The 249398-nt window shown below is 46.8% G+C and overlaps 9 protein-coding genes across 18 annotated transcripts; 4 read left to right on the forward strand and 5 right to left on the reverse strand.

Moving 5' to 3' along the window:
* Positions 1-9410: 9410 nt before the first annotated feature.
* LOC135392045 (uncharacterized) lies at positions 9411-36626 on the forward strand. Of its 2 annotated transcripts, XM_064622671.1 has the most exons (17): positions 9411-9559; positions 12132-12204; positions 14182-14327; positions 16492-16551; positions 17159-17212; positions 17762-17803; positions 19693-19761; positions 19823-19873; positions 21369-21521; positions 22964-23155; positions 23547-23708; positions 29812-30050; positions 31832-31944; positions 32006-32117; positions 32796-32951; positions 33604-33735; positions 36351-36626. In XM_064622671.1, the coding sequence occupies exons 1-17, from the start codon at positions 9517-9519 to the stop codon at positions 36531-36533; spliced, it is 1980 nt and encodes a 659-aa protein (XP_064478741.1). In that variant the 5' UTR covers positions 9411-9516; the 3' UTR covers positions 36534-36626. The 2 variants fall into 2 exon arrangements, with proteins under 2 accessions (XP_064478741.1, XP_064478742.1); XM_064622672.1 differs by lacking the exons at positions 19693-19761; positions 19823-19873.
* Positions 36627-40448: 3822 nt separating this feature from the next.
* Positions 40449-61249, forward strand: LOC135392051 (serine/threonine-protein phosphatase alpha-2 isoform-like). 2 transcript variants are annotated; one of them, XM_064622683.1, is made up of 10 exons: positions 40449-40552; positions 51902-52107; positions 53855-53962; positions 54034-54122; positions 56073-56143; positions 57331-57408; positions 57494-57607; positions 59010-59048; positions 60344-60448; positions 61097-61249. In XM_064622683.1, exons 1-10 carry the CDS (start codon positions 40475-40477, stop codon positions 61169-61171), a joined length of 963 nt encoding a protein of 320 aa, XP_064478753.1. In that variant the 5' UTR covers positions 40449-40474; the 3' UTR covers positions 61172-61249. The 2 variants fall into 2 exon arrangements, with proteins under 2 accessions (XP_064478753.1, XP_064478754.1); XM_064622684.1 differs by lacking the exon at positions 61097-61249 and adding an exon at positions 59105-59203 and having other exon boundaries at positions 60344-60432.
* LOC135392053 (methylated-DNA--protein-cysteine methyltransferase-like) lies at positions 61242-64652 on the reverse strand. Its single transcript, XM_064622685.1, has 3 exons — positions 64355-64652; positions 64081-64241; positions 61242-61556 (listed from the first exon to the last, which is right to left on the reverse strand). The coding sequence occupies exons 1-3, from the start codon at positions 64504-64506 to the stop codon at positions 61294-61296; spliced, it is 576 nt and encodes a 191-aa protein (XP_064478755.1). The 5' UTR covers positions 64507-64652; the 3' UTR covers positions 61242-61293.
* A 65-nt stretch (positions 64653-64717) lies between these two features.
* On the forward strand, positions 64718-100538 carry LOC135392050 (ubiquitin carboxyl-terminal hydrolase 4-like). Of its 2 annotated transcripts, none has more exons than XM_064622681.1 (11): positions 64718-65381; positions 67067-67349; positions 68437-68679; positions 70436-70531; positions 70594-70763; positions 72527-72632; positions 73855-74048; positions 75557-75677; positions 76236-76355; positions 84781-84937; positions 97727-100538. In XM_064622681.1, exons 1-11 carry the CDS (start codon positions 64918-64920, stop codon positions 98044-98046), a joined length of 2274 nt encoding a protein of 757 aa, XP_064478751.1. In that variant the 5' UTR covers positions 64718-64917; the 3' UTR covers positions 98047-100538. The 2 variants fall into 2 exon arrangements, with proteins under 2 accessions (XP_064478751.1, XP_064478752.1); XM_064622682.1 differs by having other exon boundaries at positions 70442-70531.
* Positions 100539-108605: 8067 nt separating this feature from the next.
* LOC135392054 (BAI1-associated protein 3-like) lies at positions 108606-172477 on the forward strand. Of its 6 annotated transcripts, XM_064622691.1 has the most exons (32): positions 108606-108620; positions 108710-108841; positions 133527-133614; positions 133689-133763; positions 149384-149606; positions 155138-155381; positions 156704-156748; positions 157199-157355; positions 158156-158362; positions 158948-159051; positions 159150-159273; positions 159524-159595; positions 160100-160171; positions 161234-161334; positions 162796-162886; positions 163573-163623; positions 163919-164013; positions 164081-164132; positions 165721-165878; positions 166728-166851; positions 167010-167078; positions 167555-167629; positions 167717-167818; positions 167887-168102; positions 169841-169909; positions 169975-170121; positions 170190-170387; positions 170677-170770; positions 170829-170867; positions 170932-171055; positions 171232-171437; positions 172115-172477. In XM_064622691.1, exons 2-32 carry the CDS (start codon positions 108753-108755, stop codon positions 172198-172200), a joined length of 3597 nt encoding a protein of 1198 aa, XP_064478761.1. In that variant the 5' UTR covers positions 108606-108620; positions 108710-108752; the 3' UTR covers positions 172201-172477. The 6 variants fall into 6 exon arrangements, with proteins under 6 accessions (XP_064478761.1, XP_064478758.1, XP_064478756.1 ...); XM_064622688.1 differs by lacking the exon at positions 108606-108620 and having other exon boundaries at positions 108662-108841; XM_064622686.1 differs by lacking the exons at positions 108606-108620; positions 108710-108841 and adding an exon at positions 131131-131378.
* On the reverse strand, positions 118950-129460 carry LOC135392055 (uncharacterized). The gene is made up of 5 exons (XM_064622694.1): positions 129180-129460; positions 127793-128359; positions 126762-126914; positions 126590-126701; positions 118950-119828 (listed from the first exon to the last, which is right to left on the reverse strand). Exons 2-5 carry the CDS (start codon positions 127875-127877, stop codon positions 118970-118972), a joined length of 1209 nt encoding a protein of 402 aa, XP_064478764.1. The 5' UTR covers positions 127878-128359; positions 129180-129460; the 3' UTR covers positions 118950-118969.
* Positions 172478-186744: 14267 nt separating the features above from the next.
* On the reverse strand, positions 186745-226742 carry LOC135392056 (glutamate receptor ionotropic, NMDA 2B-like). The gene is made up of 15 exons (XM_064622695.1): positions 226655-226742; positions 215160-215800; positions 208851-209289; positions 203106-203289; positions 198955-199078; positions 197987-198207; positions 196295-196442; positions 194766-194949; positions 192383-192508; positions 192094-192314; positions 190423-190583; positions 189234-189415; positions 187431-187660; positions 187091-187263; positions 186745-186967 (listed from the first exon to the last, which is right to left on the reverse strand). Exons 2-15 carry the CDS (start codon positions 215685-215687, stop codon positions 186823-186825), a joined length of 3066 nt encoding a protein of 1021 aa, XP_064478765.1. The 5' UTR covers positions 215688-215800; positions 226655-226742; the 3' UTR covers positions 186745-186822.
* A 304-nt stretch (positions 226743-227046) lies between these two features.
* LOC135392057 (protein Tob1-like) lies at positions 227047-228563 on the reverse strand. Its single transcript, XM_064622696.1, has 2 exons — positions 228230-228563; positions 227047-228164 (listed from the first exon to the last, which is right to left on the reverse strand). The coding sequence occupies exon 2, from the start codon at positions 228158-228160 to the stop codon at positions 227354-227356; it is 807 nt and encodes a 268-aa protein (XP_064478766.1). The 5' UTR covers positions 228161-228164; positions 228230-228563; the 3' UTR covers positions 227047-227353.
* Positions 228564-229068: 505 nt separating this feature from the next.
* Positions 229069-246662, reverse strand: LOC135392058 (pyridoxal-dependent decarboxylase domain-containing protein 1-like). 2 transcript variants are annotated; one of them, XM_064622698.1, is made up of 21 exons: positions 246453-246662; positions 245242-245327; positions 245095-245169; positions 244627-244716; positions 243874-244029; positions 242525-242714; positions 242001-242057; positions 240483-240689; positions 239114-239356; positions 237983-238033; positions 237777-237827; positions 237643-237703; positions 236942-236994; positions 234415-234520; positions 234285-234343; positions 232943-233150; positions 231402-231520; positions 231248-231334; positions 231100-231193; positions 229496-229616; positions 229069-229311 (listed from the first exon to the last, which is right to left on the reverse strand). In XM_064622698.1, exons 1-20 carry the CDS (start codon positions 246645-246647, stop codon positions 229498-229500), a joined length of 2307 nt encoding a protein of 768 aa, XP_064478768.1. In that variant the 5' UTR covers positions 246648-246662; the 3' UTR covers positions 229069-229311; positions 229496-229497. The 2 variants fall into 2 exon arrangements, with proteins under 2 accessions (XP_064478768.1, XP_064478767.1); XM_064622697.1 differs by having other exon boundaries at positions 245242-245333.
* Between the last annotated feature and the right edge of the window lie 2736 nt (positions 246663-249398).

The raw sequence follows: 249398 nt of genomic DNA on the forward strand, positions 1-249398 counted from the left end.
TGATTTATTTATTTATTTATTTATTTTCTCGAAAAGAACGTGGAAAGCTAAAGGAATAGTGCTGGAGGTCAAAATCTGAAAAGCGTCGAGTTACACTGATGCACCCGTTCTATGGTAGAGAGAGAGAGAAAGATAAACGCAAGACGGATTAAGGGTGTAAATGAACATCAACAGGTGTTACCGAGTCTCCCAATAGTGTTCGTTAAGATATGCTCTCTAGGGAATTAAAATTTTGTTGCATCTCTTGAATACACGAAGCCAAATGCTATGTCCACGTCCTCGTGTGACGTCACTCGAAAGCCGAGCTTGTTCAGGGACTATAGTACGTATCCTGTCGCTTCAACGGTGAATTGGGATTGATGATGATATACTTCACAATAGGCAGGGAGGTATATCATATATTCAGGTGTCCTAACCTTTTCCAGCACAAGCCGACCTATAGGCCGTTACGTACCTGCTAAATCAATTTCGGTTTGGCTTAAGCCTGGCGCCTCCCCCCAAATTACCTTCGGATCTCACAAAACAGAAACAATCCTTCTGTGCTTGCCGTGACCGAATGCCTGCTATGCGTGCACTCATGCAGTTTTTGAAATCATCTAATCTTATACTGATATCCTGTGATCCTATATTTGCGCTGTCCTCATGGAACGTTGTCGGCGTCGGACAAAACTTACTGGTTCCCACTCTCCGTGAGATTTGCTCTGCGCCAACTTGTATTTTGCCCCCGTTACGTTTTAAGGACCCACGCTCTCCATCTTTTTGTCCTTCAGTCTGAGTTTCAGCGAGGTTCGCCGCTTTTTTTTTTCTTTTTTGCTCGTGTTTTTTTTTGTCGTTCATGTATATAGGTTCCCAGGGTAGAGCTGCCGGAGTAACCAATCCTGGCCCCTATCGGCACTAGCAATTACCCACATTTCTTCTTTTTCGCCTAACCTAACCTAAACTAACCTAACCTAACCTAACCTAACCTAAACTAACCTAACCTAAACTAACCTAACCTAAACTAACCTAACCTAAACTAACCTAACATAAACTAAACAATGCCCGAAAATGGCAGCACAGCCAGCAGTAGCTGCCGCGCAGCATACCTGCTACACTCTCATGATGTCAAAGTGGCGAAGAGTGAGATCTCGACCAACGGAGCATCGTGACAGCTGAGGTAACATAAGCTGCACCTGTCCACAAATTCCGTCTGACTCCTCGCGGCAGATGTCTTACATGATGCAAAGGTTTGAACACGAAGTGCAAACGACTGCGGAAAATATCAAATGCCTATGAAGTCAGCCCTGGGCGCACGACGCGAGCAGCATGCCGTCGTATAGCAGGCATGAGGCAAGAAGGACAGCAATGACGACGTCACGTTCACGGCGGCAGCGTTCACACGGGGCAACTTTTCCCATCAACTATGAGCAATTTTCGAGTTGCTGGCAATCGGCCGACACCGGCAACCTCCAGCAACTCGAGGGGAACGCCCTGGGGAATCTGCGTCCTGGGCCGACTTCTAAGGGCCGACATATGTCTGAAAGCGTCTAAGGAAAACCCAGGAAAAACCCCAGACAGCACAGCCGGCAGCGGGATTCGAACCCGGGTACCTCCCAGTCTCGACGTGACTTGCGCTAACTTGAGAAGTTGCTTGTGCACCGGCCAATCAGCGAGGGGAGCATAGCCACGTGACTCACGATGAGGGGTGGGCTCCTCAGGGGGGTGTATTTTACATGCTTCTGATAAAATATTGTGCAGTCTCACAAAATTTGTCTCCTGTGGGTCTCCTCCAGGTTTTCTTGGGGGGGGGGGGTGTTAGGGGGGGTCTGGATAAATCACTGGGTGAAGGTCTGTTTTAAGCGCCTATGTTCATAGACATACCAAAAACCATTCATCTGCAACCCGTGCTGGTGGTGATGGTGATGGTGAAATGACTCGCCATTGGGTCGCCAGGTGGGCAACGTCACGACTGACGCCCTGGGGGGAATGTGCGTCCTGGGCCGACTTCTAAGGGAACTATGCCGACATATGTTTGAAAGCCATCTGTGGGAAAACCCAGGAAGAACCCCAGACAGTACAGCCGGCACCGGGATTCGAACCCGGGTACCTTCCAGTCTGCATCCCGTATTCTTCGTCTCTGTGTCATAGCTGCTTCAGCGAATCACCGCAGACGATTTCAAACGCCGAGTCCATCCGAGCACGAGTTGCTGACATACTGACCTTCCTTCGTGCATTTCCACACAGTCTTCACGTATTCAATGAATAACATTCTTTTTCTCCTTGCTCTTTCTTGAGGGCTAAAAGTGAGAGGAGGGAACAGTGAAGGAACAGTGAAGCAGCCGACCACGCCGATTTGCAACAACATGGCCCCCATTATACTGAAGGTATGTAGCACAATACAACCTGCAAAAGTGTCTGGAGCAAGCGAGCTTGGCGGCATAGATACCAAACAAACAAACAAACAAACAAACAAACAAACAAACAAACAAACAAACAAAAATAAGCCCAACCATTGGGGCCCAGACACCTTGTTCTTATTCCTGTCGTTTTCCGTAGTCTCATGCATTTTCGCTGTGGGATGGCCGCCATCTCGCTAAATCTGAAATTGACGTGGTCTCTGCTCTGTTACTTGTGTGACTCCACACGCTGCCCCGCGGTGACATCCTGCGGCGGCTAGCAGAAACGATGCAATCAGTTTTGGACTTCGAGGTGGCAGCACTGACTCGTGGCGTTCAGTAGTTGTCGCCCTTCCTTTTCCTGTAAGTCTATGTGTGCGACGCTGGGCGGCGCTACCTAACTACCGCTCGCTACAAAAGAAAAGTTTGACGAAGGTTCGAAGCTCATTTTTTAATACCGTTTATTACACATACCGCACGTCAGCAATTCGCAGAAGCTCGGTGAACTTGACCGTCAAAAAAGATAGAAAGCAAGCCAGCTGGTGGCAGATATCCACAACTAAGACCCGAGAACTAGGGGAAGATAAATAAAAAAAGGGACGCACACAGACACAAGTCTCAAACATTTGAGACTTGAGTACTATTTGAGTACCAACATTTGAGTACCGTCACGATCAGATGCTGCGTTTTTGGTCGCACCTTTGACGTCCACAAGATCTGCAGAAATATATGACGTCCATATGCGCACGATTAGGATCTCGCCTAGCAACATTGTGTCCACACGACCGACACCTCCTCTCCCTCCCTCCTCCAACGTCGCCTCTCGATTTCAAAACCACTCTGAACAGTTCAAAGGATGGGAATACGCGCGTTTACTGGAGAAAAATACCAGGGTTGGTTTCCGGAAACGCAAACGAGAAACATTACATCCCCAAAATAAATAAATAAATATTCTATCATTTTCATCTCATCAGCCGTCAGATTTATGAAATGGCGAAATACATGTATAGACAATGCGAATGATTCATGTAGAGAGGTTCCAGCAAGGGGCTCGCAAGCTTCTCGGGATACAAAAACCATCCGATTCAATACACTCCCCACGAAACCGCAACGCCGTAGTGTGATGTGATGTGATAGAAGAAGAAGAAGAAGAAGAAGAAAAATGGGGGATTTAAGTCACGACAAAGTCCGACTGGCTACCCCAGATCACTTAGCCGCAGTCAGTTGAAATAAATAAATAAATAAAAAAAGAAAGAAAAGGGAGAAAACCCAGTATAGTTGGGGGCGGGAGACAAACATCCTGAACTAGTGGGGACACTTGTCACAAACGAGGGACCACAAAGTGTCACAAAATATCAGTCAGATGCGTTTCAACGCCGTGAATGTAAAAAAAGTAAACTGGGTTTGAAGTTCAGTAAATATATTCTAATAGACGCTGTGCAAGTAGGTCAACCGTTTTGCGCAGCTCCGCAGTTTCTCTCTTCCCCTGTGTGCCTGAGGGGCGACCTCATTGGTCGTTCTTCCGAATAAGAGGACAACGGACATACAGACAATGAACGTGGCCATCCTTGTAGAGAGCGAGACCCACAAGCACCCCCCCCCCCTTATTATTGCTGCTCTGTGAGTGGACAGACGACTCGTCACGTGATTTCCTTCGTCACGTGGTGAACGTGCTTTAACCCTTTTCACGCGCAGAGACACATTGGTGAGTCACGCCAGATCTGTCCACGAACACACGCTTCATCTATACTCGCATGTGACAAGAGGACAGGCCCGACCAAGATGCTTTCAATGGTAGCTCTTTTTGTCTGACCCTCCCACGAAATCATTGGTTAAATAAATAGTTTAAATAAGTAGTATAAGGTGTCGTAACGTTTTTTTATTATAAACGTTTCGAAACCGGAAGTTACTGAGAGTGATGTCGCGGCAGCGAAAGTGCGATGGCTCTACGAAACTCAATTATAAATAATTGGCTGAATTAGAGTTAATTGAAATATTTAGTGCGCTGACTCCGAGCATGATAGTAAAGCATGTGACAGCGATTGTTTAGCTTTGATTTTGGCTCTGGACTGTTCCTTTAAAACGTGTTTCCTTTATAACGCTGGTCAGTGACATTGCCGGGTGGATAGACTGCGAGGTGGTGGGTTCGAATCATACCACCGACCGTGCTGTCCGAGGTTTTCCGTGGATTTCCTGGCAGATTTTCCAGGCGATTGTCGGCAAACCTCCCCCTGAAGTCGGCCCAGGACGTGTACTAATTCCCCTTGTCCTCCGCTCCTTCAGCTGTTCTCTCTACAGCAATCCATATCTGTACACCACTTATAGCTCCAGTTACTTCGCGGCGCTAACACGCGGAATAACAGACGCCGTAAAATGGCGAACCAATGCCGCAGCTGGGATGACCTCGATATTCCCGGTTGCGAAATCCCCGGTTGCGAAATCCCCGGTTGCGAAATCCCCGATCTCGAAATTCACGTTCTCCAAACAAGGAAAATCAACGAGAATGTTCGATTGTTTATTCGTAAGATGATATGCCGTGCTCAAGTCGTCTTAGCGCGAACGAAAGCGGCCGTTAGGCTTAGCAGGGCGGACACGACGGAACAGCACGTTGGTTAGTTTATTATTAAGTTAGTCCATGTTCGCTGTTTGCATTTCGTATGTCTAGGTTAGTCTAAATTCGCTGTTGACAGTTTCCCGCGCGCGACTGTGCATTTTATAGTCAGCTAATACATTTATTTATGGTATATAGTAGTTTATTTTGCACCGGGGATTTCGATCACTTTTTTTTTCTACATACACCCCCGCAGCTCAGCAATGCTATATTGCTACCAAGCTACGGAGCAGCTATAGGCGGGAATCGCTCTTCATACCACATCCAGCTCGTCGACCGACCTGATGGCCACCGGACGACCCAGGTTTGACCTTATACCGCCGTGATTGAGGTATCTCATCTAATATACATATCGGGGCAAATTCGTCTCCGCGATGACATGCCGCGTATCATATTGTCTCGACCTGGCCTTGATATATGATTGACAGGTTTGTGACATCCTGTCGTGAGTGTATTTTGGTCCTTTACCTAATTTCTGAAATAGACCGCTTGGGTCGCCGCGATCGACAACCGCAGTCTGCCCACAAGAAGGTTAATTGGAGAGGATACATTTGGCGCTAACAGCGGTGAAAGTATCATTAATGTAGTGACGCGATAATAGGTATCTGATAAAGAGTTCTACGATAATGTGTGAGTTTTGGGAGGAGGTTTGAAGCGCTGTACTACGCGTTTTAATCGAAATGAAAAGTAAAAAAAACAGAAAAAAGAAACAACAACAACAACACAGAAGTGCAGTGAGGTCTGCGCTATATCGTGCTGAAGGTAGAGTGCACTTTTTTTTTCTTTTACAAATCAATCAATCAAAGGTAGCGTATATTACGAACAAACTAACGTTCAACGCAAAATGGGACATAAATCCGAGCCAACGAAAGCGACACACGGAACCAAACCTGAGTTATTTAGTTTACCTGACCTAACCTAAGTTTAACCTAACTATACATCGGCAAACCATTGAAATTCATTAACGAGCTAGTACTGACGCCTGCGCTAATTAATGGAAACCTGTCACCGCTCTTGTAGCAAAAATTTCAAAATCAATCAATTTAACTGAATTACAGGGTATGCTCGTTCTGTAACATCTGCGATAGTAATGACGATATAACGAAGCTCGATATACCGTTGGCTAACGTTTTAGCCGATAAATTTTGCCCTTTTGCCGGTATTTTGCCGGTACAGCAGTATAGGATGGCGATGCTTATGAGAAAGCTAAGAAATAAAATACGACGGAGCAGTGTACAAAAAGTGTCGCACAATAAATATCATTTCAATTCAGTTCACTTCAATTCGATTCAGTTCCTTCATATTTACTTATCAACTTACGATAAAGAACCCTCATGTTGGCAAAATTAATCTGTGCACCACTCCGACGCCGTTGATGACCGTCGTTACGTAAAACCCCGAATTATGATAATTGAAATTGAAATTGTTGTTTTATTGGTGCCCAAGAAGAGCCTCATAGGCCTTAGTATTGGCGCACACAACATCACACATGTTAAAATGAGGTACAAAATACTGTACAAGAAAGCAAGATAACTGAACAAAACTAAAGAAGATGCGAACAATAAAAAGGAAACCTACATAGAAACTATATGAAAAAAAAAAAAAAAAAACAGACATGAAAGATTATCAAAGTAGTAGATGTTACGATAGGCACATGGTAATATCTCTCTTAAAGGACACAAAGGAAGGAGAGAAGATGTACGTCACATGACATTGAAATTGAATTCAGCAACATTTGGCAACGTACAGGTCCCGACAAAAGTTTACGGAACACTGGAGTGGTGTGTATAGTCATCTGAGCCACACAGTTGCTGCAAAAAGGAGCAGATAGACTTACAAACAGGTGACCGCGAACTCGACGCACCTCTCAATAAGTGTGTCCACTCCCGTTCGCCGCCAGGGTGGCGCTGAGATCAAGAAATACGTCACTCTGGTGTTCCGTAAACTTTTGTCGGGATCTGTACCATAGGATCGTAAGGACAGAAACTCTTTACAAAAAATGAAGGCGGATTGCGGAATGCAGCTCGAGGAAGACAAAAACTCAGACGACTTAAGAGAAATGAAGAATCAATAGATGAATGTACACATTTATAAGTAAACGAAGCATCACCAATATTGCGTCGTGCATGCAATCACTTAATAATTATGATAATCGACTAGCAATGCTATACTTGTGTTTCAGAGAAGCTATACGAGGGCCATCGACCTTGAAGAAGAAGCCTTGGCCAGTGACCTTGTACGATTATAGCTTCCCCATCTTCCTTATCGATCGAAAGTGGACAGAATGTTTTGCTTCCTGGTCCCTTATCGAAGCGAGACCAGTTCCTCTCCCTAGAAGGACCGGCCCACGCCACCTAAACGCAGTACGCCCAGTATATATGCGTCATTCTTGTGGCATAGTTCATATAGGAACAGAGTGGACAACGCGCAACAACAGACCTCAAATGGACGTGAAGACGGTTCTCTTGGTGATGGCTCTAGTGCTGGGCTCAACGCTGGCACAGACTCCTGGTTACCAGCGTTGCAGGTCATTCTGCGGCATTTCGGAACCTGTTCGAAGGTAGATTGATTGATTGATTGATTTGTAAGCGCAGATGGCGCCGTAAGCGCTGATTGTACTTACTGTTCGAATGTACATTTGTAGTACTTAGTTATTTAGCTAAAGAATAATCCTTGACGTTACGTCGGGACAACTTGGACATGGACACATATTTTTATGAGCGATAATTGTGGAGCAGTGTATTAATTCGTATAGAAGTAGTAGATCGCTTACAGGAAATCAGAGGGTCCGGGTTCGAAACTTGGACTCCCACGGGTGATGTCATTTTCATCAGCATACATTCTTTCCCTCGAATCCAATTCAGAAACATTTTAACGGTAAGGCCGGTGGGGCCTCTCGTACAGTTTGTGAGAAGGACTTGCTAAGAATCGCATTTGAAAGTAATTACGTGTGCCGATATTCGTCTGGAAAGTCTTCGGAAAAACCCAGGCAAAACCTCAGACAGCACAGCCGATGGTAAGATTCGAACCCACCACCTCCCCCAGTCTTCAGCTCTATACTGCTTTACAGTATCTTTAAGAGTGACATCCAAACAACAACGCAGGCAATGCTGCTTCCGTTACAACATCTGCTGCGCCGGAGGGGGATTTATCGGAGGAGGAGGAGGAGGAGGAGGAGGCTACTTTCCCACATCCATCTTCCCGTGGAACCAGCCTTACTACCCCGGTGGTTCTTACCCAGACTTCGCACTCTACCCTTTCGTATGAACCACTCTCAACTACTCAAGCCCACAACGAATACGCCCCCTTGTACCGAAATAAAACCACTCTTATTCAGGTGCTCGTTGTGTTGTGTCAAGTGCTGCCACGCAAATCGGGTGCAGCGACATTTAAACTCGAAAGGTTCTTGTAAAAAATAAAAAAATAAAAAAAATAACGAGGCATCGGTGGAAAGACAACGACGCTTGGATGCATGCCCGGTAATGCCCAGACAATAAAAGAAGTAGAAGAAGAAGAAGATAAAGAAACAATAGAAGAAGAAGAAAAGAGACGAACGCTGGATTCGCAGGACGTAAGGAAGTGTGCGAGGAGGACATGGATAAGGGGAGGAGACTTCAGTCGTCCAAAGTAAATGCGAACGACACGACAGTGTACACACGCACGTAATAAAATTATACAGTTATACGAGTGCCTCCTAAAAAAAAAGGAAGCTCATTGTTCTCCGTTCATACGGTGGCAGAGGGCAGGTCACGCCAGTCGCGGATTTCCTCCGACAGGTTGCTAATATGTTATATGTAAGAGTAAATTTTATCGTAGTATGCCACTCGACATCTGCATATATAATTGTTCAAAAGGTAGAGTGGACCCCGGGAGACAGTTGCTGACTGGGTCCATGCGGTCGCGGACATCAGTTATTTTGTGTCATAGAATTGTGCAACTCTACTTGGTTTTTAGCCACCCACGAATAAACACAAAGGATACGGTCATAATCTCGGTAGGAATCTACCCGTGAAATCGATTGAGCTACGTCTACCATAGAATTTCAAAAGCCCACCTCAGGGCTCTCCATCATTTTAACTCTCTCCTCTGTTTGTACTTTCTGCGTGTAAGAGTACTGGGGTAGCCAGTTCGACTTCATCCTAAATGAAATCCCATTTTTTCTTTATCGCACCATCATCAGCATCATCATCGTCAACATCAACATCATCAATCGGTCCTGGCCCGTTTGCATAAAAGTTGAGTCTGAGACTCGTACTCAACTTTCATGCAAACAGGCCCTGATGCTACATGAAGTCGAATAGTACGGTTGTGCGAAATGTCGGCACAACTCCCAGTGAAGTCGGTCCAGGACGCAGTAGTCGTGACGTTGCCCGCTTGAGCATAGCCGTAGACAAAAAAAAAAAAAAAAGAGCAGCACGTGCGTGTAAGCGCGAGCAATAATTCTAGGACGAGGAAGAAGAAGAAGGGAAGAAGGATTCTAGCCCAATATTTGCATTCTGTGCTCGTGGTTCCAGGAAAGACTCGTAGAAGATGCTCCCATCGCAAATAATACCGCTTACAGAAGGGAAACCCGGTAAGTAAATACCTATACTCCGAGATGATATCCTAATAGAGCTACAGTTGCAAAAGTATACAGGGTGTGTGCAGAAAAACGACCCGCATTTTTACATGTAACTCGTTGTCTACTTAGCCGAGGAACTTCCGGTGGCGCACGACGGCGTATTTATGCGTGCGAAAGCTACAAAAAAATCCTGGAAGGCATACTCAGTGTAAAAAAATAAACAGAGCGCGAAAACATGTGCTTCCATGCATTAGAATAGGGTGGTCATGACAGTGCATGGTAGTGCATTTCGGTCTCAGGAGAGTTATGTGCAGGCACCGCTAGGGGTACTGCCGATGAGCATCCATGTGGGACATCGTTTCAATTTATGCACCGATAGCTCCCCTAGCGGTACTTGAACACAACTCTCCTACGTCCACCGTGTTGCCCTTTCACATACACCCTGTTGTTCACCATGTTGCCCTGTTCTGATGCACGGAAGCCGACGTTTTCGTTGTTCCGTTTATTTTTTAAGCTGAGTATGGCTTCCACAATTTTTCTGCAGATTTCGCACGCATAAATGCGCCATCGTGCGCCACCGGAAATTCGTTAGTTAGGTAGGCAACAAGCTATGTGCCTAAATGCGGGTCATGTTTTTCTGCACACACCCTGTATATCTCCGCCAGGGAAGGACACAAGTCCCCGCACATTTAGAATAGGGCATATGGGGTAGAGGACGCCCGAGACGATTCACATATTTTGTTAGCGACAATATTTCGCGTGTTTGTTAAAAAAAAAAAACACGAACATGTGCTCTAAGTACGCATAGTCTCCGACGGGTGTTTTCGCCGTTTTCGCAACATGATCAGTCTACAAGCAACAGTTTCAAGCGTGAGTGTGCACTACGTTGTGAATCGGAAGCGTTATGCGGTCGCATAAGCCAATCCCGGACATCTTTACATTTCTGAGCTGAGTTGGCCTGTAGGAGCTGTCTTGTCCCGATGTATACACGGACTTACGATGTCCTTGTTCGGCAGGTGTCCACTATACAAAGCGGGGGTGCATAAAGCTAACGATGTGCGGCCTTCATACAACGCACGTACATTGTCCAATAAAAGTTATTCGCTGACGTCACTGAGCAGCGTGAAGACAGGAGCGTTTGTCGGCTATATAGTGAAGTCACTCTGCTGGAGACAATCATAACGGGAGAAGCTAGAGATCTGGGAGATTGGGGAAATTGAGAGAAAGCGAAGGAAGCATTCCCTCTGTATAATGTGGGAAGTCGCAATGAGGTGTGTGATCGTCACTTCTGCAGCGCTAGCGCCCGTTTGACGCTTGATGACGCCCGATGCGATGTCGCTTGTAGGCGGCGGAGTGACGTCATGCAAATAAGTCCCATAAAAGAGATGGAGATTCCAGCTCCTTGCTCCGAGGACAACCTGCTGACAGTTATACGCTTGCTCAATCTGGGAACGGCACGAAATGTAGTCCGTCAGCACTAACGGTATTACTCCGCCAGATAAGTTATACTGCTGTGCCACCAGGTGCCGCCCTAGGACTTAGGGTGCAGACTTGTGCCCGTTACCCAAAAAAAGGAACTAAATACCGTTACCCGTTACTTCAGAAAAAAGTAACTAAATACGTTACTCGTTACCAACATACAAAAGTAACGAGTTCTCGTTACTCACAGGTAACGAGTTAGTTTTACGTTACCGCCGCATAGTTAAAGGAGCCAACAAACATGCAGTCATTTGCCTTCAACCCTTTATTAATGAGGAATTTCACTTCAGAAGAAGCTGATACTCGAAATTTGTCGTCCGTCCTTCGTGTTCCGTGTCTCTCGGCCCCTTACCATGACTCGATCTATATCAGCTTGCCTGGACCTTCTCCCTCCTTTCCGAAGTCGGGGTGATTGGAGATTATGAAAACACAAGAAAAAACACTTTTCGTGCCACCAATCACCAGCGGTTCCCAAAAACAGACGAGGGGCTGCGTCATAATTTAGGGCGCTCAGAAGCTTAGCAAAGACAAGAAAAGTCCAGAAGTCGAAACGCGTTTTTTTGTTGCCATAGCACAATTGGTGCCCATTCTTGTGAAGGAGTGATGGTCGGAGATTACGGAAACAAGAGAAAAGACAACAACACATCCAGCGAGGGAGTCACACGTTGTCGTGAGTCACGCAGGTCAAATCTGCACGCATTGCGCCACGCGGAGTGCCGAAATGTGCTCCCCCGCGCTGAAGAAAAGGAACGAGTAACGTCAGTAACGAGTTACCAAGTTTTGTAACTGATTCCGTTACTATTACATAAAAAAGTAACTGAATCGTTACTTCGTTACCAAAAAAAGTAACCGTTACCAAGTAACGAGTTACTTGTAACGAGTTAGGCACAACTCTGTTAGGGTGCCATAGCTTCGGTGTCGGCGCACTACTTGTCGCGGCGTAGAGTGATGCGGCTAGCCATTCCACCCAACAGGAGCCAGCGTAGGGCAGGGCATACAAGTGTGCCACGAACATTCGCTACATGTGCCACGTGTACTATAACGTGTATATGTAACGTGTATATTAACGGTGTGGAAGTTGTAACTGCGTTCAACCGTTTCACAGTTCGTGTCGTGAACGCAGTAGCAGGATGTTACCCCGACGACGAGATCGTCGTGGAGGCCTCGGAGACCAACTTGTAAGTCGGATATTCAACATTGGGGTATAGATATATAAAGACGAAGACACGGGAGGGTTTCGTTCATTATTGAACAATGTTTGCGCAAGGTTTCTACACTCTAAGAAAAAAAGGAGTAAAACGGGGAGTAATTGCGGCTTCTACTCCCCTAGTCTGCAATTACTCCCCATTTTAGTCCCCTAACCCAACATTTAGTCCCGACATTTACTCCCCAGGACTGCAAATTGTCACTAAACTTCGCGAATGGTCTCCTGAATGCAAAAGTCTACCTAAATATGTGCCCTTGGTCAATTTGAACGACAAAAGGCGTTATAACTCAGACAACGTAGCAATTTTCCAGCCACACAGAGTAAGCAACAGTTAGCGCATCTTTCTTCGCAAATTATGCCCTAGTATGGCGCAAGATTTTATATCACTCGATATATCACGGTTGACGGTTTGCTTCAAAGTAACTTCATGCATGCGCACCAATTATGTACCTGGAACTCTTACAACAGCGCGTGAAATGCGGTCTTCACTCGGTGACATTCATTTACTCCCGTGCATTTACTCCTGAAAGGGACTATTTTTTGTGGCAATGCAATTACTCCCCAAAAGGAGTAAAAGTACTCCTTTCTTAGAGTGTACAAGAGAGCCATGCTGAGGACTACCTATCAAGAATCGGGGGTTGGCTACCTCGAACAGCCTATCTTCACAACTATGAATCCTCTTATATTACAGACGTGTATACCGTTTGCGACAGCTCGCGGTTTGTCCTGTCTGAAATCTCCAGGTGCTTCTTCCTTATATACTAATGGACTCGTACGGCATACTGCCCACCCTCAAACACAACAATCGTACAGCCCCCTTCAGGGACGGCCAAGCCAATATACGGGCTGCTGTACTTTTTAATGGAGATTTCAGACAAGTGTGCCGCGAGCAAAACACTGAATCCGAGAGAAGCTCACCGTTGAGACCGGGGTCGTCAGAAGTGGCAAACACGTGCTCATCCTATATAGCACACCCGAAAGGCACAGCTACATAGCCATCGTACTTCCGGTGCAATGAGGCAGTAAGCAAGTTTTGGTATAGACCGGGAAGTGTTCACGATAACTTTTCCGGATATAGGATACGCATACTATATACGTATCAGGCGCAACAGGGACTGTGGTCACAATGTCTGTTCCTGCAAAATGTCAAAAAGAAAGCGCCCCCCTCGCCAGAGCTCTCGCGATTAACCGATCCTATAATTAGCACAAAGGTGAGAGGGGCGGGAGACTACAGACGGCAAATTATATAGCGTATTTACGCTAGTGTTTTCGTAACGCATCTTGCGAATAATCTCGGACGTCGTATTCTCTGCTCCGCCTTACTTCATGCACCTGGAGAGGCCGCCTTCCACAGGAATTTTCCACTCAGCCCTATTTCTACACTCTTAAAAATGAACTTCACCACATAGCACGCTCCTAGCCAACCATCATCCCGAATGACAACGTTCTCGCCCCTGATTTGTTGAAAATGGGAGGAGGAGCCTATTTTGTGCCCCATTAATGCACAGCACAAAATAGGCTCCTCCTCCCGTTTTGAACAAATCTAGGGCGAGAACGTTGTCATTTGGGGTGATGGTTGGCTAGGAGCGTGCTATGTGGTGAAGTTCATTTTTAAGAGTGTAGGCGACAACACACCCCTTGTACCATTTGCAAGAGCATATGCGATTTTTAAAGATGTTGGTTATTTGAAGGACTCGTGATTCTTCGTGAGGCTTTTATCCTTTCACACTTTTTAAGCCGCACCTTGTTCAGTGTATCGTTTAGTTCTTCAACTGGTTTCATCCCTTCTCACCACGGTGTTGGGTGCCTTTACCTTTAGTCACTCGTGCGCCATGAAGAATTCGATCATCATGATCATCATCACTAACTCGACTAAATTACCAAATCAAACTGCAATTATTCGCTGCTCCGTGCACCGCTCATTTCGATGTGGGGGTGTCTTCTGCAGAGTGGGATCGCCGCTACTTGCAGTTCGGCCCCGCTCTGGGCGGCTGTCCTGCGGTTCCTGCTGGGTGTATCTCGGGTCTGTGTTGGGCCTTGTGTGTGCCATCGGGGGCATCGCCATCACCACCTACATTTTGGCTTCCCCATCAGGTATGTCAACGGGACATGATCATAGGCTCACCGTTCAGGATGATCCCATCCAATTTGCAACAGGGTGTAGGCTTCCCTTACGGGTGCCACAGCCCAAATTTTAGAGAAGGGCCAATGAAAGAAGGACCGATTTATATCCAGGGTGTTACGCTATAAAAATATACTAGCGCCAGCATGCCATACCCAGCAATCATTCAATGCAGGTGGAACATTGGGTCGTCCACATGTAAAATATATACAGGGTGTTCATTTTACAGCGACGACGAGGACAATGTTAGCAAGGGCGCTTCAGAAAAAAAAAGAAAAAATATATATATATATATACTTGGTGAATGGGGTTCGGACGACCGCGAATATATGTAGCTGAAATGAAAATTGAAACACAGACTACGAAGGTACGGGAAGTAAGAAAAAAGGGATAATTTATTTACATTTAAGATACTTGGAATGCTAAAAGGGTTGTCGACGTTTCGACAGTGGCACTGTCTTCGTCAGGAATAAAGATGCGTAGCTGATTACACATGGTGTGTAATCAGCTACGCATCTTTATTCCTGACGAAGACAGTGCCACTGTCGAAACGTCGACAACCCTTTTAGCATTCCAAGTATCTTAAATGTAAATAAATTATCCCTTTTTTCTTACTTCCCGTACCTTCGTAGTCTGTGTTTCAATTTTCATTTCAGCTATATATATATATATGTATGAACACCCTTAGTGATTATGCTTCAGACGCCATGTAGATATTGGTCCTGCTGATGCACAAGCTTTGCAGCGGACACGAGAAATCGAACGGAAGCGCAGAGCTCGCGAAGACCCGGCTCGTCGTGTAGCCGAAGCCGCAAACAAGAGTGTGCGATGTCAGGACCCCAACGTGCGTGCCGCCGAAACAGAGGCAAGGCGGACTCAGCGAAAGAGCCACGAAGGGTTTCACTGGGCAATCCAGGGCACAGATGTCGTTTTTTTGCAGACGGCCAGGTGGACATCTACTACGTGATGATAATGAGATAATGAGAATTCGTTTTTTTTGTGATAATGAGATGAGATACTACAAGATGAGAATGGGAATGATAGTTCGTGCCTCTGCGTTACGAGACAGCCATGATCATGAGAGATGCCACAGACTATAAGGTGATACCTAAAATGCATTAATTAACTCTTTAATTAATTCTTAATTCTTAATTAAAAGCGAGATAGCAGAATGGGAGACAATCCTCGCAGAATCTCTGAAACGCGCACGTGCGTTGAGGAGCGGAAACCGAAACTGCGCCGATCGGGAGCACTGAGAGGACCCAGGTGAGCCTCCGTCAGCGAAAGTCATATGCGCTCCTCTTGCGCGCGGTTTTGGTTTCGGTTCGTTTGCGTAGCGAAATTTAGAGTCACTAAATAAGCTACGCTTCAGAGTATCGACACTCAGGCATAAGGGCGCCATGTTGTTTCCGTTTGACCTCCAGCGCCATCCATGGAGCGCTCTTCGAAGTGTTGCCATAATGTTGTCTTCTTCCACGCCCGAACTTCATCTTAATGTATTTCTGCTGCCAAAGTAGAGATGGCGCCAAAGGTCAACGGAAACAACATGGCGGCTCGAACTCTCCACTGTTGCATGAATGACGATACTCTGAAGCGTAGCTTATTTAGTGACTCTAGCGAAATTCTCCAACGGCTGCTTGCACGGCAAGTGCACGTTTGACATTTTTTGAAAGATAGAATGGCTCTCAACGAAGATTGTCTCCCATTCTGTTATCTCGCTTTGGCGAAATTTCATAATTAAAGAGATAATTAATGAATTTTGGGCGATATTGCGCATCTCGTAGTTAAATACTCTCTTCAAGAGGTATGTCTGCCAAGTCGTAGAACCCCAGCTGCAAAAACGACATTTATCCTGCTCTCATAGCAGTTTTATTTTATTTTATTTTTCAAATGAAGCTGATAAAAATTAACACCCTGTATAATGAAAATACGAGAGTAGAGAATTCCTTTTGAGATCTAATGGAGTAACTTACGGATTACTGCGGATACGTGAGTATACTTGATTGGGTAAATCGAGTGGGTGAATCGGCGTCGCCAACCCTAAAATGCACAAACTTAGCCTTTCTTTACTTGAGCGAACTTTGTGTGCTTTCCCTATGCGAAATTGTGAACACATACCTATATTTGTTTGTACAGTGAAGGATATCCACGGTTTCGTCTTAGGAGCGCATGGAGAAGCTACGACTACCACAGAATGTACGTGCGTTGTCGCTATTGCATGTCCCACATAGGGAACCAACACATAGGGGACATAGAAAACCACATAGGGAAACACATATACATAGGGAAACCATAGGGAACACACATAGGGAAACACAGGGAAACCACATTTGTAATACATTGTTTAAACGCCGTCGAATGCTTCCCAAGGTAGTATTATATATAGGGTACCCAAGCGGGAATTGGGGAGCAAAGTTCTGTTTGGCTTCCGAGCATTGGAAGTGAAGACCCCTTACTACTTTGGGGCCCCAAGGGGTTTGGGCACCCAATTCTAAAACACCCTATTGTGTCATTGCAGAGCACTAACGCTCTTCCCATCACGAATACGCGTACGTAACCACAAACTACGACACCTCGTTTTAGCTTTCCATTCTAGCTCAGTCCGCGATAATTTGAAAATGAAAAAATAAATAAATAAATAAATTAAATAAAATGCAAATAAAAATGGCTGAGATGCCTGATACGCCGTTTAATTTGTCTTACCAAGTATAGGTTAGTACAAAATTTAGATTGGAGATTTTCCTTCCAATACTTGAAACTGTCTTCGTGTTCCACTGAATGTGAATTCTGCATTAACCCGCAGGTCTACACAAGCTGCAATTGTCACATAAGACGGCGTCACTGACTGACCTGACAAGTAAGCCGTTTAATGTATGCATTCGTCGTTCATACTTGCATGATCATGCAAGTATGAACGACGAATGTGTGTGTGTGCGTGAGAGAGAAAGGAAATATGTATAATAAATTGATACGCTCTGTGCCACACTTCGAGAGTACACACCTGAAATGTTTCTGGTCCAGTATTAATCATCTTCGATTCGATTCTCGCTAATGATTCACGCGCCATTATATTACAGTGTCATGTTTTACGTTTCCTATACTTCTTGTGGAAAGCTCGGTGGAAGCACGTATGACTTATGCATCAGCGCCGTTACTGGCGTCAGAATTTACGCGATGGGACAACGCTGAGTGGTCTCTCTGACACCAGCAAGATAGTAAAATCTCGTATAAGGGTCGTGGACCACGAGGGTCATAGTATTGCAGGGCCAAGTCACGTGGTCGCGGTCAAATTAGTTCCGTCGGACGTTTCTTCTAATGACTTGGGGTGAGGCGTTAAAATGTCGGAAACTGAGCAGAATTTGCGTTTTTTTTTATATAAAACTGTTTATTTCATTGGTTCTTGCAGCACGTCGGTCGAGCCGACGACGCCCTCTTGTGCACGCCACTGGTAAGACAACTTTTGCTGTTACTATTGTCGTCTGCGAGTGTAGATGCCAGTGTCTGCGAGTGGAAAACAGTTGTTGGAACTCGAGCTCCCCGTTAGTCACAGAAATGGTTTACGTGTTTATGTAACGACCTCCTAGATTATAACGACCATGTCATAATGGGCAACCCCTATGAGGAGCCCGTCCGCACGATCCGCTAGGGGCGCTACTCATCGGCTCGCGACAGAGCCGTTTATAGGGAGAGTTTGGCCATTAGGAGGAGCCTAACTTGAGGCGCGTCATGCGACGTCACGGCTAAGCCACCTCCCTCGCCGTACTCTATTGTTGTCCCGTTGTCAGCAGGTCGCCGACGCCATATTGATGCTGCTCGTTGTTTACGATGCAAGGCGGGAAGACACGTGCGTACATTGTCCTTCGAAAGCCCTTCGTCCTTGAACTCCTTCAGTTTGGCAACAAAGCCCCCTTATCACAGGCGGCTGTGGGTCATAAGCCGGTTATTCCTGTAGATTGCATTCATTGCGACAACAAAGCTGACGGACAGCATCAATATGGCGCGCACCAGATGGCTAATAAGTGGATTCTGCTTGGATACAGGCTTTTTGGGCGGTGCAACGACGACTCTGACGTCAAAATAGGCTCCACCCACGAGGCGGCAAAAGATCAGAGTATGGCCAAACTCTCCCTATAAATGGCTCTGGCCCGCGAGATCTACATCGTGATTGGACGATGGAAATTTGAATTTTGAACGCGCGGAAGCGGACGTACGACTACCGTAGTAGACGACAGCAACCGCTTCTATCAAAACGCGTAGGATGATGATGATAATCAACTTTAGGATGAAACATCTTCCGTGGGATATCCACCGCTTGTACAAAAATACTAAGGTAAGCCAAAGTACAAAGTATTGTAGAAGTTGAGGAAGCAATAACCGGGCCGGTGAGTAGCACCGCGGCTATCTTCCCAATGCGGCGCTGGGAAGGGGTGCCTATGACATGGTCGTTATAATCTAGCAAGTCGTGGTTTGTGTATAACGGAGGCGTATGACGATCACAACATCGATCGACAGAAGTCGTAAACGAGTACAGTCGGACCTCGTTTTATGAACCCTCGATATACGAATTCCCTCAACTTACGAACGGCTCCACAGGGAACCAAACTTTTTCTGTGTATTTTGACCTCGTTTTACGAACCCTCGATATCCGAACTATGAACGGATTATTAGGGAACGGACCCAAAGTAGCCAAGCCATTCTGACCTCGATATACGAACGGAGTTATGAACGTACAGGACAGGCCAATGGACCGGAGGATAATGAAAGTTCCTCAGTACATGCTGCCAAGGTCAAACATACAATGTCCCAATGTCACTACGTTCCACAAACATGATTCACCATTTCCTGAAAGTATAATTCGAGCGTTTACAGCAGAACGGTTGTGAGTTTGGACCCGGTCTCCGAGATGGAAACATCTTGCTGTTCCAAGAGAAGGCGTTCAGTCCTGACAGTCGGTGACAAGCGTGATATTTGCCGTTGGAAACAGTCTCATCCGCGCGCGATACGGTACTTTGAGGACCGGGTGGATGAGTCAAGTGTCAGACTTCTGTCATCTCCTCTAAACAGGATAGACCCTGCAGAAAGTATGATGCAAAGCACAATTACGCAGTATTTTCAAAAATAAAACGCATTCAAATCAATTACCCGTTGTTCTGTGAGCTATTTGTGCACTGCACACCTCGGACCTCGATTTACGAATACCTCGATTTACGAACGATTTTCTGAGAAACGAAGGGTGTTCGTAAAGCGAGGTTTGACTGTATAGTCTAGTTACAATGTGTGCTACGCAACGCTTTGCCGGAAACTGCATGCAACCTGTTTGTGTGTGGAACTCGACAGCTTCCGGAATCACCGATGATAGTAATGACGATGGCGACACTTCCAAGGACGATGAAACTGCATTGTACGGTGAGTCAGGGAACTGCTGCCTTTGAACTTCCATAAGGTCTGTTCTGTTTCTGATCCCCAGCCTCCGAAGATGAAGATGACCCGTCTAGCTCCATGGAGATACGACGTTACGGTTAGTTCGCGTCCTCTTTGCTCACGTCAATTATGGCAGTACCAGGTCGGCCTATACGGTTTGAAGTTAACCATACTAGGCACATAGCTGAGGCCGATGAAACACAGGAGGACTAACACAACCTTAAAGGGGTTGTGACAGTTCTGGTTCGTTACGTCATGCACACATTCTACTGCATTCAAGAGTACTGAGGAAAAAAAAGAATTATTTTCCCAGGTGTCATAGCGGGTAAGATATAAACCGTTGAAGAACGTCCCATGTCGAACTCTGACGTCTCAGGAGCCTCTGCCATTTCTCTTGGTTCTCGTAAACACGTGACGTCTCCCACGGCCGCCTCACTGTCGGCGAAGTCTGCCATGTTGTCAGAGCCGAATAATTTGCAGTATTCGCGTTGAAGGTTTTCTACGCTATATATATATTACCCCTTTTCCTGAAAGGTTTATGACATGAGTTAACACCAATGTAAATAACCCTGCCCAGCATTTACAACTTGTGTCGAAGTTTATAACGCTTATAACGAAGCTTACAACGCCCCGTTGTATATGACCGACTAAGGAAGGCATGTTGATGGAAATCAAAAGTACCAGCAGTGTGGAAATGGACACTCACCAGGCCCCCACCAGGAACACACCATGACTGTCTCCTGTCAGATGCCCTATGTTAGCTAAGTTCACGTGAATACAGTCAACCCTCGATTTATGAACACCCTCGGTTCCCGGAAAAATCGTTCATAAATTGAGGGATTTATAAATCGAAAATTCCGTTAAGTCAGTACTATCGGCTGACGAAACAGTATTTGTGAGTTGGGATTGTGTTTATAATTCAATATATTGTGTAATGTTGCTTTCGACCAGGCCTTCTGTTATACACTTGGTCGTCCCTAATGCGTCCCCAGAAAACCCGTTTGTTGTTCGAATTTCGAAGGGTTAAAAACGAAGGGTGCAATACCTGGAAAAAGATTCGTCCGTTCCAGCATCATTCATAAGACCACAAAATAATCCATTTGAACATTTCTGTTGACCTTGGAACCATCTGTTCATAAATTGAGGGCAAAAACACTGGGCAACTCCTAGTTGGTTCCCAGAAATTCCATTCATTATTCGGATACCGAGGTTCATAAAACGAGGGAAAAATGAATGGAAAAAGTTTGGTTCCCCGTACTCGTGTTCATAAAACGAGGGAATTCATAAATCGAAGGTTCATAAATCGAGGGTTCACTGTATACCAATCGCTCAGGGAAACAAGGACTTGCACTCACCATCAAGCACGTCCTCAGCAACGTTCATAAAAGACTAACACAATCCAGGCGGAAGGCATGCTTCTCAAGTATAACGTAATGACAAATGGAACAGTGATCTTGTACATCTCGCAAACCGTTCCTTAATTGTCCCTGGGCTAATCGTTGTCACCAGCTGTCACGGTATCTATCATACATGTCAATGGTGTCTGTATATTTCGCATTAACCGATGTTATCTGCTATATCCCTTTTTGCAGCGGATGAGATGATGCATGGCGGAAGCGAACGCGACTCCGGTGACGAAATCGGAGGACCTCGGCCGATGCCCGTGCGTAGCGGGGGACTCGGAACGCGACGTCGCCTGGTTCTCTGGGGCAACGAGACGTACACCACAACCATCACCACGAAGCGTGAGAAATGCCTTGACAGCCTAAAGGCTGTATATTCTTAAATCGTCCTCGACTCAGTACTGCACTCGAGCTGCTTCTCTATAGACCAGATCAGAGAAAGTCCTTTGTGCTTTTCTCGAGTATACAGGGTGTCCCAGAAAACGTGTCGTTGAATTATAATAAAAAAAACTACACCACCTACACTCTTAGAAATGAACTTCATCACATTGCACGCTCCTAGCCAACCATCATCTCGAATGACATCGTCATCTGCCCTGATTTGTTGAAAACGGGAGGCGCACGCCTTTTTGTGACACTTATGCTGTTCATAATTGTCACAAAAAAGGCGTACGCCCCCCGTTTTCAACAAATCAAGGCAGATAATGATATCATTGGAGATGATGGTTGGCCAGGAGCGTGCTATGCGGTGAAGTTCATTTTTAAGAGTGCACCTAGAGTCATGCGGTCAATGACATTTGTTATTACTAGGTTTTTGCCACCTCCTCATGTGAATGTCGTGTAACGTAAGTTTAATTATGATAAATTTTTGCGAGCTTAAGTCGCAAATTTGCCTAATAAAGGTCACTTTTTTTACCCCACCAATGTGAAGAGCGTGTCTAATTTAGTCAAATTAATGATAATTGACAGGGATATTCAGGAGCTATCCCATCGGAAAAAATAGCCGAACATCATGCTCTACTTAGGACGCACAGAATAGCGCGCCGTGAATTTTTCAGCGCAATCTTTGTCAGTCCGACGAAAGGAGGTTGGAAACCCAGCCCTCCCCGATATCGCCGAAATAGATAAAACAGGCACGGCTTATCACGTCCGACTTTCGCTGGAATAATGCTTTCCCTCTCCCAATTTTAGGAACTGTTACTTTTTCTACTATCACTCTGTGGGCTGGCTTCGGAACCTACTTTCGTCGCACTGAGAGCGATTGCGCTCAAAAAGTCATCGCGCGCTATGGTCCGGTGCTCCGAAAAGCATGATATTCTGCTATTTTTTTCCGATGGGATAGCTCGTGAATATCACTGTGAATTATCATGAATTTGAGTGAATTCGGCACGCTCTTCATATTGGTGGGGTAAAAAAGTGACCCTTACTTGGCAAATTTCCGCGTTCAGTTCGCAAATATTTACATAATTAAACTTGGAGTACATGACATTCACATTAGGATGTCGCAAAAACCTAATAAGAACAAATGCCGTTGACCGCATGATTCTAGGTGGAGTAGTTTTTTTATTATAATTCAATGACACGTTTTCTGGGACACCCTGTATACTACAGGATAGCGTCAGTATTTCCTTAGCCAGTGGCTCCTCAACTTGTGGAGCGTTTAATTTCCTCCACTCACTGGTGTCGAGTCAAGGATCGTTTAAGAATACAGTCGTTAGTGTACCAGTGACGAAGCCGTGCCCATTGTAAAATTCTGACGCACGGACGGATAACTAACAAACCAGGACCGACGGAGAAGTTCCGACATCTGGGAGCTGTGGAGGTTCACGAAGTGCAACCATCGGAACACGTCGTAAACAACGGGACAATCAATACTACTGACGAATCTGTCGTGGCGAACGAGACGGCGGCGACGTTACCGGTATCAAGACCCTCTCCTATTCTTCTCATGGGACCTCAGGCACCACCCGTTGCCGGTAAGATATACGATATACTTATGCAGCTACGGACCTTTTTCACAACGGCCTACGCGCATGCGCTTGACCTTGAGGCGCCGGAGAAGGTTACCTCGGTCTTCACTAGATGGCGCAGTATGGGGACGACAGAAGTGGGGAGACCGCACGAACGGCGCGAGCTCGTCGGTCCCACTCCGGACCGGTTCTGGTCCTTTGTGCTACCCACGTGGTTTTGTTTTGGCGCGTGACTGCGTGGTTCGTTGGAGAACCGCTAGGATACGCTGGGATATGTGAAAAAGATCCATTGCACGTAACAAGGCACGAGGACTCCTGGACACAGCATTATATTGACTCACTTCTACTTACTGACCCCGTGTACTCTTCTCCCATGGCTCACGATTGACTCGCACAGGTTCTTTCTTGCGCCCCCTGGTTTGTGTGGTGAGCGCGAACTCGAATCTCCCTCCTCTGACGGAGTGCACCCACCTCATACTTTCGGACCACGTGCTCGACCTTCTGCGCCGAGTCGTACGTCCAGCAGCGCCCGCCAGGAACTCCGATGCCGTCGCCACACGTAGGTACTTCACTCTCGTGCATGGTTGTCCTTCCTGTATATTCTTTACCTGACACGTTAAATTGGTGAGGATAAGAGCATGTACTAGAATTGTGCAGACTAAAATGCGGAAACCATCAGGTGGACCCTGCTTGTTTTGTTATGTATTTTGTGTGGTTTTTCTTTTCTTTTTTTAAATGCCTCTTGGTCATCTTGAGGTTGGGTTTTCTACTTTCTTTTCTATTCACGAGTACTGGAGTAACCGGACCCGACTCCGTAAGGTCTCACATCTCCATATTTTTTATGTGTCAATCAATCAATCAAGCAGTCACTCACCATGACGGACAGGTCAGGTGGCACAAAGAGTAACATTCAGAGGTGGCGCCTCTGTCGACACTCCTACATGCAATGTGGAATGATTTAAATCACTGGTATTCGACAGGGTTTAAATCAGTATCCAAATAATCCCACTTGAACAGGAAACGGATTCGAAATTCAGAAAGCTCCAAGACGGGGCAAAGTCGCAAATATTTGTTGAGTAACTCCTGCAACGCTCAGAGAGTAATTGTTACAAAGGGTGCAGTCTGCACCTGAGAAGTACTCACACTGCATACTTTTCGACCAGACACTTAATGCACCTACTTGCTGCTTAGGCTTGCACATAATTTGAGTATCCTACTCCTATTCCTGTATCCATGGGCCCATTCAAAAGTCCATTGGACCTTTTTCGCAACGGCTTATGCGCATGACCTCGAGGCGCCGGAAAGGGTTATCTCCGTCTTCACTAGATGGCGCGATATGGGGACGACAGAAGTGGGGACAAGTGGGGAGACCGCACGAACGGCTCCTGCTCGTCGGTCCCACTCCGGACCGGTTTTGGTCCTTTGTGCTACATTTGTTTTGACGCGCTCCGACGTGGTTCGCTGGAGGGCCGCTAGGGTACTGTGCTCACGTGCAGACTGCCAAAGCACTGTAGTGCTTAAAAAGGCAGTGACCACGGGACCAGGTCACAATGTGCTGCTGCTGTTGTGCACGTAAGAATGGCCGGAACGAAGTGTGGTCTCTGAGATCACTTTCATTATACATGACGACTAAGGTCATTACATCACGCACGCATTGTACTGGGCATTGAGGAGGAAAATCATTTTTCTAGGTGTTACAGGGTAAGGTGGTCTATGTTAAAGAGAGTTGAACTATTTTGTTAATAGCAGTCAGAATCATCGCCTAAATTGCACCATAATTCATTAACTGAATCCCCAAACCTTTGAGAAATGATCCACAAGTTGCTGTGGTGCTAAACCAGATATTTATTTCGTACGAGCCAAATATGACAGGCTACATATTTTCATCAAGTTGAGGACATGAAAAAATGAATGACGGGTTTAAATGTTGTCTTTTGTTTGGGCCAACCGAAACAGTCACCCACGAGTAGTGAAACACAGGGCAATGACACGCAGCATCATACCGGTGAGGTCATATTTTGTTAGCTGAGGAGCAGAAATGAGCAGATTGGAAGTCAATGCTCGCGAAAGTTACAGATGGGACAAAAAAGGGTCCATCTTACCTCGACCACATCTGCAAAACAGCGTCTCACGTCTTTCTAAAAAGCCACGTGCAGAACGTCAACACGTTACTTCAAAGCCCAGACAACGACTGTGCTCACCCTGGTGTCGAAGACGAGAAAAAAAAATATTGCTAAGAAAATGCCAGGCAAAAAACCCAAACTGTCCTCAACTTTACCCCGTCTTCAAGTAGCCCCACTTTATCCTAGTTGGCATCAAGCTCTGACGTCATAATGGTTTAGCTTTCTGCTGTCACGTGATCGCGAGCGCTCAACGTCGTCCCTTTTCGGACACTGCGAACCGTGGGGAATACCCTGCGACACAGCTGCAAGATATTCCGTAGCAGACGACAGGAAAAAACGCTGACGGTGTCGTCTGCTAAGTGTCGTCTGCTAAATGCGCAGTACGCCTCGCCCGACATTCCGGCACCGTGCGAATGCTCAATATAACACGGAACGGAACTTCGGCTCCGTAAGCAGTGTTTTCGCTTTTACTTCCACTGGAATATTCCGTGAGGATGTCGCTTGTGTGAATGCGCGGAATGTAGCCGAAATATTTCTACCAATTCAATTCAGCAAACACTTTGTTGGCTACACGCAGGTAGAAAAAGAAAGGAAACCTGTAGAACCTTTTTAACTTCTCGAAGCAACCATCTTCCGCACTCGTAAATTAGGACGATGCACCTCTTTCAGTCCCATTTCAGTTTACTGCTGCCGTTTGAAAAGAGTTTACTACCTTTAGTAAAAGAGGCTGTGGCGCTTCCCGCCGTGGTCTCGCTTTATCGCCAGCCACATTGCATCGCTCCCAGAAGCTCGCCGTGCCCTTTTGACATTTTGCCTTTCGCTGACTCTTACAATAATATGGATAGATCGCTCACGAAGGTGACAAAATGCGACGATGCGTGAAGCTTACACGAAGTGACAAGAATGGACAACGGTTAATCCGTCACCGTGCACCAAGATTATGGCATCGGTTACAGGACCTCCGCGCCTGTCAGGTTTGACCTTTAACTTCCCTTTGTGTGGGACACACTTCAATTGACTGCTCCCTGTGTGAGTAGAGTGTTTGCGGACGAAAAAGGTCTTTAAATGAACGGTGTTTGATTTCTTCTTTAGCGAGATCTTTTCCAGATATTGGACAAAGTGGAGAGACGGCCGAAAAAAAAAAAAAGTTTTCGTCAACAACACTGCCTTTCAGATCTTTCTGTCAACAACACTGTCTTTCAAAACGCGGTAGATATACAGATAAATGAGACAAGAGCACCCTAATGTTCTTCTGTTTAAATTCTTCTTTCGACACTGGTCACGCGGGGTCACTGGGTCTCGGGATCATGCGAGAGGTAAAGAGGAGGAGGAGGAGGAGTGGGCGAGAGGGTGGTGTACCGTTATCCTTTCCTTAGGCGTAACTTCAGTTGCGAACAATTCGCTTAAAGGTACTGTAAAGCAGTAGATAAGCAGGATATGCTGGCGACGTGGCTTGAGACTTTCTTGCTTGTAAATGCCATATGCGGAACCATACGACTGACAACGCTCTCTAAATATTTTAAATTTATCATGAAAAATCCGGCGTAGTGCAGCGGCGCGACGCCTGGTGTCGAACAACCCCCAGTGCAGCAGGCAACACTGTCGAATAAGTATTATGTATGCAGCACTATTTTGTCGCGTTTTGTTCTTTTGGTAGCTATATTATTTCGTATCATATTTCCATAGGAGTGCAGAGACCCCTGTTTAGTGTGTTTTTTGCAAAATAAAATGAAAAAGAAATGCAGCTCTGTTCGGCTGTCGGGCCCACTGTTATACGCATGCAACGTGGTTGCCTTCGTACGCGGCTGAGAGTACGGATCCATTCCGAATACCTAATACAGTGTTGCCCGTAATCTTTAATTTTAATTTTCTAATTAACTACACCACCGATTGGAATGAAATTTGCGCCGTTTTTGTACTGATGGCTTGGACTATGGAATAGCCACGCTAAATGAAATTCGGCCTCTGCTGCTTTACAGTCCCTTTAAAGTGTATGAGTGGTCACCTGGTACGTGGAGCGATGTTTTACATCGGGCGGGAAACCTTTAGACACGAACCAACTACTTTGATGTCGAAAGCCAAAAGAAGAAAATCAGTTGTATAGGTACTGAGAGGTGGCAAGCACGCGCAATCTTGTTACGCACTTTTCGGTGTCTTTTTTTTTTTTTTTTTTTGGTGGCCGCGTCTCTAGAGATAAACCCTATCCTACGCTTGAGACAACGTCTCCTCTTTCAGACGCAGAAGATGTTTTTTTTTTTTCCTTTTTTGTTGGCTGGAAATGTTGCAGTCCCGACGCTGAGAAAAAAAACTCTTTATCCACCCTACCGTCTACATACCGCACGCTGTTATTTACTCCCCCTAATGCATGTGCGCAAGCGGTTGTGTGTGTCAACCACACCCCGCGCTTTTTCTCGTGCAACGGTGCATTGGAAATGTCACAGTCAGACGTGTTTGAGCAGAGATAACATCAGGTTGCCCAGTTTCTATTTATGGTGCACGGCAAAGGTTAACGACCGTCGCACCTCCACGTGGAGACTACGTTGTGACTACAGTGCACGGTGTGACGTGCTTTTGAGCTAGGTGTTGTACGTTTCGCGTTCGTTAGTTAGTCTAACGAACTTCTAAGCTCGCATTTATTGACGGTTTCTACGTTTCATGTCGTTGGCTGCTGCGTGAAAGACGAGGATAGTGACAGACTGTAGCTTTTTCGTTTCTTTCTTTCTTTCTTTTTTTTTTTTTTGCACAGGCGGAAGAAACGCTGAACATGAGCATTGTGGTGTGGTGAAACCGCTCTGCAAACAATTGTTTGCTCTCGCAAATACTTTGTTTGTACGTCAAGCCTGAAGAGTACTTTCTATCAGTAGGAGTCAGTAAGCTGGAGAGAATAGTTAGGAGCGTAGCAACAATCATTGGTACGAGTGACATTTAAGAGTGGATGCCGTGCGAGAGTACGAGAAGAATGCACTTTGCCGTCATGGTTATAAATAGTCAGACGGTAAAGTTAAGGCCGTTAGCGGAAAGGCCTTAACTTCAGCGGTAGCTCAACCATAATTTCGAATGCCATCGTTCAGTCCTATGATTTGTTGAAAACGGGTGGTGTACGCCTTTTTTTTGTGTGTGACAATTATGAACTGCATAATTGCCATAAAAAAGCGTACGCCTCTCGTTTCAACAAAACAGGGCAGAGAAGGATGTCATTCGAAATGATGGTTGGGCTATGATAAAGTCCGTTCCACAAACGGCCTTAACTTTACCGTCTGACTACACTCTTAAAAATGAACTTCACCGCATAGCACGCTCCTAGCCAACCATCATCTCGAATGATATCGTTACCTGCCCTGATTTGTTGAGAACGGGAGGCGTACGCCTTTTTTGTGACACTTATGCTGTTCATAATTGTCACAGAAAAGGCGTACACCTCCCGATTTCAACAAATCAGGGCGTACAACGATATCATTCGAAGTTATGAGCGTGCTATGCGGTGAAGTTCATTTCTAAGAGTGTAGGGTATTAGTTAGTGAACAACGCGTGTTGCCTTATGATATGTAAGTGTCGTCTTCATAACGTTATGACGCTTGTAACCGAGCGAACCGTGTCATAACGACACGACACCTAGCGGTTGTTAGGAATGCCCTTGAGCTCAGATGTAGGAGGTGCCACGCTTGTATACTGATGCACTCGTAAGGGGCATTGTGCTTCTAATGAAAAGAGCCATCCACTAAAAAACAATATTACTGTACACTCTCAGAAAGAAGGTGGAGCAGTTACATCTTTTAGGAGGTAATATTTTTCGCATATGTTGTGCCTAAAAGGTTGCAAAGTTCTACCTGCTACTTACGAATGATACACTCTTAAAAATGAACCTCACCACATAGCACGCTCCTAGCCAACCATCACCCCGAATGACAACGTTCTCGCCCTACACTCTTAAGAATGAACTTCACCGCATAGCACAGTCCTAGCCAACCATCATCTCGAATGATATCGTTATCTGCCCGGATTTGTTGAAAGCGGGAGGCGTACGCCTTTTTTGTGACAATTATGAACAGCATAAGTGTCACAAAAAAGGCGTACGCCTGCTGTTTTCAACAAATCAGGGCAGATAACGATATCATTTGAGATGATGGTTGGCTAGGAGCGTGCTATGCGGTGAAGTTCATTTCTAAGAGTGTAGATTTGTTGAAAACGGGAGGAGGAGCCTGTTTTGTGCCGTGCATAATGGACACAAAATAGGCTCCTCCTCCCGTTTTCAACAAATCAGGGGCGAGAACGTTGTCATTCGGGATGATGGTTGGCTAGGAGCGTGCTATGTGGTGAAGTTCATTTTTAAGAGTGTTGGGATTACCACTTCTGATTCGGTGAGCGAGGGGGGCGTACGCCTTTTTGTAGCAATTTGGATATATGATAATTGCTTTTACCAACCTCTTACGCCCTATATCAGACGCTATGTTGACCTAGGTGGTAACTATAGAAGTTAACCACCTTTTCACACCCTTTTTTCTTAGAGTGTACCGTGTACATATACCGTTACTAATCCAGCGTTCGGCAGCCGCCTTCGCAACATCCGTTCCCAGTCTCCGTCCCTGAAGATCCTCGCTGGCCTTCGTGCCCTGGAAGTGGAGAGCCTGTACCTTCGCCAGTGGGGCAATGGCTCTTCGTTGGCTGCGCACGTGAATCTCCTGTACGAGTGGCTGCGACGGGTTCGCCTCGACGGCCTCGCAATCTTGGGTGTCTCGGTCGGGAGACATACCGTACAGCTCTACGCTGAATTCTTCAGGGTATATGTGCCACAATGTTTCTCTTTGCAGGAGGGAGTTTGTCTCGTTGTCGTATAGGTCGCACGCCTTCCCGATGGATCACGTGATATATATTGCACGCGTGGCCGTATAGCTCGAGTTCACCATATTCACTCTGGCCATACTCTTACATTTCCCTCCGCACACGCAGACGAACAAACTGAGTCTGGCGTCATTTTTTATAGTAACGCGTATTGCAAGCCTATAGTGATCGACACGTATGCATAAGTCATATTCGTACGCCGCTTGAGAGGACTCCGTAAATTGTCAGAATATCTGCTTGCTCCGATTTAGCAGCGAGTTCAAAAAATGGGCAAGGTGATGCGGACGTCCACAAGGTCCAGCGAGCTGGAAACCCAACTGCCCGTAAGCCCCAGGCAGTCAGGCACCTTTAAGGCTGTCCAGAAGCCCCACCTGACTGGGTCGTAGTTAAGTACTAGCCCCACCTGCCCCACCAAGGACCCACCTACAAGTGAGTCATCACAAGGAGCTTTAACAAGCTTCTTCAAGCCTTTAACAAGCTTCAACAAGCTTTAATTGCTGAGAATAGTCTTCCAAATATCCATGAGCTGCGAGAGTAGGCAACCTCCATCGACCCTAATAACTGATCAGAAACGTTGCTCGAATGAATGTTTTGAAACACTGAGCTTAAAACTGCTCGCAACCCTCAGTTGTGTGCCAAACTACCGACTGCTCCAAGCGGCTTCAACGCTAACGAACCTTCCAACTGCCTATAAAGTTGCGATGCCATTATACTTTACCTTGAGCAAGTATTACACTCTTAGCAGTGAACCTCTGTACGGGAAATGGGAAAGCAAGAATGTGTGGCGTATAGTCATACAGGGTGTCCCAGAAAACGTGTCATTGAATTATAATAAAAAAAACTACGCCACCTAGAATCATGCGGTCAACGGCATTTGTTCTTATTAGGTTTTTGCAACCTTGTAAAGTTAATGTCATGTACCCCAAGTTTAATTATGCAAATATTTGCGAAGTGAACTCAGAAATTTGCCAAGGGAAGGTCACTTTTTTACCCCACCAATATGAAGAGCGTACCGAATTCACTCAAATTCATGATAATTGACAGTGATATTCACGAGCTATCCCATCGGAAAAAATAGCCGAATATCATGCTTTTCGGGGCACCGGACCACAACGCGCGATGTCTTTCTGAGCGCAATCGCTCGCAGTCCGACGAAAGGAGGTTCCGAAGCCAGCCCACAGAGTGATAGTAGAAGAAGTAACAGCTCCTAAAATTGGGAGAGGGAAAGCATTATCCCAGCGAAAGTCGGACGTGATAAGCCATGCCTGCGTTATCTCTTTCTGCGATGCCGGGGTGGGCTGGGTTTCCAACCTCCTTTCGTCGGACTGACACAGATTGCGCTGAAAAATTCATCGTGCGCTATTCTGTGCGACCTCCGTAGAGCATGATGTTCGGCTATTTTTTCCGATGGGACAGCTCCTGAATATCCCAGTCAATTATCGTTAATTTGAGTAAATTAGACACGCTCTTCACATTGGTGGGGTAAAAGTGACCTTTACTTGGCAAATTTCCGACTTAAGCTCGCAAAAATGTACATAATTAAACTTACGTTACACGACATTCACACGAGGAGGTGGCAAAAACCCAGTAAGAACAAATACCGTTGACCGCATGACTCTAGGTGGTGTAGTTTTTTTATTATAATTCAATGACACGTTTTCTGGGACACCCTGTATATGAGTATACGCCACACATGTTTGCTTTCCCATTTCCCGCACAGAAGCTGCGCGCCCTCTTTCGAGAAGACTTCCTTATAGCGTTTGGATTTCTGCATCGTGAAGACCATGCTCACGACTTCTTTCGTACGGAGGACGCCCTGAAGACCTTCCTCGGGTAAGGCCACGGATCCACTACGTTCGCGTGAACCATATAACCCGTGTTAAACGTAACTCAGGTTATGCGACTTGGTGGTCATAGAGTCACACGACGCCAGGCCCCGTCCTTGCCGGTCTTTCATCGTCAATCCGCTGGGGCCGTACCGCGGCGCCGTAGCTGACGTCACCGTGGTAAGAACACGGCCAATAGCACCTAGATAGGGAAAGCCTGCTTACGCGTCGACGTGACGTATAACAACTCAGCCAATCAGGATCGTGTTTGCAACGGCGGTAGCCAATCAGGAACGTGCTTTCCACCGTCGTATGCGAGTATATAGGGATTGAACGTCCCCGCGTGCTAAATGAGAAATCTTTAAGATAAAGCTCGAAACGGTCCCATATATCTTTCTCGAGACTGATTTTCTGGATCCACACTCTTAAAAATTATCGCATAGCACGCTCCTAGCCGACCATATAATCTCGAATGATATCGTTGTCTGTCCTGATTTGTTGAAAAACGGGAGGCGTACGCCTTTTTCTGACAATTATGAACCGCGTAAGTGTCACACACACAAAAAAGGCGAACGCCACCCGTTCTCAACAAATCAGGGCAGATAACGATATCATTCGAGATTATGGTTGGCGTGCTATGCGGTGAAGTTCAGTTTTAAGAGTTCAGGTCTACAGGTTCCAAGTTAGCTACACAATCACTTGCGAGTTCTAGAATTCGCCGAACGGCTGCGTGCAGTAGCAGACGAATTCTGACTGGAGAGGAGGCAATAAGCAGGCCTTCTCTATCTATAGGTGGCGCTGACACGATGTACCATAGAAAACCCTCATCATTTTTCTGAGCATGCTCTCTGTTCACAGCGTTCTAGTCTTCAGAAGCTCCGTCGATTGGGTCCCCTATCGCCGAACACTGGCTGCGTGTCACTCAGTCTGGGCGTCTATCGATTTCTACTATACGAACCCCCGAGGCGTCTGGGACAGGTGTGCCACAACTACTTTCCAGAGCCCTTCTCTATGGTCAGTTTACAAATTCGGCAGACACATGCCTACGGTAGGCGCGTAGAAATGAGCTTCACCGCATAGCGTGATCCTAGCCAACCATCATCTCGAATGTTATCGTTATCTGCCCCGATTTGTTGAAAACGGAAGGCGGAGCTTAATTCTGTGCCGTGCATAATGGCACAAAATAGGCTCCGCCTCCCGTTTTCAACAAATCAGGGGCGAGAACGTTGTCATTCGGGATGGTTGGCTTGGAGCCTGCTATGTGGTGAAGTTCATTTTCAAGAGTGTACACTCTTAAAAATAAACTTCACAGCATTTCATTTTTAAGAGACGTAAAGTTCATTTTAGAAAGTTCATTTTTAAGAGTGTATACCCTCTTAGAAATTAACTTCACCGCATAGCATGCTCCTAGCCAACCGTCATCTCGAATGATATCGTTATCTGCATTGATTTGTTGAAAACGGGAGGCATACGCCCTTTTTGTGACAATTATGAACAGCATAAGTGTCACAAAAGGCGTACGCCTCCCGTTTTCAACAAATCAGGGCTTATAACGATATCATTCGAAATGATGGTTGGCCAGGGGCATGCTATGCGGTGAAGTTCATTTCTAAGAGTGTACGTACACGGAGTAACGTTCGTTTTTTTTTCTCTCTCTCTCTCGTAGCATTGCCGCGAATGGACTGAGATCCGATATGACAAAGAGGCTGTGGCCAACACCGCTGTGGTTCACAAGCGACCTCCAACTGTCGCTGAAATCTTGGACTCCTTCGATAACGAGACAACACTCGCCAACAAAGTAGGCTCCCTTTCTCTCTCTTTCAATCTCTCTCTCTCTCTCTCTCTCTCGGTCTCTTTTTTACCGCTGTCCAATGGGGGGATGTACAGTGCAGAAATCGAGACATTCAATGTTCAACCGCGCCACCTAGGGGGGACACGAAGCATTGAACGTCACTATAAGCACTGCAGAACCATTGGGTTCGTCACTAGAACGTTCAAGTCAAAAGCAGGATGCATGCAAGCTGGCGTAATCTTATAGCAGGACCTTGAGTCTCAGGGCACGACTTCGTCCGTGCAGTCTCGTCGTTGCCTCGTTGCCCCTGTTACTATAACGTTACGAATCTCTTGCTGTACACTCGCTTTGCTTTATCGCTTTACATGAACCGTTCACCAAAAAAAAGAAAAAGGAAAAAAGGCTGCGCTCGCACGATACCGTATAACGCGTAAAAACAACATGGAAATATAAATAAAATTGTATCGTCAGTATGGCTCTCGCCGTTGACAGTTTCCCTCGCACGACTGTGCATTTTATAGTCAGATAACATTTATTTGCGGTAGTTTATTTTGCAACGGGGATTTCGATCACGTTATCTCGACGTACACCCACGCAGATGACGTGAAACGTGGCAACGATGGCTTGGCTCCTGGCACGGCAGGGGAATTTCCCAATCACCACCGATAGCCTATAGGACGTGGACGACCGTCTCGTCCGCTTCTGCCGGGCACACTCTTAGAAATGAGCTTCACCGCATAGCACACTCCTAGCCAACCATAATCTCGAATGATGTCGTTATCTTCCCCGATTTCCTGAAAACGGGAGGCGTATACGCCCTTTTTGTGACAATTATAAACAGCGTAAGTGTCGCGAAATATAGGCTCCGCCCCACGTTTTCAACAAATCAGGGACGAGAACGTTGAAAACAGGGGGCGTACGCCTTTTTTGTGACACTTACGCTGTTTATAATTGTCACAAAAAAGGCGTACGCCTCCCGTTTTCAACAAATCCGGGCAGATAACGATATCATTCGAGATTGTGGTTGGCTAAGAGTGTGCTATGCGGTGAAGTTCATTTCTATGAGTGTGGGCCGATGAGGCGCGGATTTCATGCGCTCACTATAACGATACAATACATTCCCTTTTTCCTGTCCATCTCCCAAACGGGATCTTGCGACCAAGTCTTGCACGTACAGAGTGTACAGAAATGCGACGGTTGGGAATGAAGAACCCCTTATTTCTTGTCTTCAGCTATAATTCTACACTCTTAAAAATGAACTTCACCGCATAGCACGCTCCTAGCCAACCATAATCTCGAATGATATCGTTATCTGCCCTGATTTGTTGAAAACAGGGGGCGTACGCCTTTTTTTGTGACACTTATGCTGTTTATAATTGTCACAAAAAAGGCGTACGCCTCCCGTTTTCAACAAATCCGGGCAGATAACGATATCATTCGAGATTATGGTTGGCTCGGAGTGTGCTATGCGGTGAAGTTCATTTCTAAGAGTGTGGGCCGATGAGGCACGGATTTCATGCGCTCGCTACACTGTTAAAACAGAACTTCACCACATAGCACGCTCCTAACCAACCATCATACCAAATGATATCATTATGTGTCATGATTTGTTCAAAACAGGGGGGAGGCGCCTATCTGGGACAAGATAATCTGTCCCAGATAGGCGCCTCCTCTCATTTTCAACAAGTCAATCCACAGAATGATATCATTCGGAATGATGGTTGGCTAGGAGCGTGCTATGTGGTGAAGTTCTGTTTTAACAGTGTATAACGATACAATACATTCCCTTTTTCCTGTCCATCTCCCAAACGGGATCTTGCGACCAAGTCTTGCACGTACAGAGTGTACAGAAATGCGACAGCTGGGAATGAAGAACCCCTTATTTCTTGTCTTCAGCTAAAATTCTACACTCTTAAAAATGAACTTCACCGCATAGCACGCTCCTAGCCAACCATTATCTCGAATGATATCGTTATCTGCCCTGATTTGTTGAAAACAGGGGGCGTACGCCTTTTCTGTGACAATTATGAACAGCATAAGTGTCACAGAAATGGCGTACGCCCCCCGTTTTCAACAAATCAGGGCAGATAACGATATCATTCGAGATAATGGTTGGCTAGGAGCGTGCTATGCGGTGAAGTTCATTTCTAAGAGTGTGGGCCGATGAGGCACGGATTTCATGCGCTCGCTACAACGATACAGTACACTCTTAAAAATGAACTTCACCGCATAGCACGCTCCTAGCCAGCCATTATCTCGAATGATATCCCCTGCCCTGATATCTGCCCTGATTTGTTGAAAACGGGGGGCGTACGCCATTTCTGTGACACTTATGCTGTTCATAATTGTCACAGAAAAGGCGTACGCCCCCTGTTTTCAACAAATCAGGGCAGATAACGATATCATTCGAGATAATGGTTGGCTAGGAGCGTGCTATGCGGTGAAGTTCATTTTTAAGAGTGTACATTCCGTTTTTCCTCTCCATCTCCCAAACGGGCTCTTGCGACCAAGTCTTGCACGTACAGAGTGTACAGAAATGCGACAGTTGGGAATGAAGAACCCCTTATTTCTTGTCTTCAGCTATAATTCTACAGCCTGTTACGGTTTCATTTCTCGTGCAGGTAGCGGCGCTATTACGTGAATCAACGGGAGTCTGCCTCGCCCTTTACCACGTTGAGTTGGACGACGAACGTGGCTTCTGCGAGTCTCAGACCCCCTACTCGAGGCTGCGGGCCGTCACGTCCGCCATGAGACTTCGCTCCTCTAGAACTCGTGCTCCGCCTCGCAACAAAAGAAAACCGTAGACGATAATTTATCTATTGTTATCGCTTAATTGAAGTTATGAAGTTATTTGAGAGTGATACTGAATGAGCATAAACTATACTGCTATACATAGAGACCTGGGCTGTTTTATACTGGAGGACAACTGGAAACGCTGGACGGCTAATGTTTAATATTAATAATATAATAATGATAACAATAATATAATATATACTCTTAAAAATGAACTTCACAACATAGCACGCTCCTAGCCAACCATATAATCCCGAATGACAACGTTCTCTACCTAGATTTGTTAAACTGGAGGCGGAGCCTATTTTGTGCCGTGCATAATGCGACGACATAGGCTCCGCCTTCCGTTTTCAACGAATCAGCGGTGAGAACGTTGTCATTCGGGATGATGGTTGGCTAGGAGCGTGCTATATGTTCATCCTGGCTATAGTCGTGACGCAGCCCACATCCGTGAGGCCAACAACGGCAAGCCGGTTTACCACCACCACCACCACCATCATTTCTAAGAGTTTTAATATTTTTTACTTTAATACTTTTTTATCAATACTTTATATAACTGCAGCGAGAATAACCAACTATCCACAACTGAGGGCTCCTTGGAAGGCGAAAAGTGAGCCAGTACGAGACGAGCAGAACTACGTTTCGGAGAACTGTTTTGTCGGTGTAACTTTGTTTTCGGTTAGAAACCATTCATCGTCGTACAAATAAATTTGTTGTTGTTGTTGTTTTCCAAACCCGGACACACACGAGCTCTTCAGATCACATACAATGCTCGAAGCACTCCTGCACTTGTACGATATTGCTCGCCCCCACAAGAGGGTCTCCATGATCGAGAGAAGCCCTCCAGGACCCATCGACATTTCCTTGCAGTGGCTGCTCCCGGAACGATGTAAGGACATCGCGTGCTGCGTTAGCCAACGGGCTGGAAAAATCTAACACATATATATGTGGTGCTACGCTATATGTTAGTATATATGTACTGCTTGCGACACCATTGTCTGAAATCAGCATCACGTGGTTTATCCCATCTGAAATCTCCAGGTGTTGCAATATCATTCACTTTGAGTAATAAACACGTGCAGCAGAAGGTCCGAGGGGCAGTCAAGGGAGGGGGGGGGGGATTTGGGCTGCAGAACTACTGACAGGCGATTCCAAACAACTGTATCGCAAGCAGTACATGGCATCTACAGCCACATTCTTAAAAATGAGCTTCACCGCAAATAGCACGCTCGTAGTCAACGATCATCGCGAGTGACATCGTTGTTTTTCCTGCTTTGCTGAAACTGGGGGGGGGGGGGGGGGGCGTACGCACGCAATTTTTGTGGCATTATGCGGTTCATAATTGTCACAGAAATGGCGTGCGCCCCCCCGGTTTCATCACATCAAGGGAGAGAACGTTGTCATTCGGGTTGTTGGTTGAATAGGAGCGTGCTATGTGGTGAAGTTCATTTTTAAAAGTGCAGCCATCATGCTATCAGTCATGTTGAAATCGGGGGGAGGAGCCTATCTGGGACTTGCATAATGTGTCCCGCCTCCTCCTCCCATTTTCAACAAATCGGGACACACTGATATCATTCGAGATGATGGTTAGCTAGGAGCGTGCTATGTGGTGAAGTTCTGTTCCCACAACGCCAACCATTTCAAACTTACTATTGCTCAACGTTTGTTTTTTCGCCTATTTTCGCTGTGCCAGCTATAGACATCGTCGAAAATGTTTTCGCCGAAAAGCAGAAACAATTACGATAAAGCCTTACTCCCGAATTTTGATCCTCTCCATCTTTACTTCCTAAAAAAAAAAACATCCTTCCAGGTTCCCCACGCCGACTTGTGGATACGACGACGGCAGAAAAGTCCGTACCCTTGTTCTTGCCTCTGTACAAAAAAACATATTTTGCCCATCATAATCCAAGTAACGTGCAATATCAGCGAGGGAATTCAGTTATTTATGGCGCATCTTTTAACGGCGACCACGTCTCACGGGATGAGCGATTGCTTTCTGTCGGGGATTACACGCAAACAATGCGCGCCAAGCTCCGGTATTTCATCCTGGTATCCAGGCTTCCATGCGGTGATCCGGTACGCACGGAGAAGCCAGTGAGCGGAACGGGCCTTGGCCGCTCAACCATAACACGACCGCAGGCCGCGTCTTCGATGACAACCAAACACGAGAGCGAAACATTTGCTTGCAAGTATACGATGTTTTTATGTTTATGAACAGAAGGATAAGAACTTACCATATTTTATTACGCGTTAGCTAGCGCCGCGAAGCGGCTGTGGCCGTGAACGGTGTACACACATGGAGAGGGGACAGCAAGGAGTGCTGCACTCTTAGAAATGAGGGGGGGTGATGGCAGGGTAGGCTCGCCCCCCTCCCCCCCTCTTAGAAATGAACTTGACCGCATAGCACGCTCTTAGCCAACCATCATCCCGAATGACAACGTTCTCGCCCCTGATTCGTGGAAAACGGGAGGCGGAGCCTATTCTGTGCCGTGCATAATGTACACACAATAGGCTCCGCCTCCCGTTTTCAACAAATCAGGGGCGAAAACGTTGTCATTCGAGACGATGGTTGGCTAAGAGCGTGCTATGTGGTGAAGTTCATTTTTAAGAGTGTGGGGGACGAGGTATGCATCATGGGCTATGCATGGGGTATGCATCATTCGTCTGGTATAAGTCTGCCGGACAACACGAGGATAACTTCGGACAGCATAGCCCGTGGAAGGACTCGAACCCAGCACCTCCCAGTCTTTGGCACTTAGCTGGAGCTACTACTAAGGGGTGGGTGCTGTATGCGTTCGGCCGCGTAGGCGGGGTGGGGTGGGGGGCGGGTATGCGCATTAGACTATATAGGGGCTACACTGTCGAGATTTGTCGGAAAAGCTCCTCTGGAAAGCGTAGAGCGTCGGGCGTAACGTTGACCAAAAGTATCATTTCTTTGACACGGTACCACCAGTTCTAAATTTAAAGAAATACAGCACCCAATTTTACCACAAGAACCCACGGAAACCTTTATACACTGGAATAGTCAAAACGCTGAGTGTATCTTCTCCACCAAAGTGTATTTCCTCTAAGTACATCTCCTTTCACCAAACATATCGATGTTATCATTAGACGCTTTACTCACGCTGCTCAATAAGACCGTTGACAACCTGTTTATCGATTCAGAAAAGGGAAGACACCTTGACCTTCCTCCGACCCTAATAGAAGCGCTCAGGAATTCGTATTGGTTTTCAGGCACGACGACAGGCACGGCAAAGACAAGCAAGAAATGGGTTGTTTGCCCAATAAATTTGGCTGCCTCCTTTCCAATAGCACGTAATTCCGGAGGTTTGTGTGTTCTGTCGATTAAAAAAATTCTTGCTTTTCTGTTTATTTATGTTGAAGAACAATGCACTGATTAGATGGGTAAGCTTGAAAACGCTGCAGGGTTTTCCTAGGTTACGTCGTTCTTAACACCGCGTAGAAACTGGGAAGACAAAGAAAAGCTCTACATATGCAAAGAATAGCAGCGGGACCATTGCCTGCCGTTCTGAAAAAAAAAAAAAAAAATAGCGATCCAGAAGGACACGCCACAGTATCGCTATCGTCAGTATCTATGACGTTAATAAGCGAAAAGTTATTTGTTCCGTCAGCGACGCACTCAAAACAACACCCTTTCTCCTTGCGCGCCTTCAACGGTAGAAGGCCCTGCAAAAAAATCTCCTTTCCCCATTCTATTCTCATCTGCGACGCAATGACTAAAAACGGCCACGTTTTCCTGTAATTTATGATGCGTCACTCGCAGTTAACACCGTGAACGACGCGTCGCGCTGTCTGCGAATAGCAACTAGCCTCCTTTCATCCCTTCCGTCCCTTTCCATGCCCCCGGAGCGCAGCGACCGGCTTGCGCATGCGCCATCCTTTTCGGTGTTTCTCGACTGCGGGATTTCACCGGCCGCCGCCGTCGGTTGCAATGGCCGGCGGCGAGCTGGACGTGGATAGCGCGCTGGAGCAGTTGCTCGCTGCGAAAGGACAGCCGACAACTAGACAGGTAAGCAGACGACACTTACGATAGCAGAAATCGGGAAAATGCGGGAAAAGGTGTTGCAGAAGACGAGGGCATGCGGGTACGAGACGTTGTTGATGCGTGGAAATGATGTAAGTGGAGGTTACGTGCGTGACAGACGAGATAAAACGACGTTTTGTGCCAAAAAAGGTGAAGCGAGAACGTTAGAGGCAAAGCAGACGACAGAAGTTCAATAAAGCCAAAGCAGAAGCAGGAGAAAAAGGAATGCAGAAGACACTAATTCATCTGCTCGCGCTGACGCAGGTGTGGGGAATGATGCGTTAGAACTTGCATGTGTTACGAAGTTACCTGTCGTTTTTATGTTACGTGACGATAGTATACTTACTCAGAAAGAATGTGCGGCAAAAAATGTCGCAACAAGACGCGAACTAAGGTGCTCAAAATAGTGCGGATAGAAATGCATTTGAGCTTCTATGCGTAACGGACTGACCAATAAGCATTTGTTATCGTCGCAGATGGTAGTCAGTTATTTCTTTATCTAAGCAGAAGTAGCGAATGAGCGGGAAGTGCAGGTTGCAGAAGTCACCTGCTCCAAGCGGTACAGAAGGAGATGACTGGCAGCTTACCTCTGCAACGTGGCGTTACATAGTCTTTAGAAATATGGACAGTAATTTTATTACGCGAATTAGGTTATGGGAGAACAAAATGAAACAAAGACGAAGTGGCGTGAGCGCTCTGGAGAGCAACGCTTCAGTACTGATATTCCAGCGAGGCGGTGAAATTTGGCGCGCTTTTTCATTATGTAATCTTCCGTGATATGTGTCATGAGTTAAGGTGCGCGATTTTGTGGTCTTTCGATCTCTATATTTCTCTTAGTAAGTAATGTCTTTTTATCTAACCTAAAAAAATACGTGACAATTTAAACGGTGAAAAATACGAGTAATGGCCTCGACGCTGTACATGAACTGGTAAAGACGCCTTTTCAAGCATAATTGCAGTTCATATAACCAAATTCACTTCTTAGTGAATAGACCAAGGCAGACCAATAGACAAAGGCAGTGCTATTGTCCCGTTTTACAAGTCTTTTCTTTATTACTTTTTTAGTAACGATAGCGGTGCTCCGTTACTTTAAAAAAGAGGTATCGATATCGGTATTTCGATACTTTTTACTCAAGTAATGAGTACAGGTATCGCGATACCGCATTTCGGTAACAAGCGCAACACTGAAAAAAAAAGAAAAAAAAGAGAAGAACTATCGGAAAGTGAAAGCTTAATGCGTATGACTCTACCGAAGTTACCGTGACTTGGAACTATAGATGGACAGCACAGCACAGCATCGTTCATTGGTTCGCACAGACATACAGAAGAAACTTGAGTGGGAAAGAAATAGCAATCAAATAGGTTAGTAAACAAGGAAAATAGCTAGTATCGTGACGCATTATTACTTCCCAATTCACATTTCTCGTGCCCTGACAAGGACCACACATATACATATTTAATATCTGGACAAATTGTGTTGGTCAGGAAAACACCTTATACACACATATCCTTCACGGACAACACTCACACCATCTAGTTGTTTTTACCAACTTGTTTTTTCATTTTTGAACATTCACGTCCGATACTTAAAGTAATACGCTTTCAGGTTAAGGTTAAACGTGATCCTTACCTCCTCGCGCAGATAAAAATAAAAGCATTTGCAGCACTTCAGTGCTGGTCCGTATAATGGACGAAGATCCGCCTTTAAAGCGTGCTTTGACTGCAATACTCCCTTGTAAGGCGGGGAAGCTCGCCGCCTTCATGATCGACTGGATCGAGATTTATCGCTGCCAGCGGCTACAGCAATCAATAAAAAAAAAAAAAAATACTACACAGACAAGGGCCATTTTGATTCACATTTTTAAGCTCCTCTGGGATCGAGGACGTGAGAACCGTGGAGTCCTGCAGCTTTTATGGGTTCATCAAGCGCGTAGGTGTTCAAAGCAACGTGTCATTGTCTCTGTAGTCGGGGTTCACATTACAAGGTACACACTCCAAAGTGCTACACGTCACGATATAAAAGCCTCAGAAGAAGCCCGTTTTTTGCGATTAGCGTCCAGTGCGCCGCTTTACAGTTTGTAAATGGTGCCATACCGGGCATTTTTTTTTATGATTTGCAGAATTTTTATTATAAAGCCACGAAAGCTATACGTTGACGCGATTTTCACGGATGGAATATGCGGCCATCCTGTAGGAAAGAGCGTATAACTACTGGACCACTAATTACCTCAAATTCATTAATTAACTTATTAAAAAGGTGTTTTCGGGTAAAAGCAACATAGCAGCCATTATTTAAATCGATCCTCTTTTTTGTTTTTAATACCCTGAAATGAGCACGCACTTTGAGATATAAATCGCCAAACGCCACACTGTGGTATGTAAATGAGGCGAAACCTAAACTACGCACTTCTCGAGTGCAAAAAAAGAGGGGGAGAGGGCGTTCGCGTCGGAGGGTCACGTGCTTTGTAGCGATCGAGCTGATTGGAATAAACGTTGATCTGTTGGCTACATAGACCGCTTTCCGGCCAAGGTAAGCGGAAAGTGATGCCGTCCCTGCGCTCGAGAAGTGCGTAGTTCTGGTTTCGCCTCATTTGCATACCAAAGTTTGGCTATTTATTTCTCAACAAACGTGCTGGTTTCGGGATTTTTAAGAAAGAGTGCGGAATCAAATAATGATTGCCTCCAATTCTGCTGTGGCGCATTTTCGCGAAAACATCGAATTAAAATGAATTTTAGGTAATTAGTCGGTCCAGCAGTTACATACTCTTTCCCACAAGAAGTCCGGCTGGCCGCGTAACTCGCCCGCAAAAATAGCATCTGTACTGCTCTTAAAGCTTAAAAAAAAAAACAAAAAAAAAACTCCATACTTTACTGGTGATGTTAGTATAGCTGTTTTTTTTTTCATTTACTGTTTACTGGCAATAGACGTGCTAGTCGTCCAAAATAGGCACTGAAAGCGTAGATGTTTACGTCCGCACGGGAAAAGCGGGGACGGTCGTCGGCATCAGCGTATAATCCAGCACGTAATTAATGAGACTCTTCAGCACAGTGTCTCCCTAAGCGATGACGTCAGAGGCGCTGCAGTCACTTCCATTGGTTATAAGACGGCCAATCGTAACGACAGCGGACGCGGCCGTTTGCTGTAAGCTGGCAGTTTCAGTATACTAAAGGGACATCAGTGGCCTGCGTTTCCCTAAATTACTCTAATTTCCTATACGTTAACAAGATTTCTCCCAAAACCGCTATTTTGTGCGAGTCATTTTCGTGAGTTTCCAAAATTTCTTTAAATACATGCCCCATAATTGCTACGCTTTGCGATCTCTAAATATATATATATATATACATATATAAAAGTGAAATAATAAGACTTGGACTACAGATTACAGGAACGTTAACAAAAACTAATTTATTTAATATGCAATTTAACACATAGATTAAAAAAAGGAATGGTCGACGTTTCGACAGTGGCACTGTCTTCGTCAGGACAAAAACTTAAACAGGACAAAAAAACAAAAAGGACTTTTTGTCCTGACGAAGACAGTGCCACTGTCGAAACGTCGACCATTCCTTTTTTTAATCTATGTGTTAAATTGCCCATTAAATAAATTAGTTTTTGTTAACGTTCCTGTAATCTGTAGTCCAAGTCTTATAATTTCACTTTTATTCAACTTCGTAGCCGTCTGATATATTAACCTATTTGTTCTATATATATATACATATATACTCTATGTTTCAGAGCGTTTTCCCCAGATTTTCCCGGAATTGCTCCAATTTGCCGCACGTCTTCGGTAATTTCTCTAATAAAACTTAATGTGCGTCGCTGAGTTGCTATAAATATATAGCACGCTTCCTGGAGTCTCCTAAATTAATTTCACTGGGTTTCCGAAAAGGGCTTTTATGACTTCTTCTGAGTCACTCTAATTTGCTAGAAATGTTTAGGAATTTCTCTGAGTATACATTTGAGTGAGACTTTCCGTACATTTTCTTACCTGCGCTAATTTGCAGAGGGAGGTGAACAAAACAGACAGCGTCCAGAACAGTAATGATATGCAGGAAACCCAACAGTCCTTCATTAATATTCACAAGCTTTCATGTATAGTAGTCTACATTTCTTCGGGTGAAGGAATGTAGACTACTACATGATTACACGATGAAGCTTGTGAATATTAAAGAAGGCTTCACTGTTGGATTTCCTGCATATCACTAGGCTAATTCGCGAAATATTATCTTTGGTTCCTTAACTAAATGTGCCCTATAATGTAATAAACATTCTTGCGAATTTCTCGAATTCTACCGCACAATTTCCTCAACGCACCGTAATTCAATGCGTATTACACCAATTAGTATGCAGTGCTTCGCTACATATTTCTCGGACTTACCGTAAATCTTCCTAAACGGCTCTAATTTCCTAGATTTCTCTAAATTCACCGACTCCCTATATTTTTTTGAAATAACCTATGCTTTCTTAATTTCGTACAAAATACCCTAATTTTCTCCGGGTCACCCAATTTTGCTGCATATATTCTTTTGTGGATTTCATTAAATATTCCTCCATTTGACGGGCATATCTTGCGGGTGGCTGTGACGTCGCAACAGCGAGCCCGACATTCTAGCTGGCTTTTCTGTGAAACTGAGGTCGTAAAATTTCCGCCTGAGTACCTTTATTCGTTGTACCCATTATAACGCAAAAAAAGAAAAGAAAAAGTAATCACACTAGCATCTAACTCGTTTTCCGCCGTAGTACCGACACAATGCCCGTCCACCACACCGGAAAATAACGCACTTTAGCCGACGTAGTCGGTGGAACCTTCGCGACGACGCTGAAGACCTGGAGGTGGAGGGTTCGAATGCTGCCACCGGCACTGCCGTCTCAGGTTTTCCCCCGCGGTTTCACACCGACACCGAGAAACCGTGTCGCCACGGTTCCCCGTGAAGGCGGCCCAGGACGCGTGGTAACTCCTCTGTCTCCATCTGTTCACGTCTGTATGCAGCTCATATAGCCGTAGTCGATTCGCAGTGCTCAGACCGAACTAAAAAAAAAAAAAACGGCGGACGACTAGAGAGCCTACCTACCAAGGGTCTACCACAATAGGGTCTACCTAGAATGAAGAGGACGGCCATGTATCAATCGTGGCAGAACCGCTTTGATCGTACATAGTGTACATTGTGTAACTTCTAGGCCTAAGGTATACATACATATGGTGTAGCCTATAGTCCAGGCCATGTATTGGACAATGCATTTTAGATGTATCTAGTGTTGTGCACATAGTTTATTCTGCATAGTGCCTGCGTATAGCGTGCGTTGTATAGTCATTGGGGCCTCTATAGTTCCCTGTTGCCTTCGGTTTATACCCCCTGTCACGTGGGCAGTCTTCAATGATAATTGAAACCAATGTCCACGTGGAACATACGCGTAGCGCCACCCCGCGTGTAACGTGTCAACTTCTCCAAGAGCATTGAATCCAATGTTCTCTGACAGGTTGACACATCACACGCTGGATGGCGCTACGCGTATGTTCAAAGACCATTAAAGACTGCCCGTGCGACAGGGGTATTGCGTTTGCGTTTCGTACAAGTTGCGTACTCCGTTCGTAATACATTTTCCCATAGCAACGACACTCTAAGAAGAAAAAAAAAAGGAGTAATTTTACTCCCTTTGGTGAATAAACGCATTGCCACAAAAGATATGACCCTTTCGGGAGTAAATGCACGGGTGTAAATGAATGTCACAGAGTGGAGACTGCATTTCACGCTCTGTTCTAAGAGTCCCAGGAACAAAATTCGTGCGCGTGCACTGAAAATACTTCGAATCAAACAGTCAGCCGTGATATATCGAGTGATATAAAATATTGCGCCATACATAGGGCACAGTTTGCGAAGAAAGATGCGCTGTTTTTTACTCTGTGTTGGCGGAAAATTGCTAAGTTGGCTGAGTTATACAGCTTTATGCCATCAAAGCGACCAAGAGCACATATTTACGTAGACTGTTGCATTCGGAAGACGCGATTTGTGAAGTTCAGTGACAATTTGCAGTCCTGGGGAGTAAATGTCGGGGATAGGGGACTAAAATGGGGAGCAATTGCAGTCTAGGGTACTACACTCTTAAAAATGAACTTCACCGCATAGAACTCTCCTAGCCAACCATAATCTCGAATGATATCGTTATCTGCGCTGATTTGTTGAAAACGGTAGGCGTACGCCTTTTTTGTGACAATTATGAACAGCATAAGTGTCACAAAAAAGGCGTACGCCTCCCGTTTTCAACAAATCAGGGCAGATAACGATATCATTCGAGATTATGGTTGGCTAGGAGCGTGCTATGCGGTGAAGTTCATTTTTAAGAGTGTAGAAGCTGCAATTACTCCCTATTCTACTCCCTTTTTTTTTTCTTAGAGCGAAGAGGCTTTCGTTTCTTTCCGCTCAAGGCCACAGTTGTGCCGCGGTGCTATAGCCACGGAATCAAGCGACGGGAAAGTCAGACCTACGCAGCCTATATACGACACTATCACATCGTCTCCCGAATATACAATCCACCCCGTCCACATATATGACGCACCGAGTAAACAATCCCCCGAGTGTCAGCTCGTATTGGATTCCCCCCCCACCGGGTGGCGTGCCGGGTGAATTTCCGTGTGTGATATTCCCACGGTAGCGGCGGTGGTATTTGCAGCCATCGAATTGAGCTTCATTAGCGGGATATCGACCCAGGCTATCCACGGGGAAATGGGATCCAAGAAGCCCCAAAACATCCACTGCCATTGTGTTCTTCCTCTTTGTTTCTCCATATTCTTCCTAATCGTTTCACAGCGTGAGGGTTAATTTCACGGAGAGAGTGAGAGAGAGAGACAGAGACAGAGGGAGAGAGAGGAAAGTGGCCTTTTGACCTTTTCCTTTCCGCGGACCATGATTAAATAAGGACTATTTATATGGCTTATGTGGAATATTTGATTGCGTATGGAAAATGGTAATTGGAACTTTTCGAGATTACAACGTGGACGACAACAGGGCAGGGGCGCCGGAACAGGGGGAGCAGGGGGAGCGATGGCTCCCCCTCATTTACAGATGAGGTAGCACGGCTCCCCCAGTTATGTAAATTATGTTTGTAATTATATTAACATTATCTTCTCACTGACATATTCGTACACATTACTTCAGCAATGTTAGTTTAGGTCTGCTGTACAAGTATGCGCATGTCGTAATTTACCTGGAGCACGTTTTCAATTTGTGTACCACCCCTGTATTGCCTGCGCGAGCCCTCAAGGAAAATAAATGATGATGATGATGATGATACTAGCATTTTTTCCGCTCCCCCAGTGGAAAAATAGTTCCGACGCCACTGCAACAAGGAGATGACGTTAAGGAGCTTGTTTTTATGGCTATACACAGGATGTTCAAAATTAAGCTTTCACTAGCACTTCATAAATAGGCGAACAAAAGAAAACTGGCTGCTATTTTTCTGTTCCTTGAGTAAGAAACAGGTGCTACATAATTAGCAGCACCTGTTTCTTACACAAGTAGCGTAAAGTTATCATCCGGTTTCATGTGATCGCTGCGTTTGCGTAGCGCTCGTGAAAGCTTAATTTTGAACACCCTGTATGTTGTCTGTTTGTAACAGGGTGAAGCGCGAGCGAGAAATCTCAGCGTTGACGACACCAGACAACCGTGCCTTGATATGTGAACAGGTGAAGAGAAGAGAGGGAGAGATAGGAGACATGGTGTGGGTGTCGGGCTGACTTCGCGAGAACTGCATGCGCTATACCATTTATCTGGAACGATTTCTGGAAAGCGCAGGGAGAACGTCAGGCAGCACTGCAGGTGGTGGGATTCGACCCCGTTACCTCGCAGCCTTTACCGTGACATTGGTCCTATAGTACATAAATCGGTCTAAGAACGGCATAAAATGTAGTGCGTCAACCGTAACGGAATTACTCCGCCACAAAAATTGCAGCGACTCCAGGTTTCGCCTATAGGGCACCTGTAAGTTTCAGTGGGGGGTGCACTACTTTTCACGGCGTCAAGTGATCCGGCTAGCTATAGCAGCCAATAAGATAATAGGCAGTTCTCAGGTTGAACACTGTGGTCGCGCTTATAAACAGTCCCTTTATTACTGTGTATTCCTCAAAGTGTTCTGCGTAATATTCTGCCCTGTGTAGTATTCTACATGTAAAATGTTCTACGTAATATATACTCCTCCTAGCGGTATTCATGTTAAATAACACGATGATACATTTAACACACTACCACATCGCGCCTCATCCCGTCCGCGCCTCTTCCCGAATTCTTTCCCCAATTTCGGCGCCAATAGATCTCTCTTCCGAGCCATAAAGCTTCGGAGGCGCCGTTAAAATATATATATGTATAAAAAACGCGCTCGACAACTCCTGATCCTACCCATTTTCTAACCCACGCCGGTAGCAAAATCGATTTTTCATCCATCCCATCCATGAATGGCACGACACGAGGATAAGACCCAGAAGTGGAAGAGGAGACTGTCGGTGAAAAGCCGAACACGACCTCTGTGGATACTTCTCAATGAAGGAGAGAAAGAGACCGAAACAGAAACGCAACAGCGAGCAGACGACAGAGTTGCAGGCGACACGGAGTAAATGGGATCACCTGCAGAATAACGGACTGAAAACGCGTTCCGGCACATCCACATTCATCCCGGAGAATTTGCTTTCCATACTCTCTGCATCCCGTGCTCCTCCAGTTCATTGACCTCCCTCCCACGAACGCGGATTCTGCGTTTGGTTAAGGTTTTGTTACAAATTCCGTGCAGAGCCATCGTACGTGTATCTCTCTCTCTTTGGTTCATAATCCCGTCGTCGCGCGCATACCATATTACCTGGGAAATGAATTATAAAGGGCATTCGCTAGGTAGGTGATGTTGAAACCGAACATGGAACGATAAAGGATGAAGGGAAGGGGTATTTCGAACAGAGACTGTGCTTCTTCTGGGCACCGTCCTCATCACTGGCATGGTATCTAAAGGGTTAGATATGACGTGTTAAAGGTTCATGCGAATTGTGGGTCAGCAGCCCGGGGGGGAAGAAAGGGTCCGTTCAGGCTTTTACAATCGAAGTGCACTGCATGTCCGCTGTGGAGGGGATTATGTGAATTGCTTTGAATTGCTTTGAATTCCATGTGAATGTCTTTGCTCCAGACCGGTTACAGAAATGCGAGGTTCACGAACCTCGAGGGAGGAGGAGGAGGAGGAGTGTCGTTGGGAGGAACCCGAGAGGTCTGCATGCCTGATTAGGCGGCATGTTTCTCGGGAAGGGAAAGGTGGTGGAGAGGAGGAGAGGGTGAAGTGGAAGACCGAGCGGAATCCGCTCGAGGGGAGGATAGCTGCGTCCATGGGCCGACTTCAGGGGAACTGTGCCGGCATACGCCTATTACACATCTGAGGGAAACCCAGGAAAAACCCCAGACGGCACAGCCGGCCCGCGGATTCGAACCGCGGACCTCCCAGTCTCCAAGCGCACGCGTTACCGCTGCGCCACCGGAGCTGGTCACGAACCTCGAATCTCACGTGAACCTCGCATTCCTGTAACCGGTCTGGAGCAACCAGCTCCGGTGGCGCAGCGGTAACGCGTGCGCTTGGAGACTGGGAGGTCCGCGGTTCGAATCCGCGGGCCGGCTGTGCCGTCTGGGGTTTTTCCTGGGTTTCCCTCAGATGTGTAATAGGCGTATGCCGGCACAGTTCCCCTGAAGTCGGCCCATGGACGCAGCTATCCTCCCCCCGAGCGGATTCCGCTCGGTCTTCCACTTCACCCTTTCCTCTCCTCCTCTCCACCACCTTTCCCTTCCCGAGAAACATGCCGCCTAATCAGGCAGGCAGACCTCTCGGGTTCCTCCCAACGACACTCCTCCTCCTCCTCCTCGGTCTGGAGCAAAGATGACTTCATTCACATGATCCCCTCCGCACTCTGACAAAGCGGTCATGCACTTCGGCCGTAAAAGCCTGAACGGGCCCTTTCTTTTCCCCGGGCTGTTGACCCACAATAGACGAGTTCAGAAAATCCCAGAGTGCTTAGCGTCGCTTTGAACTGTGGGAGTTTACTAATACGAAAGAAACGGGTGGCCTCCAAATTGTTCCGATTTCTTCCATACCGGTCCATTGTCTACGACGTGTCAAGGTCAGCGAAAACGAAATGTGAAGGATTATTCTTCGTTCCCCCACTCAGTAAGCTCCCAGGATGCAAAGAGCACTGGGATTTTCTGAACTCGTCTATTCGCGTGAACCTTTAACACGTCCCTTTAAATACCATGCCAATGATGAGGATGGTGCCCAGAAGAAGAACAGTCCCTGTTCGAAATATCGGCGGATCTAGTCCTGAGGCAACTTCCTTTCCTCCTTTCCTACGGGTTCGCTGGATTTCTACCCGTCTATGGAACGATGAAGGTTATTAATGATGAGATGTTTTTTTTTAATAATTGCTTGCAGGAAAGAATGGCGGTTTTGAAGAACGATGTGTCTGGGTACAATGTCATTTAGTTGCTGGCGTCCTCAGCCAGGTTTGAACCGCAGAAAACTTGAGGTCAGCAAGCGGGGCCGTTACAAACAGATTCACAGAAACTGGTCTTTTCTGGAAAGGATTGAAAGAGAGAGAGAGAGAGAGAAATAAAAAAGATTGTATGTCCCATTAAAAATACGCTAGTATCTATTAGGTTAGGTTAGGTTAGGTTAGGTTAGGTTAGGTTAGGCTAGGTTAGGTTAGGTTAGGCTAGGTTAGGCTAGGCTAAGCTAGGCTAGGCTTCCAGGATAGATTAAGTTAGATTAGATTTCGGTACTCAGCAGCTGCTGGTAAAGGGGCGGATCCACACCCTCGCTTTGGAGGGGGGGGCGGTTTCTCTGTTGAAGCGCGTAACTGGAGAGGGGTGAGAGGAAAAACTAATGTATGACCTAGCGTTTTAGAGGGGGCGATCGCCCCCCCCCCCCTTGGATCCGCCACTGGCTGTTAATGACGTACTGCATATGCTATCGCCACAATAAAAGTCACGCAACCGAATCTATAATATTCATATCATAAGCTGTCAACAGCCAATGTCTACACCACTTTCCATTCCACTGTATCACCCATTGCATTTTCAATAGTCACTAAACGTACTTCGCTATGGAATGTCTTCTGTGACATTTTCAATGTTCCCACGACATCTACATGCAATGGGCGATACAACAACAGCAACTTTCAGCAACTTTATTCTAATGATGTTCTAATGATATTCTAATGATTCTAATGATATGATATTCTAATGATATTCTTATATCGCACACCGACACATTTCTCGCAAAGTATTTCTCTTATCTTTCGACTGGTTCTTCGCTCGCAGGTTCAGTTATCGGAGCAGCAGATCCGGGCTTTATGCAGCGCCGCTCGCGAGATCTTCCTGTCTCAACCGATGCTCCTGGAACTTGCTGCTCCTGTCAACATAGTAGGCGACATCCACGGACAGTTCAGTGATCTGCTACGACACCTGGATGCTCTCGGTTGTCCACCCAATGCAAACTACCTCTTCCTAGGGGATTATGTGGATAGGTAAGGATATATAGAGGGTGTGCGCAGATAAACCTAACCGGCATTTGCGCACTTAGCTTGTTGTCTACTTAACTGACGAACTTCCGGTGGTGCATTTATGCGTGCGAAATCTACGGCAAAAATCGTGGAAGTCATGCTCAGCGTAAAAAAATAAACAGAGCGACGAGAACGTCGGCCTCCGTGCATCAGAATAGGGCAACATGGCGGACGCAGGCGAGTTGTGTTTAGGTACCGCCAGGGGAGCTATCGGTGCAGAAACCGAAACGATGTCCCACATGGGTGCTCATCGGTAGTGCCCCTAGCGGTACCTGCACACAACTCTCCCGAGACTTCACTCCGCATTAGGCAGCGTTCACACGGGGCAACTTTTCCCCGCAACTATGAGCAATTTTAGAGTTGCTGGCAGTCGGCCGACACCGCGGCAACCTCCAGCAACTCGAGTTGCTCGGAATCTGGTGGTGGTGGTGGCGGTGAAAGGGCGAATGTGCGTCCTCTGCCGGCTTCTAAGGGAACTGTGCCGACATATATGTCTGAAAGCCCCGTATGAGGAAAACCCAGGAAAAACCCCAGACAGCATCAGCCGGCTCCGGGATTTCCACGGGGTTCGAACCATTCGGAATCGCTCCCCGAGCGAAATCCTGTGAGAAGTTGCTCGTGCACTGGCCAATCAGCGAGAGGGGAGCACTGTCACGTGACACCCGATGGCGTGATGTGATTTCGTTCGTGGGTTCAAATCCTGCAGGTGCAGCTGAGGAATAACTTTCTTCTTCTTTTTTTTTTTTAACTAACGCCACACAAACATATCAATAGCCATTTTTTAAAGATAATGGTGATCTTTTGGCGTAATAAACCGACTAAGATTTGATAAACAGCAGCTAGAGGAAAGACACCATCTGTTGGATTCGAACCCACATTCTCCGATTGCAGTGAGGTTGCTTGTGGGTGGAGCCACGACCTGCTCTATACTAGTATAGTAGTAGGTCGCGTGTGGAGCTACCGAGTTGGTACGTGTGAACACGGTCTCGAAGTTGCTCATAAGACGTTGGTTCGAGTTGCCTTCTAGTTGCTGGAAAAAAATTGCCCCGCGTGAACGCAGCCCGCCTAGCGCCGCGATTCAACTGTCGCTACGAGAAGTGAACAGACGTGGGCGGATTGAGGAACGAGCGGGCAGTCTTGGGTAGCAACTATACAAGCTATACAAGTAACTTGTCATGGTAACTAGTTACTTTTTACGAAAGTAACTAGAAACTGTAACTAAAGTTACCGCTTTTTGGTCAAGTAATTGTAAAATGTAATTAACTAAGTTACTCGGCCATATTGCAATATTTTCCACGCGTCAGTTCTCTATAGCGTCATTTTTTTTCTTCTGGAGGCTTATTCAAATGCCCTTCCGTTTTTCCCAACTAGGAATTCTACGAATTTTGTCATCTCACAAACAGCCAGGATGGTCTTAGACTGGCCCACGGGGAATCTTCCGTTTATAACACGGTATAACTATGGTTGGACAGTACAAGCGCTAAAACAAATTTAAAAAAAAAAGAAAGAAAGAAAGAAACGAATAATTTTCACATTGCAACAACCATTAGTCTCTTTTGGGACTATAAATGCCTGGAAGTTTAGGCAGGGACTAAAATGGGGAGTAATTGCAACTCCCAGGGGACTAGAAGCTGTCAACCCTTCTTTCCCCTTCCCTCCCTCTCTTAGGGTGTGCTTCTATTCCGGTACTGAGGCATTATTGTTCTTCCAGAGGCAAGCAGTCCTTGGAAACCATATGCCTAGTGTTAGCTTTCAAAGTGAAATACCCGGACAACTTCTTCCTTCTTCGAGGAAACCATGAGTGTGCTTCAATAAATAGGTGAGAGACGGCATATATCCTCGTACACGGGAACATTACCAGCGGGCAGTACGTCACAAACGTCTTTCCAGGATCTACGGGTTTTACGACGAATGCAAGCGACGGTACAGTATCAAACTATGGAAGACGTTTACAGACTGTTTCAACTGCCTGCCAGTAGGTGAGTGCTCGGGTAGCGCCACGTAGTGCCAAGAGGTTTCTACCCCAACAACACCGAATATCCTCAGGATGTACGAATAATGTCGTAAACGCTTCATACGGCTGATGAATATCTGAGGGATATCCATTAGACATCCTGAGGATATTCTGTGTTGTTGGGGTATAGTGCTGGAGACCCCATTATGGAACACCCTAGCCGTAACGACCAGACTACTGCATATGCAATGAGCCGAATGAACAGAAAGTAGCAGTAAAGGTTATTCTAATCGTTACGTATAATAATAATAGTAATAATTCTGGGTTTTACGTCACGAGGCAACTACGATCATGAAGGAGGCCACAGTGGTCGGTCGGTCTGTGGTTTGCCCATGCACCTGCGGGAATCTCTGCACACGGCACACTCTGACACACGTCTTTCGCGGAGGATGTCACCTTTCATTTCATTTGATTTCACTTTTATTTGTTCTGCTTACTTCTATACAGTAAGCCCAGGATAGTGGGAAAAAAAAGCCACGCAGTGTGGCTTGACGAGTCCCAGCCCCTGTTCTTCAGCAGTGGAGCACACAAACAATTTAAGTACAAGCGATACAAGTAACAACACAAACGATACAAAACACAACCTAAACACAACGAACCTGGATGTCACAAAGCAACTTGTGCCATGCCACGACATTGCTGGCCTCCAAGGCTATACATATTTGAACTCGCAGCATCGGTACGAGTAACTGGATACGTTCCCAACTGATCCATATGAAAAAACAAAAGAAGAACAAAGTGACACGAACGAAATACAGTCCGTCAACTGTACTAGTTAATACAGTGGAGATTACGCATGCAACGAACAAGAGGGCAGCAATGATCAATATGTATAGGAAGTGTGATCAATACGTACGTCACAGTAGGGGCTGCACTGTGTATAGTGTACCAGAGGTTGCTCCTAACATGAGCATATGATTGCAGTGAACTGCTCAATGTAGCTCTCTCATAGTTAGCACCATAGGCCCCACCATAGACTGCTGTCGAAGCTACATTGACTGCCTCCTGTCGGCATCAAAGCCTTTAGATTGGTAAGGTAGCAAGGAACTAGCAGAACACGCTTCGTTGCTCGATTTTAGCGCCGAGCATATCCATAAGCCTTCGACCATCATGCCAAAGCACGTGACTGCTACAGCGTACTCGCCAGGTGTGTCGCCATTTATCGATCAAGATAGCCGGATCTGATAAGGACCACAGCCAAACCTCATCACAAACGCAATGCAATCGCGTAGGCGATTGCTTTTGAATGCAATTGCTTCGCATAAAATCAATCCTGTTTTGTTCTGTTTCAAGCCTATGCGGCCTAAGTGATTACAGGTGTCTTCGTTCACTGTGGAATGCTAGATTTCTAGCATAGTTACGCGTATATCACGAATATGAAATCAATATGCACAAGATATACGTATGTCGGTAAATATTTAGAATAAACAAACAAACGAAACAAGCACTGCTTTCGGCGTCTGACTCCAAAGGCTTTGAATCGAGGAGGTACTACTTGAGACCATGACAGAGAGACTTCTCTGTGGGAACGAATTGTGGGAACGTATATTCCGTTGTTTTGTGTCAATGCTGCAACGCTTACATACATGAGGCGCTCGATATTGTGAGAGAAAACGACTGAAAATTGCGGGTCGGAGAAACGTACCCCTGTATAGACACCAAATGCGAACGTGTTGGAAGCCAGAACGTACCAATATGTGTTGGAGCAGCTTTTTGCGTGCATGACTCTCGTCCGGAATGCGCACTCTTGTAGGGTTGCGCCCGGTATGCGAGATGAGCTGCATCACGGCAAGAGATGATCCGGAAAATAACCCCGCGCCGTTAGAGCACGCATGGCAGGCCTTCGCAGCTTCGCGCCATATTGTAGCGCTCACGCATGCGACGTGTTATATGGGTGTTCGTTCTTCTCTTGCAGCTGCCCTAGTCGAAGGTACCATCTTCTGCATGCATGGTGGCCTTTCACCAGATCTGCTTAGTCTTAACCAAGTAAGTTTCCTGGGCAGCCTTTTTCTTTTCTAATGGTATCTTCGACTGGCGGTACCAATGCTGGAGGTACCAAGACCGAGCTGGAGGAAGAAAGACGGCGGAAAAAAGGAAATAACTGCCGAAGCTGTTGTCAGAAAAATATGGTACCGCGATGTTACTCGTAAGGTTTGTCTGCCCATGTTTGTGTGGCGACAGGTTGCACGTGCCACAGGGTAGGACTGCTTGGACCACCTGGGGTACTTTTCACGTGCACCGGAAATCCCCTACACACGGTGCTGGAAGACATGTTTTCCTCCCCCACATTGCTACCGCCCTCGGCCGGGATCGAACCAGATACCTTGAGCTCAGCAGGCCAACGCGCCACCGACTGAGCTACCTAGGCGGACCGTTTTGAGTAGACGGACGGACGGACGGACGGACGGACAGACCTACAGACAGACAGAGCGCTCAGTCTTGATCAGTCGAAGATAGAGCGCGCTAAAGCGGTCGGTGGCTGCCAGTCGAAGATGCCATAAGACTCGTAGCGGTTAACTTGAGCATTATCAGCTTTGCTCTTCGCTCGCCACTCTTCATTTGTCGCTCAACTATAGGTGGCGCACGCCGAACCTGGACTCGAGGGTTGCCACTTCCACCACCAGGTGGCTACGGCTTCGCTGGAGTCGCGAATAGAGTTCGATGATAATGGTGTTGATGCTATAAAAATCGCTGGATGATTACTATACTCGTCAATGCGAAATTTGAGCGCAGCTGTTGAGGTTGAGTTATACACCACTGTTTTTATATCCCACACATAGTACTTTTTTCAGGTAACACTCTTATCCCAGTTCTTGATGGTCACGAGCGTATTTTATTGCGCTTATACAGAGGCAGAAGCCGCAGACCGAGCGCGGCTTCGACTGCTCTAGTATAGCACCCTCCTCCTTCACTTTCCTCCTCAGCCCTTTTCGTTTTCCTCCTCGCGCTCCTTCACCCTCGCCGTACGCTCCCCCGCCGCTTTCCTCCTCACGTACTCCCGTACTTCCATCCTTCGCTTCGCTCCTCGTGCGCTCTGCCGGTTACAACGGCGACGCCGCTCAACCCGGGAACGGGCGCCTAAGAGCTGCGCTCTAAAATAAAAAACAACAACAAAAGACAGAAAGAAAAAGGGAACCAATAATGATCTACTCCCCGCCTTTCGTTCATTTCAGCTGCGAGACCTGCCGAGACCGACGGATGTGCCCAACCACGGTCTGCTCTGTGATCTGCTATGGTCCGATCCCGACGAGGTCAGCGACTCCCCCTTACTGACCATGAATGGTTGCCGTATGGAAGTACTACAACTCCGCTTGGTACCATTGTATTCTGTTGCAGGACATCACGGGGTGGGGTGAAAACGATCGCGGCGTGTCCTACACGTTCGGCGGCGACGTTGTCAGGGCATTTCTCGAAAAGCACGGATGCAGCCTCGTCGTGCGGGCTCATCAGGTAGGTTATCGTTTCACTGTCCCATGGTGGGTCAGGTCACGCCGTATCGTCAACGGTCGACACCGAAACTATCCATGTCTGCCACACCAGGGGCCCTATCCTCGTCAAAAGTAATCGACCTCGATTACTTTACGTCACAAGCTGTAGGGCGGGGCTGCCATGGAATACTCCGCCCTTAAATCCCGCCCGTTTCAATTGAAATTTATACCTAGTTTTCCTTCGCAGCCTCTCGGCCCTAATCTCGGACCGCGACCCTACGTCATTTTGACGTAACAATGACGTAAAAGATTAGTTTCAAAGCTGAAAAGTAATCTAGCGAAAGAGGGTCGATTACTTTGAGCGGCGATGGGTTTCGTGATGGGTCCACATGTGCATTTCCGTTTATTGTGTTGTATAAAGTATGTATGTGCTCGTCACAACAAAACATTCATGTCTTTCTTCGTTTGTGTTTAATAATGAGAAAAAAGCACCGCGTAACACCGTTTCTCTGCGCCGATCGCGGCATCGTATGCGTGAAAGCGGCGGGCTTTTCGAAGCGTCGTCCGAGCCATACGTCGTACAATCAATGTTATTGCAACGTAGCGGTGTGCATACAAAAAACTCTTCGATCAAAGTTCACTGTTTCTTGAGTAAAACTATCAATGCTCATTTGCGGTATCATTACCACCCCCACAGCTCACGAGCAAAAGAAGCATATTGAAATGCGAATTATCATTTCACATATCGAGCACACGAACACACAGAAAAATATAAAGAAAAGCTCATAAATAAAGCTCAAGATTTAAAGGACGAACCGATTTATCATAAACGCGTTTACGGCTCGCGCCACACTGTCCGTTCGACCCTTTGCAATGATCCTTCGCGCTTTTATCGTTTTGTCAGTTTTGTTGCCTGCCATCAGCGCCATCTCACGGGTACATACCGAATTATAAATGCCAAGTACAATCACGGTGTCACACAAACATTGCCGTCTTGCACACCTGTACGTCAAGAAAAATGACAAACAGCAAAAAAGGAAATTACGAGCGCGCTTTTCCACGCATTTTCTACGAAATTCAGTTTTACGCCGGTAGAGTTTTCTGTTTCCGACACCTAAGAACCGAACCAACAAGGCAGGGCAGGCAGATCACAGGTGTGGTCTTCGGATTCTCAGGAGGAAACACCGATAAGGCGGGTCGCTTTCCAAGATAACACGTGGGGCGATTGGTTGATAGAAGGTGTCAACCACTTTTAATATTCACGCCTTTTTCGATTGTGCACCAATGACAGAAGAAATTTCAAGTAATCGAGGTAGATTACTTTGACCAGGATAGGGCCCCAGGGCATTTCCGTAGCAACATGTCTTGGGCAAACCCTTTACATGAACTTTGCAGTGTCACAATTTTTATTTATCTTTCAACAGGTCGTCGAAGACGGCTACCAGTTCTTCCAGAAACGGCAGGTAGGAGTTTGACGACACACCTTATATGAATTCCGTTTTGGAGTTTTTCAATGCAGGTTTCTGTGGGAGTGCATATAAGCTTGTCTCAGCCAAGGGAACTGGATATCAGATATCGACAGAGGTCAATTATCATTTCGGACAAGGCTTAACAAAAGGTGCACACCGAAGTCAACATTTTTGTGCAGCATTTTATCAAGAAAAACGTGAACACAAAGCAAAAAAAAAAAAAAAAGCAATCCTCTCACGTGCCTTTGGTGTGATAAAGTGGGTACCTTTTGAGTGGCTTAATACAATAAAGTGGAACCCTTTCCAGTGCGCATAGTCCAATAGAATGGAACCCTTCCGAGTATCCCCGACCCAGTGACCTAGTAAGATATTTCAAGTGCACATGGAGCAGTAGGGGGGAACTCTTCTCCTTGATCCGACACAATTAGAATATTCCGCGTGCCTATTGTCCAATTAAGCAAAAGCCTTTGAAGCCATTCAGTAAAGAACGTTTTCAAGTGTTTCTGATCCAATAAAGTATGCACTTAGTCCAGCAGAACAGGACCTTTCCAGGTTCTGATCCAATAAAATGGGAACATTTCGAGTGCTTATCACCAATAAAGCGGGAGCCTTTCGTGAAGTAAGCTGAACCTTTTCGAGCATTTGTGATGCAATAAAGTATGCACTTGGTCCAGCAGAGCGGGACCTTTCAAAATTCTGATCCAATAAAATGGGAACATTTCGAGTGCTTATCACCAATAAAGCGGGAGCCTTTCCTGAAGAAAGCAGAACCTTTTCGAGCATTTCTGATCCAATACAGTATGCACTTGGTCCAGTAGAGCAGCACATTTCCAAGTTCATCTAATAACGTGGGAACATTCGACTGCTTATCACCAATAAAGCGGGAGCCTTTCGTGAAGAAAGCAGAACCTTTTCGAGCATTTTTGATCCAATAAAGTATGCACTTATTTCAGCAGAGCAGGACATTTCCAAGTTCTGATCCAATAAAATGGGAACATTTCGAGTGCCTATCATCAATAAAGCGGGAGCCTTTCATGAAAGAAGCCGAACCTTCTTGAGTGTTCCTGATCCAATAAAATATGCACTTGGTCCAGCAGAGCAGGACCTTTCAAAATTCTGATCCAATAAAATGGGAACATTTCGAGTGCTTATCACCAATAAAGCGGGAGCCTTTCGTGAAGAAAGCAGAACTTTTTCAAGCATTTCTAATCCAAGAAAGTGGAGCCTTTTCGAATGCCCCTGATCCAATATCTTAGACTGACACCTAGCCATTTTGTATACCATTCCAGTTAGTAACAGTGTTCAGTGCACCGAACTACTGCGGGGAGTTCGACAATGCTGGGGCTGTCATGAGCGTATCCGAAGACCTCACCTGCTGGTTCACAGTGTTGCCGGTAAGATGCACGATGCTCACACACGGGCACATCACCAGTGATACAATGTCAAGCTGGAAGCCATACAAGTTCAAAACAGTTTCTGGGTTTCCAAGGTGGAAGCTACAATGATAGATGGTTTTTTTAGGCTGTGCTGCTCAGCTACTTCACTTACTTCATGAAACAAGGCACAGACACTGCATGCACTTTTCTGGTGCAAAGTACCTCTACTGACCCACTGCAAAGAATAGTGTCATGTGGGAAGTTTGACAAATGGTCACGCAGATGTCCTAAGGTGAACTGAGCACTGACAGAGACATTATGTAGAATAAAAGGACAAAACCTTGCATGCTCCTGATTTTCAATGCCAATGCAGGCCACGAAAGTGAGGCCCTCGAAACCTTCGGCTTTAGGTCTGAAGCATGTAAAAATTTCTCTGAACACAAGCGTAAGAGGAAGTTTTTGTGGCATCACACGTTACACTTAAACATCTATCGACGCTAAAACACACTGGTGTGTCTCATGTCGTCTGCGTCGTCTCCGACCGGCCGGACGAAAAGCATTTCCGGATCCATGCGCGATAACCAAAGCGCTCAAACTATCCAAGTGGTTACCGACTCGTTTGTGTTGGCAACATTGCCCTCACGCAGTGTCTCATTCTCTCCACAGCCAGACGCCAAGAGGATAGAGTCAAAGCCGACGGACCGAGGACCAGCAGCTCGTCTGCGTAGACTATCCAAGTGAACCTTCTAGAAGCACATTTTCGGAGGATACATCTTTATGCCCATTGTTGTACATCAATAATAAATCTATATGCCATTCCCTCGTATTTATATCACAGTTCGTCGCAACCTTCCGTTACGCGTCTACACCCCTTTCTTCTCGTGTTCGAGCAGCCAGGCCTTGACGGTGTCTCGCCGTCCTCCGGAGTAGTGTCCCGTCCCGCCGTCCCATCGGACAACCCTGTGGCAAGGGATTAGTATCTGGATCGGGTTGCGCCTCAACGCCGTGCCGACGGCCCGGGCGGCTCCGTGGCGACTGCACAGGGTTGCCAGGGCCCCGTAGCTGATGGTTTCGCCGAAAGAGACTTGGTCAGACAGTGTCGACCACACGACGCCAATGAAGTTGTCTATGGAAAACCAAACAAACAATGCATAATGTAAAAACCCCCCCCGAGACTAGGGAACACGAAGGGACAGACACAACACGAAGTCTCAAACACAGCTGAAAATTTTACTTCATAAATAAGAAATATATAGAGTGAACTCTCGTTATTATGACCATGGTTCCCGCGAATTTTGGTCATAATGCGGAATTGTCATATTAACGGGGGGGATTTGCAGAGGTTTCACTGCATTGTTCCTCAGGAGAATGGTCGTAAAGCGCGCATGTCAGATTATCGGGGGTCATATTAACGAGAGTTCACAGTACAAACAGAAGGGAAGGAAACACCAGTTGAGAACAAAACAGGAGGTCATTTCGGGGGAACAAGCAGTCTGTTCAAGGCCGGACCGAGGATTACGGAAGGTTTGGAAGGTCCCTTCGTGTTCCCTAGTCTCGGGGTTTTGCATTATGCATCATCTTCACCAGCTTGCTATTTTTTCATTGTCAAACAAACAAATCTTAAACGGACCACGAAGAGATTCCCGAAAGATCTAGTCCTCGGCGGAGTCATATTGCGCTCAACGCGTGTGCAGTTTGCATAGAAAACAAGAAAAAAAAAAAAAAAAAAAAAAGGTGTCGAGTTGTCACCCCCCCCCCCCCCAAAAGTGGCCCGATCTCACTTGCGGCGTTTGCTCACTCCAAGGTTGCCAGTCCACCAGTGGGGGAAGATCACTTGCTTTGGACGTCACATCTAGTTTCTCCGTCATGCCGGCAGTTGCCTTTTTTTACAGTGATTTTTCAGTAAATATTCATAATATAAAAATAAAAAATAAATAAATAAATATAAATAAAAATATAAAATATTCATAATAATTTGCTAATATGCAGCATAAATAGGGTTCTTCTCTTTCGGGTTAAATCCGACTTTTCACGATCGTTCCAAATCTAACAAATTTTCGAGAATTCGGGTAAAACCCAATATCTCACCGAAATCCTTGTAGTCCTTCAACTTGTCTCTCTCGGGAAAATGTCGGAAAAGTGAATCATAACTATCAGCATAGAGGGCTATTTGTGACAACCTATTTGTCCCCCTTTTATGATCCCCTCCTGCAGGAGTCAAAGACGGGCTTTTGTGGAGCTTTATGAACGTTTACCAACTATCCCGCTATGTCCCTCTTTTCAGTAAATATCTCAGGTAGTTATCCATCGGTCGGTTCATACTCTGCGCAGTGAATGTATTAGCGGCCATGTATGCATTACATATGCTTACAGAGGTTTTCGGGATATAGTCATGCTTTGCTTTAAGGGGAAGAAGAAAACTACGGGGCATTTAAAACTACTGTTAAACGAATGATGTCACATGCTTTCAGGGTCATTGTGGAAAATGTTTTGTTTCAATGTGCAGCCAGTTATTTGTAATTTAATTTTGTGTCCAATTCAGTGTTGATGTTGGTGGCATTTCCTTGGGACAGGAACACAAAATACAAGTACGTAGACGGGCCATCGTTACACCTGCTTGCTAGCATTTTAATGATTTGTTCATCGTTAATTTAATATAATAATATATAATATAATAATAAAATAATAATATTAATATATAATAATCTTTTTGATTGATTGTAATTTTGATGCCGTGATATCACTGTGAATAACACCTGGATTCTGTTCTGCCAAGGAATCAAGCCAAGGATCTAGCCGTCTTCAAGAAACCTTATTTCGGTCGCACAGCATCATGACGTCTGCCAATATCGTCCCTAATCGTGGTCTGCCTCAGCTAATTCTCGTTGTTTACATCTATCCTTCACATGCGATATATTCTATTGAATCGCGTGAATCCTGACGCGATTCAATGAAACTGTTGGAGGTTAGCACACCGTCGTGTTGTCTCCTCCTTGTCCTTGTTAAGTGTCTTTTCTTTTTTTTTAGTTTCGTGTTAGTGTCGTGAAGCAACTGCGGGTATGAGCGGCGTACAGATGTGTACAGATGGAGAGAGGGCAGCAGGAAGGAGTGGGGGACAGGGGGGGTTAGTAGGAGCCCTGGGCCGGCTTCAGGGGGAACTGTGCCGACATATTCGTCTGGAAAGTCTTCGGAGAACCCAGGGAAAACCTCAGACAGCACAACCGGTGGTAGGATTTGAACCCACCACGTCGAACCTCGATTCGAACCCACAATTGACCTGGTTAACTGACCGAGTCAATGGATGCCACCATGCCTGCTTCTGAACTGCGGTACGTTACCTCCTGAGGTCGCTGCTCTTTCAGTACCACGAGCAGTATGCAGTAGGCAAATACTGGCAAAAAGTAGCGCAAGACAACGTAAGTAGTTCTTTAGTGCAGAATTTGCACAAAAAAAAATAAATAAAAAATAAGCAGCTGCAGCTGGAAGTCATTGTACGAGAAACACATTAGTAACAGTAACTGTAGTTACTTCGCAAGACATCTGGGAGGGTCAACTTTCTGAGATACAGGTGCTTCCGATACTCTCCTTATGACTATCTAAATACAAGATTGCGAAAAGTCGTTTTCCAGCGCACAACCTAATTCACATACCTTTAGAAACTCGCACGCTCTTGCACAAAGCCGGTTTCTCCAATTCTTTCAACATCTCTGGTTCGTGAAAGTAACAGTTCAGCCACCGTACACAGCTCAGCACCGGCTTGTAGGTATAACCATTATCTTCGTACTTCTGTTCGAGCATGCGCACCTGCAAACTAACGGTTTTACTTTCGTTTATACAGGAGCAAACATTATGGCACGTACTTAATAATCATCAAGCGAGCCAGTATACGTCTATTACGTCTAAAAACGACTCACGTATACCTACCTCTCGTTTGGTTTAAAAGTATCATCCGTAACGTCCTCAGTCTGGCCCACAGAATGCAACCCACTGGGACAACTTTTGACAAGTATGGTTCCTATGGGACTCGTTAAGACATAATCGTTAGTCGGTCCATGCGAGCAAGTTACCTGCCTCATGCTTAATGTTCTCAATGCCGATCCGCATTAAAACTCAAAGCCTCACACGCGGAATTCCCAGAGACAGAACATAACACAACTACAACAGAACGAAACACGAACCCAACCGCGCCATAACTCGTACTTCTTGATTATCTGGAAGCGAGAGTATGAGACCGTCTGGCGGTGCGTACTCACTCACGCGCTGCTATCGAGAATAAACGGTAAAAAAAAAAAAAAAAACGTGGATGTTTACATCGTTGCGTGTGTTTGTTTTTGGGGTTGTGCAAGTGCTACGTGTTCTTTCTGACTGGTTTTTCTCCTTCTACGTTGTTGCGAGATAAGGGATGAGTAATATCGCCTGCTCACGCGTACTTGGTCCGCATTGTCACGTGCAGACGTAACACGTCGCGATGGACGACAGCGAGCGTTATGAACGCGCCGAGCAGAAACATCAGTCCTCCGCGTTGGCGGAGGTCGTTTTCGGGAAATCTCTACGAGGAGTCTCCACCGAGTGGACCTCGACGAATGCAGGGAGGATTCTGGACGCTTCCACGCTGGCGCAGTCGCCGCCACAAGTACAGGACCCTGCGATCACCTGAAGAGGAAACAGCACCAGCGATCGTCGCATCTTCCAAGCCGAAGCGCCCTAGTTTACTCGATCAGCTGGTACGAAGGCTGACGGCACTGAGCCGCCCTCCAGCGCATAAACCGACACCTCAGGCCCGCGGGGGTTCGGGGGGTCCTCCGCGGGTGCCGGCGGTGGAACGACCGACCGAAGAACGTCTTCCAGCGGGTCTGCGGAATTTGGGGAACACATGTTTCATGAACGCTGTGTTGCAGTGTCTCAGCAGCACGGACATGTTATCGGAGTATCTCATGCTGGATCATTACAGGTTGGTCATTATGCGTATCATGAACAAAGGTGTGATTGTTTACGGAAGCGCCTTTCTGAGCCAACGTTGCCTGTTTATTGTGGCGGAAGTTTCGTCATTTATGTGGAGCAGACGACAACTGTCACCGTCTGCTATCTTTGCGGGGTCGATGTGCGGCACCAGCTTTTCACGATGCGGGTGACCTAAATCTGCAGGCATGCTGTTATTTCGTTGTGTAATATTCATTTTATTACATGCGCGTTTTTTGTAAGTGTCACTCAAACGGAAGAAAAAGAGAAAAAACAGGACGAGGCGAGAACGCTAATATTTTTTACCAGGGGACGTCGTCTGCGCCAATGACATTACCCATCTTTTCTTTGGAACACAATTCCTTGACTTAAAAATGTTCCGTACCGTTTCATTCAACTATGTCATTATCACCTGTGGTATCATTATTATTTCCTGTGGGATGACAGGGCAGACACTACTCAGCTATTGATAAGTAAGGCTCAAAGTGTGGGTTATGACACATGATAAGCTGATCACTATCTCTGTGTTGTATATATATATGCTTCCAGTCTGCCTACAAGGTGTTGTGCTGCTAAAGGGCCATCAAATCCTAGTCTTCAGGCTTCATGTGCCATGCTTCGTGATATGTGTGGTGGCACTAGGGATTTGACAAATGGATATTTTTATGCTCTCTGTTGATTTCTGCAATGTGCATAACCAACTTTGCACAAATTTTTGTCATCCAAGTTTTTACGGTTTAGTCATGGGAACCGGGCAGCATAGTTTTGTTAGAAGCCTCTCACAATAAAAGCTGATCCAATTCTTTAGTATACATCCACAGTAATTCCAACGTGACCCCGAACCCCATAGAGTACTGTACTATAGTACAGAGCAATGCATAACCTTGTTGACTGCTGATTGCATCGTACATTATTTCTAGTGTCTCGGTGGGCACAGAGAAGCTGGATTCCATATCGTAGCATCTAGATAAATGTCGGAGGAATTCTTCACAGAGTTACTTCAGTGGACGTTTATAGAATCAGTCACGTAGACAACTTTACAGGGAGATAATTCCACTAAAAACAGGAAAAGTGGAGTTTTTTTCCCGTCGCTGTACGGCAGGGATATTCTCAGGATATTCATCTGAGGGGTTGTCCTGTATGAGAGGGGGGGATGCCCATATCTGCTGCTTTTGTGGCATTTTTCGCCTTTCTGACTGGCATTCTGGGAAAATTCCTGCCGTATGGCTTGGCTGTAGATGTAATTTATGTAGGTGATCAACAGAGCTTGAAGAGAAATAAGATTGTATGGCAAACAAAATGGCACAACCTTAAAACAACAAAAATAAAAAAGAACACGAATATCTTACGCCGAGTGGCCTATCTTTCATTATCCGCAAACGATTCGTTATGCAGTCGTATATGTACTAAAACACAAAGCTCATTCCTTTCTGCAGGTTGAACCTCATATCAATTAAGCACTCTCAGCAAGGATTAGGAATTATATGTCACTAATCTTACTCTACCTGCGCATAATGCTTGTGAGAACATACATACACTGTGTCCTGTGCCCTCAAACAGGATGAGCAGGACAAACACACGCTTAGTTGCACGTACGTCCGCCAGTCCTTGTGACGCTTGACAAAGCGCTTACGTCACGGGCAGAAATGACGCAGAAGAACCACGTATGTGTTGCAGGCGAGAGCTGCTGAACCGAAACAAAAGACGACAAAGACACCAAACTCTAGAAGAGGAGTGTGTCCTTGTGGACGCCCTCATCCAGCTCCTCAGAGCGTTGTGGGCTGCGGAAGAAGATGACGGAGACTGCGAGGGGGCCCTGCGCCTGTTTCGAGCCGCCGTCGCTAGACAGGCCACCCAGTACGAGGGGAGTGACCAGCACGACGCTCAGGAGTTCCTCGTCTGGTTGCTCGACCACCTCCATCAAGAGCTGCAGGCGTGTAAACGCCACAGAAACCACAAGGTACACAATCGTATTCCGCCTCCTCACCTTTCCTACAGGGTGTCCCAACTAGCATGGTTGAGATTAGTGTCAACAGCTGGAGGTTCTAGTGCCAAGCGGGGGAAAGGTAACAGAAACGGGAGCAGGTAATGGTAGGAGAAACAGATATCGCACCTCGGAATACCCGAAACGGATACAGAAACGCAAATGACGTGCAGTAAAAATTCGGGTACTGCGAGACCCGAATTATTACAATCCTTTAGCTATCATTTAGGTAAATTTACTAAATAAAGCTGAATGAAGCGAACTAAAATGAGCAATCAATCTGGAACACATAAGTAAGCAGTACATGGTAAACGGAAGAAGCATAATTATCATACGCTTATGGTGAGTTGCAGGCGTGAGTAACATTTATGAAAACCATGTTTGTTAGCTGTCAGCTATTCGAAGAAACCGCACGCTATATTTTTGAATAAACGTTGTCTGTTGTGCGCATGTATCCCTAAAGTCCTCAAAATAGATTTCAGACTGTACACGGTGTCGAAGCTAACGTGCACCAGGATCTAAAAAAACACGGTGCGTCATAAGCGAATGAGAACTGCACAATAAATTGAGGAGTCGCGTGGTTCTATTCGCCTGTGTTTCTTCATCGTGACTGATCAATTAATTAAGTGCAGTTAATTAGCGAACTTTTTAATTATCCGTCTCAGGGCCGAGACGTGAGTTGGAAAGTTGTAAAGCGTGACGAGAAAGACCCCATATTTTGTAGGAATATATGCAGCAGTAGACACGGACTAGAGTGGTAGTAGAGCACTTGTTGCTAACCAATAAATTGTAGAGGTTGCAGCCATCCGTAGCGCTTTCATTGCTTTTTTTGATACACTAACGTTGTATATACGTTGTAAAGTCAACGTAGGGAAAAATAGGGAAGGACTCGTTGCATGCCAAAAGCAATTTACGGGGTACATTTACGGCATGATTGGTAATCAATCACGTCACGCTCTACTTCCACATCACAGTCACATCTCATTCAGACAGTCATTCCTAATGCTCGACTTAAGTCAGTTCCTTAATCCCGCATGACCTCCGATATTCGACGACGCCCCAGACACCACCTCCGAAGTCACGCGGGGACCTGACCGAGCTGTCTCAGCACCAGCGATGGCGCAGCCCCGTGGGCTGGCTCTTTGAGGGCAGCCTCCGCTTGAGGCTTACGTGTCCGCGCTGCAACCAGTTGAGGGACTCCTTCGACCCCTTTCTGGGCCTCTCCCTGCCGTTGCCCACCAGGCTGCACCGGAAAAAGAGGACGGTCAGCCTACGGCTCACGTTGCGCGCGGCCAGCCCTCCTCAGGCAGGTGCTTTTCTCTCTCTCTCTCTCTCTTTCAGGTCCCCCAACGTCGCCATTTTCCCATGTATTCGTTCCTATCCCGATGCGTGCAATGCAAGAGGCCGCCCTTAGATACCCCATTGTTACCAGACGTTGGCTTGCGTTGGATCGTAGCGCGCTAAAGATCCAGTTGAAGCACTATCCAAGCCGGGCCAAGTCATTGAAGGAGAAATGGACGACTGCGCCTGGTACGACAGGTACGCCATGTGATGCACGCGGCCGTGCACTAGATCCTTCCGATCGCTCAACACGTTTAAAAACGGGACCAAAAAGTGAAACACGACGCAGAAAGTTGTTACACGCGTTTCATTTGGACACATAAAGACTAGATTCATTCGCAGAAACAACAAAAACATTTTGCCGCTAAACTTAGCGCGCTGAAGTGATCCGGAACGGCAACAATGGGGTATCTAGTGGCGGCCTTCTTCGTTGCACGCTTTTCCGAGGTGAGTTTGGGGGACCTGCTCTCTCTTTCTCGGTTGTATCCTGTTCTCCGTGGCCTCTGACCTGCGCATTAGAGGGCTTCTAGAGAGTGTAGAAGCTCTCCATTCCTGCAGAGAGCATGTAAGTGGACGACGGACATCGACGTTACTGCACGACTGTTGTAGTCCCAATGGGTGTTCCCATCGCGTGACGTAGACTGAAGGGCGAAACACATGTACGACAAAATGCACGGCGACGTCCTTAAGACGTCCTTACGACATGTCGCTCTGGACCATACCTGGGTAGTAATGTCATTACTGTCATGAAATTACAGTAATGAATTACTTTTCCTGGTAATTTGTAAGGTAATGCATTACTTTTGACATTATGTAATTTGTAACATAATTTAATTACATGTGGGCAGTAATTTTAATGACATTACTCGTTACTTTTCACAAAAGAATCGAGTGTGTGTTCCGTGTCGGCACTCGGCAGAAAGAGAGTTGCCGACGCGAGTTAAAAGAATTCCAACGCCCACTATGAACGGTGACGCACTCAATCGGAGCAGAATGAAAATATGTTCTGTTCTTACAACGTAGCGTTGTCTGACAATGAATTTCCACATCCTCAACATCGTTACGATTAAACTCGCACCAATGACTTTGTAATGTCATTACTTTTCCGTAGTGATTGTAATGTAATTTCATTACATTTCAATTGCAATAATGAGTAATGTAATTTAATTACGTTTGAGAAGTAATTTACCCAGGTATGCTCTGGACTGCCGTGATGCTAGAAGAGCACGGCCAGAGATACGTTCGCTTACACTTTACTTAACATAATGAAATGTGCTCACGTAACGAAACGCGATAAATCTAGAAAAATTCATTCCTTATTTCATTCGTCTTTAAAAGCGCAACACGACGAAAATCAGCCACTGTTTGCATTCAGAACGCACGCTGTCCGCCATATTTTTTTTCTCGGACCCACCGCATCTACGAGAGAGGCAGCGCCATTGGCTGATTGGCTCGTGACATCACCGCATCCGCACGACAAACCGCCGACGGGAGCGGAGGGGTCCAAGCAGGTTGTCGTAGAGAGCCGCTGCGACGACCTGTTTTGCCAGAATCCGTCCCAGGGTGCTTTGCACGGCGGCAGGTCGCACATTTTGTCGTACATGCGTCTGAGAGTAAGCTTGAAATCAGATTAATCTCGAGATTAGAAGCGATCTCGAGGTCGAGGCTGCCCTCAGCAGCACCTCCCTTCTCCGCGGTGAAGTGCTCCTCAAAATTTTCAGTTACAGGTTCGTGTTCAGCTGGAAATGAGTGACGGCTGTCGCGGCTCGGACCTGATAACTGGGCTAGCATCGATATACAAAGTCCCGGAGGGCCAGGTGGGTATCGAGTACGGACTCGGCGGGAAGCTGCAGCTCGCATTCATTTTCCTTTACTACAGCTCATGCTGCTCGAGGAAACGGAGGATGGCCTCGGAACGGCCTTTGACCCCGGCCACACTGTGCCCGTGTCCGGGGGTCTGTTGGCGTTGCAGTTGCCGCACGAGGGGCCACCACCTCCAGACGTGCTCCTCGTCGTCTGCAGGTGCCGCGTCGGAAATATGGGGCCATTGTAAGCACCACCCTGTTCTTGTCGTGGCAGTTTTGTGGGAGGAGAGTGCTGGTATATATATATATATATATATATATTTAGGGCCCCTTGTTTTCGGGTTTTATGTTTTTTTTTTAAATGGGGGAGGTAAAAATTGGGTTTTATTTCGGGAGCCATAAAACGGGGTAAAATCGGGTGGAAAAGTAGCTCTTTGAGTGGAAAATAAAAAAGAAACCACTTGTCGCATTTTAGGGGAACGTGATATGCAGAACACGTGTGCTGAGTGTGCAATGCTTAGCGTTCTTCCAGCACCCATTGGCTGAATTGGCACCTTGCAAAGTTCATTTTCGGTTTTTTGTTGCAAGTCGGGGTGGGGGTGAGGGGGGGGGTGAAAACGGGTTTCACCCTAAAACACGGGTCCCTATATAGTATATACATTTAGACTTGTGCGTTTCATAATTATGTATATTAGGAATTTTGTGTTTAAGATTCTAATGTACCGGAGCGGATACTTCGGAGTTGGGCAGTTGATGGTCAGACATATTTTGACTTGTGCAATCCACACTGTGATGTATTATAACTTGTGCATTCGATAATTAAACACATGTGTACTTTTGCCCTTGATAATCAGCTGCACTTATGCATGTGCATTTCATAGTTTGACAATATTTTGACATGTGAGGACTTGTGCATTCGTTAATTTGAGATAATTTGACTTGTGCTCTTGACACTCAGGTGTATCCATGGTACATATACTATACAGTTGATAGTTTGACATACATTGAGACTGGTGCATTTGATAATTAGTGATATGTGGACCTCTGCGCTTCAATAATTAGTCTACGTGCATACGTAACTGGCGGCATCAACGATAGATGGGTGCAACGTATACAGTCAACCCTCGATTTATGAACCTTCGATTTATGAATTCCCTCGTTTTATGAACACGAGCACGGGGAACCAAACTTTTTCCATTAATTTTTCCCTCGTTTTATGAACCTCGATATTCGAATAATGAACGGAATTTCTGGGAACCAACTAGGAGTTGCCCAGCGTTTTTGCCCTCAATTTATGAACTGGTCGTTCGGAGGTCAACAGAAACCTTCAAAGGGATAATTCCGTGGTCTTATGAATGACGCCTGAACGGACAAAACGTTTTCCAGGTATTGCACCCTCGGTTCTTAACCCCTCGAAATCCGAACAACAAACGGGTTTTCCGGGGTCGCACAGGTCCAACCAAGTGTTCCTGACCTCAGTTGATGAATAAGGTGGTCGCTGTCACCCGGAGATTAATAAACGGAGGATAAAAATCCCGGAGGAAATCCGAGACCAGTCCAGTGCGAATGTGGTGACATCTCTTCTTTCCAAGATTGACACAGCGGAAGGCATGGTCCAAAGCAAAATTAAACAATTTAGTATTGCATAATAAACAGAGCGTGAATGCGCTAACGTCTGTTCTTTGTGAGATTGATACAGCAGAAGGCATGGTCAAAAGCAAAATTACACAATATATGGCATTATAAACACAATCCCAACTCGGAAATACTGTTGCATTTGCTCGATAGTACTCAGTTAACTGAATTTTCAATTTATGAATCCCTCGATTTATGAACGATTTTTCGGGGAACCGGGGGTGTTCATAAATCGATGGTTGACTGTATTTACTTCTGAAGGGTAAATGGAGTCCAAATGTGTTTAAGTTGGAGCGAAGCTTAGTTTTAGTAGTGTTTTAAATTTGATAAGGCATACGACCTCAATTTTTTTTTCAATTTTTTTTCCAACAGCTTCGGCTGGACGTTCGCAGTTGATGTGCCCCGTGATGCGTCCTACGTTAAGTTACAGAAGAGAATCTTGGAGGCTTTAGAAGGGCGGTCAGACACAACAGAACAGGTGGGTATAGACACTAGGGCTACGGGTCCATGCACAGTCTTTGTTTTGCACCAGGGAAAGGAAAGGCTCTCTGAAGCTCTTGTGGATTATTGCTTGTGGATTTCATGCTCTATAGGTAGGGCCTGACTTTTTCGGGTTTTATTTTTGGCCAAATTCGGGGGGTAAATATCGGGTGATATTTTTCATGTGAAAATTCGGGTGTATTCGGGTTAAATCCCGTTACGGCATATTCTGTCGTCAGGAATTCGGGTGTATTCGGGTGATTTTTTTTCGTTTAATAAAAATTTGTCTTAACGTGGAACTAATGTTTAGCAATGTTATCAAACTTTATTTTAATGCACGCTTATGAGTGTGCCACGCAACCCGGATGTTTTCGGGTAGATTCGGGTTAAACCCGAATTTTACAGATTTCGTTCGGGGGGTAAATATCGGGCGGATACGGGTTTAACTCTAAAAAGTCTATAGGTACAAACAGGCTTTGTATTTGAGTGTTTTTCTTTCGACGCAGCTAATAAAAGATGTTAAACTGTAGTTGCTTCACGTTCATGTTCCTACGATGGCATTTCCTTTTTACGGTATTTACAGGGCGTGTCGGCTCGGTGTTAACTCTCACACACTCTCACGCACAAAGAGTGATCGTGGTCATTGACTGTCACAGTTGACTGTCAGTTTGTTTGTTTGTTTGTCCACAACAATAAGTAATCTTTCCTTGGTTATGGTTATAGGTAGGGCCTGACTTTTTAGGGTTAAACCCGTATCCGCCCGATATTTACCCCCCGAACGAAATCTGTAAAATTCGGGTTTCACCCGAATCTACCCGAAAACATCCGGGTCGCGTGGCACACTCATAAGCGTGCATTAAAATAAAGTTTGATAACATTGCTAAACATTAGTTTCATGTTAAGACAAATTTTTATATATAAAAAAAAATCACCCGAATTCCTGACGACAGAATATGCCGTAACGGGATTTAACCCGAATACACCCGCATTTTCAAATGAAAAATATCACCCGATATTTACCCCCCGAATTTGGCCGAAAATAAAACCCGAAAAAGTCAGGCCCTAGTTATAGGTCAGTCCCTGACATCTGGAGCATAGTATGTGTCTGAATATAATAGGTTTGACCCGTATTTCAACAAATACAGTATGTAGCTTAAGTGTCCAGGAGGAGACCGTCGCGGGTGTGTCCGGTCTGTAGAGGTTTGCCCGGTTGCTTGCAGGAGTTACGAGACTCCTTTTCCCTGCTGTTGCTCGTCGGTGCCGGTCTGAGTCCCCGGACCATTTCTGCAGACGTGGATCACCCTCTCCTGGTGGATGCCGTGGAGCTTGCGCTGCTTTATTCCAGGGGGCGCTTTCCATTTTCGCCGCCGCACGTGCGCCTGCTCCTCGAGTGGGACTCGGACGCTAAGGACAGGTAAGCCCTCTCGGACCAAGACATGTTCCTTCGTTTCAGCGGGGCCTTTTCACTCTTTATGGTTGAGGGTGGTAGTATATAACTAGACCCTGATGTTTTAGGGTTAAACCCGATTTTTCCCCGAATTTGCACCCCGAATTGACGTTCACCTATCTAGGGTTAAACCCGATTTCTACCTGCAAAACTGCACCTAGGCTAGGCACCTCAAGGCATCGACGTACTAGTTTCTCACAAAATATGCGACTGCCCCTTACTTCTGGCACTCTGAATAAACGGTACGGTGAACGTTTATTCTACAATAATGCCCAATTTCTCCCCGAACTCAGTCTGATGGTAATTTTTTCTGCCCGAATTTGCGTGAATTTTCGACATCAATTTATTGACCCGATTTCTACCCCCCGAATTTGGAAAAATATAAAACCCGAAAACTTCAGGGTCTATATATAACTGTTACAAGGTTGTATATATCGTTAGGAATGCATTTGTGTGGAAGCGCGAATTTTTATGACGTTGGCTTGGCCTTTGCTCTCTGACTTCTCTCTCTACTTGCTAAGAAAAAAAAAAAAAGACACTAAAGACACACACACAAAAAAATATTCGTCACTGATTAAGCCTCGAACCGGGGTCTCTTGGCTTTCGAGTCGTGTACCTTATCACCGAGGTATAGATGAGTCTTGGGATGTAGCTGAGTTACAAGTAGCCAGTTATGGTAACCACTTACTTTTGTTGGTGAAAGTAGTTTTAACATGTAAGTGCAATTAAGTTAGCGGCAGGTAGTTCCATTTTTTTCCCCGCAGCTTTGAGAGTTGCATTCACCCGGGTTTCGTCTCTTAAAAGGCAACTGTAAAGTAACAAAGTTACTTTAAAATTGGTAACCATAGCTGTAACTAGTTAACAATTCGAAAACAGCGAATATGCCTCAGTTACTATTTTCACGGGCTAGCCGTAGCCTTAGCTCAGTTACTTTTCTTAAGTAACTTACTCATGACTGGTATGGACGGCTTTTTCTTTTTGTTTTTTTAAATTCCGTGAAGCAACTGTGGCTATGAGCGGCGTAGAGATGTGGACAGATGGAGAGAGGACAGCAGGAAGGAGTGGGGGCCAGGGGGGGGGGGTTAGTATGCAACTTGGGCCAACTTCAGGGGGAACTGTGCAGACATTCGTCTGGAAAGTCTTCGGAAAACCCAGGGAAAACCCGAGACAGCACAGCCGGCGACAGGCTTCGAACCCACCACCTCCCGGGATTCAGCACGACCTTGCCTAGTGATGTAAACCACAAATAAATGTAATGCGAACGTAACACTATGTGTAACGTGCAAAATGTGACATAACGATAAAAGAAATCGCACTGGGATGCCGTAGCGAAACCAGAGAAATGCGTTCAGATAGATTTGCTCGGTTGACGCCAAAGGACATCCAGCAATTTTTTTTTTTTTTTTTTTGTTACATCTGCTGCCCGTGATGATGATATCGCAGCTCGTCGACGCTTTATCTCGCCGCTTTTTCAGGATACTGCCCAGGGACTCTGACGAGATCCTTGACGACTCTCCGCAGTACGATTCTGTGAACGTAGCGGAAGAGAGCATCACTTTAGAGGACTGCTTGGCTTTCTATTTCACCGAAGAAAAGGTGCGTTATGACATTGTGGTTGAAATGTGCGCAAGTCGAAACTAAACTCTTAGTTTAACACAACACATTAACATACTATAACTAGGGCCTGACTTTTTAGGGTTAAACCCGTATCCGCCCGATATTTACCCCCCGAACGAAATCCGTAAAATTCGGGTTTAACCCGAGTCTACCCGAAAACATCTGGGTCGCGTGGCACACTCATAAGCGTGCATTAAAATAAAGTTTGATAACATTGCTAAACATTAGTTCCATGTTAAGAAAAATTTTTATTAAACAAAAAAAATCACCCGAATACACCCGAATTCCTGACGACAGAATATGCCGTAATGGGACTTAACCCGAATACACCCGAATTTTCGAATGAAAAATATCACCCGATATTTACCCCCCGAATTTGGCCAAAAATAAAACCCGAAAAAGGCAGGCCCTAACTATAACACATTAACACAACACATTAACACAACACATTAACACAACACATTAACACAACACATTAACATATAACACATTAACATAACATTAATACATAATATGCGTCATGCTTTTGTCGTCCAGCTCGAACCCGATGAGGCTTGGTTGTGTCCGCACTGCAACAGTCGACAACAAGGCGTCGCGCAACTTACCCTCTGGTCTTGTCCACAGATCCTCGTTGTCCATCTGAAGCGCTTTAAGCAGGTACGCGGCACTTGTTCTTACATGGTGTGAGCGGGCGCTGTATTGAGAACTTCCAGGAGTTCAAAGTGTGTCGTTTGTGTTCTTTTTAAACGAAATTTAGGTAATTTAAGTTGCTATTTAGACACTGTGGCAATTATTCGCGGCAAAAGTGCGGTGTAGTGACGAATTGGGTAAGTCGAGCCCATTTATTACGATCTTCGATATAACGATAGCTCCGATATTACGATCAAATTGGTGGTTCCCATCAGCATTGAAGTACATACAAACAAGACATCAATACTATAACGATCGTCGTGAAATGTCGTGAAGTCTCGCATATTCAGAATTCTCCTGTTGCGGCCGGTAAAACACGTGAAGATTGAGATGCAAGATTATATATTTTTTTTTTCCCATTTAAAACAAATTAAGGAGGCATTTTCAAGATCCTTAGGCTGCGTTCACATGTGCCAGCTTTCTCTGCCAACTATTGCCAACTTTAGAAGTTGGTCCGAGTCGGCCGACGCCGCCAATCACGACCAACTCGAGTTGCTCCGAATCGGTGGCCGACCGAAAAACCTGGGAGGGTTGGTGGTGTTCTAGCCAATCGACGTGAGGAGCACTGCCACTTGATCCCCCGAGGGCGTAAAGCGACTTCGTTTGTGGCGCATGGGTTCAAATCCTACCTACAAGGGGTACTTTGAGGGATCTTTTTCTTCTTTACTAATGCCACATATTAATGGGCATTTTTTGGAGATACTGGTGATCTTCTGGCACAATAAACCGACCTAGGTTTGAATAAGGGCACTTGAGAAACAAAAAGGCACCAGCAGTTTGATCTGAACCCATGCTCTCCGATTGCCGTAAGGTTGTTTGTGGGTGGAGTTACCGAGTTGGTGAGTGTAAACGTGGAGACGGCAGTGTCTCGAAGTTGGTCGTAAGATGCCGGTTCGCGTTGGCGCAGAAGGTTGGCGTCTGCGAACGCAAGCCTAAGCTGACGGCAATCAGATGCACATGTTGCAGAGAGCACGTGCAGAAAGCGTACGTAGGGAAGGTTGCTCCCTCTCCCGATGATTCTCTCTCCCTCAAGTTTTATTCTGGTTTGCTGCACGCTGTGAATGGCGCCTGCAGTTCTGAGACCGGTTTTCATGAGGAAAGACCCAAGACTTCACTTGAAGTTACACGCACTTGACAGATTTTGTACCCCGATAGCGAGGATGTTTGTCACTACGACACTGAATGATGGGCAGCGGATGAAATCGCCAACCTCAAGAAGTTGCAAACCCTCGTGTTTTCTTGGGAAAGCTTTTCGACAACAAAGCTGCATGAATGTAGAAGTAGATAAAATGTGTTTGTGCTCCGAACAAATGTGCATTTTCAGTTGTGTTCTACTTGTGTACCGTTCTACTTTGTTGACGTGATCCCGACCAGCGAATTTGCGAAAAAAAAATCATGTATTAGTCTAGATCTCTCCGCGAATCCGGAAAATTTTGCGGTATCGGCCATGTCTTGCATAGCCTGCCGTTTCCTTCAAAATTGTCCGTTTTTTGTTTTTTTTTGCGGTACATTCAGTCTCATACAGAATTACGTAAGGATTTCAATCGATCTGCGACAAATGGGCTAAACCTGATCGACCACCACTGATAACGCTGGCACCTGCGCGGCTGAATCTGCTGTTAGCGACAGCGCCGCCTGGAGAGAGGTTGACAGGGCCACTGGTTTACCCAGTCCCTGGGGTGTGTCAGGCTCTGCAAATGCGACATCACAACAAGCGGGATACTCCCATGTACTTTTGTGCTCTTCAACAAAATATTGCATAACCTCATAGCCTGTAGGGGTGTGGCACCCATACTTACAGTTTTTCTGGCTTCTTTTTTTTTTTTTTGCCTTTTTGGCAGACAATTTGGGGGCTGTTGCAAGATTTTTGGGGGTGTCTTAAGGGGGTGTAGGGAAAATTGCTGACTGTAAAGGGGGCGCGTTAATTATGCGAGGAAAAAGTGATATCAAAACCCAAGGTACACTCGAGTAACGCTTTATTCCGAAGCGTTCGAGTTCCTGGAATGAACGCCAATTTCTCGTAATCGCTCGGATCAGGGTACTTATACATGCGAGCGAAATACACGGGGAAAGTGACTAACATATGAGCGCGCGAATGTGAAAAAATGGAGATAAATACTGGAATAGACACGTTGAGCTTGAGTGGCACGGAAAGGACGACACTCTACGGCAGGGTTCGCCGAATGGACCCAGTTTAAAAAAACCCACCCGGGTTTTTTTGGGTCCACCCGAGCTGAAAAACCCAATAAAGCCCACACACGGGTGAAATACAGAAACGAAGGAAAAAAAAGAAAAGAAGGAAAACGTTTCATCTCCCTTCGCGTATCGAGAAATATGAGGTGGTGAAGGTGGTGAAGGTGGTGAGGTGATATGGTGAAACTCGCTGTCTCCGGGATTTGCCTCTTCGTTGCTATGCAAGCGTGCGCTTTATCGCGTGCAGTCGTTCCATAACCTACATTGATGGTATTTTTTTTCTAATCGTTGTCGAGGGGACGACTGCTTCGGAGGTTACTTTACCGTAAATTCTACAGCGGCAAACAATTATTTCTCCCAGAAACATGAAAAATATGTGGAGAACGGCTGTTGCGTGTCATATGCAGCAGTTCGAAAAAAAAATCCCAGCACCCGAAAAACCCGAAAAAACCCACTGGGGCGGGCTTTTTTAAAAAAAAACGGGTTTTTCCGAACCCTGCTACGAAGGCTGAAAACCAGCATATAGAATAAAGAGGGCTTGCTCGATCACTTCTTTCCACACGGAAAGTCGCCACGCGTCGTCTGCTTTCAGCCAATCGCCGCAAACGATTTCGTGCTTCGTGTGCCCACTGTGGCAGCCGATGCGACTCTGATGCTCTGATGGCGGCTCGTTCGCATAGCAACAGCCGCCGAAAAATGCTCTCCCTACCTAGATGGCGTTGGTTGTGCACTCTCGCTCTGACTCCACAGTAGACATGCGCGCCGCCGCGCCGGTAATTCCGGGTACGCCGACGCCGTTTCGAAACCGGCGCGCCGAGAGCCTCTGCGCACCTGTTTTCGGACGCGGAAATGTGCGTTGCAGGCCTCTCGCGATGTCGGATTTGCTTTTGTCTGCTTGTAACGACACGAAAACTGTAGACCTCTCCCTGTTTGTAAACGAATGACGTCATAGTGTTCGACAGCGCCACCAATTTGGTGGACTTGAACAACGCTCGAAGCTAGGGACGAACAAGGTCTCGCCCATAAGGCACGGTCTTGAGGGGATTACGATTGTCTCCGAAAGGGACGCGACCTTCGGTCCTACTTTTCTTACAATAGGAGGCAGCGAGCAAAGTGCCCATTCGTGGAACTCAGCCCTCTCCTTTCGATTTGTTTGGGTGTCAGGCTGTCTACCAAAGTCATGATGACGTTTCTCGGGTAGAGGTCTTTTCAAATTTAAAGGCACGACGTAAATACATGTCGCTCGCACACGTATTAGCCGATTTACTGATCGCGATGACGGTAGGTTGTGGTTTTATGCTGTTTTTGACTGGTGACTTGTGTTTTTTCGCGCCGCCAGCGCCGCTGGTGGTGAAATGGTAAGATGGGCATGACTCCGCCGCCTGTCAAAGTTCCATCGGGGCGCACGTCTACTCGACAGTGGTCGTCTGCGCCGACGGAACTTTGGCCGGCGGCGGCGGCATGCTCATTTTGCCACGGGCGGCGTCAGCGGCGCAAACAAACACAGGTAAAAAAAACAAGCAAAACAGCAAAAACAGCAACCCGCCGTCATCGCGATCAGTGAATCGGCGAATACGTGCGTGAAGGCCATAACGCATGGGACGTTTTGCCCGCATCAAAACGCCGCGCATACACGGCTTCCTTGTTCGCGCGCTGAGGGATCGCGCGCGTTTGCGACTGCCCGAAACGCATGAGACGTCTCTAGAGCGAGCGATTTGGCGTGCGACGCGGCGACGCGTACACGTTTTTTATGTCCTTTGCAATGCATGTCCTACGCTACAACGGAGGACGCCTGGACACTTGTTCAGAAAGAACACAGAAATCACAGTTCACACAGAAATCATAATGTAAATCATGATAAACCGGCCGACGTGGAAAATGTCTGCAATTCCAAATGGTTTATGAAACAATTTCCACTCGCAAACCATTTACGTATACAAGGAGGTTCAGAGTGGTTTCAAGCAGAAATTGTTCCATAAACCACTCGTAATTGCTAACATTTTTCTACCTGGGAATGAACAGCGGCGTCTCTGGCGCCTTGTAAGGGTTTTGTCTCGGTCTTTCTCCTTGGCACGCAGTGGGCACTCTTCGCGGGACAGGTCACAGTGATTTTTCGCTTTCATTTTAAATTAGAGTGCCAAGGTAACGCTACACCGCGCTCGCCTTCTATGAATCTCGAGTCTTATCAGTAGAAAAAAAAACAAGCACATCTTTTTAACGAGAGACCGCGTATTTGCGATGTCGTGGTCAGTCGCAAAATTGACCCCCGCAAAGCACAAAAACGAAAGTTGCCATGCATTCGTAACATGGGTGTACGGAGATGGGGGGGGGGGGGGGGGGGGGGGGGGGAGAGCAGCTGCAAGTCACACGTGAAAATCTGTTTCGCGCTTTGTAGTCATATCCCAAGCAGCACAACGTACTGAAAGTCAAGTGCAATAGGGGTGGCCGGTATGTGTCTTATCAATGTTCTTTACTTTCAGAATTCTGTTCAAGGCCTTCCACCTACCCGTCCACCCGTATTGCACTCGACTTTCAGTACATTGTGCTGCTTGGGATGTCCTCATGATTATTCTCAGACGTCATAATATGAACCTCTGAACACACGCACAGTCCGCAGCGTCCGCCTCCAAGAAAAGAGGAGTGTGTGTGTTTGGGGGGGGGGTGCACGCTTTGCCCCCCTGGAAGCACTTTGCCCCCCCCCTCTGGAAAGAAAAACCTGGGAACGTACGTAAACAATGTTGCGAAATGGGCCGGTTGGTACATCATTTGAAAGCGTTAAAAAACCCCAGTGCTGGGTATACGAACAAGACAGTACACTAAAGGACATAAAAGGACACAGACACAATCACTCATGTGATTGTGTGCTTCTGTGCTTGTGTCTGTGTTCTTTTATGTCCTTTAGTGTACCGTCTTGTTCGTACCCAGCACTGTTTTTTTTTAACGCTTTTAAACGTACGTAGCACATCGACGCGGCGGACATGTCTACTCGACAGGTCGTGGACGTGACCTTATCACAACAACGTCATCAGCGTTAACTGATTGGAATGTATTTGTTCTCACGCCGTTTCCGAACTCTGACTTGTTTGTGTCTGGCCGAACGACAATGAACGTTCAGAAGTTATATAAATTAAAAATCGCGAAGTTTTCGACGTCGTACTCATATTACGTGAGCTCATGAAGCGAAAGAGCGGCGATATACGAATGCTGGCATCTGCAGGATTGCTACGTCGACACCGGACAGAGATAGGATTGCTTTGAAGCGCGGCCGTGAAACGTCTTCCGTATACGGGTAGTTTCCGGCGTTTCCGGCGCTCGCGTTTTACAAACGCCGAGGCCGCTCTCGTGGGAAATGATGTCACCGACGGATGCTGTGATCCTGTCTATTTGCGGCAGGAAAACGCAACTTCCATTCGTTGCAATAGAAATGTACGTCGTTTGGCAATGCTGAATATAAAGACAATTGGGTTGTGCGCGTTAATTCCTCTCTGAAACTTCGCGGCGCCTGACCAGCAGTTACATGAAAGATGCTTTTCAGTCTTTGCTTGTGTGCATTGGAAACTGAGCGCGAGAACGATTGATAATGGGTGGTTTGCAACTTCCTGTCAAAATGACGTAAGGGAAGTTGCAATGTCACGTGGATTTACGCTTCCGGTCCGAAGTTCTGCTGGAGTCTTATAGAGTAAGTGCGATTTTCAACCTAAAAATAAGCTAATGTTCCGGGCGTAAATGCACTAATTCTGCGGAAAAGGGACATATAATGTATCGCGTACCCCTGGATCCCGCGCCTTTGGAAAAATGTTGTCAACGTAAACGAAAATTGAACTCAAGGGTGTAGGCACTTGTCACCAAATGCCGTGCTGTGTACTTATCACGTTGAATGGTGCGTGGCTGTGATAAGATTATCAACTCATAATATGAATCGAATATTACTAAAGCCACAGCTTCTTCCTAGACTTAAAGAAAACGATTACATGCGTACTATCGTCAGAGTGCCGAAGATTGCAGCGTAAAATAATGCCTACACATTTTGTTGTGGCATATCTGAAATGTTGTCTGTTATCTTTGTTATTTGAAGCGTCAAATTGACCGCATTGTAAGAGAACATTTCCCGCAGCAAAAGATTGCGATTTTGAAGCGCACGCCGAACGAAACCGAAACATGCGCGATGTGTTACGAAATATTATGTTTGTCGCAAGAAAAGTACGTACGAAGTATTTGTTACAGTACCTTACTTCTTTGGGGTGCAGGCATTCCCAGGAAAACTCATCTTCGTTGTCTTTTAAGCCAGATGGTATAAGTTTTGCTTTGCTCCAATTGAGCGCAATTTCGGACCGGAAGTTCGAAGACCCAGCATGCGTAGCGCCACTTCTCAACTTGAAAACCACCCATTTCTTCTCTCTTTTCTTTCTCTTTTTGCGTCGCGTGACAACAACTTTCCGCTCACCCCCTTCCCCATATTCTTGATTTTCTTTCTCTCACCTGTAGCCCAAAAGCGACTTCTTGCGTCTTTTTGGCGCCCCTTCAGGCGGGCTGGGGGGTAGCGATGCCCCCCACCCCCCATCCGTAGACGCCAGCTCTGTGTGGAGTATGCAATCCCCCTCTTTATACGGAATCATTGCTTCACTTTTGGCCGACTTGAGCGATATAATTAATTATGGCTTACAAATCGTCGGGATCCACGCGGTGTGAAACAGACGATTTCAGGAAATCCCAGTGTTCCTTGCGCACGCGTTGCATCCTGGGAGAAACGGAAATAGTTTGGAGACCTTTCTCCTCCTTTCTGATAAGCAAGTTCCCATAGTTCAGAGCTGCGCTAAGCTCTCCGGGATTTTCTAAAGTCGTCTACGCATGCGTGACGTCAGTGTGGCGACATTGTGACGTCATATGGACATTCCCCACGATGATATGCCCGTTCGGCTTATTGTTGGGACCGTTCTCACGTGATCTCAGCTGTCAGAATGATTTACTCCGGTCGCTTCTTCCCCGCGGAACTTTATGCGTCCCCTTGCGGAGAAGTCGTGAGGAGAAGATGAGGACGAACGTCGCGCGAACTCATGAAGAGATTATCTTGCTCTCCTTCTTGTGGTCCCGGCTGCCACGACAACGTATGGATAAGCGATGAAACACATGTCTGTTTTTCGCAGGAGTGTTGTTTATCTCAAATGCTCCTGCCAGACATATTTATTAATGCGTCAGTATTAGTTTCCTCACTACGAAAGAATCGCGGCGTGTTCTGTCTGTAGCCACGGCGCGGCGCGCATGCGCGTTGAGTGGAGAAGGAAGGAGAGGGAGTGTGGAGAGCGCGACGCGTCGGCACTCGGCACTGCAGCTGTGGTGGTCGACAGGTTCAGACGCGTCTGCAAGGGCGCGTCATGGGTTATGCGTCATGGGCGTCATTATAGTCATGGGTTATTTGAACTAGGCTAGGGAGCGAACTTTTTCTTTAAGGTTGCCACTTGCAGGCCTGCCCTGACGCCAGCGCCGCGGAGCGCTGGGTTTGAGTCTCTGCCTGTTCTCACGGACAGCATATTGCTCCACAGCGCTAGTAAACAGCCCAGTTTTTTTTCCTCCTCGCACTGCTACGAACCGGTGGAAGACAGCGCTTGTCAGAGTTGAGCTCCAGTCAACTTTTTCAGCGCTGGTTTGTGATGGCCAATCAATGGAGCTTTTTCGAGTAAGCATATGCGCATGCTCAGCCACGGCTGCCATGTTTTGGGGTAGGTAATTGGTGTCAAGGTTGCGCAGACGTTCGAAGCCGACACTTGAAGCCGAAGCTTTGTACTCGTAATCAGTACAATACGCTTTCAGTCTTTCCGCATTCTTTTTTTGCAATCTTCTCTCGCTACTTTCCCACGCGACGTGTCAGTCCGAAAAGCGCTCATTTGGACTATAGCGAATCAGAGAGTGATTGTTAGGTGGTATATAATTAACCGCCCAAATAAGCACGCCGATCCGTTGTCGTCAGGCGGTGTATATATATACGCCAGCCCATTCTCGGACCCATATGTCTGGGACGCAATAAACTCAAACCCAAAGACTAACGCTTCGCGGCGCTGCCGCCTGCGCAGAGCAAAGCGCTCGCGTGTTACGGTTAAGTCTGACGGAGGCTGTACGTCAAGTCGGACTTGATACCTCGCCTGTCAGTCTAGCGTTAACTGTCAACTATCTCATTACATGTATTTAAACGTTCTTCTCTCAGGATATAGGGAAGCTGTCTACGCCGGTGGAGGTGCCGTTGCGAGGCTTGAACCTTGGGCCCTACCTCTGCCCCGGGGCACCCAGCTCCGAAGCCTTGTACGACCTCTACGCCCTGTGCAACCATCACGGCTCTGGAATGCACGGCGGACACTACACGGGTACGTTAACGACGACTGTCAGGATATAACGAATTTTGGTACAGCGAATGTAGAAATATTTATATAACGAACCAACCCTGACGTTAAGGTAGCAACGCTGCTGCAGCTTAGCCTATATGTGGATATAATGAATTTCGATACGAATAATTCTGTTGCAACGAATGTGCTAGTAATATTTAAATAAGGAACCTTAACATTAGGGGATTTGGTACAACGAACGTGCACCAACATTAAGACAAGCGTAGCAACTCTGTTGCAAGTGGTACTTTACTAATTGTACTGTACAGCTTGTACTAAGTTTGTACCGTACATAACGAATTTTGATACAACGAATTTTCGTGCACTGATACTTCAACACAAGAGCCGTCGCACTCTAAAGGGAAAGTCCTCGTGACGAACGTGGTGGAATTTAACCAAGCTAAAGGCTGGCACACAGATAGACGTGACACAATGTCGCCAACGCCTAAGAACACTGAAAGATGGAAATAAGGCAGTCATGGACGTGCCAGCGTGTTGTTATGGTTAACGCACTTGACTTTTTCAAGACAAGAAATGGGGTTTTCGCGTTCCGCCGCTCTCATTTTTACGACTTCTGCCTTATTTAAACGTTATTTCAATGCCTTCCCGAAACGCACTCGAAACTTCCAACGCCGCGAGAACGCACACCACTCTCTCTCTCTGTCCCTCTCGCTGTTCCTCGGCTTTCCTTCTCGCTTCTCAGCAAATGATTTCCATGAAAGCAAGAAAGAGAAGAAACATCTTGTTTTAGCGACTCTTTCAAGTCTACGACCCTTGTAGCGTTGTCGTGCATCGTGGTGTAGTGTGCCGATGTGGGCTCGGTGTATATAGGAGCGAACCAAGAGCGAACTTAACGACCATTGTGAAACGCGGTGCACGTTGCACTGAAACAGCCAGTGTAATAGCGAATTCGGGTGGTCATTACGTAGCAACATGGCCGAGCGCTTGGAAATTGCTAGGTCGGCGACCCAACTGGATCACGTGATAGTTGCCACCCGAACATGATTGCTAGGAATCTAGCGGTTTTAGGTAACTTGGATCACGCTAGGGGCGTCGCGGTCGCCCGTCTTCGAGTTCTGTCGTCTGCTAAACCACGTGATTTCAACATGCGGGCCAATGAGGGCACTCACCACCGTTGCAGTGCGGATGTGACGACACCGGATACAGTTGAGCAATCTGCTGCTCGATCGTTTTGAGATCGGGCAAAAAAAAAAAGCGCTAGCTGGCAAATTCCGAGCGCTCGGAAAGCGCCGCGCGAACATGCGAGATTGCTTCATTTTGACCACGCGAATATGACTGCTCGAGATCTCGCAAAAAATGTTGCTACGAAGTGACCACCCGAATTCGCCGTAACATTCACATTCGAGCCAGTGTTCGACGTTCTGCTCTCGAGTGACGCCCACAGTGGAAGGACTATGCCGTGGAGTTCGCCATAACGGAACAACCTACTGAAAGCTTTTGTTCGCCATTTCACAATGTATATCTCGCTTTTAACGAGCCAAAAACAAACCGCGCTTCCCGAACGCAATTTCGAAAGTTAAATCTAGCCTGAAGTGATGAGAGCCAACTGAGCACTCTGGAAATAATATCCGCCTCACTGGCGGTAAGCCTGTAAAAAATGTTCGAAGGCTTATATCGGAATAATGCCCGGCTTAGTTCGCCCGCGTGTTCAACTGTTTGGAAGGTAGTTGCCGTCCATTTTTCGCTCGAGTGCTTTCGGGACGTTTGGGAGGGTTGGGGGCTGCACGTAACTGTCGTGAATGCAGCTCTTTTGACAGTGCAATCCAGCCCGTGGGCCACAGATGATGATATGGCGGTAATCTTGTATCTCCAAAGCACTCTGATCACGCGCGCCATCTACAAAGCATGTTCGTCTGCAAAGAATATTTAATAAAGAGACTCCAGAGGGCGCTTAGCATGAGGCGCGCGAGTGGAATCGGCCGTATAATAGCAGACGACAAGAATTTCTCTTAGTTCATCGTGGACACTGAAGAAATTATGTGTTTTCGTTGTTTAATTAATTGTTTTGTTCACTAAATTGCTAATTTTAATTGTTTCAAGTGCTAATGCGTATCTAACATAAGACACCAGACTGGCAAGTGTGATTATTCCGCGCTGTTTGGCTTTCACGGCATGCCACCATTTGTTCAAACAAATCAGACGCCGCAAACTGTCGTCTGCCGAATTTTTCGACGAGCGCGCCCTCCTTCGAAACTAAGAGCAAGCGCGAAGACACCTCGACGACGTTCTGCATCGGAGGAGGCTTCCCAAAGTGCGCCTTCTGTGACGCACCATTATGGCGGCACTAGTCGTAGCAGACAAAAAATCGCGCGGGAGGTAGATGGCGCAACGTAGACGAAATATTGTTTGACGTATCGATTTTAGATTTAGTTTGGTTTTATAATATTATCTTTCTAGTGGCTAGTGAGATTAGAATCCCCGTCTGATCTGTGTGTAATCACCTAGGCCCCTGAAGCATTCTTAAGCCCTGTATAGAAACGTTTCGAAGGCCCAAGCCGAAAATCCTGAGCCTAATTGCGCTCTAGAAATCGCCCGAGACCTATCAGCCCCGAGACGTATTTCAACTCAGATTGAACACTTTCTTCCGTCGCTATGGGCTTATAAGAATGTACGGGAGATTTCACAGAAGCTTGGGAATTGAATCTTGACAACGTTGAGCGAGTTGACTGCTATATGCGGAATTCGCTTACAAAGTTTGCGTTTCGGAACGACCGGCGAGGCGTATCTAAAAACGAACGGTGCACTTAGGAAGAAAGCCGGATCTCGTCGTACGGGCACGCTTATGTACGTATGATTACATTTCCTTGAAGAAGCGAAACATGCTAGTGTTAGGATCCATCGTGAAGCGTCTGTGTGTATTCGTGTGCTTGGTCTATGCATCTATCGAGGTGGTAGCAGCCATGAATGCAATCGGAAGCACTGTGGCCAGGATGTCGGTAACCCCTACTCCCCCAGCCAGTAGAATGACAGCGCATTAACGTAATCTATATTTTGTGTCGTTTTGCTACAGTTCTTGTCTTTCTTTTCGCGCGGGTAAACGCTAATTCGGTACTAACACCGCGAATCAACCGTGGTTATGAGCGGTGGGTAAATGAAGAGAGGACAGGAGCGGGCGACAGAGGGCGTTTTTACGCGTTCTCGACCAGAGCCGTTTATGAGGAGAGTTTGGCCATTCTGTGATCTTTTGCCGCCCGGAGATGGGGAACTGCCGTGACGTCAGAGCCGTCGTCGCTCCGCCCTCTTGATCGGGATGAGAGGCCAGCCGCGGCGGCACGGGGGGGGGGGGGGCGGGGTTTCAAGGCTGTGCCTCTGCTCCAGAATGCCGAAACGCCGAAACGGGAGATTTCAAGGCGATAGCTATGATCCAAAATGGTGCCACTGGCCCTGGCGGGCGCTGCCCATCTACTGACGTCAAATGGCGCGCTTTGGGACAGGCTCCTCCCAGTGTTCAAACTCTCATAATAAACGCCCCTGTTCTCGACAGGCTCAGGGTCCACTGTGCCGATATCCGTCAGCAAAGCCTGCCTGAAAAACTCAGAGTAAACTTTAGACAGCACAGCGTGTTGGTAGGACTCGACCCCGCTACCTCCAAGTCTTCAGCATGGCCTAAGGGTGGTTACCAACGGGTGGGTGAACCACCAAACCCAGTCGGTGACTTCGCTGTTCCGAGATTATTTTCGTTGCAAATATTCGGAGAGAAGACTTCCAGAACTTCCGCTACTGGCGGAAGTGTTCCACGTGTGCACGTGTTCCAATTTCCAGACGATCCTTTTCCGTAGCGACTGTTCAAACGTAACAACTTCCTGACCAGCCGGCCGGGTGTCACCGGGACGAACTTCCGGTAACTCCGTTCTCCAGCGGCGAGGCGACACAAACAAAACACAACACAACGGACACAAACAACAGCATTTTCATTAACATATAGCCATAGGAAACTCTGTTCTCTGTGTTTCCAAGGCTGCATGCTGAATCGACCCGCAAGCGCGCGAAGTCTCCGGAAGCGGGCTGAGCCCCACGGTACTTGTCCCCGGAAGTCGTGACTTACAAGCGCTTCGCAAGTAATAATGATAATAAATAAAAGAAGTTATTTCCTTTCTCTCGCTGTTTTCGCGGCTGATACTTTCCTCGACATTTTTCTCGTCCGGACGAAGTTCTGCGCGCGTCGGGGAACAAAAAAGTGGAAAGGTTGTTCCAGAAAAGGCGCAGAGAAATAAAAGAGAACAACGGTGGTATGTGAGAGGAGACAGTTAATCGATATCAGGAGGGTGGTCTGCTGTCGAGGGTTCGTACCTAGTCAGAAACTAAGGAACGAACATATCATTATCATTATGGTATAAGCGCTATTGAGTTTTCCTGCCCGTATTACAGTGGCAGTTTTTGAGCCTCGTATTTTCGCTGCGCTCAAAAGCTAACACGTGGAGTGCAACATGCACGCGTTGGTGGTTGCCCCTTTTTGCTTAAAGCCTGAGAGGTGGCAGGATCAAATCCCACCGTCAACTGTGTTACCAGGGTTTCGCGGTACACTGAAAACTGGAAAACACCCTTATGGGTGTAAATGGCTTGTCTTATAACTCGCACCACTTTTTACACCGTATGGTCTGGAACACACTTTTTAGAGGGTGTATTCTGTGTAAAAGATCATTTGAAACGATGCTTTTCCTCGAAAATGCCGCCTTTTGCACCCATTAGACGCCCTTTTAGGAGGGTGTAAGACTGTTAAACACCCTCCTAAAAGGGTGTATAAAGGGTGCAAAAGACGGCGTTTTCGAGGAAAAGCACCCTTTCAAATGATCTTTTACACAGAATACACCCTCTAAAAAGTGTGTTCCAGACCATGCGGTGTAAAAAGTGGTGCGAGTTATAGGACAAGCCATTTACACCCATGAGCGGGTGTTTTTCAGTTTACAGTGTATACTCTCCAGACAGGTCTTCTGAAGTCGCGCCACGACAGACATACTAGCTGCGTTTACATGGATACTATAACCCCCGTCTCAACCACCTCTCGCTGTCCACAACCGTGGCCACAGGTCGCCTGGCGGTGCTCGCAAGGCATTAAGAAATAACAAACGATTCCTGCATGTGTCATTTCCTGTAGAGAGTGGCCAAGCATCACGCATTGTGACATCGCGCGTGTGCCGTCTGAAGCCTTATCATGTGTGTTTCCCGGCATATAGTCTCCAGACGGTTGTCAGCACAGTTCCCCCTGAAGTCGGCCTGGGACGCGTACTGAATCTCCTGTCCCCCACTCTCTCCAGCTCTACAGCAAGCCATATAGTACGTTGCTTCTCGTTGATAACACTAGAGATTAAAAATCACTGTAGTCTTTGGTGCTCTGCCAAACACGTACGAAATGCGATAGCATTGCAGGAAACGAAGCACGGTGCCTGGCGCTGTGAATGTATAAACGATTGGCGTGTGGAGCATCGGCAAACCCGACCATAGGTTGCCACGGACCTTGTTCAGAAACACGAGTGTCGCCTGCAAACGCACTCACTTCCTCTTTAATCCAATGCACCCTTTTGGTGCGCATTTCTGAACATCTTACCGAGTGTAATGGCGGGAAGGTTTGTCGGTCGCCGCTTCCTGGCATTATCGTACGCACGCCGCTTACGCTCTTCATATTTGGCCGTCACGTAAGCAGCTTCCGCGGCAATGGCGGCGGTTCTGGAGAGGGCACTCGCATCCTAGCAACGACGCCGGCGTCCGGGGAGGGTCACGTCGTGGAGAAGTCACGTGACGCTGATCGAAAGAGGGGCAAATGGGAGACATGTCTTCTCCCTCCTTTGTGTTTTCTCCAAGGTCGGAGCGATCGGATGGTATGTCACGTGGGGCTCCACTAACGGAGCGCAAAAAGTGAGCCCCCCGGAGGACGCGAAGGGCAACAACGTTGCCAGATGAAAGCCGGGCGCTCCGTCGGAGCATAACATGACGTCACAGTTCTCAAAAATAAAAATAAATTTTCTCTCGCTTTTGGCGTCACGTAGAGCCAAAATATTTTGCAGGAATGTAAATTGAGACAAGAAGGTTTCAGAAACAAAACTTTCGTAGGATTCTGAAGACAGGAGATTTAGTCCGTAGTGGCACTTTAAAGAAATGCTCTCTCATTTCAAAGTTCTGTCAACCCGCCTATTCATCGTACGGTAACGCTCCAATGTCCTTTGAAGCGAAATCGGTTTACCACGCACCATAACCGGAAGTGCGCTTCCATTCACATCCGGTGAAGACTTCTTGCTCCTTCTCGTATACGATATTGTTTGTTGGGGTTCTGCTTAGTATGCGTCGTATACGCGACACAAAACACTGCTCAGTGCAGGGCCTGTGCATGGCGTGACGCTTTCAACGGCGGGCTATTTCGGGTCTGGGCCGCAAATGAGGGCCCCGTCATCGGATAGCGGTCGCTAATATAAGGTCTTGCTTTCATGTTGGCTAATGCGCATGATACGTTACGATTACTTGAAAGCTAAGAAGGAGAGAAAGTACTGTGGGTGTCTTGTTAGATGCTTTCTGTGCTGATGTTGAAAGGATGGTATTCGGTTTGCCGAATCCTGTACTTTGTAAATGACATCAGTCCGGCTCTCTCCTTTAGGGTAATCTTCTTTCTGGCTTGAAACGGGTGGAATGTGAGATGTGCGGCGTGGGTGCTTTGGGTGTTTCGTGTCTTTTGACGCTTTCCGTAAATACAGGGAAGTATCCGTGTTTGAGGAGATGCTGCTGTTTTTTTTATTAATGAATATTTGAGGGAATTATTGATAACTTCTGTAAGTGTAAGTTCATATCGGTGTTTGGGGAAGTTACTCACATTTTTCGTTAAGTATAGTAGACATTGGTATTCGGAGAACGTGTTCATATAGAAGTAGTATATATAATCGAGCTTTTCAATATAAATATTGAGGTTACCATAAATATTAATTATTAAAGATTAAAGTCGATGTGGAGCGGTTTACGTGCAGACGATAGATGCAGTTAAGTCCGCCATGGGGAGCGCCATTTTGGGCGGCAAGTGGATTGGATGGGATTGAAATGGATACCTCTCGCAATCTGCAGAAGTAGTGGATTGTTGGTGAAAATTTGATGAGCGCCACCTAGGGAGCGTAAGGCACGTCGGGAATTGTCGTCTGCTTCCGTCGTTGTACCGCTGCCGGCAGAACCCCACCTGCTGGGACACATTCTGTTGTCGGTATGATTTTCAAACAAATCTACATGAATATTTGGAATATAAGAGGCAAGAATGTTTATATCCATGAAATTTTGTGATGATTTCGTTGTGATCGCCGTGTTCACTAGGCCTAAACACCGGCAACAAAGCGTATTATTTTCAGTTAGATATCGATGGATGAGCATAAGTTGAAACTGATTTCCGATAAACGTATATGAGGATGTACGTTTGCAGCGTAAAATCAGAGTAGTCTGTGAAAATTTTTTTGTCACGAAATCTCCGCTTCACTGTGTTTGTTTTCGTCGCCATTTTGGGTGGCAGTGAGGTGTCATGGCGGCCCCCTTGCTAAAAAGCAAACCAATCAGCGGAGCGAAACGGTGATTGACAGGTCGAGCCTCTTTTTGTGACTCCTCCCAACGGCCAGACTCCCTTTTAATATACGGCTCGGCCTATATTCATCCTGTGCATCCCCCGTATATACACGCTGGCCATTCCCAACACCCCATCCATCCCCGCGCGCCCTCATACGCCCTAAACATATCCTTCCTTCCTTTAACACGCTGCCCGAAATCCCTAAACATCCCGTTAATCAAGGTAAGTTGCGAAGAACGCCCGGCGGAACGAAATCTCGCATTCTGCAAAGTGAGTTTACTCTGAGGCCTCCACGGCATACATTAGAAACACACGACCGCACACTTGATCGATGCCCTGTGTTAACTTGGGGACAATGAGTGGCGTCTCGACTCCAGCGCCCCCTGGCATGCATAATTAACGAGCCCTATATAGTGTAGGTGGCGGCGATATTGGCCCCGGAGCCTTTTTTTTTTTTTTTTGTGGGGTTCTTAACACAACGGGCGCCCAAGTGGCTGCGGTGTGAGAAAGTCTCTCTCTCTCTCTCTCTCTCTCTCTCCCCTGTGTGGGAAGGAGATTTTAAGGCCCAGCTCCCGTGAAATGGAATTGGCTTTTTTTTACGAGCTCCCGTTCGGTGCTGTTGGACGGGTGCACGCCTGCGGTCGTTCGGACGGCTTTACCTGTATACAGGACGCGGCTGCATGTGGCTGCGAGGAAGAATGTGTCCGTGAATGCGAGACCCCGTGGTATAACAGCCTCGCAATTTGGAAGCAAGGATAGACAGGCAGAGGAAACTGGAACAGTGTGGCCCTTTTTTTTATTTTTTTATTGCTCTACGAGGTTTAAAGGACTAGTGAAATGCCCGTCCGTAGTTGTTTAGTTTTTAGTCACGTAGTTGTTTAGTCACGCGAGCGAGAGAGAGAAGGGGGTCTCTCATCTGGCACACTCTCTCGAAATCCCTCGCTCTTACAAAGGGCGTGTAAGAGAACGAGGGAAGTCGATGTCACTTCGTGACGTTCGACGTCCCAATCGGAGGGCCGATCGGCCTCGTATAGCTCGTGGCTACAATGAACTAGAATCCACTATTTATTTATTCTAGTTCAGTGTTCTATTGGCTTATTCTAGTTCACCGTACTCGTGACGTAACCCGGCGCGCGCAGTTGTAGCAGTAGCGCAGTAGTTCCGGTGACCAGCGAGAGCTTATACGGACTTTTCTTCCTATAGTACTAACGCTCGAGTTTGATTTCTTTCTCGCTTTTTTTTTCTTTTATATTTACCCAATAACACGTCATCCCTGACACTTTCAGTGCCTTGCCAGTATATGAGGACGGTGCCCAGAATGTGAATCATCTCTGTTCAAAATATCGGCAGCCCTCGGCCCGAAGGGAACGAGGGAACTTTTTGCCAAATCCCGCCAGTTCTCGCCAGTTTTGTCAGATCTCGCATTTTCGCGTGACGCTTCCCGAGCGCCAGGAAATTGTCAGCCCTGCACTTTTTCGCGCCGGTCTCGAAGCGACCGGCCAGCGGATCGTACAACCATATCCGGTGTCGTCACATCCGCATCCCGAGTGGCCAGGGCCCTGATTGGCCCGTACGTCGTTCACGTGGGTTAGCAGACGACGGAAGCCAAAGACCGCGATGCCCCCAGCGTGATCCTAGTGAATCAAAAACCGCTAGGTTCCTGACACTCCTGTTCGTGCGGCAACGGTCACGTGATCCAGCGCGGGCGCCGACCTAGCAGTTTCCGAGCCCTAGGCCTTGTTGTCACGAAATGACCGCCCGAATTCGCCATAGGTGAAAGTTCTGCACAGCGGATGTTGGTCAAGCGAGCCAGCCTTCTTTGTTGTGGCGGAGTACCGGTACCAGTAACCGGTAACGATGGGAGACAATCGCGAGACAGAAGTAAACGAATCCGTGTCAATCAGTCGTCGGGACCTAGCCTCCCTTGCTGATCTCGCGGCTACTGGAAACTGCCAAAAATGCGCGTATATTTTTCGTATAAATCCGGAAATCCGAGAGCCTTACTATATAACCTAACCAACCTAATTTATGCCACTGAAACGTCACTCAAAAACAGAAAATACAAATGCTATCTGCCGACGTTCTCTCTTTTGCAAGTTTCGATCTCGGCAGGAGGCAGATGACGTCATAACGCCTGCTGATCGTTCGTCCCCTCGTAAACCGGCAGGCCCGATCTGTGTCTTCTCGGTACCGCAATTAGTGAGATATGTTCCGGACGTAACGTGGAACCTTCGAAATTCTGGTTTGTTTTGGCTTGACTTGCATTGGCTAACCGTGTAACAAGGACTCACGGAGCCATGGTAACCACCGGGTGAAACTCGACAAGACATCCACGATGCCGCCCTCGCGACGCGAAAAACCTCACAGAGGTTATTTCTCCTGGTGAACTCGCGACCCCTAATTTGATTATCGTCAATCTCATTAATATTCAATTCATCTCAGCGGGCTGAGTAGACGTTTGCTCTTGCCTAATAACTGCGCGCGGTTTTTCGTAGTACTTTTTATTCGAGCGCAGCACGAATCTAAAAGCCAAACATGGAATGCCCTTAGGACGCAATTTCGTGCTCATTAAACGGAAAATATGAAGTCTCATCGAATACCTTTTTTTTTATATGTACGTTTCTTGAAATTAATTCTCGAAGCATTTTTTGCGCCTATATACTTTCCGGTTATGTAATCCTCTTATTTGCAAAACGGATTAAGTGTACTTTTTCTTTTTTTTCGTATACCTTTCATAATACTCCGTTTTACGTGGCGAATTGGGTATCGCATTCGGAATATACGCCGTGAATACACGAAAAAAAAAAAAAGATCACAAAGTTAAATATCACTCCTGAAAGGATAGCGCTGTATGGTACGCCTTGTCCGCTACTATTTTTGTAGGGAGTATAGAAACTACTATGATCCTATATTTGGGTTGGCTGCTGTTGTGCGTAACATAGTAAGCGGGCATAGGAATAACAGTAACAGAACACCTCGGGGATAAGATTATCAGGCTAAATTCGTCTCATTAGTCATTACATCCGTTCCCGGACAATGCGCATGTCAAGAGCCTACAAATACCCTCGAACGTAAGAGGAGAGGTTCGGAGAAAAGCAGGGAGAGAAGGAAATGGGAAGGGTTTGTGACGCCCTCTCCCAACGTCCATGTCCGGGATCCGCCATGATGATAGATACTGCCATGAACGCTTCAACGCGTTCTCGGCATTCCTGGTATCCAATCCAATCCAATCCAATCCTCCCTTTCTTTTCAATAAACATATCCCCCCCCCCATTTCAAGTCGCGTTGTTTCCTGTGGGCTCAATGTGTAAAGTGATTTTTCTGCTATCATCGGGTGGATTTCTTTTTATTCCGCAAGGAGAGGGTACCATACCGCGTAAACCTTCCACAGCGACATATCAGGACGGCGCAATAAGCTTTTTAGATACTATATAGCCATAACATGTTTAATACTGCCGTATACGTACCAGGTGGTATCAAAAGGTTCCGAGACTAGGCACATATGACGGCAAGTATCAACTTTGCTTAAGTCTGGCTATTGCCACTCTCAAAGAGGCCTCCTCATGCACCGATACACGGCTCTCAGCGCTTTTTCCACTTTCGGACCACACTCCTCGGAAGCTCTGTTCTCGGAGCTAGAGTCACTAAATAAGCTACGCTTCAGAGTATCGACACTGAGCCGCCATGTTGTTTCGGATGACCTCCAGCGCCATCCATTTAGCGCTCTTCGAAGTGTTGTCTTCTTCCACTGCTGAACTTCACCTTCTTCTATTTCTACTGCCAAAATAGAGGTGGGGCTGGAGGTAATCCGAAACAACATGGCGGCTCAGTGTCGATACTCTGAAGCGTAGCTTATTTAGTGACTCTACTCGGAGCATGTCTGGCACCTTCTGCGATTCCCACTTGAACTCGTTCATGGCTTCGAAATGGTGGCCATTCAGCCTAAGCTTTATCGTTTGGGAAGACGAAGAAGTCGCAGGGGGCCAAACCCGGCGATCAGGGCAGATGAGCAATGGTGATTATTCTGCTGCGACCCAAGGAACTGTCGAGTTTCTATAGTGCGAGTTTCTGTTCGGTGGTCAGGATCCTCGGCATAAATTTTGGTTCAGAGGGTCGCATGCCTAAAACAGATGCAAGAGTTCCCCGTACTGTGCCATATGACACGTCGACGATGTCATCAATGCAGTCCTGATTGGTTTTTCTACGGTCCTCATGCACACGTTCCCTTATCATATCGACGTTTGAACGGAAACATCTCCTTGAGTCTGAGGAGCAACGAAGGGGAGGACTAGACAGGACGGACAACGAGGACAAGAACCGACAACAACACCTTGGATTGGATTAGTGGGACAACGCGACCTTTGAGTCGTCGTTGTCTAGTCCTCCCCTTCGTTGCTCCTCAGACTCAAGAAGATGTTTCCGTTCAATCGTATACACCAGCTCGCTTGCCTCCTCTACTTATGTTCACATCAACGTTTTCGGGGGTTTGGGTTCGAGCGTGACCTCCCCGGCCCCTCTTCGTCTTCCAGTGATGCTCTGCCTCTCTTGAAGCGCGAACGCCACTCAGAACACCTCGCACATCTCATTGCCGTAAGCCTGATGGATCATCCCATAGGTCCCCGTTGTATAGATTTGCCGGGTTTGACACAGAATTTGATGTTTGCTCTCTCGTCCATTTTGCAGTCCTTGCTGAACATCGCAACGGCTCGTGTGCATGTGGTCACAAAAACGTGTGTAGCAAAGCAACCAGTATTCAAAAATGGATGCCACTCGGCATGCGAACAAGCGAAGGTCATTGACATCAGCTACCGCGCGCTCGTCAAAGTAATACCTCTGCCACGCGTGCACTCTTCAATGATCATTGAAACTAATTGTCATTGAACGCGTGCGTGGCGCCGTCTAGGGTGTAACGTGTCAGCCTTTCAGGAAGCATTGGATCCAATGCTTTTTGCGAAGTTGACACGTTACTCGCTTGGTGGCGCCACGCGCGTGTTCAGTGACCATTGAATTCAATGATCATTGAAAAATGCCCGTGTGGCAGGGGTATAATTGTCGTCTCTGATTGTGCTACAGAACTAGTCTCGGAACTTTCTGATCGCACCTCGTATCTTGGCGGCTCGGTTGTTGCGATGTCCCAGTTCGCCGTTTCGGTTTACACGTGTTACGAGTGTATCTACGCTATAACCGATCCTTCCTCCCCACCCCACCTGCATCCTTTGCAGCCTGCTGCAGACACCCCGTGGACGGCCGGTGGTACCACTACGACGACACCCGCGTTCGACGTCTTCACGAGGAAGAAGTGGTCACCTGCGACGCGTATCTCCTCTTCTTCGTCCTGCAGAAACCGAGTGGTGAACACTGTGCCAGAAGTCCCTTCACTCGCCGCCAGTCGCTCCCGTTGCATTCAGGCCGCAGTCGAAGCCACGACGACCTGTGCTCCCCTCCGCGACGGACGCACTCCGTGAGACGCCGCGAGCCGTCGCCGAAGACCCTCTCGGCGAAACAGCCTTCGTCGTCCTATCTCACGGTGACCTCTGTGTGACTGGTCTGTAATTATTATGTTTTTGCAACCTTCCTTTTTTTGTTCCATAGACTGCATCGTCATCGGGTGAAAAATGAAAGGGGGAAAAAATGTTATGGTCCTCACTGTGGTGCTAGTCTTTGAAGAGGTAGACACTTGTTGCTCAGGTCCCTTCATGGTGGTGGCGGATATGAAACGTGTGAAAAGTTTGAAGGTGGTAATGCAGGTAATGTGCGTGCCGGTTGGAAGATGTCGCTTCCGGCGCTTGTGTTGTCACGAAGGGATTTGTTTTTCCGACGCTGTTTATAATGAAGCCATCTTATATTTTAGTTTTGCATACTTCTCGTTGTCGATCCTCTATTGTAAGGGAGTATTTACTTAATATTATCTGAGTACCTAAAGTCTAGGTAAGGACAAATAGGCTGCTGTTTAATCTATCGTTTTATTGTCCATATGTGAGCTTATTGAGTTTGACCGTCAGAGTACGGTTCGTCGTTGCGTTTTGCTGATGTAAATTCTACGTCGTCGTTGATGTACAGTTGTACCATATATTTTAGTGCGTTCAGTGACGTTCCGTTTTTTTTTGTTTTTTTTTTCTGCGCCTAGAGTGTAGGTATTTACAAATGCACATTTCATATGAGTGTTTTATTACATGTACTTGCAAATTCGCAGCTGTACCTAAGTGGTTGGCTATAGGATGCTGCGTTCTCACCGGGTACAAGTTGAACAGAGTACAAAACGAGAGTTGCTAAGAATGGCACCTCTATACTAAAGCGGTGGCTTTATGCCCGAGTCCGCACATTTTATTGGTTTGTCATATATATATATATACAGGGTGTGTGCAGAAAAACATGACCCGCATTTTTACATGTAACTCGTTGTCTACTTAGCCGAAGAACTTCCGGTGGCGCACGACGGCGTATTTATGCGTGCGAAAGCTACAAAAAAGATCCTGGAAGCCATACTCAGTGTAAAAAAATTAACTGAGCGCGAAAACATGGGCTTCCATGCATTAGAATAGGGCGGTCATGACAGTGCATGGTAGTGCATTTCGGTCTCATGAGAGTTATGTGCAGGCACCGCTAGGGGTACTGCCGGTGAGCATCCATGTGGGACATCGTTTCGATTTATGCACCGATAGCTCCCCTAGCGGTACTTGAACACAACTCTCCTACGTGTACCACGTTGCCCTTTCACGTACACCCTATTGTCCACCGTGTTGCCCTATTCTGATGCACGGAAGCCGACGTTTTCGTTGTTCCGTTTATTTTTTAAGCTGGGTATGGCTTCCACAATTTTTCTACAGATTTCGCACGCATAAATGCGCCGTCGTGCGCCACCGGAAGTTCCTCGGCTAAGTAGACAACGAGTTACATGTAAAAATGCGGGTCATGTTTTTCTGCACACACCCTGTATATATATATATCCCACGAAGCAACTTTGTTAGGACATTTTATTTCTGAGCAGCTCAATATATCAGGGGGATTGAAGTGCAATAAAAATTCGGAGCGCGACGCAGCAGGTGGCGCCACTACACGCAAACATGCAACGTGCATCAAAGCGGAACTGCTGCGTGCCTACGTCGCACTGCCAGTTCCCGGCCACTTCTCAGACGGTGAACATCGCGGTTGCGGGCTTACGGGGCACCTGAACGGTGCTTTGAAATATATTGCGCCATTTAGGACTTTTATTGGACGCTTCCTCATATTTACTTCCATCCATTTGCAACCCAGCAGGCAGTTTCCGGCCGTAGACGACTTGCAGTGGCTTGGCTATAGGCTATTTGTTATCTCGAAGAGCCGCAGTTTAGCCGTAGATTTAGAAACTGATTTGCTAAGTCCATCGTGTACGCTATCTGCTTCGTATCATTGGAATTTGCTGACAACTCGACTTGGCACGGCTATACGAGCTATTTTTTTCTTGGTGGAAACAGAAGCTCTCGCTTCTATACGTAGGGATTCGTTTGCAGACTGTTCTGCATTCCGCTGTCGTCTGCTTACTGTCGGCCATTTTAACCGCTGATGTGTCGCATATGCTGTGCTGTGGCTCACCGGGATAAGTGGCGAACTTTCGCCACCCTGCACGTTCTAGCACATATTGGTCGTATAGTAAGGTGTTGGTTGAATTCAATATTCATACAGTGCCACCTTCAGATTGAAACAGTTTCAAGTCCCCTGCGACATGGCGGTACAGTTTTGCAGACAGCGTTGCACGTTGCATTTCCAAACCGGGCGGAGCGCTGGTTTCGTATTTCTGTGATAATCAAGTATAGGTTAGAGATACGCGTATGTTACTGGAGGTACCCGTTTTATATATATCTTGTTGGTAGTTCGTTTGGGTTAAGCCTGTCGTATTTGTATGATGAGATAAAAAGTGTTATCGATGTATTAGTTGAGGAAGTTATTTGTTTGTTTAGCTACCAAGAAGTGTTTAAGATAGAAAGTCATCTGTCTTTTGATACTTATGCCTGGATGCTTAGATCTGGACAATAAAAGTGTTTTTATTGAACGTTACACAGGTGTTTTTTTTTTTGGTATCCGTTGTGCCGGTTTCACTGCGCTGATAAGATAAGATGAGCTTCACGATAAGGTTAGATAAGCAGATAGCGTCAGAGATGAAATGATACAGGCGCGCGGTATGATAAGGTAGATGGTAGCGACCGCTCGGTGACTCTTGCGCATATAGCTCGCATTTTGGGCCGCGGAACTCACGAACATTACACTTGCGACCAGAGCACCACAGCATGGTTTATTTTGCAGATCCCTCGTCACAGGTGTGATGTTATCTGGTAAGTGCGCGAATAGTGAGTTTTAGTACACCGTACGCTATCGCCTTTGCGTACGCAATGGACAGCGTTGGTGGTCCTGCGCACGCGCAAGACTAAACTAGCTTTGTGCATTGCTCAGAACCACCACGCTATTCCGTGCGTACGCAAAGGCGACAGCGTACAAGGGATAGCGTGCTGTTCATAACTAGAGAGTTTTAGTATATATACCGTAAGCTATTACCTGTGCATACGTAAGGGATAGCGTTTATGGTTCTACGCACGCCCATGGCAGAAAGAGAGCTTCACGCAGTGCGCAGAACCAGCAACGCTATCCATTACGTACGCTATCGCCTTTGCGCACCGTCTTTTGAAACACTCTATAGTCACAAAAATGGCCTACGCCTCCCGTTTTCAACAAATCAGGGCAGGTAAGGATATCATTCGAGATTAGATGGTTGGCTATATAGGAGCGTGCTATGCGGTGAAGTTCATTTTTAAGAGCGTATGCAGTGGTTGGCCTTGAGCGTGCTATGTGGTGAAGCTCCGTTTAAAGAGCGCGTGCAAGAACGCGTACACTCTTAAAAATGAACTTCACCGCATAGCACGCTCCTAGCCAACCATAATCTCGAATGATATCGTTATCTGCCCTGATTTCTTGAAAACGGGAGGCGTACGCCTTTTTGTGAAATTATGCTGTTCATAATTGTCACAAAAAAGGCGTACGCCTCCCGTTTTCGACAAATCAGGGCAGATAACGATATCATTCGAGATTATGGTTGGCTAGGAGCGTGCTATGCGGTGAAGTTCATTTCTAAGAGTGTAGGGTACACAAAACGATAGCATATAAACGACCCACTATAAAAACTCTCCAATGCGTTCCTTCCGGTATATAGCTTCGATGACGTGCCTCAACTGGTCGGGTCTTCTTGCAGTGCATCGTCTATAGAATTTGCAATCGTCATCCCTCTATCTTCGGACGGAGCTTATTCAGCCCCTCCTTTCATAACTCAGCCCCGTCCGCCCGCCTTGCATTTCTTTGAAGGCATCTCTTTTCGCGAAGAGGCACGGGGACACCAGAATATACGCCGCGCTGAACAAACAGTGTCGAGGAATGTTGCCATCGATTTTTTCGCGTCCACCGTGAAGACGAGCCATGTGTACGTGGAGATATATATGGCACGTGGAATTTGAGTCCGGGGGCCTGAGACAAATTGCGTTCTATGTGCACGCCATATAGATACGTGATGAAAGTGATCTAACACCATGTGGATCGAGGGATTGGATGGAGATGGGGGATGTTTTTATGTTCGTTCTTTTTGGCATCACCCGCAGTCGTGATGCGGGCTCAAAGATGGTGTAGATTTTTTGTTTTTTTCAATATTTTCGCGCGTAATTGCGTGTTTGCACACGCAGCAAAGAACTAATGCGCGCTGAGTGTGAGATAACATTTGCGATTCGTCCTATGTTTTACTGGAAGCAGATTCCCGAAAGGGATTACTTTATTGTTTAGAAAGAAAAATTCTGTGGTCTGGAGGTCAAACGGAAACAATATGGCGGCCCCCAACTCGCCCCTTTTGCCTCAGTGTCCATACTCTGAAGCGTAGCTTATTTAGTGACTCTAGAGCCTTAACCCGCTCGGCTATGCCGCTGGTCCAAACGGATGTAGGCGTTGCTTCCCCTGAAGTCGGCCCAGGACGTACACTTAGTCCCTGTCACCCTCTCCTTTCTGAGGCACTCTCTCCACTTATCAGAGCGTCTGTGTACCGCCCATATAATAGCCACACTTGCACAGCGATTAATAACGTGGAAAGACAAAGAAAGGGAGACAAAGAAGAAAGACGTCTTATTCGTTGTACGACACTCTGCACCGAAAAACGAAAGGAAAAAAATAAATTTGGGGTTACCTCCGTGCTGCTTTAAAGGGACTATGAAACGATTTTTTTCTTCGTTTCGTTCGAAAGAAGACATTTTTCTGAGTCTAGAACCGAAATTTTACTTTCGTCGCGCGAGCGGATTTCTCGGGAGCGAATTTAAACGGAGCGGCGAAGGGAGGACAGCTGGCGCCACGCCGTGGCGAGCGGCCGAGCGGAGACACAACGGGTAACTTGACGCGACCACGGCCGGCTCAGCAACACGTCATCGTGACGTGTTGCCGAGCCGAGGAATCCCGCCAGGAGCATGCGCCGTAGGATCCCGCGTATGCGTTCATCGGGAGTGGAAATCTCCATGACAGCAGCTTTCGTGCGATCGGCAGATTTCGGCAGTGGCGGCAGCCACAGCGCGAGCTCGCGGCATTGCTTGCCATTGTGCAACACCGGTGACGTAACGGGGAACCGAAGTGCGGTCCGTACAGTTACACCATCGGCAGGGAAATATGCGCGGGAGAGGAGGAACGCGGAAGAGACATTTCCAGCGCGCGCTCCTCGCAGAGTGGAGCGATTTCGTCCGGAAAAATGTGTGGCATATTAGTTTCTCTGCGGGAAGAACAGTTTCCATCGAAAAAAGTATGGGGGTTCGGGAAATTTCATAGTCCCTTTAAGAATTTGATGGAAGAATACTGGTCTTTCAGTCTTAAACCTACGCTAAAAACTATCCAAGATAGCCCTGATATCCAAGGGATTGAAGTTCCTGTATGGAACGTCGATTACCGTTTTTCTCTCTTCCAGCTTTATCTTTTTCTTCCCCCTTTGCGATTGAGTGATTGATTAAGTTCCTTAGACACGCCGTCTTCCGCGAGAGTATGCTGGACGAATGCAACGGGCGGTTGCCTGCATCCATATGAATGCGTCGCAAATTTTACGGCAAACAGGATAACGACGCCTAGAAAACAGCCAACGCGAATACCGAAAACTCGTCCGGCTGTGACGTCACTGCAGGCATCCCCGCCAACGGGACGGCCGCGGGACAGGTCACGTGTGCGCGGGGACCAATAGGAATGGCCGAGTATCTCGTTCCTCTGACGTCGAAATCCGAAGCTGCTTCAACGTGGAAATGCGATGTGTGTTTGTGTGGTTATGGTTTCGGTTTGTGTTGGAAAACTCTCCAGGGTGCGCTGACGGCGCTTCGGTTTCGTTGTAACAACATGGCGTCTGACGCGTGGAAGATGCGCCAATAAAGCTGAGCATCAATCCGGCAAACAGCGGCCTCGTGTCCTGTCACCCACGGATAAGTCAGCAGGAAACAGAACAGAAAAATATTTTTCTCCTTCCTCAGTATGTGAAATGCAAGGAGAAACAGCGCGATCCCTTTAATAATAATAATAATAATAATAAAAGAAACGGTTGGCCATAATTAATCTACAGGCCGACAACGACCATATTTATTTATTTATTTATTTAAACTGCCCCGTTTTGGGTGCAGAGGAGCCTCAAATGTAGTGCGAGGAAGTATATAATCCACAAAAGTAGCCAGAAAATAGCCAAGTCGCCACTGCACAAATTTCGGCGCCACGATAAGCCAGAAAAGTAGCCAAATCTGGCAACCCTGACAGGCACAGGTTTCCCTTCGCGACGCAGCAGTTGGACTTTGAAAGGAAGCCCAGTTTTTCGTTGGAATCTTCCAGCATTAACCGTTAAGGCCTCCTTAATTTAAGCATACAGCGAGAGCAGTATATATAGGACTAAACCTAAGTACTTGAAGACGGCTTCCCCGCAAACACGGCCCCCCTACGCTGCATGTTGAAAGTGCATCTTGTGGTCAGCCGTAAATTCACGGCATAATTGCCGTCGTGCAACAACGCGTAAACCGCTTCCCTCTGTACTGCTGTCCTCCCGTGCAACGGCAAATGTTCTCACGTAAAAGCCATTACGGTTGCGCATCGCCGTCGCAGTGTAAACACGTTTCCTCCCTTCCGTTTTGCTACGAGAATCTGTACCAGCAACTGAAGGTAGTCGCTGCTTGAGTGTGTGTTTCTTGCAGCAGTTATTGAGGGCTACATACACTTGGTTCTCGTTGGTCCCTGAAAGCCTCGGATACCTTGAATTTGAAAATGGCGGTTTCCGTGACATTTCATCGAACGCCATTTCGTCGAAAAATGGACGTTTCATCGAATCGGTGGCCGCTGCTTTTTCTTGCGGCAGCGTGTGAAATATGTAAAAGGTTCTCCTGACCTGACCTTGGTCAGGCGTCGACGAAACGGCGTTCGATGAAAAGGCGAATTTGGGGTTCCGTGACATTTCATCGAGCGCCGTTTCACAGAACGCCATTCCGTCGAAAAATGGACGTTTCATCGAATCGGTGGCCGCATACACCTTAGTCGCCGCAAAAACAAACAAACCTCACGATGATAACCACAGTTCCGCGTCAACAGCTCATGGCAAGGTGGACTCCTCCGCAGCACAGGTCGGACAGTCGGAACACACTTTCCCTTTGTTTCTCCTAAGCGCCGCAAGGGCTCCACCGGTCGAAGCGGCGTTCCAGTTAACTCTGCTTCCAGCTGTACATCTGAAGCGACATCCTTCCCACATAAGCCGAGTGGATTTAGCATGAGCTCGTTGGAATCCCGCCACCCTGGGTGCTTTGTGTGAGGTTTTCCCTGGTCTTTCGTACATTCCCGTTGTCCTCTTTCCATCTATCCGCGTTAGTATAGCGCTTACAGTTGCTTCGCGGTGGTAGCACACGCACGCACGCAAGAAGAAAATATTCCTTCCGCCGGCGACAAAGTGTCCTTATCACATCCACGTCGGTAAATATTAGAGTTTCCTCAGTCGGCGACACAGTCTTCAAGAGAGGCGTCATAGAATGTCGCTATCGCATATAGCTCGATATCTATTCAGTGGAGTGGCGATTGACTCTGTCACATTCGTCCTGTTGCACCGCTCGGAAGGACACTGGGGGGTAGAGATAAGGTGCCTGGCAGCGCATATGAAATAAACGAGCTTTAAATATTCGGACTCCCTCTGCAAGTCTTAAAAATGAGGGGGGGGGGGGGGGTGTCGAGGTAGCTTGCCGTTGTTGGCCGCACTCAAGTGGGCATCGTCACGACTATAGCCAAAAAAAGGAAAAGAAGGTGGGAGAAAGGGGAGTTGAGGACTTCAAAGTTGACTTAAAAATGAACTTCGCCACGTAGCACGCTCCTAGCCAACCATCATCTCAAATGATATCATTATCTGCCCTGATTTGTTGAAAACGGGGGGCGTACGCCTTTTCTGTGACACTTATGCTGTTCATAATTGTCACAAAAAAGGCGTACGCCCCCCGTTTTCAACAAATCAGGGCAGATAACGATATCATTTGAGATGATGGTTGGCTACACTCTTAAAAATGAACTTCACCACATAGCACGCTCCTAGCCAACCATCATCCCGAATGACAACGTTCTCGCCTCCGATTTGTTGAAAACGGGAGGAGGAGCCTATTTTGTGCCGTGCATAATGGGCACAAAATAGGCTCCTCCTCCCGTTTTCAGCAAATCGGGGGCGAGAACGTTGTCATTCGGGATGATGGTTGGCTAGGAGCGTGCTATGTGGTGAAGTTCATTTTTAAGAGTGTAGGAGCGTGCTATGCGGTGAAGTTCATTTTTAAGAGTGTGCAGGTAACATCATGATGACGTAAGCCAGGCGCACGAATGGGAGCTAACCACAAACAACATTCCACAAGCCGATCATAGAGTCTCAGTATAGGTCGGGCGCCAAGGCTACCAAAGTCCCTCCAGCCGCTCCCTGATGTGCCGTGTCAGCGCCAAAGGGCGCTCTGATTGGCCTTGTCCGGGTGACGTTTCGAGACAAGGAATTCCGGAATACTCTCAATATACGTCGTCTGCTCTTGCCATGTGTTACATCCGAGTGCACGCGAAGAACGCCGCCAATAGACCTCTCCCTGTTTGTAAACAAATGACGTCATAGCGTTCGACAGCGCCACCAATTTGGTAGAGTTGAACTACGCTGGAAGCTAGGGGGCGAACATGGTCGCGCCCGAAAGCCGCGGTCTTGAGGGGAGTACGATGGTCCCTGAAAGGGACGCGACCTTCGGCCCTACTTTTCTTTCAATAGGAGGCAGCGAACAAGTGCCCATTCGTGGTATCCAGCCATCCCCCTTCCTTTTTGTTTCGGTTTCAGTCTGTCTACCAACTTCATGATGACATTTCTCGGGTAGAGGTCTATTCGTGTCGGATTTTCGGCGTTATTGTCCGTGATGAACGCGCAGTAAAACGGCACTATAGTTTCAGAATCGACCGAGACTATAGCCTATAGTCTATACTATACTGCTATAGTTCCTTAACCGGAACTTATAAGTCCGCATTGTCCACGCGGAATGCCAGCGACGCTGGCTTTGGGACCGTGGGTCACGACTGCAGCTTGGCATGTTATCCGGGGGCGGTTATCTCCGTCAGTGCTGCTCGAGCGATGAGACCTAGCTTCAAACTCAGTGGTCAACGGTATATACGCGGAGCTGGTGGCTCTCGCTGGTCACGTGCTCGTTACCGTTAAGTCTGGTGGCGGCTGTTACTTTAGCTATCGGCACCTAACAATAAGCTAGGCGAGCGGACTGTCGGAATAAAATAAAGTGTAGCCAGAACGAGTCCTACAGCTGGCTAACCTTTTCAGTGACTTTCATCTTTCATCGACAATATTTGCCTGGTATTTTTTCAGCTAGCTCTCTTTCTACACACAAGCAAAAGTACGGCAGTTTTTTCCTTTTTTTCTTTTTTTTTCGTATTCGATTTTAGCACTGTGCGTGGCAATCGTGGCTTTGAGAGTTTTGCGGGTGTCGACATACGTACATTTGCGGGGACAGCATGGAAGGAAGGGGTGGGAAATTGGAGATAAATGTGCGTCCTCGGCCGACTTCATGGGCACCTGTGCCCTGCATTAATCTCGAGAGCCTGCCCAGGAAGGAATTGAGACACCAGCTACCAACACTGGGACGAGGGCTGAAGAGTTAGCGCTGATTGTACTAGCTGTAATATAGCCTGTATAGCGCTAAGACACCCGCAGTATGCTCCTTCTATAGTGTGAAGGAGTGCAGAAGAGGGTATCATGGACATTTATATGGTCACGTGACGCAGTGCAACCACCGCGTGATCTCTGCGGCACGCCGAAGTCATGTAATCACCACACTAACAATGCAAAAGAAGAAGAAGAAGAAACAAAAAACGATTTCACAAAACATTACAGTGGTTTCAATAAACATTTAATAGCATTTAAAAACCAAAGGGTTCAAAGAAAGGTTTCCGCAAAACATTTACTGCCAACAATGGACCGATAAAGAAGGTACCGCGTTTAAACGTGTTTGGCGCAATCCTTACTCTCTGTTAAAACATTAGTTAAAACATTTAGTGCAATGCGCGAGCTGCATTGCACATACATCATCTTACATAAAAAAAAGAGAAAGTTTAAATTATACGCGATTCAATAGCTCGCTAAAATATACCCGCTTTGCACGACGTAAAAAAAAATAAAAAATAAAAAATGAAAACGAAACACGGGTATGAAAGTAACATTTTCGGTCAGGGCTCGGACAGCATTTGATTATACAAGTGCTAATGCTGATGCCTTTCATATCATCTATACACTTCGCTCCGTCCTCGTTATCTAAATATTTGTTTCGCACTATCTTTTTTTTTTCTTTTTTTTTGGGGGGAATAGCAATCCGACCTACGGTCAGGCTGACCTTTCCGTCATCAAAACATACCACCCGCATCGAAAATTTTAATACGCTTTTTTCTTACGTCCGGCCGGTGTATTTTATCGATACAAAAAAAAAAAAACAAATATCCTCAGTGAGTCAGGGAGACACTGACGCCGTACTATCATCCGTACTACGTCAGCGCTTTAACAACTACACCCAGCTTCATCATGCAAGCTTGCACAGAGCTACATCCTTGACGGTGAGTAACTCCCTCTCTCGTTCCCTCGGTTACAAAACAGAGAAAGTGTTTCTCCTCATGGCGTGCCGCTCACCTTGGCCTAAAGCCAGTCAGCGCAGAAACTCCGTTCGCTCCGTCCCGGTACTATAGACCATGGCGGACAGCGAAGAGATGGCCGGTGCGGCCGGCGACGTGGCCGTAGAGGACATAGCGCATCTCAGTCTTAACGGCACTTCGAACAAGTAAGTATATACAGTTTGAGTTTTGACGAAATGGAGTTTGGAATTTATTTTTGGGTGGTGGCGACGACGACTACGTTGGGTGCGGACGCAGCTGAATCAACGGGACGGAACGCGACGTCTGTGGAGAGAGGGAGAAAGACGGGTTTTTTTAGTCTAGGTCCTGCGATGTTGAGTGGAGAGAGAGTGTGTGTGATGTTTACGGAGCTGGATGGGGGAAAAATGTCAAAAGTGTGGAGTGTGCAGGATTCGCGGCTCTATACGTCGCGAGACAAAATGATGTGTTTGGGCGAAACATTGCGAAGAGCGGTGTACCGCATTAGTAATTAATAATTCAGCGTTTTTTTGTGTTTTTTTTGCGAGATAGTTATTGCGATATTTTATTTCGTGAATTTATCCGTGTTATTTAAAGTTTTTTATTTCGTAAATTTGTTAATATAATTTATCGCAGCGAACATAAAAATGACGATCATGAGCGACGCTGCACAGTTTAAGAAATCGAGGAGTAATTTTAGTACTTTTGTCAACTAGATCTATGTATTGCCGTAGGAAGGAAAAAAGGAAGGAGATTGTTTATTTTTTTACATTATTTTACATTACATATTGCCAACTTCGCAGGTTGAGTAATGATATTTGAGAACAGTGATATAGGCATTAGAGTCTTTCTGGACTAAGTGCCCGTCACTTTATGCGAAGTTTGCGGTGCATTTGAGTTAATTTCAGGGCCAGGGGATTAAATGATGGAGTCATCGTTATCTCGGGGAGTTAAAAAAGAAAAAAAGAAGAATTTAACTGCTTTCCAAGTTAAGCATTCTTTTTTTTTTTTTTTTCTTATGGTACACTGGCCAGTCCGTGCATTTAACGGACCGTTTGCACGTGCAGCTCTCGTTCTGGCTGAAAACAGCCTGAACGATTACTACGCTAACGCCACTACATTTCCCCGTTTCTGAAATGTTCCGTCAATTCAATTCAATTCCGTCAATCAAAGACTAAGCTTTCCCGGGTCTCGGCACCAAAAATATAAAGAGAGGACTCGGGAACGATAACGAAACGAAGCTTTACTGCGAATGGCTGCACTATACACTCCACAAGCGCAAGAACCTTCTTCCTCATCTTCTTCAAAACAGTGGTGCACAGCTTATTGGTCCGTCATTGAATGACACGGCGGGCTCCAGGGTCATGTTGCATACATCAGACGGACACTCAAACATCGTACAGAGAGAGGCAGAAGAAACCGGGCTCGGGGAAACCCAAGACGGATACTGAAAAAGTGAGCACACGCAGTCACACTGGAACGAAAGACACGAAAACGAAACCGCGGCGCCTCCTCACGCGCACTTGTTTTCTGCCAGTAGCAGACGACGTTTGAGACGGCGCCACATCACATGCGAATGGTCCATTGTTCCCACCTCAGGTAATAATAATAATAATAATAATCCGGGGCTTTACGTCGCGAGACAACTGCGATCATGAACGACGCCGCAGTGGCCGGGTCTGTGGATTAAGTTTGCCCACCTGACACACGGCACAGCACATTTAACGTCCCTCGCGGAAGACGGCGTCTCTGGGCAACTTTTACCCTCCCAACAAATTGTCACCGTCTTCGACCGGGTTTGAGCCCCCGATCTTGGGATCAGGCAGGCCACCTGAAGATTCAACCAGATCATGACCTACTAGATTATAACGACCATGTCACAATCAGCAAGCCCTATGAGGAGCCTGTCCGCACGATCCGCTAGGGGCGCTACTCATCGGCACGCCACGATTGGACGATGGAAATTTGAATTCTGAACGCGCAGAAGCGTACGTACGGCTATCGTAGCAGACGACAGCGATAGCTCCCATGAAAACGCGTAGAATGATGACGATAATCAACCTCAGAATAAAACATCTGTGGAATATCCACCGCTTGTACAGTAATACTAAGGTAAGCTGAAGTACAAAGTGTTGCAGAAGTTGAGGAAGCAATAACTGGGACGATGAGAAGCGCCACCGCTAGCTTCCAAAAATGCGGCGCTGGGAAGGGGTGCCCACGACACGGTCGTTATAATCTAGTAGGTCGTGAACCAGATACAACGCGGAGGAATTACTGCCTTGACGGTTGCCGTACAGCGTCTTACGTGTACCATCGTTCCGTGCGGAAGGATGTTCCGTTGCGATGATTTGCTATCAGCGGACGCAACACGCAAGCGCAACTGCGGCAGCGTGAATCAGCCTTAACTCCCTCTTGCGTATTTCTCGAATAAACTGTAATACGGAATAAATGGTGAGCGTTGAAAATATAAGCGTTACCGATGGTTATGGGACTTATGTATGAGTTGCGCCTAACCCACTCTGCAGAATTACATCCAGCAGCATGCGACAACTTTATTTTGATGATGATGATTCAATGAAAGCACTCTGGTGCAAGAAAAAGACGTTTAGGAACACAGGTAGGGCCAGTTTTTCACCACGTTTTTATTTTTTCTATTTCATGTAATAAATCTAAACTAATCTAAATCAAATGTCACCCATCTCACGTGTATTTTACCCTTATACTGCCCTGACTTTTCAATGGTATTGTATGCAGTAATACATGTATCTCTTTCGTACGTACTGCTTGCGAGACAGTTGTCTGGAATAAGCTCCTCGTTGTTTATCTTATCACAAACCTCCAGTAGCTGCAAGGGCATTTATTTTGAGTAACAAACGGGTCAAGCATATGGTCTTTCTTTAAATACAACATTGGAACAGCGTTTCCGATGGCAATCAAGTAAATATTCACGTAAATATAAATAAATATATATAATAATATATAATAATAATACGTATAACAATATATACGTCACTATGCGAACCTTTATAAGCTCTGTGTATCACTGACATATTTTTGTCCTGACGAAGGCGGAGCTTCCGCCGTAACGTAGACAACCCTTTTAGCATTCCAAGTATCTTAAATGTAAATAAATTATCCCTTTTTTCTTACTTCCCGTACCTTCGTAGTCTGTGTTTCAATTTTCATTTCAGCTACATATATTCACGGTCGTCCGAACCCCATTCACCAAGTATAATAATAAGTATAAATATATATACATAAATAAATAATAAATATAATATAGATATAAATATTCAAGTAAATATTCAAGCACCAACAAACGGACTGTTGGTGGTACCGGTGGGCTGCAGAACTAGTGACAGGCGATTCCACACAACCGTGTCGCAAGCAGTACTTACCTGGAATGCATAGTATGAGATGCGGACTTTCTCAAAGTGGGGTGTAGTTATGTATCCAATCGTCGGCTTTACCTCAATCCTTTCATTTATTCTATTTTTTTCATTTTTTTTTCTCCGATGACATCAGACGAAAATACCTGGAAGCAACACGCTATGAGAGCCGTGACGTAATCCTGTCCTTGATCCGCTTATTGTTAACGCAAGACGCTTCGAGAATGTCGAGCGCGAAGTTAATTAATTTCCTGGCGCGCGCGCGCTACCACGCAGCCAATCGCATTAGTTGGAGGTTTGTGTGTGTTCACGTGCGTGTATGAAGTACATATAGTACAATTTTGAAGTACTGATTATATAAGGGCAGCAGGCGTCGGTAACGGTGGTAACGTCTTTGAACTGTTATATAACCCCGGATTATCGCTACATTTTATAAATGGTGTATTGCCGTTGTAATTTTTTTTATGACAGGAAATATGTAGAATTTCTCTTTGCTTCTGATGTTTGACAGACGTGGTGTCACACGGGCACTCAAATTAATGATGTTGTATCGCATACGTAGTTTGTCCAGCTGAAATTCTTTCGATATTGTCTCTTATTTCTTTTTATTTTTTATTCGGAACACCCTACAGTTCCACCGAAATGGTATTACGCGGCGGAAATATCTTATCAAGTCTTATACCTGTGGGATATATCCAATATCTATGGATACTGGATATATCTTTGAAATATTTTCTTATATCTTATCTGTTATGTCATATCTTATCTTATCAAATTGGAGCAACGCTTTCACCAGCGTGCATTCCACACGCCATCGAGAGTTCGTTATTAACGTTTGTATTTAATTACGAGTACACGTGCTTCTTTGTGCACATATCGCTGTTCCAATAACAGCAACCACATCAGCACCGGCTGAGATGAACACGTTTCACCGCTTCTTCTACGTAGAAAACCGACTCAATATGTATGCTCGACTTAGTGTTCGAAATAAATAAATAAATAAAGAACTCGTGGCCCCCATATATATGCCATATTTGACAGCACGTCGAGACGTTTCCGCCCAATGTTGTCGTCTATGCGTATTTTCTTATTCATGTTCGTCTTTTTATTCGACGTACATGTTCTTTCTACTTTCACTACTGGATGCGCATGCGCGCGCGGAGCCATTTATGACGTTTCCACAGTGCTACAGGAAATAGCGATCGGTCACTTCCGGATGGTCACTTCCGGGTGGGCACATCCTGACGTCCGCCTCTGTTCCAGTACTCGCATATTGCCTGCGTGTTTGTCCTCTCTGAAATCGATGCGGCCAAGAACGGAAAGTAGGTTCGTGAAACTCAGTTAAAGCGCATGCGCATCGTCGTCGCTTTATAGTAAGAACAAACATGCCCTTATCCTTGCATGCATGCAATCTTTGTATATATATATATATATACACACATTGGTTGTAGTTCATTAGTCGTGGGTCAAGGATTCAAGGATTTTTATTATCGTAATACGTAAATACAGTATCTCAAAGGGGTTGCGAGGACAAAACCTGTAATGCAATCCCATCTAGAGTCATACTGAAGACTGTAAGTTTGTGGGTGAAGTCGGCCCAAGACGCCCCTTCGGCCCCTCCCTGTCTCCCTGTAGTGGTAGATAAGACGTCTCCTGACGCGTTCTTGAAAAGAAAAAAAGAGAAAAAGAAGAAGACCGACCTAATTCCGATGCACACGGTAAGCATTTACTAATCTGGCCTCGTGCGTAGATATACCGGTAACGCAAAATAACCGAATAATAAAGTAAATAAAAACAAAAATAATACGACTCGATTTTTCAATATAAGCTATAACCGATAGAAATTATAACTTTCGTTCGTACAGTCGCGGTATGATGCATGAATATTTTTACACTTGACTCTTTATAGCTTCATAGCTTTCATAACTGGTATTTCCAGATAAACTTTTACGCACGTATATACCCATTGTTGGACCAAGTCCGCCGTGCACAACGAAGTCACCGAAGCGTTGCGTCCGCTCACTTTCATTGCTTGGTTTTTATCTCATTCTTTTTGCTGTACATGCATGGAACACGTACTCGGCGCTAAATATGGTATGCAGTGGATACGCCTCGTATATAGGGTTGCCACCTTTCGTAGTGAAAAATACCGGCTGGGGGAGAGGAGGTGGAATAGAGAGAAAGGAGGAAGGGCTCGTGGAAAAGGGAAAGCGGGTGATGGGTGGACGAGGCACACACACATAGAGAGAGAGAGACAAAGTGCTCGCTCAAGATAATACGAGGAAACTCCTTTATATCGAACACCTTTTTAACGAAAATACCACTACAGCGAATTTTTTTGCGGTCCCACTGGAGCCCTATAGGTCTAATAGTGGACATCCTTTTTAACGAAAATACCTTTACTGCAAATTTTTTTTGCTGTCCCCTGAGTTTCGTTGTAAAGGAGTTTGACTGTACGAGGAAACATATGTTCCTGCGTTTGGCTGTATCATTGATGCTAGAAATAACAATGATAATAATAATAACAATGAATAATAAGAAGAACGAATAACTAAGAAAAAGGACTGGTGACTGCGGAACTGGGTCTGTGTTCCAGATTTATTCAAGCTGTAGTGGAATGTTGAAGGGGAAATCCCGTAAAAGCCCTTATGAAAGGTCTTGAGCCACAAATACCGGCAAAAGGCTGCCGGTATCACCTTCCTACCGGCAACAGGCAGAGCGCCCAAATAACCGACCGTGCCGGTATAATACCGGCCTGGTGGCAACCATGCTCGTACACCGCGTGGCAACACCGCTGACAGAGAACAAATGTGCTCAATGTAAGACATATGACACCTGGTGTGCCATTGAAGCAACTTCGTCCTATTGACAAATCCCGAAGTGTGAGTAATACTGAACAAACTTGCGCAGTGGGGTAGTTGGCACTGAGCGAGCATTTAGAGTCAGCAAGAGACATGGTCACGAGCATGCACAATAATCGCAGATCGTCTTGTTGTACGTGTTCGTGTCCATGTCTCTTGCTGCTTTAAGATGCTCGCTATGTATAGCACCTTCTTATCTGATATTTACTTTGTAGCATTGCTCTTCACAACTTGCAAACCGCTTATCAATGGGCAATTCAGTGACGACCTTTGTCTCTCTCTCTCTCTGTTTCTTTATCAGTCGTTATGTCGGGGCGGTCTTTGCCGTCGCCACGTGTTGCAATGACATCTCTTATCTGCCAACAACGGCTATAGGATTATACATAGCAGATCACAGTAAGTTGTGAAGTTAAACATAGTAGATTGGTTCTATTGCGACTGTTGCATTAAGTGGCGCTTGTGCACTTTTGTTTCATTCCCCCAGGTATACTGCGGTTCACTTGGGAGTCTTGCAGGGCTTGGCTTGACATACATATCGCTAACGATGTTGTGATCGAGTTTTCGAAGCAGATAAAATGGTTAAAAAGCAAGCGAGCTGGTGGCTAAGATTTTTCAAAGCGCCCACTTCTGGGGGGAAAAAGAATGCCATCGCTAGACTAGAAGTATTTTCCCCCCTTTCTTCTTCTTTTTTTTCTTCTTTCTTATACTGCTGAAGATTTCCTGCCCCCTACACTGTACCTCACCTCGACGGCGTTCGTCTTGCCGAAAAAGAATTTTGCAATTCCTGCTTCAATTTAGTGACGTATATATACCAACCATTTAAATATGCAGATTAATAGAAAGAAAATAAACAGAAAGATATTGCAGAGTAAAATGACGATGACGAATAAGTATGACAGAGGCAGACGACAGAGACGCAGACGACACAAGCGTCGTCTGCTTCCTCCTGCGCGCGTCTGCTGCGCATTTCGTAAAATGCAAATATCGTTTCTGACGAATTACGCGCGGTGAGCTCACATCTAATTAAGAGCGGCAGTGCGACGAGGGTCCCGTAGATTAGAGCAGAAGGACCAAGACGCTTAACTAAACCGCCCTTTCAGGATGAGGCGCTCGCGTTCCCGCCGTGCTTTGCTGCGCCTCATTAACGGTAGATGCACAGACGAAGCCCTACACTGTCTATCGATGAGTTTCAATCGATCGCATTCGTTAACATCCGGCTGGTACGTGGACGCTTTTAACTCCGTTCTATTCCTGACACGGCTGTCACGGGTATAAGAAGGTCATCTAGAAGCAGAGCGTCTGCAAGGGCGTCAGCGCGCAGATAGCAGGAGGAACGTGGCGGAAAGCGTAGGAGATACACAAAGGCGTTGACAAATGCAAAGGTGTGGTTCGACGAACTTTCCCAGACCGTGGGATCGCAGACGATGTTTGCCGGCTTCGATGTATCGTGACGTAGGACGTTGTCTCTGGAATACCGCTGCACGTGACGGCGTATATTTGGCGGCGCAACAAGTTTTAGTATTGGAACCGTGTATTCACACGAGCGACATCCTCACGGAATATTCTAGTGGAAGAAAAAGCGAAAACACTGCTCATAGAGCCGAAGTTCCGTCTTGTGTTACGTTGAGCAGTCACACGCTGCGGAACATCGGGAACGGCGTACTGCGTATTTAGCAGACGACACTTAGCAGACGATACCGTCATCGTATTTTCCTGTCGTCTGCTACGGGATATCCTGTGGCTGTGTTACAGGATATTCCCCACGGTTAGCAGTGTACGTGAAGACACGACGTTGAGCGCTCGCGGTCACGTGACAGCAGAAAGCTATGACGCTTTTCGCATCTTCCGCCCCTGGGGGAATGTCGCTCGTGTGAATACACGGGAACAGTAGCAAACGATCTTAGTATGAGTCACCTTTTTTAGCATGCGAAACGCGTGCTCGATATTGTTGTAATCGTGACTGCCAGACCTTTCTTTCTTTTCTTTTGTTAGCCGTGGGAAAACCAGATATACTTCGCTGAAATTTATTTTCGCTCAACTTTTTTTTTAAAATTCCGGGTTAGCGCTGCGAGGCAACTGTGGCCATAAGCGGCGTGCAGATGTAGAGGAAAAGGGGGGATAGTATAAGCATGCTGGGCCGACTTCAGGGGGAAGTGTGCCAGCATTCGTCTGGAAAGTCTTCGGAAAACCAAGGGAAGACCTCAGACAGCACAGCTCTTTGCAAAGAGGGCGCAAGTAGCACAAGTATCGAGGCACCCTACATCTGGCGCCATCTATTGAATATGTAGGGAACCTTCTTCGGCGCCGTCAGGGCCACAGAGCATGCGCAGAAGCGTTGTGAAAAAAAAAAGGTCCATTGCCAGACCGGTGGCTTTAAACCCACAGGCCAGACCCAAGCCAGAGCTAAAAGAAGCTTTCTTGTGCTTTGCTCGGTATAACTGAATCTCATATCCTGCGCTCTAGCAGCCGTGACCGACCCTGTCAGCACTTTTTCTTCCACACTCTTCTGGTTACTTAAAACAGTCCTCACTGCGAGTTGTAGCGTCGCCATAGTCTCGCGTGCGCACAGAAATAGCGTGTTCACACTGCGGGGGCGCTAAGCGCAAAGTCACGTCGGGCGCATGTGTAGTGCCCACCCGCTATTTCCTTGCGCGCGCAGAGCGATGGTGTATGCTGTACTTAACCCACCCCCACCCCCCCAAAAAAAAGAAAGGAAAGAAAACCTTTATATCGCGCTCACGTTCTTGTGACGTCCACCTGTAACGTCCATGTCATGGCGAAACCGAAACCGAAACAGACGTTCATTTTTCTTCTTTGCATCTATTTACCCCACATCATCACCAGCGATGGGTAGAGTATCACCTCTAGCGATGAAACTCCACATTCCTCATCTCATTACTATAGTTACGTCATTAAAGCTTAACATATATTTACCGACATGTGTGTAAAGCCGAGATCGCAAGGGCAGCCCCTGTATAGGGGGCACACAGGTGAAAAAGTTAGCGGGGTGTCACTGAACATTTGGAGGGTGTTAGGGGGGGTGTAAAGGGGGTCTGGATAAATCACTGGGTTACGCAACCTGGTTGCAGGACGAATCGCGCCACGAGCCAGTTTTCTGGCAATCTTCAGGCGCAACCTGTCAATCATCAATCATTTGGCTCCTCCTCCGAAGACACGTCGTAGCGTATTCCTCCGACGTCGTAGCCTATTCCTCTGTCATGTGACCCGTGACGTTGCCCGGCGCAGCTCAAGAGAGCACCTCCTAGATACTAGCATCATGCCTGCGCGCTTACGTCACCCATGGGGGCCAGCCTAGCTTTGGGAGCTGCTTCGAGCTTCAGTCTTGTTCTCTTTCGTTGACGTCATCGCAGCATCCACAGCAGGCCTTAGTGTGTGACGCTGTGTCACGTGGGACGCAGACCTGTTGCTCTGGGCCAGGTGGTGCAAGTGAGCAGCAACATCAGCACCCCAAATTATGAAACACTCCCTAGTTTAGCAGACGACGCGGCACTTTTGAATACACGGTCCCGAATTGTTCGCAGTTTTCAAGAAGCACCGCTTTTTCTGTGGATTTCCTACAGGTTTTGTAGCTTTCCTTGGCGCCATACCGTTTGAAACACCAAGCAAAACAAGCTGATGGAACTCCTTACTGTTTGGATCCGTGGTCGCTTGGGCCAGAAATGGCGCTGTGCAACAGCCCTTATCGGCGCGTGAGCTGAAGAGAGAGGCACGGGTACTTCGCGTGACGCGAAGGATCGTGTCTGCTGTGACAATACAGCACACAGCGAAAACATGTTGCATGGTGACTCCTGATCAACAGTGTGCCTGTAAGGCATCTAAGAAAAAAATCCCAGGAGGCCAAAACGCGATGCCTAAATCGTTTTTACCCTGTTAGTGAGTATCTTCGGAGGCAGCCATACTCCCTCGCGAAGCGTACTAGTGTTTAAAAATTACACGTAACTCATCGCGTCAACTCATAACTGGTACAGACCATAGCCTCACTTGGACATATGGAATTTTTTTTTCAATAAGCGGCCTCTTTCGTCTTGCAGGGATCGACGCAGATTTATTTCTCTTTAAAAGTCATGGGCCTAGTCCGAGCATTTTCCTCCGACGTATCAATAGCGTCGCTGCGAGCAGCTGGGGTGGGACTGGATGATGTACTCGGTGGTTGGCTGTCTTTGCGATTTCCGTCTGTCCGCTTCGTGCTGTGCGGCACGCTTTTGGACCGAGAACTTTTAGGGTGGTGGCCGCTTTCCAACTTGGGGCTCGCTGACGTGGCTCTCACTTTGTCCTGTTTTTCCGCACTACGTATTAATCTTGGGCCGGCTGACATGGCTCGATTTCTGGCTTCGGCGTGGCTGTCAAATGACCTTAGGCTCAACGACTTGGTCTCTGCTTCATGCTGCCCACTAACTGACCTGGCAGACGACGGCTTTGCTTCGGATTGAAACTTGGCTTCCTGTTGGCTAGTACTTGGCTTTGGGCTTTGCGGCGTGCTTCTAGACTTGCGTTCCTTTGGTACCTTTCGCGGATACGGATCTTCCGCACTGAACTCTTGTAATCCACTGTTGGTACGACCAGGGCTTTCTATTGCATCCTTGGATTTCGACTCGACTTTGCGCTGTCCAGCTAAGAAACTGCCCGAGGGCGTCTCACTTGCCAGCAGCATTGCTTGTTCGTTGAACTTGGGCTTAAGAAGACGTTTACGGGAACGGACTCTCCTGGGAGACATTGCGCTGTCTGTTGACGACACCTGGGACGTTTCGGCACTGAACTCGCCCGTCTGTGGAGGGACACTAGGAGGAGCTTTGGATGACATCTTGTTCCCAAATCGAGGAGCCATGAACACCTTGGCCCTGTCCGGTTGGACTTCGCTCCAGCGACGGGAGGGCTTCGGTCGGCCACCTTCTTCGGCCACCGTGCTGTAATCACAAAAGAAGAAGACGAGAATAATTTGAAACTACCGTACAGCAGCAGACGTACAAGTTATATGTTGCCGGCGTACTTTAACAGCTTGTTGCTCGTAAACTCAGCAGAACAAGTTATGCATGTGACAAGGAAAGGTAAATATTTTCAACTTGCTAGGAAAATTGAAAATTGCGGTTAGGGGCGACGTCCCGTGGGAAATAATCCCTAATTTGTCGAGCAACAGTGATCTATGTTCCCGACCGGCTTGCTGCTCATGTTGGCTACGTAGCCGGCACGTAGCCGGCTTCTTTTGTTTTTGACCCAGTGTTATGCGCATGCAATGTGGTTTTCGTCGCTGTACTTGTCGACCAATGCGCGGTTGGTGGCAACTTATCGACACAGTGTTGCTAGTAATCTACAATTTTAATTTTCTAAACAACAACAACAACAACAACAACATGAGCGCAATTGTGACGATAATTGTGACGTAAGAGTATTCAGGCCACAGGCTATCGAATAGATACATTTTCAGAGATTGCGTCTCAACCGCTTTACATTTTAATTAGATACATTTTCTTTATATATTAATTAGATACATTAGATGCATTAATTAGGCACAACTAGATACATTTTCTGATATCGGGTGTCTACGGCTTCACCAGTACGTTTGAGGAAGGCGCGAGAAATGCGGCAAAAAAAAAAAAAAAAAACGTCCGGCTGAAGATCAGCGCCTTTCGTTCTTGTATAGGGAACGCTGGCCAATACGGCCCACGTGATTTAGGAGTATTTATTCCACCAATCACTTGACATTTCGTGCGTTCGGCTGTTATTGCACTCAAAGTTAAGAAAACCATCTCTCGGCCACGGAAACAAACATTTGTTGTCGTCATAGTGGTATAACAACTGTAATGGATCTACTACGCCAACATGTCTTGCAGAAGGTGGCGCCGCGTCTTTTCGCGATATTCAGTCGCGCTAAAGTTGTAAAGTTGTAAAGAGGTAAATAGGGGGAAAGCCGGGTTTTACCTGACCCGGACCAAGCTCAATCCGGCAGCTATGTACCGGGTGGAGTCGCGTTTCACCCTATATACACGTGCAAAAACTAGGCGCGAAGAAACGTGCACAGGAAAAGCGAATAAGATAGTGCCCTAGGTGCAGCTCGTGCAGCGAATCGAAGACACCTAAAGGGCCCCGAACTGCCCGCGTCCAACCTAATTACCTTCGAACGACGAAATTCGAGTAACTCACGAAAAGGACAACGAGGCTGTACGTGTTTGTGTCGTCACTAGATTGAGCTTGCGTCGGCTCTATGTCTAACCCAATTAACTTTCACAGCCCACTGGATAGTTCACCGCAATCTAGTCTGCCAACCTATATATACTGCGTTCGACATAAAGTGCTCCCTTTGAACTGTCACTTTGGGTTACTTTAGTTCCTGGTCATTGATGACTTTACGATCGTATTTAGCGTCCCATGTTCTGCGACCTCGACTTCTTACTTGTGACAGGTGCAAGGCACGAAGGTGCATTTATTAGGTTAATGGCTGAGCGGTCATGTTACATACTGAGAGGTGCAGGGTTCGAGTCCTACAACCGGCCGCGTTGCCTGAGGTCCCCCCCGGTTTTCCGGCAGACTTTTCAGACGGATGTTGACACAGTTCCCACTGAAGTCAGCCCAGAACGCAATACTAATCCGCGTACAGTGAATCGAAGATAACAGATTGATTGCATTGCAACCGGCTTCAGACGCTGGATTGAGCAAGAGCAATTTCAACCTATGGATTGGGACAGCCTGTGTATGCGATACAGGGTACAGATTCATTAAATCAATATTTTAAAATCTAAGTAGTTACTCAAATCTGATTGATTATTTAGGTGAAAAATGCTGCGGACTATACGACACACAGCTTCTAACAACATTCACTCATTCGCCCAGAGCACCCGGTATTTTCTTTTTAATCTTGGAACGTGTTAGACGCCCAGTAGATGGTAGGTTACAGGAACAGCGCACAGCTGAACTTCCAACTGGTGTTTATTGGCACAAATAATTCTTTAACTATACTTCTATACCCGTGCCGATCAAGGAAACTACTTCTTGTGAGAGCTGTAGCGTGGGTTATACAGGGTGTTTCAGTTAAATCCCCGGGCTAAATAATGGTTTCGGTTTACGTATTTTTGTCGCGGCTGGTCGCGGCGAAGCGCAAAAGGACGTAATTCATTGGTGTAATTCATTGGTGTAAGGACGTAATTCATTGATGGATAAGGGAGTGAAAGAGCGTCTTTTTGCGCTTCGCCGCGACCAGCCGCGACAAAAATACGTAAACCGAAACCAATTAATTACCGCAACAAATGACCCGCTTCGGTGGCAGATTTTTCTCTGAAAGGTGTCCACTGAAGGTCCCAAAAGGGGTAGTACCCATTTTAATACCGACAGCGCCCTGCTTTAGAAGTTACGCTTTTTTACGAAACTCATTTGCATTTTTATTTAAATAATGAGCGCCTCCCGCTCATTCACGCGGTGCGCATCTTGTAGGCGGTATTGGACAGATACTTGTAAAAAAGAAAGTTATTCGATTGGTGCACCGGTTCGCGAATTATTTAGCCCGGGGGTTTAACTGAAACACCCTGTATAATCAAATGCTAAGAATGTTGTTTCTTCCTGGAGAAGGTTGACTGAAGTCCTGATAGAAGTATATTTAAATTAGGACTGTTTGCGCTAATAAACACCATTTGGAATGTAAAACCCCGAGACTAGGGAACACAAAGGGGCAGACACAACACGACGTCTCACCTATAGTCTCCGGGTTTTACATTATGCATCAACTTCACCAGCTCGCTTGCTTCTTAGCCATCTTTTCATTACCATTTGGAAGTTTCAGCGTTGTCCCCGACCACGCTTTAAAATCACAATCACTTCGCAGCGAGTCAAGTTACTGAAGAAAAGCACGAACCCCCCCCCCCCCCCGCCCCCCCTCTCCCATTGTACCCTTTCGAGCAACTTTTCCGGCGAAGATGATTCCATCGCAACATCACAAGCAATCAAGTGTCGAATGTCTCCTCCGTATACACCTTCCGAATATTTACAAAGGCCTCTCTTTCGAAGAAAAGACGACGAAACAAAGCATTCGCTTTCAGAGCCATCTATTGCGAAGAATGGATGGGATCGAGAAGTTTCTACAGCGCTCGTAGCGTGGAACAGCGGCGTCAATACACCGGTAGGGTTGATAGCCTCAGAGAGAGAGAGAGAGAGAGAGAGGTTTGTGGCTTTTATCGATGTCCTTGGAGTTCAACATTGGTACTTTGTTCTCGTATAGGTCCCTTCTTATGGAGCCAGGCAGGAACATGATTGAACTTGGTCGAAACTGCTTTCGTCGAAAGCGAGGTTCGTCGAGTTTATCGTCGTGACTGTGCGCCGACGAATTCCGGATTCGTAGTTCGATGTGTCGCGGTGAAAAGTGTGTATCGTGAGGTTATAGGGGCCCTGGCGTATGGGCTTTGTCGACTAAGCGGTCACAATGAGAGACGTTAGGGGTTTACGCACTGATGTCACCTCGCTGCCGTATACTGTAGGTCCCTCGAAGTTATGTTCCCGCATTCGTTCGCTGCCGCATGTCTTTTGGATAAAAATCGACGTCGAAAACATGGAAATTACTTGGATATGCTACAAATCACACAGCACAATAACGGCCTGGAATGGGACACCTACAATATGGCGGGCTATGTGGCAGCACATCTGCCTGCTAGCGACAGTGGCGGTCTCCTACGGATGACGTCATGTGAATAAACCCTCAATGCATCGCATCAATGATCCCCAGGGTTCGACACGTGTCCTTGAATCAACGTCCAACGAGCGACGTCAAATGTATACATTGGGCCCAAACGATTTGTTGTCCCATGCGTGACTTGTGTACATGCAGTTGGTCCGGAAAATGGAAGCTATGAGCCGTGGGACTCGAACCCGCACCCTCTTCTCCCGTCAACTGACATTGTTTAGCCGAGGTGTTGCGAGCGGGTCTTGGTCATTCCGCGTTACACGGTCTTCAACCGCTGTAACGTTACTTGGGGAAAATGCCGCTTGGGATATCAGCCTGCTCAGAATGAGCGGTTCGATTCCACCAAAAAGGTGGGAAGGGATGGTAGAGGGGGAGGGAAAGATGATGGTGGTACGAGAGAGGGCGAGGTGTGCAATGATTCGGGTGCTCCCGCAGAACTATATATACCCACCAGCAGGATTGTTGTCGGAGTTAAACACACGCTGTAAATGATGTAGAGCATGGAGCTCGTACGGTGCATCTCCGACGAGCGAGGATGTGGCTACCATACCACGACGGAGAACTCATTCATGCTCAATGTGGTGAATGAGTTGTGAGTGAGCGTTGGTGAAAAAAAAAAAAAAAAAAAAAAAAGAAGAAAGGGCTGAGCTAGAGATGAGTGAGCCCCGAGTGATCAGGAGTCACAAGTGCTCACCTCTGGTGTCTACCACCACATCCATAAGAATTTTAAAGCCGAATATGGTTGATGCGGGTTAGCAAAGCGAACACAACGTGCGCAACGTACACAACGGATATCTTGTACCAAATATTAAATTATATAATTACGTGTACAAACAACCTTTATATTTCTGTCGATCTTTCTAAGGGTTAGCCACAAATGTGGACCTATACATTCCACGCGACGGACATTCTTTTTTTTTTCTTTCTTTCTTTCTCGTATCACGGTTTGAGTTTTTTTTTTTTTTTTTTTAGCACGAGACACAAGGGACATTTAGGGGATAAACGACGCACGTCGACTAGAAATTGATTTCTTCCCCCGGTAGAACCATTTCGATACACTTTCTTCGCGCTGCAACAAATGGCTTTTCCTTGTGAGGGGTCTATCCGTTACACTCCCTTGTCTTTAAAGTCTCGCGGAGTCAATACCGTATAGCGGTTAATGAATTTCGGTACAGTTTGAACACACATTCTATATGTCCGTGATGGAAATTGTGATGGCATTGCTTATGGAATTGATTATGGACTCCGGAATCATTCCAGATTTATCACAGCCCGGAATGGGACCGGAATGGGATGGCAGAAACTGTCCTAGGAATGGAACGGGAATGGAATTAAGCATTTTTTTTTTTGGCAGGAATGGAATTGAAATGGAATGGTCTGGGCGTCCCGGCGGTAGTTTTGGTTTTAACCGCCTGGGGGAGCTTCTGCCCTCACGCCCTTTGCGCATGCGCACCGCACCTGCAGACAATCAAGAGCGAAATAACCTCGTCTTTGCGCGTTTGGGCTCCCCACAGTACGGTTAGCGGTCCCTTATCTTTTATTGATGGAATCAAAGGAATGGAATAGGGTTTCCAATCCATTCCAGGAGTGGGCATTGACCATACTTTTTCATTCCGAGGAATTGAAAGGAATGGAATTATCACAAATCTCCATTCCTCTGAATGGAATTAGAATGGAATGAGTGACCCTCATTCCGCAACCCTTCTGTAAAGCATTAACCATGGGCTATGCGAATTTGCACAATGTTAACGTTCTTGGTACCGAACTATACCCGCTATGGTAACGTTGCGCTGATAACGTGATCGCTGGTGAAGTAGTAAGTAGCGTTCTTGATAGCGAACTCTGTGGTGACGCAGTGCACGATAACGTGGAGCCATAGTAACGGTCTTCGCAACGAGCGATCGCCTATATGACAACGTGCATGGTACAGCTTGGGACAAAAGTTTCCGGAACACGGCGTTGGCGTATTTCTTCATCGGAGCGGCCCCGTCATACCTGCCAAGAATACCTTGAATAAGAAACAGGTGGCCAGCTGCTCTCTCCATCCTTTAGAATGTGTGTCTGCTCCCGCATGCTGCTAGGGTGCTGCTCAAGTGGAGAAATGTCACATCCCGCTGTTCCGTAAACTTTTGTCCCAAGCTGTACGTAGAATCTCTCTTCGCCCCGAAATGTCTTTCATGGTAAACTCTACGGTCTATGCTAGCGTGGGCTTTTTCCGTGGGCGTCCGTGGCAACGAACACGCGAAACGTCACTTGTAGTTCCGTGGCTGCAGCGAGAATGGGCAACGTGATCTATTGTATACCTAAAAGACCTCTCCCTGTTTGCAAACAAATGACATCATAGTGTTCGACAGCGCCACCAATTTGGTAGACTCGAACTACGTTCGAACCTAGGCGGCGAACAAGGTCGCGCCCGAAAGCCACGGTCTTGAGGGGATTACGATGGTCCCGATGGAAGGGACGCGACCTTCGGTCCTACTTTTCTTTCAATAGGAGGCAGCGAACAAGTGCCCATTCGTGGAACCCAGCCCTCCCCCTTCCGATTTGTTTCGGCTGCAGTCTGTCTACCAACGTCATGATGACGTTTCTCGGGTAGAGGTTTATTGTAAATCTGCGTCGTCTTGCTGCATTCTTACTGTAATCTCAGGCACGTCCACGGCCACGTCCACAACCTCGTTACGGTCACGTCGTCCATTTTCGTTCGTACGAAATTAGCAGCAAAGATTTCGCTCCTATTAATGCTACTGCGATCATCTTCGCCGACAACCTTCCAGTTCCACCTATGAAAATAGGATACGAAACCCTCGACTTTCTCTCGGTTGATCTTTAACCCGCCGTTCACATTTCAAATATAGCTCTCGACACCGCACTAATACCAGACGTGACTGATGGCGACGATTTTGCGGAGAAAATGGTGTAGCCATAGCTAATCCGCAGGTTTCTGTAATCATGACCGGTATAGTCTAATCGCAATCTAATCTTACGAACGAACTCTTTTTTTACCTGGCGGCTGCCTCCTGCAACATCTGCCTCATAGGATTCACCGGGAGCGTCGAGTCCGAAGCGCTGTGGAATGCTTGGCAGAATTCCTCGAACTCCGAAGTCAGGTACCGCCCTATTTGCGAACAATAACGTTTAACGTTACGCCATCTATGTGGACAATTAATAGACGAACCCATTGTCCGGGACGGCGATATATCGGGTGGCTTCGGTTGGCCGGGCTTAGGTCCTCCACAGCAATAAGGTGCCGTTGCTTGAGTCTCCTTGTCCCTGCGTTCTACGGCGCTGATGTTGTATTCCGATGGTACCTTGCCAGCATACTCCACAGCTGCAAGACCGAGTCGATGTATGATTTTTTGTTATCTTCTACGCGTCAGGGTAGGGTAGCATGTAGTACATTCGTAAGGCTCCTCACCGTTACATGTACTACAGGGTGTTTATTTTTATTCGATGCCGGTACTTAAAAAAAATTTAAAAAATCTACGATAGTAGGTTAGGCTACACATCCGGAGGAGCGTTCTGTGCAAAAGAGCATGTAACTATTAGATCATTAATTACGTAAACTTAATTAATTGGTTCAGTGTTTAAATGCATCAGAGCTGTATTTATGGCCACCTCTGATCATCTGGTAGTTACATATTCTCGTAAACATAACGCCCACCCCGTCGAACAACCCATCTGGAAACACAGTATATATGATTTTGCCATTGACTTTTAATTACAAAAAAAAAAAAAAAAATCTGTATTGGTATCTACAGCAAACTGTACGTCAAGGTTATAGTATTATGTTGTAAGGATTCTGACGGAAATAAGTTCTAGAGCTCGAGGCCATCTCATCAATGCTGCATCGTCTAGTCGCAAGGATGTGACGTTTGCCGTGCACTTACGTCAAGCTCAAACGTTTTTCGACTTCTCAAAAGATATTAAGGAGTTTTTGGGAAACGTAGAAGTTTCACGATAACGTTTCCGGAAGCACGATAACTCAATCACCTAATTCCTTTGGGGTGGCTGACGTCGGGTTGTTGCTGATATCTGATTGACTGAAAGCGACATACGGAATCCGAATCGGTGGGCGCTAAAGATTTCCTAAAACTCCCCATTGTTGGGGACCAATCCTTGCATTTCTATGTGACACGTGATCAACTATACTTCTGCAAACACCGTAAATACCGACGCGACAACCATTCCGAGCTCATCCCGACTTACCTTCGGACTGCCGCGACAAATAGAGTTCCAATTTATCCGGCTTGTTCACTTTGTACTTGGACCGTACCCTGCTGCTGGAGGTCATCCTGCCCCGGTACCTCAAGCCACCCGCCCGCCCGCCCGCGCAGGGTAGACGAAGAAGTGACAACAGCGTGTCACGTGATCTCAGGTGCTGACAATGACGCTTAGCATTGATCCTGGAGTGCACCTTTCAACTCTCATATTCGCAAAGTCAACTTCACGGCGTCTTCAGGCATCGAGCACCTCTTGGGCTGCACGACTGCTCCGGTCGAGTCTCTCCTGGCTACGTGTCATGCGAGCTTTGAGGTCGTCTAGTTGTTGATTTTGCTTGTCCAATTCTCGACTGGTAGACTTTGCTATGGTCTTCAGGGATGCCAGGGACTGTGACAGTTCGTCGAGTGGTTCTGTGGCGACTTGCGTTGCGCCATTCTTGGTGCTGGCGCTGGCCGATGGCGACGTGCTCTCTTCAGCTGGGAGGGTTGAAGCAGCTCGTCGTCTCCTTCGCCAGCGGAAACGCCACGGACAGCAGAAGAAACAACGACGGAGCTGCGGACGGTGGAAGGCTTAGTGTGACACGGTTGAACTAACATGCTATTACACAGCTGGGTAGAATCCATTGAAGACGTTTATAGACATCTAGCGAACGGCTGAGATTACAGACGAGGAAGAGTCGCACTGCCACTCCAGTAGGACTTCCAATATAAACTCAACAGGTGCTTTAAGTCGACCATAGAGCATGGAGCATGCGATTAGACGGCATGAAGAAGACTATAATAATGGTATAAAAGTGTTGTGTGTGTATGTTGTCCTTTCGTGCGCGCAGCCACCGGGGGTTCTGGTGTGGTGTTTTCTACCGATTTTGATATTATTATAATGAATTTCTTTGCTCCAGATTCAACATTCCTCCTGCCATCGGTTCCTGATGCAACGATGAATGCGACACCTAACGCTAGGAGTGTTTAGTACAATATATCTGCTGCAGCATTTTCTACTTGGCTACACCGGAAGTACACCACATAACCAACGCTCTCTACCTGAATGTAGTCTTAATGCAAGATCCCATCACTTGAGCATGTGTTCTGTTCGTCTTATGTGTCGGAATGCGTGCTCCAGATGAATTCACGCGTTTCCTTTACATTTGTTTCATCTTCCTTCGTAATAGTACACCCTGTTCTTTACAGTGCGTGTTAACAGAGCGGACTGCATTGAGGACACATTCCTACAGTCCATCTCCATACCTAACACATGAATAGCGTACCTAAAACATAATAAAACGTGCGGAATAAAATATCTGCTAGATGCATTATCCGGCTTTGCAGCGGCGATCTTCCACATAAATTTCCGTCACGCAGACACATCCTCTCACCTTTCCGACGTCCGATTCGATGGACTCGAGGTTCTCCGATATCTGTTCCAGATTCCCGGCCACATTCTCCTTCAGCTGACGTCCCTGGCTTTCCAGCTCGACCATGGTTCGCACTCCGATGCTTTGTGTCTCTTGGCAAAGCCGCAAGAGTCTCCTGGTCGCAGCCACCGAAGGGTCAGACACGAGCAGTTCATTGTCCTCTACGGTCCCCTCGATACGACACACTTCTTCCAAGAACCGGGTCACGTCTTCGGACGCTGTTGCTTCGGCCCGTGACATGTCCAACGCTATGACTTCGTCGTCTTTTTGTAGTCATCACATTGGTCATATTAGATGCTGCGTGGTAGACGATGAACTGTCTTGGACGTCGAGAGTGCGAGATGACCCTTGTTCGCATTTCGGCACCGGTTGTGCTGTCTGGGTGTTTTTCCTGGGTTTTCCTCAGACGCTGTGAGGCAAATGTCGACACAGTTCTCTGCGAAGTCGGCCCAGGGCGTACGACCTCCCTCACAGCAACACACCCTCCCTCACGGCCTCCCTCACCTCCCTCACAGCCGCCATATCGGCAGGCAGAGCACTCGGAAGTAAAACGCGAGCAACCCTCAACCGTTGTCCTACCACCCCCGCGCTGTCCTGCGGTTCCGTCGTGTCCTTTATTGGGATATCAGATTGGATTATCGCAATATCAGATCCTCTGGAATATCAGATTAGGATTTCGAACAGACGGGAGGACAAGACAATGACCGTTCAGACCCTTCGGTTCCAGGGCGAGCTCTGAAGCCGGGTTAATATGGAGACAGCGGAGAATAATTTTCCAGAACTAAAGTTGATAACATCTGTTTCTATCTGTGGCCAGCACAGGTATTTTTCCGCTGTTCCACGGCAGGTGGCCTACGAAAAGCAGAAGAAAAAATGGCATAGTTTGGCTCCTCACGTTAGCCTCCTCCTTTGGCTCCAGCCCCTGTGCGCTCTACACGGCCGTTTGGTGACCCACAGGGTTTGCAGACGTGGTTCCCGCCTGAATGCTGAGACTAAGAGGTTTACCAAGTGTCAAATAATATGCCAGAATACTATATGGTGAGGCAGGTCTGTATCATTGAAGTACATAGAACCATGCAACGTGGAAGAGCTCGCTGGAGGTATAGCTCCATGGTAGCTCGTGCTGAAGACAGAGAGGTGGTGTGATCCGACAACCGGCTGTGATGTCAGATGTGGAGTCAGCTCTCCGTGAAGCCGCACCAGGATCGAGAGTAATCTCCCACTCTCTCCTGGTGCCTTTTCCGACATCTACGGGTGTACCCACATTTTTGGCCACATCCATAGTTACTTCGTGGGTAAAGCACGGGAATAAGGAGAAACAAACAAGAAGGCGCGCGGTACTGAGATGTACGTTAGAAACGCTACGCCAAATGTTTAGTCGAATGCTGTCCTTCAGTCGCGGTCGAAAGACGATGACCGGCCTGCAGCATTTCACGCGTCTTACGGTACATCAAAGCCTATGGCATCTGTCACTGTTCCTTCTGTTCTGTTCTGTTCTGTCACTGGCCATGTCAACTGTGGGAGACTGGGAAGTACCCGGGTTCGAATCCCGGTGCCGACTGTGCTGTCTAGGTTTTTTTCCTGGGGTTTCCTGAGACGGTTTCAGACATATGTCGGCACAGACTTCTCCTAGAAGTCGGCCTAGGACGCACATTCCTCCAGGGCGTCAGTCGTGACGTTGCCCACCTCTGTGAGGCCGACAACGGTGAGCCCTTTCGCCATCTTTCATTCTGTTTCGGGCACGATCGAATCCTGTTTCTTTATGGCGTGCTGACAGAGACAAAATGGCGTCTCCCCGCTCCACTCCTGTTCTTCCAACAGCTCGCATTGGCGACATTCTAACGCGAAGCTAATTAGCGACGGCACTCAGCCGCTAACTAAAAGACAACGAAGAAGTTAAGCTAATGAGTTGACCGACCCTCTCGCCACCCTTTCCCTCCAAGAATGTGGCGGGAATCGAAGCAGGTGGCGTCGCCCGACACGCGATCGCCACCAACCGATGAGTAGGGCAACCACGGACATGGTGCCTTGTCTTCCGGCGGCGGTCTCACCGCCGGTTCTCTTCTCTCGACTCCTAAACAGTCGTCGGTCGTCCTGTCCTGCGCCGAGAAGGTCACGTGGATGGTCCTTATTTGATGAGCGTCGCAGATCTACCATCAGGTAGGAGATCGTGGCAGATGGCTGCTTGCTTGGCGTTCTATGCCGAGCACGGAGGCGTTCGTGTCTTGCTCGGGTGTTGGGCAATGGACTACCCTATGGACTACCCTACGGACTACCTACCTACTTGTTTGTTTTTAGCTCTTATATTCTTTTAATGATTCGCGGTGCGCGCACTTTTTAGAGGAACACGAACTACGTGATCGGGTTTTATCCTATTATGGCGCTTTAGGAAGGTGCTCTTGGCTATTTAGCCACAAAGGGCTGTGATTATCCTTTTTTTTTTCATATGTTGAACGGGTAGTATATTGGAGGTGAATCAAAAGAGCTAGGAGCCGTCGATATTTCGAACATAGATTATTCTTCACAAGAACGGAAGAACGTCTCTGTTCGAAATATTGGGGACCCCTCATGTCGGGCTACACTCTACAGTCTCTACCTTTATAACGTACCTTATGTCGAGCTGTACCCGATAAATATAGCGTACACCAGTGAATTTTCCCACTGCATTATAAGGTACAGGTCCCAACAAAGTCAACCGCCTCGTATACAGGGTGTATGCTATAAAAGGTCAGTCACATTTTCGTGCAAAAAGTGATACCTCCTTGATGCTATACCTCTATCACGAAAAGACTTTCTCTGCCTCAAAGTGAATCATTTATGCTAGAGGAACCTACGAAACGATTGTGGTTACCTAGCATTGTGTAACAAAATAAATATGACCATGCAAACTTTCACCTCCATCCATCGGTATTGCGCATAGGAAACACATGAAGACGAAAGTTTCCGTGGCCGTGTTTACTTTATTACGCAGTGAATGGTAACCACAATTTTTTCGTAGGTTTCTCTGGCATAAGTGATTCACTGTATGGCAGCACAAGTCCGTCTCTCAAATAGATATAGTGTCACGCGCGAAAATGTCACTGACCTTTTATAGCATACACCCTGTATATAGGGTGCAACGGTGTTTCCCAAACTGGTGGGTCGCGACCCCCAGGGGCGGGGGGGGGGGGGTTGTGACAGATACAGCGGGGGTCGCGAGTCGGATCAGAAACTATGAAGAAGAGTGGTCCATAGAACCATGCTCTGACAACTATTCTGCGTCCAAACAAAGCTCGTAATAGCGGACCACAAGGTCTACAAAGCAATTGCAATTGCAATTTATTAATTTTCAATTTCTGCGGTACAGAAATTTGGTCCATGTACAAAAGGCCCCGGGCCTGACGAGGTACGAGCAAGCTCACTTTAGTGAACAGGGACAGTCATCCCTGCTGCCACGCCTTTATATTTCTCTCTGGGATGGTTTCTATAGCCCGTCAACTGTCAAATTTAATTTCAGCGCAGGTTGTTATGTATTGCTATATTCATGGCGCTGAAATATCGAGTAGCTTGTGGCATCGCGAAATAAAAAAAAGGGGGCGCAGGGTAGCAAAGTTTGGGAACTGAGATACAAGGTAAGTGGTCGTTGTACCATGATCCGGATCGCTGGGTTATCCACTTTCCGACATACGTTCCAGTGTTTCCCAGTACGATGCAATGTTTTCCGGTATATAATGTGTTGATAAAGGCGACGTTGAAGTAAAATTTGTTCCTCGTCGCGGCAGCGCATACAGTGCTCCACAAAAATTGAAACTTTCCATCACTGGCTACTCCCTCGACGAAATCCCACGAATTCCGCGCGTCTCGCGCCTTGAAATTTCGCCGTCCTCGCGACAATCCGCCCTTTATCCGGTCTTTTCGATTGCGGGCTTTGCGACTTCCCCGTTGGCGCTTCCCGCACAATGGTTTCGTAACCATCTACCGAGAGCCTAGCAACGCACGACAGAATGAAGGCGTCCTCCGTCCCACCAGTTGAAGCCTGAGAGCGACCGCGGGGCTAGAGGGCGGAACGGGGGATCGATCGGCGCACCGTCGGCAAAGCAGCCGCAGGTAAACGCTGGCCCGGCGGCAGACTGAGCGCTCCGCGGTGACGCTGCGTCCAGGCTGGACCTACCGAGCCTGTTGACCGGCCTACGGGCCAGGCTGCGGTACGGTGGGAGCCCTCGGGCACCCCGGTGAGTCGTGTGTGAGTGTGTGTGTACAGACCGATGATCGTCTTTTTGCGCCGTCGCGCCGACGGAGTCGAGTGATCGTGTATGTGCATCTCCGCAGGGGGCAAGAGTCCGATGGCGAGTTTTTCGAGCATTTCACGGCGCTGTCCTGGAAGCAGGAAAATCGGAGGCTGCAGGCGTCGCGTCAGGTGAGCAGGCGTCGCGTCAGGTCCTCTTGCCGTCAGGTGGTCAACGGAGTTCCTTCCCTTCGCTTGGTTTTCAGGACGACGGCGAATGCAGGGCACCGGAGGCCACCATGGACATTCCACACCGGGAGTTTCATATCGGCAAGAGAGAGGTGAGTGCATTCTCGGCGATTCTCTGTGGAGTCTTGTATATATATTACGTAGAAAGGAGAGTCGTGGTCGTTGCTGTACCGGTACGCGAGGGTATTAATTGGCTTAGCGCAACAGGATTGCAGTGATCACGTGGTTCGTTCGCTTCTTGCTTGGTATTGCCTGCATATATCCTCCTGGAAGTGTACGAAGGCTGAACACGTAAATGATGCTGAAAAGGTGGTCGGCTGAAACGCACTGGTCTTTATAGATCTTTTGGTAGCGTCTGACTGATTCAAAGGTCGCGGGTTCGAAACTAGTCCAAGGACACCAGCAATTCGATGACAGGGTTGCAAGTTGCGTAGACACGCCGTCTTCCGCGAGGGACGTTAAGTATATGGTCTGCCCTCTGCTGAGCTTTCGGCCGCATGTTCAAGAACTACGAGGTGGGCAAAATTAATTCTCATACCGACCACTCTGGTCACAATTGTCTCGCGACGTAAAGCTACGAATTATTGTTCTAAAGTACGCGCACTTTGCGAACGTCTGAACAGGGAGGTCCAATGGAGTTTCTCGATGTATACTCTATAGGAGACTTATTGTCACGTATCGTCTTTCACTGTTTTTCGAAAGCCATCGGTTTTATGAAGATAGACAAATATCCAGTCAACTGTGCTCGTTACCCAGCTAACTAGGGTGCTCCGCGATTGGCGTAAAGGTGAAATATGTCGAGACTGGCACCAGAGCGTCGTACTTTTTTTGTGACACTATGATACTGTTGATTGTGTCATTTCCCTTGACCTTGAAGCGGTGGTAGGGACACGAACACAAGTGGACAGGACTAGACCAGCTTGCTTGCGTTTTTTAAATGCCTTGTTCGCTATAATACTAATCCGGTACGCATATTACGATGTCCGAGTTCCTGCTCTGGCAAACGTACGACTAAAATGTGAGGTACCGTTACATCGCTTTGGAAGCAGCAGCTGATTCCAGCGTTATAACGACAGTGTTTCTGGCTGTGTTCAGCACTATGTGATACTGGACGCTATATACAGGGCGAATAAGAATTGTTGTACAGTGAACTATGTCACACTATAGGAACATATAGTAGTATATGAAGCAATGAAACATGGAAGGCCACAGCTCCCGGTAGCATACTTTCATTAACCGTTGGTGAAATGGCACCGGATGGGGGATTCGACCCCAGACCCGCCCAGTAACACCACGTTTTCTTGAGAGTGAGCACGTGACCCCTAGCGTGGCTCTGGTACATTGATGAGTGGGGATGGCGTAACGGGTATTTGGAATATATCGCATCGGAAGTCGGAGGGCGTGGATTTTCGCGTAACATTGCTGGTACCTTTCTATCAACTGCCATTCATTAATCATACTTGGAACAATGTAGTCCTAAATAGTACGGAATTATTGAGATGTCGCGTATATTAATTCGCGTAATCGAGACGTGTTAACTATCGGCTTGTCGTACATTAAGGAACGTTTTCTTGGGAATAATGCGGTATTAAGGGTGACTAGAAGGATAATGTTTTTAAGATTTCATCGACACATAGACGGAGTCATTTAATATTTGCTATAGGTGCCAATTGGGAATGCAAGAAGTGTCGTATACGCCTTGATATCAAAAGATTTAATGAATACACTGAGTGTAATGAATACACTGACTGTAGAATACATGCGGGAAAAACGGGACAAACGCTCGTTATTAAAATAGCTTAATCACAACATGGTACGAAACGTTTGTCGTATACCTTCGCACAGATTCGATGCGTGGAAACCGTATTGAGAGACGTACGCAGACGTAATACTTCCTGTAGGTTCGAGTGAATCGACGGAAAAAGCAAACCTCAGAATACGATGCGCATCCGGGAGGACCACTCTTCTTGGTTTATATGACGAAGTACGTTTTAAATCCTTCCTGATTAAGACCCTAGGGAATCGTAACGCAGGACATACACTCCTGTATACGTCAGAAAAGAGAAGGATAATAATGTAGGATGTAAGAACGACTCCACTAATGCACGAGCTCGGTCATCATTTTGTCAGAACTGGGAAGACGAGAAACGCACCGCAGTCGCTAATTGTGCTCCCCTTGCTTTTAATCTTGTCTTCTATACGTGACGTTGCGTGTCTGCTCTATGTGTGGATGTTTGTTTTACGCGGAATGTGCTTCGTTTACTGACCCTGCATTTAGCTCGTTGTGCCACAGCCGTCCGTTAGACCTATATATGAATGACAACCTCCATTAGCTTCGATGCACACGTGTTAAGTCAGATCGCTGTGTTGATCCAGACCACGTTCGCTCACCCGAGATCTCTCAACGGTTTTTGTCTCCGGTAACACTCCCAAGCAGCGCAACATGGTGGCCCAATATTGGACCAATATTGGCAATACCGGCCCAATACTGTTCCAGTCTTGTAGCGCTGCTTGGGCTCCTACACTGTACATCGCCTTCTTTTTGTATTTTCTTTTTCGCGCCCTCAGTCCTCTCTAATAAGAAATTTTGTATTTCCTCCTCACCACCTTCTCTGTCCCCTTTTGTCTGATGTACATTAGTATAAATACCTCTACCGAGTGTTCAATATATCGCACCTGACGAAGGACGGACTCCGTCCGAAAGCTTGTTTTTCAGTAAAATAAATCTTTCAATCTCTTTAAATACTTATCTTATTCACTTGCGAGCGCTAGACTTCTCTCATTTTTTTTTGCCTGTATATATTTGCAATATAATCTGCAGAGAACCATATCACAACATGACGCGCTAGCCCGAGCGCACGCGTTTTTCCTGTTACAACGCCCAATAACACGGTCATCTGATGTCGGAATAGCATGCGTGGCAACAGCACGTCGTTCATGGTGGCATCGTTGCAAACTCTGAGCTACACGGGTTGTATACGAGTATCTATCTGTCTAAAAAGGGTTTGATATGCCTGTCGACTTATCTGAATATTGCATACGCAGAGGTTCAACTAGAAGCAGTCGCTTTCGAGGCATCGTATATAGATGACACAGATGGAGTTGATGTCTTCTTACGTACCCAAAACAAAAATATAAACAAAACAAAAACGTAACCAACAAACAATATAAACAAAACAAAAATATATGTGACGACGACGAAGGTACTGGCGTTGTATAATGGCCGTGCATGAGAACCAATTCATCATCCTGTCGTTCATCAGAGTGCCTCGGTGTTATACGCTGACTGATCGACAGTATGGGCAGTTCTGTGTACTGTCATTCCAGTGGAAGACAAAAAATAAATAAATAAAAGAAGTAAACCACCGCATCCCACGATTATGCGGAACAGAAACTTGTCAGCGGTGGGGATTCAGCGCACACTGAAGACAAACAGCAAGAAGAGGCGAGGACGGGAGTTGCCTCTCTTCTCCTTTGGTGTTTGTCATTGTGCGCCGAATCTCCACTACGAGTAGTATACAGTGAACCCTCGTTAATATGACCCCCGATAATCTGACATACCCGCTTTACGACCATACTCCTGGGGAACAATGCAGTGAAACCTCTGCAAATCCCCGCCCACCCCCCTTAATATGACAATTCCGCATTATGACCAAAATTTTCACCAGCTCCGGTGGCGCAGCGGTAACGCGTGCGCTTGGAGACTGGGAGGTCCGCGGTTCGAATCCGCGGGCCGGCTGTGCCGTCTGGGGTTTTTCCTGGGTTTCCCTCAGATGTGTAATAGGCGTATGCCGGCACAGTTCCCCTGAAGTCGGCCCATGGACGCAGCTATCCTCCCCCCGAGCGGATTCCGCTCGGTCTTCTACTTCACCCTTTCCTCTCCTCCCCTCCACCACCTTTCCCTTCCCGAGAAACATGCCGCCTAATCAGGCAGGCAGACCTCTCGGGTTCCTCCCAACAACAATCCTCCTCCTCCTCAATCTCCCCCCACCCCCGTTAATATGACAATTCCGCATTATGACCAAAATTTTCGAGAACGACCATGGTCATAATAACGAGAGTTCACCGCATGTACCATCTAGCCCAACGAACTCTCCTGGAATACAATGTTGTCCTATGTCTCACCGCCCACAACACACATCGAGACCATCTCCATTCCCATCTCGAGGTCCTCTCCAGAGAAGTAAGGAGCTTCATTTGCGCAACTTTCTGTTCAACTATAAAGACTGCAGACGCAAAGAGTCCTTACACACTTCTCACATCATTACCGGCGGGAAGCTCCAAGACCATAACGCGGGACACTCAAACTACTAATCCTCGTTAACCGCACAGGAACTCTAGCACCTGGACAATTATTTCTGTAACCCGCTAAGTACTCTTTAATTACTGCTCCGCGTACACTGGAACACACCTTCGAGTACTGCACGGTGTACGAAGTATGGTACTATCGATCGCCGAGGTGACCTCGCTCGCGTCTCTCGTTAAGCAACACTGGTAACACTAATTGCGAATTAACGTCGGCGTTCCGCCCGCGTAGATCGGTACAGTTGCATAGTTGCGTCCTTTCTGTTAGTGCGCTTTGAGTTATCGTTAACGTGAGATAAAGCAGCTGCGCCTGTTCTGTCGGTAAGTTAACGGCTGGATGCTGACGGATGTCTGCTGCGAGTTATACCTGTTAACAGGATAACTCGCTTGTCGCGTGTGTTTCGTTGTGAAAGTTACCTGTTAATGGATGGTACAGGTTGGGACAAAAGTTTACGGAACACGCGAGCGGCGTATTTTTTCTTCGGTGCGACACCCTAGCGGCTGGCGGAAGCGGGTGAGTTCACTATTTCGGAGGGGTGGAAGCGTGCGCCGTTAGCGACACACAGCGGTAGCTTCCAGTTCCCGGACACGCCCGAGCGACACCGGAACCCCCACTGTGTGTCGCTAACAGCGCATGCTTCCACCCCTCCGAAGCAGTGAACTTACCCGCTTCCGCCAGCCGCTAGGGTGTCGCACCGAAGAAGAAATACGCCGCTCGCTTGTTCCGTAAACTTTTGTCCCAACCTGTACCTGTTAGGTTCTTTTAGGTGTAAGCATGCTTACACTGGCCCAAAGTTGCGGATTCGAAGCCAAACGCCAGCGACTTGGTAGCACTGTGCAACGGTCACATCCGTTCCAGTCGATTTCGAAGCTATGGTGTCTTTTTTTTCCCCCTCGTTGACCAGTGACCACGGTATCGAAAATGAAAATCCCACGCGATATAGTGGTGTAGTTTGACGGCTATTCGATGGAATAGATGACAAGAGCAGACGCCGGATGTTGAGAGTGTACCGGAATTCCCTCTCTGGAAAGAGGCGGAAACGTCATTCCCTATATATACACCACCAATCAGAGCGCGGCCTTCAGAAAAGGGATGTCGCGGCGGTGCGCGCGTCTGCTGGAGGGTGCCCTTCTCCCCCCGAGCGTGTCCCTCTCCCTCTCACTCCTCCTGTTAGCGAGTGACGTCACGCTGATGTCGATGTCGCCGGAGCCTCCGCCGCCGCGGAAGCAGCGCTGATCTGTGAAACTAGTTTATAAGGAGTACAGAGGGCCATCCGAAAAAAATTCAGATTAAGACGTCTGATGAAAGTGTGTGTGTCATTTTACCGAACAGCGCGAAAGGTTTTGATGGTTTGTTTCCCAGAAAGAAAAAAAAAAGAAAACTCACATAAACATGACCCCGCGCGTTCACCCTTAACTCGCCACTCCGCGTATAACAAGGAGGAGAAGGTATGATGCCACGTCACCGATGACGTTACAGGGAGAACTCGTTCTGGTTCGCCGGTCAGTGGGGGTCAGCGCCTTGTCCCTTTGCCGCCGTAAACCAGTTTTGCCAGTTCTCCCGGAGAATCGGGGATGGAAGGAGCGGTCGAATCATGACCGAGCTAGGAGCAATGCTTTTTCAGAACTCCGAACATCCGAGTAGCAGACGACAGCGGAGTAGCAGACGACATTTCTCTGGACCAATCAGCGAGCGTGATCCCTGTAGCGTCAGCGCGAGGTTCCAGGCAGATCACAGGCTGCTACTGCTCTCCGCCGCCGTTGCGCACGGTCGCATTTTGCGGCGTAGTTTAAAGTCAATTTCTGCGATAATCATGACTCTGTGGTGTGAATTTACTTCGCATGGTGCATCTTACTGGCATACTTAACAGTTTTATAGGAAGAAAACAGGGCGTTAAAAATAACTTCTGTGCTACTTCAATATCTAAGCACTTTTCGGGCGAAAAAAAAAATGGACCAAGCAGATTGTCGTCCGCTGCCGAACGCAGTGGTATATCTGTTTCGTTGATGGGTTTCTTAATGCGACCGTCCCTTAAAAGTGTCAGTACCGAGTAATGGCGAATTATTCCGCTCGTAGTTTTCGTGCAGCGCCGTTTAGCGTGCCGGTGTGAGGAGAGGGGGAAGGGAGTGAGTGGGAAGGGGGAATGATGTTGAGGAAGGTGGCGGTCAGCCTGCTGTCGAAAATTCGCGGAAGCGCGTAAAATTCACCGACGGCATTCATCACACTTTGTATACCGAGTATAACGAGGTTAATTTAGAATAGAACACGATGGAAAGTAACTATTGTCTTAGGTGAAACGCACAGCAGACGAACCCAGCACGAGCCTCAAGATGCCCATAAAAAACGTCAACGTCAACTGTTCGTTGTAATTCCATCGTGAAAATAGAAAATGAAATAGATATCTTTCTTTTTTTTAAGCCAGGAGTGGCACTTTAAACCAAGAAAACCTCCAACGGCTCTAAAGCCGTTACGACTTGTAAAGGCTAACAAACCTGCAAGTTTGGAAAGCTGATAGCGAGATGATGGTTTTTTTTTTTTAAGTGTCTCGATCTGTGGCCATATACAGGAAGGTAGTCTAAAAGAAACACGACCTCGACGGAAGAATTACAAATGGTACAGCCAGCCAGCGACGAAACCTCTTAGCGGGAGTCTAAAATACGAGGTTCTGACAAAATGTATCCCGTGTCGGGAGATTGTTCCCGTAATTGGGGACCCGTTTTTCGCTGGCAACGAGGTCGTAAACGATAGCGGAGGAAACTCTGTATGAGTTACGGTAATGGCTGGAAGATGTGCGCCGCTTTCGGGGGAAATTGAGCATTTTCTATAGAAAGATTACTCCGAGGCAAAATTGACATGCGGGCAGTCTTCGGAGACAGGAATATGTGTAGTCGCAGACTTGTGCGTAACGCGTTACTAGTAATTGCGTTACTTGTAATCAATTACTTTTTGAGTAATTTTTCGAGTAATCAGTTACTTTACTGCGAAAGTAATTTTTCGAGTAATCAGTTACTTTACTGCGAAAGTAATTTTTCTAGTAATCAATTACTTTCTGGAGTAATCGATTACTCAGTAATTGATTACATTTCCGGCAGAGATTAACATGTCTTTCAGATGTTCTGCTGCAAGTCAAGCCCCTCGTGCCGTCAGCATTAACTTGGATCGTTCTACTATAGCAAGCGCAGTACCTCGGCAGTACGAGGCAGTAACGTTCTCGAATTTCAGGGTCTCTCTCCCTAATCTCTTCCTACGCCAGTGTGGGGGTACCTGAAGCTCTGGAGGTTTACTGAGTCATCGGGAAGTGCCAGGCAATGTTCTTCCACAATCTGGTCAACGTCTTCCCTGTGGCGACAAATAGACAAATACAGTAGACGTAGAGATCTACCTGTCCTACGCGTTTTTGTTTTCCGTTTTATTTCAGCTGTTCCGCTGTTGAACCTTTTTTTTTATCTGAGGCACACAAAGACGGGCATAATGTGCGGGAATGCAGAGTAACGACCGGAGTAACGCGTTACTTTTTTACTCGTTACTCAATTACATTTGGAGTCGAGTAATTGGTAACGGTAATCAATTACTTTTTGAGTAGAAGTAACGGTAACGGTAATCAATTACTTTTTTCGAGTAACGGGCACAAGTATGTGTAGTCGTTATGATATAAATGGTTAGTTATATCATATGTTAAAAATGGCTATACGTACATGCGATGGTGTTATTCTCCGTGGGCGAACCCGTTCCTATTGGAAAGTGTTCGTTTTATCGTATCTTTTACGGTTTTTTTAATTATTTATTTTATCCGCTATGCGTCTGTTTTGTCCGTTGAAAAGTGGAGAATCCAGCGATGAGGTGCAAAAGCCTTTTCAGGTCGGGATATTTCGAAGAGAGTTTGTTCCTCTATGGGGGTTTTACCTGTTGCAGTTTAAAGTGATAGCATTGCAGTACAGTAGAAAGTGCAGAACTACTAGAAGAAAACACGGTATACACAGTAACCTATAATACTTCAAACGATAAAAATGAAACTACGAACTAGAAACTATAAAAAAAACAACTATAATATTCCTGAAGTAGAGAAACATTCCTTCACCCACGATATGCCGCTTCGGGATGTCGCGTAATACTAAAAAAAAGAGAGAGAAAAAAAGAAAGAGTAATCGACGTCGTCAATATGGAGGAGCACCCTTGCACTGTTTTTTCTTTTCGTGACAATAAAATTTTTATTAAAAAAAGAAAAAGCTGCAAATATGAGTTTCAGTTTGAATGTTACCATGTTACAGCCTCAAATTTACTAGCTTCCCATTGCACTATATAGTTTGCTTCTAAGCTTCTCAACGAAAAATATTGATTCCCTTTTAATGTAGCTATGTCGTATATACTCAGCTCGCGCTTGAGCGATGAGATATACGATACATCTATGTTTGCAGAGTCAAGTTACCGGAAGATTTATTGCGTCTACTCGGATCCATAGGGAAAAAACATAATATCGATTGTCGCTGTTAAGGTCGATTGAGCGAGACTCCGACCCCCCCCCCCCCCCTTCTCTCTTTCTCTCTTTCTCTCTCTACTCTCAAAATTTCGGTCGGAGCCGTAATTTTTAGAGATTGCTGACAACACTGAACACATTTCTTGACCGAGGTGGTATTTAATTGTGGGTCATTTTTAGCGTGGTGCATGCGCTGTTTACGCGTAGAACATGGATTGTATTCTGAATGACACGTCATGCGTATTGGATGGAGTGCACGCCATCGAGATACACGGTAGTCAGTGTTCGTGACCGGTGGTCCTGTTTCGAACGCGGGTTGTGTGTGCTGACCTTCAATATTGCTCCTGTATGTTTATATTGTATTATTACTACCTACTATACTGCACCAAGCTATACGGCATACCGCGCTGTCCAACACAGTATATACTATACTGTACAAAGAACTGTACAGTTGTTCACTAGACTACATATAATAAAATATGCTATGCTATGCTATATCTATACGTACTGAAAAAGAACTCCTATGCCATACAGCACTATAGTACACAACTCTTTACTACACTACATACTACGACACGAAATGATATACAGTCAAACTCCTTTACAACGAAACTCATGGGACAGCCAAAGAAATCCGCAGTAAAGGTATTTTCGTTAAAAAGGATGTCCATTATTGGACCTATAGGGCTCCAGCGGGACCGCAAAAAAAATTTGCTGTAGTGGTATTTTCGTTAAAAAGGTGTTCGCTATAAAGGAGTTTGACTGTATGCGAGTCGTATATGGTATGTAAGAGTCGTGCGTCGTTAAAGGAGTATAGAAGTGACATTTAACTTGACTCGAAACCCTGCTGCATCTGCGAAGCTGTCCACCAGGAGTCGCGAAGCAAAATATTTTCGCTCTGCGGCTTATTATCACTGCGCAATAAAACTTACAAAAGACAGTCAGAGAAAGCAGTCGCAGACGAGACACGAGCTGGACCCTCGAGCTCGACCTCGAGACGCGACCCTCCGGGCTGTTGACCCGCAATTCACATGAACCTTTAAACACGTCACACCTAACCCTTTAAATACCATGCCAATGATGAGGACGGTGCCCAGAAGAAGAACAGTCTCTGTTCGAAATATCGGCGTCTTCTGTCCTGAGGCAACTCCCTTCCTATTCAGTGCACAGGCATGTTAAGATGAATGACGTTCTTCTATTTTTCCGTGACCACATTCCCGGTATTGTTGGAGCCACCTATACTAACAACTACTGAGTTGCTTTGCTGTGGCATTGACCTGTTGCGTGCTGAAAAGAACGCCGGCGCCGAAGTCTCGATGGTGTGTGAGCTGAGTATGGCGCGGGATGCAGCGACTTCAGCAACCATTGTTAACCGTAGCATAATGTTCAGATTCTAGCGCCTAATACGCTTGCCCACGACGATGACCGAGACCCCAAGAGCGCTTTCGAGATACCGGAGCAAAAGACTCTGAAAGGAATTCCGAGCAGCTCCCGCGGCTGGATTGAAGTGACTCGGAAGCCGACGTGGAAGAAGAACTGTGGCTGCGACGGGAAAGCTGGAATGAGACGACGAGTGTTCAAATTGTTCAAGGTTCCCTGTTGACGATTTGATCAGTGATGCTAAGCCGGCCATCACCGCTGCAGTGGCGTGGGAGGCTCTGGAAAGTGCGGTTCAATAAACCTCTACCCGAGAAACGTCATCATGACGTTGGTAGACAGACTGAAACCGAAACAAATCGGAAGGGGAGGGCTGGGTTCCACGAAAGGGCACTTGTTCGCTGCCTCCTATTGAAAGAAAAGTAGTACCGAAGGTCGCGTCCCTTTCAGGGACCATCGTACTCCCCTCAAGACCGTGGCTTTCGGGCGCGACTCTGTTCGCCCCCTAACCCTGAGCGTATAGTTCAACTCTACCAAATTGGTGGCGCTGTCGAACACTATGACGTCATGTGTTTACAAACAGGGAGAGGCTTACTGACGACCAGTATCTCTGTTGTCAAGGTTTTGTCTACTTTGAGCAGCACATCATGATTCCTGCTTTTTTTTCTCTCATTCTCTCTCAATCAGTTTTCTTTGGTTTTCTGCAATACGGTATTCGACAATATGGACGACTCGCTTTGTAGACAGTTTTTCGTAGTCGCGTTACATACGCGGTTGTTATGCGAAGGTGGCGGTACTATATCTGCGCTCTTAGTGCAGTCCGAGACAGACATCGAAGTCTATCGCATTGAACTTTTAAAGTAGCACAGAAGTAAATTTTTAACACCCTGTTTTCTTCCTATAAAACTGTTAAGTAGGCCAGTATGATGCACCCATGAGAAGTAATTCACGTCACAGAGTCATAATTATCGCAGAAATTGAAATTAAAGTACGCCGCAAAAAGCGACCGTGCGCAACGGCGGTGGAGAGCAGTACCAGCCTGTGATCCTGCCTGGGACCTCGCGCTGACGCTACAGGGATCAAGCTCGCTGATTGGTCCAGAGAAATGTTGTTTGCTACTCCGCTGTCGTCTGTTACTCGGCTGTTCGGGGTTCCGAAAAAGCATTGCTCCTGGCTCGGTCATGATTCGGCCGCTCCTTTCCATCTCCAATTCTCCCGGAGAACTGGCAAATCTCGTTTACGGCGGCGAAGGGAGAAGGCGCTGACCCCCACTGACCGGCGAACCAGAACGAGTTCTCCTTGTTACGTCATCGGTGACGTGGCATCATACCTTCTCCTCCTCGTTACACCCGGAGTGGCGAGTTAAGGGTGAACGCCCGGACCCATGTTTATGTGAGTTTTTTTTTCTGGGAAACAAATTGCACACATCAAAACCTATTCGCTAAAAAAACTCACACACACTTTCATCAGACGTCTTAATCTGATTTTTTTTTTTTTAATAGACCTCTGCACTCTTTTAAGCGTGGGAAAATGGATCTGGATAGGGCGTTATGCGTAACACTCTTTTCATGCGAATTTTACGAATTTGCTCGAGCTTTTTGCTTTTAAGTGGACGGTGTACAGAAAGAGTATATCACTTAAGGTTGAGCTCCGCCCGTAATTCTTTCGCCCTTATTCCACAGGACGAAAATTCCCTCCGGAGTCCGGCGTAATTCAGAGGTTCCAAACTCGCTCCACGAGCTATTGTCCCGGATACCCAGTAATAGGGAGGAAACCACTTCATTTTTGGGCCCAACAAAGAAAGTCTCACATCAAATATTCATCCAATTTAGCGCTGGCTCTATACGACTTTTACGCGCCGTCCCCGGTGGAGACAGAATAGGAAAAAAAAAGAGAGAGAGGGAGAGAGAAAGCGCGACAGACGCGGACGACGGAGTAAAAAAAAAACTAGGATGGGGAGCGCTGTTACCTTTTGTTATCCATGGAAATTGCTCGCCATAGTTTTTCGCTTTTCTTCTTGATTTGCACGACAGAGAGCGACTGCACGAACACGTTTACAACAAAGGACTCTTGCCTCAAGATTACCCCTGTATACAGTTCATAGAGGACGAATCCGCACTCAACTCCGCGGATAATTCGTGGACACTTCGGATAATTCGAATTTTTGGATAATTCGTGGCTTCACGACGCCATGGGCGACGCCACAGTGGTCGGCCTTCGGATTAAGATAGAATGCCGTATACACTTTTAAAGCGCGACTTTACCGCATAACCTGCTCAAGGCACAGAATAATACTGTTTCGATTCCTGATTTAGGGAGAGAGCGAGGCGTACGGCATTTTTTTGGGCCCATTAACGTATATGCTGTTTGTCACAGAAGGGCATATACGTCCATTTTCAACAGATCAGGGTTGAGAGAGAGAGTGTGAGAGAGAGAACGAGATCATTCGAAATGAGGAGACTGTTATAGGGTGAAACTCTATTTTTAGGTCCGCTAAATACCGGTCGTTGGCAGAAAAAAAAAAAAAAAAAATTACGACCCCGACAACAGTGGGTTCCTGACTCTGCCATCTTTACTTTTTTTTACGTTACTTTTTTACTTTTACTTTTTTACTTTACTTTTTTTACTTTAGGTTTTTACTTCTGTGCTTACCAGTGTCCTGATAGCTTGCGTAATGTTGCTTTAGAACCCTTTTTCTGTGTGTGTGTGTGTGTGTGTTTGTGTGTGTGTGTGTGTGTGTGCATTCTCAAGGAACAGGTGCCCGACCGATTAAGGCCGTTAAATTTCTAATTCCCTCCTAGATCGAACGATCGAACTTGCGATTGGCGTCGTCGACGTCCCCACGGGAATTGGAGGAGAGGAGGTTAGGTTAGCTGGTCTTTTCTTAAATCTTCTTTTTGTTTTTGTAGTTTCTAAGTTGATGTTCCGAGCTATATTCTGGGTATTCAAACGGAAACCATAGAAACATGCGTGGTCAATGTACATTTAAATAGTACTTAATTGGCATAGGGTAAATCCTGATCATCATCTTTGCTCTCCAAACTTCCACAAGATGCCTACTGTGGCCATGGGCCTACACAAGGCTTCTTGTTTTTCCAAGCATTCTAAGTTATACAGGGGCAGAATTGACTCATGGTTTACAGTACAAGAGTGCAGCACAGTAAAGGCACAGTGAGGTACCTGCAAGGTACAGTAAAAGAACCTAGGAGGGTCCTCCATTTTTTGGTTATCGCCGTCAAGTAGGCAAGGCCATGGGCGTTGCCACGATTTTTTCCAAGGGAGCAATTGTGTCCGGGGGGGGGGGGGGCAAAACGGGCAACCCCTCACCTCTCCTGGAGACGGTCGCTGTTGACTGTGCGGGTGTACAGACGCCGCACTACTATGGCGACGACCTGTGAATAAAGCACGCAATTTTCACAGGTGACCTTGAAGCTCCAGGTGGGGGGAGGGGGGTGCACGGCCCCTTTTCCTCCCCTTTCGGTACGCCTATGTGCAAGACTAACGTCACCACGAGGTGGCGGGTACTCAGTCAGTTCCCGATGCTTTGTTTGCGTTCGTGCATAGCCTAGCCCAATCTAACCTACCCCAGCGTTACCACAGCGAGACAAACCCACCTGCACGTGTATGCAGGATCTTTGCAGGGTCGCAAAGCGGCCTCGGTAGATAAGTTGGAAGGCGTCCGATCCCAAGCTTGCGGGATCGATCCCACCGGAGAACACCAACAACTTGATGGCAGGGTATTTAGGCGATCGCTCCGTCTTCCGCGTTTTAGACGTTATATACGACGCGCCGCGTGCCCAGATTTCGGTGCTCGTTAAAGACCGCTCCTGCGTGCGAAAGCAATCCACCAGTGGCGTAGACAGCTAGAGGGTGGTTTTGGGGGTGCAAGCCTCCCCCCCCCCCTTCGAAATGGTACCTTTGGCAGTGCATTTGGGCGAGGGAAACGAGAGGAAATCCTCCTCCCCCATGTCAAGTCCCCGTATAGAACCCGACCCGAAATAGTTTTCTGGCACACTGCAATAAGTAAATAATAATACTAAATAATAACTATAAATAAAGCCACGAATTAATTATCTTGGCAAAATGAGTTCGATATATCGTAGCGCTTGACGGTGTGAATAAAGTCCGAAAAATCATTCACCGGATGTCGCTCTTACGTTTTCTTCGAACACGTTTTCTCCGTTCCGCGGGACGGAACAATAGGGCTGTACATCATTTTCGTAGGAAGCTGTCGGGAAGTATTTCGCGCTCGTCGCGCCGTTTCTGCACGCAAAATAAAAGCGAACAACGCGGCCATAACGCAGCTATCGATTTCTCCTCAGCACTGATCGTTGCAATTTGAAGGGAACGTTGAAACAAATTTTTCGGTGCTTGCAAATAAGCGAAGCGAGGCAAATGTTTCTATATACTTGTAGCGTCAGAGAGTACGGGTGGCAGTCTACGTCGTGATGACGTCATACGTCATAATACGACGACATACGACGTTATAGACGGAGCAAATAGTGTGCAATAACGTAATTGCGTTGCCTTGTAGTTCCTATAATCTTTTCATCCGATGTACGATCCAATTAGTGTTCGCACGCCATCGCCTTGTGCGGTGCTAATACTTCGCATACGTCATCGTGATAGAAAGATGTCGATGATGTGGTGCCATTGCGAACTCTGCATAGCCCTTTTCTGAAATTGCTTTATCGATGTTTATGTGTGGTTCTAGTTGAAGGCTAGGTTTGAAGAGTGGTCCACTCTGAATGACTTGCGCTCTAAGAGACTAGAAAACCTCTTGTCCCGTTTCATTATCTTCTGGGGATCAGCCGGTTTGACTCGCTTCCAAATGATCTGCATGAAAAAATGAACGAAAAGACAGTCAGTCAACTGTGCTAACTTGATGTACCGGAGTTTACACGAGAGTCTGCGCTTTGCTGTGTACGAAAGCTTGCACTTGACATATGAGTATGTGCCAGCAGTGGACTGCGCTAGATCATGGGTGCGATAATAGGTGCCCATGAACTGCATGTTGAGCTCATGAGCTGAACAATATAGACAGCTGCACCCGGGCTGTACCAAGCCGGCACACCACACTCGGCAGGAATTGGAACACTGACTGTTCAACCTGCAACCTTGGGATCAGCAAGTGAACGCAAGCCACTTACTAAGAGACTGAGATCTTCATCGCTATATAAAATTTGATCGTGAATAATTCGGTGTTATTGGACTGGCGGTAGTTACAGAATTTCTTAGTGTGGCGTGGTTCCTAAAGACGTTGAAATATTTCGCACGACGACTTTCTGCAAACAGCGTTCAATCTTTCAGAAACGCGTTCCAAGTGAGTTCCCAGTTTCGAGAATAGTTTAGCTGGAACGCTGAACTGAAACGAAAGCGGCTTTCCATTTATTCATATCCAAAACTCGGCACGACGCAAAACGAGACGCCAACGCCAAATGAAATACACTATTCAACTTGGAACGTCCCGTGGGCTCCTCGGTTTTCAGCCTGTGTCGCGTTTATATTGTATGAATGACACGCGGTGCCTTATAGATTTATCGACCATCTTTCAGGGAGAAGAGCTGTACGTCGAAGTGTTGTACACCGTGGAACACAAGCTGGGTGCGGACGGCGCCTTCGCGGAGGACCTCCGCGCGTACGCCCAGAAGGCCTTCAACATGCCCCAGGAGACGCACGAGCGGCTGCTCGCCGCTGCCCGGCAAGAGCAGCCTCCCATACCGGTGCTTAACGTGACCGTACTCGAAGCTAGAGGACTAGAAGCGAAGGATCCTAATGGTGCGTCTGCCAAGCGTTTATCCCATTCCTTGAAGCGATAGACGTATCGTGACCACGATGGCAATTGATGTTCTGAGGCTGGAACACATTGAAAGGACAAATACATAAAGGGCCTCAAGTGCCTAAGAAATTAATGATGAAATACGGAAGTCACTGAAAAGTCCTACAGCTGGCCCTAACGTTTTCTGTGACTTCCTTTCTTTCATCACGTATCAGGACCTATCACTCTTAAAAATGAACTTCACCACATAGCACTCTCTTAGCCACCCATCAACCCGAATGACAACGTTCTCGCCCCTGATTCGTTGAAAATGGGAGGCGGGGCCTATTTTGTACCCAGGATGCATCACAGGGGTGACACAAACCCGCCATTGTTGTAACTACCCTCAAGCGGGTGCTTTTGGCAAAACTGCCATCTTGTCCTGGTCGCACGTCATAAAAAACGTCATTTTGAGGTCATGTGACTTTGTTTACATGTCGTTTTGCCGCTTACCGACATATTTCCGTCATCATAACGCGAAGAGATGAACGTATTTTGCCAGCGTAAACTATGCGGTGCTCCTTCCGCAACATGGTAGTCCATTTCTAATTAGTTTAAGTACATCGCATCGGCTCGGTAAATCTTAACGCGCGGTCGTCATCACATTTTTGGAAGCCATCAACAGTACGAGGCCTTATGTGCAAGACTGCGCGTTTTACTGCGAGATTATCGGATAAAAATAACTACACCGTGATTGAAAAACATCCAAAACGTTGCGCAGAAACAACAACCGCATCGTTTACAAACGGTTTGGCCGCCGATCACGGGCGCCGCCATCTTTAAGGTCACGTGTGCCTTGGCGTTTGCTGTGACGTGCGACCAGGACCTGTCCAGGATGCATTGCGTTCGCCCAGCACGCTTTCGTCTACGGAGCAATACGTTGGATGCCACCCCTGTGCCGTACATAGTGTGTACAGAATAGGCTCCGCCTGCCGTTTTCAACAAAGCAGGGATTCGGGATGATGGTTGGCTAGGAGCGTGCTATGTGGTGAAGTTCATTCTTAAGATTGTACTTATAGGAAAGGGCAGGAGGAGGAGGAGGAGGAGTGTCGTTGGGAGGAACCCGAGATGTCTACTTGCCTGATTAGGCGGCATGTTTCTCGGGAAGGGAAAGGTGGTGGAGAGGAGGAGAGGAAAGGGTGAAGTGGAAGACCGAGCGGAATCCGCTCGGGGGGAGGATAGCTGCGTCCATGGGCCGACTTCGGGGGAACTGTGCCGGCATACGCCTATTACACATCTGAGGGAAACCCAGGAAAAACCCCAGACGGCACAGCCGGCTCGCGGATTCGAACCGCGGACCTCCCAGTCTCCGAGCGTTACCGCTGCGCCACCGGAGCTGGTAGGAAAGGGCAGAAAACGGGTTTTCGCTGCTTCAGCAGAACATTGCAAGTGTCACGTGGTTACATAGGGGGAGCTTTGGGCGCGGTAAGTGGGGTGCATTTCGATACACCATGGACACATATATTAAGGAATCCCAAAAGTAACGATAGAAATGGTATTCTAACTACAGGTTTTCCCGGCGATTTTAATCCAAGTGCCAGCTAAATTAATCCATGCCCCACAAAGTTTGCGTGGCACATGGATTAATTTCGATGGCGCTTGGATTAAAATCGGCGGGAAAACCTGTAGTATGGAGGGGAGGCCGTAATGAGACTATACTATCCGGTGACGTCACACTTCTTGCCTCCATTTGAGCTTCACCGCCGGCGTGAAGCCTGAAGGTAGGAATAAATACAAATATTTCGCGGAATGGACGTTGCTCGAATTCCCACCTAGACCATTCACTTTTTTTTTCTTTTTTTTTACACGAACTACTTCACATTCTATTGATTCTTGGGTGGTTTGGAGCTTGAAGCCAAGCGTACCTCATCATCCGCCGTGAAGATGCATAAATGATAATAGAAATGAAGACGTAATAAGCATGAAGGCGGAATAGATCGAATATTGGACAGCATTCACCGTAACCGACGAAAATAAACAGAAGTTACTTAGTGTACATTACGGAACATGACCGCTAGGCGGCGCAAGCAACTAGCCATTATGAAAAAGCCGATCCGGCAGGCACAATCCAGTCGACCAACTGGAACTCGGCCAACAGAAAAGCTCTCGACACAATGCACTATTGAAAAGAAGGTATTATGTAACAACTCCATTTAGGATTCCACGACACAGAATGGCGTTGAATCAAATTCAACTCCTGTCGCGGAAGGCCAACACTGGTTCGCGGTTCATTTAATATGTATGGAGATTCGGCATGCTTGAGTTCCCATCGAGATCAAAGGAAATCTCATTTTGGTCTCTTGGAGTTCGCTTCCAACGTATCACAGGTCGGTACAAAGTTTCCACTATAGGACTGGAACGCGAACATATTTTTAGCTGTTTCTGCTTCGCGACCTTTCGCTCTCAGACACTGTATATTTAAGGCAAAGATTAAAGGGACCGTGAACTTTTTCTGACACTTTTTTTCTAAATTATTGCCGAAAACGATTCTTCCTGTTGGACAACTCGTACAGAGGAAAATTTTCCCGATTAAAGTGGGCGTTTTTTTTTTTTTTAACCACCTCTCCTCCGCGGTCCTCCTTCCTCTCGCCCAAATTTTATTCCGGTGTCCGCCCAAAAAGTCATTTTAATGCGACACTATATAATGTAGTCAGCAATCACATTTTATTTCCTTCGTGAATTCGTCAGTTGAAAAAAACGTGAGCAATCACTGCGACACACCTCCCAGTCAACGACGCCGTCAATGCTCTCTCCGTGCGGGAGGCCGGAAGAAAACAAGAACGCACGCAACTTCCGTTTGCTTCCTGATTGGCCGAGCATCTGCGGATGCCGCTAAAAATCGTGCACTGCGCGATCGCCAAAAAGCGGAAGGCGGAGGCGGCTTTTCCCGCCCAGCGGCAAGAGTTTACCGCGCCGCGTTCGCGTTTCCGCGCAGATTCTCCGCATGTGGGAACGCGATCTAAATCCTGCTATCCACCCGGCTTCCCAAGCGGCACAATGTACTGAATGTCGAGTGCAATAGGGGTGGACGGGTAGGTGGAAGGCCTTGAACAGACTCGTGAAACTCAAGAACATCGATAAGACGCATACCGTCCACCCCTATTGCACTCGACTTTCAGTACATTGTGCTGCTTGGGTTCCAACCATGATGACGAATAGCAGCAAGAAGACAAGGACAGGGTCGAAGTAGACAGGACGACTGCAGACTCTCAACTAACGTTTTGATCAAGGAACGCAGCATCTTAAACGCTAACATCTAGGTCACCGACCATCACCTAAAAATGCGCAGAGAGGGCAAGGTTTATGCTGCCGGCTGGGAGATAGCACTCAACATCTTATCCACCGCGTAGAAAATCTACTTCCACGTCTGCTAACGTGACAGAAGGGGAGCTGACACATCTGTCATTACACGTGGCAATAAGAAATGCCTCCATTATCTCCCGCACCAACTGATCTTTATGAACTGCCAGCACCTCGGTCTGATTGAAAAACGGCATACACTTACAATCTCGGGAATGGACGCTCAAGTGACCGGATGGGGTTCTTCCAAGTGAAGACGCATGTTCCATAAGCCTAATGTTAAGGCATCTACATGATTGACCAACATAGCATCTTTCACACTGAAGCGGTATGCGGTAGGCGATATCAAGCTTGCAATCCACGAATGGCTGTCGATGTTTCACATTACATTCTAAAGGCATTCCTATTGTGCAATAGGCTTCCAACCAATTTCTTAGCAACTAATCGACATTGCGTGTGGGCACACGTGGATGGCGAAATAAGCGTCTATTCCTAACTGAATTACTCTGCCCTCCGCGAAGCCACTTAATGAACGATGTGAGGGCAACAAATGAAACTCTGTCCTCCAGAGGGCGACGAACAAACAGAGAAGACAAATTTGCAGTAGCAATATTGACCGCTCCTCATTGGCTGCCGGTTGCGTAAAGAACGCGAGGTCGCGTCGTCAAATTATTAATTAATTGTCAAATTATTAAAACGTGCAGTTTTGCGTGCGCCCTAAATAATAGACCCAATTCCACGTTTGTAACCAAATGACGTCATAGTGCTCTACAGCGCCACCAATTTGGTAGAGTTGAACTACGCTCGAAAGCTAGGTGCGAACAAGGTCGCGCCCGAAAGCCACGGTCTTGAGGGGATTACGATGGTCCCTGAAAGGGACGCGACCTTCGGTCCTACTTTTCTTTCAATAGGAGGCAGCGAACAAGTGCCCATTCGTGGTATCCAGCCCTCCCCCTTCCGATCTGTTTCGGTTTCAGTCTGTCTACCAACGTCATGATGACGTTTTTCGGATAGAGGTCTATTTCTGAGACTGTACCTATAGTGAGAATGAGACGATTAAATCACGGTGCTGATGCTCCTGGGAGGTTTTCCTCCGTGGTTCGGTAAGTCTTATAGATCAGTTCTGAACAGTGTTTACAAATCGACGGACCACGCAATCTTACTACTATACGACGTCCGTCACGGAATATGCAATGCCCCAAGTACTGGTCAACGGCGTAAGCACTTGCGTAGAAATGTGAAAAATGAACCTGGCATTATGATGAAAGATGAAAGTCACTGAAAAGGTTAGCCAGCTGTAGGGATCGAACCCACATCTTCTGGATTACCGGTCCAGGGCTCTACCAATTGAGCTAAGCTAATACGCCTCTCCAGCGACTTTCGGGGTGCGTCATCTGAAGGGACGACAAACCAGCCACTCACTCTCACTCACCCTCCTTTCACTCTTACATTTTTTGCTCACTCATACACACATTCATACGACGGAAATCGACGCAGGCGGCACCTGTTGAACAAGAGATAAACTGATGTTCTGAGGCTGGAACAACATAGAAGGGACAGGGGCTTTGTTGGTATCTGTCCCTTCTATGTTGTTCCAGCCTCAGAACATCAGTTTATCTCTTGTTCATCTGGTATTGTGAGGTTAGCGAAACTACGGAACATACGCGGAGGTCTTCCACAACAGCAGTCTTAACCTTAACACTAGCAACTTAACCTTAACCTTGTGGGAAACCTTCCGGTTAACCCTCCACCGGGACCACGCCCGTTCATCCGTCCCACGCAAGGAACGCAGACACAATTTCGAACAATTAACGAAGGGTTTATTTCAAACTGCGCAAGCCAAGGCTTTCCCCCAAGAAGAAAAGCGACCGTCTCCGGCCGCCAACGCATCTTAAATACTAAGTTCTTCGGGTATCCGCCCTCTAATCTACCGGCAAGCGACACGCGCCAACAATCTATCGCGACACCTGTCGACCACAGCACAAAACAAAATCCCACAACCTTAACAGTGGTCACAAGTCGACGGTACATGTCCTCGAGGTTCAGGACGATCAGAACAAGGACAAAACAGACGGTCTGCGAAGAACAGAACGAGACGGACTCAAAAGATGCTACCATCGTGGCAAATTACACTAGCTGGCTTGCATGCCGTGTTTATGTTCTGAATGATGACGTGTCGTTCTGCTTCCAGGATACAGTGACCCATACTGTATGCTGGGAATCCGCTTGGGTTCCGATCGTCGAGGCAGCGCCGAGGATGAAGTCTCTTCGGGCGGTGGCTCCCTACGTCGCCTCGGAGCTTCTCTGAGGCAGCGTGGCACTGAGCAACGCGGCCGAGGTGGAAGCCTTCCCGACACCCTACCTGCGAAATTTATTCGCACCACAACCGTAAAACCGTCCACTTTGAATCCGCGTTGGAACGAGCGATTCCGCCTGTGAGTCTCTTTCAGCACCAATCTTCCGCTACAGGTTGGGACAAAAGTTTACGGAACACGCGAGCGGCGTATTTTTTTCGTCGGTACGACACCCTAGCGGCTGCTGGCGGAAGCGGGTGAGTTCACTGCTTCGGAGGGGTGCAAGCGGTGCAAGCGTCGCCTGGTTATTTGGGAAGTGGAAGCTACCGCTGTGTGTCGCTAACAGCGTACCCTTCCACCCCTCCGAAACAGTGAACTCACCCGCTTCCTGCAGCCGCTAGGGTGTCGCACCGAAGAAAAAGTACGCCGCTCGCGTGTTCCGTAAACTTTTGTCCCAACCTGTACCATGCGTGTTACGATGTCGCTATCGTTATTGCTTCGTTGCCCATTACTATCGATGGAGTGTCTGTTCCCCATCACTTGGATTGGTGCTATTTTGTCATCCTTGCCTTCTTACGTAGCATGTGTTCTCTTTCCCGGGGATTTGTCAGCTCAAAAGTGTACAGCGTATACTTAGACCCTGAAGTTTTCGGGTTTTATATTTTTCCAAATTCGGGGGGTAGAAATCGGGTCAATAAATTGATGTCGAAAATTCATGCAAATTCGGGCAGAAAAATTACCATCAGACTGAGTTCGGGGCTAAATTGGGCATTATTGTAGAATAAACGTTCACTGTACCGTTTATCCAGAGTGCCAGAAGTAAGGGGCAGTCGCATATTTTGTGAGAAACTAGTATGTCGATGCCTTGAGGTGCCTAGCCTAGGTGCAGTTTTGCAGGTAGAAATCGGGTTTAACCCTAGATAGGTGAACCTCAATTCGGGGTGCAAATTCGGGGAAAAATCGGGTTTAACCCTAAAACATCAGGGTCTACGTATACTGTAGTCCTTTCCCCTCCGCGGAATGGCTATCTAGAACGGAACGTGAATATGGGTGTGTCCTTTGCTTTAGAGGTCAAAGACGTGGCTATAAACCAGCTATTATGCGCATGCGTAGGTTTCGACTCCGAGTGCGAGTTCTGATCGCACTGGACCTACAGGATATCATTCAAACAGTAACTCGTGCACAGTTTACAAGTATACTGCATAAATAATAACGTAGAAAAATATATATTTTTGCTGTCCATGCGGACTGGAGCTTTATGAAGGGGAGTTTTGCATTCAAATGCCCCGCCACCGAGCTGTGAACGGACGTGAGTGTATTCTACATATGACGCAACTGGAAGATACCAAGTGTGAGGAACAGTACTTCATGTAGTGCTATTGTGTCGTCACCAATATCTCATTACCTTATCATGATTGTCTTGTCGCTTTAAGTGTCAAGCTTTAGTTTTGTTTCATACGCAGAGATATTGACGACATCCACAGCGACTGCCTTCATCTGGACGTATGGTAAGTCTCATCAACTACACTCAGTGGCGTATCTAGGGTGTGGCAGGTGTGGACAGGTGCCATGGGCGCCAGGTGAACAGGGGCGCCATTATGTGGTCGGGTGTGAATGTGCCAGGTCGGGCACTCAACCTGGCACATTCATAAGTGATCTAAAGCAACCACCATTGGGGAGGTTGTAGTGTGAAACATAGTGAGGACCACACGAAAACGCATCCCCAAGGACATCATGTTAACCATGTTGCCATGGGCGCAGGTAGCGCTAGATACGCCACTGACTACACTACACTACAATGCAGCAGTTGATGTATTTTCAAATCATGTTCTCCGCCACGTTAAGTACAACAAAACCACAGCCAAAGCTCAGAAAAGACATTCATGACCAGACACGCAGTCCTCGCATGTGCTGGCGTAAGAGAGACGTCCCGCAGTTATATTCATTCTGATTGGCAGGGACCACGATGACGAAAGTTCTGTATTTGATGCGGCGCGAAAGCTGAACGAAGTGACCGGACTAAAGGGCCTCAATCGGTACTTCAAGCAAGTGGCTCAGTCGGCCAGGGCTTCAACTATGGACGACTTTCTGGGCTGCATCGATGTTCGTCTCGAGGTAAGCTCCAACAGCCATTGCTGTCCAGAGAGCTGGTCGGGCGTACGGCCTGAAGTAAGGAAAAGTCTCTCTCCATTGATCGAAAGATGTAAAGACACGACGAGTGATATTCGAGCGCGTAATCTTGGAGGTCCGATCGTCTTGCGTGACGTAATAGTTTTTTTTTTATTTCGTGTTTGCGCCGCGAAGCAACTATGACTATGAGCGGCGTACAAACGTGAGCAGATGGAGAGCGTGACAGCAGGAAGGAGTGGGGATCGACAAGGGGGTTAGTATGCATCCTGGGCCGACTTCAGGGGGAACTGTGCCGATATTCGTCAGGAAACCTTGGCGGAAAACCCAGGGAAAAGCTCAGACAGCACAGCCGGTGACAGGACTCGAACCCGTGTCACCTCCCAGCCTCGGCGTGTGCGGCGATCATCCCAACCACTATGCCACGCGAGCTGGGTGTGTGACGTAATCAGATCAGTGTGAACTAGAATCACCGCAGCGAGCAGCCGCGAGGTCCCCTTAAAATTCGTTTGCTACGTGCCGCGTACTCTATACGTCACAGACAGTGGTCAAACCGACTCATTCACTTACAGGTACTCCAAAGGATTTGAGAGTTCAGCCACGGTGATAGTTCTTGCGCAGGAGCTCATGTTATTTATTGCACGATTTACTGCAGCCCAAAACGAAAAAAAAAAAAATATGCAGAAGAATTCCACTGCTCCTTTAAGTGCCGTGATCGCTCCCTTGTGTTTCACAGGCCCTTATCTATTACTGACGTTACTCTGGGAACATTATCACGTTCTTTACAGGACATTCCGCCAGCAGGTCTGGAGCGTTGGTTCCCCCTGGCTGGGCGCTCGCACCGGTCCACGGTGCAAGGCGAGATTAAATTACGCCTCACTCTGGGCACCCGAGAAGACAGAGGTCTCCAACCTCCACAAGATAACTGGAAGGAAGTCGTCGAGCACCAGCAGCTTCTGTGGATTATTCTTGAGCACGAACTGGCCCACTGGCAGGTGCGTTGTCCAGGCAGCCGTACGTAACGTAGTCATTTTGCAGCGACAGTAGAACTGAAGCTCCGGTTTGCACCATACGCACGTCTCAGGAGGCGCTGTCAAGTTAACAGCTCTGATGAATGCTGCTCGCATGGGCGGTCATTGGCAAGCAGTTCTTGGTCCATTATCTCTGCCTATACTCGCTCCGTTGTAACATCGATATTTGCGTATTATTACACATAAATACATACAAATAACCTCGAGCTTTCAGTGTTACTGATTTCTTGTGCTGTGCCAAAAAAAGGGGGTTGAACAGTGGCTTTTGTCACTGGGTCACTTTATGGTCGATGCGTAGCGGGTGTTCTAGCAAGGTAAAGAGGGAAGCACTGGTACTTGCCAAAGAAGACTTCGAGGACACGTTGCTATGGTAATGGAGAGAAAAAGAAAAAGAACGCCATTTACAACCATGACGGGAGATTACACTCAGAGGACTTAGCTTAGAATCTGGTATATCGCCGAGCGCATTCTCTGACTCTGTTGTGACAAAGGTGCAGGGAAGCATGTTTCTTTTTGCATTCCCACAGAGGTTCCGTATTTTTGTTCCAGGGTCCAAGCGAAAGTTGGAAAGGGGACTTTCCGTACGCGGCAACAGCGATTCTGGACCAACACGCATTGCAGGGGGATCTGACAGAACTTCAGAGAGCTATATGGTTAGTTCGATTTCCATTCATGTTGTAACAAGTCAATACTCCGGACTTTCTTTCAATAAGCGTCGCGGTAGTACCTGAGTAGTGTACTGTTCTTTCAGCCGATGGGTGATGTTCAGCCGCAAGCACATAGCAAATCCCCTGGACCTCACCTTGCTGTTCCGATTGCTACAAGAACTGGATCACGCGTGGCAGGACGCAGACCGTGCTCTCACGCGGGATGAAGTAAGTACTTCACACTCACAGTACGCGTGCCGTTAATTCCCTCGCGTCTTACTCAGCCCACGTTCGAATACAATTTAAACAAGCAATGGATCTGGACTCTGTCCTCTTAGAATAGTCACTTAACTTGCATCTGAGACACACCTATGGTGCTGCCTCTGGTCTATCGCCTTTAGCTTTTAAGTGGATCTTCCAAAGGTAGCCTACGTGTTGATTCATCAGACGCAGTTTAAAATCCAAAGTTCTATTGCAGCAGCTGGTGACAGTCATCGGAGATGGTGCAGTCGAGCTAAGCCCAGAGGAAAAAGATGCCAGCGTCAAAGAAGTGAGGATGCACTATGTCATGTACCGGTGACTTTCATGCTGCATTCTTAGCTATGCTGGTGCATTAGCTTGCCACCTCGCTGCTGCATCCTCTTGCTCTTCTTATAGCTTCCTCTGCTTTCATTCTCTATAATGATCTGCTTCGTAAAAGTCGCTGGAATTAACCTCTTCTCTGCATTCACTATATACTGGGTACTTCATGGGTACATTGCAATAGATCCTTTTTTTGCAAGGTGCTTCTGTGGTGTCTCACGGGTTCCTCTCAAGTCCCTCGTGTTACCTTCATGGGCACCACGGCGTACCTTGTGGCCACATCTCGTTGGTGCCCCATGGGTACCTCGTGGGTACGGCTTGAGTACATCCGCACGTCGTAGCTGTTATGGTTGCCGGAGCATGGCCCTACTTGCACGTGCGCACGAGGTCTCGCCGCTGCACGTTCTTTGGTTTGCCTCAAGGTGCGACACTTTCAAGGCATTGACGTAATGTACGTGGTTCATCCTTTCAGCATCAGGATCGACCAGGACTGTCGCAGTACGGCCCAGAAGCGAGCCAACGTGATCTCGTGTCCTCGGCAGAAGTGAGCGTGTGGTGCACTTTAGTCTTCCACTGAACCGCCACAGGGGACCGCAAGTTTACGCGGAAGCACAGTTTGTGAAACTCACCTTGTATCCGCATGGCGGATAGACGCCGTCCAGTAGATGGCGTAGTAGCATTTGCCTGCCGTGCACCGGGGTTCTGTTGGACTTCTCTTTTTGCATACTTTTCGTGGCGGCATGGAAGTACCGATATGCACACTCAACGGATTATCTTGTTGCGCAATCTCGCATGATGAGCGTGATTTATGTTGTATCTTCCTTGTATACTCATATAGGATGATTTTATATTCTTGCTTTAATTTCAAAACTTTCTCCTCTGACGTTTCTTGAAGCTTACAGTGCTGTGCTTTATAGGTATGGAAGCGTTAAGTTCAGTGCCAGAGTACCCGTACTTTCTAATTTTTACTAGCTGTTCAGTAACATTTCAACTCATAACCGATAACCGCGTAACCGATGGTCGGACACATTAGTTCCTCTGTGCGACGCTTTGAGAGCGTCCCTGCCGATTAACATTGCACTTACGTGAGGAGTGCACTTACCGAGGAATAACAGTTAACCATGTAGGGGCAGAATTTTGCCACTAACAGGGTAGAATTCTCTTCTCACTCAGGGGTAGAACTGTTCCACCTGTGGGGTAGAAATGAAGGGGTAGACGTGTTTCTACCCCTCACTTTCTACCCCAAAAGGGTTGAGAATCTGTGACAACACACTTCTACCCCAAAAGGTAGAAAATTACACCTTTTTTTCTTAGAGTGTGTTCGCTTTTTGGTTTAGAAAATGGCAGAAAGTAGAATCGTTGATTTGGAACACGCTATGTATCACAGTCGACGTAGTTCTAGTATCACCACTAGCTTAGTATTGCCCGGTAGGCCTATAGTACTTACACCGCTGGCTGTATATAGCTCGCGGCACTTCTTATAGGTACGTCATGTAGTGGTAGGCTTTTGTGGCCTTATAGCAGCATGTGCGCATGAAACGGGCCGTGTGTACCTGGGCGTGCTTCGGGTAAACGCCGATAACATGTGGTGTGTGTCGTGTTTCAGGAAGCTTGTCTTGCCGAATCTTTCGGCCTTTTTGTAGACTACTGTTTGGAGGTGCTACACAGACATCGTGAAGCTCGCAGCAAGCTCACGCGTCTACTTCAGTGAGTAATGCCTAAACGACTTTTGAGTCCAGTTATGCTTTTACGAATGCTTTTAAGTTGAATCTCAAAACGGCAAGGCCACCGTCTCTGAATGTCAATAGACATTGATTCCGATGTTCTTTGTCAGAAGTCGTTCTTGAAGCTGTATCTTGCTGTCTCGATTTTGTTCATTTGAAAACATCATTTCATTCCCCTTTCAAATCCAAACGCGAGCGCTTTGCGCTTCCAGCACCATCGACAGCTAACCAAAATGTTCAATCTGTCGACGATTTGTTCGTGATTCATAATTCAGTCATAATAATAATTTTAATTTAGTTCCAGATATCATTGTTGAACTTATGTTAAGTGAAGGATGCGTGTTTCTGTTCCGTGGCTTTATCACTTTCGCAACATCTCGCGTCGCGCGATGGCGACGCAAGTTCATTTTGGGGCGAGTTCAAATACCCATGCACGCCATAAAAAAATTCGTGCGAGCCCAAAACACGGGACTGGGGTCAGGGCATGCGTAGTGACGCCTTCCAATTCCATTGGGCTCCATAACGCTTGGGTAGCCTATTTTACAATTGAACCCGTGGATGCAATAAGGGGATAAGTCGAGAAATCGCAAACCGAGAAAACTTCAAATGAATATTTGGTAAAGCAATTGCAGCTGGGTTTCCTCGAATAACGCAAACGCAAAATGTGTGACATATATGTATATGACCACTCTACATTCATGTCCTGGTAGCATCCTTTTGGGGTGTATGATTTAGCAGAAACTGAACAAAATCCAGGAACATAACTTATTCCCTTTTCCAATATAACACCGCATGCGCAGGGTTATGGCGCAGAAAAAAAAAGAAAAAAAATTCTCAAGAGTCAGACCTTGGTGCCTGAACAACGGTGATGCCAGGTAGGATGAAGTTACCCGTGTGTATAGTGGAGCAGCCATGATCGTGCTGAATGTGTGCTAAACGAAAAGCACACGCTAGAAAATGATGTCCTAAGCTAAGATGACCAGCACAATACGACTTATTAGCATAGTGCACGCGTTTTTCCGATTACAGTAGCACAGCTGACACGGTCACGTGAGGTAGGAAGAACGTGTTTTTCGAGTGGAAGCCGAAGTCCATTTCCGCATCGTAGCAAAATTTAAGTCACACCATTTGTATGCATGTGTATAGAAAAGAGGCTGGATCTGACTGTCCATCCCATTGACACACATGCATTTCCCGTTTCTTACCCTCCTGTAGCGGGTCAGTAAATGGCATTGCAATACGGTCCTAAATTTTCTTTGACAGGTACATGCTGGTACGTAGATGTCATAGCAACAAAAATACTAAAAAGGGGATAAGTCGACTTATCCCCTTATTGCACCCACGGGTTCACTATTCAGTGACACAGCCAGGTTCAAGGCACGTGAAAACGGGCGAACCCGGTTTTGGCTTACGTTTTTTTTTTTTTTCTGCTTCCGTCTTGTAGGTGCCTATCTTTTCTGTATCGCATGAAGTCGTTCCGAAGATGTTGCCCCTTCCGAAACCAGCTAAGTGTCGACGTCACCGGAGCCCTGAAGGTAAGATTTCCGGTTCGTCAGTTATGAGACTCAGGTTCGGCGTTTTCGGCATTTATTCCCGGAGAGAATCGGCGGGTGTTTTTCGGTATTTATATGTTCTGTATCGAATTCCGATATTTTCGGCATTTTAAAAAAGTTCGTGCCAGAAATAGATTCGAAAAAATCGGCAGGTGTAGTCACTAGGGAGAGGGGAGGGGATATGTTTATTAAAGATAAAGAAAGGGGGAAAGAGAGGGGGAAAGGGGGCACTAGGGAGAATTAAACAGGGATGACAAACGGAAGGAGGGTACGCAAAGAACGCAACGCAAAGAATTTATTTTCATTTGTTGGAGGGTTCCACGTGTACTTGAACCCCCTTCACCCACTGATAAAAGTTTTACAGGGGAAGGTTTTTCGCTGAACTAGAGGTTAGCGGCTCCGAAGTGCGGTATATCTCGCAATCCACCTGGAAACGAAAATGGGATGCCTCGGAGAAAAAAAAAAAAATGCGATCGGGTACCGGCATTTTCGGCATGTAACACCACATGCAAGAGTATAATTCGGAGAACTTCTGAATATGCCGAATTTTTAAAAAAATCAACGGGCGTTTTTCGGCATTTTTCAGCAAATGCGGAAAACGCGGAAACCTATATAGTTCTGACTTATGAGCACATCCACCGGAACATGGGTTTTCTTCTTTGTTCCAGAAAGCAGCTCACGACTGGTTCCAGACAATTCCTCTGGACCCACACGGTGAGGTACTGCACATTTTTCTCTCAGTAGCGGAACAGAGGAGCTGGAGGCACCCGAAGGAACAAAAGTTTCAGTGTCATTCCAAGAGTGACTTCAAACCCTTCAAAGGTTTGCTAAAAAGACAATGACACCTGAAAAGGCTGTAAGACGACATAACTTATAGACAGTTCCTCAGAGCGACATTAACCTCTTCAGTGCACGATGACCTTCGGTTGTGTTCTTGCGTCCTGTCCCGAGAGACATGACATATACGTACGCACCTGGCGTGCATCACTCCAAACACGGGCTTCTGTGTTGCAGGTTCTGTACGACTTGTCCGCCTTGAGCGCGCTGGTGAATTCGCTCAACCGGGAGCTTCAGCAGGGTCACGATTCGTACAATGCTATCTTCCAGGAGTAAGTGACTGTATATATAGCTATTCCTGTAGCGTGATCGTTGTACGTATTATCATTTTGCCTCTAGGTACGTTGGCGTGAGCTACACTGCAGTGATGTACAAGCAGCTGGAGAAGTTGGTGAGTACAACAACACCAACTTTATTTTTAAGATTAGGAATGGGGAGTTTCATCGCCAGGGGGCGATACTCTACCTCATTTGCTGATGGTGATGTGGAGAATGAAACAATAGGCCCCTTCACAATAAGGATCCAAGTCCTATTGTGTCCGAAGAGGGGTAAGTGCAGCAGAAGGAACGGTAAAGCAAAGAGGAAAAGAGTCAGACAAACAAGAATGGGACCTGTCGCATTACTTTGGCGACTTGACACTAGACGGCGCTTCATGACCGACCAATGGTCACGTGACTACCTGTTCGTGAGCAGAGATCGATTGCCTGTCCCCATTTCTTAGTCAAAACCTGTAATTTCCCAAGAAATCGACCTCTGTGCGGTATATGTTTACGGACACATGTTTATGGGTACATGTATTGGTAGGCGAGCTGTATTGAGCAACGTCAAAAATTTCAGGGGGAGTGTTCGCTAACTGAAAACACTGATTATAATCACAACCGAGAAGCATGTCTAGTCTTTAGTGGCGTCTCATTTACTGTAGATTAGTCTACGGGTAGATGTAGACTTATGAAGTTACGAAGTGGACTATGTGGATTAGAATAGATTATCTATGTGAAACACAGACAAGCTAGAAGCTGCACAGTATTTAGAGCGATCTAGGTAAGCCTATAGATAAGTCTAGCTTAGCTTACATCAGCGATTTACCTGGTACTTGCAGTTCTTGCTGCTGAAAATCCGACACAGCAAACATGTAGTGGCAAAGCTCCGATTTGAAGCACTCCAAACCAACTGCAGGAAACCTGCCGCCCCAGTCCCACAAAGCCAGCATAACGGCTTACTAAGAAAAGAACTACGGACTACCGATCACAAAGAAAATATAATAAGCACTACATTGTACGCATGGCTTCTGCTAGAACTCTCCTGGACAGAGTAGACTACACTGTAAACTTTTTCACACCTTTAAAGGTGTGCGCTATGCACATTCAACCTGGTTGCGTAACATTGCATCTCCAGGATGATATTTTACAAAATTCGGAAAGCATTACTAAAGATCAAGTGTCAGTGCAAATCTTGGTTTCATTATGTCTTGGATATCGTAGGTACGAGCTAATGCATATATGCATCGCTATCGATAATCGAGCACGCGCAAGTGTCTACAATACTGTTGAACAATGTTGAGATGTTGCAAGACTGAATTTTTGGAGGACAGACAACACTCGAGTAAAGAAAATTTGTGCGAAACCGTGTTCCATTATGATGTTACCAAAATTACACCTAAAAAGGCGTGCGCCATGCACGCTATTACACCTTTAAAGGTGTGAAAAGATTTAGAGTGTACAGTGAAACTGTCCTCTAGCTTGTGGTTGAATGGACAACGTTCCTGTGTCATAGAGTACAATAAAAGGCAAGATGTCGGCCATATATATGCATTATTTATTGACGCACGCTGCTCTTAGCTGTCGGATAAAGTGCAACGGACTCTGCGGGTTGAGGTACGTTGTTTGACTCGAAGCTCCTGGGTGCTGTTACCAGAGGCCTGTTTCAAGAACGATTCCTAGCATATGAACAGATCCTAATGGCAATGTCTCTCTTCATAGTCTGGCACTAAGCTTCAGCACTGGGTCCAGACACTATGCGGGACCATCGACAACAACGCACTTCCGGAGAACGAGGCCATGGATCACGCTGTCAAAGTATTCGAGCTGTACATGGCTCTCAAGGAGTTCGTCGGATTCCGGGAACATCTCTCGCCGGAGTACGTAAATGTAGTTTCAAACAGATATAAACGCCGCACATTTAGTCGTCTTACAGGTACAAAGACGAGTGTCATCGAGATGATAATCATTTGTCAAGGTTTTTGCATTTAACTTGCGGACTAAAGGGCTGTTTGTACTGCAACGGCAGACAGTGCAGCTCGTACACAGTCGTCCGACGCAGTCGAGCACTTACGGCAAGCTACGCTGGCTTTCATTTGCTGTTTATACTTCGTCGTTATCTGGGGCTGGAGTATAAACTCTCCGAGGGCAGCCGACGGCAGCCTCCGAACATCAGTTTCTCTCTTGTTCGACGGCAGTCAACTTCGTTGCGCGCGCTGGCTTGTCGTCGTTACGCCGGAGTGTAAACAGCCCTTTAATCTTACGTGATCGATACCGAGACCTACGTGCCTCACATTGTGGTCACGCGAAATACCGCTTCCTTACGTGACGCACGAGTTATATAAAATCAATTTTGAAAAACGCGACGTAAATATGCCCGCTCCAGCTCTCGCCTAGCAACATTGTTGCTCCAGGAGCGCCACCTCGACCGCAGTCGCGTTCCGAGTCCAACTCCAAACCTGGACTACTGGCCGTCGTTCAACGACGACCGGAAAGCCACGTACCGGGGAGACGCCGGTGCTAGGGGGCGCCCACATTGATGACGTCACCTAGTTCATCGCGAAACCGAAACTTACGAAAGTTTTGCCGGCGGGCCTCACTCGAGTGCAGCACTGCCCATACACCATAGACGCTTGGGGCACATCGAGAGTACTGGCTCGGAAAAGGCACCGGCGAATGCGGGGGCTTTCAGTACGAATTCCACGAAAAGTACTTCCTTGTACTTACAGGGACCGTGAAAATGTGACTATGGTCGACTTCCACCAGTGGTTCTTCCACGCCGTTGAGGGCTGGTTCACCGTCGCTCGGACGAAAGCCAGACAGAGGATACGTAAAGCACTAGACGTTGATCAGGTATCCACTGGCTGGATTTAACGCCGTCCTCTGCTGCTCTCTTTTGCCTTCCCGTTTGTCCGTGGACATTACGCTCTTCACGTTCACATCCACTAGTTTGCCTCCTGATAGAGGACGCATTCGTTACATATACTATTATCTTATCGTATCTATTTCAGCTAAAGTTTGTGGACTCATACGTCCAGCACAGCACGTCGGCCGTGGATGCGGTCACTTGCTTTGCCCAAGTAAGACTTCAGATGTATTTCAACCCTTACACGTTCTTAGTCGTTATAGATTGTGTTTGTCTGTTTGCGTACCCGCCTCGGCTTGGTTAATTTCCATCATGTTCATCAGATGGCACCTGGCTTTTTTTCTCTAATGATGTGTGAAAGAGAGAGAGAGAGAGAGAGAGAGAGGGAGCTGCCCCTTCCGTCCGAGAGGCCCATAGACAAGTCTTTGGGAGGTCATGCCGATACAGTGTAACGATTCGTTCGAGTCTTGACGGCGTCTAGCTTTTTCGACGACTGCCGCATTTGAATCTTTCCACATGAGGATTCCTGGTCGTTAGACGACACCACGTTGTTTTGTCTCCTCAGACGCATTGGATCGGCTAGCTATCTCTATGGGCCGCATGAGGCGTCATAAGAATAAGAATGCTCACACGTTTGAGAGACGTGTTTCAAACAGTGCAGCCAAATACGTCAGCATTACGTCATTACAGATTAAAGAGTTTTGGAAACAACTCGCTTGGCCGGACCTTGAGGGATGTTATCCCTTTATCCTCAAGATCGTGGAAGTGAGTTTAAAATCTCTCTCTATAACTATAGCCTATATCCAAAAACGTATCCGTAAACGCACACGTTCTCCTTTTCATGTTCTCCAGGCCATTTGTGACGGAGCCGTCTTTTATGCCGCACTCTGCCACCAAAAGCTCATGGATTCCGGTTTCTACGACATGGAGGGGCAGTTCGACGTTGCCCTGCAGGTAACAGACTTGGGCCAGTTACAATTATATCATTTACCATTCACTAACGAATGAATTCATTCACGCAGGTATGCGTCGTGCTAAACAACATGGAGCACGTCCGTCGAGCTTTGCGCCCGTTGAAAGATGAGCTGGACGTTGAGGAACTGTTGTCGGCTCTGGAACAAGAACGAGGCGAGGCAGTGTCCTACCGTTGTCGAGATTCGTTGACGCGAATACTGCAGAGCGCGGAGGACGACATCATCCACAAGATCCTCACTGTGGTCGCTGCGCTTTCTGATAAAGTAAGTATATAGGGTTGCGTGAGGGACTGTAAAGTGAAATACAACCACCATGTTTTAAGATACCACCACGCAGCACTTGGCTTTGTGATGACACACACACAAGTCATCTTCTCTCAGTTCTTCATACTTTTCGTACTAATTAATGCTGAGTACTTTTAGAAACTTAGCGGTGGCGACCTTCTATGTTCGCCGAGGAAAACAGTGGGAGCCTGACCCGGGCTGGCGGACAGGTGTCACGTGATATTGAAGTACTACGCAACGCGTTTGAGACAGGTTACTAATTACTATCAGACCGGTTTTGAAGAATGACAGCACCTCTTGAGAAGTTCGGTTTAAACTGTTAGAATATCCAAAATAGCGTTGACGCGAGCGAGTTTGTTAATTCCGACACTATTCATGGCGCGGGAGGCGACAAGCGTGGAGGCAGTTGTGCGTGTGTGTTGTGCTCTTATCCCCTCCCGCGCTATGAATAGCGCCTGTAAGAATATCTCCATCGGTTGGCCTTACCCTTTCTCCACGTCTCCGTGTCGTCTGCTCCTCTGCCATTACCAACGGCGTAGGTAGCGCTTGGTATCGCTGCTGTGTGCAAAACCTCGCATCCAGGTGCGATTTCTACGGATGTCTGGTTTACGCCCTGGTGTTCCGGGATGCACCTACCGTGCACCTTCGACGACAAAGCGCACATTGCTGCTGGCCACCACCCGCCAAATGGCTAGACTAGTTACTGGCGTCCTCAATAGATGGCGCGCGAGTCGCCTGAGGGTTGCCGCGTCTTGGGGTCCGTTTGCATGGCGCAGCGATCTTTTAAATTAGATTTAAAAAAAACATGGTCGATCCATTGGTGGATCCGACGGCAATGCGTTCGCATTAAAACTTGAAAACCCTTTGGGAACTTCCCGTCACAACGCTACATATAACCCTTCAACGACCCTACATAACGCTAACGCAAGATAGCATTCGCAGCCAAACGAGCCTTTCGGGCTTACTCCGACTCAGCTTGGCGGCGCCGTCTCGCAGCCTCAGCCTTCTTTCACCGCCGCTCCTTCGCACAGCTTTCATAACCTACGGCGCGCCCACGCAGACACGTCTGAACCTGTCGACCACCGCAGCTGCACTGCCGAGTGCCGGCGCGCCGGCGCCGTGGCCGCGTCGCACTTTCCACGCGCTTTCTCCTTCCCTCTCCACTCACCGCGCGTACGCGCCGCGCCGTGGCTACAGACAGACCACACCGCGTAGCAGGGACCCTTGCGTAGCGAGGACTATAATGCTTACGCATTCAAAAATCTCAACGTGCAGCAGAACTATCACGTATTTGAAGCGTCCAAGTTACAAGCTTTCAGAGAAGCACACAGTTTCTATGGGTTTACTTTACAGTCCCTTTAACGTTAGCGTTTACTGACGCTCAAGTTGTAGTAAGTAAATTAAACAAGAAATTCTCGTTGGAGCATTGTGGAGTCCAGTGTCACAGTTCGTACCTGTGCAGCCACCGTCAGACAATGTAAGCGTAATGACCAGCGAAGACACAAGCGCCCTGGAGCGTTTGCCACTGGGCTTGGGACTATAGGTCCCAGCACTGCACGAGTGGCACAAATATGGAGCCCACATACGCGACACCGTCTTAAAGACGGAGTCACGTATGTAAGCTACCTAAGCGGAAATACTGCACGAATGTATGTGCTAAAAATAGCAACGGAACACTTGCGTGACATATATGGCTGGCTGTTGTCATTGCTTGCAGATGCGCCCGGAGATAAAAAAGAATGTCTTCCACCTGGCGTGGGCTCCCGACAAGGTGGACGCCAACAGCGTAAGATCAAAGCTTCATCCTTTGGTGTATAGCACATCCGTTGAACGGGACCATTACCTACTCAGGGCCTTGACCCTCTCGTGGAATACCTTGAACTGAACCTCAAGACACTCTACGAGAGCCTAGTGAGTGTCAACTTCCTTCGCACCATGGAAGCTGTGTGGAGAGTCGTGCTTCAAGAGCTAACCCTCACGGCCAGATCAAACCTTGGGGTACGAGTTTACCCTCGGCTTGAACGCACCCCTATAGTGACTGCTAACTGCCGAATTTCTGAAAACAGGAACAGTTGCCTTTCTTCCGTCGTCTGTACGCGGCTCTGGAAGTCCTGCTACACTTCTTCCACGGCGATGACAAAGGATTGTCGCTCAAGTCGCTACACAGTGTTGCATACCAAGACCTGGAACGTCTTCTGCGGCTTCACAAGTCTGACACCTGCTACCTCATCGAGACATACTACATGCAGAGGCTGGAGGAGCAGGTATATAGCATAGTTGCAGCTTCTAATGATCAACCATGTCTCTTGTGAAGCCGTCCATCCGTTGTGGCGGTGACAACGTGGGTCTGTTTCTGCTTTCGCCAAAGAGATGCACCATAAACAGAGTATAGAAAGAACTGCTGACCAAGACCTTTAACCGAAGTAGTTGGGTACACCATGTTTGCGAAAGCACACTGGCTGGAGTCGATGTATTAAACTTCGCGATATTACGTGCGAATTCACACTGTCTCTACCTCTTCTTAGTCACGCTGACCACCTTCTTTGTTTCCAGCGTAAAAAGCAACAAGAACCGGGGAACAACCCCAACGGTTACCTTACCGTGTTCCTCTGTTACAACAACGTCGCTGAGAGCATACGTGTTGACGGTAAGTGTTTGTGCGGAACGTCTGTCTGTGAACAGGTTCTCATTCAGCCTGATTTCAGTGGTGCGTGCCCGCGATCTCCAACCACTGGATCCGAACGGTATGTCTTGACTTGTCGCTGACTTGTGTGCGTCAAAGTGGCTAACGGCCGTTGATGCCCATAGGCTTCAGTGACCCATTCGTTATCTTGGAGCTCCTTCCCAAGCACCTGTTTCCTGACTGTCACCAGCAGAAGACGAAGGTTCAGAGGAAAACGCTGTCACCCATCTTTGACGAATCTTTCGAGTTGTAAGTGAGAGACAGTATACTCATGAAAAGCTGATAACGATAATTCGTCATGACTATAGTCATGAGCAATGTCACAGTGGTTTGTCTTTGATGATTTTTTTTTTGCACGATAGTTTCTGTGGCTTCCATCGGATGTTCCGATTGCCTAAAACGCGACGATGCATTTCCCGTTGCAGCCCCGCGCCACTGGAGCGTTGTCGACAGGAGATATCTCTGCTGCGACTTACAGTCATGGACTACGACGTGATGCTTCGAGACGACTTCGAAGGCGAGGCGTTCGTGCCCCTGAGCGACCTTCCAGGGATTCGCGCAGGGGAAGAGGACGAAGATGATATTCCTAGGCCCCTCGAACTTCCTCTGCTGCTGCCCAGTAAAGAAAAAAGTGAGCCGCAGTTACTGTGACGAGTAGTTTTCGATAATGAAGAAAACAAATCCTCGCTGTATTTCTAAGTAAGCGCTTCTGTGTTGCATGCTTCCCCAAGCAGTACAATGTACCGAAAGTCGAGTGCAATAGGGCTGGACGGGTAGGTGGAAGACCTTGAACACACTCGTGGAACTAAAGAACATTGATAAGATACATAACGTCCACCCCTATTGCACCCGACTTTCAGTTCATTGCGCTGCTTGGGTCTGTATATCTCGGTTGTGTTATGTTTCGCGAAACATGATTAGCTTTCGTTTGCTCCGCTTAATTTTCTCATTGCCACAGCCACAGTCACTATTCATCATCACGCGATTTGTCGAACCCCCGGCAATGTAGGGGGGTCATAGACAACGTACATGGGGACAGCGCGTACACGGCAGACAGTACACTATGCAGCTGACGAACGACGGTAGCAATAATGATGATAACGCACATGGCGTTTCCTATCTCCCCAGTATAGTGGGCAGTAGCTCCTCTTGCGGCTGCTAGCGTAACTAACCCATGAACCTCATACTCTCATGGGCGATTGCCGTTTGTCCAGGACTGAAGTAGTAGCAGTAGTTGGTCGTGCACCAATGTATTTTGCGCTCTGGGAAACTGACCTTACCCCTGATACCCTATTTTCTACGTCACAGGCGAAGTATTATGTGCCCTCGAATGCCGCACCTGGGATCCCAATGCCAAAGACTTTGTCCGGCAGCAAAAGCGGAGGCACTCTTGAGATACTGGCGGTTGCCACACAGAATCAGGCTGGCAAGAAAAACCAACGGGGCTCGAGCGACTTCTGCTCTTTGCGGACAACCCCATCCGGAAACATAGCGCCTCCGTCACCAGTGCTTCCTCCATTCACCGCCAGCTCCGACGTGCGACGCCGCCCGCTTCCCCTCGAGCGACGCCAGCGACTTCATTGCTTCTCATCCATGATATCCAAGCCCGTCCCATGCTCATGGCTGTGAATCGTAATTTACACAGAAAATACATACATATATATATATATATATATATACACGAGTAGAATTCCGAACACAGAGACACACCGAATCCTGCGCGGCTGAAGCACTTAGACACATACAGGAAATGTCGCATATTTCGCCCGTAGCAAGAGACGCGCCTCAAATAGGACCAAAGGATATCTTCAAGCTGTACTTAATTGTTATCGGTTGTGTCAAGCGTAGGACCTCCAACGCGTCTCCTGCGCTTAGTTCTGGTCGGTCTGGGGCGTTCCTGAAGAGGCAGCCCTTCTGGTGGTCTTTTTTGCCAACCAGGATGTTGTCAAACATATCCTTTGTCCCTATACGTGAATGTGGTTCATGCCACGTGGTGAATGTTACGTTCAGATTGCTGTAGATACGCTTTATGACAATTGCTACGCGCGCTCTTGACAATGACATTGAAGCAGGGACAGCTTCTCTAAAAAGGCCGCTAGGTTGCTCGTGCTGTGAGTTCATAAAAGTGAATTATTTGTGTCTGGTAGATTATAATACGCAAGATATTCCTCGGAACTCTAACCTAATGGTTGTACATGGTGTGGTTTAGGCCACTCTTGGGGCTTGCTAGGGAGTTCGTTGTCACACAGCCATACACGGGATCTCATTTTCATTGCTTCTTTTCATTGATATTCATAGGCCTTGGCTTCTGCAATATTCTTGCTGAGGATGTGGGACGAATTGCACGAGGCATCGTTGACTTTTTGTTGATGATGTACAGTTGGAGATGGCAAGGAATAGTATCCACTTCGTACCAGTGTTTGCAACTGCGTGGCATAAAAAAAAACTAGTTGCTTTAAGAATTGCACCACTTCATGTTCCATGCACTGAGGGTTGATTATATATCCAGGATATTGTCGCATGGTTCGTTGATAGATGTATACATGTGCTCGTTTATAACAGAATGTTTTAGTCTTGATTCGAAAGTTGGTGGGACGACTTACCATAGGATACCGTACGACATTGTACTTAATTATGCCCATGACCTGTTGTGAGAGAGTTGTCTGATGATATGAACACCTAGGTTAACGAAAGGAGGAAGTCACAGGAATGGTTAGCCAGCTGTAGGACTCGAACCTCTCAGTGACTTCCAGTGTCCTTAGGCACTTCAGGCTCGTGTGTTGTGTTGTCCATAATTCTGTGTTCCAACCTCAGAACATCAATTTCCAACTTTTTTTCAATTTTGGCATTGGCCCCATCACACAGAGCACGTGCTAGGAGCAGTATCAATCGATAAGGTATCGCTTACTGCGATCAAACGTGTATGGCCCAAGAATAACTGATGAACGATGACCCTTCGATGTAGAATAAGAAGCTGCCAGCCCAACATGTTGGTGCTCCTGTGTGGGAGAGCCCTTTCAGAGTCATCACTGTGTCCAGAGTGTGGGAACAAAGTCTTCAGTGTGTCCTACTTGTATTTACATCCTGCGTCCTTCACTAGGTAGCACTCGGGACAACCGCTAAAGTCACAAGGATTGAAGGACTGGTATTTCTAGCACCGTACAGCGAGAATAGGACATCTGCAGACCCGTTAGAGAGAGTCCCAGCTAACGCAGCACCAATGTTGTTGCGCGAAAGTGGTGTCTTTGGTGCAGCAGCCAGTGTTAGGTTTCCAACGATAACGTGAAAGCCCTGCCTAAGTAGCACGCATAGAATTTTCCGTTTTTGGCTTCAGCAGATTGCACGAGAAAAAAAAAAAAAGCAGAAAAACTATTATTGGAGCCAGTGAGAGAGAGACCTTTGACCCTCAACTACTTCAGAGAGATCGTAAAAGAATGAGTGAGGTAGACGTCACGGGAACTGAGACTCTATGGGAGCACCGGTCGGGAGGAACGCTCGCAGTGTGCTCCCTACGTCGTAGCAGCAAATTTGGCCGTGCAGAGTATTGTGTATGGTCATGTCATGTATCTTAAAGGAGCACTGACGTGACCCACCCCCACCCCCACACACATACCTTTTTCTTTTCTTGTTCTCCCCCGCGTGTTCTAGACGAGTAAAATTAACTCCTGCGAGACCTATGTTCCGCACACCGCTGAAAAAAAAATCTTCCACTCGTGAAAAGAGCGTATCGAAGAACAAGGGAACGTCGTGACGTAACGTGGTCCCCGGGCACGTGACTCGTGACGTAGAGCGGAACAGCTCAAGCAGCACGTACAGGCGGTGCGTGAGCTGGGAAGAGAAAGAAGGCACGGGGACTTCCCTACGTCACAAGAGGATCGTGTCGGTCGTCCGCGGCTGCGTTCTCAGGCTGTTTTTGTAAATTCATTAATTAATTGTTTTGTGTTATTGTGCAGTTTATAATGCACCACAGAGCGAAAATATTTCTCATGGTTCCTCCTGATGGACAGCTTGACGTATTAGACAGGGTTTGGAGCTATGATAAATGTAACCTCATTGTTCCTTTCAGGCAGGGTTTCGACTAATCCCATGTCATTTCACTGTTCCTTTAAGAGCACTGTTCATCCAGTACAGTTGTGGGCGATCGGTGCACCAGCTTCGAATACTGAAGCAGCGGAACGTTGCCTAACTCTTTAAGGAGCATTGTCGTGCTTCTTGTCAGGCCCCATACTGTGTGGTTATAACGTTTCCGTCTTATGTTACTTTGTAGCAGCTTCTAATTCTGAGGGAACGGGGGGAGAACACTTGACGCATAACATTTTTTTGTTACTGTTACGTTGTGCAGCGCATTTCGTCGCGTCGTCGCTCTGACAGACGGTATGGGGCAAGCGTATGAGAAGCATCTTAGAAGCGGATATGACGTCAGTAAAGGAAATGGATTAAAGGAGCCCTCATCTCTCTCCTTCCCTTCGCGAACGTCGCGTCTCACTCAATCGCCACAAACGATACTGCTGATGGCAGAAGGTTTCCGTGGGCACGGACGCTGAAAACAGGGCAGTGATTGGTTGACTTTCATCGTGACGACACATGGATTAGCGATCACACCTTCGTCACTCAAGATGGCGTTGCTGCTGCCTTGCTATGTAATGGCGTGACAAGAAGGCACCGCATTGGCTTTAACTTAGGCTATACGGCTATAAGATACCACTATGGTCAGGTTGGAACCTGTGAGAGTCACGCTGTTGGATGCCATGATCCGATAATGCCTGTCAAATATAATAATTTGAAGACGTGCAATGGATGCTACTGCATTAGAAGACTATGCGTATGTTGATTGTTGACATTGCTTGTTCGAGGGCTCGTTCTTGTTGTGCAACCATCAACGGTCACCGTTTTCCCCGTACATATGTCTGTTGTAAGCGTTCAGCTACGGTGGCAGCCATGTTGTGCGAGCCAGTGTTGCCAGTCTGTCCAAAGATTCTGTCCAAAAAAGTTTGACCACATTGACATAGTTGAACGTATTCTATTCTAAGCCTAGTGTCACCCGTGTTTGTCGTTAAGGTAAATTTTGCTCACGTTGATCGACAGTTTACAAATGTTCTGTAAGGAGACGTATTGGCGAATCGGAGCACTTCTGAAGGTTATGTTCGTCACTTGCACTTAGAAGCAAATAGTTTTATTTAGAAATGCCTCACTTTTTAGCTGAATCCGTATATTTTTTAATGGGAGAGGGATGCCCTTGACGTCATAGTTGGTCTAGATGAAGAGCCACCTGGCGTTCCTTTTTATATAAAACAGAAGCATGACGGGCACCTGCTAGGTGTCTATGTGTGGGCCGAGTGATCGTCGGCATATCACAGACACGCTTCTTCTTCTAGCCTTGTCCGAGTATCGCCCCAAGGCCAACTACGGCGTCAGAAATCGAGCAAGTCGAAATGGAATTGAACTAGAAAGAAAAATCACTCTAATTTGGGGTGTGTAATGTCGGATACATGGCAGGCGTCTGGGAACAAAAATAACTTTGTTTTTATGATGATAATTGGGATGTTTCATCGCCAGATGTGATACTCTACTAAAAATGTCTTACCTTCTGACAATAGTAACTATAACAAAACAAAAATATCTATCTCTGGTTCAGGATTCTGTCTTCATGATGCAACAACGTCGCTCAGAGCAGTAGTCGCCTACTCTGTGTGTGAATGAATTGGATATGCCAATTAGGTAAGCATGTAGTTAGCCAAATATGCTAATTAAGTGAATGTGTTAAGTAAATATGCTAATTAGACCGGTATGTTAAGTAAGCACATCTGGTGTGTTGATTACGGAACTATGTCATATATTATGCCATATTTTGGAAAAATGCTGGGTAAATATGTTAAGGAAACATGCTAATCAGTCCAATATGTCAATGAAATATATTGATTTGGTGCGTATGTTAAGAAACCATGCATGCAACTATGCCGAGTAATTATGTAAATTTTGCTAAATATGGTAGGTAAATATGTAAAAATAGGTAAAGTAGAAGAATTTGGTAAATAAGTAAATTGAGCTGCTATTTTTTAATCGGGCTCCCCTTACCAATAGCCACGTATGACGTCATGCTCGCATATCGTAGCCGCATCCGTTAGATGAGGACGTGTATTTAAAGTGCTGGACCACGTGACCACCACGTGGCCAATGGTTGCATTTCTGTATCGTCGTGGCGTGCCTTCCACCCGTGATTCCCCATCCCACACCATAAGCCCACACCTGTAGCAAAGTATATTCCGTGAGGATGAAGCGTTGCGACTCGCACACAATATTATTATACATACATAAATAAATATATAAAAGCGTTGAGTATATATACATATATATATATATATATATAGGCCTTTCCTGCACTGTGTCCCGAGGTTTATGAAAGCACAACACAAGCGCTATTTTGTGACCTTCTATATACACGCGTAATTATATATACATAAATACATACTATATACTACCTGGTGCCGACAGTTTTTTGTCATCACAGCCACCCCACACGGACGTACACTACTGTCTATGATCATGTTTGCTAAGGGATAATTTATCTGAAAATAAAACGCCATCTACATACCATGAAGACGTTGTGTATACGTTTTCTTTTGTGTGTGTCCTCTTCCGCTTCGATTGCTACTGTGACGTCATTGACGCGCACCGCGGTGTTTTATTTTGAATGTTTGATTCCGCGTCAGAGCCGTTATGCGACTGTGGCTATGAACTGTATACACAGACATGGACAGATGGAGAAATGGCATGAGGAAGAGAGGTGTTTAGTATGCCTCCTGGCTGACTTTCATTTCATTTGATTTCATTTATTTTCCTGAAGAACCTCAGAAGAGGCATTACATCAGGGGGGTAGAACATGCGCCCATAATCGATAAGACTTAAAGTAGCACAGAAGTCATTTTTAACACCTTGTTTTCTTCCCATAAAACTGTTAAGTATAGGCCAGTAAGATGCACCATGCGAAGTAATTCACGCCACAGAGTCATAATTATCGCGGAAATTGAAATTAAAGTACGCTGCAAAAAGCGACCGTGCGCAACGGCGGTGGAGAACAGTACCAGCCTGTGATCCTGCCTGGAATCTCGCGCTGACGCTACAAGGATCACGCTCGCTGATTGGTCCAGAGAAATGGTGTCTGCTGCTCCGCTGTCGTCTGCTACTCGGCTGTTCGGGGATGTGAAAAAGCCTTGCTCCTGTCTCGGTCATGATTCGGCCGCTCCTTCTATCCCCAATTCTCCGGGAGCACTGGCAAAACTGGTTTACAGCGGCAAAGGGACAAGGCGCTGACCCCCACTGACCGGCGAACCAAAACAAGTTCTCCCTGTAACGTCATCGGTGACGTGGCATCATACCTCCTCATCCTCGTTATACCCGAAGTTGCGAGTTAAGGGCGAACGCGCGGAGCCATGTTTATGTTTTTTTTTTTTTTTTTGAATGGGGGGGGGGGACAAATTGCACACATCAAAACCGTTCGCGCTATTCGGTAAAGTGACACATACACTTTCATCAGACGTCTTAGAGAACCTCCTCGACGTCCGTCTTGAAATTTCAGAAGACTGCAGAAGACTCAAAAGAGACCTCAGATAGCACAGTTGGTGCTATAGGACTCGAACTTGCCACCTCGCAGTCTGCAGCATGACCTTGGCGCAACCACTATATGGTGCAGTTGTTGTATCCACTCGGCTGCACTGCTGGTAGCTCAGCAGAGCACTGAAATGGCAAATGAGCGCATTTCGGGCTGGGCTTGTACTATGGGCTTTGTGACCAATGCATGGTCCTTTACTATATGCATAATTGATAAGGATAACTGTTGCGCATCCCATTCCGGTGCCGATTCCGAAGGCGATAAAGTTATGGCGTCTCGCTATCACTGGGGGGGGGGGGGCATTATCAGATCGGGATAAGTTCACAATGACGTCTCCAATAACGCGATAAGACAATTACAGCAATACCCCACAAAACCGATATCACATATAGCGGTGTGCCTATTTGGCGACTCCCTCTGCCGTGTCCTTGTCGAACAACCCTTCGCGATACCAATGATACCAAGTGAAGCCGCGTACACTCCGACAATTTCCGGTGGTCTCGTTCGTCTGTAAAGCGATGACTGGTGGCAGAGCCTTCAGGACAATCCGCGCGGTGTCCTCCTCGAGGATCCTAAGACAGGGACATCGCGAAACTGTACTGTTTTACGCTTCCCTCGAGATATGGCGAAGTTACAACCTATACACTTGGGACGCAGACACACTACACGTCCATGCCTAGAATAAAAACAGAGGAGTATCGTGAAAGCTAAACTCGAGGACCATAACAGCAAACAAACCGATCACGAATACATCGCTCTAACCAGGGTACCCTGAGTAATAATAGCGAGGGTTAGCAGACCGGTAGGCTACCGCGTCTACCGCACCGTATCAGCAGATAAGACTCTGAGTCACGCTCGCTGTCATTGTTTCTGTAGGCACGTTAAGTTAACGGCGGCGTTATCAGCAGTCTACTCACACTGGTCTTTGATTCAAACGAAGATGTTAACGACAAAAAAACTATGCATCCTCATTTTTCTTATCTGCTTGTGACGTAACAGAATAATCATCATTTCCTGCCGTTCTCACACGCGTCACATATTGGACCAGAAAGTGCTCGTGTGGTTCGTCCGTCAAGCCGTTCCATTTCTCCTTTGTGCTGTGTCCTCTGGGAATAGGAGAGACAGTTGATAACGTGGCTTCCCAAGTGTCGTATCTACTGCACCCAGTCAACGAATAAGATTCTGATCGAGTCATACACGCTGCCATTGGTTCCGCGATAAGTTCACGGTGACGTTCTCAACGTACTCGTGCTTTTTGTTTGAATTTATCACGGAGACAAGCAGAGTTTTGTACGTCTGGGTGCATATTTGGTGAATTCGTGTCACTTCGTGGTTTGCAGCTGTGCCCCTCGACTCGGCATGATACTATATGGTAAGTTTTGCAAACGATCAGTCGATGGTTTTCGATGATTTTTGGAAAAGGCGGATGCTTGCACCTCGAGGTGCGTCACAACGATGACCATAACAGACATAAGGGACACAAACACGCCGTGTTTGTAACCCTCAAGTGGGTGCTTTATGCAAAACCGCCATCTTGTCGAGGCCACACGTCATGTGCAACGTCATCTTGACGCTCATGTGACTTTGTTTAGGTGCCGCTTTAGCGCTTGCCGACATATTCCTATCGGCATAAAGCCAAGAGCTGAAGGGCCAAACGCATGGAGCGTTTTTCCGACGTTTTCAGGACGCGCGCGCGCTCGGCGTGCGTGTGACCTCGTAAAAACCAGTTTTTCAACGCGCCCGGAGGGCGTACGTTGGAATCTGTCGACTACAGATATTCGCGCGCGTCTGGGCGCGTTTTCCAAGAAGTAGACAGAACTATGGCCGTCGTGTGGCAGACAAGGTTGCGTATGAGCAGCTCGCATAAATTTTGGGGACATAATCCATCACACTAAATTTACGTGAACATTTTAATGGTATCTAGAATGAAGGAACGCAGGAACCACAGGAAAGAAGAGCATCGGCACGTTCTAACAGATATTTGTGGTCGACGAATATAGCAACAGTGGCGCGCGTCCCATGCGTTTCGGGTGGCCGCCTCGCTGGCGTTTCTTCGCCGAGTGAGCAAGGCCATGGCGTACGCGCGACGTTTTGACGCTGAGAAAACGTCCAATGCGTTTCGCCCTTAAACGTATTTCGCCGGCGTAAGCTATGCGGTGCTGCTTTCGCGACATGGTAGCCTATTTCTCCTTGGTATAGGTACATCGCATCGGCTGATTGCATCTTAAGCGTCGTCATCACATTAGTTTGGAAGTGGTGAAGTGTAGCAGACCTTTGTGCAAATCTGCGTGTTATCATGCTGTAAGCTCATCGGATAAAAACAGTAGACCTCCACACGAGAAACGTCATCATGACGTTGGTAGACAGACTGAAACCTTAACCTATCGGAACGGGAGGGCTGGGTTCCACGAATGGGCACTTGTTCGCTGCCTCCTACTGAAAGACAAGTAGGACCGAAGGTCGCGTCCCTTTTAGGGACCATCGTAATCCCCTCAAGACCATGGCTTTCGGGCGCGACCTTGTTCGCCCCTAGCTTCGAGCGTAGTTCAACTCTACCAAATTGGTGGCGCTGTCGAACACTATGACGTCATTTGTTTACAAACAGGGAGAGTTCTATTACCGAGGTCGAAAGAGACTCAAGACGGCGGGGAGAAACGACAACCGCGTTGTTTATAAACGGTTTGGCCCCCAGATCATTATGCGGTTATCTTTAGGTCACGAGTGTCTTGACGTTTGCTGTGGCGCATGTGTGACCAGGACCTGTCCAGAATGCGTTGTGTTCACCCTGCACGCCTTCGTCCATGGAGCAACAAATTAGAGGGCACCCCTGCGAGGTGCCACTGATGACCGGTCCTAGGGTTCAGCCCACGGAAACCGTCACTCCTGGGCAAAAAGACTACCTCCGTGCAAATGAAGCGTTTGAAGAAATTTTAATGAGTGACGAGCTTTCGTATACAGAGTCTGCACTTCGTCATCCGGGAATGTGTAGACTTGGTGACGTGCAGTCATGTGCGGAGTCAACACCTCCTATAGATAGTAGGAGGCTTGCGTGAGCTGTTCGAGCTACTTCGAGCTTTTCTCTTGTTCGCTCTTTGATTGACGCCATAGCAGCATCCACAGCAGGCCTCCATGTGTGACGCAATGTCACGTGGGGCGCAGGCCTTCTGCTATCTAGGAAATGTTGGCAGAGGGCGCTCATCGGTAGTAGCAATATGGCCATTCTGAAGACGAGGTGTTGTGTTTTTAGAATCCCGACACGACAAGTGCAGTCTGAGGTTTCCCATGGATTTCCCGGCGCACATCGCACAAAGCAGGTGTCGGCACTGTTTCTACTGAAGTCGGCCCAGGACGCACCGTAGCCCTCTGCTTTCCACTCGTACTCCTGTTCCTCCCTGTCCACATCTGTACGCTGCTTATAGCCACAGTCACTTCGCAGCAGGGTTGCTTGGAATGGAATTGGAACGGAATGGGGTCTCCCATTCCGTTCCAATTCCATTCAGAGGAATGTAGATTTGCGATAATTCCATTCCTTTCAATTCCTCGGAATGAAAAGGTATGGTCAGTTCCCACTCCTGGAATGGCTTGGCAACCCAATTCCATTCCTTTAATTCCCCTCAATAAAAGAAAACGACCGGTAACCACACTGGCAAGTCCAGCAGTGCAGGAGGAGATTGACATTACCAAGCACGGATAAAAGCACAAAGACGAGGTTATTTCACTCTTGACCGTGCGCAGGTGCGATGCAAAGGGTGCGAGGGCAGAAACCAGCACGTTGAAACCAAAACTTCCACCGGGGCACCCAGACCATTCCATTCCCATTCCTATAGGACACTTTCCGCCATTCCACTTCAATTCCATTCCGGGCTCTGCTAAATCTGGAATGATTCCGGAATCATTCCAACTGCGGAGTGGCAACTCCGCAACCCAGCTTCGCAGATCTTGTACGGAATAAAAAAAAAGAGTCTGCAGTTCATCACTGCATGTAGTTCAGACTGCCGTGAAGAGTGATGGCCTCTCCCCCCCCCCCTCCCCGTGCAGGGCTCGTAGTTTCTCACCAGTTGAAAAAAAAAATACTGGCTCTGCACGAAAGCTCGTCGCTCATTAACATTTCTTGGGATGCTTCATTGCGATTCCTTACGTAGAAACTACTTTTGCTCCACGACTTCGCGTGCTGAGGAACAGAGGCAACTACTCGCATCAACATCAACCTTTATTAGAAAAAAAAAACATGGGCGCGGTTTGCGCGCTGGCGAGCGAAGCAGATAAGCAGCAGCAACAAGGTGACATAGTCACAGATACAGCTGTTAGTGTATATGCTTTGATCAGCATAGAGATCTAACAACGGGGCAAGAAAAACAGTCCCTGTTCTGACAGACTCTTAACAGACGCCATTGCAAGAGACAGAGCATCGCGACAGTTGCGTCGGTACCGATATGTCGTCTTCAGGAAGGGAAGTAAATAGATAAGCCCCGTCCTTATCTGGTCAAAAATACATCATCCTTTGTTTGTTTGTTTTTTATAAACGGTCGACCGACTACTAAGTTGCCATACGTTATCAGGACAGGTGTATCAAGCAGAATGATCCGTTTAAATAGCTGGTGTGATATGCAGCATTGATGGGAAGGTGTGAGTACCGGGTTTTCAACCTTGCGGCTATTTTCGGCATTTTTTTTTTCTTTCGGATATTTGAGTATTTTTGTTGTTGTGCGTAATGATTTGGGGGAGAAAGACCGATAGAGGTCACTCATTCTCGAAATATAGCGATCGATCTAACAAAACATTCGGTATTTCCTAAAGTTCTACAGCAACACTTGAAATCCTGAGAAAATAATTCTAGCACACAAAAAAATGATACAATAAAAAAAATACGATTCGCAACATGGAAAGCCCTGTCGGCATTATCAACCGAAAAACTCGAAACCCTCGAATTATGGTGTCAGTCACGAGAACAAAGGAAATGTATCTAGGAAGGATTAATGAAGGAACAATACGGTGGACACTATCGCTGGTGGATCTCATTTAAGAAAAGAACAAAAGATACGGGCACGAGGCGAAAAGATAGAAGGCTGGAAAGACCTTGTGACGTAACTCTACGTCATTTCCGGTGTAGTGCGAGTTGCCGTCTGGTTTTCATTGAGAGGTTTCCAGAGAGGGATCCACAGAAAGAGTTTCAGTGTCCACGAAGTGGTGAGGCCGTAGTCCAAAAAACGTAGCTCTGTCAGCAAAGAAGCATGCACTCAAAATATCGATTTTCAATATCACGTATTGATTATTGCAGGCCGCGCGGATTTCAGAGCGCAACTGATTGGCTCGAAGAAAAAGTCCAGGCTGATCGATTCCGAAACTAAACTGAAGTTTCATTCGTCAATATAAAGGCAGCCCATCGCTATCGCCTCCGACTGGCTTGTCTTGGCTACAGTCTGCGCTACTGCATCATTCGTCTGGACTGCATCATGGATTACCTGATAGGCTGACATGATTGATTTAGCCAACGTGCAAAATGCACTGCAGCATGCAAAATGCGACACGCAAAATACATTACATTTAAAGAATACGTGTGTACATATTGCACGTATAAATCCTAGCCCTGCGGATCAATAATCAAACGCGATTGCATTGCCTTATTTACCTTAATTCGTCTCGATCAAATGAAAAACATCGATAGCATTAGTCGTTATACTTGTGCTTCGGTTCGTAGGTTTCGCATGGCCAGTCACACTCGTCCTCACATGACTAAACATTTCTGCACGTGCAAACAGCAGAACTAGAGAGTTCGGACTGCGGCCCTACCCTTTAATATTTCATGGACTCGTTCCCTGAAAAAAAATCTCTCTGTGGACTCCGCTTTGGAAACCATGAGATGTACTTTGACGATTTTCCATGCAACAATGGAACTGTGGAACTAGTGAGCTCAAGATGACTGGCCACGCGAGCTTTGCGAACCGTTGTTGAGAGCATTAGCCGAAAAGCGAAAGTTATGCGGCTCAAGCCTCTTTAATTATGTAATTACTTCGCGTTAACACTGTGAGTTGGCTGGAGGGGGTTCGGGATTAGGGTTTGGCTACTGGATTGTGTTTTGGATTGTGTGTTCGGAGGGTGTAGAGGAGGTGCGAGTTCTCGACATTTCGAGATCCTAGATATGGATATGTCAGGCGCCGTTTTGGTCGAATGAACGCTTTTTTTCTTTTCGTACTGACGTTCCTGTAATCTGAAAACAGAACTTCACCGCGTAGCACGCTGTGCGCCAACCATTGCCACGAATGATAGGGTTATCGCTTCCGATTCGAAGAGAGAGGTGGGCGTACGCCTTTCTGTGGCAATTTGGATATCCAAAGTGACACAAAAAGGCGTACGCTCCCTTTTTTTCTTCGAATCAGAAGCGATAACCCTATCATTCGTGGCAATGGTTGGCGCACAGCTTGCTATGCGGTGAAGTTCTGTTTTTAGACTGTAGAGGACTGCGGGTCCGTCATTGGATGGGAAGTGTGACTACGTCATTGCGCCAGCCTCCTCCCACTGTGCTAGAAAAACAGGGGACGTAAGGAGGAACAGTCCCATCCGCTGACCGGGAGCTCCCAAAGAGTGATATGAAAAACAAACCCCGTTAGATAAAACATCTAATCGTGCAACGAATTTATCCCCAGGCCCGTGACGTCACGAGGCATCTCCGTACGCTTCCCAGCACAATATTCAATATTGTTGTGCATGCGCAGTGGGCAGAATCATATAGAGAGTTAGTATAGGAAGGTGCCTCGCGAAGTAACGGGCTCTTCACTCGATGTAATCTTAACTTTCCACGCGATAAAATCGTTCGTGGAAGGTCGTATCTTGGCGAGAACACTGTTACTGGATAACATACATGCCGCATATTACACCGCACGACAGCATGTGCGAATTTTCTTCGCGACTCTGGCGCCGTTCCCAAGACGCGTTTCGTTTTGAGCAAGAAAATACATGATACAAGGTGGGAAACGTGTCTTGAGAGTTCGCCGCCAGGGTGCGTCAAAGAGCCTCGCCCTCTTCTACCGATAACCGTCCTGTCACGTGTGGCAGATAACATTATACGTGTCTAGCCAATGACGTCTTAAGGGTCTTCGAAGATATAGCGTGCTGTGGCAGGAGCAGACATGTCCGTTTTTCCCCTATTGTTGACGGCAAGTCAGGAGCAAACTCGAGCCGGATCCTCGACGCGTTTTACATTGGCTGCTTTCACGACAAGTAAACGCATAGCTACGTTGTCATCTGCAACGTAATTCTCACAGCAGATACTACGCGGCGTGTCTGTCGCGTGTGCCCCATCATCCTCTATGATGATTTTAAAGTACAGCTGGTTGTTACTTTCTAAGAATATATGCAGTTGACGAAAGGAAGTCGTGACCAGAGGTCGAAAAACTGCCCCCGCTCATTCAATATAAAAGCTACACGAAATGCAAAATATGTTCCTAATCGTAGCAGACGACAGCCGCCAATCTGAGCCCGTTCTGCATATTTTGTTCGTTACCTAAATATCTCGCTGTACTGAAACCGCACAGACATGTCCTCCATATGTTTCGAGCTGTCTACAAGTACACCACCTACTGAGATACATTTTGAAAGGCAGTCTTTCTGGCTATGCTTCTATTGGACAAGAGATATGTCGTTGTCTGTGACGCATTATAATAGCGTACGCTCATTCGTCTACTCGTCGTTATTGTAGAGGCGAAGTGCTGCTACGACGCAAGCACGACCTACTAGATTATAGCGACTATATGTCATTTGCACTGCTCTCCAGAGCCGCAATTTGAAGGTCAGTCGTTTATTGCTTCTTCGATTGTGATACCCTCTACTCAAGATTATGTTATAATTTGTGTACAACCGGTACATGTCCCAGGGGGTGTGTGTTCTTGCAAAAACTATAACTTGATAATCGTCATCATCATCATCATCATTCTACGCTCTTTGATGGGTGTCGTACGGTTGCTGCAGTCTGCTACGGCAGTGTGCTTGCTTCTGCTGTTTAAAGTTCGAATTCCAACTGCCCAATCACGATGAAGATCCCGCGGACCCATGTGCAGCGCCCCTAGCGGATGATGCAGACGCGACCATCCAAGGGAGTTGCAAAAAATAACGGGGTCGTTATAATGTAGTTGGTCGGGGGCATAAGTATCCGTGTAAGAGTGGCGTTGCAGTATGATCTAGAACATCCTACACACCGTAAAAGAAGTTAGTATCGCAGCTAATGCAGAGACGCGACGAGGACTAGTTGATCCTGACGTGGCGTCAGCCCTTCTTAGATCTCTATGCCCTGACGTCGAGGCATAGGCAGCGAGCAACAGTGAGCAACAGCGTGTCCTAATCCTCTATGTATACTACGATATAGATGTGGGCATGGATAGATGAGGCGATGCCTTGTATGGTAGGTGGACCATCATAAGACGGTCTCCTTCTCTGTGATCTCCCGCTGGAACGGCGCCGGTGCTGGGCGACGGGGCGACGGTGCTCGCGTCAGTTCGTTGGATGTGACTTGGTTACGTGTCAGGTCTCTGGGCCGTAGAAGCTCTTCAGGCCCTACCCTGGTGGGGGAAACACGCATGATATAAGCGAGACGCATGCTTGCTAACTATCCGTTGTCCTTAGTGCGGTGGGTGCAGGAAACGCATCAGGGTATGATTCAAACAAAGAGGCATCGAAGGTACCTGACGCGAAGCTGGCCTTCAAGATGTCGCACTCTGTGTCTGGCCAGTTCCAGCTCGTGCTTCATCCTCCACAGCTGAGCATCGCAGACGGGATCTCGACAGCGGTGATGCTGCTTCAGCATGTCCCGCGCCTCGTTCACAGCATCCCGGAAGCTCAAGGACTTGCCCATGCTCTGCAGGGACGCGAGAATTCAGGACAGATACACTGATAACCAATGATAAGTAAAGTACAGAGGATCATTTTCGCGTATCGTGCGACACGCTCCCTTCCTGAAGGATTCCAAATGTTCATCAAGCATGCGCAAAAGAGGCTCTTGCTGTCACGGGTATGAATCCTTACCAAAGAGACGAGGGCTAGACACCGTGCGTTGCCAGTGATCTGTTTCCGTATATATCTGAAGTAAATGTGCTCCATGACGAGCAAGGCGAGCGTGAGCAGGACACCGCAGCCCAGGAGCAAGAAAGCGCTCATGAACTGGTCGGCATCAAGGGGATTGCTCGCGTTCCTTTTGGGCTTGTCCGGCTTACAAGCCCCTTGGAGCCAGAATCGTTGCAGACGCTCCAGGTCCCCTGCGATATGCAACGTGCGAAAAAAAGCGAGTCAGCAAACCATGCAGAACGCTCCTTGTAGTGTACAGCTTCTTCTTCGTGGTGGAAGGGTTACGAGTGGTCAAGACAAAGGGCTAGAGTTTGCTACCCCTCAGCATTGCATACATAATTTTCCATGTAGCAAAACAGTGGGCAGAAAGCCGGAGCTTCCAACAAGTAATCTCCTCGATCGAAAATAATAATTTTGAGTCATGTAAGAAGAGTCAACCTGCAGGGTGTTCCACGAGAAGATGTCACTAAATTCCTAAAAAATAGGTTTTACTTTAAAGAAATTATAAAACTACTTGGGATACACTCATACAGACTTTTACCACAGAAACCGTTTGCATTCGTGTCACGCATTAATTAAGATAATTAGCATAATTAAACTCGAAAAATTCCCAAGCAAAGGCAGCATTTCTGTTCCTGAATTCGGAAGACTACGGCCGTAACACAGTATTCCAATCAAAATCACAGGGTTTTTCGCAAGATTTCGACAAAAATTTGACAGCCGAAAATCAGTCGCTTGTCGCCCATCATCGTGGCCCACACGCTCGCGTGTCACGGTGACGGCGGCCGTACGTGCAAGCGTCTTCTACCGGGTGTTTCAGTTAAATCCCCGGGCTAAATAATTCGCGAACCGGTGCACCAATCGAATAACTTTCTTTTTTAGAAGTATCTGTCCAATACCGCCTACAAGATGCGCACCGCGTGAATGAGTGGGAGGCGCTCATTATTTAAATAAAAATGCAAATGAGTTTCGTAAAAAAGCTAACTTCTAAAGCAGGGCGCCGTCGGCATTAAAATGGGTACTACCCCTTTTGGGACCTTCAGTGGACACCTTTTAGAGAAAAATCTGCCACTGAAGCGGGTAATTTGTTGCAGTAATTAATTGGTTTCGGTTTACCTATTTTTGTCGCGGCTGGTCGCGGCGAAGCGCAAAAGGACGTAATTCATCGGTGTAATTCATTGGTAGAAGGACGTAATTCATTGGTGGACGTGGGAGTGAAAGAGCGTCCTTTTGCGCTTCACCGCGACCAGCCGCGACAAAAATATGTAAACTGAAACCAATTAATTACTGCAAGAAATGACCCGCTTCGGTTGCAGATTTTTCTCTAAAAGGTATCTACTGAAGGTCCCAGAAAGGGTAGTACCCATTTTAATGCCGACAGCGCCCTGCTTTAGAAGTTAGCTTTTTTCACGAAACTCATTTGAATTTTTATTTAAATAATGAGCGCCTCCCGCTAATTCACGCGGTGCGCATCTTGTAGGCGGTATTGGACAGATACTTGTAAAAAAGAAAGTTATTCGATTGGTGCACCGGTTCGCGAATTATTTAGCCCGGGGATTTAACTGAAACACCCGGTATAGGTAGGTGCCGGGTAACAACACCAACATATGTTCACTGAACATAACGATCATAAGTCCATCACACTTTCTCGCTATCCTGCATTGCCCACCATTGCCTGAAGGTCCCGATGAAGAGCCCCGGCCGTGGTATAACATCCTTCTAAGCTGCCGTATGCTCCCGGTAAGATTCACACGGGGTACTGACCTTTCTCGCGGTACTCGATCATCTGCTTATTGAACATCTTCAGGTACTTTGAACCTTTGGGCAGGGCGAAACCGTAACCCGTCATCGCATACCAGGAACCCACAGTGAGCAGTCGGCACTCGTCGTCCTGCCCAACCAAGTAGTCGAGCACGGTGGCATCGTATACGAAGGCGTCCAATTCCCTGCACAGACACGTCATATGCAGAAAAGTGTCATGTGGGGAAAAGAATATCGGTACAGTTGAAGGTACCCGTACCGATCCAATGTCGATATGTACACGTTATGCGCGTTTACCGTGTTTAATACAGTGTTTGCTCCTGCATCGGATGTCCTCCCTCTTTCTGGCGTGTCGGTTCTTTGACCAGCGAATGTGGTTCTTGAAGGACCACTCACGCTCTAGACAGGGCCAATAGAACTGGTGCGTTAAGTAGCGGCTCCGGAGCTCATGGAACGCCCTAGCGTTTACTAAACGGGACATCTCCTTTTACGGAGTGTGGCGCTCCCGCGCTCCTGCACAGAAGTCGCAGTGCTTCTCGCGCTCTCTACCCTCCTCTCCGGTTGGACTCACCTGCACCTTAATGAGTTTTTTTAATGCTACAGACAGTCGGATCGGAAGACGGCTCTACCGGAAAAGAACATTCAGTGACACCCAGAGTCCTATTGATGCGCTTTGCGCATGCAATGCTCTCTTGGCCTAAGAACCCGGTTTAGCAGAGACTCCGGAGCTAGAGTCACTAAATAGGGATACAGAGTATCGCATTCTTTTTCCGCGCCGGAGCCGCCGTTCCGTGTCCGCGATTGGGCCGATCGTGTCACGTGGTTTCTCTTTCCAAGAACTCGCCGTCCATGTTGGGTCGCCTCCATGCAAAACCGGTTTCCTGGGTTGAGAGCTGGCTCGATTGCACGTTGTTCTCCACCAGCGCGGAAGGGGGAGATTGGCGTCCCATCGCTAGGCGACGCAGCCATCGCCTGACTCAAGATGGCGGTCTCGCTCGCCGGCGTGGCTCAGTGTCGCTACTCTGCTTCCCTATTTAGTGACTCTATCCGGAGCGAGGGACACATAGTGGACGGAGCGCGCTCTGCGGATGACGCGGGATAGAAATTTCGACCAGCGGCACGCCGGCAGTGACGTCATACGCAAAGGTTAATTCATTGTCATTCACGGAGGGCATGTATGGCTAATACGTACCCAGTTTTAACAGCCCGGATACCTTCTATGACAGTAGAACGGTTGAATTTTCTCATGTAGTTATAAAGCCGGGGCTTGTTGATCTTGAGCACCGCCTCCGTGTTCCCATGAGGAATCGTTCCGAACCGGAAAGGAGGCTCTATTCGGGTTGGATTTTGAAGCTGAAAGAAAAAAAAAGAAATAACGACAGCTTGAAATTTAGAAATATCACTCTAAAAAAACAGAACTTCACTGCATTGCACGCTGTGGGACAACCATTGCCGCGAATGATAGGGTTATCGCTTCTGATTCGAAGAGGGTGCCGGGCGTACGCCTTTTTGTGGCAATTTGGATATATGAAAATTGCCACAAAAAGGCGTACGTCCCCCCTCTCTCTCTAATTCGAATCAGAAGCGATAACCCTATCATTCGCGGCAATGGTTGGAGCACAGCGTGCAATGCGGTGAAGTTCTGTTTTTAGAGAGTACCCTAGGGAGATACACTCTTAAAAATGAACTTCACCGCATAGCACGCTCCTAGCCAACCATCATCTCGAATGATATAGTTATCTGTCCTGATTTGTTGAAAACGGGAGGCGTACGCCTTTTTTGTGACAATTATGAACAGCATAAGTGTCACCAAAACGGCGTACTCCTCCCGTTTTCAACAAATCAGGACAGATAACTATATCATTCGAGGTGATGGTTGGCTAGGAGCGTGCTATGCGGTGAAGTTCATTTTTAAGCGTGTACATCCATATCAGACAAGGATTGTTACGAACAACGAAACTCAATAAATATTTTGTTCTAATTTAACAGGCACGGCAGTACGTCTGTATATGGGACTGCGAGGTTGTATACCTGCAATGCTGTCCCATTTAAGAAAGCAGCATCGCAGACACATCTAATAAAGGTCAAGATGTACTTGTGTCATGTACCCGGTGTTCACAACGAAATAGCTTGATATTTCCGCAAACATCATTGAAATGACAAGAGTGACAAAATCGTATGAGACAACACTTTATTTGTTCTTCAAAGGAAGACCTAGTCTAGTCATCTAGTCTTTCTCCTAGTCATGCAAGCGTTTATTATACTTTTCTTTTTGTTCTTCTTTTTCTTTTTTCACAGATGTCAAGTTTGTGGATTTTTTTTTTTTTCACTGTGACCATAAATGTGATTTTATTTGTCTCCGTGTCCACCGGTTTCTTTCATTCCTTTGTCTACGGGGTGTTTCAGCTAAGGTGATAAAAAATCGTATTAAAAATCTACTTGTCTCAACATAATGGGGTCAACGCCATTTATCTCGGGGGAGATTTTGCCATGACTTCTTAGCACTTTTATCAAATTTAATTTGATAGAAATTGAATGTTCCCAATTCCGAAATTTGCCAAGTCAACGTTACGGTCTTTTCTTTTTTCTTTTTTTTTTTCTTTCAGAAACAGAAAGCGCATCTAGTCATTCTGCTAGTCTTGCAGGCTTTGTTTTATCTTTTTTTTTCTTCCTGTGTTTTTTTTAAACCAAATTACGAAAATTATAGTAGCCGTCCCCTTTTCTTGAGCGGCGTCTTATCTTTTCCGACAAAACCAAATGAACCATACACTCACGACACTAAAAGCAGTCTTTGTTAGGGATACGGCTTCTCGCCTGCTTACACCAACTTGAGAGGGAAAAGTCCCCCTATGTATAAGCTTACCCTGAAGTCTTCGATGCCAATCAAGTTGTAATACTCTTCTCGGGTAATCATGAAGGCAGCCAGGTTGGCTGTGTAGATGGCCAGGAAGACGACAGCGAACATAGCCCACACGTTGGACATAAATCGCGACGTATAGCCTCGGGGACAGTCCACGTCCACGGCAGCGCCAAACAAGATCGCCCAGACCAGCCAGTAAGTGCGGAACAGCGAGAAACGGTGCTCTATACACGTGCAAAGAAGCCTATTATGTAGACGCTCTTCACGTGCTGCGATAGAGCGTGTATTATACCTCTGGGAGGTGTGATATGCATGTCATATCCGGAGGGACTGAGCCACTCGAAGACAAAGATTGAGAAGGCGGCCACTTGGATGCTTACAAGAAGGATCAGTAGCCACGACACGGTGTCAAAAGGCTCTGAAAGGAAAAGCAATGAAAAGATGGCTAAAGAAAGCAATCCAATCGAATCCAATCCAAAGCAAGCGAGCTGGTGATACAGATAAAATGGCTAAAATTGAGAGACTTTGTGTTGTGTCGTCTGTTTTTCGTCTTTTTCCCAGTCTCGGGTTTTCGTCGTGGATTCGAGCTGGTGACTTTGATGCGTAATGTAAAACCCCGAGACTATAGGGAACACGAAGGGACAGACACAACACGAAGCGTTTCGTATTGTCAACTGTAGGATGGGACGAGCGAAAGCTTGCCCACATCACACTTCAAAAATACTACTGCCCTCGCCCTTTAAAAACGAAGGGCAGGATCAACTAATGCTAGGCAGGCAGTCCCACGGAACTGCCAATGCCAAAGAGCCCTCGGAAGCCTTTACTGGGCAAGCAAGCGTTTCTTGCATGCGTATAGATGTCATTGATGTCGGCACAGTTCCCCTAGAAGTCGGCCCAGGACGCACATTTCCCCAGGGCGTCAGTCGTGACGTTGCCCACATACGTGAGGCCGACAACGGCAAGCCCTTTCACCATCACCACCACCACCACCACCATAGATGTCATTGAAGAATGTCGGCCTCACAGAGGTGGGCAACGTCACGACTGACGGCGAATGTGCTTTTCTTGGTTCAATATGTAGTACGCCCCTCAGTTACTTTTTCTCCTGGTACTCTGTAACCTAACTTTTTTTGTGTATCTCGTACAAGCCTGGTGCAAAGTGGCCGAATATGGCAACCCTGTCAAGAGTTGCTGTCGTGCTATGCGGTGAAGTCCATTTTGAGGACTGGTCGGAATTGGGGTGGTGTGACCAAAGGTTAATATACTAGCAGCGCACGAGACACAAGGACACTTGGCAAGCGAAGTGTTCGTCTTGTTCTTCTGTTTCCTTGTGCCTTGCGCACTGCTAGTATGCTCAACCGAAGTTCATTTTTAAGAGTGCGGCAGTCTGAACTTGCCAGTTATTCGAAAGAGACAAACACAGTTGTGTAATACGTTAATAATTCGGCACTTTAGGTCGCGAGATAACTGTGATCATGAGCGGCGCCACAGTGGTCGCGTCTGTCGTGTATTTCCAGCCCGTGAAAGCAGCCACAGTTCCAAAAACTGTTGCAACACTTGCTCGGTTGCTCCTCTGCTTCCGTCGGCTACATATTTTGTCAGTGTCCGACCCTATGCAGGCTTGTATAGTCAAGGCTGGTTGAGTCAGCGGCAGTGGCGGAGACGGCGTCCCCATGTGGCGTCCGTGTCTTGTCTGCTTCTTCGTGTGTGTGTGTGTGTGTGTGTGTGCGTCTGTCTGTCTGTCTGTCTCGACACGCGGCACGCCATATTTAACGTCCCTCGCGGAAGTCTGAGCCACAGTTTGTACCGGAACACAGCTCTACAATGCATGTTCTTTGTTGCTGGCTCGCTGCCAGTTGACGTGCTCTCTCTCAAGACGACTCCCCCTAATTCACCATACTCCCCCGTCACGTTGGATGAAAGTGGAAAGTTCTTTCTCCCGTTCCTGCGTATTCTTCTTATCGCGCGTTTTACAGCGTCAGCTGTTCTGGTAGTTTATCCAGAACCGCAAGTACGCGGTTGCAAAAAAATTGGGTGTCATTATTACAGTTACACTGTAACGGTATAGGACAGGAAAACAGGGATGTGTTGCCAAACCTTTTTTAGGGATGTTCGGGCGGGAAAGAGGGTCTGGATAAACCACTGAGCTGTTATGTGCAGATCCACCGCTGATCGCGTGATCCGCGTAGCTCTGCACCACAAAACGGGTGTGACGCACAGATATTGAACACAGTTGAAAGGTAAGGAGGCAAGAAGCGCCGGCTTAATCCCACGTTGGCACAGTCTCTAATGGTGGCACTGCCTACAACACGCGGGAGATCTGTAGTGGACAAACTTGAACTATAGCCTTGGTCTCACTATACAGCACTAGATAGGCGTTTCGTGACCATACACAACCGACGTCGCTTCGTTTTGGGTTGTTCTAGCGCGCCCGCCCTGCTAAGCCTATAACCTTCGCTAAAATGTGCATTTCATTCGTTAAAACGACTTTCCAAGCCACACGAAGTTGACACGATGCTCAGTGATATCATACTTTGAAATACGGTCATTCTCAGAGAGCGCAGACATTAAGCTTTGATTTTGCAATTTGTGATTTTGGTATTGTGGATTTTGAGATTTGGGATTTTGTTTTTAACGCTGGGATATCGTGACATACCCGGACCGTCGTGACTTACCCAAGAAAGCCTTTGGTGAGATGATGCCGGTTCGTTTGGCGACCACTATAGCGATGCCAGTCTCAAGAAAAGGAACCGTGAAATCGGCTGCAGTCTGCCTCTCCCTATTGATTTTGATGGATGTTACCACGATGTCAGCGTGGTGCTCCAGCAGTTCCGCAATCAACCCGTTCCAGGTGCCGTTCTGCGCATGCGTGTGTAATGACCATATGAAGAGAGAAAAAAGAAAAGATGGAGACAGATAGGTGTTCATACAGCGTGAGCAATGTTATAGAAAGATCACTGCTAAAAGTTATCTCTTGCGTGCTTGCGAGCTTTCAAAGAGCTTCAAGACGCCGTGCACCGGTTGTTGCGTATATAGACTTTACCTCCGACAACATTTTGGAATACCCTCTTGGGAAGCTCCTCCGCTGACCGTACACTCTTAAAAATGAACTTCACCGCATAGCACGCTCCTAGCCAACCGTAATCTCAAATGATATCGTTATCTGCCCTGATTTGTCGAAATCGGGAGGCGTACGCCTTTTTTGTGACAATTATGAACAGCATAAGTGTCACAAAAAAGGCGTACGCCTCCCGATTTCAACAAATCAGGGCAGATAACGATATCATTTGAGATTATGGTTGGCTAGGAGAGTGCTATGCGGTGAAATTAATTTTTAAGAGTGTAGGAACAGAATATTGTCAGAGTGCACCGAAATCAGCCGTAGTAACATATACTAAACATACTACACTAACATCATATACTAACATCTGGATTTTGGTCTATAGTCGTTCGAAAGTATCGAAAGAATGAAAAACAAATCCATTCTAATCCCAAGATGTATGCTTCTTATGGTTTGCACTGTAATACTCTATCCACCCGACAAACTTAATGCATTAAATGGAATGACATTTACCTCACCTCCTAACCAACCGTCACCTCGAATGACAACGTCCTCTCCCCTGATTTGTTGAAAACAGGTCTCGTACGCATTTTCTGTTACAATTACTTTCAGACATATGTCGGCACAGTTCCCTTAGAAGTCGGCCCAGGACGCACATTCCCCCAGGGCGTGAGTCGTGACGTTGCCCACATACGTGAGGCCGACAACGGCAAGCCCTATCACCACCACCACCACCACCACCACCACCACCATCTGTTACAATTATGTTCGGCATAATTGTCATAAAAAAGGGCGTACGCCTCCTGTTTTCAACAAATCAGGGGAGGGAACGATATCATTCGAGATGATGGTTGGCTAGGAGCGTGCTATGCGGTGAAGTTCATTTTTAAGAGTGTACGACATAGAGGTTCAAATAGAAAGTAAATACATTTTTGTTTCGAAGCGCATATCACGCACCACATGAAAGGTGCACACAAAACAACAGCACATTGCGTTATTCCATTAAAGATGACGTTCTTCAGCAGAACGTGACTAAAGTGTTTTTGACCTCCTAAAGTGCAGTCATATTATTTAACAGTAGCCGCCATTATTTTGTAGTAGTAGTAAGCGTTCGAACACAACAGGTAAGAGACAAGGAATTACATTCATGACGCCCCAATGACCGTCTTCTACCCTGTAGATGTCGTAGGTGAATCCAAGGTCCTGAGCGAACTTATGGAGAAGGTCGATGCAGAAGCCCATGCAGCATTTGTAGATGGTCGTGTTCTTCTTCGCCATGCTCTCGTTCATCCTACGAGTCGAGAGGGCCAACGTGAGAACCAAAAAACCTGGCACGAATTTACTATCCTTTGGGTGCACTCTTAACAATGAACTTCACCGCATTGCACGCTCCTATCCAACCATCATCTCGAATGATTACGTTATCTGCCACGATTTGTTGAAAACGGGAGGCGTACGCCTTTTTTGTGACGCTTATGCTGTTCATGATTGTCACAAAAATGGCGTAGCCTACCGTTTTCAACAAATCAGGGGGCTTAATCGCTTCATCGTCGTTACGATCGTTACAAGCTAACGAGTGGCGGGAAATTCAAAAAAGGCTTGGGGGAAATTTAAAAAGGTGGCCACGTGATAAAACACGTGCACGGCGCTCTTCGCGCGATACGTGAAGGCCGTGGTACACGTCACGCGCAATGTGTCACGTGCCCACCTTTTTGAATTTCACGCCACTCGTTAGCTTGTAACGACCGTAACGACGATGAAGCGATTAAGCCCCCAGGGCAGATAATGATATCATTCGACTTGATGGTTGGCTAAGAGCGTGCTATGCGGTGAAGTTCAGTTTTAAGAGTGCGGGTTCGAACTCGTGACCTTAGACCGGTATGCGGACGCGGCCCAAGTGATCCAACGAAGCCGGATAAAAAGCACAACGAGGAAACGAAAAAGAAAAACTAAAACGAGACAAACAAAAAAGAAAAAAAAAGCCTAACGTATATTGCTCAAAATATAGAATTTATGCACTGATGTCACCCCTCCAGGGGGCACTACCGTCGAAAAGGCGAAATCGCGGCCATGATGTAGGTCCCTCGAGGTTTGGTTCCTGTTTTCTGTTTAGAGGACTACGACGTTGGCAACATGCAGATTACTTGGATGGAACAAATAATATCCACGCAGCAGAATAACTTTGAAACACCAAATGTACAGTGAACATGCTGTGTGGGTGAAGTCCTGGACAGTCAAAACCTGAGGACCTACACTATATTGCCGCAAATCTGCTGGCGACAGTGGTGCTCTCCTGCGGAAGACGTCATGTGAACAGACCCTGTTGCTGAAAGTAGTGCCAGCCGCCTATGATGTGCATCGGAAGGACCATATCGCGAAGTTTCGCACAGATGTACAACAGCTGCTTATCTTATAATGACTCTCACAGTGGAATCATTTTAACGTCTTCAGTCAGGTATTAAACATTTTACTGGTATTTTTAACCTGTTGTGTTGCCAGTGTAGCGTCTAAATAAATAAGTCTGGCAATGATACGCTGTCTCACGGGCACTCTTCAATGATCATTGAAAGCAATGGCCATTGAACGTGCGTTTAGCGCCACCTAGTGTGCAACCTGTCAACTTCTCAAACGACGTTAGATCCAATGCTCCCTGACAGGTTGACACCTTACACGGTAGGTGGCGCTACACCCATGTTCAATGGCCATTGCCTTCAACGATTATTGAAGACGACCCCGCCCGTGTGACAGGTATATTAGCCTTTCTATACCTTTCACGCCCTTCAAACGCATCATTGAGTTGTGCAGAAAGTCCTTACCATACGGACGAGGTCTTACCCGGCCATGGCGGACTCAGGAGCAACCCTGCATTTGACGGCTCGGCTGCTTTCGCATTCTCCGGTTTCGTTGTCAGGTTGGCCGATGCTCACAAAGGGACGTTCGTCCAGGAACGTCACCTTGAGGTTGAATTTTTCGGGCACTCCTTTAGGAGGGACGAGAGCTCCTCCGGGCCAGACGATGTCCTTGATCTCCAGGCCGCTTTCTGTCCAGCCGCCAATCTAAAGATGATGGTGCGTTAAAAGAAATTTACGCGTATGGGATCGGGACTGCAAATACCGAAGCTCGTCATGCTGAAATATCACTATCACGGAACCTATATCGTATATCTCTGTACCAGGGTTCCGGAGTTGGAATGATTCCGGAATCATTCCAGATTTAGCGGAGCCCGGAATGGAATTGAAATGGAATGGCGGAAACTGTCCAAGGAATGGGAATGGAATGGTCTGGGTGCCCCGGTGGCAGTTTTGGTTTTCAACGTGCTGGTTTCTGCCCTCGCACCCTTTGCACCGCACCTGCACACGGTCAAGAATGAAATAACCTTGTCTTTGTGCTTTTTCCGTGCTTAGTAATGTCAATCTCCTCCTGCACTGCTGGACTTGCCAGTATGGAATGCTTAACGTCCAGCAACGGAATGCTTAACGTCATCACAGAGCCGGATGGGTTTCGCTATGGCTGCGCAGAAACTGTCGTTGAAATGCGATACCATCTATGGGTTCATTGCGAAACCCGTGGCTACAGTATACATAAATGCTATCGCATTTCCAACGACATGCAATCTGCGCTGCGATTTCTGTCGTTCCTTTTACATTTATCCTCCTTAACCTGGGGCACAGTCAATGTCGCGACCTCTTTAAACGCAGTATTACTCGCAGGAGTACGTTCCGTGTAGTAACTCTAAGGCACTTTATGTATACACACACAAGCATCTTGGTATCTATACAGCACAGAGGATACCATATACGTACCCGTTCCCAGAATCCATCTTTGCCTAAATTGAGTACGTCCAACTCGACGTACTTCAGGGTTCCGTCGGGAAGGAATTCTATGTTAGGTCCTCCTTTGGTTTCTATGGATACGTTCCTCAGGTACCTGAGAGGGGACAAATATATGCAGTCAAACCTCGCTTTACGAACACCCTTCGTTTCTCAGAAAATCGTTCGTAAATCGAGGTATTCGTAAATCGAGGTCCGAGGTGTGCAGTGCACAAATACCTCACAAAACCACGGGAAATTGATTTGAATAAGTTTTATATTTGAAAATACTGCGTAATTGTGCTTTGCACCATACTTTCTGCAGGGTCTATCCTGTTTAGAAGAGATGACAGAAGTCTGACAATTGACTCATCCACCCGGTCCAAAAAAGTACCGTATCACGCGCGGATGAGACTGTTTCCAACGGCAAATATCACGATTGTCACCGGCTGTCAGGCCTGAACGCCTTCTCTTGGAACGGTAAGATGTTTCCATCTCGGAGACCTGGTCCAAACTGACAACCGTTCGGCTGTAAACGCCGGAATTATTCTTTCACGAAATGGTGAATCATGTTTGTGGAACGTAGTGGCGTTGGGACATTGTATGTTTTACCTTGGCAGCACGTACTGAGGAACTTTCATTATCCTCCGGTCCATTGGCCTGTCCTCTGTACGTTCATAACGCCCGTTAGTATATCGAGGTCAGAATGGCTTGGCTACTTTGGGTCCGTTCCCTAATAATCCGTTCATAGTTCGGATATCGAGGGTTCGTAAACCGAGGTCAAAATACACGGAAAAAGTTTGGTTCCCTGTGGCGCCGTTCGTAAGTTGAGGGAATTCGTATATCGAGGGTTCATAAAACGAGGTCCGACTGTATATATTATCAGTTTTATTTCTTCGCGTTTACTGTAAACATCCAATACATATCAAGAAGGAAACAAATAGAAAAGTAGAGTCTCGATCTCTTCCTTGATTGGCGAAAGGGTTAAAATCAGTGATGACCAGTAGTTAACTACATGTAGTTAAACTACCTGATTCTAGTTAAAAAGTAGTTATCAACTACTTGCAGAAAGGTAGTGGCAACTACTAGTTAAACTACTATTTCGAGTACTTAACTGCAGTAGTTATAGGTTACTGCAGGCGCCAACTACTTCCGATTTTGCCGCAAGCTTTACGGCACAATTGTGCTTCCGACTTTTACCTCGAGCTACCTGTCTGATGAGAACGGAGGTGCAGAGCAATTGTGCCGTGCATGTGTACTAAACCTTCACTGTTATTACTGCTTGTGATTCATACTTAGGTGTCCAAGAACACTATAGAATGGGACTGGTGTTGATGGACAACGTTAAGTAGTCATAAATGTAGTTAAAATACATTGCAAAAGTTAAAGAAGTAGTTCTAATTACCTTCTCTGAAAAGTAGTTGAAGTACTACTTAAACTACTCCATCGCAAAATAGTTAGTAGTTATAGTTAAACTACTGTAGACGAAGTTAGTAACCATCACTGGTTAAAACTGCATGCTTAAAAACATTCCCCTGCCCCATCGAAATGCTCAGAGGACCCAACGCCCGTTTCCCAGACGCCAAGAAACACCTCTCGTCCAGGCGCTGCATTAATTAACCGGGTGCGACTCGATGTGACTTTTTTAGCTCAGTGGCATTATACCGCTCGAGGCAAGTGGACTCTCCAAGATGCACTCACTGCGGTGCTCTAGAGGACCTAGAGCACATCCTCCTTCATTGCTCACACTATCAACCTTCCCGAACCACACTTTCCGAGTCTCTTAATCAGCTGGGCTGTCGCCCCTTGTCTTTGTCAAAACTGCTTGGCCCACGGCCAAATCCAACCAACCAACGCACTGCCCTCGAAGCTCTTCTGACCTTTTCGGACACCGTAGGACATCGGTCCATTATTCCATTTCCCACATTACCGTCAGCAACAGGGTAAAGTTCGCCAGTGGCCGTCAAACTCCCCAATAATCATCATGAAATAAAGTTGTTGTTGTTGTTTCTCTATTGACTCTAATTCGTTATAATGAAGTTCGAATAAACGCATTTCGCTGAAAGAAGACAACAACGCCCCGTCCATGAGACGGGGCATCTTTTCTCTAAGTTGGAATTCGCTAAAACGGTAAAGTGCAGACGTAGCACTTTTTTTCCCCTGCTGCAGCTCCAAGATTTTGTCTCAGGCGCAACACACTCAAAAGATAATGTTGCTCGCTTCCGCTAAAACAAGTGTTGTTATATATATATATATAATATATAATTGATTGAAACCACGTGTTTCTTCCATAAAACATATTCCGGTACTAGGCTTTTCTTCTTCAACTTGGTTTGTTTTAGTCTAAATTCGCTCAAATGGGGTAATTCATACGTAACGCATGATTTGTTAAAACGAGGCTTCTGTGAAGCGGATTCTTTCTTTTTTTTTGCTCACACGAGAGGTTTATTTCATAAAATAAGTTCCATGAAGACAAGGCCCTTCTCGACCCCCTGAACTGTAACTTCTCTGCCTCATTCTGTAAGCTCAGTAACTTTTCTTCACAACCCATCTTCGTAATACCGAGCCCTGTCTTTCATGAGGCGTTATTCACTGAAAGACTGCTGGTATTCGATTTGTAATGATGCAATGGTGGAAAACTGCATGCACGAGGCGCCCCCTACCTTTGATGCGCCAGGTACCGTTCTCTACGCGCCCAACAGATGGCGTTGCACGTAGCCGATTCACGCGGACCACACCTCCCCAGAAGAATTTTGCCGGACGCGTCCCTCGGCGAAAATCAGGGAAGACTATACACTGGTTTTCAACTTAAGAAGGAAAAGAAGTCTAGTCCGTCAATCTCATACGCCGTTCGAGATAATGAGACTCACCATGTATTCATTCACACGAGCGACATTCCCCCAGAAGCGGAAGATGGGAAAAGCGTCATAGCCTTCTGCTGTCACGTGATCGCGAGCGCTCAACGTCGTGTCTTTACGTACACTGCTAACCATGGGGAATATCCTGCTGCACAGCCACAAGATATTCCGAAGCAGACGACAGGAAAGCACGCTGACGGTGTCGTCTGCTAAGTGTCGTCTGCTAAACGCGCAATACGTCACTTCATATATCCCGCACCGTGTGAATGCTCAACATACTACGGGACCGAACTTCGGCTCTGTGAGCAGTGTTCTCGCTTTTTCTTCCACTAGAATATTCCGCGAGGATGTCGCTCGTGTGAATACACGGTCAATATAGCGCGCCCGGAGGAATACTGCAGCGCCACCACGCACCATCAGTATAAGGGAGTGGCAGGAAAGGGCGCTTGCAGTTTCTTCTCATTGTGTCTGTTTACAATGTTTACGTTTTGTAACTTTCCTTTGAGTCGATTGTACGGACGTTCTGGGTGTTCGTCAATTTGTATCCAGCGTAAACCATTTGGCAGGTATCTCTAAAGCGCACTTTCTGCCGCAGCGTATATATAGTGTCATGCGGCTAGTCTCAGCAGTCAATACAAAAGCAGAGTGAGTATGACGTATATTATTACATTGTCTGGCGCAGGAGGGAGCGTGGCCTCTCTGTGTCCAGCCGGCCTATCCATTCTATCTGCGGCGCACTAATGTCTTGCGAGCTGACGGACTATAGACCTGTGCCCTATGCGCCGATGGTAGTGTGGCCGGCAGCGACGCCACACTTTCGTTCGTTCGTTCGTTCGTTCGTTCGTTCGTTCGTTCGTTCGTTCGTTCGTTCGTTCGTTCGTTCGTTCGTTCGTTCGTTCGTTCGTTCGTTCGTTCGTTCGTTCGTTCGTTCGTTCGTTCGTTCGTTCGTTCGTTCGTTCGTTCGTTCGTTCGTTCGTTCGTTCGTTCGTTCGTTCGTTCGTTCGTTCGTTCGTTCGTTCGTTCGTTCGTTCGTTCGTTCGTTCGTTCGTTCGTTCGTTCGTTCGTTCGTTCGTTCGTTCGTTCGTTCGTTCGTTCGTTCGTTCGTTCGTTCGTTTGTTTGTTTGTTTGTTTGTTTCTTCTCCGCTGGCGGCGACGGCGCATAGGACTATCAAAAACCAGATTTACGGTGGACTACCATACGGCATGGACTGGTCTCGCGCGCGGAAAGACTTAAGCTAAGGAGCTGTCCGGCTGTGACGTGATTAGTGCAGAGTTTTTGTCACGTACTTGTAGAAGCGCTCCCCGTGTTGCCAGTGAGCGCGTCTGGTGTCGTTGCAGCGTAAGCCAGGGTCCAGGCTGATGTTGGCGTTAGCTGGGTCATTCACATGAAGCTCTAGCCCGTGACCAAAGACGAGCACCGCACGCTCGATCTCATCAAACAGCTTGTTCAACGTCGTGTTGTAGTGAATTCCTGAAAAGTGTGCGACAGAAAGAGCCACTACAATTAGCGCAATGGACGAAAAAAAAAAAACATGCATATATATACAGACTTCGAAATTGTATAGGTCACAACCAATAAATCGACAGCGTTCAACCTTTCGTGATCTATAAGATCTCGTTCTAGAGGCATAGGTCGGCAGCCTATAGACCTATACTCCAACCTATATTATGACCTATTATTATCACCTATTATTATGACCTATATTATGAGTACGTGCTCATAATGGTGCCCTTCGTACCAACATTTCGTACTACTTAGGGTGCTCATTACTCTACTCATAAATACAATTCATGTTGATCAATGTTTTATGGCACTTCCTGTTCATGATTGTACGCTTACTAAAGAGGCTCCACTCACGTGGTAGTAGCTGTGAGAACATATATATGACTTTAACGAAAAACATTTCATATATGACTAAACCAATGTATACTTTATACTCATTATGTTATTCGTCAAAATGCGTGCTTCAAAGATGCGCTTCTGTCTATGATGATACTCATGAAACTAAAATTTATACTTACGAAAAATAATAGTAATTTCGCGAGAAATTGAACCACCACCGGCTGTGCTGTCCGAGGTTTTTCCTGGGTTTTCCGGCGGATTTTCCTAACGAATGTTGGCGCAGTCCCCACGGAAGTCCGTCCCGGGACGCATATTAAACCACCCTGTCCCTCATTCCTTCCTGGTATTCATAAAATATAATATCCATAAAATATATCCATATAATCTAAAAAATAAATATAAAGTCAAGTAAAATATAATATAAGATATATAAAAAAAGCGTCTTATTTATTTTCCCCTATATTCTCTTTGGTTTTCTCGTCACGAATATCTGTCACCCGCTCGCTTGCTTTTTTTTTTCTTTCTTTTTTTATAATTTTCCTTCCTAGTGTCCTCTCTCTATCTGTCCACGACACTGCTCATAGCCACAGTTGCTTCGTGGCGTTAACACGAAGTAAACGAGAAACTCCCACAATGCATGTCCATACGTCGCGACTTCAACGTGGCTACGTAATGAGCTAACATTGGGTCACGACGTGAGCTTCTCATTGGCTGAACTTATCCACATCACAAATATCTATAGAGAGAAAAAAAAAAACAGAAAACGAGAAACGGGGACAGACTCTAGTTTCATTTTATTGCATAGTATCGAAGCTACGAAGACCACTTCGGGGTGCTGCGAAATAAATCCTTTTGTAATCAGTAAATCTCTGCTATACATTTTAACATATTTTAGAGCACGTGCGGTGGTGGATTATATTAGATAATCAAGTATACGTGGTTTTGTGTCTCCTGTTCCTTCTTTCGTGTTTCGTCCATAGAGCTTTGTCATCTTCTTTTTCTTTTTTTTTCCGGTTTCATAACGTGTATTTCGGGATTTAAGGGCTTAAAAGATTTCCGCTCGGTTGAGAACTAATCCGGGAGAAAAAAAAAACGAAAGAAGAACACTCATGAGCTCACACGCACACAAGGTGGGGGGGGGGGGGTGAACGCGGCAATACGAGTTATTGATTTTGCGACATCCTGATTTTCCACTATGCGCTAGGGTATATATACATACTCCGAAGCCAGCATATAGCAAGAAGAAAATATTTCGCCACGTGGACTCAAGGTGGCGCCACTATATAAGAAAAGCTAACTGAACGTGTCTCAGCGTCATCGATTGGGTTAGGGCAGTCACGTGACCTGGATTCATCCCCTTCCGTGCCACCGTTCATTTGCTCCTTACGGTAATTGGGACGCCAGAGGGCAGGCGAATTTGGGCAAATTGTCGAAGCGCTACGACGTCATGAACTAAACGGAACGCTATGATTGATAATCTTTTTTCGTACGGTTTATTTATTACCATTTATTCGTACGGTTTATACAGGATGTTTTCTTTTTTATTTGTTTCAGTTTCTTTATATATGTATATATATATAAAAAAGCTATTAGCGCTATCCACGAGAAAATGTCCGCCTGGCCATATAACCCCCCTACAAAAATGGTATCTATGCTGGTCTCGTAGCTTTTTTTTTTATTAAAAATCTGTAACGAATAAAAACATACTGCGTTTGCCTGCTACAATCAATATTACTTAACACTAGGTAATTTTCGTTTCCGACAGGCCTGACTTGAAAAGCATTTCTTTTTACATTTGCGCTCATTGAACTATTACGTGGGCCGTGAAAGTATTTGGTGCTGCCGCACGAACCCTTGAACGGCGAAGAATGCAATGCTAAACTGAAAACGCACGCGCAGCTCAATTTTGCCCAGGCATGTTTTCAGCTTCGCGGTAGCGAACAGCAGTACGGCAAGGCATGCCTTTAGGCCTGCCAAGGCTTAAACCTAGTACAAGCTTTTTCTATTGAAGACTGGAGGATGAGGCATTGTGCAACCGAGCTTAAAACTGACCTAACCTAGCCTGACTAGAAGTACGCTACAGGTAGCGCAAGCAGTGATGGGCATAGTACCTCAAAATTGTACCTGAAGTAAAGTACCAAGTACCTAGCACCTGTTGTAATTTAAGCACGGTACTAAGTACCACACTACAAATGTACTTAAAGTGAAGTACAAAGTCATTCGCAAAGTACTTTAAAGTATTGATCGAGTACATTACAAATTTAGATCATATCGCTGAACGTTTCGACACTTTGTAGTGATAAAACGTAAGGTAATTATGTTTCGACTGTTATCTTTAGAAAGCTTGTAGCTATAGCATTTTTGCCAAGTGCTATAGCTAGAAAACACTGATAGTTTACAGCCGACTCATTAATATGGACCGAAAGAAATGCTTTTGCCACCAGGCCTTGCGTTTATATTGCCAATTGGGTACTCGAGCACTTGAAAGAAAAGTACCGGTTAAAAGTACTTAAAGTACAATACAAAACACACAAACTGAAATGTACTGTAAGTAAAGTACAAGCACTAAAAAAATGTGCTTAAATCAGTACTTGAGTACTTGATACTTCAAGTATACTTCCCATCACTGAGCCTGAGGAATGACCTGTGTTCAAGAGGTCCAAGATGACCTCAGTTTGACATCAATGACGCTGTGGCAGCCACACTCTTAAAACTGAACTTCACCGCATAGCACGCTCCTAGCCAACCATCATATCGAATGATATCATTATCTGCCCTGATTTGTTGAAAACGGGAGGCGTACGCCTTCCGTTTTCAACAAATCAGGGCAGATAACGATATCATTCGAGATTTTGGTTGGCTAGGAGCGTGCTATGCGGTGAAGTTCATTTCTAAGAGTGCAGTCTTACGCATCCCCTATCGAAATGGGACGCAGTTCCCGAAATCCCCAATGAAGCCCCGAACCGAGAAAAGTTTCACGTACTTCATTCCATTCACAACGAAAAACCCTAGCCTCTAGCCTATATAGGCAAGGGTTCCGTGTACTTCATTCTTGTCCCTATATAGGCTATGAGGGCAAGAAAGACGCGCACGAACACGGCCTCAATCAACAGTGAAAAGAACTACGGCGTCTACCAACAGTTCCTCCTTTACATCATTTCCCTTTTCTTCTTTGCCAGCTGTTTATTATTCCAGAGAGTGGCTATAGTCAAAAGGGAGATCCCAGAGAATGTTTATGGAAATGCACCTTAATCCTCGTAAGAAAACATGCGCCGTGGGAACAGACTTCAATGCATATCTTATATGATCTACCTTATGGTCATGTCCAGCCGATATATATATAATAGCAGGGCACGACTATCTTCGTGCTCGATGTTATTTCATCCCGTAGCAAAAATTGACATTATTTCGCTGGCACAAGTATCTATTAGTCACTCGACTTGCTTCATGTCAGTGGTTTCGCTGCATGGATGCCGAGATAGCTCAACGTGGTTACTGCTTCTTCCTTTTTTTACATTTCTAAATGTCGATCAAGCATTCAGTAGGCTACAAGTAGGCACAGCGTTATTTTTAGAACTGACAACTACTCCGTGCATTGCTGTTAGCACCGCGAAGCAACCGTGACTTTGAGCTGTGGTGTACTGACGTGACAAAAATGAAGAGAGTAGGAAGGGTGTCTGGAGGAGAGAGTGGAGGACAGGAGAGGAGGGTCAATATGCGTCCTGGGCCGCCTTCAGTTGGAACTGTGCCAAAATTTGTCAGGGAAGTGTGCCGGAATTCTCAGAGAATTTCTGAGGCAAGCACAACCGGTGGTACACCGTTAAAACAGAACTTCACCTCATGGCACGCTCCTACACTCTTAGAAAGGAACTTCACCACATAGCACACTCCTAGCCAACCATCATCCCGAATGACAACGTTCTCGCCCCTGATTTGTTGAAAACGGGAGGAGGAGCCTATTTTGTGCCGTGCATAATGGCACAAAATAGGCTCCTCCTCCCGTTTTCAACAAATCTAGGTCGAGAACGTTGTCATTCGGGATGATGGTTGGCTAGGAGCGTGCTATGGTGCGAAGTTCGTTTTTAAGAGTGTAGCCAACTGTCATTCCGAATGATATCATTCTGTGTCCAATTATTTGCTGAAAATGGGAGGAGGCGCCCATCTGGGACACTTTATGCTTGTACCAGACAGGCTCCTCCCCCTGATTTGAACTAATCATGACACAGAATTATATCATTCGGTACGGTGGTTGGCTAGGGGCGTGCTATGTGGTGAAGTTCTGTTTTAACAGTGTAGGCTTCGAATCTACTACCTTTGTCGTGACCCCCGGAGCTATATAGACTCTAAAAACAGAACTTCACTGCATAGCACGCTGTGCGTCAACCATCGCAGCGAATGATATGGTTATCGCGTCTGATTCGAAGAGAGAGGTGGCCGTACGCCTTTTTGTGGCAATTTGGATACATGAAAATTGCCACAAAAAGGCGTACGCCCCCTCTCTCTCTCTTCGAATCAAAGGCGATAACCTTATCATTCTTGGCAATGGTTGGAGCACAGCGTGCTATGCGGTGAAGTTCTGTTTATAGAGTGTAGTACCACACTCTTAGAAATGAAGTTCACCACGTAGCACGCTCCTAGCCAATCATCATCCCAAATGACAACGTTCTGGCCCCTGATTTGTTGAAAACGGAAGGCGGAGCCTATTCTGTGCCGTGCATAATGTACACAAAATAGGCTCCGCCTTTCGTTTTCACCAAATCTAGGGCGAGAGAACGTTGCCATTCGAGGTGACGGTTGGCTAGGAGCGTGCTATGCGGTGAAGTTCATTTTTAAGAGCGTACTACCACGGACTGGATGCTGCATCCACTACACTCTTAAAAATGAACTTCACCGCATAGCACGCTCCTAGCCAACCATTATCTCGAATGATATTGTTATCTGCCCGGATTTGTTGAAAACGGGAGGCGTACACCTTTTTTGTGACAATTATGAACAGCATAAGTGTCACAAAAATGGCGTACGCCTCCCGTCGTCAACAAATCAGGGCAGATAACGATATCATTCGGGATGATGGTTGGCTAGGAGCGTGCTATGTGGTGAAGTTCATTTTTAAGAGTGTAGGCCATTCTATTGCAGTACTTTGTTTTATGGTAAAAAAAACGAAGCTCTCTTATTTCTTGAGGACGTACCTATGAGACCAGCGGGAAACTCCGGCGGAGCTAAGGAAGGCACGGCACCGATCACACTCTGCGTCACAATCCAGATGAAGTTGCGCCCGGTGATGTGGACGTCGTGCGCCGCGGCAAACACGTCGCGGGCTTCATCCTTGCCGGCGAACAAGAGCAGGACCCGGGCCTCGCCCGTCGCCAGGGGTTCGAGCTCGGCGCGTAGCTCGTCCCGAGTCCGACCCCTCAGGGTCTTCACGGTCAGGATGACGAATCGACTCCGAGGTCTTACGTCGTGTTGCTTGTTGCGGACGGCCCTAACAAAGTCCTCGTGTCCGCCCAGCTGGGTGGTGACGATGCCGAACTGGAACCAGCCGTAACGCAGGAGGACCGCGAAGGCGGCGGACACTTGGTGTTCCAGGGACGGAGCCAGCTGGAGGACGCTTGCTTGAGATGATACGCGCTGTGTAGGAGAGATAAACATCGGGCTGATTAGATAGATAAATATATCGTGTGAGGCTACAAGAGAAAGGTTGACGAAACAACTGACTTGAAGCCAGGGTGAATCAGCCCTAGAGAATAACAGATGCAGTGAACCCTCGTTAATATGACCCCCGATAACAATGCAGTGAAACCTCTCCAAATCCGCCCCCCCCCCGTTAATATGACGATTCCGCGTCATGACCAAAATTTGCGGGAACGACCATGGTCATAATAATGAGGGTTCACTGTACTTGACCTGTGAAATTACTATGCCCAGTTTTGCTATCTACCATAAAGAAACTTTGACAAGGCTTCATAAAGTCAAGCGTGCCCTGTTTTTAGGATGAACATGAACAGTTAATTTCTTAGGCAACTTGAGGCCTTGTATGTGATTGTCCCTTCTATGTTGTTCCAGCCTCAGAACATCAGTTCCCTCATGTTCAACATTTGCCGCTTGCGTCGATCCCTGTCGTATAAATGTGTGTATGAGTGTGCAAAAATGTAAGAGTGAAAGGAGGATGAGTGAGAGAGAGTGACTGGTTTGTCCCTTCAGATGACGCACCCTGGAAGTAGCTGAGAGGGCGTGTTAGCTTAGCTCAATTGGTAGAGCCCTAGACCGGTAATCCAGAAGATGTGGGTTCGAGTCCTATATACAGCTGGCTAGCCTTTTCAGCGACTTTCATCTTTCATAGTAGAGCTAAGATTTGCAAAAAAAAAGTCAGTTCCCATAGCGCATGTTTTCCTACGAGGATCAATATGTGTTCATAAACATATTCTGAGACCTCTCTTTTCACTATAGGGAGTCTCTTGAATAATAAACAGCTGCGTGCCAGCGACCATGCAAAAGAAAAGCGCTAAAAAGCGTCGACAAGGGCGGTCTTTTGGCAGACGACATAGTTCATTTCTCTCTCGATTCGCTACTGGACGACCCCTATACAAGGTTTCGGCGAACTTTGTTTACTTTTTTTTTTTTTTCGTGCTTCCTTTCAAATCCGCTGATAAATTGCGCGGAACCTCGCTTTCGACAAAGGCAGCAGGAGAATTCCATTTGGGCCACCACACGCCACTGCCAAAAAATATTGATCCGGGTCTTTTCATATGGTAGGTCGCATATGGCAAGTAGACGACGACGCTGCGGGCTCCACGCAGAACGCAGCATCGGCATTACAATGTTGCCAGACACGAAGCACTTGCGAGTACCTCTACAAGATGTCCTGCACCAGGGGCATGCTGTTCTCTCTCGTGTTTTTAACGCTTTCAAAAGTTTTTTTTTATTTTTAAGATAAGAGTATCGCTTTGGGTTTCTGCGGCATATGGAACACCGTGCGTGGAATGAGTGTACACTGTTAAAAATGAACTTCACCGCATAGCACGCTCCTAGCCAACCATAATCTCGAATGACATCGTTATCTGCCCTGATTTGTTGAAAACGGGAGGCGTACGCCTTTTTTGTGACACTTATGCTGTTCATAATTGTCACAAAAAGGCGTACGCCTCCCGTTTTCAGCAAATCAGGGAAGATAACGATATCATTCGACATGATGGTTGGCTAGGAGCGTGCTATGCGGTGAAGTTCATTTTTAAGAGTGTAGCGACGTCCCGTATTCCATTTTTTCGAATTATTTTTTCGTGATTTTACTTTATTTTCACTTTATTTCTCATTTCGTTCATGGATATCCATCCCTCTTTTTTTTTTTTTTTTTTTCATATTCGCCGCGTCATTTACGTATCGGGTCATCAGATGGTGGGTTTCCGAGAAAAGGCACGCTCTTCTTCTATGTACGGTTTCGGAGCGCAAGCAGAACCCCGGCTGATGGATGGGCTTATGGAAGAAAATAACCCGTTTGGAGACCGATCCAAGTGCGGTTAAAGGGCGCGAAGAGGCGTGTTCTTCTTCTTCTTCCAGAGTGTGTGTTTTTGTGACCGTGGACGGGTATTGTGCGTGAAACGGAGCAACGAATGGTACCGTTAGAGCGTTCGTTCATCGAATATTTTTCCTCATATTTTTCATATGTACGATACGGTCCGAGACAAGTCAAGACAAGCAGAAAAGAGGCAGGGAAAGAGGTGTTTCTCCGCCAACGGAGAATGTACACTCTTAAAAATGAACTTCACCGCATAGCACGCTCCTAGCCAACCATCATCTCTAATGATATCGTTATCTGCCCTGATTTGTTGAAAACGGGAGGCGTATACGCCTTTTTTGTGACAATTATGAAGAGCATAAGTGTCACAAAAAAGGCGTACGCCTCCCCTTTTCAACAAATCAGGGGCTTAATCGCTTCATCGTCGTTACGGCAGATAACGATATCATTAGAGATGGCGGTTGGCCTGGAGCGTGCTATGTGGTGAAGTTCATTTTTAAGAGTGTAGATGGTAACTGTAGAAGTTACCACCTTTCCACACCTTTTTTTTTTCTTCTTAGAGTATAGAAACGCGCCTTACGAAGCACCCTTCTGTATGGTGTGGAACTTACAGCACAAAGGTGCGCGCACAAGACATCTACTAAACATTTACATCACACTCTAAAAATAGAACTTCACCACATAGCGCGCTGGGTGCCAAACATTCCCATGAATGATAAGGTTATCGCTTCTGATTCGAATATTTCCGGAATGCGCCTTTTTTGTGGCAATTTCGACAACGACACAAAAAAAGGCGTACGCCCCCATATCTCTCCGAATCAGAAGCGATAACGCTATCGCACGTGGCAACGGTTCGCGCACAGCGTGCTATGCGGTGAAGTTCTCTATTCAAAGAGCACATACACAGGAGGAGACATTTACGCAAGAAAGATGTAACAAAAGAGAAAAAAAATAAAAAACAAAGGACGTCCGCACCACTAAACCAACGTGTGATTTTAGATCCTGATGCACATGAGCTCACCCGCGACATCCAAGTGGTGCCTGCCCTGATACGAAAGAGGCTAAAAACGACCCTGAACCTGAGAAGGCTACAGGGACACAAGCCCTTTCGAAACTGCAAGGATCGGAGTTGCTTTTGAAAACCAAAGGATTCGCGTTTATTTCAACGTTGCAACGAGTTTATCCTTCAAGGACTTTCAGTTCATTGTGGTCGACGTATTTGGCCCATTGAACAACAACAACAACAAATGATGGAAAAGTGATGATGACATGGCATGCTTCCCTACAGCAGCAGCCGCAGGACCCTACCCCACTTCAAAGAGGAACAGTTGAGCTTCCTCGTGTGGAAAAAAAGGGAAAAAAAGGGGAACACTCAATAACACGGCTCCCTTTTGAAAGCACTTCCATGTTCCGAAGAGGGACATATCTTATTAATTTATTAGATTAGCCATTTTTGTTGCTTGGTTTGTACTACCGCAGGTACCGGAACTCCACCAGTGAGACGACCGCTGGACAGGTCACGTGCTTTATGAAAACCAATAGGAATGGTTGCACAGTTCTACCTGCTACCTATACGAATGATAGGGTTACCGCTTCTGAGTCGGTGAGCGATCGGGGGGGGGGGGCGTACGCCTTTTTGTAGCAATTTGGATATATGATAATTGCTTTTACCATCCTTTATCAGACGCTATGTTGACCTAGGTGGTAACCATAGTAACTACCACCTTTTCACACCTTTTTTCTTCTTCTTAGAGTGTAACGCCGATGACAATGCACCTTTTTCACATACGTGTCGTATCCTAGCGGCACTCCAGCGAACCACGCTCGGCTCGCGTCAAAACAAAATCCACGTGGGTAGAAACAATTGAACCAAAACCGATCCGGAGTGGGACCGTCGAGCTCGCGCCGTTCGTGCGGTCTCCCCACTGGTCCCCGCTTCTGTCGTCCCCATACCGCGCCATCTAGTGAAGACGGAGATAACCCTCTCCAGCGCCTCGAGGTCATGCGCATGCGCATAGGCCATTGTGAAAAACAGTTACGCTGAGAAGCAACTATGTTTAAGAGCTTTAAAGTAGCACAGAAGTCATTTTTAACACCCAGTTTTCTTCCTATAAAACTGTTAAGTAGGCCAGTAAGATGCACCATGCGAAGTAATTTACAACACAGTGTCATAATTATCGCAGAAATTGAATTTAAAATACGCCGCAAAAAGCGACCGTGCGCAATGGTGGTGAAGAGCAGTAGCAGCCTGTGATCTGACTGGAACCCCGCGCTGACGCTATAAGGAGAACGCTCGCTGATTGGCCCAGAGAAATGTTGTCTGCTACTCCGCTGTCGTCTGCTACTCGGCTGTTCGGGGTTCTGATAAAGCCTTTCTCCTTGCTCGGTAATGCTTCGGCCGCTCCTTCTATCCCCAATTCTCCGGGAAAACTGGCAAAACAGGTTTACGGCGGCAAAGAGACAAGGCGCTGACCCCCACTGACCGGCAAACCAGAACGAATCTCCTTATGCCGTCATCGGTGACGTGCCATCATACCTCCTCATCCTCGTTATAGCTGGAGTGGCGAGTTAAGGGTGAAGGCGCGGAGCTATGTTTATGTGAGTTTTTTTTTTTTTTCTGGTGTGCGTGTGGTGTCTGGTGTGTGTTTTTTCTGGTTCTGGTGTGGTGGTGATGTGTGCAATGTAATTGCACACATCAAAACCTTTCGCGCTATTCGGTATAATGACACACACACTTTCATCAGATGTCTTAATCTGAATTTTTTTTGGATGGCCCTCTGTACTCCTTTAATACACTGCAACAGAAAGGAGGTTAGGGGCCGCGGATTCAAACTTGTTGCTTCATATTTAGCAGCACCTTTCTTATCGCCCGCTGTTTGCGTGTATCTTTAATGTACAGGTAATGATTCTGGTAGCTTTTATGTAGCGAGGAAAAACGCGTCGACAGGGAACCGCCATCCATTACGGACCTCATCATTAACAGCCTTTCCACAGCGATACATCACTCGGTGCACCATTAATTCATTACTGACAATTTGCGAACTCGTTTATCTCGCATTAATCACGTTCTTGTTGCTTTAAAAGCGTTTGTGTATCGAATAAAGATTGCGCAACTGATAAGCTCCTCCTCCTCCTCTCAAGCCCATATATCAGTTTCAGGCGGGGGGTGAGTGAGGTTTAAAAAAATTTAAAACCAATCTGAAAACTTTAGAACAATTTCCTACAGGCGGTGTCAGCTTCTGAAGGATGTTCTTCGTTAAGAGAGGTTGTCTGTCTGTTTCCTGTTTTCTGCGCGAATCGATGTGATTCAAGTTCCAAACTTTCAAAGCCGTAAGAATAATAATTCTGCGTAAGTTTACTTTTCTCGAGAGCCAAGAAAATCCTACAGATATACCATTCTTACATTTTTACAATTATCATGTACGAACTCTATGTGACAACAGCACAAACGTTGTGAGCCACTCGGGATACTTCAACTGGTTGAGGGTTCCTTTTATAACCACATATGTCTCATGCGCTCTTTGCAGCATTGTAGTCCACATATTCAAGACGCAGTGCCCTACTTTGTTCCGTAGCACACTGTTTTTATAATGACATCTACAAAAAAAAAGTGTGCTTCCAGAAGACATAGCGCGACGCAAGACTTGGAATTTTCCCGGGGAGGAGCATCCGGTTGCTATAGAAGCTGACGGGTACCTTTAGATCAAGAGGCACATGCATCGTTCTCTACGATAACACCACGCTGATAATACGTATTATCTCTGTGGGGACAGCGGGAGAGAGTGACGGAGACTCCGAACGCAGGGCCACAGCGGCTTAACATTGGCACATTAAGAACACAAGACCTAATCTCCTGGTGTGATTCTTGCGCAACCCCTTTGACAGGCAAACCTCACCCCGTTCTCCTCTACTCTATACTTCGCAACCCCTTTAAGGTCCGTTGGTGCCTTTGATTATTCGCGCAAGCTTCTCACTCCAGCCTTACCTGATCCAAACCGATGTTGTCAGCATTCCACGCGATGACCGGCAACCCTAAATATCCTAGCAACTGCAGAAGATACTGCACGGAAGCTGCGTTTGACCCGAAGTCGACCGCGTTGGTGAGGTAGAGCACTGCCGACACGTCAGCCTTGAGTAGATCGTCGCAGATCCGGTTCAGGATCTCCCTGGGTGTCGGGTGCAGAGCCATCCGAACAGCCATCGTCTGGATGGAGAACTTGTGGGGAAACTGCATGTTGCTGGCTGCACGACCTTTCGTCAGGGCGTTCAGACCGTCTTGAAGCTTGAGGTGGTACCGTCTCTGCGTACTGGTCAGAGCCGTCTCAGGAAAGATGGCACCGAAGGTGAGCGGCGGCGGCTGCTTTTGTGATGTGTGCGTGGTATTCGGCCGGTTACCCCGAGGGTACGAAGGTCGGCGACCGATCTGTATGCCAGCCGGAGCTGCTTGGATGTCCGGTAGGACAACCAGGAGCACCGCGGCCAGCAGTGTGATGGTGATGGTGGATGCGTGCATGGTGCTTGTTTACGAAGTGTAGATAGACATCAAGCGGTGATGGGTTGCCGCCGCCGTGCGCGGCAGAGTGGTGATGGGTCGGCGGCGGCGTTTACATCGGACTGCTTGGTTGCCTTCAAAGAAAAGAAAGAAAGGTTGATGAGCACAGTGGGGAAAAAAAATCGCAGGACGGTTACGGTGGTGTGACGCGAATTTCAGCGACAGCTATTGTGGGTGAATGTTGACACTTTTATTGCTGATGTACACTCTTAAAAATGAACTTCACCGCATGGCACGCTCTTAGCCAACCATAATCTCGAATGATATAATTATCTGCCCTGATTTGCTGAAAACGGGAGGCGTACGCCTTTTTTGTGACACTTATACTGTTCATAATTGTCACAAAAAGGCGTACGCCTCCCGTTTTCAACAAATCAGGGCAGATAACTATATCATTCGAGATTATGGTTTGCTAGGAGCTTGCCATGCGGTGAAGTTCATTTTTAAGAGTGTATGGATAACTACTTTAGAGTGACGAGTACTGCCTCGTGATCTGTGAAGTGAGTGGTGATGTGATCCATACTTTTGACGAGGTCTCGGTTTTGGAGGACCAATGCAAGTCTTTCTCGAGATTGTTACCGACCACGTTCCGGTGGTGAGTTGAAACATCAGCGCTTCTTATACACTCCTAAAAATGAACTTCACCGCATAGCACGCTCCTAGCCAACCATCATCACGAATGATATAGTTATCAGCCCTCATATGTTGAAAACGGGAGGCGTACGCCTTTTTTTTGTGACAATTATGAACAGCATAAGTGTCACGAAGAAAGGCGATGCGATGCACACAAACAGAAGGTGGTATCGTCGGCAATTGGAAATTCCAGTTGAAGCAGCGCATGGGCAAGTCAATGGCAGTGCTGTGAACTTATTGAACCACAGGCGATCACAGATCGGTCAACTGTACCCAAATGGGTTCTTCTTGAATTGTCTAGCACTTGAAGCCCTTCGGGGTTCCTTCGGCTTTCGCTTGCCTCTGACGCATCTTTGTCTCCTCTTTGTCTCCGCAAAAGGAAAGAAAAGTGGAAGAATATTTGCGGAGCCTCATGAAGTTCGAAGGCAGATGCGAAAAAGCAGAAGACACAAGATAGTTCGTCTTCTACGTTTTATTTGACCTCCTCCTTCCTCGGGCTTCAGTTAATATACTATATTTGGAGTGGAGTGGAGTATTGGAACTTCAGTTAATTTCGCTGCTGTCTACTCGAATATTGAACAATGTGACGAGGCTACAAAAATAGTTCTATGGACTTCCGCTAGGGACACTTTTTCAACATGAGCGCCCTCTCTGCTAGCTGAGCATGAGCTCATGCTGCCCTTTCCCACAGTTCCTCACTATTTTCCCTGGGACAGGTATGCGCCAGTTATTCTGTCACAGGAATTCGCTTGAAATGAAGCGCCATTTCCTATAGGGCGAGCAACCGCCACATGTTTAGGGATCGATATTAATCCCATTTAATTTTAATCCTATGATTTGAATCCAAGGCTTTTAGTCAGTGTGCCATATGAAATATTCCATATGTCAAAATTTTAGGCTAGGTGCAAGTTGATCCAAGTGCGAGAAACTAGTGCGCATAACGTTCAGGTTGCTAAAAGTGCACTCTTATAAGCACTCTTAGTAGCGGTAACAAAATCGCAAATATATATATAAATAATCATAAATTAAAATCAAATCAAAAATCAGAAATATATAAAGGAAAAGATTTTGACAAAGATGACATCAAACCTTTATTTAGTTTACCAGAATACGAAAATATTTCAGTCGGCGTCGGTGTTAGATAAAGCTACAGTTACGATTAATTAATTTGTGTGGTAGGCGGTTTAAATCTCGTGGTACTTGGATTAATTCAAATGGAACTAGGATTGACTTTTTGCATTTATATAAGCTCACCTGATCCCTGGACTCTTTTGTATTTTTGTTTTTCTTTTACATTTTTTATAATTGGAATAATTTGTGCGGCACTTGGAATAATATTTTAGCATCTGGATTATTTCGTACGACCCACAGATTAAAAGTATGAAGATTAGACTATAAAGCGGAAAACCTCGAAGTAGCGCATCCGCAGGGTGTTGCTATCTTACTTATCCACGTTTAAAATGTTTCAGTCGCTTTTAGCGATCTTCTTTTCATCAAACATAGAAAGAAAGAAAAAAGTGAGGCAGCATTTCTTAATCACCAGATAGCAAAAAAAAAAAAAAAGTTCAGGAAGATTAACGTGATTTCGCCCGGCGTCACATATCCTCGACGTGCCTCAAAGGTATCTCTGCCACAATTAGCAATGGTAGGCTTCCCTGCACAGCGGAAGAAAATAAATGGCACTCGGTGAGTAATGGCCCCGTGGGGAGAAGTGTCAACTTTTCCTCCTTTCCTCCATCTGCCCTTATCCCTAAATCCTCTCGTCTTTCTTTCGTTATGAACCTTGTTTCTCGCATACGCTCGTTGGTTGTGGTTTCAAGTTCATTCGAAGAACACGGAGGGGGTGGGTTCGAACCCAACCAACTGCCAGTGTTGTTTTGAGGGTTTCCTTGAGTCTTCCGGCAAAGTTATTGTCAGACGGATGTCGTCCCAGTCTCCCCTTTCCCATGACGCTCCCACTCTCACTCCTTCCTGCTGTTCTCTCTCCATCTATATCCCCGGGTTTGTACATCGCTCATAGTCGCTTTTCTTTTAAATTTCGTGTTAGCGCCGCGAAGCAACGGTGGCTATGCGCACCGTAGAGATGTGGACAGATGGAGAGAGGACAGCAGAAAGGAGTGGGGGGACAGGGGGAGGGGTTAGTATGCGTCCTTGGCAGACTTCAGGGGGACCTGCGCCGACATTACTGAGGAAAGTTTTTGGGGAAAAAAATATAAGCGAAAAAAGTAACTCTCGGGCCTTATTGGACTATCACGGGGTTCCTGTATTCTGTACGGGAACCCTATTGGCTGCTTCCTGCCTCCCGCCGCCTGGCGCCAGCTAGTGGGCACGTAAGCAGGCCACCGGGAATCCTGGGAAACGCGATTGTCCTGAATCAGCTGTGACTGACGTTGTAAGGCCAGTGAATACGCTTTTGCTGAGGTACTCTCGTGTCATTTTAAATGTTGCATAAACTGCCACGCCAATTCGTTCTATTTATTGTTCATTCGAGGGCTGAAACCATGAAACAATGTTTCTTCTCTGAAATTTCGAGAATTCTTAACGGAGCCAGCCGGGTCACAATTGACTGCACTCTGGTACACATGGGAACAATTTTCCTTCAGCAGCTTCATCACCTTAAGTTATGCGCGAGATGGGAGCCGTTGATTCATTCATCGTTTTCGTGCATAATGTCGCGTATTTTTATGGCGCAGAAGTGTAGTTGTCCTAAACGTGATTCAACATTTAAAACAAGCTACATCGCAGCCAAGTATGATGGCAACATCCTTTCCGAGAATTTCGAGCCTTCCACGTTGGAGTCCTACAACGCCATGCATGTCATAACGCGTATTTCACACGAGCGACATCCTCACGGAACATTCTAGTGGAAGAAAAAGCGAAAACACTGCTCACAGAGCCGAAGTTCCGTCCCGTGTTATGCTGAGCATTCACACGGTGCGGAATATCGTGAGTGGCGCACCGCGCATTTAGCAGACGACACCGTCAGCGTGTTTTCCTATCGTCTGCTACGGAATAACTTGTGGCTGTGTAGCAGGATATTCCTCGTACCGCGCATTTAGCAGACGACACCGTCAGCGTGTTTTCCTATCGTCTGCTACGGAATAACTTGTGGCTGTGTAGCAGGATATTCCTCGTACCGCGCATTTAGCAGACGACACCGTCAGCGTGTTTTCCTGTCGTCTGCTACGGAATAACTTGTGGCTGTGTAGCAGGATATTCCTCGTACCGCGCATTTAGCAGACGACACCGTCAGCGTGTTTTCCTGTCGTCTGCTACGGAATAACTTGTGGCTGTGTAGCAGGATATTCCTCGTACCGCGCATTTAGCAGACGACACCGTCAGCGTGTTTTCCTGTCGTCTGCTACGGAATAACTTGTGGCTGTGTAGCAGGATATTCCTCGTACCGCGCATTTAGCAGACGACACCGTCAGCGTGTTTTCCTATCGTCTGCTACGGAATATCTTGTGGCTGTGTAGGAGGATATTCCCCACGGTGTACGTGAAGACACGACGTTGAGCGCTCGTACTCACGTGACAGCAGAAAGCTATGACGCTTTTTGCATCTTTCGCTTCTGTGGGAATGTCGCTCATGTGAATTCACGGACAGCGTCGTGTCTTGGAATCTCTGCGAGACCAACAGACTTTTACCGTTCCAATCAATTTGGGCCTCTTTCTATAGTCATTCCCGAGTTTTTTTTCTCCGAATTCTTTTGAGGTTAGCGCGCCGAAGGAGGATTTATACGTTCCATTACAAGAGCGTAACTCTGAGAATGTAATTTGCGGACGAAATAGGCATTCCTTTCGAGATTGCCGTATCGCCAGTTTAGCCTGGTGGACGAGAAAGCATTACCTCCCTTCAATCTAATGATTCGCGAACACGTACAGCTAGCCCGACGGCGAAATGGATGGGTCCATTACGTAAAAAGAAAAGTCTCGAAAGTAGGGCAAAGTAGAAGTGTGGAATGAGACGAACGAATTCGACAACAACAGGGTCTATATTATGTCGCGGAGGTCAAGCAAATCAACAACTCTCAGCTTTGCTCGCAGGCGCGTGAAAAGGTATCACAACTTAAAGCGTGCTTTGCCTGCAGGACACAGATGTACTGCAGAGAAGCATACTCAACGACCATACTCTAAGGTGCTTTTTTTATTTAATTACGTGTTAGCGCCGCGAACCAACTGTGGCTATGAGCAACGTAGAGACATCGCTCATTCCCTTGATTTCATGAAAATGGGAAGCGTACGCCATTTTTGTGGTAGTACGCCGTTCATAAATTGCCACAAAAATGGCGTACGCCCCCGTTTTCCGCAAATCTAGGGAAAGAACGTTGTTGTTCGAGATGGTGGTTGGCTATAGGAGCGTGCTATGGGGTGAGGTTCATTTCTAAGAGTGCACCGCAGTTACTCGTATAGTCCTCGCTTACACACGTAACACTATCTGCAATTCCGATAACACAGATCTGATGTCGACCACCCAATCCGCCCGCGTCGGTCGCTTGTTTGCGCAAACATATCGATCAAAAGCGTATTAGACTCGGTGTTTACCCATTTCGTGTCGGAGCGAAATCGTATCCACATTTATCGTCTGCAATGTTTTTTTTTTTTTTTCTCAACTCACACACACAGCGGACAACGTCGCTCTTATAGCACACCTCTGACGTCATCTTCTTGGAAGCAAGAAATGGAGCGTGCCTAAACTACTTACAACGCGCATGCATCTCCGTCTGGAGCAGCAGCATTGGACGGTGACGTCATACGTATCGACCAACCAGCGGAGAAGCCACAGTAACAGGAACCGTGTGGAACGCGGAATGTTTCCTAATATATTCCGAAAGATATCGGATGATTTCTGACGGATATTGGAAGAGGATAGCAACACGTGTGTGCGCTTTTTTCTTTCTTCTTCCTCTTTTTTTTCTGTTCTTTTCTTTATTGGAAGTAACGTTGCATTTGTACGTTTAGTTCGAAATGGGAGAAAAGAGTTTGGAAAGTGAACGTTTCAGCGGAACTTGCCAGGCTTTGACTTGCCATGTTGGATAGGAAATTAGTCAGTTTGCACGTGGTAGCAAGAAGCAGCGTCCTCGAAGGGTGTGTCGGCTTTTATCGAAATCGTGCTCTTTCTTTTGTAGTGATGGTTTTGGATGAACCATGTCAAACGGCGTATACAGGGTGTTTGCCCTAACGTGTCCAGAAACGTTATTTAGAGCGAGCGATAAAAGAAAAGGCAAGCGGCACTTTTCTGCTACTTGAGTAAGAAACAGGTACTGCTTCACTATAGTAGCACCTGTTTCCTACACTCTTAAAAATGAACTTCACCACATAGCACGCTCCTAACCAACCATCATCCCGAATGACAACGTTCTCGCCCCTGATTTGTTGAAAACGGGAGGAGGAGCCTATTTTGTGCCGTGCATAATGGGCACAAAATAGGCTCCTCCTCCCGTTTTCAACAAATCTAGAGCGAGAACGTTGTCATTCGGGGTGATGGTTGGCTAGGAGCGTGCTATGTGGTGAAGTTCATTTTTAAGAGTGTAGTCAAGTAGCTGAAAAGTAGCGCTCGTTTGTCTTTTATCTCTCGCTTGAAATAAAATTTCTGAACCCGTAAGAGCAAACACCTTGTATAAAAGATTTTCCAGGTAGTCACCGTCGAGGAGCCTTCTCGCATAAATACGCTGTATACCGGGTGTTTATTTTTATCCGTTACCGATTTTTTTTTTATAGGATAAGCAGTGCTCAATACTATACTCAATCAAACGTCAATATTATTCCGAGCCCAGCTGACAGATATTTAATACACGGGGACATTATAGCAAATGCAGAAATGGTAAAATTGATCACCGTTCTAAATTTGTTATGCGGGAATGAAAATGAACATATCTTTTTTTTTTTGTTGTTGTTGTTGTTGTTCGCGATTAGAAACAAACGCAAACAATCATTTCTTCATCTTTCTTACTCGTGATGCTTCCTTTGCCCATTATCGGAATGTCTCACAAGCGTTGTTATTAACCTCATTTCCTATTCCTCCGCGACCGCTTGTACGTTATTTGTGATAGCACACAAAATTCATGGCGGAGATGCACATGAGAGAAAAAATGGATAAACGTAACGTCGTTTTTCCTCAAGTTGTGGAGCCCATTCATCGCAGAGGATGAAGAGCATGAAGAAAGGGTTTATCTTTCATGCCATCCAGACACGAACAAGGATGAGAAATGATGCTACACAGGGAAAATGGAAAGATACAACAGCAAGTGGAACGCGTGCAAGCCGATCTATTCCTTCTTTACTCCTGATTCGTGGAATGCGCGGGGCATACGCCCCTTTTGTGATACTTAACGTAACTGCACAAGCGTCACAAAAGAGACGTACGCCTCCCGTTTTCAACAAATCGGGGCAGATCGAGAACGGTGTTATGATGGTTGACTCAACTCTTAAAAATGATGGTGGTGGTGGTGATGGTGAAAGGGCTTGCCGTTGTCGGCCTCACGTATGTGGGCAACGTCACGACTGACGCCCTGGGGAAATGTGCGTCCTGGGCCGACTTCTAGGGGAACTGTGCCGACAATGAACTTCACCGCAATGCACGCCCCTAGCCAATCACCATCTCGAGTGAAATCGTTCTTTCCTCTGATTTGCTGAAAACGGCATTTTGTGGCCTTATTAATTGTCACAAAAATGGCGTACGCCCCCCCCCCCATCGTTTTCAGCAAATCAATGGAGAAAACGTTTTCATTCGTGATGATGGGTGGCTAGGAGCGTGCTATGCGGTGAAGCTCTGGTTTAAGAGTGTAGGAGCATGTCATGCCGGGTGACGTTCTTCTTTTAGAGCATGCAGCGCAGACTGCACAATGCCGGACACTGCGCGTTAAGTAGCAGCTCCAGGGCGCATGGAGCGCGCTGCTTTTTTACTAAACGGGACATCTCCTTTTGCGGAGTGTGGCGCTCCTATACCCACGAGTCGGAGTGCTTCTCGCGCTCTCCGCCCTCCTCTCCGGTTGGACTCACCTGCACCTTAATTAATCTATTTAAGGCTGCAGACAGCCGGACGGCTCTACCGGAAAAGAACATTCAGTGACAACCAGGCGCCTTTTACATGCAGACATCACGTGCATAGACGACGGAGCGTGCTCTGCAGAGCCGCTACTTAACACGCCCGTTCATTCATACACAGTTATACTGTGCATGGAATATGGAACGCAGTTGAGACGTTCGTGAGACATGTTCTATGCATGTTGCACGATTTCACGCGGCGACTCCACGCCGTCAGTGCCATAGCGGATCATCGACCTCGTTGGAAAGATTTAAGCAGATAGAAAGATAGATAAGAAAGATAAAGAAAGATAAAGAAGAAAGATTTACGGCAGATAACGGAAACAAGGGAGAAACTGATGTTCTGAGGCTGGAACAACACAGAAGGGACAGATACAAACAAAGCCTCAAATTGCCTAAGAAATCAACGATGAAAGATGAAAGTCACTGAAAAGGTTAGCCAGCTGTAGGGTTAGCCTGCTTTTCAGTGACTTTCATCTTTCATCGTTGATTTCTTAGGCAATTTGAGGCTTTGTTTGTATCTGTCCCTTCTGTGTTGTTCCAGCCTCAGAACATCAGTTTCTCCCTTGTTTCCGTTCTCTGCTGTAAATCTTTCTCAAAGAGGACTTTAGAGAGAGGGGGGAGAGGGAGAGAGAGCGCATCGTAAAACTTTGGAATGACAAAGGATCGGAAGTAGTTTCGAGCTTTTACGACCTTTTTTACAAAATAGTGCGATGCGTGCATTGCCGTCACCATATACGGCCTCTGTTAGCTTTTTTATGCATTAGCGCAGCGTTCTTACGTAACTATTACGTCTAATTATTTCTAAAAATAAGATTACGTGCCGAAGAGAATAACGTTGTCTTTGATCTAAAGGTCGTAAAGGTATACGACGAAAATTATACGAAGAATAGATACTCTTAGAAAAAAGAATGGAGCAGTTACTCCTTTCAGGAGGTAATACACTCTTAAAAATGAACTTCACCGCATAGCACGCTCCTAGCCAACCATAATCTCAAATGATATCGTTATCTGCCTTGATTTGTTGAAATCGGGAGGCGTACACCTTTTTTGTGACACTTATGCTGTTCATAATTGTCACAAAAAAGGCGTACGCCTTCCGTTTTCAACAAATCAGGGCAGATAACGATATCATTTGAGATTATGGTTGGCTAGGAGCGTGCTATGCGGTGAAGTTCATTTTTAAGAGTGTAGTTGTCGCATATATGTTGTGCCTAAAATGTTGCAAAGTTCTACCTGCACTCTTAAAAATGAACTTCACCGCATAGCACGCTCCTAGCCAACCATATTCTCGAGTGATATCGTTATCTGCCTTGATTTGTTGAAAACGGGAGGCATACGCCTTTTTTGTGACACTTATGCTGTTCATAATTGCCACAAAAAAGGCGTACGCCTACCGTTTTCAACAAATCAGGGCAGATAACGATATCATTCGAGATTATGGTTGGCTAGGAGCGTGCTATGCGGTGAAGTTCATTTTTAAGAGTGTGCTACCTACGAGTGATAGGGTTACCGCTTCTGATTCGGTGAGCGAGTGGGGCTTACGCCTTTTTGTAGCAATTTGGATATATGATAATTTCTTTTACCACCCTTTTACACCCTTTATCAGACGCTATGTTGAACTAAGTGGCAACTATAGAAGTTAACCCTCTTCTCACACCCTTTTTCTTAGAGTGTACGACCGTTCTATAGAAGAACTTTCGAAGTAACTCCATTGCCTTTTAGTACAGCAAACCAGCAACAACGTCATTATTTGATTTCTCATCGTTCCTCCACTCTTAAAAATGAACTTCACCGCATAGCACGCTCCTAGCCAACCATTATCTCGAATGATATCGTTATCTGCCCTGATTTGTTGAAAACGGGGGGCGTACGTCATTTCTGTGACACTTATGCTGTTCATAATTGTCACAGAAAAGGCGTACGCCCCCTGCTTTCAACAAATCAAGGCAGATAACGATATCATTCGAGATAATGGTTGGCTAGGAGCGTGCTATGCGGTGAAGTTCATTTTTAAGAGTGTCGCATTATGAGTCGCTTCTTTCACAACCAGCGTTCATTCTAAAATATTATAATTGTCTAAAGTTAACCCTTTGTTTTCCAATATGGAACCACCACTCCGACCAAGCCGTTCTAGCGCTGCATACACGACCATCAACACACCCGTTTATACCTGTACCGTCACAAATACATCGGGTATTATTCGCCGAACACGCGCATTATGTACTCATATGCTTACCGTATACACGTGTTACGCAACACGAACCCACTAATCCCATTCATAGCAACAACGAAGCCAGACAAGAATTAACGACACAAAACGCCCCCCCACACACAGAGAGAGACAACCGTTGTCTGCGGCCGTCATCCTTCAACACATTAATACCCTCCCGTCGCTAATCCTGACAGGCGTAATCTCCCTTCGTCCGACCGAGGCTCAACAGGAACTCCTTCTTCGATATAAAGTTCGCTCCGGACGCATTCTTAGCTTCTCTCACGTCCCGTGGATGCCCTTTCGCTGCTGCTGCTGCTACTTCTTCTTCATCAGCCAAGGCATTTATCGACCTTGCTGCGAAGCGGACCGTGCCACCGAGAATGACCCGGCCAGTCGCCACCAGTCCGACCGGCCGCGAAGCCGTTCATACAAATCGATGTCATCACAGAGTCAGCCAGCGTCGTTTGCCGGCTCGGATGCACTGGTTGCTATTTTTGGGGACTCCAGCCCCCGCGCATCCTGAAATCGGAGCGTTAACGATAACGACTCTGACTTTAGCGTTTCGAACGACGTCTGTTGAAGAGGAACGGGAGCCTGCGTTGTTGTTGTAGTGGCGTTGACTCGCTCCGAAGTTGCATCGCCGGATGGATGGAAGCCAAAGCTGCTCGAGTTGAGGGTTCAGGATGTTGGCAGGTTGCTAGCGCGCCGTTAGAGGTGGGGGAACCGATGCAAGATAATTAAGGTGCACATTGAGACTTTGCGGTGTCTGGACGCAAAGAATGGACGCAGAGGGATGAGAGCAACGTCGTGCAGGATGCATGATGGCTGAATGCGAGATGTCTACGCTAATTAGCTTCGGAAGTCGCGGAAGCAGAATGAAAGGAGCGCGCGCGCGAAGGGCCGATGACCTGGCAGTCAAGAAAGCATCGAGCAAGAAAGACACCGAGCACGAGAACGCTCGCGGCATTGTCGGACCCGAAAGCACGACGGCGGTTGCAAAGCTAGCGCGGCAAGGCTTAGGACGGAGAGCTTACCTGTTGCAAAGAGCAAGAGCTGGCTGCCAGGCCGTGATGGGACACGCTGAGCCGACGTCCCGCGCTTGCGGCTCCCCCCACCCATCCTCCGCCGTCGTCTCAGGCCGGAGCTCGAGTCGAAACCCTGGGCTAGGAGCGCCCTCTACGAGCTGGCTGGCGAAGCTTCGCTGTCAGCTCCATACCGCGGTGGGCTGGATCGATTGCTCCTTCTCAGCGTCATCGATCGTCGACAAATGTCGAAGGTCGTCGTCTGTATCGATTTTTCTCTCGGATAGAGGTCAAGGCCGCGCATGCGCACATCTTGTCGTCATGGCGACCCAGTTGACCCAAATTTGACTGCCCCCCCGTCCCTTCCCGCCTCCCGAAAATAGCAGACGAGCAAGGCAGAAGAGTGTGTGGGAGTAGATCAGAGTTTATTTCACGCAACGTGACGTAGAAAAGTAATGAAAGTCGAAAAAGTAGAAAAGATAAAAGATTCGTCGGGTATCCCGCTGGGATGAGTGGGGCAAACACAGCCCCACTAGTGTTGTAACGGACATGGACACCAACTCTAGTGGCGCTGAACGTTCTCAGCGCTTGTACGAAAATAGCCTTACAACTTCTAAAGGCGGGGCCAACGTTATCCCGCGGAGCAACGAGGTAACAAAATATAGAATATGTAGTTATGTACACGCACAACAACGGAAACAACATCGGAGATCAGTTAGCCACCAGCAGGTGTGGTGCCGGTGGGGTTCCCAGTTGCAGACGACGACCGTCAGCTTCGTCGCCAGGTTCGCCCTGAAGTTGTTGGGCAAGGGCTCGCTGACGGATGTAGTTGCTGAACTCTGTCGGCGACATACGTCGTCGAGAATTCGTCTTCAACTTGGTCGAACCGAACTTGGTCTGCGCGAACGCAGCAGTAGTGAACGTGAGCGGGGGTGGCAGACGACCTTCCGAAATCCCCAACCCGCCAAGTTGCGCAGATAGAGGGTCAGGCTGCTGTTGCTGCGGTACAGCCGCAACTGCAGGCTGCTGCTGCTGTTGTTGCTGTTGTTGTTGCTGCTGCTGTTGTTGTTGTTGTTGTTGTTGCTGCTGCTGCTGCTGTACCTGCTGTTGAGGCTGTACAGGCCGAAAGGTCTCCGGGCAGAACGAGGTCAAACTGAGTGAAGCCGCTTCTTGCTCGCTGTAGAGCAGTCTGGCCGGACCCCGTTCTCCCAGCCGATAGGAAACTTCCCCGGGGTCGATCCAGATGCTGAGATCGGCCGGTAAGTGGTCGCGGACATCGCGAAGGTCGACGCCGCTCTCTCGGGCAGCCACCTGGAAGACTGGGTCCAGCGGCGGCGCTGTTTTGATGCAGCGAAAAGCAGACCCCTTGAACGGCTTTTCGGGGTACCAGTGGCCTCGAAACTTGAGTCGGAGAGCCTTTGCCAGCTCCTCGGCGAACTGGTTGACACGTCGCCGAGGCAGTTTGTTGTAGAGGAAGGATACGAGGAAGGTGAGCGCCACTTGCAGCTCAACCTGCATAGCTCTGCGCAGATACGACTTCCGTCAGCCTCACGGGCCGATGAGAAGTAAATCGGTTTCTCTACTCACCGGCCCTATACCGTTGGTTGGCTACCCGCGACGCATGCAGCCGACGGGGGTCGGGGAAGCGGCCGCAACATGCGGGAGGACAGCACCGCAGCGCTCCGCGCGGCGTTATATAGAGCCTCTTTTCTCACCCGGCGCGCCGATAGGTAGTTCCGTACACCTTCGTGCCCATCTGCTTCGATATGCAGCTGCTCGAGCAGACGACTCGTCCTTAATAATCCCCAGCTGTTGCGGTAAACGATGCAGACGGTGTGGAAAGGGTGAAGACACACGATTGGAGTATGTTGTTGCCACTGCGGACGTGGACATAGCCGTCGGTCAGCTGTTGTTGACGGAGTGTGCCGCGTGGCGTCTATTGATCTGGCAGAGCCCGCTGCGGTGCTGCTGGATTTGGGCCAGGAGGGGGTTGGACCAAAATAGACGACGGTCCGTATACTTTCATTCCAGCGGCTTTCAATTTTAAAGTTCGTGCGTAAAAACGGTACGGAAGCGGGTCGGCGTAGAGGTAGCAGCTCCTTGTGCTCGGAGGAACGGGAGGTACAGGTGATTGATGATGACTGCCATGAGTTGCATATACTATTGGACAAGAACACTAATACTTTTGCATTGCGGCTGTTGTTAGAGAGGACCTGTCCCATGAAGCCCGAGGGAACATTAACAGAAAGGCTAAAATGCCTGCAAGTTCCGGAAGAATCATCTAATGACACCAATGCACATGCAGTGTGACATCTATTTCAAAGGGGTACAATCCTCTCACGAGTTATTCTAGAATACGAACATTGAGGGACATGGAAAGGATGACACGACACTAAAGTTCTCCCACAAGTATAAACGCTGGAGTATACACTGAAAAAATACTTTATTTTACCAGCAGTGACTAGAATTATCACAGTGGATGAGGTTACCCTCTCCTATTCTTGGACAAACCAGCTGTCGTTGTCCCCCCCTCAACACAATTTCAGCCTGGAGGACGTAGCATCCAAGGAGGTGTGCATAGCTCCATCCTGGTCCCGGATTCTTCCCCCTTAATGCCCAAGTTAGATGCATTGCATAAGCTGGCCCCTCTTCAGACCTCCTTCAGCATCCTATAAAAGGAAAAGAAAAGGAGCTCATTATAAACATCAATTAGAACGAACTTCCGAAATTACTCTGAAGTGGCTGCAAGTGGCACCTCCACTGTTACTCCAAAACATATTGGCATATACTTGCACGCAATGTGGTGTCAGTTGGTATCAATGGTAACCATTGGTATCAAGTATCAATGCTTACCACTACTGAACCACCTGTGGCTCCTGCTGAAGTGTCGCCTCTGGCTTCGCTTCTAAACGCGGCTCTTCGGCCTGAACCTGCATGTGGTACTTGTAGATGTTTTCTGTGCTCTCCACCACACCTATAAAGAAAAGTGATGAGGTGGCGGTGATGATGCTGGTGATAAGACAAAGACGCGTATGACGCCCTGAAGCTACTCAGAAAAATATTGGAATGGGCAGAACTAACAAGTTGAGTTTAATGATGACGAGTGGTACGCTTCATAGCCACAGGCATGGGCGTACCGAAAAGGCTTTTAGTGGGGGGGGGGGGGGGGGGGGGGGGGGAGTGCCCCCCCTAGAGTTCCAAATCTTCATGATTTTTCTCAGATGTCATAATAATATGAACCCTTGAACACCCGCACAGTCCATAGCGTCTGTTTACAGGAAAAGAGGTGAGGGAGTTGCACGATCCCAACCCCCGTTGAAAAAAAAAATCCTGGGAACGCCCATGGCCGTACTCTTCCCCCTTCAGATGGAACAAAGTAGCTCTTAATTAGTTAGCTTAATTAGTTAGCTCGAAAATTTTTAGCACAACGTGAGAAAAAAAGAATGCTGTATCTTCGATCTTACATGGATACCCTGGGGGGATCTGCAGACTGCTTCTTTTCAAACGTCCAAAGCGCGATATCTAACAGACGTGCTATTATTTACTATAGGTAAAACTGAAACGCTAATGTTGTTCTGGGATGTCCTACAGATATCGCATGGATGTCCAGATATTCGGGACGTTCACGACCTTGTAGGGATGTCCCAGGGATATTCGTGGTTTCCTGGGCTGGCACTGTGCAAAATGCGTTTGAATGGAGTAGCTCTGTAGCGAGTCTCGTGGTCATATGTCACGTGGTGGTTGGTCGCGATCGAGCACACCCGCACGCGATCGGAAAAATTGGGCAGCTCTAGCCCGGATGCGAAAAAATGAACGCAGCAACGATCGATATTTCGTACCGAAAATTCGATGCGAAAAATCGAACTGTTTCTCATAATGAAATTAGCAGAAATATTTCACGCGAAAAATATATCGGTTCTGTCGAGAAAGTTCGATGGTGCCAATGGAGTTGAGACAAATTCTTTACCGAATTTTGGAGTCCAAAAAATCGGTAGGCGATTTTACACGAACGAGGCTGCTTGTTCTTGTTTTTACCTCTTCCTAGTCTCAGGGTTTTAAAACTTATTTACAACTCAACTTCCCTCACGAACCTCTCAACATAGAGATGTTCAACTCTACTCAAGTACCACTCCAACGGCAAATCTGACTGGTCGATTTGGTGCAAGCACCCGAACCGGCCACTGGGCGACAAGAACCGGCACACGAAGGAACCGAATCCACCGAATCCACCGACGGAACAAAACCACACTCCGGCCAAGAACCCGGCGGAAATCGTCTCCCACATCCGGGAGTCGTCTGTTGCTCAGCAATGCCAGCTCCAGACAGTGGTTCGTTGGAGTTCCGGGCGAATCCGAACTTTCCCGACGGAGCGAGGAAGAGCGGGTCGATCTCAAGCGACCAGTCGAATTCGCCTAAGGTTCAACTAACGAGATAGCAGAAGGGACCGTCGCATTTACCTGAAGATATGTTGAATGTACGGCCCCGCACACTCTCCTTGGCTGCCCACCATCCAAAGAGGCTGCCTACCAAGGGCACATGCCTCAATATCCCCTGAAACATAACGGAGCCATTGCAGTCATAAATGGCACTCCCATTCCAACTTACTTCCTGTTTTTCTTTGTTCTCTTGCTGCAGTTCCCGGCTCGCTTCCTCAATGCCCTGCTTCACCAACTCCGACATGGTCTCCAAGGCCTGCATTTCACCACGCTACCTCGTTCACCAACGAAGTTCTTCCTTGAAAAGTATTGTTTTTACCTACCTTTGAGGACTCCTCCAGTTCTTGACCAGCGCTTAGCACCAGACCCACAAGCTCCTCGACGTCCAAGTCATCCGTGACCATCCCGAGACGAACGCAGCAGCTGCCATCTTCCGCTTTGCCTAACGAATACAACGGGTGCACATAGATTTACAAGGATGGTCCGGACCTAAGTAACAAAACTAGAACAGTGGAACCAAATTCTTCCTTGTGCTGGTCCAGTGTTTAAAGTCGCGATGCAGGATACGTTGACAGTAGCAGCTTGCTTGGTTTGACCTTCTCTCTCTCGTTGTCCACGTCCTCAGGAAAATGCTACACCTTCAATCCCTTTGCAGCAGCTCACATACATCCTTCTCACAATTGAATCTGATTGACATGTCACCACCAGCAACTCCTGGTTTGCAGTCAGTGAAGCATCGCAATCGCAGGTTTTGAGAAATGTTTCAGCAGCTCTTGGTCTACGGTTAATCTGTTCTGTTCGTCTCGAAAACTATGGGGCATCTTGAACGACAACGATTACGACTCAGTGTTTAGCGGCGCAGAAGCTACGTTAGCTATGATGCACCGGACACATTGCTGAATGATATTTTGCACACAGTATCTGCATGTACGTCACAGTCACACATGACTTGGCCTCATGACCAGTGGATGGGTCCGTAATGGCTTTACACTCCTCATGTAAACATCTCATCCTGGATCACCTCATCGCTCACACTTGTAGATACTCACTTGTTATCGTCCGCCAAGCGCGTTAGCCTGTTCACCCTCCTCTCTCTCTTATCCTGGTCCATCTCATCGCTCATACCTGTAGATAGCTTTTAACTACCACACACTCTCACATCCCACTCTCATCTCTCCCATAAGCATCTCTCACACACACTTACCGTAGTTCTGGCGCTCTATGGCCTTTGTTGCCTTTGTGCCATTAAAACCATAATCTCTCTCTCTTTCTCTCTCTCTCTCTACACTGCCGTAGCACACGGGAGTGTACACATTCATTAAATGCATACACAAATATTCGAAAATTGTGGAACGCATCTACGCGATTATTTCCAAAATGAGACTAGCATCAGTGCCCTGCACTGTTTTTTTTTTTTTTTTTCTAAATTCAAGACAACGCACGCATATTTACATACATCCTTCTCACAATTGAATCTGATTGACATTTTTATTTAAGCACACGGGAGTGTACACATTCATCAAAATGCATACACAAATATTCGAAAATTGTGGAACGCATCTACGCGATTATTTCCAAAATGAGACGAGCATCAGTGCCCTGCACTGTTTTTGTTCTTTTTTTTTCTAAATTCAAGACAACGCACGCATATTTACATACATCCTTCTCACAATTGAATCTGATTGACATTTTTATTTAAGCACACGGGAGTGTACACATTCATCAAAATGCATACACAAATATTCGAAAATTGTGGAACGCATCTACGCGATTATTTCCAAAAATGAGACGAGCATCAGTGCCATGCACTGTTTTTTTTTCTGTTTTTTTCTAAATTCAAGACAACGCACGCATATTTACGTACCCAAAGAAAAGGCAGAATCCGTATGCTTGAGCTTGGCCACCAGTTCGGCGTTGAGTCTGTTGACGTCGTGACGGCTGGCGGTGTCCGGTAGGTACCGTACCCCTCCAAGCCCTGCCCAACCCTTGAGGCCAACGTACTCCAGTTGCACATGGTCCGTAAGGCACGCACGGAACTTGCGCTTTTGGCGCACCGTCGCATTGATCACAAACTGAAAATAGAAAATAGATACGGAAACGCAAGATGCTATTTTAGTGAATGACAACCCTTGCGATGATTTTGGTACGCTTGGGCGAGTGCCAGCCGTCTGTAAAGCCTACTTCACGCGGTGCACGCGCGCATTGAGGAGAAGCCGACATATAAATCGGCGCCATAGTACACTCTTAAAAATGAACTTCACCGCGTAGCACGCTCCTAGCCAACCATCATCTCAAATGATATCGTTATCTGCCCTGATTTGTTGAAAACGGGGGGCGTACGCCTTTTTTGTGACAATTATGAACAGCATAAGTGTCGCAGAAAAGGCGTACGCCCCCCGTTTTCAACAAATCAGGGCAGATAATGATATCATTTGAGATGATGGTTGGCTAGGAGCGTGCTATGTGGCGAAGTTCATTTTTACGAGTGTAGACGTGGCTGCCTGTAAAAGCTTCCGAGCAGCAAATCAATCACCGAAAAGCAGCCACCGAAAAGCAGCCAACGAAACATAGCACGCGATTATGATGACTTGGTTCGTACTTTTTTTTTTTTTTCATTCCGACCTAACGAACGTGCGAACAGCCTAAGGGATCTTGTATTCTTCAACAGGATGGCGGCCGTACGGGGTTTGACCGTTTGACTGGTTATCGCGCGTTAAAACAGTACATAGAAGAACCCGAACAGCCACGAAGGTTTAATTTAAAACGTTCTAAGCTGTAATTCACATGGAACGAAACAAGTTGCGAAAGAGATCTCTACCGCTGATTGCAAGATCGCTCTATCGCTGATCGCTGACTCCCTATTAGGGAGTTTTCATCTACGTCATATTGTGACGTGGCAGTGACGTGGCATGCTCATAAGCTCCTCCCACTGGTGGTCACTTTTCGTGCTAGCGCCATTGAGAGATGACAAACCGCGTTATTTTTCAATGCGACAACCATAGTTAAAAAAAAAGGAAAAGAAAATGTGAGAACGACAATGACGAAGCGTCTTCGGGATAAAAGGAGGGTACGGACGCGACCGGATTTCCAAAACACCATTCGATGCTTCGTTTTCGATAAATTTTTCGATAAACTTTCGTTTCGAATAAATAAATAAATAAACCTATAGCCACACCAAAGGAAGTTGTCAAAATGTTGGTCCTTACCAACTGCTTGAGTAGGGCGCTGTGCAGAGCGTCCAAGTCTTCCATAGTTGTGTACGACGCTGCGAAGAAGAAGAAGAAGAAAAAAGATAATCAATATGGGGTCCCATTGACGCTACGGGTCAATACGTACCCTGCGCATTCTCTATAGGACAGAAGCACAAACAGACGCCGTGCTGCTTCAACTCTAGAAGGTCAAGGGGCACTCGGGGAAGGTCACGGCAAAGCATCTGCCCCAACTGCAAAGGTCACGTAGTTTAACAGCTACACAACGAGCGTGAGGATCGAAGGCGTCGAACCGTGCATTAATGAGGAAGAGCAAAGCACATGGCATACCATATATATATATATATACCGGGTGTTTCAGTTAAATCCCCGGGCTATATAATTCGCGAACCGGTGCACCAATCGAATAACTTTCTTTTTTACAAGTATCTGTCGAATACCTGTCCAATACGAAATCTGCAACCGAAGCGGGTCATTTGTTGCAGTAATTAATTGGTTTCGGTTTACATATTTTTGTCGCGGCTGGTCACGGTGAAGCGCAAAAGGACGCTCTTTCACTCCCTGTCCACCAATGAATTACGTCATTTTGCGCTTCGCCGCGACCAGCCGCGACAAAAATACGTAAACCGAAACCAATTAATTTCTGCAACAAATGACCCGCTTCGGTGGCAGATTTTTCTCTAAAAGGTGTCCACTGAAGGTCCCTATAGGGGTAGTACCCATTTTAATGCCGACGACGCCCTGCTTTAGAAGTTCGCTTTTTTCACGAAACTCATTTGAATTTTTATTTAAATAATGAGCGCCTCCCGCTCATTCACGCGGTGCGCATCTTGTAGGCGGTACTGGACAGATACTTGTAAAAAAGAAAGTTATTCGATTGGTGCACTGGTTCGCGAATTATTTAGCCCGGGGATTTAACTGAAACACCCGGTATATTCAGCGTTCCTCGCGGAGGACGTCGTAATCGTGCCACGTCAAGTTGCTAGCGTCCTCGAACGGGTTCGAACCCGCTCCGTTGGGAACTGAAAGGTGCTACCAACTGACACACCGATTCGCGATCTTCTATATACACATGAAACATCCAACACGCGCAACAATCCACGAAATCCGATCAGAACATTGGCGCTCGCTGCTCCGCTCTGGACAGACAAAAATATACACAGGATGTTTATTTTTATTAATTACCGAATTTTTATTGAAAAACTAGCAGAGCAAAAAAACATTCCACGTTTAAACACTCCCGAAACACGCTCGTGCGCGAAGATGAGCCGAAAGTGAAAAAGCGCTCCTGAGAAGCGCATCATCTTCGCTGACGGAGGCTTATCTGGCCCGCATGTCGGCGCCTACTCCAATCATCTCCATCGCTCCAAATCACGTGACCCTCTGACGTCAAATGAGCGCTGTATATACCCCCCTGCGTTCCAGGTCGCCGAGGTTTTGGTTTCGGCTCCGGCTCATTTGCATATCAAGATTTGGGGCTAGGAGTTTTTAAACGTGGAATGGCTTTCAACTAGGATGGTCTTTCATTCTCATCTCCCGCTTTTGCCTGAAATCCCCTAATTGAAGAGTTAATTAATGAATTTTAGGTAATTAGTCGTCTTATTGTAGTTGCATACTTTTTTCGAGGGGATATCAGCCTGGCCGTAAAACTCAACTGCAAAAACGGCATCTATTTTGCTCCGCTAGTTTTTTAAGTAAAATTCTGTAACAAATAAAAATGAACACACACCCTGTATACTGTAGAAGTGGTTGGTTTCGCGGTCTGAATAATTCGCGAATTCGGACGGAGGCACGTTTAGGGAATATTTCGCGGTACGTGGATCCTGCGCCAAATAGTTATTTGGGGTTGTCACAGTGGCGTAGCCAGAAAAATATTTCGGGAGGGGTTCTATGGGGGACTCTACATGGGAAAGGAGGATTTCACCCGCATTTCCCTCTTCCAAATGCACTAGCAAAGGTACGATTTTTTCGGGGGAGGGTTTTTTGAACCCTCCCCCCTCTGTCTACGCCACTGGATTGTCATTTACTACTTTAATTACGCGGAAAAATAGCATTCGCGAAATTTACAAAACGTAAGTCCTGGCAAAAAATTTGTTGATACAGGATTTATGTTATCTTCCATTACAGCACAACGTCACTGAAACCTTACACGTGCAAAACGTATGACGTAGTATGAGTGAACATTGTGAATTTTTATTCATCTTGGAAGGACCTCCAAGGCCTGTCTTTGCAGGTTTTGGTTTCGCGAAGTGGTATGTGACATCATTACATGCAAGAGTGGTCGTCTCCTAGCAACGGTGTAGGCGTGTTTCCAGTTCCCTTTTTAGGGTGTAGAGCTGTTCTCGCCGCTGCCGACGTTGTCAGAACCATTGCAAACAAAGCGATTGCTTTTCCTATGTGCCATTGGGCAACCTCTTTTAGGGACTTTCACCCCCTCCCCCACAATCCCCTAACAGCTCCCTAGAGGTCACACAACCCCCTTGTCCACAAAAAGACTGTCCAAAGGCCCCAAAAGCGAGCAGATATGGGTGTCACACACCCCTAGAGATTTCCAGAACACCCCCCCCACCCACACCCTTTTCCACAGTACAGTCTACCTGGACTACCAACAATACATTTGATTTATTTCGAGATATAGCGAACAAAGTACTAACCCACGAGTTCAGGTCGTTCAAGTATGCCGGGTTCTCTCCTTCTGGGGCGTCACCTGCAGGGAGTTTCACACCGGTTCATATGGAAGTTCACAAGGAAGTTCAAATGCAAGTACATAGGAAGTTAATACGGAACCCGTAAAAACATTCATATGGAATTACCAAGGCGGTTGGTTCATATGGAAGTTCATACAGAACCAGTAAAAAATATTCATATGGAATTGTCAAGGCGGTTCGTTCATGCGGAAGTTCATAGGAAGTTCACACGCAAGTTCATAGGAAGCTCATACAGAACTGGTAAAAACATTCATATGGATTTGCCATGGCGGTTGGTTCATACCAAAGTTCACACGCAAGTTCATAGGAAGCTCATCCGGAACCGGTAAAAACATTCATATGGAATTGTCAAGGCAATTGGTTCATACGGAAGTTCGCAGGAAGTTTACACGCAAGTTTACATGCAAGTTCATAGGAAGCTTATACGGAACCGGTAAAAAACATATGGAATTGCCAAGGCGGTTGGTTCAAACGGAATTCATAGGAAGTTCATACGGAACCAGTAAAAAACATTCATATGGAATTGTGAAGGCAGTTGTTTCATACGCAAGTTCATAGGAAGCTCATATGGAAGTTCATACAGAGGTTCTTCGCTTCATACGGATGTCATTACGGAGCAGAAATAAAGCATGGCTGCGATGGCTTACCCGCTGTCTCACTACCTCGCCAGACATACTGGAACGTCACAACTGGGAAAGCGTTGGCTACCTGCGATATACAGACAGAGAAACGGGTCTTAGAAGGAGCATGGCACCTATGCGTGCTGGTGTCTGGCACTCACAGGGATGTGCAAACCTGGAGACGCCGATCGCGCTTCTGCTGAGCCACAACCCTGTAATATTGAAAGAAGAAGCACACACACATGATACAAAGATTCTGATGGTGGACATATATTGTTGGTGATGCAGCTTCAGCTTTGTCTTGTCATTTTGACACGACGTATCCAGAAGTCAAATGTACTCGAGTTTTTCTGGTCTGTTTCCTTACCAGAATTTTAATGCAGGAAACTTGCTGTAGCCGCTCAACAAGAAGTTCAGTCTGCACAGAGAAGATCAAAGTTTCACGAATTGTCATATATGTTACATATACGACATTTATTTACATACTTAATGTGCTTATTTAGTTAGTGCCCTAGACTGGGTTCATTAATTTTTTTTGTTAAAGGGGTTGGGACACTTTCATAGATGCGGTTCATTACATCATGGATGCATTGTGCCGCACACCACAATACTGCGGAAAAACGAATTATTCTTCTATGTGTCATGCTTAGCGAGATACTGTACAAGACCTCGAACACACTTCCGAGCGAAGTGCAGACGTCACAGAGCTCGGAGCTGCATCCATTCCCATTGGCAGCCATAAGCATGTGACTTCTCGTGCGCTGCCTCACTGGTGGCAGCCACGGCTGTGATGTCAGAGCTGCATGAGTTTTGGTATTCGCAGAGCCCACTGTGAAACTATGCCGCGCTGTGAAACTTTCAATGCAGGTTCACATCGGTGCGAATTTACATTTTTCTGGGATAACCTGGGATGACCTGTCACAACCCCTTTAAAAGTGTAAAACTGTAAAATAAAAAGTAATTTTCTGCAGGTTCTACACAGCAACACAATAAACGTAGTGCTTTCACAGGACCATACAGCACAGACACACATATTTTGCAGTAATCACAATCTGCTGAAAGCAATGCTTGCTCAACGTACTGTGTTATACATTGCTCCAACAATTACGTCAACTGGTTTCTGAAACAATTCGACTCAGCAAACCGAAACAGTCGAGGGCTAAGCTGAGGTCACACATAGTTTGGTGTCCAATGCGCCTAACAAAATCTAATGGGAATCAAAGAAGCATGCTAGTTACGATATTGCCTGCTTCACATCTGCATGTCAGTGTGAGCTGTTCTTTCCATTCAGGTAAGGTACCATATACATTGATTTTCTCGTAACAGCATTATTATTATTCAAATAAAGCTGCGATGGTCCACCATGTGACACTGTAATCAACGCAGCAGAACTAAAGCAATTCCTAGCAGTATAATTGCACAAATTTGAAAGCCTTCAGGGAACTTCAGTGCATTCTCTTTCACAATAGAACATCTTTATGAGACCTTATTGGCTCACCAGAGCAAAGCAGTGTCGGACACGTGCCACAGCACCTTGCTCGCCCAATGCCTGGAGCGCGACCCAGAGTGGCAGGCATTCCACAGAACCATGCACTGAAAAGGCGTCCAGACCAGCTGCCCGTGCATCTGCTGGGGCACACGACGTGCCGAAGAGTGTCACGTATGGAAGACCACGAACTCCAAACCAGTCCCCCAGTGGCAGGATGGCACTGTCCCAGGGTACTTCACTGGGGCTAGCCTCCTGCACGAGACACTGTTTATGCAATACAAAAGCAAACTTCCGTGTGTGACCTGTGTCACTAGTATTGCAGTTTTGCGTCATAGAGCTGCAACAATAAGTGTTGTACCTTCAAGATGTTTCAGTAACTGTATCAAAATGCTTTAATAAAAAAAGCATGCTACGGAAAAATATGTGATCAACGACATTTATCTGTACGGAACTTTTTTCGAATGTGTTGCAAGCAGGCGGCTTGCACACAGCAGGCGGCTTCACAGCGGCGGCTCCATGAGGGAGGTTGTGTGGCGTTGACGGCGATTATGTGAGCATAACAGGCGAAATGATGTCACTATGCCATGATGTCACAACATCATGTAGTACAGTGGGTGCCACCAATGGCATCACAGCACTTGCAGCACTGCCATTGGCTAGTGCGGTAGTCAATCGCAGCACTCGGAGAGGGACATAAACTGGAGCTGTGCGAACGATGTGATCATCGTCGCCGTCTACAAACCGACTGAAGCGTACCACCTCGCAAGCGAGTGTCACAAAGCATGTGCTACATCCATTTCACACAGTGTGTTGCAACCCCCATGTACCCAATGTACCCATCGTAATCACGAGGTACTTTAATGTCGACACCGGTGGCCGAAAGAACGAGTGCTTTTGCAGTTTCGCAGTTTTCTCGCTCCCCAATTGGTCCTGTGTAGGGATGGGCCAACCAAATCCGCCAATCCTCGAATCCTAGGGCAGGGATTTGGAGATTTGCGAATCCGAATCCTAAAGCGGCGAATCAAATCTTTCGAATCCACCAACCAGGTTTGTTTGTTTCTTTTTAAAATTGGCGCCTTTGGAGTCCATCGAAAGCCTGATTGGCCAGTGGGTGTTTTCTCCTTTGTTTGTTTACATTGCTCTGGACTGAAAGAGTTCAGGCAGGAATATTAACAAGTTTAAAAGTAACATGCTTTTTGCTTTTAAAATTGCGTTTAAATTATGTTGACGCTGCCTATATTGACCTAGCTATGCCTGCAGGTAAAGGTGGAACGAACCAGCGTTTTGTCACTCGTTTTTAACATCGTTTTACCACTCGAGCACGTACCGACACTCCCGTGACAACACGTTTTTCCTAAACGCGCCACTGGAAACTCACCTTCGGTGTTGATTGTTCCAAGAACAAGGATGCAAGAGCTGGGCCTTCAACGTGTAGCCAGATCTTGTGTTGCCGGCACAACTCCTGGAGCTCCACCAGTGGGTCCCAAAGTCCTGTCCAGGGTTGACCGGCGCTCGCTACCAGAACCGTGGGTGTGAAGCCTCGTTCAAGGTCCCCTTCAACAAGTTGCTTCAGCGCCTCCACGTTCTGCGAGCGCATCCCACTTGTTTGTAAAATCAGGTCCCCCAAACTCACGTCGGAAAAGCATGCAACGAAGAAGGCCACGACTAGATACCCCACTGTTGCCGTTCCTGATCACTTCAGCGCACTAAGTTTAGCGGGAAAATGTTTTTGTTGTTTCTGCGAATGAATCTAGTCTTTATATGTCCAAATAAAATGCATATAACAACTTTCTGTGTTTCACTTTTTGGTCCCGTTTTTAAACGTGTTGAGCGATCGGAAGGATCTAGTGCACGGCTGCGTGCATCACATAGCGTACCTATCGTACCAGGTGCCGCAGGCGCAGTCGTTCATTTCTCCTTCGGTGACTTGGCCTGGCTTGGATTGTGCTTCAACTGGATTTTTTGCGCACTACAATCCAATGCAAGCCAACGTCTGGTAACAATGGGGTATCTAAGGGCGGCCTCTTGCATTGCACGCATCGGGGTAGGAACAAATACATGGGAAAATGGCGACCTTGGGGGACCTGTGTAAAATGTTCCCGTTCAATGTATCGAACTTTCGTAATCATAGTCAAGACGTCGTCACGTATAATTCCATTGGCTTACACCGCGACCTACTAGATTACGACTGCTATGTCATACACACCCCTTCCCAGCGCCGCATTTGGAAGCTAGAGGTGGCGCTGCTCATCGGCCCGGTTATTGCTTCCTCAGTTTCTGCAATACTTTGTACTTCGGCTTTCCTTAGTATTTTTGTACAAGCGGCGGGTGTCCCATGAGAGATGCTTCTTACTAACGTTGATTATCATAATCATTCTACGTATTTTCATAGGAGCTGTTGCTGTCATCTGCTACGGCAGTTGTACGTCCGCTTCTGCACGTTCAAAATTCAAATTTCTGTCGGCCAATCACGACTTAGATCTCGTGGGCCGATGAGTAGCGCCCCCAGTGGATTGTGCCGACGAGCTCTTCATAGGGGGTTGCCAGTTATGACATGGCTTACGCATAAATTTGTCTACACTTTGACTCTATCGCAGTTGTATCTCAGTGCTACAACTCACCTCTGTAAGACTTTCATGAGCAAAATGCTTACAATGAATTTCAAGTGGTGATCATGCAACTAAGCTGTACTGGTGGAAAATAACTGTTTTCAGGCTGGAAGCTGCTGCTATCATAGTGTAGTGGCCAGCACACTCAACCGGCAATCAAGGGGTGCGTGGTTTGATTCCAGTCGCCGTGTGGCTTTTTCGACGATTGTCATATTTCAGTACGCCGTACCGATTGTGAAGTGAAGCTCGATGCTTCAGAATTTGATGTTTCTCAGAGCACAACTTACCATTCTAGAGTCTGTCCCATATGGCACAACACGAGCGCATGCCGTAGGCAGCCCAAGCTAAAGGTGAAGAGAAACGAGGCATTCAAAAAAGCAACACTACATATTACTCACTGTCTTATTCGCAGAGCCTGAAGTTTTAGGGTTTAGAACATTTCTTCCCCAAATTTGCACCCCAAATTCGAGGTTGCCCCTTTAGGGTGAAACCCGATTTTTACTCCCGCAAATTGCCCCAACTGAAACGTCCGTAGGAATGCAGACTAGGTTGCTCGGCAGAAAACTCAACGTCGCCGTTGGTACCAGACCAGTACGGCCTGTTTGAATACTAGATCCCGATTTCTGTCCGAATTTAGCGTACTGGAAGTTCTTCCACATTCTGGAAGTTCTTCCACATGGAAGTTCTTCCACCCGAATTAGCACGAATTTAGAGCACATGTTGATCTTCCCGATATTTGCCCCACCGAACTGGGAAAAAAATATTTCCTGAAAACTTCAGGCTCTACTTATTTAATAAGAAAACTTTTTACCTGCGAGCAGAGGTAGTGCCTCAATCCCGACTTATAACATGCTGCGAAGTAGAGGACCGGCTGGTGCGCTTGGAAGGCGAAGTAGCCGTCACTCACGAGCCAGGAAAACCTGGCATGCAAGGCCTGACGGCAGACGCGAGCCAGACCCTCACCCGCATCTCTGTGTAGATACAGGGAAGCTCCCGGCCACCTGCACGTGTGCGCGTCATGTTTTATCACCTCGTTAGCACCGTTAAAAAAGAAGCTCTTCACCGTAGCATGCTACGGGTCACGAAATTGAGGAAGCCGCAACCAGCGTTTCATGAAAATCCGAAATGGACAATGCACGATTCTGCGGGGTAGTGAACGATTTCCAAAAATCTACGGTCACGTGGGCTGCAAACATTGGGGGATGGATGCGAACCCTCTCCTTATTGTTATTGCGAGTCTTCTATCGAGGTTGCCGGAACGAAGGAGAGAATGCAACCTCGATAGAAGACTCGCAATTAGAAGACTCGCGATAGAAGACTCCGGCAACACGGGAAAAATAGAGCATGAGGTTTAACCACGACCTACTAGATTATAACGACCATGTCATCATAATCAATAACCCCTATGAAAAGCCCGTCCGCACGATCCGCTAGGAGCGTTACCCATCGGCCCACAAGATCTACATCATGATCGGACAATAGAAATTTGAATTTTTAATGCGCAGAAGCGGACGTACGAGTACCGTAGCGACGACAGCAACAACTCCTATGAAAACGCTTAGAATGATGATGATAATGTACTTTAGAAAGAAGCATCTCCCGCGGAGCATCCGCCGCTTGTACAAAAATACTAAGGTAAATTGAAGTACAAAGTATTTTAGAAATTGAGGAAGCAATAACCGGGCAGATGAGTAGCGCTTCCAAACGTGGCACTGGGAACGGGTGCCTATGACATGGTCGTTGTAATCTAGTAATTCGTGGGTTTAACAATCATAATTTTTCACTCCTACTTGTTTTTTTTTTACTTTCTTGTGTGAAAAAACAAAAAGAAACATAGCCAAGTCGTCACTGTCACCATCGCTCTGTTTTTGTTACATTCAATGGCACAAGAACTTGAATTCTGCATTACTTTTTCCAGAACACAAGAGCCCTACAACCATTGCAAGGTAACTTTCTACTAGGTTTTCCCATACTTGCATATTGATCTGAGGCTACTTAACTCCAATGTTAGGAACACGGCTGGGTGTATGGATTAAATTTTGGTATATTGTGGGAAACCGGGAAAATCCAAATCCAAATACAAATCTGGGTCCCCATCACACAGAAAATTGTTCGCAGAAAATTAGCAGAGCGCTTCACGAGCAAACTCAGAACTGTTACCGGAAGAGTTGCGACATCCAGAGTCGCACATCCGCCACCATCCGCAGGGTGACAGCGCGGAGGAGGGGCATGTCCAGCGTGGCCACGAATGCAGCTAGAGAGTGAGACGCCACCACAGCCCACTCGACCTGGTCCAGTGCTGGAACACCAGAGTCCCTGAAACATCGGGATCAGGCTTGCACTTACTTTTTACACGATAAATGGTATACTTGGTTGCGCTGTATCTTTCCATGCGCGTTATGGATATTCGTCTGGTATACCATGTGAACCTGTGGCTTCACCTTTTGAGAGCATGTTTGCATTTTATTAGCTTTCTTTCTTTCTCCTTTATTGCAAACTTAAACATACAATTAGGATGCAGGACTGTGAGGGGCGAGCCTTGTTTATACGTTCCATGAAACACATGGACAGTACATTAAAAAACGTAGATATTATACGGGGGGGGGGGGGGGGAAGTAACGGAGCCAAAAAAAAATGCTCATATTCTTCTATTGGTTTCAGAACCTCTTCTGGTTCTCTCTCAAATGGTTGGGACGTCATACACATGTAGGCATGTTGCGTAATTCTAGATTTCTTCCTCGTGATACAAATCTCTTTCCCTGTTTCTCTCTGATTTGTCAGGCTTTCTATGTATTTCCAAAATTTTTCTGCCCAGTGGGTTTCCTGATACAATGGGAAAGTAATTATTTAAGTACTGAGTATGATAGCACTGCTGAATCTCCCATGTGCAAAGCGAGAGCCTGTTTCTCTTACCTCCCATCTACAATGCCGAGCCCTTTTTCGCTGTCGTTGCAGAAGAGCAGGTCCGAGAGACACTCTTCTATCTCCTCAAGCGTGCGTGGGCTGTAATAGTAGTCACGGTTGAAAACTAAAGGTGCCAGAAGGTGGTAGTTGCCAAAACGGAGTGAAAGCACCCGGGCAGCACAACATCATGGTCCAATATTGGCAATATTGGCGCAATATTGGGCCGACATTGCCAATATTGATCCAATATTGGTCCATGATGTTGTGCTGCTTGGGTGCTTTCACTCCGTTTTGGCAACTACCACCTTCTGCCATTGGTAGTTGCCAAAACGGAGTGAAAGCACCCAAGCAGCACAACATCATGGACCAATATTGGCAATATTGGTCCAATATTGGTCCTATATAGGGCCGACATTGCCAAGATTGGGCCAATATTAGGCTCGTTTTGGGCTCGACCCAACCTCAGGACCCACTCACTTCGGTTGCAGAGGTCCCGGAGCACGTTTTGCTGGAGCGGTCGCCTCATCTCCACCTCCAGTACATCTGGAACGTCTGCAACAATAACAGTCGCGCCTGCTGCGCTCCATCACCGAGGTCAACGAGCTGTCGCCGACGCGGACTTACATGTTCGCTGCTGCCTGCAACCTTCCCAAGGATGCTGCCGAGGCGGCAACCAGTGCTGGCCCGACATCGCGACCCGTGGGATAATTCTGCAGCTGAGGAACAGACATGAGTTATGAACCAGGGTTGCGTTAGGTCTCACTAAAAAATTACGGGCACTAATGCGGGAAAGAACTTGTCTGTGGAACCTGACTCGAGGGGATGTACTGCACCTGTGTTCAACTTAAGAATAGAACAAGATGTTGTCGGTCAACCTTAGCAGAGTTACTCTGCCAGAAAAATTATGCTGCAGCGCCAGCAGGCATCACCTCTATGGCTCATGGTTTGGGAGTTAGCGCACAACCTGTTGTGACAGTGCTGCGGCTATATATTGCAGCCAATAGGAACCAGCGTGGGGCGGGACTTAACGTGCTGTTCTTAGGTGAAACTAGTCTAGAGGGATGTATTAGGTATTTTAAAAAAAATATGGGGAATTATAGGGAAGGGGAAAAATTTATAGGCTATCTTGTGTATGAAATCGTCCGTGAAAGGTGGACTGGTGATTTATTTCTATATGATGACACAGCCGTTTCACGTACGCGTAAAATCATCTTACAGTGAGCATATACGGACAGTTTCACAACGCGCCACGCGATACTTTTCTGTGCAGTATATACAGACTGGATGGGACACGTTTTATTGAATCTGGCAACTGCTGCACACCCACGAACGATGAAGCAGCTTAATTTTTGTTTTTCTTTCATGACCTCCTTTCAATGTAGCTGACACAACACGCGCGATGCGCCGCCAACTCTGTTTGCGCACTGTGTTGCGTCTCTCCCTCGAAAAAAAAAAAAGAAGAAGAAGACTGACGAACACAGACAAAAAAGAAACAAAAAAGAACGCCCTCCAAGTGCCACATTGACAGTTTTTATTCCGAGCCTTAAAACATGCATGCGCGCACCGAATGACAAGACGGGGCACCGAATTTTATAGGGGCTATCCGAACATTGAGAGCACTCAAGACAAGCATCGCGATCAGTTCGAGCACGCTGTTGTAGCAGCAGGTGTTTTCTTCTACGCCAAATGAAGTTGTGGGCGAAATCGCGCATGGAACACGTACGTCCCTCTGAGAATCGTAAATCTCCGCCCGTCAAGTCCGCGAGCGGTCGAACGATTTCACTCATTCGGTTAGTCCTACTGCTAACGGGGAAGGATCGAGAGCCGATACGTACATTGACGGCGTCTGCTTCGGCAGTAGGATTCTTAATTCCGGGTTCCCCAGTGTTTTGCGTGTCCTCCGACATGTCAATCGCAGTCGTAGCTGCCTGACTGCAGCTGCTTTTTCGACTGCTATCAGCCATGTTTGGTGTCTTCTCGCTCTCCTCCACGCTGGCAGATTCGTCACTTCCACTGTCAACTTCCGCCATATTGGTTGTCACGGCAACTAATCGTCGTCGTCTGCTACAGCCCACGACGTCGTCTGTTGTTTGGATGTGTACACTTACGGAAATGAAATGAGACGGAACAAATTTATTCGTGTACCTTCGCTGATCGAAAAACGCGACGAAGGACAACACTGACGTAAATTAATTCCTGTCGTACAAGTATACAGGAACCAAAATTGGTATCCTGTTCCGCAGGATGGCTAATACGAATCTACAGAAACGTGAAAAAAAAAAAAAAGAAAAAAAAAGGAAAAGACTAATCTAAACACGTTTTAATTTGTCAATCGGTTTTTCCTTCGCAAATTGTAATTTCTATAGTATACCTACCATTTGCATTACCACATTAGCGAAGATCGTAGGCTCAAGAAGACAACTCAGATATGTCATGTCACTTCTCTGTTTGTCTACGTACACTACAGTACAATATTTGAGCAAAGAAATGCACAAGCACCACAAGCATAGACTTCAAGTTATTTATTTCTGTTCTAAAAAAGATGAATACTGACTAAGTATAGGGTTCACTTTGGAACTTCGTAGGGAACAAAGTCCTTGTAGGCTTCCAGGAGAGCAGCAGCTCTTGGATCATCATCCCTCATAACTGCAGGGCACAAATGAGATTCATAGAGTTATGCTCAGCACTGAGACCACAATGTTCACTTCTTTCCAGATTTCCTGTCACATATTGAAATACGATTACCTGGTTTAAATTATTATGCCAATTCTACAAAAGCTATTTCAGTTAGCATAAACACATCCAAAAGGGTTACAAACAACGATCGAAATATGGAAGTCGTCAGAAAAGCCAGACAGCTGGATTTTTTTCTACGAGTGCCATTTTTCAGTTGTTCATGTTCTTGGGCACTTCGAGGATTGTGCGTGCTTCAGTTACTTTCAATTAACACTTTAACAGGTATTTACGAGTATTTTTACAGATATGGATACACATAATCGATACTTGAAGTGCGCACAATATGATATGGCCACCCGAGTCAAACGGACAATCTCATCACCCGCTGATCACAACCCATACCTTTTTGTCTTTTTTTTTTCGTGTTAGACTCGTACCACTGATCTCACCTTCTCTATTTTTGCAACCGTATGAAATTGGCCAGACAAAACACACCATGGTTATTAAATAACAAAATTAAATTAATTCAGAACTGCATAGCTTAGCACAGGCTATCGCTAAGATAATAATTTTTAACCCAAAAGTAGAAACAGGTAATCAAGTTCCAAATTCTATTTGACTGTTGAAAGCAGACGACATTGAAAACATCCACATACTGAGCAGCAATATTGATGGTGTGGGGGCTATAATTTTTTAGTGGCCAGGCATCAAGAGGGGAGAGTTAATTTTGAGTTGTATGCTTGTCCTGTCCCTCTAGTTTTTGTCCAGACTTTTGTCCAGACCCCAGAGTCGTTGGCGAGCTTTCAACATCATGGTGCATATCAAGGGCAGACAGTTGAATTTTGGGAAAGTCTGGCAGACAGCAGGGATACGGTTGTGTATCTACAGGGTGTCCCAGAAAACAAATCATTGAATTATCATAAAAAAAACTACACCACCTAGAGTCATGCGGTCAATGGCATTTGTTCTTACTGGGTTTTTGCCACCTCCTCATGTGAATGTCGTGTAACGTAAGTTTAATTACGTAAATTTTTGCGAGCTTAAGCCGGAAATTTGCCTAGTAAAGGTCACTTTTTTACCCCACCAATGTGAAGAGCGTGTCTAATTTAGTCAAATTAACGATAATTGACAGGGATATTCGGGAGCTATCCCATCGGGAAAAAATAGCCGAACATCATGCTCTACGGAGGTCGCACAGAATAGCGCACGATGAATTTTTCAGCGCAACCTTTGCCAGTCCGACGAAAGGAGGTTGGAAACCCAGTCCTCCCCGACATCGCAGAAAGAGACAAAAACAAGCACGGCTTATCACGTCCGACTTTCGATGGGATAATGCTTTCCTTCTCCCAATTTTAGGAACTGTCACTTTTTCTACTATCACTCTGTGGGCTGGCTTCGGAACCTCCTTTCGTCGCACTGCGAGCGATTGCGCTCAAAAAGTCATCGCGCGCTATGGTCCGGTGCTCCGAAAAGCATGATATTCGGCTATTATAGTTCGTGAATATCACTGTGAATTATCATGAGTGAATTTGGCACGCTCTTCGTATTGGTGGGGTAAAAAAAGTGACCTTTAGTTGGCAAATTTCCGAATTCAGTTCGCAAATACTTACAAAATTAAACTTGGAGTACATGACATTCACCTTAGGAGGTGGCAAAAACCTAATAAGAACAAATGCTGTTGACCGCATTATTCTAGGTGGCGTAGTTTTTTTATTATAATTCAATGACACGTTTTCTGGGACACCCTGTATAATAGTCGGGCATAAAATTTTAGTTAATCTGCACACGACAGGTGCTATCTATTGCCATCTGTGCCATTTACTGCCACACTCTCGGTATTGTCTTTAATTTAACCTGTTTACAGTCGAGACGTGTAGAACCCTTGTTGTGGCTACTTACTCCTATAATGGTCTCTGTAGGTGAAAGGCTTCTGGCTATTCTGGTAGATACAGTAGATACCGAATGGTGTTACTGGAAGCAGGTGCATTAATACATAACAACCAATACACCACATGACCGTGAAAGCCTATGCTCAAGCTGACACTCACCAGCGATGCTAAGCGCTCCCACGAGCATTGTCTCGGGGATTTCGTTCCAACCCCTCC

The sequence above is a fragment of the Ornithodoros turicata genome, chromosome 4, assembly GCF_037126465.1.
Source record: "Ornithodoros turicata isolate Travis chromosome 4, ASM3712646v1, whole genome shotgun sequence".
NCBI classification, from domain to species: domain Eukaryota; kingdom Metazoa; phylum Arthropoda; class Arachnida; order Ixodida; family Argasidae; genus Ornithodoros; species Ornithodoros turicata.

Excerpts from the sequence above, each read along its gene's own strand:
- LOC135392055 (XM_064622694.1), bottom strand. The coding sequence starts at position 127,877 with ATGACCTCCAGCAGCAGGGTACGGTCCAAGTACAAAGTGAACAAGCCG. Across the intron at positions 126,702-126,761 it reads ATCGCCGTCCCGGACAATGG|GGCGGTACCTGACTTCGGAG; the intron begins GTTCGTCTATTA and ends GTTCGCAAATAG. Across the intron at positions 119,829-126,589 it reads TTGCAGGAGGCAGCCGCCAG|CACGGTGGCCGAAGAAGGTG; the intron begins GTAAAAAAAGAG and ends TTGTGATTACAG.
- LOC135392057 (XM_064622696.1), bottom strand. The coding sequence starts at position 228,160 with ATGCAGGTTGAGCTGCAAGTGGCGCTCACCTTCCTCGTATCCTTCCTC.
- LOC135392058 (XM_064622697.1), bottom strand. The coding sequence starts at position 246,647 with ATGGCGGAAGTTGACAGTGGAAGTGACGAATCTGCCAGCGTGGAGGAG. Across the intron at positions 242,715-243,873 it reads TGGATGTCGCAACTCTTCCG|GTGGCCGGGAGCTTCCCTGT; the intron begins GTAACAGTTCTG and ends GCACACGTGCAG. Across the intron at positions 234,344-234,414 it reads TCCTATAGAGAATGCGCAGG|CGTCGTACACAACTATGGAA; the intron begins GTACGTATTGAC and ends TCTTCTTCGCAG.
- LOC135392056 (XM_064622695.1), bottom strand. The coding sequence starts at position 215,687 with ATGCACGCATCCACCATCACCATCACACTGCTGGCCGCGGTGCTCCTG. Across the intron at positions 194,950-196,294 it reads GTCATTGGGGCGTCATGAAT|AACGGCACCTGGAACGGGTT; the intron begins GTAATTCCTTGT and ends ACGCATGCGCAG. Across the intron at positions 190,584-192,093 it reads TTGGCATCGAAGACTTCAGG|CTTCAAAATCCAACCCGAAT; the intron begins GTAAGCTTATAC and ends TTTTTCTTTCAG.
- LOC135392045 (XM_064622671.1), top strand. The coding sequence starts at position 9,517 with ATGCTCCCATCGCAAATAATACCGCTTACAGAAGGGAAACCCG. Across the intron at positions 21,522-22,963 it reads CACAACCATCACCACGAAGC|GACCGACGGAGAAGTTCCGA; the intron begins GTGAGAAATGCC and ends CTAACAAACCAG. Across the intron at positions 32,118-32,795 it reads CCGTAGCTGACGTCACCGTG|CGTTCTAGTCTTCAGAAGCT; the intron begins GTAAGAACACGG and ends CTCTGTTCACAG.
- LOC135392051 (XM_064622683.1), top strand. The coding sequence starts at position 40,475 with ATGGCCGGCGGCGAGCTGGACGTGGATAGCGCGCTGGAGCAGTTGCTC. Across the intron at positions 52,108-53,854 it reads CTAGGGGATTATGTGGATAG|AGGCAAGCAGTCCTTGGAAA; the intron begins GTAAGGATATAT and ends TTGTTCTTCCAG. Across the intron at positions 60,449-61,096 it reads GCTGGTTCACAGTGTTGCCG|CCAGACGCCAAGAGGATAGA; the intron begins GTAAGATGCACG and ends TTCTCTCCACAG.
- LOC135392053 (XM_064622685.1), bottom strand. The coding sequence starts at position 64,506 with ATGAGGCAGGTAACTTGCTCGCATGGACCGACTAACGATTATGTCTTA. Across the intron at positions 64,242-64,354 it reads ACTTTTAAACCAAACGAGAG|TTTGCAGGTGCGCATGCTCG; the intron begins GTAGGTATACGT and ends TAAAACCGTTAG. Across the intron at positions 61,557-64,080 it reads GAGCGTGCGAGTTTCTAAAG|ACAACTTCATTGGCGTCGTG; the intron begins GTATGTGAATTA and ends GGTTTTCCATAG.
- LOC135392050 (XM_064622681.1), top strand. The coding sequence starts at position 64,918 with ATGAACGCGCCGAGCAGAAACATCAGTCCTCCGCGTTGGCGGAGGTCG. Across the intron at positions 65,382-67,066 it reads CTCATGCTGGATCATTACAG|GCGAGAGCTGCTGAACCGAA; the intron begins GTTGGTCATTAT and ends TATGTGTTGCAG. Across the intron at positions 70,764-72,526 it reads GTCGGAAATATGGGGCCATT|CTTCGGCTGGACGTTCGCAG; the intron begins GTAAGCACCACC and ends TTTTTCCAACAG.
- LOC135392054 (XM_064622686.1), top strand. The coding sequence starts at position 131,218 with ATGAGTAGGGCAACCACGGACATGGTGCCTTGTCTTCCGGCGGCGGTC. Across the intron at positions 131,379-133,526 it reads CGTCGCAGATCTACCATCAG|GGGGCAAGAGTCCGATGGCG; the intron begins GTAGGAGATCGT and ends GCATCTCCGCAG. Across the intron at positions 159,274-159,523 it reads GTGCTCTCACGCGGGATGAA|CAGCTGGTGACAGTCATCGG; the intron begins GTAAGTACTTCA and ends GTTCTATTGCAG.